The sequence below is a fragment of the Eucalyptus grandis genome, chromosome 5 (assembly GCF_016545825.1).
Source record: "Eucalyptus grandis isolate ANBG69807.140 chromosome 5, ASM1654582v1, whole genome shotgun sequence".
Lineage (NCBI taxonomy): Eukaryota > Viridiplantae > Streptophyta > Magnoliopsida > Myrtales > Myrtaceae > Eucalyptus > Eucalyptus grandis.
In genome coordinates this window covers 18,745,043-19,033,400 of record NC_052616.1, presented here as the reverse complement: position 1 = coordinate 19,033,400, position 288,358 = coordinate 18,745,043, and the positions used below count along the sequence as shown (strand labels likewise).

Sequence of the window (288,358 nt, the reverse complement as noted above, 5' to 3'; positions counted from 1 at the left end):
GAGAAGCCATTCAAAAAACTCTTTTTGGCGACAAAATTGAACTTCTAGGGAGCAATGACTTATTTCAGTATTATCACTACAATTTGTTACCAAGCATATGGCCACTAATGAATATTGCACCCCCGTCTTCTTAGGATGAGATTGTTTTTCCCTTAGAGATTTTATCATAGTGAGAAACTTTCCAATCAATTATAGATTTATTTTATGGATATTAATTTAATTTTAATATTTTTTTTTATTTTATCAATTTAATTCTAAATTTTTTTAACCAAGTTTCAATGGATCTAACCCCATCTTCGACGAGTTCAAGTACGTGTACGACGCCACGTTAAATGCGGTCGGATAGACACCGCGTGGTGGGACGGCAAAAAAATGAAAGTCATGATGACTGATGGAGACATTCAGAAGAGGAGGCCTTAGGCTGGTTTGGTTGGCAGGAGCTACCACCACTTGCTCTACTTGCCCACCAGGCGGATCTCATGATAAGACGACAAAACCATCGATCCTGCTTTTATCGCGGTCTGCCCTAGCGTCACTCGTCACTATCTAGCAAATTCATTGTCGTTGAGTCAAGTTACATCATCCGTTAATTCACTGATTAGACCTTAATCATCAACTAATCTTTCAACATATGGTCCTCTTTTCTTGCTCGGTTTAACGGGTAATCTCTCTTTGAAGGCGACGGTTTTTGTACATGGCGTAAGGCCGACGAAAGACTCCACGAGTACTTTTCACAGCATATATTCGAGGTTAGGTGCTTGAATACTTTGATTCTTTTTAACAAGAACCCAAGTCGGGGTGTGAATAATCTATGCGTCGATTGTCTTCTCGTATGTGATGGGCATATCGTATTGGAATAAACATACTCAAGAATTTCTTGATGGACATGATCATTTGTAACGCTATACAGGAATCATTAAATTCTATCTTATCATTTGAATTATCTCAATGTCACGTATATTTTCGCGATATATGTTAAAGTTGCTTTCATATTTTGACTTTTTAGGGCGAATATGACAATGATAATGAGATCTGTGAACAATTTACATATAGTACATGTTTTTATTTGTGTGTACATAATGATGACCAAGAGGCTATAGAAAGACTCGCATACGCAATTTTTAGACAAACTATCAAAAATTTCTATCTCATTTTTGCACTCACACGTCAAATTTTCTTCTGAGTTTGCAAAACCTACAACAACCATTCTTACTTTTGAGATCCCATTTCAAGCTCCATCTGAGTTTAGATGCTATTTACGAATTTGTCGTTTTCCTTCTAAAGTTATCCCTCCCAATTCTCTAATCCCACCTACCGTAAAATCCACCTTGTCAAAACCCCAACCCAATTCCAAGCTCAGCCCCTCCTCCCTAGTGCCACCCACAATCGCAAGCACTGCACAACATCACCACTCGCCATGTCAAGAAGCCTAAACCTCGGTCGAGCTCTGCCAATGATGTCGAGCTCAGCTCATCATCGAGCATCAGAGAGAGAAAGAGAGAGAGAAGGGGGGCTTGGCTCGGGTTGGGTCGGCACGGCATTGGTCGAGTTCAATGACAATGTAAGAACATCGGTGTAGGTTCGGCCTTGAAGGGAAAGGAGGGGAGATGATGGTTTTAGTGTTTGGCTGTATTTGAGGGACAGATTCGTCTTTTTGGATTCGGTGATTTCCTCAGGAGATGCAAATTGTAGATTTTCAGAATCGATTGGAGGGTGAAAAGTGCATAAAGATTTTTTTGGGAAAGCTTCCAACCTCTTCTTTTGCGAGTGGGGCCCAAAACAAATGCATCCATCTTAGGAATAGGGCCCGGGCCCGCATCGCATGTGTATCACAACAATCTCTGCGGGCCCACAAGATATCAGGAGGGCAGAGGCTGGGGTCTCCCTCCAGATTTGCACGTACAAATTTGGTCTCCAGTACCGTCTGGACTCTTCCTCAGGAATACCTTCAAAAGTTTGATTTGATGGAATTTGTATTTATTCCGGCTGAAAATCGATATGAGCTTTATATCATGCCATGACCATAAGATCTTTGCGGCCAAATTTAGTCTTTGAGATCATCTCGATGATTTGAGAATTTCAAAAAAAAATGTCATGATCAGATTCTAATTCTCGATGTGAAGGATAAGAACTTAATATTCCAGTGAAGAATCACATTGGCAGAAGCCACGACAACGACGATAGTCATTTTTCTTTTTGGTTAAGTGAGGTAGTATGAGCAAAGCATGTAGAGACCCGAAGCACTACTTAAAGTCCGTTTGGGACAACCCTTTCCACTATAGTGTGAAGAGAGGTGTGACAGCTTTGATAAGGCATTTAGGCAAATGTCAAATCACAACTCCTCCTATTGCAGTTTTCAAAAGCTGCCACGATGTGTTGGAAGATGTTGCATACTAGAACATTTATTACCAAACATGGGAATTGTGTCATCCATGACACAATTTAGCTTTGGCTGTATTAAACGAACAATCGTAGTGAAACTGAATAATTAGCTATTGGCTCTTTGATTTTGCAAAAAAAATTAATGATTCAAAAATATTTTGTTAAAAATAATTGTTTATATCATTTGAAAAAATTGGTTGATGGAAAAAGTTTCATTATTGACAATAATTTATATATAAATTTTTTATAAACAATGAAAATATCTACTAATGCTTATTCATTTTTATAAGCGAGAGAAGTGATTTTTTAACAAAGTGTTTTCAATTCTAAGAAAGAAAAAGAATATCAATAATATAGGATTCCAATATACGTAACGATTATAAGTCATCTCATAAAAGGTAGTGTACTAAAGCATTATTACCGATTTATCCATAACTATAAGAATCGTTTATTTTCTGCGAAACAAACGCATCCTTAGTTCGTAGCACAATTTAAGGTTACTCAAATTTTAACCCAAGTAGATGGGAAGTCACATTTTCCTCCTCCTCTTTTGAAGCAAATTCACACCGAGAGTGGTTAGATGCTTGCTTTTAGTTATTATTATCTAGTTTTCTTAATAAAGCTAATACCATTGCTAATTATATTAGTGAGTGCTCACACTGTTATACAATTAGTATTCCAATCGTACTATTAATAATGTAATGACATTATGTATAATTAACTTTGTATGGTAGCCATAAATAAGTTCTTAATTACTAGATAAAAAGTCACATATATTAATCGATAATATCTTGATACTAATGGGGTATTACACTCACGATTAGCTATAAGAGTGATAAAATAAGATAATATTATTTAAATTTATGACATGCTACATGCTTAACTTATAATTATCACAATAGATTATTTTTAGAAATAAATAATTTTACAATAAATTATAACATCTAATAATATAAATGGTTTATTGCACTCACGAATCATGTTAGCTATAAAAGTGATGTAATTATATCCTCTCTAGTTCTGATTTTAGGGGTGTTTCGGGAATCTAATGATATACGTCCTTATTATATGTAATTTTTTTTAAACCAAACAGTGTAATGAGTTAGATTTTACTTAAATCAAACCCCTCTAATAATTTTTACAGCTCTATTACATTACAGTATGATAGCTATCGCATTACATTTTATTAAATTACTCCGATCAGACGAGCCACTAATGTTATGCATCTATATGTACACCAAAGATCTGAAAAGACAACCAATGCATGGTTTGCTCCAACTCTTAGTTTCAAATAGCCAAATAAATAAATAAATAAATAAGGACACGCTAGTTACTTGAAATAATTCATTTCATTAAGGCTCCATGTATTTTGCAAAAAAATGATACTTTGAAAATACTTTTCTAAAAAATGATCACTTGTATTGTTTGAAATAATTAGCAAAAAAATCAATTTATCTATAAACATTTTCGTAAATGATAAAAATATTTTTTTATTCATTTTCATAAACAATATAAGAAATCGTTTTTAAGAGAATGTTTTCTACATCATTCACTTTTCGCAAAACAAACACACCCTAAATTCAAGCCATAAATTATGTGAGAGACTAATTTTATTGATTTGATTTTATTTGATTTGATTTGTTAAATCAACAATATGATGGTAGGAAGTTTTGTTCTAATACATCTCTAAGGCTTATTATGTTCAAAATATTTATAAACCTATGATTAATATAGCTTCTCAATTTAAAGTTTTCACAAAGTAAGAACTCATCCTCTGTTTTCTTGAATATGATGTTCCACCTACAAATAATAATTATGCCTCCTCCCTTTACTTCGATTCGGTTCGCGATTGTGACGAGACCCATCACGAAGTAGTGATGATAGTAGATCTTGATTGAGTTTTACATGATTCAAAGGTCAAACAACGTTGAAAACATGAAGTCGATCGTTGTAAGCATACGGCGGCAAGTGCACGATCAATTTGGTGATGTCCAGTCCACTCTCATCTCACCTGATCTATACTCATCACTTCATATCTTTCTAAGTAATGTGAATTGGCCTCAAAAATCAACATGTCAACGTACGAATAGGTGTGATTTGTTTCGATGATTGCGACCACAAGGCATATCAACATGACACAATAGACCACTAATCAAGCTTAACCCCACGTAATTATATTTAAGTGGGGGAGAACTCGTGCGCATTGAGAATGGCCCCACCAAAAGAAGCCAAATAATTATACATACATATATATATATATATATATTGTCTTTTCTTGATTTGAGTGCGATTAGACTTGAAAAATAAACACCAACAAAAATCGCTTAAAAATAATAAATTTATTTAATCAATGCAAAAGATGAAGCAGTCAATTTGTGGGATTTTAGGGTTTTTCGGTCTGGGGCCATCGTCCTGAATATTTATAGTTTCAGATTCAAATTTAACAGGCCCGCAATGATCCGGAGATGGATGAACTTTAGAAGCCCAGAGGTTTCTGACCCAGAAAAAAGCATGAGGAAAAAATAAAGTTAGAAACTGTTTAAGGGACATTAAGTCAGATTTGAGGACGCTGAAAATGTAGAAATTAGACGAACGAAATTTCAGTTCGCTTTCACGAAAATTACCAATTGATGAGACTGAAAAAAAGAATTAATTTTTTCACTCACGAGTTCATAAGAGGAGGATGAAGATGGTTGTTGCACTGTAAAAACGATTAAATAATTACGTTAATTCACCTTTTTATCCCTTTTCTTAGCGTGATTTTACATTTTTTTGGAAGCTAAAATGCGTGAAAAAATATCAAAGAATTTATAATACACGAGGACTAAATGAGAAATACAAAAGTGAAATAAACGACATTATTGTTTAAGCTAAGCTATTCGGCATACATGAGTTGAGCTCTTTTTAAAATAGTATTTCAAAAATATAGAGCACCGATAAAAATCATGACATGCAAATTATCCTGTTAGAATTATGATTACAGCTTTTCATTTTAAAGTGTACAAAATTATATTGCATCGATAAATCTCCATTTAGTTTATATTAATTCGCTTCTGCTCTTGCTAGATAGGGGATTCATCTCTATCAATATCTATACTTATACTACTACAAAGCAAAGACGGATTCCTACCTTTAAAAAAGAAATTACTCTAAATTCCATTGACTGAAATGCTTGTGGTGAGTCACGTACTTCACGAAGAAAAAATAACATTCGAGGGATAATAATTTATAATTCATCTATAATCTTGGTACTTACAATTTAAGAACTTATCAAAGTCATCCTTTTCCCCTCTCAATTCTCAATTTATCTAAAATATGTCAGAAAAAGCACCGCCTCTCTCTCTCCTGGATTTCTCCAAATTTCTCTCTCTCTACTCCTCTAGACTTTTCTCTCCCTCTCTCTCCAGACTATTCTTGACCACATATTTGTTCATGGACTCCACCGACTTTGCAGCCTATAAATAGGAGGAAGAGAGTCTTTTGTGTGTGTGTGTGGAGTGTATACATGAGGTGTGTGGGTGTGTGTAGGGGTCTTGTGTACTATAAGTGTAGGGTGATAGGAAGTGAGTGGGTGTGTGCAGAGTTGTGTTCGTGCGTGGTTTGTGAAGTGAGTGGGTGAGCAAGTACAATGTGTAGTTGTGAGAGTGTGATGGTATGGAGAGTTTGTAATATTGTTTAATAAAGAATAATAATTATTTTACTTGTACATCCACTTGTTTTCTCTACAATTGGTATCAGAGCAGGTTATCGGAGGTGTGCGAAGACAGTGGTCGGGGACCATTGTAAGTGAGTAGGCGGTCAGGGATCGTCATGGCAGAGAGCAAAGTACATCGGAGTTCTGCCAATGCACAATCCGGATTGTGAAGTCGGTTGGTCCGGGACCAGGCTTACTTGGTATAGTGTTGGGCAGTATACTCAAGCCACAGTGGCAGATTTCTCAAGTTTGGTAAGTGGCGTCGAGAAGCTCAACAACTCAAATTATAATAATTGGAGTACCCGCATGCAATATTACTTGCTAGGTCAAGATTTGTGGGATATCGTTGGCGAGAGCAACACCACACCACCCATGAATGATAGTGAATTAAGAAAATGGAACATATTTATGTTCTTGCCGTGACTGTTGAAGATGAATTATTGCAACACATAAAGAGTGTGAAACCCCGAAGGAGGCCTGGGATAACTTGGCGACGCTATTTGCAAGGACAAACGATGTCAAGTTACAATGCCTGGAGAACGAGCTCCTCTCAGTTTCGCAACAAAATATGACGGTAAGTCAATACTTTTCTAAAGTTAAAACTATTTGTGAAGAAATTTCAAAATTAGATCCTGAGAATGTCATCTCTGAGACAAGAATGAGAAGAATAATAATTCATGGGTTAAGGCCGGAATATAATGGTATTGTTATGGTCACCCGTGGATGGGCAAATGAGCCAACTCTAATAGAGTTGGAGAATATATTGGCCAACCAAGAAGCCTTAGATAAACAAATTTCTAAGGTTTATGAAAGTGCCCTCTTTAGAATAAAAGAGGGTTCAAGGGCCAGAATAGAAATAGAGCAGGTGCACGAGATGGCAAACCATGGAAAAGTCATGGAGAATGGCTAAAGTGAATAGAAAGAACTGGACCTCGGCTAGGGGGAGCCCGTTGAGACTACGACAAGGATGGCAATGGAGAAAAGAAGAATATAAGGTGTAATGGATGGTGTTACACTTGTGGCAAAGGAGGTCACTTTGCCAAAGTGGGATTTCCAAGAATCCTTTGCAATGGAGGAACAAGAAGAGCTCGCAAGCTCCTCCATCATAGAGTTAGAAGATGTGATGGCCCTCATCATGGTAAGTGATAAATTGATTGATTATGATGAAGATTGGATAGTTGACTCGGGGTGCTCAAATCACATGACCGGAGATCAAGGCAAGCTATCAAACATGTGCGAGTACAAAGGTGGACGAGTAGTTGTCGCCGCAGACAACTCAAGGTTGCCGATTACCCATGTGAGCTAAATAATGATAACACCCCGATTCAGTTCGCATCAAGTCGAATTGAAAAATGTGTACCATGTGCCAGGAATGAAGAAGAATCTATTGTCCGTGGCACAACTTACAGACTCAGGCAATTATGTGGTGGTAGGGTGTACCGCAAATTGAAACCTACTGGTACACCAATCATGGAGGGGCATCGATTAGAGTCTGTCTACGTGATGTCAGCTCAGACGGCATACGTGGACAAAACTCGAAAAAACGAAACCCCTGATTTGTGGCATGCACGGCTTGAGCACATGAGCTACCATAAATTAAAGGTGATGATGAAGAAAGGTATACTAAAAGGTCTCCCTCACTTGGAAGTCCAAGAAGATGTCATCTGTGCTAGATGCCAGTATGGGAAGGCACATCAACTTCCATATGAAGAGTCCACATTCAAAGCTAAGATGCCTCTAGAGCTTATCCACTCAGATGTATTTGGACCCATGAAGCAACCGTTAGTCAGAGGATCAAAGTACATGATAACATTCATCGACAATTTCGCTAGGTACGTCTAGGTTGACTTCATGAAAGAAAAGTTTGAGGCATTAAACAAATTTAAGGAGTTTAAAGCAAAAGTAGAATATGAAGTAGGCAAGAAAATACTATGTCTTCGCACAGATAATGGCAGAGAATATAAGTTAGATAACTTTACAAAATTTCTTCAAGAATGAAAGATACGTCAACAATTTACCTACCCAAATACGCCACAACAAAATGGAGTTGCCGAAAGAAAGAATCGACATTTTGCGGAGACATGCAGGAGTATGTTGCATGTGAAGAATGTTCCACCCAAGTTTTAGGCTGAGTGTATGAAGACAGCAACAAACGTGATCAACAGACTACCTCAAGCAATGCTTGGCTTTATGTCACCTTATGAGAAGTTGTGGAATCGCAAGCCCACGGTAAGTCACTTTAGAGTATTTGGGCGTGTATGTTATGCATGCATGCCAAACCATCTTTGCAACAAGTTCGATAAGAAGGCAATTCGTTGCATATTCGTGGGCTACGATGATCAAAGAAAAGGATGGAAGTGTTGTGACCCTATAACAGGGAGGTGTTACACTTCTAGAAATGTAGTGTTCGAAGAACTATCATCTTGGTGGTCATCACAACCTAATTCAAAACAAGTTGAAGAAGAGATTTGTGAATGAATGAAAGAAAATGATGAAATTAATAAGGGCCAGCCTATTGAAGAAGGAAATGATAATGTAATGGAAGAAAAGAAGTTATAGCACAATCACTAGAAAAAACAAAGAGCCCATGGCAAACTGGTGTACATCCGAGAACTACAGAAGAGCTTCGACCAAGTGAGATGAAAGAACTTGAAGAACGGGAATCTCAAGTTAGGAGATCAACAAGACAAAGAAGACCAAATCCCAAATATGCAAATGTAGTGCTAACCGAAGATGTCGGAGTAGTTGAGCCGTCCACATATGAGGAAGCCTTGCAAGGTGTGGAATGGAGGAAAGCTATGGAAGAAGAGATACAAGCACTAAGAAAGAACGAAACATGGGATTTAGTGCCGAGACCTAAAGAGGTACGTCCTATATTTTGCAAATGGGTTTATAAACTTAAAACTCGATCAGATGGGTCAATAGAAAGATATAAGGCACGACTAGTTGCTCGAGGATTCTCTCAAAAGTATGGCCTAGATTATGATGAGACATTTAGCCCAGTAGCAAAGATTACTACAGTTCGAGTCTTATAAGCACTTGCAGCAAGTAAGCAGTGGAAATTATGGCAAATGGATGTGAAGAATGCCTTATTACATGGAGAACTAGATCGAGAAATATACATGGAGCAGCTAGAGGATTTCAAAAGTAAGATTCATCCAAATTATGTTTGTAAGTTAAAGAAAGCCTTCTATGGCTTAAAACAAGCCCCGAGAGCATGGTACGGGAAGGTTGCTGAATTTTTTGGTACAAAATGGTTACTCTGTAGCCCTAGTAGACTCGAGCTTGTTTGTGAAGGTAGAAGATGGTAAGCTTGCAATAGTACTAATCTATGTGGATGATCTAATCGTCACTGGAGATAATGAAGAGGAGATATGCCAAATCAGAACCAACCTCATAGTACGGTTTCAGATGAAAGAGCTTGGAGAATTAAAACATATCCTAGGACTCAAGATTAAGAAGACAAATGAAGGATTATTCCTATGTCAACAGAAGTATGCACGAGACCTCCTAGACAAGTTCGGGATGCTTGATTGCAAACCTATATCTACTCCAATTGATGGAAATGTAAAGTTATGTGCAATTGAATGACAAGAATTAGAAGACTTAACTATGTACAGGAAATTGGTGGGTAGCCTTATTTACCTAACCATAACACGGCCCAATATTGCCTTTGCAGTAGGAGTAGCAAGTCGATTCATGGAGAAGCCACGAAAGCCTCACTTAGATGCAGTCAAGCGCATACTAAGGTATGTTAATGGTACATTTGATTTTGGGCTTCTGTATAAGAAAGAAGCATCATGTGAAGTTATAGGCCATTGCGATGTTGATTTTGCTGGAGATTGTGACACACGACGATCAACTACTGGATATATGTTTAGCCTTGGATTAGCAGTAGTGTCATGGTGCAGTAAAAGACAGGCAACTGCGTCACTATCTATGACAGAAGCTGAGTATAGAGCAGCAGCAATGGCAGCACAAGAGAGTACATGGTTGGTACAGCTAATGAAGGATCTTCATCAACCAATAAATCAACCTACAAGAATATATTTTGATAATCTGTCAGCCATAAGCTTAGCGGGGAATCCAATTTTCCATGCGAGGACCAAGCATATAGAAGTGCACTATCATTTGCTGCAGGAAAAAGTATTACAAGGCGAAATAAAGATGGAGTATGCCAAAACAAATGATCAAGTTGCAGACATCTTCACCAAAGGTCTTGGAGTTGTTATGTGACATTCTGAATTTCGACCTTGTCCTAAATATATGAATGGGCATCTCGCCAGCGCGCCTATAGTCCTTTTTCTCTAAGCTGATCACTCACGAGTTAACCAATCTATTAGGTGAAACCGTTAAGGGATATAACCGCGGTAAAATCCCTAAAAGTTACTCGATAGGTTGGATTGGACTAAAATCGCATTCAGTTGATTTCAACCACGAAATTGAATTTGGATTCAGAAATCGAACGTTTGAGCATGTCACGATTCATTTATAAGACATCGTCTTGTCTTTTGGAGAAATTCCATTGAGTCCGAGATTTTTACGGAAAATCGTTCGGACGTCACGGAAAATTAACAGAAATTCGTACGTACCAAATTTAAGGGAGTTTTGACCTTCAAGCCAAGCTTTGTGGTGTCGGGGACTCGTAGAAAGTTGTAAGGGATTTTTTATTAGTAAATTTGGACGTCGGTTTGGAAATTTGTGTGAGGGAATTGAAACTAAGTTGGTGAAATTCGGAATAAGGCAAAGGGTAGCATTTTTGGTACCAAGATTTGATTATTTAGTGAAATTAAACAAGAAAGTAATATGGGGAGACATGGGGATATTTATGCAAGCCAAAGGGGGACCAAGCCATCAATGGAAAGGATAAGGTTGTGGACTTTGCCCATTTTCTTTTTGTTCCAATCTTCTTAGTTGATCGACGCCGCCGCTCCCCACGGCTTGCCTCGCTTCTCTTTCATTTTCCTCGTTGAAACTCCCAGCTCATTCGCAAGCCACCGACTTCTCTCCGCTTCCATTTTCCCCTTCTCGGTCTCGTTTCCCTGCTCCACGCAGCTACACTCCACCGAGTTCAACACAAGCAGCAACATGATCCCCTACTTCAGCCCTCACCGAAGACCCATGCCTCCACCGAAGCTGCCACATGTCTGTTTTCACCTCCACCGATCAACTACAGCAAATCATGCGCCCATGTCGTTGACTCATTGAAGCACCACCCACCGAAACTCCTGCAAGCTACCATTCGTCCGTTCCTCCTCATCTCCGATCAACATTCAGCGAAGAGGAAGACCGTGTACTAGCTACCGCGCGTCTATCACAGCTCAAACGAAGCTAAAGCCCATCAATGCCAACAGTTCAGTCCAGCCCGCTTCGTTTCCTTCGCTACTTCCTCGAGCCCAGCAGCTCGTCTCTCTCCACACTACAGTGATCACCACCAAAGCATCACCGAAAGTTAGTCAACTCAGCAAGGATTCCAGGCGGTTCGTTGACTCCTCACCACGCGTCTTCAATTCAACAAGCGAAGCCAGCAAGCGGTGCCCTCTCCACGCGGCTCCTCGTCCATCAATGAAAACCGAAGCAGCACCAGCGTTTCTTCCTCTGCCAGGCGTCCACCAAAGCTCCTCTTTGTCCGCGACACCAACCTCTGAAACAAGCTGGCCGTGCTCCACTCGGCCCAGCCCATTTGAAGTCCCTTCTGTTTCTTTGCTCGACCAACCCACGAAAATTGCAGCAGTCCAACCTAGCAAAGCCCATCAACTCCAGCAACCCAAGAAGCCATTGTAGCCCACAACTCAGTCAAGCGTTGGCCCAACAGATAGCCCAATTCCAGCCCACTTGAAGCCCAATAAATTCAGTATTTCAGCCCATCTTGGGCCCACGACCAGCAGCCCTGCAGAAGCCCAAGGCCGAAGCTCAACCTTGCTGAGTTGTGTTGGGCCGGCTTAAGGCCCGGCCCGAGTGTCCGTCGACGTCACCGAAAATTCATATTTCAACCGCCGTCGCGTCGCCATCGTGGTGTTTCGGTCTTCACTTTGCCAAGTGAGTAATCTCACTAATCCTTACTTAGTAGACTAATTATGATTAAGGGTTGATTAAATTTAATTAATCATAATTAGGTGGTTAGATTAGAATGGATTAGTGATAATTAGTTAATTGCATTGCATATTAGTTGTTTGGTTAGTGTACTTAAATAGAGAATTCCCTATAGTATTTATTGGATGCTTCTTGGGATTTTTCCCGACGCTTATCGGATGTTAATTAGGCAATTCGGGCCTAAATGGAATTTTTAGGAATTAAATATTAATTTTTGAAATTAATTATTTAACTATTTATTTATTTTCCGAAAATTCAACCAAAATGGCCAGTGACCGGAATTTCGTACTGATTGTCGTGGAGTAGTCCATTTATTTATTTGAGCTTTAATTCGTGTCAAATTGATTAAATGATGCATTTTTAAGTTATAATCTTAAATAAGGCAATTTTGGCTACATGATTGAGAATTGATCGGGTATCGGTTATCAGTATTGAAAGTGAGTTGGTAAATCACCCGAAGAATGCATGTGGCCCGATGAATTGGAATGTCACCTGGGAAAGACAAGTGGCTTGGTGATTGGATATGTCATCTTGGCGAAAAGGTAACCTTAGAGAATGCACGTGGCTCGAAGACTCGGTATGTCTTCTTGGAGAATGCACGTAGCTCGATAATAAAGTATGGCATCGTAGAAAGGGTTGGGTGGGACCATAAAGCCACTGAATCTTAGAAAGGTCGGGTGAGACCATAAAGCCACTGAATCTTGGAAATGGTCGAGTGGGACCATAAAGCCACTGAATCTTGGAAAGGGTCGGGTGGGACCGTAAAGCCATTAAATCTAAAAAAGTTGCTTGGTGGGGCCATGATTATCACCTATAGATAAGTTGTGTTCTAAGGACCGCGATTCATATTTGGGAATTGAGTTGGAATAATTGAAATGACTGAAAGTGGTTTTGTTGGTATGTAATCGACTAGGTCGATTGATCGAGATATGGATCCGTGATGTGATTGTTTGGGTGCCTATTGAATTGTGCTAATATGCAAGTGGAATCTAAGGCCAAGGTAAGTCCTCTAACCTTTGCGTGTATAGGCAGCCCGGTTAGCGTATTGGTTTCCTAATCAAGTCTTAGTGGAGTAGAACTTGCTGAGACATAGTCTCATCCCGGTTGTGGGACAACATTTTAGGCCCGTAGATGAGCCTGTGAAGAAGGAACCAGAAGAGAACGATGAGCCGGTAAAAGATTAAGAGCTTGAAGGATGTGAGCTTAGTGAAGAAGAGTCAGAAGAGGATCGGGATGATTTTGAGTACGACCCGAATGAGGACTGAGATCCCATCCTCTTTTGTGAATCTTGTCTAAATGTGAATAGTGTGAAATTGGAATGTTATGAATAGTCTTGTGAATAGATTTTGAGTTATGCCATGTATAAAGGTTTGGTTGTTGATTTCAATGTGAGAAATATGGCATTGCTTTTCTATCCCATTGTGTTATTGTCTGGGAATTTATAAATGCTTCCACATGTGCTTAATAAACGAAAAGGGTCAGCGATACTTAGTCCTGGGATATCGCATTATAAAATCGACCAAGTAGAAGGATGTGTGCGTGCTCGATGATCGGGGCGTGACATCCCATTTTTGTGGTATCAGAGCGAAGTTCAAGATTGGAGTGATAAGGAGCAATGAGTCTTGGGATAGTAGTAAGAAAGGTCTTTAAATTCATGCCGGTGCATGTCTGTGTTAATTGAATGCTAGAATTGTTTGTTGTGTATGGATCGCTCATCTTCTAATCCAGTGTGGATTTGGAAGACGGGTTTCAGTGTAAAGGCTGAATCATGAGCGTGCAGGAGCTGAGGACTCTTGGTAAGAGGGTTATAACCTCTGTGACTCGGGGTAAAACACCGAGAAAGGTCGGTACCTGAGGTGGTTGTGGCGAAGTGTCGGCTCTCGCCAGCTCGAGTATAAGAGTACCACCTCAGGTTGGTACTAGTGTAGCAGCACCGAGTGATCCTAGGTTCAACGAGATCGTTCAAGTGCTAGTGTCCTTGGAATTGGTTGAGCCAGCAAGCTTAGGACCGAGCCGCCATTGTTGACGATGTCACTACCGCTGTTGTTGCTTTACCTACTGAGATCCATAGTGGAGATATGATCTGGGAGCGAGCCATTATATTCGAGTCGAGGTACAGATTCAATACAGGTAGAAATGGAAATCGGTCAGGGAAAAGACCGAGGTCAAGTGAAAAGTATCCTATTCCACCCAATAGAAAGGGTGGGGCAGTCAGGTTAGCATTGAGTCAAATGGATCATGTTGTTTCTGGACATGATGTTCGAGATCGGTCTTATGTCCTTCCTAGGACGAGAAATTGTTTGGAGTGTAGCCAATAGAGATATCTGGACAGGAGTGATCCTAGCAAATCGATGGGACAACCAGAAAGAGTGCATGCTGTTACTTGACAAGAAGTAGAAGACTCACCAGATAGGTGTTGGATTTGTAGAAGGAAGCATGGATAAATACAGTGTCCGAGTATGACTAGAACATGTTGTGATGATGACCAGCATGGCCATCAGGTGAAGGATTGTCAATGGAAGTCTAAGGTAGCATAGACATCGCTACTACGGCCAGAACACCACTGGGATGGCGAAAGGAATGGGAGTAGAATTGATCAGAGAAAGAATATGCTGGAGGTGATTTTATCAGAGTAGCGCAGCAGAGTTTTGTGCTGAGTTGGTAGAACTTAAATTGTTGAAGTCAAAGTGAAAGAGAAGGGAATCAATAGCAATAGTTGTGCTTGACTAGTTGCTGAGATGTGAGTTTGACGCTGCGTGAATATTGTGGGTTCATGGAGCATCTTGTGATAATGAATCATGGTCTTGGAGTAATCCGGTTTAGTCCATTAGAATGTGAAAGTGTCGAAGTTATTGGGAGTCAAAAAGAATCTTCAATTTCATTACTCTCATTGGCTGAAGGCATCTTGTTTGTTAGACAGAGGTTGCCAAGGTTGCTTGGTGATTGTCTTGGGTAGGACAGATTGGAGAACTAGAGATGGAGGACATCTCAGTGGTCTAAGAATTTCTAGAAGTGTTGTCACAAAAACCGTTAGACCATCGTCAGAGAAAGAGATAGAAATTGCGATCGAGCTAGCACCAAGATAGAGTCACTCTCGAAGGCTTCTTACCAGTTGTTGTCTAAATTGGTAGAATCGAAGATGCAGATGTGAAGATTGATGAATGAGGAATTCATGCATATCAATGCATCACTTTGGGGAAACATTAGTTTTGTTTGTGAGAAAAAAAAAGATGGTTTGTTGCGAGTATGCATCGACCATTGTCAACTCAATTAGGTGACGATCAAGGACAAGCGTCCATTGTAAAAGATTGACGAATTGGGTGACCAGACATCAAGAGTGTCGATGTTTTCAAGGATCAACTTGAGAACAAGATGTCGTTAGTTACGAACCAAGAAGGAGGTTATACTGAAGACAGCTTTTCGTACTTGATATGATCTTTATGAGAGTATTATAAGATCATTTGGCCTAGTGAGCACTCTAGTTGCTGTCATGGATTTGACAACCCAAGTGCAAGGAATATCGAGTTCAGTTTGTGATCGTATCTTTCAACAATATTCCGATGTATTCGAGAAATGCTGAGGAGCTTGAGAGACACCTGAAAAAGGTGAAGGAATTTCCGTGGACCCGATGAAGACCGAATCAGTTATCAGTAAAATGAGATCTATAGTGAGGTGTTGTGCGGAGGACTGGGTGCGTATTGATGCGACATGATAAGATCATTGCATCTGCGTCCCGCCAGTTGAGACCTAATGGGTTGAATATGAGATAGTGTCATGAACCAGAACCTTGGCAGGACTACGATGGTGCTATTTGGTATCACCCTGGGGGAAAGAAAGAAGTCACTGATGCGTTGAGTCAAGAGTCTTTAATGGTGCATATATTGGTTAAAGTATGGAACTTACCTGAGGAAGTTCGAAATTTGATTTTCAAATTTGAGGTAGGCTACCTTTTGAACTCTATAGCCGCCCTCAAAATTGAATTGGATATTCAAATTAGAATCATACGCTTCAGTTGACAGACTGAGATGTTCAAAAAATCCTGTAAGAGGATATCGGTAAGGGAAAAGTTGACTTTCAAATTTTGAAAGATGGAACGTCGAAGTATCGTGGGTGATGATAGGTGGCAAACAGTACAAAACTTGAGGAGAAGACCTTGTTAGGAAATTCACTGTGGTATTGCAGTATTTGACCATATAATGTGAGGTAGGTCAGAATCAACGTCAGCTCGATTGGTAGACCGATATGAAGATAGATATCGTCGGATGGGTTGTAAGTGTCAAATGTGCTAGTGAGTGGGAGTTCAGTAAAGCAAACCGGGAAGACTCTTATAGTCACTCAAGAGTCCCGAGTGGGAATGGAAGTATATCACGATGGAATGTTGTGATGGGTTTACTAAGAAGTCAGAGGAATAATGAGTCAAGTTAGGGTAGTGGTCTATAAACTGATAAAGTTGACTCACTTTATCGCTGTATGGAAGGATCTTGATTGGAATAGACATGCAGAAGTGTATGTGTGTCAGACAGTTTGTCTGTGTGGGTACCAGTGACGAACTTATATCAGATTTAGAATCAAGGATTCTCAATTTCAGCGGATCAGTCATATAGTTTCTTTTAAGGCAAAACAGAGCAAAGTGTACAGAACTTCAATTTGTTGAGATGAGATTAGAGAAAGAAAGATCACAAGCCCAGAGTTAGTTCAACAGTTAGTGATTGCAGTTGTCGTGATCAGATTCAGATTTTAGACCGCTCAATACCGCCAGAAAAGTTGTATTGTTGAGCATTGAAAGCCCTGAAGATTCTAAATTGGTGATTACATCTTTTTGGAGGTGTCACCAATGAGGGATACCTTGCGCTTCAGCAAGGAGGGGAGAAATCTGGAACTGAGGTACGTAGTTTCCTTTGAGATTCTGAAAAGAATTGGGATCCTAACGTATTGTCTTGCAATGCCACCAGAGTAGGCATAAATGCATGATGTCTTTCACGTGTCGAGGTTGAGGACGTACGAACCTGACTCGACTCACGTGCTAAATCTTGAAGAATTAGACGTGGACGACAGAGTGTCGTACGTGAGAAGTCGGTTCAGTTGTTGGTTCAGAAAGATCGGATTCAGTGAACCAAGATAGTCCCCTTGGTCAAAGTGGTTTGATAACGCCACGAGACCGAAGAAACAACGTGGAAAAGTGAGATTCGATGAAACAACAACACCCCCACCTTTTTGTTTAAGGATTGGTAAAGGTTTAAATTTCGAGGATGAATTTTTATAAGAGGGGAAGAATTGTGACATCCTGAATTTCGACCATGTCCCGAATATATGAAATGGGCATCTCGCCGGCGCGCCTATAATCCTTTTTCTCTAAGCTGATCACTCACGAGTTAACCAATCAATTGGGTGAAACCGTTAAAGGATATAACCGCGGTAAAATCCATAAAAGCTACCTGATAGGTCGGATTGACTAAAATCGCGTTTGGTTGATTTCAACCACGAAATTGAATTTGAATTCAGAAATCGAACGTTCGAGCATGTCACGATTCATTTATAGGACATTGTCTTGTCTTTTGGAGAAATTTCATCGAGTCTGAGATTTTTACGGAAAATCGTTCGGACGTCGCGGAAAATTAACAGAAATTCATATGTACCAAATTTAAGGGAGTTTTGACCTTCAAGCCGAGCTTTGTGGTGTCGGGGACTTGTAGAAAGTTGTACGGGATTTTTTGTTAGCAAATTTGGACGTCGGTTTGGAAATTTGTGTGAGGGAATTGAAACTAAGTTGGTGAAATTCGGAATAAGGCAAAGGTAGCATTTTTGGTACCAAGATTTGATTGTTTAGTGAAATTAAACAAGAAAGTAATATGGGGAGACATGGGGATATTTATGCAAGCCAAAGGGGGACCAAGCCATCAATGGAAAGGATAAGGTTGTGGACTTTTGCCCATTTTCTTTTTGTTCCAATCTTCTTAGTTGATCGACGCCAGCTGCTCCCCACGGCTTGCCTCGCTTCTCTTTCATTTTCCTCGTTGAAACTCCCAGCTCATTCGCAAGCCACCACTTCTCTCTACTTCCATTTTTCCCCTTCTCGGTCTCATTTCCCGCTCCACGCAGCCACACTCCACCGAGTTCAACATAAGTAGCAACATGATCCCCTACTTCAACCCTCACCAAAGACCCATGCCTCCACCAAAGCTGCCACATGTCTGTTTTCACCTCCACCGGTCAACTACAGCAAATCCTACGCCCATGTCGTTGACTCATTGAAGCACCACCCACCGAAACTCCTGCAGGCTACCATTCCTCCGTTCCTCCTCATCTCCGGTCAACATTCAGCGAAGAGGAAGACCATGTACTAGCTGCCGCGCATCTGTCACAGCTCGAACGAAGCTGAAGCCCATCAACGCCAGCAGTTCAGTCCAGCCCACTTCGTTTCCTTCGCTGCTTCCTCGAGCCCAGCAGTTTGTCTCTCTCCACACTGCAGTGATCACCACCGAAGCACCACCGAAAGTTAGTCAACTCAGCAAGGATTCCAGGCGGTTCGTTGACTCCTTACCACGCGTCTTCAGTTCAACGAGCGAAGCCAGCAAGCGGTGCCCTCTCCACGTGGCTCCTCATCCATCAACGAAAACCGAAGCAACACCAGCGTTTCTTCCTCTGCGGCGTCCACCGAAGCTCCTCTTCGTCCGCGGCACCAACCTCCGAAACAAGTTGGCTGCGCTCCACTCGGCCCAGCCCATTTGAAGTCCCTTCTGTTTCTTTGCTCGACCAGCCCACGAAAATTGCAGCAGTCCAGCCCATCAACTCCAGCAGCCCAAGAAGCCATTGTAGCCCACAACTCAGTCAAGCGTTGGCCCAACAAATAGCCCAACTCCAGCCCACTTGAAGCCCAGTAAATTCAGTAATTCAGCCCATCTTAGGCCCGCGACCAGCAGCCCTGCAGAAGCCCAAGGCCGAAGCTCAGCCTTGCTGAGTTATATTGGGCCGGCTTAAGGCCCGGCCCAAGTGTCCGTCGACATCACCGAAAATTTGGATTTCGGCTGCCGTTGTGCCGTCGCGTCGCCATCGCGGTGTTCCAGTCTTCGCTTTGCCAAGTAAGTAATCTCACTAATCCTTACTTAGTAGACTAATTATGCTTAAGGGTTGATTAAATTTAATTCATCACAATTAGGTGATTAGATTAGAATGGATTAGTGATAATTAGTTAATTGCATTGCATATTAGTTGTTTGGTTAGTGTACTTAGATAGAGAATTGCCTATAGTATTTATTGGATGCTTCTTGGGATTTTTCCCGACCCTTATCGGATGTTTTTTTTTTTGGTAAGAGGTAAGAATAATATAGCTAAAGAAACAAGGAGTTACAAAGAGGCAAAACAGACAGGCGACTCCAATTATGCACTCAAAATGACACAGGTGTCAAACTGAGTGGATGCGAGGCGGGGGCTGAAAAGCCAAAAAGAAACAACAACAGCAAAAGCTGCAAAAGGCCAAACACGACGGCCAACATAAAAGGATCAGGCAAACGCCAAGAACCCGGGAACCACAAACTACCAAGCCGAGGAGCCTGCGGAGGGGAATATCTCGGCAAGAACTGAAACAGAGGCAGACCAGCCTTGCGAAGGGAGAGCAGGACGCATATTCAACAGCAGCAACATCTCATAGCGCAAGGAAGATAGGCCAAGATGGAGACCTTACTCAAAGATTGCAGGGTGGATTCCCAGACATTTGGAGTCTTCGGTTACGCGGGTTATCCGAACTCTTGAGAATGTGGAGGCTCTATCTTTGACAACTTTCCGAAGACAATCTTTGAGAGTGGGCAGGAATAGGCTTTGATTCTGAAAGATGATGTTATTTCGCTCCTTCCATATAAGGTAGCACAGGGCAACAAATGCAAAGCGAGCAATGGAATGGTGGAAGCACGAGTCCGAGAGATGGCTGACCATCCACTGTAGATTCTCTTTCCAAGGACCATTTCGCCAACTCAAATTACATTTAGAAGCCCGAAAGAGGCCAATCTACCCGTAATCGAGCAACCAAAGTATAAGTGGTCGATTGAATCGGCCTACTTGAGCGAAGGCACAGAAACATCCGGGGATCCTCCCATACGACGAAGCAATACACAGGTTGGTAATCTATTCGAGTGATCAGCCATAGATGGGTCTGATAACGCGGGGGAAGAGTGGAGCTCCAGACAAATCGAGACCAGTTAACCAAGGAGCCTCTAGCTCAAAACATAGTCCATGCAGAAGCAGTAGAGAACTGACCTGAAGAGTGGCCAAGCCACACCAGACTGTCATCCTGGCTGTTGAGGCTGGGGAGAGGATCAACCCAAGTATGGATAGCAACAGCTACATTAGACGGGATAGACAGGGCAGTAATACCCGTAGCAACAGAAGCATTCCGAGGGATACGAGAGCAATATATGTCACGATCCGAGAATAACTTGTTGAATAGGCCACGAGGGTGCCAGGTATCAAACTAGAAAGAAGTCGATAACCCATTACCAATGTTCCAGGCAAAATACCTCTGAATCAATTCACGCAGGCAAAGAGTTTCTTCCAAGACCAAGAACAAACGGTCGGCCTAGGCGCAATCCAGAAATTCTTGTGTTTTAAGAAGACTGAATGTATCCATTTGGTCCAAAGCGATTCCTTATCAGAGAAAAGCAGCCATATATGCTTAGTCATGGCAGCAATATTACCAACTCGAAGTGAGCGAATACCTAGTCCTCCTTCCGCTTTAGGAAGACAGACTTCTTCCCAACAAACTCTAGCACCACCAGATCCAAGGTTCGGGTCACGCCAAAGAAATTGGCGAAAGATCTGCTCAATTCGATTAATAACTAAGGAAGGGAGGATAAAAACCGAAGACCAGTACACCTGAATGGAATGGAGAACAGATCTAATAAGTTGGAGTCTACCAGCAGTTGAAAGGAAGCGGTTAGTCCATGACTGAATTCTCTTCATTATAGCATCCACCAGAGATACACACTCTTCCTTGCCTAATCTTGAGTAAATTACGGGGACGCTAAGGTACCGAAAGGGCAAGGATCCAAGGTTGAACCCCGATGCATTAACCATTGCACTCTTCAAAGACTCATGCCCCCCAGAGATAAAGATTTTACTCTTATTAAGATTGGGGATGAGACCAGACCAGGCAGCAAAACTATTTACTCCATCCATTAGAAGGCTTAGAGACGGCATGTTTGCTTCCGAGAAGAGCAACACATCATCAGCGAAGAATAGATGGGACAACTTGGAGGGTTTACAACGCCAAAAGAACTGAAATCCAGGTTTGCAGGTGCGGGAATTAATAATGCCAGTAAAAACTTCCATTACAAGAGTAAAGATATATGGGGACAGAGGGTCCCCCTGTCAAATACCTCTCCCACTAGGGAAAAAACCATGCAACTCACCGTTTAAAGCTATAGAGAATTTGGGGGTTCTGATGCATGTCATAATTCGATCAATAAATGTGGGTGGGAAGCCAAATGCTTGGAGAGTCAACTCAATAAAGTTCCAGTCAACTGAGTCATAAGCTTTGGAGAAATCAACCTTAATAATGTTCTTTGGAAAGTACGGCTCATGGTGGAAGTGAGCAAATAATTCTTGAGCAAGCATGATATTGTCACTTATCCTCCTCCCTTTAACAAAAGCGTTCTGGGGGGGACTAATTATAGATGGGAGCATAGAAGCTAACCTGTTGGCTAACAGCTTCGTGATACACTTGTATATAGTGTTGCAACAAGCAATAGGACGGAAGTCATTTACCGTGGAAGCATTGGGGGACTTCGGGACCAAGGTCAGAATAGTGGTGTTGATCTCACGAAGCAGCTGACCCGTAGATAAGAAGTCCCGAATTGCCAATAGAACGGAAGGGCCTACAATATCCCACGATTGCTTAAAGAAATCAACATTAAATCCATCCGGGCCGGGGCTTTTCCGGTGGCCAATGAAAACAAAGTAGTTCGGATTTCTTCTTCAAGTGAATGGCCGAGAGATGGCTTGGATCTGATTATCATCGAGCATAGAAGCCAGATTCGCACGAATCTCATCAACAAACAGAACGGCGGAGGGGGTAACGTCTGACAACAGATTTTGAAAGTGATCAACAAAGAGTTGCTGCACTTCAGCCTCATCAGTAATTACATTACTACCATCAGAAATCGAGAGAATTCTATTCCGGAGATGGCCTCGCTTCACCGAATGGTGGAAGAACCTGGTGTTTAAGTCACCTTCCTTAAGCCATCGACCCTTGATTTTTGTCTCGTAGAAAGATTCTTCCTTGAGGCGAAGGTCGAAAAGACACGGAGGTGGTCCTTTTACGCATCGGCTAGAGCTTGATTATGAGGGTCAAACTGAATAGCATTTTGAGCTTCCACGAGAAGGCGTCTGGCGTCAGAAGTTCTATCCGAAATATCAGAGTAAGCCTCCCTGTTTAATAATTTGAGTCTGCGTTTAAGGGACCTAAGCTTACTACAAAGGACAAACATAGGCGTACCAGAGATACGCAACTCCCAGATTTGCCGAACCAACTCAAAGAAGTTGGGGTGTGGCATCCAGAAATTGAAGAACTTGAAGGGTTTACGCGAGCTAGGAACAGGGAGAATCCTGACCACCATAGGAGAGTGATCAAACACTCCAAGGGCAAAAAAGTTGGCTTCCGAATAGGAGAAGGCCGAGATCCAAGCTGCATTAGTAAGAACTCTGTCTATCTTTCTTTGCCTTCGATTAGGACCAGACGAAGTAGACCAAGTAAACCTGTTACCCACAAAGCGGAGATCATCTAGACCAGATTAGATGAGGCAATCTCTGAAGTCTTCAAAGGCTGGGATCCAGTAATTGGATCTATCTGCTCTGTCAGAAGCATACCGAATGGCATTGAAGTCACCAGCAACAATCCAGGGGATGTCCAGACAAATGGAACTAGTGGAGATCAGATCATTCCAAAGCGGTCTTCTCAGGACGAAAGAATGCTTCGCATAGACTACCGAAAGATTAAAAGCAACACCAGAAATAAAACACTCCAACCGGCCATGAATGGCCTGAGCAGAACAAGCCGAGATGCAAAAGAAGCGGCCAAGGGTTCCAACCCACCCAAATACGACCCCGATGGAATAAGAGTAATTTGTAGACCAAGACCACCCAGGAAGAAGAGATGCCGAAACATGGGAATGGGCAGCAGGGGATATTTTAGTCTCCAAAATATCAATACAGCAGAGGCGGTTAGTCCTCACAAAATTCCTAATCTCAGCTTGTTTGAGGGCTTGTCCAAGACCCCTAATATTCCAAACACCAAAAAACATAGGAATGAGATGAAAGGATTACCTTCTCTTGCCACCTCGTTTCCTTGCCGAGTGTGGCATAAGCTTCGGGCCAACAGAATACTCGCCTCGGCGATCGGAGCGAAGGATTCCTTTTGGCACGAACAGGCCTCTGATTGACCTTCGGAGGGGGAAATTTATGCGTTCCTCCGGTATGGACGAGGCACCTTACATGGTGATACGAGATTCACCATCATCGGAGCTGATATCTTCATGATTTTCATCCAAGGTGCAGACTTATTCGAGACAGGGGAACCCTGTCTTTGCATCACAGCAGCGGAATTTGGGTCAATAGAGGTGGCAGGGAGCAGATCAAAGGAAGGATGATGATCCTCCTGCCTGGTTAACTCTGGTTGCCTATGAAGGGCCATTGAAGTCTGAGGCATCGGATCTCCAATCCGGTTTCCTTCAGAACGGGGGGACTTGGGATGATTCGGGACCGGATCATACATCGAAAACATTTGCGAGCACCGGGTGTGCTTATTGCGTTTACCACGCACTTCACGCCATTCGTTTGGACGAGGGACGGTGCCTTCGGGACCGAGGGACCGGTTTAGAAGGACTCGAGGAATGGGGGCGGGACATCTATGGCCAAATGAAGAGCGGGTTGGACAAAGTGTCGGGATCCACTCATATTGGATCACACGATCTAAGCTCACCCTTCATCATAAACTCTATAACTTCAGGGAAAGAGTTAGACGTATCAACTTCTATACATACTCGAGCAAAAGCTACCATTGTCATCTGTTCTGTTCGATTATCAACAAATAAGGGCTTACCAATACCACTTGCCGAAAACCGATGCCAAGGCGGACCATAGAGCCACGGGGACGTTCTGAGTCGAATCCGAGATGGGGACAAGATATGAGTTGATTTCTTGAGCTCCAACATAGGGTGCCATTGTTGCAGGATCAAGGGGATTTTGGCTACTGTAATCGGGACTCCATCCAAGACTTTCCTCCTGAATTCACCATCCGAAATGTGAAAGAAGTAAAAACCAAGGTCAGCAGCAATGACTTCGACCAAGTGATGGCCCCAGGCGTTCTTGAGGGCGTCCTCTGTGAGGTGGAAGGGTAGGCGCTTCCCAATGTAGTAACCAACCAGACATTCCTCCCATTTCGGGTGAGTAGATTCGAGGATCTCCTCCGGCATCTGCAGAATCTTAGAGTTCTCAATTGTGGCCGGAGGAACAAAGGATAAACCATAGCCTTTGGTTGCCGAACGGGTTACAGCAGCCCAGGAGCGAGCAGGAGGGGGAGTTTCCTTCACAGGGGGAATCTGTACATTCGGAAATGGCTCCTAGGGCGCCTTATTCGAGGCATTCGGACGCCCTTTGGCCTCACAACCGTGAAGAACAGGGATAGATGCAGTGTCATGGTTGAAGGAGATCTTCCTATCCTTTCAATTTAGACCAGCGGAGGCGTTATCACGCCCAACAGCATTTAGCCGAGCAAGAATACCCAGCGAGAGGACGAGCCCTACGAGCCACCTTCGTCCCCCGCGCGAACGCCCGGAGTGGACGCGAGGTCCTCTCAGAGCCGAGGAATATCGCATAACAGGGTTACGAGTGGGTGTGGGGGAGTGAGGGTGCTCAACCGGAGCAACAACATGGGCTTTACCCCGGTTATCTTCCACTACCTCAGAGGAAGACGCCATTCGGAGACGGCGAACTCGGAATTTGAAGCCCTAAGAACTCAGATCCGAGATTCCAGCTGAGGAAGACATACCAGGGAAAATCGCTCGGTAGAAGACAAGATCAGATGTAGAGGAATGTTGTCTCCAAGAGTGGGCGCATTTGGCCAGCCAGAACGGCCGGAAATGGGAGACGCACAGGCGATGAACAATACTCGCGCAAACCCAGTCGAGAGCTTCAGCATGAACAGTAACTTCCTTTGTTCTTTTAATGCACCCTTATCGGATGTTAATTAGGCAATTCGGGCCTAAATGGAATTTTTAGGAATTAAATATTAATTTTCGAAATTAATTATTTAATTATTTATTTTCTGAAAATTCAACCGGGATGGTCAGTGACCGGAAGTTCGTGCTGATTGTCGTGGAGTAGTCCGTTTATTTATTTGAGCTTTAATTCATGTCAAATTGATTTAATGATGTATTTTTAAGTTATATTCTTAAATAAGGCAATTTTGGCTACGTGATTGAGAATTGGTCGAGTATCGGTTATCAGTATTGAAAGTGAGTTGGTAAATCACCTAAAAAATGCATGTGGCCCGGTGAATTGGAATGTCACCTGGGAAAGACACGTGGCTTAGTGATTGGATATGACATATTGGCGAAAAGGTAGCCTTAAAGAATGCACGTGGCTCGGAGACTCGGTATGTCTTCCTGGAGAATGCACGTGGCTCGATGACAGAGTATGACAGCATAAAAAGGGTCGGGTGGGACCATAAAGCCACTAAATCTTAGAAAGGTCGGGTGGGACCATAAAGCCACTGAATCTTGGAAAGGGTCGGGTGGGACCATAAAACTACTGAATCTTGGAAAGGGTCGGGTGGGACCGTAAAGCCACTAAATCTAAGAAAGTTGCTTGGTGAGGCCGTGATTACCACTTATAGATAAGTTGTGTCCTAAGGACCGTGATTCATATTTGGGAATTGAGTTGGAATAATTGAAATGACCGGAAGTGGTCTTGTTGGTATGTAATCGACTAGGTCGATTGATCATTGCTTTGATATGATGTTGTGAATTGATTGATTGAATGTAAATAACCGGTGAATGGTCCGATTGACATGAAATCGACTAGGTCGATTGATTGAGATATCGATCCATCATGTGATTGCTTGGGTGCCTATTGAATTGTGCTAATATGCAGGTGGAATCTAAGGCCAAGGTAAGTCCTCTAACCCTTGCGTGTATAAACAGCCTGGTTAGCGTATTAGTTTCCTAGTCGAGTCTTAGTGGAATAAAACTTGCTGAGACATAGTCTCATCCCGGTTGTGGGACAACATTTCAAGCCCGTAGATGAGCCTGTGAAGAAGGAACCAGAAGAGGACGATGAGCCGATAAAAGATGAAGAGCTTAAAGGATGTGAGCTTAGTGAAGAAGAGTCAGAAGAGGATCAGGATGATTCTGAGTACGACTCAGATGAGGACTGAGATCCCATCCTCTTTTGTGAATCTTGTCTAAATGTGAATAGTGTGAAACTAGAATGTTATGAATAGTCTTGTGAATAGATTTTGAGTTATGCCATGTATAAAGGTTTGGTTGTTGATTTCAATGTGAGAAATATGACCTTGCTTTTCTATCACATTGTGTTATTGTATGGGAATTTATAACTGCTTCCGCATGTGCTTAATAAACGAAAATGGTCGGCAATATTTAGTCCTGAAATATCGCATTATAAAATCGACCAAGTAGAAAAATGTGCGCGTGTCCGAGAATTGGGGTGTGACATGTAAAATTCAAAGAGTTTCAAAGGCAACTTAGTATGATCGCAATGTCCAGACTAAGAGAGAGTAGTCGGTGAGGGGGAGTGTCAAAAAAAGCACCACCTCTCTCTCTGGATTTCTCCAGATTTCTCTCTCTCTCTCTCTCTCTCTACTCCTCTAGATTTTTCTTTCCCTCTCTCTCAAACTATTCTTGACCATATATTTGTTCTTGGACTCCACCGACTTTGCAGCCTATAAATAGGAGGAAAAGAGTCTTGTGTGTGTGTGTGTGAGTACATACGTGAGGTGTGTGGGTGTGTGTAGGGGTCTTGTGTACTGGAAGTGTAGGGTGATAGGAAGTGAGTGGGTGTGTGCAGAGTTGTGTTTGTGTGTGGTTTGTGAAGTGAGTGGGTGAGCAAATACAATGAGTAGTTGTGAGAGTCTGATGATTTAGAGAATTTGTAATATTGTTTAATAAAGAATAATAATTATTTTACTTGTACATCCACTTGTTTTCTCTACAACATATCAAGTTAAACATATATAGGTAGTTACCATTTAAAAACCCATGAACTCTTAAGATTTTTTTTTTTTTGTCAAAAGTAAGTAATTCATTCATATCTCAATATCTCAAGATGATACATAAGAGTTCAAAGTAAAGTAAATCAAAATCAATAAAGGAGAATAGTATTAAGCACACTCTCATTCCACAATAATAAATTTATCTAAACATCAAAAGCAAATGAATTGTAGCCAATCAATCACATCCTAACCTCCTTTTCTATTAAGTTACGGCTTACCCACTAGGCAATGCATGCCCAGGTTTAGGGCGTGCATGATAACAATTCTATTTTTATTTCGGAATTATTTTTCTATTCCAAACTTGTTTATGAAATAAACTTGTTTCAGAACTATTTTTCCGTTTGGTAATGTAATTTTATTTTTCGATATCTAATATAGATTTTCACTCCAAAAATAGATTTGGAACATAAATTATAGGTAAAATTTTCTACTTTTATATTTCTGGAACATAAATAAGAAATAATTCTCCCTATTTTCTATTTTTTATTGCCCTTTCACCCAAAGTAGTCTCTCCCTCTCACCCGAAGGACTCTCTCCTTAACCCTAATATTAGCTTGGCGCCTCCCTTAGATTGACACCTCCCTCAGCTCGACACCGTCAACGACAACGTCCCCCTTGCCATTGACTCCGTCTCCTTCTTAACCCTCACTTCACGATGCCCTCATCACTGTCGACTCTGTCCCCCTCGATGGCATCAACTCCTTCTCCTCACACCGTCCAAAGGCCATGAAGTTCCGTAGTTGTCCAAGGGCCTCCTCTTGGTCAAAGACGACGACGACCCTCTTCGATCTCTCTCTCTCTCTCTCAACTTTGTCTCGCAGTGGTCCAAAGGCCCTAAAGTTTGATTTTGCGTTTGTGTTGCGGGTTTTGCACCGAAACCTCCTTGATGATTCTTCCCTTGCCTCAAGCCCTTTACGCTTCTTTGCAGCAAACCTTTCTCCTCGACGCCTCCAGGTAATTGATTGAATGATTACATTGGCGAAAGTCACTTATGGTTTAGTGGTTGATTGCGGTATATGCCAAGTTAATCTAATGATCCAAGTGGTTGATTATAGTTCAAGCCTATACTTCCGCCATACTGAGTTATTGCCCTGATAATCCATATGGCAATTGTTCTCGATATACTTTTAGTAGATATAACATTATTCTCAATCTCATAATCTATTAATCATGAGAAAGTGATGACAATACCTAGCAAATTCTTCGTCAGATTGCTCACTATGCTGCCTGTGTGTTTCTGGTTTGCATTGGTTTCAGATTTGGGTGGATAGCATTTGTTCGCATGTGGATTTTTGGCTAATATTTGGAGGAGGATAACATCTGCGTTAGCCCTAGAAAGAGTTGAGGGCTTTTTGCTTGGTGATGTGCTCCACCAATTATGGTTAATTTTACGGAATTGGACTTCCAACCCTTTTACTTTGGGTTCCTCACCACGTAGTGAGGATGGGGATCGCAACGGATGTTATTTTGGTTATTTATATACCAATGGTAGTGTATATTGTCTTATCATTGCCCACCCCAACCTACCCTAATTCATCCTCGCCCATCAGAAATGTCCATTTGTGCTTCTCTCTCTATTGCTATCTTCTCTCAATACTTGTCTTTGTTTGTAGACGCTTCTCGACCTAAGGTTACTTCCTATGTCTATGTGATGATATTCAATTTTGTGTTATATGCTCCACGTGACATGTTGCCATGTTTTTATATAAATTTATGTTGGAGATAATCGTTGAGTTCGTATTTTAGATTGACAATTAAGATACCTATTAAATTATGCATCGTATTTGCCTTGTAATGTCAGATTTGCTCTTTCAGCAATGAGCAGAATACTATCCCGTTGTTATTAGATTTTTGGAGTACGTGGTGCCTTGTGAATTTTTTTCTTGGTTTTTTTCCACTTCGTTTTGCTTATGATTACTTAATGGAAACTTCTTGGATAAAAATCTACATATTCTTAATATGCAGGAACTATTTAGATCTTACCTATCAAATTTTGCTAGTTGGTTTCAATTGAGTGCATGTCTGAAATGCAAAAACATTTGCTTGAATTGGCTGTCGCTTTTTCTCTCCTCCTTTTGCTTGCGATGTGTGGTTGCTTGTATAATCTTATATGATGATGTTCTTTTTAATTTTCTTCGTGCATTTTGTTTTATTAATGGTCATAGAACATTACATTGATGTGATCTTGACATCAAAGCTTTTGCACTTGAACTGGTACACCAATTGATATAGCTCATTTGATGTTCAACCAATTAAGGTTAAATAGCATCCTAAAAAGAGGCTTTAATAGCAAAATAGACTAAGCCTTTGACCAATGTCGAATTTAATAAACGGACACAACTCCACTTTAATATAGTTCAGTTGAAGAATGGAGTCAACATATTGAAGAGACAAAATAGTAGTTTCAAGAAGCTTTTGGTACAATCTGGATTCGGATGGGATAATATAAACAATATGATTGCTGTGAATGATCAAAGTGTATGGGAGTCTCACATAAATGTATCTCTTTACTTGGGTCATTTTTTTTTATTGTGGATAGAAGCTTTGATTATGTTACTGATGTGTGTTATTATTGCAAAAATTGTTGGATAATAGCAAATCGGCTAAATTCAAGGAGAGTTAGTTTCCTCAGTATCTTGATTTGTGTATTATGTTTGGTGATACATATGCTACTAGAGAGTATATAGTAGAAAATACATAAGAAAAGGTGGTGTCAAAGGGAGATGACAATGGTGGTGGTGGTGGTGGTGGTAGTGGTGATAATGATGGTGGTGATGTGGTGAGTGATTTGGAGGAATTTAATGAACATCATACTTATGATAGAGCCTTTAAACCTAGCATGACTACTAACCCAGATTGTAAGGAGCGTAAGTTGGTTAGAACTCCAAATTCCAAGAGGATGAGGAAGAGTTAGGGGTGTCAATGGGTCTAGTCGGGTTGGGTTTTGATGTTACCCGGTTGACCCAAATCAAAGAGTTGTGTGTTCCGACCCGACTCGACCATACCCAACCCGACCCGAAAAGCATATGACCTAAAGAAAAAAATCCGGGTTGGGTTATGCCGGGTTGAGTTTCAAGTCTATTTTTTTTAAAATAATGGTGATAAGATCATAATCCTATCGGTAAGGACTGACAATTTGAACTTGCAAGACAAGACAACATCAGCAGCCCAGGTTTTGCAAGACAAATGCCTTCTTTTTATTCTAATTGAATTCAGAATAGAATAGAAAGTTAAGCAGAATAAGATAAAATGGAAACACTCCAAAAAGTGTTTCCGGAACACTTCTGTACGGAAAGTGTTCGGAACAAAAAAAAACGAAACGCGTTTGGTTGCGTTTTGTTCTTTTGTTTTTTTGTTTCTGAACGAAATAAGAACAAAAAAGAAACAACAATTTGTTGTTTCTTGCTCCGAAACATTTCTTGAAGAAACATTTCTCTTCTCTCTCTTCTTCTTCTCTTCTTTTTTTCTTCTTTTTCTTTCGCCGGTCGCCAGCCTCAGCCATGGCCGGCGATCGGCCGTCGAGGCTCGGCCTCGCCCGGATCCGACGAGGCCGAGCGTCGCCGACCCCCGGCAAGGCTCGGCGTTGCCGGCGCGGGCGAGGCTCGGCGTCGCCGCGGCGCGGCGATGCCGAGCCTCGCCTTGGCCGGGCGAGCTCGGCCTCGCCCCCGGATCCGGCGAGGCCGAGCTCGCCCGGCCATGGCGAGCCCGAGCTCGCCTAGCCAAGGCGAGGCTCGGCCTCGCCATGCGCGCCGGTGACGCCGAGCCTCGCCTTGGTCAGGCAAGCTCGGCCTCGCCCGATCCGGCGAGGCCGAGCTCGCCTAGCCAAGGCGAGGCAAGGCATCGCCCGCGCCGGCGACGCCGAGCCTCGCCGTGGCCGGGCGAGGCTGCCGGGCCCCCGTCGGCCGGTCGCCGGAGGCCGGTGACCGGCCGAAAAAAAAAAATAAAAAGAAATGAAAACATGAAAAATAAAATAAAAATGTTTAAAAAATTAAAAGAAACAAAAAAGAATAAAATTTGCCAAACGTGTTTCTGTTTATTTTTATTCTCGAACCAAACGTTACCAAACGCGTTCTTTTGTTCAAAAATTGTTCCCCTAACAGAAACACTTTTTTTTTCTGTTCCCGAGAACAGAAAAGGAACAGAAATAATTCCATGCGTGCCCTAAAATTACAACTGCCCCTTGACTATTCTACAATCTTGTAAAGTATCGATAAACATCCATTGAGCCCCAAGCAAGCCTTTTGCCATCATCAGGACTCCATGGAACAGAGAGGACAAATTTCTCGTTGCCTTTATCAGAAGGTTTAGGCTATTTTCCACGAGGAATTGAGAGGGTTACAATCAGTTCCCATGTGGCAGTGTCCAAAAGCTTAATTGATGCGCTCCCTCCACCTGCATCTACTAGAGTGGTGCCCTAGGGAACAAGTATTACTTAGCAACATTGAAATACCAAAATTAAATTTTCATGTTAAAGACAAGAAAAAAGCATTACTGCAAAAGGTGGATGTCCAAATTATTTAGTCTTTACTCATGGTTTAACTTTTTTAATGCTTGGATGTCCAAATTAATTCCCCTGAAAAGCATCAATGATGCCTCATCATCTAACAAAGCTTTGTAAACAATATCCATAATGCACAATTTCATGCAAGCCGACTTTCTGATCATCACCGTATCAGAAGTGATTTACTTTCTCTCTACATCTTGATCGATGTCGCCAGCACTTTTCCCAATCACAACAAGGTTGTTATTCAACTTTCTGATTTCGTTACACTGTTCACAACATAAATACGAGTGAAATTAAGAAAAGAAAGAAAAATGACAAAATCCAAAATGTTAATCGTGTCTCCTTGTTAAGCAATTCGCAGCAAGAATCACACCTATGAAAGAGAAGAGAATAAAGTGCAGCATCAAGATGAGACTTTTGATCCAAGCTCTAGATTTTTTATTGAAATTGCTAAACCTTCATTTTCTTTGAGAAGGAACAAGTCAAACAGAACCCCCAATGCACATTCAACAAATGCAAATAACATAGCAAATAAGAAAGATCTTGCTGCTCGTATAGCCATTTCGCAAACACTTAAACCCAACATCTCTCATCCTCCAGATGCTTTATGAATGGGATCATGAAAGAATAAAGATAGAAATTGATATTGAACTGGAACAATCATGCAATGAACAAAAATGACTTACCTCCATTGATAACTGATAACTCCCGATACATGTTGCATGTGTGACTATCGTAGTTGTCGATTAACAATGTCCTCACAAAGTCCAGATTCTTAGGACGCCTGCAAGATGCGGTACAAGTCGAGGTGGCTGGTGCCGGAGCAGAGTCATTCCGGCGGCAAGCCTGACGTTCTCACTGACTTAGCAATTGAACTTGCGTGGAAAGGCTGCGCTCTCCGGCCGCAGACCGAGGAACAAGCGCTTGAGGCTGCCTGGGACTTCCCCAGCTGCTCCGAGCAAGGTGGAGGCCGAAGGAGGCGAGGGCGTCGGAGAAGATGCCGCAATGGTGGGTGGGGCCGCTGAGGCCGAAGACGTGTGCAATGCATGTGGAGTGCAGCACAAGTCGGGGCGGCCAGTGCCGGATTAGAGGCCGGCAGCGAGCCCAACGTTCGTGTCGAATCAGCACTCGAACTCGCACCAGGAGGTGATGGAGCTGCGTCGGCGGAAGGAGGCGCAATGGCGGAAGAACCACCGCCAACAAGGATCGCACGACTTCAAGGTCGGCTGACATAACGACCTTTCTATAACTTATCTTTTTTTCTATTATTTTCTTCTCTCTTTTTTTTTGCCAATTTATTTAGGAAAAGCCAATTGAATATTTTGAATCGAATTATTAATTCGGGATGACAACGCCTCATTGAAACAAAACGTAAAAAAAAAGTTGAAAAATGGTTCAAAACGGGTTTAACACTATTTAATTTCATGGTGAAAAATTAATTTCGAAAGAAAATCCATCTATCAACGCGACAAAGATTTGAACTGGCGATGAAGGCCATTGTGCATATGTTGGGGAGCTTGATTACAAAAATGGCTCTCGACGGACTGATCTTAGGCCTGAACTCTCGATGGGCTTGGCATGGGTTTGATTGATGAAAAGGCCCTTAAGAGAGAAAACTCAAATGCGACGCCCTCGGACACTTCTGATTTTTACATTGGACGTGAACTGTGCACGTTCTCCATGCGATTGAATTTTCAGCCGATTTCATTCGATTATGGCGTTCTATGCGAGACGATTCATAAGTATCATAGTATGGGTGAGCTCTCGCGTAACTCTGGTCCTCGTAAATTTGTGGTCTCATGTGGATAATGAAAATAAAACGGTATAAGTAAAACAGAAGAACCGAAATAGTAGTTTTGTTTCCAGTTGATCATGCTTGATACTTGATCACATTTGATTTGAATATTGTGATGTACTGTTATGAATATGAATAAATTCATAAACTTATGAAGCCTATTTGCTGGCAGTATTCCAGTACTTCTAACATCTATTTATGTCTCTCTTCAAAATAAAAATTTTGAATAATATTCCATATAAGTTTTGGAAAATGTTGAAGAAAAAAATTATATGTGGCTTTACAGTCTACATGTCAATATTTGAAAATTTTCATATGGTTTCTAAGTGTTTCGGGTTTAATAAAAATAAACTGTGAGTTATGCAAATTAATAAAAAAAAACGATATTTGAAATTTAGAGTTATTTACTTGACTTTTCTCTTAATAAAAAGTTGAAGTTGCCAGATTCAAGCTTAGTTATTGAATAGTATTCATATTAACCTTTTTTAAGTTTAAGCACAATTATTCAGAAGAAATTCTAAAACTTATTATGAAAGTACAATTGAGTCTTAAGATTTTAAGAAACTACAATCAAATTATAAAACTTATTAAGTTGTTATAATCAAGTCCTTTCATCAACTCCATCCAACTTAATTAATAGAAAATGCCAACATGGCCATTTTTATTATTTTCTTTTCCTACATGACTCTAATATTAAGTGGAGAGCAGGTAAATAACATTTTTAATATTATTTTTTCATCCTTTTTTGCATTTTTACTAATTTTTTCTCTTTAAAGTTAAATTGCATTGCAAATATTAAAAGAATAAGTACACGAGAGGTACATGAGAAATAAAAAATTGCAATTTTTTTCTGTTTTTTCAAATATTCCAAACGAAGAAGAAATATAAAATACGTTTCGTATGGGTTGCTATACTTTTCTGATTTTTCTGATATTTCTAGCATCTATATTCCATTATCCATGCAATCAATTTTCCGCTTAATTAGGTAATCAAATATACCATATTCACTAAGATTATTCCACAATTTGCCCTTTTCATACTATGAACTAGCCTTTAGACATTTAGAAAGGGGTTTGCATGTTGAACATTTAAATAATTACTTTCTCATTAGTGCATTGAGTAAGCACTGACTAAATTGATAGATTTAATGGATTAAGATCCTATATGGTAAATAGATTTTAATTCTAAAATATTCCTCTATTTTATATTAGAAATTGTCATTGTAAGAGAATCTTTAAGCTTTTATGTAATATGTGACTTTTTGTGATTTATTACATAAAATAATATCAAAATAGGGATAAATTGTGAAAGTAAAAAAAAAAAAAAAAATTGCTGGAATTTTACGCACAGCAAGTTGAGGCCCGACCAGCGGGCACCATTACCCCATGCAAGTGGCCTTGTCTTGTCCTCCATTTCATCCTATCGTGTCCCACACCCATCCCTACTCAAAGTCAATGAAACATGAGCAAGTAGCTGCATGGAAGTGTAGTGATATATGTAGCTAAGGCATCTTAACACACCGACAGACTTGAACTGTGTTTTTATATAACTGATCAATTCAATCATTCATGCATTATCTATTTTTATTGTTCAACTCTTTGATAGTACAAAAAAACCAAAAAGCTCCGCCCTCCTTTTCTATCCATCCAAGGGATGAAAAAGGATGTCCTTTTCAATTAAGAATTGAGGCCTCGTAATCATTAGTCAATGTGCTTCTCTTTGTTCATGATTCAATATTCCGGCATTTGAGGTATGGAGGAATCATGCCAATCCATCCCGAACTAGGTGGTTAAACTCTACTGCAGTCTCGGACGAAGTGGACGAAGCATGAGCGAGTAGCCGCATGTTAGGGCATGCAAATTGGGCAAAGTAATGATTATCCGTAAAGGCATGTGATGTGGCTCGTGCGCGCACGTGCATTGCCTCTGCCGATCATCGTACGGCCTCACGTGGGCCTCTTTGATTTATTTCATTGACCCCCCTAATTTGCCTGATTAGTCTCGATAGAATGAGGAATTTAATGGCTGGATTCCCGGGCAGGCCCGGGGAGCCCATGTTTCTTTCGTTTAGGACAAGGAGCTCAAGCTCGATGGGACAAGAAAGTGTTTTATTTGTCATTGATACCCTATCGCGTCTCCACATGATGTTTATTAATCGAGGCTTAATATCATAAAAAACTCAAATTTGGAATATTTATAAAAAATTTACCTCAAATTATTATTTAGATTATTAAAAACCCCAAACTAATATACTTGTAATATATTTACCCTTCATTAACTTCCGTCTAATTTTATTGTGAATTTATTGAGTTGGATGGCACATGACAATATCTCAATAGACATGACAAGTCCATGTGAAAATTTATATTAGTTTTAACAATTTAAAGATTAATTTTTGGTAAATTTATCATAGATATATTTTGGAATTTTGGTTAAATTTGTTATAAGTGTATCGATTTAGGGTTTTTCATGATATTAAAAACTCTTTAATCAATCACAATTTTTTATTTGGCAACATGATATGGACGGAGGTTTTTTCGATTTTCGATTTCAAGAACTGGTTATACCCCTTTAACATGAAAAATAGAAAAGACTTTCACATGCTCGCGAGATCATAATCATCTCATGAGTTCTCCACTCGACTAAAAAGGAGCTCAATATGGAATCCATTTCCCAAAAAAAAAAAAAAAAAAAAAAAATGTTCGGTCTTCCATTATGGATGATACCTAAAAACTTATCCGAGCATAGTCTCTTCAGTGCGAAAGATATTTTCTCGCGGCAATATGGGTGAACCAATCTTATACATATGACAAACTCAATCTAATATGGTATCAAAACCACTAGCTCTTTCATCCTTCCCATTCACGTGTTCACCCATTTATGCACCCACACGGTATATAAAAATTTTCACGCGTGTCACATGCTAGACATTAGATTGTGCAAGAAGTTTTCCGACGAATTAAACTTATTGGTCCGTTGGCCAAGCAATCTATTTAGCAAACATGATTCATCTTAACAGATCCTCCGACCCTCTAAAAGGCCGATGCGTGCGATACGACATTCACATAACCATATCCAAGGTCTACTTGACACAACATCCTGTATCCAGATAAACCGATTGGATAAATTGTATTGGGAAATCGATGGGTACTCTTCTAGAATTGGCCAGTTTGATCCTTTTCTGTGCAAATAGAGATTCTAGATTTGAAGAATTTGGGTTACGCTAATACTATTAGCGCCATTTCAGTACCTAATGGTTTGTCATGTTTCCTAAGGTGACCATTCATGTTTTTTTACTTTTTCGGGTTGATGAAACTAAGTGATCATGCGTGGATGATTGATTTCATGCAACTCTATTTTTATAAAAGAAAGAAGAAGGCAACAATTGAAATTTAAAAATGAGGCGGTAAGTAAATACCAAAGTGAACAGTTTAGGGGAAGCGGTAAATTTAACATGCAATCTAAAGCAATGAACAAAAATGAAACGGAAAAATAAACCCGTAACTCAGCGAGTGTTTATACACTACAAAATGACCAGAAACATATATCGAGTACAAATGAATACAAAACAAAGGTTGGATAGGACATTGACCATCCATCGTCTTTATGTCTCAAGGACCTATTCTAATCCTAATCTAAAACTTAGGACTAGGTATATACAATGGGAAAGAAACAATCATTCATCACAAAAATAGCAATCACAGTCATGAAACAAACAAAACAATCAAGTGATAAAAGTAAAATGCGCAATTGATTAAAATTGGCCTCGGGATCGGCCTTCGAGATTCATTCATCAATCCCTCTAGACATCTATCCCAATTCATTTTTTATGGGTTATAGTCATTGGTTACCATTTGTATTCTTGCATGGCAACCAATACTTGTAAGCCCCTAAGATAAGTTCTAAATGTATCCCAAAGTATCCAACAAAATCATGCATCGTACTTTTGCATACATCTAAAAATCACATGGATAGTAGAAGTAAATATGCAAGCAGGCCCTAGTTCTCAATCAATCAGACAATTTTAGTGAGCCAATATTGGATCCCTTATTCAATCGACAAGCGCCAAACACAATCACAAGCGTTTGAGAAAAGAAAACAAATTGAAGGTTATGAAAGTTCAAATGATGCTCAAAAGTCATTTGAAGAACAATTAAACATTGAGTCATAAAAAAAGATGCTAATGGCATAATAAAGTTGTGTCACGATTATGGAACACATTTAATCATCAAGGCTAACTTGGGTGCATCCTATGCACTCTGATTGAGCGTCGCAAACGCCTTAAATATGTTGCAAACCTTAGACGACATCAAAGTCAAGCCAAAAGCATGATTTGAAATTTTGGAATGCAAAACATTACATGAAAGTTTTGTACATGAGCATTACTTGAACGAAAATCAAATTCAAATCAATAAGAACATGATCGAAGGGTCTGAAACGCATGATAAAAGTGCTTCTTATTTTTCGAGAATTCTTGTAAAATGAAGTTCAAAAGGTAAGGATCAAAGTTTGTGAAGACAAGTTATCTCAATTCAGCATGCAAGATGTCCTAAAAAATTCTAGAAGAAAATCACAACAAAAAATGCAACAAAAATCACAGAACAGACAAATAAAATCAAAGTAATTGAAAATGAACCCATGGATAATTGGTTCCAAGAAAATTACACAACATCAAGAACATGACAAGGAACAACTTTCATGAAGAAAGTTTTCTAACGTGAGTTACGCAAGAATTTATAAAAATTCAAGAACGCATAGCATCACATCAGAAATGTAACAAAACAGTAGGGTATCATGGCATATCAAATTATCAATAGTGATTTGACCTAGTAAACAAAGTCTAAAAAATATGAAATTTTACCACAACGTAGACAAGAGAAAGAAAAATAAACTTTGTTAAAGACCCAACCTCAAAATCCTTAACGAGAAAATATTACAAAAAATAAAAAGAGGTCAGACTCAACAAGGGCAAAACAAGGGTTCCGAATTTTACTAGAAACAAATTTCTAGACAAATTTGACAAAAATAGAAAACAGCTCAAATGACGTGCAAATCATGCAAAATCAGCGTCATCAGAAAGATTGAGACGTTCCCTAAGACTTTAGAAGAGATGTCAAGTTCAATTAGGGTCGAATTCATGGTTGAATAGCAACAATCGCAAAAGCGTGCTAATCAGCCACAAGCAAATCAGAAAATAATGCATGGTTAATGGTTTGTAAAACCACCTAAACATTGCATAAAAAAGCATTTTCCGAGTGACCCAAACACCGAAATTCAAAAATGTATTCACACGACCTAAGGTTGAATGCGATGAAGGTTTGATTAATATATTTAACCCTAAATCAAAGTGCAAAAAGTCACATGAATTCATTAACATTAAAGGGTGACTTATCATTAAGGACAACACGCAAGATAATTTCAGTTATGATTTGTCAAATTGATGCACGGTTTTCACATGGTAAATGACATTCAAATGGGGCATGTCATACATCAATGCAAATCTTGTGGTATGCTCTTAACATGTCTAGAAGACCGCATGACCTCTTAAGGATCTCAAACGAAGACATTTTCATGGGTTCATGATCAGCCTTAATCACAATAAGATTAGTACAAAACATGAGTAATTTTTTATAACTCAACGACATGCTAAAATCTTATGAAAAATTCTACGTGTAGAATGCGATGTCATGATGATTTTTCATAATGACACCTAAGTGTAATTTGATTCACATGAGCCTACACAAAAATGGCAAAACAAAACAGTACAATGGACTTCACAAAGTGCAGCAGCATTAATGCATTTTCGCACGTGATATTGACCTAGTAAACGACAATGATTTGGCGTGAATTATACCTAGTTAGAAAGCTTGTAATGAATACTACAACTCTTATGAAAGATAGGAATCCAAATGGACTCATTTAAGACCTCATTTCAAAGCAAACATAGATCGGACTCAGAACAGGGCAGACTGACCTAAGGACGATTTTTAAAGGTTTTGCCCAACCAAATCAACTCCAGAAATTCTGAAAAAAAGATATGATATGATCAAGACATTTTTGTACAATTTCTATGAAGAAAGCATCTCTAAAATCTAAACACAAGAATCAGTATAAAATTAGCAACAGACAGTACGTTCAGCTATCACAACAACAGATCGCAAATCAGATTTCAGAGCAGATTCATGAAGTTTTGAAGCAGATGGACTGTGCGGCAGCGATCGGCGGCGGCAGTCGGCGGGCGGCGGTCGGCGGGCGGCAACGTGCGGCGGCGGCGGCGTCCGGCGGTGGCGGCGATCTACCGGCAAAAATAAAAAACAAATAAATATAAAAAAGAAACTATTTTTACCAAACGCATTTATATTTTTTTCTATTTCTAGAGTAAAAATTTTGTGTAGTTACCAAACGGGTTTTTTTACATAGAAATTGTTCCCCATAATAGAAATAGAAAAGAACTATTTATGAAAAAAAAAATTGTTCCCCGGCCAAGAAATGTTGCCATGCGTAGCCTAAACGGCGTTCGATCGGGGCCTATAATATCAAATCGAAGCTTAAGATGTGTACATAGAACTTCTAGTTCATCACTTCGCAAGATAACCACATTTAATAGCTCAAAACAGGACTAACAGAAACATGCTCATCCAGACTTGAAAATCACATAACCTCAAAATCAAACTATAATTAGTTCTAGATCATATAAGCATCGATTCTAACTAGATTTGCAAGGCATCTGTTGGAGTTTTGTTTGTTAAAACAATATGAGTGCTTTTTTCTTTGTCCCACATAGAAAAAGTGGGAGGAAGTTGGCCACTTTAAAAATGTGGGATTTCTTTTTTGTAGTTAAAGGAATGATTGGGTGGGGCTAGACCCCACCATACCCGCGTGTTCGTGCGTGAATAATTGCGCGATTATTTGGCGCACTTAATTAGCACTAATCCCTTTATTATTTATTTATTTTATTTTTATTATTATTATTTTATTTTAGTCAATTCAAAGGTTGCATTTTATTTTGAGATTTTCGGAAATGAAATATAAAAAATGAAAATTCGAAATTTTATTTATTTAAAAAAATTAATTATTATTCCGAATTTTGTTTGTATCTTTTCAAGACAACCTTTGAAAAAATTACTTATTCGGTTTTGCAACTTTTCCCGAAGGGTTGCAATTGTTCGGTTTTCGACTTCTTCCGAAGAGTCACATTCGTTTATCCGAACAACTTTCTAAAGGACGTGTTTGTTCATTCTTTGGCAATTTTCACGAAGAGTTGCAAGATTGTTTCATATATAAACTTGTCAATTTTCGGAAGGAAAAAAAAGGTGGTCATTTTCGAGTCTTCTTTCTGAAAAACTGCAGCCAATTTTTTGATTGTTTCCTAGAGAGACCCTGGAGAAATACTAGAATTGCTATCTAGTATTCTCATCCGAGACTTTGTTGTATCCTGGAGAATTTTTGCCGGTGACCATTAGCAACGTTGTGGGGCAAATAAATCCTTAAAGATAGTGATATCACGCCTCAAAGTCCGAGTTGTTTTACTCGATCCGATTTCATTGTTTAACCCATTTCGAAGCCATATTTTCCAACAGCATCCTAGCCCCAAACCTTCGTAGTCGATCATGTATTCAATACGAGAAGCTCTCGCCTCATCGGATGCTATTAAAAGGAGTTTTAATGCACATACCTTAGTCCGTAACGGATCGGTCAAGAACTGACCTACTGAGATATCCACCATTCAGTGACGATGAAGCTGCTATTTAACAAAAAATGCACTGAAATCAGTGGAGGATCTGAAGCTAATAACACTCCTTACCGAAACAGAAAAGAGGAAATCAAACACTTAGCTTTGATTTTGTTATTGGAACTTCTAGAAAATGAAGAACGCTGGCCTTTGATTCTGCACCGATTATAATCAAGGTACAGTCCGAGATGAAGTCATCGCAGTATCATAAGATCGCTTCAGTCTTGCTGCTATGATCTCAGATATGGATCCGAGTAATGAAACTTGTGATCCTCAAGCTCATCGAACGAACGCCTCGGCTGCCGATTTGAAGATGGTGTACGCTTCTTTCGAGTTGCAATCTAGAAGCGTTTTTCTCAGCTTCTTCTTCAACAAAATCAGTGAAATCAAATGTCAACGGAATCTGCTGAAATCGGAATCTAAGCGCGACAAATGTACAGGTAAAGATTGAGAAGACTCAGCTAAATCTTTATTCTGCGATTTTCCGGAAATCAGCACATCAACTACTCCGAAGCATCTTCAGAGATTTTGATGGTCAAGTAACAACGAAGAACTCCTTCGATCTTCATCAGAGTATTCAACGTATGGATCCATGGAGTAGAGAGAATAAGTGGAGATGAGGCGCTAGAGAGAGAATGAGTGGAATTATCTTCTTCCTTCAGCATAAACAGCCAAAATCAGCCGCTCCTCCATGTCTGCAACCTTGTTCGATCGGAGAGAGAATCAGTGGAGTCGTTCCACTTTGCCCAAAGTTTGTCCGAATGAATAATGACAGAGAAGAGAGGATGAGTGGAGAGAATTTGATCCAGAGAGAGAATGAACGGGAATCCTTCTTGCGGGCGAGAACGCGAGCAAAGAATGCCCCCGCTTTTTCCTTGCTCGACCGAGTTTTGAGAGATGGAGAGAGAGAGAAAGATGCGGAGAGAGTTTTAGTTAGAGAAAGCAGATCTGGAAAAAGGCCCCCCTTCCAATTTTGGAGGGGAAGTTGATTATATAGTCTAGGGTAAAATCAAATCTTAGTCCTTGGATTAATCAAAGAGCTAAGGTTTGATCTCCTTAGCTAATTAGTTTATTAAATTTGTTAAGGGCACCCTAATGGAGCACATGCCTATTTCAATGGCCACAATGTGTTCTTAATGAATGGCTATAATCAATTGTGGACTAATTGGGGTCTTCTTGCAAATTTCATAACATGGGGGGTCAATTTGCAAATTTCATAAATTCCAAGGTAAAATTCAGAACTGCAAATTAAGGCCACGAGAACATTGGCCATGGGATGGACCACCTCATGGTGGTCACTGGAGGGAGACAAAATCGGCACCTAGCGCCGACGATCAGTCGGAACGAACCAGTCTCAACCGATCCTCTCTCTCTCTCTCTCTCTCTCTCTCTCTCTCTCTTGTGCAATTTAGTCCTCCTAGGGATCTAACTGCAAGGAAACCTTGGTCTATCATAGACAAAGGTGCATCAATTTGTTAATTTCTCACTCAAAAGTGCCAATTAATTGAAATTAAATTCACTTAATGTTGCTAGGCACCAATTGATCCAATAACCCATGCCATGGCATTCAAATTGACCTTGAAAAGGTGGGGCGACTTTTACGCTAAGATTGGATTGAAGGCCAATGATGAAATTAGATCTCAATTCTTGAAATCAAACCTTAGTCTCGAATGGGTCAATTTGAATTTTGTCAATCGAAGTTCATTAACTTAGTTTTCTTAGGTTCGGGTAAGCTATGTCCCTCAAATTGCAATGTTCCTAAGTGAAATTTCCAAAATTAACCTTGGATTCAGATTTACTTCACGAAAATGATTGGAAAGTGAGTGTCCATTCACTAATCATAAAAAATCGACCCGGACCCCTTAATTAGGGCTAAAAGTGATAATTCATGTCTCAACATGACCATTCTCGAAACCGAATGAACGAGTGAATGAGTGATGGTCCATAGATCAAATGTCGTAAAAGAAACTAAGGATAATTATGACTAGAACGAAATTAATTTTATTTTTAGCCAATTTCGAACCTAAAATCGGAAAATTTGGAAAATAAGATTCTTAATCGATTTTCGGAAAATTTTCGATGCTAAAGTCAAATTGAAACTAAAATGAAGTGTTTTGTGGATTTTTTATTTTTTCAATTTTTTTATCGAAAATTCGACCAAAAGTCAACCATTTAGTTAACTTTTTTATAAAAAGTTGATTTTTGTGTCAAAATTTTGAAGTTTTCGAAAATTAACTTTGCTAAAGTGAAATAAAGACCGTTTAGGATTTTTTTTTTTTTGGTGCAAAAAGTCAACTTTTGATCCAAGTTTGAATTTTGACTAAAGGATTAACCAAAAAGTAAATCAAAAAGTCAACCGTTTGACTTTTTGAGTTTTCGATGGAAATGAATACAAAATCATTTAAAAATGACAGAGCAAAAGAAAGAAATAAAAAATGGCACTTTTTGGTTGAGAAACCTTAATCTCAAATTTTCTATCTCTAATGACATGACAGCTAAAAATCAAGTGTCAATAGTCATAAGAACTATATCACTATCTACAGTCTTGTAGGTAGTAACTATGAGGAGTCATGTAATAGGAACATCCAAAATCTAGCTCTCATGCATCTCTAAATGAACTTGTATATACCATAGGACGACCTCGGCATCACCAATACTCTCCTCGGCAACATGTGCCACACTGCTTGTGGCATTTTGCCCGCCACATTTATTTCTTAGCTTTGGACAATCTCTCCTTGCGCACCCCTCCTCGTGACACTCAAAACACTTCACGCAACCTTTTGCTTTTCTATGTCACGATTTTGACTTGCTCTTGCTTCTGCTTTTGCTACCGGGCCTCTAATGTTGGTCTCTACCTTGAATCACCAGTCCTTGCGTTACATCATGCACTAAACTGTTATCACGCAACTTTCTCTGTCACTTGTTTGAGAATAGGGCGGATTTTACCTCTTCTGAGGTAATCGTAGTATGCCCTTATAATAAGGAATCAATAAAATGCTCTTATGACTCTGGTAGAGATGCCAACAACATCATACCTTATTCTTCATCATCTGAAATCTTACCGACATTCTCCAAGTCCATCATGAGTTTATTAAACTCATCTAGCTGGGATCTAATGGATGTACCTTCACTGTATCGGAACTAAAACATCATTTCCAACATGTATAAGCAATTGTTCAAACCCTTCATTACATAAAGGGCTTGAAGTTGCCCATAACGCCATGATATCCTTCTCCTCAGCCACCTCTATTAGCACTTCATCCGATAAGTTCAATAGGATTATGCCCATTGCTTTCTCCGTTAGCTCATCCTTTTCAGTATCTCACATTGTTTTGAGCAACTTAGCCTTGCCCTCCAATGCCTTGGCTAAACCTTGAGTTGATAATAGTGCATTCATCTTGATGCTCCATAACCTAAAGTTATTTCTCTCATTAAGTTTCTGAATTTCTACTTTTGCTCCAAACATAATTGCAAAGTCTTAGCTCTAATACCAATTGTTGTAATTGGCGGCGCAATGGAAGCTAATTGTAAATTTGCAATTATGTTAGAGCTATAGAAATCGATAGAAATAAAATGAGGAACGAGAAAAGAACACAAGAAATTTACATGGTTTGATTCAAATGTCGAAACCTATACCATGGAAAGAGTCAACAAATAATCCACTATAAATCGGAGAATTACAGGGTTATACACGCTCGAGTGTTTCCCAGCTCTAGTGTATACCTAATACTTACGGTGTTTAACAACTCAACTAGATGGACCCAACTCACGCACAAATCTCTTGGAGCTCTCAACTCTCATACTCTTGAGCTCACTTCTTGCTCTACATTCTCTACGCCCTCTGCCATCCTCCATTTATAGGAGAATGGCTGTGGAGACAAGACAAATGTGGACTGCGCAAATGTCAACGGTGGCACCTACTTCTGAAACCATGTACACACATGGTGAAGCCGGAGATGTTGGCAGGAATTTGACCAAAGAATGAGTTGTTCTCTAAGCCTAAGTGTCTGAGTCTATACAAGTTACCTATCTCCAGGGGGATTTCGCTAATGAAGCCATTGTCGTGGATGTCCAATATCTGGAGGAAGCTCAGGTTTCCAATAAAAGGAGATAGCAACCCTACAAGTTTTAGAGATGGAAGTATTAAAAGGGTTATCCTTATATGCCAACAACCACACGTGATCCCATGCCACTGGCAGAAAATGACAGAGCCATTCCACATGCTAAAAACCCCGAATGGATTGTCGGACATCTTATTCTTGAACCAGAGCTACACATCTTGATCAATTTCGTTAGTTCTGGGAAACGAGATTGCTCTAAAAGAAAAGATGCACGTCAACAATGTAACGAAAGAAAGTAGGCAAAGAGTAATGATTGAGAAGGACATGAAAAAAGTGACGCTTGCAAGTTTTTTGTCCCCTCGCTGTCTAATCACTCTGCACTGTTAGGAAATCGGATGGAGCTTCTGATCAAATATGCACCAACGTGACAAGCTTTTAAATCTCGGCTTCTTTGTCCTCCCAACGGCCGCGGCAGCCGTAGCCTTTGGCTGCTAGATGTGCATTCAAAACGCAGTCCATCCCATTTGCGATCCTACCCTTCGCATGATGCAGGAGATGCAGAGCATGTGAGTCTAGTCCCTCGTCAGAAAAAGAAAAGACGAAGCAATGGCTGGCTAAATGAGTGAGAACCGTAGGAGCGGAGCAGCCCAAGTTGCATGTGATTTTTTATTGTTTCAATTCCATGCAACTTTCTGAATCCTCTCTCCTAAAACGCAGTCTCGATGGCACCAAAAGCATTGGTTTTGATAATAGGTGAAGACTAATCAAATCGACTTAAGATAATGGAGGAAGAACTGCTTCTACTTTTGATTCAGTCTTAAATTTGCAAGTGGATAGAATGCCATGGGCCTTGTTTCAGAGGGCTTCCACTCTCCAGTGTTAGACCTTTTGTGAATTTTCTGTGACTTACACTTCGACTTCAATTTAATTTGAGATACTGGAATCCTTCCGAGATATTTTGGCATGAAAAATCGAATCTAATTTCTTTTCAAAATATTTCGAACATGAAAGAACATATTTTTATTTTCAAAATTCGGTTGAGAAGTTGTGAGTAGGCCTCAAAATGAGAATTGCTAGCAAACAGAATTTACAAAGAAACCGATGTTGAGATTTTTGATCAATCGATCAAGAAATGGGAATTCCCAAACGGATGACGATCAATAATCCAAGATCAAATCCTTATTGCTAGAACTGCACAATGAAAAATGAACAACGAGAGGTTCCTCTCTTAAACTCTTTCGAAGTTACTGACTTCTGCCCTAAACATAGAATGAAAATATACTAAGAGGAAAAGTCGGATCAAGTCTCTATAGCGAGCAACTCAATAAAAGGAAAAATCCTTGAAGCACCACCGGTAATTGCAAGTGATCTTGAAGGTTTCGGACAGCGATTGATTGCTAACTGCTATAAGTGATTTGACATTGGCAGTCAAGAATCAATGGCCAGAGAAGTAGATGAGCATGGCAAACCCGATCAGCCGAACCAACCCGCTTTATGCAGGGATGCACCTGACGGCTTCGCTCCTTATCTCTAGGGCAATTCTGCATCTGCAACAATCTTCCCAGCCTGAGTAATGTAAGAACATGCTACAGCCAAGAACCCTGGAACATAAAAGCAGACACTTTCTCAAGACCAAGGTTACTTTTTCACATGCTATGTTGAGGGAAGACTAGTACCAGTGTAACATCCTACACCTTTGTTTTCTTTTATTCTTTTATTATCCTCAATCTTTTTGCTTTTGATGTCCCCCCTTAATACTAGCAATTGAAAAACAATATGTTGTCAAGCATCACTGTGTCAAAGACAAGATTCCCAGTTCCTTAATATATATATATATATATATATATATTGTAATTCCTTTTGGGCTAACAAAACCAAGCTTGCAGCCTAACAAATTGAATTATTATGAATCAGCAATTACATAGAAAAACAATAGCCAAATAAAAATTTTGACATTATGTCTCCATTTTGAGCCTGTGAAGAGAATCCAATCCTAATAGAAGTTGCATATCCGATTACGAATTGTGATATGACGTCTAATGAAGAAAGAAATTATATAAATATTTTTCCACATCAAAGTTGGATCTCTAATCCAAGCTGGACACGAAAAAAAAAAATCCAAGCTGGCTAAAAGAGGTTTCATAGTGCCCCAATTATCTCAAATGGAATTCACTTCATTTTCCTCCCATCTTGTACCTCGAGAGAAGCATGCTTCATTGTTTTGAGCAGCACATTAGATTAACACGGTGTTTATGTAGAGGGTGAAAGGTGGCACGAGTACGAAGTTTCAAGGCATTTAAATTTGCATTAATACCATGAAAAACTTTAAACTATTACACTAATGAAAAATTTACTACAAACTAATTTTATAACCACAAAAACCCCTCAAATTAGTACATTTGTGATAAATTTATCCTCCATTAATTTTTATTAAATCGGATTTTAATATTATGGAAATCACAAACTAGTACACATGTGACAAATGAAAGGTAAAACCTCAAACCGATACACCCGTCAACTGTCACGCGTCATCCAATTCAGCAATTTAACGGCAAAATTTAATGAAAACTAACATAAGGTAAATTTGTTATAGGTGTACTGATTTTGAATTTTTGGTGATCAAAAATTTAGTTTTTAGTAAATTTGTCATAGGTATCTGTTTAGAGTCATTGACATTTGCCTGGGCCCTTTCATGGAGAAGACGCTGGATCTAGGTAGGGACTGAAATCAAAGAAGCAAAGGCTTCCAGTTCTAAGCAAGCTTCACTTGTGCTTCGGGCCTTATGGGCCTGAATGGGCTGCCATTTTCCTACTGTGCTTTGTCATGCTCTTCATCCGAAAACTTTCACGTACAAATGATGGGTGAAGAAATTTTTGGTTCTCTTAGGGCGCATTTGGTAATGTTTCTATCCAAAAATTGTTCCAAGGAGCAGAAATAGAAATTGTTCCGAAGGGCGAAATAGATTTTTCTATTTCTCGCTCCTGGAACAATTCTTGAACAGAAGAAGGCATTTGGTAAACTTGTTCCGGGAATAAAAAAATGAAAAATACATTTGGTAAATTTGTATTTTTTTATTTTTTAATTTTTTTCTTTTATTTTTAATTTTTTTCTTTCTTTTTCTTTTTTCTTTTTTTCTTCTTTTGGCCTGGTCGCCGCCTTGGCCATGGCGGCCACCGCCAACAAGGGTCGACGACCTCGCCCAACCACGGTGAGGCTCACCGAGCCCGGCAAGGTCGAGCCTCGCCATGGTTGGGCGAGGCTTGGCCTCGCCTTGGCCGGACGAGCTCCGGCTCACCCGGATCCGATGAGCCCGAGCTCGCCTAGCCTTGCCCCCACGCCGGCAAGGCTTGGCCTTGCTTGGGCCACCGCTGTGCCGCCGAGCCTCGCCGGTGGCTAGGCGAGCTTGGGCTCACCGAATTTGGGTGAGCCCGAGCTTGCCCGGCCGAGCCTCGCCCGGGGCCGGCGACGCTCCGGCGAGGTCGCCGAACCTCAACGGCGTTGCCAACCATGGCCGAGGCCGGCAACCGACCAAAGAAAAAGAAAAAGAAAAAAAAAAAAAAAAAATAGAAGAAAAAAGAGGAGAGAGAAAATTTGTTCTTAAAAATTGTTCTAGAAACAAGAAACATGTTTTTCTTGTTTCTCCTTTCTATTCCAAATGTGTTTTTGGAAACAAAAATATATTTTAACAAAAACGCAAACAAACGCGTTTATTCTTTTTTTTGTTTCCTAAAACAAGAAAAACAGGATTTTTGTTCATAAACAGAAAAAAAGAATGTTAACAAACAGGGCCTTAGTTGCCGGTCACCCACACCCCTGAGGGGGGTGGCGGGGGTGGCGAGGGAGGGAGAGGGAGAGGAATGAAAGTCGAGGGCCGGTGGAAGTTAATTGGGGCAGAGCAGAGCGATGCGATATCAATGGCTCTGAAATACCTATGGGTTCTCTATAGGTTGCCCGCTACCCAAAGCCCTGAACATTAAGAAAATCGAAATAACATCACAGTAGGGGTTTTGTGCCAAATCTCAATGGTGGTTGGTTGAGGATGTTGGGGCTTTTCTAGGGTTTTCCCCTGAATGCTCCTCGTTCCTCTCCCCCCCCATTGTTCGTTCATCTATTCACAAACCCGCCTCCAAACGGCCGGTACATTTCTCATCCCCTGTTCTTTGATCTTAGCCTTTCTCGAGGAAAATCGGCTCCGGAGATGATTCTAGGCAAACAATGGTGTTGTCTGGGCTCTGCTGAGTCACTGTTTGAGGATTCTTGTTTTTTTTTTTCATCAGTATGAGCATTTTTCTTCTCTTTCTTGTGACAAAGGCGTAAAAGAGCCACTACTGAATACGCAATTAGAGCTGTTAAAAGAGTAGGGTCTTTGAAGTGTTTTTTTTCTTTTTTATAGGACTGTCCTTTATCAAGATTAGCGAGTCGAAAAATATCGACTGCCCCTAAAACCTGAAACAACCGAAACAGTAACTAATCAACATGGAACACATCGCAAACCCACATTCCCAAACAAGAAATTGAGGAAACAGAAAGCAATCAATTCCTAATCTTCCGACGTTGCGCATACTTCTCCATCGCTTCTAGCGGAATCCCATTTTGTCGACTCTCTCTTTCAGCAAACGCAATCTTGTCACCGCATCACTTATCTTAATTCTCTCTTGGGGTAGCTCTGCAGAACAGGCAACTCCAATTTCAAATATCATCACCAAGCACTCTTGAACGTGAGCACTCATGCTTCTTTGACTACTTATTGCGTCTGCAATTGATAGTTCTTCTGTCTCATAAAACAGGAGCTGCTGATCCACTATATCTGCCACCCTTTCTGGCAAAGCCGCTGCGCAATAATTGCAAAGGTTCAAAGCATCCTTAAACAGGTCATGAGTGGGTCTCTTTCCTGTAAAAATCTCCAGTAGCAGGATTCCATAGCTGTACACGTCGCCATCTTTTGACACTTCGCTTCCCATTCCATACTCTGTAGTTGGATTTTACTTGACACGTGAGCTGATCAGCTTATCAAATCATAAGGACAAGGAAGAGGAGGCACATATAGAGGCCAAGGGAAAAATTACTGGCAGACAGCAATTAAGAATTCTGATCAATGTCGGCAAGTAACATAGCATGTCAAGCATGATTTGTCACTGACCCAAAAAAAAAAGCATGATTTGTCAAAGTCAGAATTTTTCACTTTTATAACGTTGTACTTTTATGAATATTATGTACGATTGAATCATGTGAATGATCAAAATAACTTCACTTAAACATTGTTGAGTTTCTACAGTTCTGGTTAGCTCCTCAAGGCACAGGAAAGTTAGCTAAGATGAGTTTTCATAGAAAATGAATGAGTCTAACCCGCCTACATAGTCTCAGATAACAAGTTCCGTACATGCATTTAGCAGTAAAAGAGCTCAAAAGAGGACAATTGACATTGGATTTACTGCAACTCTACGTACCTGGAGGAGCATAGCCAATAGTTCCTCTAAGTCCAATTGAGCTTGTTTGACTTGCAGTCAAATCACCAGTGCCGTTGGGGAATATCCTAGCTAAGCCAAAGTCGCCAACATGTCCGTTCATTTTGGCATCCAGAAGAATGTTGCTTGGCTTGAGGTCACAATGGATCACTGCTATTTGGCATTGATGATGGAGATAATCCACCGCACAAGCTATGTCAAAAGCAATGTTCAGTCTCTGAACAAAACTTAACATATGCCTTGGTGTCCCATTTGGTGCAAGATTCGGATGCAACCACTCCTCCAAGCTACCATTTTCCATAAACTCATAGACCAGAGCCTTAAACTCATTGCCCCGGAAATCAACACTGGAACAAGCTGTTAGAATCTTAACAAGATTCCGATGCCTAATGTTTTTCAGGACTTCACATTCAGCCATGAAGCTTTTGGATGCTTCTCGTTGCTTAAAGTCAAAAACCTTAACAGCCATTAATTTGTTTTCATCCACTAGGGTCCCTTTATATACGGAGCCGAAACCACCCATTCCAATCAAATTGCTAGAGTTGAACCCGTCCGTTGCTTTGACAATGTCTTCATAAGACACTTGCTGAAATCCCCTTATTGATGGAGTCTCTAGAGAAGCCTCACTTTTCTTCCTCCTCAGCCAATAAAACATCATCAGTAGCAACAGAAGAATCAGCACTGCTACTATCCCACATTTAACTGCAATGATAACGTAACGAGAGGTGGATGATCCGTGTTTTCCTTGGCTCGTCGAACAATTTGGCAAATCTAGGATCGGCATACTGCCACAGAGCTTAACGTTTCCTTTGAGCGAAGTCGCACTCGTGTTCTGGAACACCCCTTTGCTTGGTATTTCACCCTCAAAGTTGTTGAAAGATAGATTCAGGTATTGCAATTGAAATTTCTCCAGGAACGTTGGAACAGGGCCAGAGAAATTATTACGCGAGAGGTCTATGTACTGAAGACCATTCAAGGAACTCAAGAATGAAGAGATATTCCCTTCAAATAGATTATTTTGCATGTGAAGCTCCACCAAGCTGGTGCAGCTACCGAGGGTACTAGGGATTTTTCCTGATAGCTTGTTACCGTGTACGTCTAATGCGGCTAAGTTTTTCAATGTACCGATTTCTTCTGGTAAAGAACCCCTCAATTGGTTTTCAGATAGATCAAAAAAGATAGATAGGGAAGAGATGGTGAAAGCTTGAGATGGTATGATTCCACTCAGACTATTCTCCGAAAGGTCGATCGCTATCAGTTTTTGGCATTTCCCGATACTAGGAGGAATTCTTCCTTGAAAATTGCTCCTTTTCAATATGAGTATCAGTAGCTCCGTTAGGTTCCCAATCGTGGAGGGGATATTCCCGGTGAGTTTGCTCATCTCAACAACTAACTTCTTCAGCTTGATGAGATTTCCGATGGTATTTGGAATGCTGCCTGTGAACTCATTATTGCCCATATTCAACCGCTCTAGGCCTCGCAAGTTCCCAATGCTTGAAGGAATATTTCCAGACAATCGATTATTCTCAATCCAAATTAGATTCAACTGGGAGGATAAGTTGCCTATAGATTCAGGCACAGTACCTCCGAAATTGTTGTCATTGATTGCCAGGAGCTCCAAGCCTTGAAGAATTAATCGATTCAAGAAATTTCAGGTCACCTTGCGCTCCACTACCAAGCTGGTTGCTTGAAATACTGATCCACTGTAGCTGATTAAGCTTTTCCATAGTAGGCACGTTTCCAGAAAATTTGTTCGTCTCGATTATTAGCAATGTTAATTTGGTGGCATTTGATATGGAAGCAGGAATGAGCCCAGTAAATTGATTGTCCCCGACAATTAAAGAATCAAGATTAGGAAGAGTGACACCTAAATTTGGCGGAAGATTCCCTTCAAGTTGGTTCAAGTAAACCTCAAACTTGACAAGAGAAGATATGTTGAACAAGGAGGAAGGGAGAGTGCCATATAGTCCATTTGCATCAAGAAAAAGATACTCCAAATTTTGCAAACGACCCAACGAGGCTGGAACTCTTCCCACAAAGTTATTAACTGCTGCCGAGATGCGCACCAAAGATGTGAGGTTCCCAAAGAATTCAGGGAACTTTCCAGAGAGATTGTTTTGGTATATATAAACTCTTGTTAGCTTCGACATAGAAGCAATTGCTATCGGAACTTCACCAACTAGCATATTATGGCCCAGTCTCAAAGCTTCCAGATTTTTGCAGCCTGAGATGTTGGCAGGAATTTGACCAGAGAATGAGTTGTTCGATAGGCCTAAGTATTTGAGTCTATACAAGTTACCAATCTCTGGGGGGACTTCACCAACAAAATTGTTGTCTTGGATGTCCAATTTCTGGAGGAAGCTTAGGTTTCCAATAAAAGGAGACAGTGATCCTACGAGTTTCCCAGACCGAAGTATCAAATGGGTTATCCTTGGATGCCGACGGCCACACGTGATCCCGTACCACTGGCAAAAATGGATAGAGTCGTTCCACGTGCTGAAAACCCCGAACGGATCGTCCGATATCTTATCCTTGAATTGAAGCAATGCATCTCGATCGGTTTTGTTGTTTCTAGGAATCGAGATTGCTCTACAATAGGGCATTGGCACCACCAATGTAACAAAAGAAAGTAGACAGAGAGAAGTGATCGAGAAGGACATGAAAGAACTCATGCTTGAAAGTTTTTTGGCCCCTCACACTCTGAACACTGTCTATTAAGAAATGGATGGAGTTTTCGGCCACAACCCCCAACTGCTAGATGTTCATTAGAAACACGGTCATCCCACTTGGAATCCTATTCTTGGCATGATGCAGAAGACTCATAAAGCATATGAGTCTTCCGCAAAAAAACTCATAAAGCATAGCATAGTAGCCTTAGTCCTTTGCTTTTTATGAGTCTTCTGCGGAAGACTCATAAAGTATGAGTCTTAGTCCTTTGCTTTTCATGAATCTTCCCTAAAAAACTCATAAAGCATGAGTCTAAGTCCTTTGCTTCATTAATCTTCGGCATAATGCCAAGAGTAGGATTGCAAATGAGATGGCTACGTCTCAATCCTTTGATAAGCACGTGATGAACATGTTGTGCCTAAATGTACCCAAAAGTCTAAAAGCACCACTCACTTGGAAATATCCAAACCTAACAACGTGTAACTAAAAGAGCCGACAATTTGGCAATCCTATCAATTAAATGAAATCGATACTAAAACCAAGTAAAATACTACGACAATTGCAAATCAACTAAACGTCACCTAAATGCTAACAAAACAACCCCTACGTGCTAACAAATCGCTCACCTAAAACAATTACACAAACCTAAATGCAACACGAAACTCAACCTTGGAACCCTAAAATTTTGCTCCGACTAAACAGTTGCGCCAAAATTACTCACAGCTCCATAACACCAAAAACCACCATTCCCATGAAGCCCAAAGCTCCACAACTCAATACATGGATTACATGGCTCAAATTTCCCAAAATTCCGAATTTAAGCACTAAATCCAAAAACTACTCCAATCGGATGAACAAGGGACGCGAGCACTTACCGGACGTTACGATATGTAGTTGCGTTAGGCTCGGCAAGGTGTCCATGGCTTGTATACACAAAGCCCTTTCTCTTTTCTCTTTTTCTTCTTCTTCTTTTTTCCTCTTCTTTCTTTCCATTTCTCTTCTTTTTCCTTCTTTTGCTAGCGTCTACTTCCTCTTTTTGCTTTCTTTTGTTGACTTTTCAAAAAAAAAATTCTCTTAAGTTTTAAAGTGGGTCCCACCACCTTATTTTTTGACCTAATCAAAATCTCAAAATGTTACAATATAAGTCTTAGTCCTTCGCTTTGTGAGTCTTCTGCGGAAAACTCAAAAAGCATATGAGTCTCGGTCTTTTGCTTTACGAATCTTCTGCACATCTGCCAAAAGTCAAATTGTGAGTGGGATGACCATGTTTCAGTGCTGGTAAGCATGTGATTTCCATGTTGAGCATCTTAAAAGTCACAATGAATCGTAGGAGAGGGCGGTTGAAGTGCATATGATTTTTCTATTGCTCTGATTCACGAATCTTTCAGAATCCCTTAGCTCAAAAGCAATCCCGATAGTAAGTCTTGGGCAGCAAAAGCATTGGTTAGTAATAAGTATAAAAAAGGGGGGTTAACATCACAAAAAGTCCCAAACTCCAAACTAATCGTGGTTTGTACGCGCAAAGTCCTTTCTCTTTTCTCTTTTTCTTCTTCTTTTTTCCTCTTCTTTCTTTCCCTTTCTCTTATTTTCCCTTCTTTTCCCGAGCGTCCACTTCCTCTTTTTGCTTTCTTTTGTTGACTTTTCAAACTTTTTTTTCTCTTATGTTTTAAAGTGGGTCCCACCACCTTATTTTTTGACCAAGTCGAAATCTCAAATGTTACAATATAAGTCTTAGTCTTTTGCTTTGCGAGTCTTCTGCTGAAAACTCAAAAAGCATACGAGTCATAGTCTTTTGCTTTACAAATCTTCCGCTCATCATGCCAAAAGTCAGATTGTGAGTGGGATGACCATGTTTCAGTGCTAGTAAGCATGTGAGTTTCACGTTAAGCATCTTAAAAGTCAAATTGAATCGTAGAAGCGAGTGGTGGAAGTGCATGTGATTTTTCTATTGCTCTAATTCATGAATCTTTCAGAATCCCTTGGCTCAAAAGTAGTCTCAATAGTAAGTCTTGGGCAACAAAAGCATTGGTTGGTAATAAGTGTAAAAAAAGATGGGTTAATATCACGAAAAGTCCCAAACTCCAAACTAATCATGGCTTGTACGCACAAAACCCTTTCTCTTTTCTCTTTTTCTTCTTCTTCTTTCCTCTTATTTATTTCCCTTTCTCTTCTTTTTCCTTCTTTTCCCAAGCGTCCACTTCCTCTTTTTGCTTTCTTTTGTTGACTTTTCAAACTTTTTTCTTTTATGTTTTAAAGTGGGTCCCACCACCTTATTTTTTGACCTAGTCAAAATCTCAAATGTTACAATATAAGTCTTAGTCTTTTGTTTTGTGAGTCTCCTGCAGAAAACTCAAAAAGCATATGAGTCTTAGTCTTTTGCTTTACGAATCTTCCATTTATCATGCCAAGAGTTAGATTGTGAGTGGGATTACCATGTTTCAATGCCAATAAGTGAGTGATTTCCATGTTGAACATCTTAGAAGTCACAATGAGCCGTAGGAACAGGCGGTTGAAGTGCATGTGATTTTTCCATTGCTGCGATTCACGAATCTTTCTAAATCCCCTTGCTCAAAAGCAATCCCAATAGTAAGTCTTAGGTAGCAAAAGCATTGGTTAGCAATAAGTATAAAAAAAGAGTGGTGTTAATATCACGAAAAGTCCTAAACTCCAAACTAATTTTTTAATTATCAAAAACCCAAAATCGGTATATTTACAACAAATTTAGCCTTCCTTAAATTAGATTAATGCCATGAAAAATCACAAACTGTTAAACCTATGACTAACGGAGGATAAAAATTGGTACTCCCGTCAACCGTCACATGTTATCCGGCTCAACAATTTGACGGTAAAATTTAAATAAAGCAAGCAAAAGGTAAATTTGTTGTAGGTATACTAGTTTAGGATTTTTCATTGTTAAAAAATTAGTTTGGAGTAAATTTGTCATAGATGTACCAGTTTGGGGTTTTTCATGGTATTTAACCCAAAAACTAATAGAAATCAATCAAAATAGAGACGGCCCACATATTGCATAAGGCCTGGCTTGCTCAGCTGGGCCTGTTCTCATTTTTTAACTGGATCGGAGTTCACTATCACAGGCCGAGCATGCTTGTACTGCTCTTCGACTACATCTGATTGGGAAATCCAACATTTTGCAAAATGTACTGACAATGGTGAGCACTTACTTGAACTTGCATCCATCTTCTCCAGTGGCCAAGGTTTCATAGCTTGATCTTCACTCGCTCCTTGAAACTTCGTATACTCGGCCTCCATCTTCTCTACCCTCTTTCTCCATTTTGCTCCCCACTTTTAGGGGCCTAAGTTCCTCCTCTTTACTTGTTATGAAGCTTTTTCAGAATGCCCACCACCTATTTGATTAAATGCACTTGAGGAAAAAGATTTTTCTAAAGTGTTAGATCATTGAAGATGATGGTTTATGAAGCGTTCAAGGACATTCACAAGATTCAGAAGTTCAAGAGTGTTGGAATACTATACTCGGAAATGATAGGATCTTGCAATTTACATCAATGCGAAATTACTAGAGAAATGAACGAGAAATAATAAGAACACCAGAAATTTATGTGGTTCAATGCAAATATCGGTACCTACGTCCACGGGGAGAGCCAGCAACAAATAATCCACTATAATCAGTAAATAAGAGTTTATAATCGCTCACATGCTCGAGTATTTTCCACACATAGATTTAGTCTCAAACCCAAAGTGTTTATAAATAAATAACTCATTTGGACATAAACTCACGTCACAAAATCTCCGCGCGTTCAAGCTCAAAATATAACGCTCTACGTACGCCTGGCTCGCGTACGTACGAATTTGCATTCTTCTTTCTTGATCGCGTGGGTGGCTCCACTTCAACTTGATGTCGTGCGGCTCTTTCTTCTACGTAGGACTTCAACGGCTTTAGAAATCTCACAGATCGTGGACGTGCAGTGGTGACCACTTTCTTTCTTTCGTAGCTTTTATATTGTGTGTGCCCAAAAGTCAAAGTCTTGACTTTTGGGCCCCACGAAGATAATATCTTCGGCTTCTGCAGGCTTCCGAAGATAAAGAAGAAACTTTGCTCCTTTTTTTTTATTCTATTTTATTTCCTCTTTTGTGTAGCTATAAGAAGTCCAAGAAAAGAATGGCTTCTTCGTCCAATTTGAAATCTACTTGGAAATCTTTATTGACAAATTCGGTTTAACAAATCGTTATCCGAATTTAAACTCGAGACATTAATTTAACAAAGAGATTCGTGGGGTACTCTATGTTCTACTACTTCATAGTTGTCTTGAGCTATGACCACACCAACAACGCGTGAGTCTTTGCTTTTTTTTTCCCACTCGGTTGAATAATTTTCCCCCTTACTGTTCAGATTCCAAAGCTAATTCTTATACTTTCACCGTCATTGTTACAGTACTAGAGCTAGATATTCTAAAGGAGACCAGCATTATGCGGCTTACCCAGCCGGAACCGAGCTATTGGGTGATTCTGATAAGGTCTGTAGGTGTTGTGATCATGTGGCACTTTCTACCTTGTCCTACATTTTCCTTGTTTGTTTATGATTTAGGACTTATGTCTGATTAATGAATTTGGTCATAGTTGTACAAAGCTGCTCTTGGCAATTACTTCGAAGCGGAAGAGTGGGGTCCCCTTGAGTTCCGCATCATGTCCAAGCACTTCGAGCGCCAAGGAAAAGCGTCATATGCATATCATGCTGTAAGTGACCGACTTCCCAAATGTCGATATACTCAGTTTGGTTTTGCATTCCTCTTGTTTAAGGTTATTGCCGTCATGATGAATGTGCTGTCATCAATGGAGAGGACAATTCAAGAGTGCCTTGTTCTATTATGGAGCACGTTGAAATCACAATGGTTGACTGTTACAATTGAAAGTCAGAATTTTTTATTTATTTCCCCATTTGTATTGTTGTTTATGTATGGATCAGAAAAAACCAAGCATTTGGAGATGGAGGAAACAATAATTTTCCCTTTCTTTGCTAATTTAAAACAAATGGTTTTGGTTTCTCATCTTAGTCGTCCTCACCATGCGGGCCTTTGCTTTGTGGCCTCATGGCTTGACAGATGTTCAAGGAAAAAATGTTAGGGAAATCCCTTATAATGTTTTGAAGATGACAAAATAAATCAAAGACTACTAACGTGCTTAATGGTTGAGTAACAGACTATGTAAATGATAAAATGTGTAAATGATTTTATCAAAGTCTATACTTGGAAGAACCAGATGACAGACTCTATGCTGAAGCTGAATATGTTCAAACTGTGTCCAGACCTCAAGGCCAAATTTGTTCAAGCGAAGATATTCAGACTTACGTTCAGATTGTAAAGTCTATTATGAAGATTTCCGGACTTCGTGTCAAAGTCTAAAAACTGCTAGACTTTTGTGTCAAAGTTTATTTTACATCAGAAGTCTACCCTCTCTGACAAATTCTAGATTGAACGCAAGTGAAAAAGAAAGACACTCAGACTTTACTTCAAACGAAAGACTCTCAGACTTTACTTCAAACGAAAGACTCTCAGACTTTACATCCAGAATGAGACATAAGTCCAGAACATGACAAAGTCTAGAACAGACTCAACTCGAAGAGTCTAAACTCATTCTAGACTTTACAAAGTCTACTTCCCCCAAAGAGGTTTAGACTTCTGGAGAACAGCAACAAGATTCAAAACAAAGCATGTTCAGAACGAAACAACTTGATAAAACGTAACACAAGCCCCAAACATATAACGGCTAGTGATCTGGTTTGGATTCTACATCAAGATAGATTTAATTGACTCAATCTAAGAAGCTTTACTTATTGAAACCAAGATTTTGTTTGTATAGGCGATTAGAATCAATTTAGGATTCTACTTCTATCAATCAACGACTGTCAAATCTTCTAGATGCATATCTGTCCAATTGATAAATTGGAAGATGATCCTTTAGATACTATCCAACGGCTAGTTTGGAAGTAAATGAGTATTTAAGGAGATCAAGACCGATGAGCAAGTAAGAGACAAGCGTAGAATTTATAATTCCAAAGTCTGAGCGACCTTCAATCATACACCTGTCTCTCGTGAGCTTAAACATTTGTGATCGTGAGAGAAATACCAAAAGAGTAACTTAGTGAGATAATGTGATCTACTACTAAGTATTTGCACTCAAAGTTATAATCTCTTGTTGATTGTATAGTGGAATCCAGACAGAAGGCTGTTAACGTGGGAGAGTGGACGTAGGCTTGATTTAAGCCGAACCACTATAAATTCTATGTTCTTATTCTCTTCCATGAACTTCTTTATTTTGTTCATAATTCTATTTAACTGCTTAAAGTCTAAACTCACTCAAAGTCTGTTGTTCTTCAGACTTTGCTTGCAACTAAGGGGGTGCATGGAAACACTCCAAAAAAGTGTTTCCGGAACACTTCTATACAGAAAGTGTTCTCGAACAAAAAAGAACATAAACGCGTTTGGTTGCGTTTCGTTTTTTTGTTTTTTTGTTTCTGAACGAAATAGAAACAGAAAAAAGAAACATAAAAAGTTGTTTCTCCCGAAGAGAAACACTTCTCGGAAGGAACAAAAGAACAAAACCACTCTTCTCTCTCTTCTTCTTCTTTCTTCTTTTCTTCTTTTTTTCTTCTTTTTTTCTTTGGCCGGTCGCCGGCCTCGGCCATGGCCGGCGACCGGCCGGCGACCGGCCGTCGAGGCTCGGCCTCGCCCGCATCCGGCGAGGCCGAGCGTCGCCGGCCCCCGGCAAGGCTCGGCGTCGCGACGCGGGCGAGCCCGAGCTCGCCAGCCAAGGCGAGGCCGAGCCTCGCCCAACCACGACCAGCTCGGCCTCGCCGTGGCTGGGCGAGGCCGCCGCCCCGTCGGCCGGCCGCCGAGGCCGGTGACCGCCGAAAAAAGAAAAAAATAAAAAATAAAAAAATGTTTAAAAAATTAAAAGAAACAAAAAATAATAAAATTTACCAAACGTGTTTCTGTTCATTTTTTATTTCCGGACCAAACGTTACCAAACGTGTTCTTTTATTCAAAAATTGTTCCCCGGAACAGAAACACTTTTTTTTGTTTCTGTTCTCGAAAAACAAAAAGAACAGAAACAAATCCATGCGCACCCTAAGGTTTCTTTTAAACACCTATTCACCCCCCTCTAGGTGTTAATACTAGCACTTTCAATTGGTATTAGAGCTTGTGTTCTTATTTTATTGAAGTGTTTGACTTCTAAAGTTAAAGATTTATGGCTAGTATTTTGGCTCCAGGTTTGGTTGAAGGCCAGAGTAACACCAGACCTCCTTACTTTGATGGAAAAGAGTACAATGTGTGGAAAAACAAGATAAAGGCATTTCCGATATCGAAAGATCCCCTGGATTGGGATATGGTAGAAAAAGAGATCAATCCCAAAGCTACATCAACCTCAGAATGAGGAAAGGAAACTGTAGATGCTAGCGAATTAACACAAGCAGAAATAACCAAGAAATAAGCTCTTGATGCTAAAGCCATCTACTCTTTATACTATGCTTTATCTCCCACTGAGTATAACCGAATTTCTTCTTGTGAAATAGCTAAAGAAGTTTGGGATAGACTTCATATTACTTATGAAGGGACTAATCGTGTAAAAGAGACAAAATTGAACTTCCTACTTGGCCAATATGAATCCTTCAAGATGAAGCTAGGAGAGTTAATTAGAAATATGTTCAATTGTTTTACAGAAATTGTAAACGGTTTGACGTATCAAGGTCATCCAATTTCTTCCCCAATGAAGGTCAACAAACTTTTGTTAGGTCTCTCAAAAGATTAGAACTATGTTAAGACCTCAATCCAAGAGACTCAGAGGATTATGCCACTTTCAGTTGACGAACTAATTGGCACTCTTCAATCCTACGAAGTGGAACAAATCAACGACGAAGATCCCGAAGGTAAGAAGTCCATCGCTTTAATATCTAACGCTAATTCTAATTATATAGACTCAGAAAATGACGTGGACGACAAAAAACTTGCTTTTATGATCAAGAAATTCAAAAAGCTAAGTAGAAAAGGAAGGAAATTCAGTGGAAGAAGACAATACAAGAAGAATGGCTAGAAAAAAACCATGAGAGAAGATGATGAGTAAGGAAATATATTCTTGATGGCACATTCAGACTCATACTCAAATTCGGAATCAAAGTCTGATTTAGACACAGACTCAGAATCAAAATCGACTCGACGAGACTTGGAATTCAGTAAGGAAATCGAGGTAAGTCATTTAGAAATTCCTGCTAAAGTTTTTAAGTATATAAATGAGCTTTGCTCAAATCTCAAATCCTATCTTAAAAGGATCTCCGAATTTAAAAAGGAAAATTTTTTGCTTAGGCAACAGGATCTTTCTCAAAAAAAGTTTGAAATTTTGCAAAAGATTTTCTACAAACAAAAGAAAGTCGAGATTTACTTCTCAAAGAAAATAATTCTTTAAATAAAGAACTTTCAAATATTTCGACAAAATTTTCAAAGTGTTCAAATACATTATAGCATATTCTTTACATACAAGTAGCTTACTATAATAAGTCGAGACTTGATTTCAATAAGGAAAGTGATTCTCTAATAGATTTTCCTAAAATCAATGAGAGACTTAAACAAAGACCTCCTAGACTTGTGTACAAGAAGCATTTTGAAAGGATTTTTACAAAACCTATTGGTCGAAATGCCCTCAAGTGTTCAAATTGTTGAGATTCTAAACACTTTGAGAAATAATGTCTTAAAGTTAGGAGACCTGTTAAGAAAGATTGAGTAAAAGCAACATATACTACTAACTCTCAAGAACCCAAGAAAATATGGGTACCAAAGAAAATGCGAGTTGTTTTTGCAGGAAATAAAGAAAAAAAAAGAAAGAGAATTTGGTAAGGAATGTACATTTTTTTAGTACATAATTTAAAAATTCTCATTATATTTATATTCTCTTCGTGCCTTGATTGATTTGGATTTTATAGTGATCATATTCTTTGATTTGTTTTATTGAAGAAAGAATCGCGTAATTTATTTTTGTGATTTGTGAATTAAGATTTGATATAATAAGTGTGATTATTTTTTGATATTTTGCTTAGAGACAAATGAATTTATTTGGATTGATTTTATACTATCAGATTTTATCATATTTTGCAAAGTGAAAATCTATTTACGTAATCTTAATTTATTTTGCAAGATATTTTTTCTTAGATACTCAAGGATTTTATTCTCTTTAATTTTATCGTGCTTTGATTTAATGAGAATTTCTTTTTCAAGATATTATTGTATATAATGTTCTTTCCTTAAATATGAGTTAAAAAAGTATATTTGATTATCTATGGAGATTTTATATTTTGCTCTCACAAAATGGACGGATCCAAATTGATGGATACCAAAAAGGAAATGAGTTGATTGCAGGAAATTTTTTAAGAGAAGAATGATTGTGAATCTACCCAAATTTTAGTGCAATCAGAATAATATCTCCTGCGAAAATTGGTAATGATTTTTTAATCAATGGTATATTTCAAACATATACCTTGGGTAAGAGAATTATTTTTTTTGTCATCCCGCCTTACAAATTTCTACATGCATTTATCATGATTTTGGATGATTACTTATTATTTATATTGCAAATATCTCTTGTCATAAATATAATGCATTGCAATTTTTTTAACTTGATTCACGTGATAGAAATATCTACTTTCTTTTTGCGAAATATATTTTTGAGATTTATGCTAAAGGAAATCCCTCTTATCTTGAAAGATATTATTGCATATTCATGGATAATCTTGCTATATTTTCAGAAGATATTTTATATTTAGCAAGTTTGATCCGCAAATCAAAGAAAGATATTACGTGATATTTTTGCAAGGTTTGTTATCTGTTATACAATAATTTGCAGGTAGCAAAAGAATCTTCCATATGGATTTTGGAAAGCTTGATCCGAAAATTGTGGAGATTCTATACTATTTTCTAGAGGCTCAAAGATTCTCTTCCTTTTGCAAAGTTTCAGCAAATACTATCTTGATGACAGGGGGAGAACATGAATCCAAAAGAAATGGAAAGAATCGTGATCACCTCAAAAGGCAACAAATTGAGGGGGAGCATTGATCAATTACGGAAAAATATTTTTGAATCGTTCGTGATCTTGATTATTATGGAATGAAGAAAAAGTAAATGCGTCAGAATTTGTTAAGTTCTAAAAATCCAGTTAGTGCATCTTTTATTACCTTTTGTCATTAACAAATCTCTTATTTACATTATCATTTTATTATGACAAAAGTGGTAAGTAAATTTTATAACGCATCCGTGATTTTTATTGGATATTTGCTGATATATATAATCGAAGTAAGCTATATTACATATTTTTTATATTCGACTTACTTTGTAAAAACTAATTTTTTTTTTTTTGAAATTGCATTTCATGCAAGATATATTTATCGTTTTATATTCTCTACGTGATATCATTTCCATTATTATCGCTTTTTAATTATGACAAAAATAGGGAAAGAATATAAATATACATATGTATTGAAATTATTGAGTTGCAATTATCTTTACATATATAACTATATGCTCAATCTATTTGCTATCTTGAATTACATTATTCTGATCTATTAAAAGCGTGATTATATATCTGCATATTCAGATATTGTTTTGTCATTATCAAAAAGGGAGAGATTGCTAGGGAAATCCATTATGATATTTTGATGATGACAAAATAAATCAAAGACTACTAACATGTTTAATAGTTAAGTAACAGACAATGCAAATGATATAATGTGTAAATGATTTTATCAAAGTCTATGCTTGGAAGAACCAAAAGGCAGACCCTATGTTGAAGCTAAATATGTTCAGACTGTGTCCAGACCTTAAGACCAAATCTGTTCAAAAGCAAAAGATGTTCAGACTTACGTTCAGATTGTAAAGTCTATTATGAAAATCTCCAAACTTCTGTGTCAAAGTCTGAAGACTGCCAGACTTTTGTGTCAAAGTCTGTTTTACATCAGAAGTCTGCTCTCTTTGACAAATTCCAGACTGAATGCAAGTGAAGAAGGAAGACACTTAGACTACGGAAGACTTTTAGACTTTACTTCAAACAGAACACTCTCAGACTTTACATCCAGAATGACATAAGTCTAGAACGTGACAAGGTCCAGAACAGACTCAACTTGAAGAGTCTGAACCCGTTCTAGACTTTACAAAATCTACTTTCCCCGAAGAGGTTCAGAGTTCTGGAGAACAGTAACAAGATTCAAAACGAAGCATATTCGAACGAAACAACTTGACATAACGTAACACAAACCCCAAACAATAACGGCTAGTAACTGTCTGGATTCTACATCAAAATAGATTTGATTTACTCAATCTAATTGATTGACAATTGAATCTTGAAGAAAAAGCACTTTCTATATGAAGAAGCTCTACTTATGGAAACTAAGATTCTGTTTGTATGGGCGATCATAATCAATTCGAAATTCTACTTCTATTACTCAACGGCTACCAAATCTTCTAGATACAAATATGTCCAATGGGTAGATTGGAAGACGATCATCTAGATATTGTCCAACGGCTAGTTTGGAAGTGGAGGAGTATTTAAAGAGATCAACACCGATGAGCAAGTAAGAGACAAAGCGTAGAATTTATAATTCCAAAGTCTGAGCGACCTTCAATCATACACTTGTCTCTTGTGAGCTTAAACATTTGTGATCGTGAGAGAAGTACCAAAAGAGTGACTTAGTGAGATAGTATGATCTACTACTAAATATTTACACTCAAAGTTGTAAGCTCTTGTTGATTGCATAGTGGAATCTAGCCAGAAGACTATTAGCGTGAAAGAGTGGACGTAGGCTTGATTTAAGCCGAACCACTATAAATTTTGTGTTCTTATTCTCTTCCATGAACTCCTTTATTTTGTTCATAATTCTATTTAACTATTAAAGTTTGAACTCGCTCAAAGTCTATTGTTCTTCAGACTTTGCTCTCAACTTATTTTATTCCATATATATTTACCAAGGTTTCTTTTAAATACATATTCACCCCTTCTAGGTGTTAATACTAGCACTTTCAATAAACAGTTGCCCTCAGGGAGATGCTTTGACATTACTGTGATTGCCGAACTAAGTCAAATTAAAAGTCAAAAACTAAGAGGAAAAGAATAATTGCTCATTCATAAATCATTCATAGATTAGGCGTTCTGTGTCATCTCCTCTTATCCTGATGGTGTGGTGAAACTCTTAGCAACCTTCATGAAAGACTTGAAATTGAAATTGCATCTTGACATTACACATTTAAGCTGCTGGTGCATGGCAGGGTTGTGCAAATCTGGATCCTTAGTTGGTTCTGATTCTTTCGTCTGCAAAGATAGGACTCTAGTACGGATCAAGGATCTAAGATCCTGGAAAATTGTCTTACTGAAGCTTGTGATGCCAATAAACAATGTTATACATAATTTGTCACGACCAAATTTTCAGGTACACCACCTAAAATTAGGCTAATTGACTACTAAGTCTAAACTTAGCTCAGGCTCTCCCAAGCTCATATCAATTCGTGACTTAGGTTCAAATATCTAGCATGTAAAAGGGAGTCGCCACTAATCTGTTTATGGTAGGTCAATTAGATACCTAAGTAAAATAATGAGAGAATTATTTTACTTTTACGAACTAGAGATTTTGGGTACGGAGACTCAATTACGTTAGATTTCTCTAACGCCCTTTCGATACATTTCTCTTTTATTTTGCAAAATGTTTGACAAGCAACTTGAATTAATTTTAACCTATTTCCCTAACGTGTGAGGTTATCATACGAGTGCACAAACCACCAATTTAACATCCAAGAAAAGCAATAAATAAATTGCAGAACTTACCTTATAGTAACGAAAGTATCTGCAATGTTAGATCAAAATTCACATCAACAGCCCTAGATATAATTTCTAATTAACACGCAATTTCTTTTTGTTTTCATTTAATTAATGAGAATCATGCTTTATGCAATGCAATATAACTAAATGACCTAATTCTAATGACAGGCAATTTGTAATTAAATTGACCTAGCAATAATCACTAAATGACACACATTTCATGAATCTAATTCTATATGACATGCGCATGATATTTTTGTATTTTCTTAATAGATATGCAATCTATCCTAGGAATTGAAACTAATTTATCATAAGTCATTTTTTTTGCATTTTTTATGTGAAATTCGAAACTAGAAACATATGGAAATTATTTGGCTAAATTAAGATTTTATCTAACTTATATTAAGGATTTAGTCAGGCTAAACCCTGATTTAAACTAGGATATTATCTTAACCAATCAATCTTTAACCTAAGATGCAGTCTATCTAAATCAATCTAAATTTAAAATGAAATATGCAATTTATCCTAATGTGTAATGACGTACAAATGATGCCCTAATTCTACATGACACATGCATAATGATTTTTGTTTTTTTATTAATTTCGAAATAAAAATGTTAAATAATTAAACACGCAATTTAAGCTAGTGAAACAAAAATCTAACATCCTAAATTTATGTTTTTTTTAATTTTATTTCGACAATTCATGATAAATAAAATGCTTAATCTAAATATGCAAATAACCCTAAGTATGCAATATTCTAACTCAAACATATTTCAAGATAAATAAAGCAATCAAGACAAAACAAACTATTCAAAATTATCAAAAATATCATACATCGTTCAGATCAAGGGATAATATCTCGCTAATAAAATTGATAAATTGATCTTAAGCGTTAAAGATCAAAATATCAATTTTATTCCCGCTTGATTAATTATTTCATCTAAAGCCTTATAGATAAAATAAAAAACCCATGTACGGTTGCGAATCAGATGATATGTTTGAATTTTCAATTATGCATAGAGAGGTATTTCAAACAAAGAAACCAAGATATAAAAAACAAAATAAGATAAATAAAATAAATCTCTCCCTAATTGGGATTTTGGGCTCCTTGATGCGGGGATAATCACCGAAAACCTGCGAAGAAAAGAACACCGAGCTCCACGAACCAGATAGGTGAAGTGCGCCCGAAAACAAAGAAGGAACAATTTGCAGGCTTTTGCTGAGGAGCTTGCGGGCTTGTTCGTTGAATCTGCAGGATTGGCGTCGAGAAGGACTCCGGAGTTCTCTGGGATGTTGAGGTGTCACGGGGATTGAGCTCACGGGGAGGCAGCGTGACATCATGCTGTGTATTCTTCTCCCCACTGTCCATAGTCGCCATACATCCGAATTCTTCGCGGTCTCATTGCCAAAGAAAACCGTTCTTTTGCTTGCATGAAACAAAATCACAAAGCCCACAATGTTACAGTAAAATCTGGACAAAACTTAAAAGGAAGACAAAGTCACCACTCAGAATTATCCAAGCGAGATTATGATGACTCTTTTTGACCGTGGACTTCAAGCTCGCAAGCGGTGGCCGCGAAAATATGACGAGATATTCACATTGTTCGGGAGAGATGGAATCCGCAAGAGTCTTCGTTCACTCTGAACCAGGGTGATGGGGGTTCGGGCATCCGTAGGGTACGCTGGTTCGCGATACAGCAGAAGCAGCAGATCGTGGATCGTCAAGGGTGTGATGGCTGCTCGAGTGGTTGATGCAAGGAGAAATCACGGTCTCGTTGGGGGAGCAGCGAGTCAAACGGCAGTCGAGCACGAAGAAGGCAGCAGCTCCGTCAGTGTCTCAGTTGAGCGGGGCTTGTTAAGGCTTGGTCGCAACGGCGGGAAGTTGGCACCAGATCAACATCTTATCGTGGTAGCAGCGAGGTCACAACAAGAAGTCTGTCATCGCTGCTAGGGGCGACGTGGCAAAGACGGTGCGGCGACGGCAACTCAGACGGCTCGGGTGCAGCACCGCGGCAAGGGGTCTTGCGCAACGTGGAGTCTCCTTGGTTCGCCGGAGACAGGACTCTCTTTTTCTCTCTCGCTCTGCTGATCGACCACACTTCCTCTCTGCTCCCCTTCTTTTTGTATTGTTCTTGATTTTTCCCCCCAGAAGAACCAATGAATAGCCTCTCCTTCATGTACGAAGCCCCTCAGGAAGAGAATGTGATCCGCTTTCCTATTGTGGATGCATTTATTCGTTTTTATTTTTTTTTTCTTTGGGAACTTGTGCCTTTAAACATGCAAATATACTTAGTTTCCTTTTGGGCTCAAGTCACTTCCTCTCTTTTCCGCAAACACGAGAATCGGCGGCCGCAAGTGCTCTTATTGAAATATTCTGCCGATTTCCTTCTTCCTTCGTTTTTGATTGACAATATGTAACCTTGCATAAAAAGATCCTCTTTCAATTGCTCCATATTTCATCTTAAACTTTCCCATGCCAAGGAATATATCACTTAATGGATGTATGAAAGATTCGACGAATATATCAAATCATCATTCCTCATAAGTCAATTTTCGATCATCAAATAATAGCAAGCTTGGGCCAATTTCCTTTTGCCGCGAGCTTAATCCAACTCATCTAATTAAAATTTTGAACCATCAATTTGAACCCATCTGTCACCGACCCAATGTAAATCAAAATAAATGCACATAGAACTATATGCTATGCAATTAATTAATCTTTTTTTTAGGGGTTAAAAATTAATCCCTAACTTTTGACACCTAATGGGTTGCTTAAAATTTAGGTGTCAACATAATTACCTATATGTAAACCTTTAAAGAAGGAATGAAGACCAAACAGTGTGTTCTCATTGGAGAGGTCAAGGTTTTAATCCCTGTATTCGCAAATTCCAACTTAAGCTCACTCTTGCATTTGTAGTGTCAACTTCGCACTGCAAAGTTTGTTGCTTCTCATATTTGGTCTCTGTTTTTGCTGCGGCAATATGTCGCACACCTTCTCTCCCTTGGACAACTAAATGGATCTGGATAGAGGGAAAAAGCTGATACTGTGAGATTTATTTCTTGGACTGTGTAAAGATGGAAATTGCAGGATAGAGGGAACATCTTCCTGTTTGGATTTGTTAAAAATTGTGAACACCAAGAGCCCGTGGCTAATTTTTATAATTAATATGCTGTATCGTATGAGTTTTATCATATACTAGTTCCAAAAATTAAGTTTTAAATAAAGAGTATGATTTGATCGTGCTATTCAGGGATTTTATCATTGCTTCTTCTGATCAATTTATGTTGGCCTGTTTTGGATTGGTATTCATTCCGCATCCTGTTTTCTCTTATTTACTCTCATTGTGTGTCCAAAGGTAGAGGATAAATTTCAGTGGTGGTCATTAGTCATTTTTTAAGTAGTTTACTGAACTTTGATTTAATCACCAAATGAACCAAACTTTCAGTTTCTTAAAGTTGTTGCATTTTGTCCAGACTCCAACTTATTTCCAACAAAATGCTGACATGGTGCGCTCATGTGACTTGGCATTCTAAAATTTGGCCACATACCAGCCACGTCAGTAGTTCATCGAGTCCCTCTCGGTACCCTTCCTACCCTCCCAGACGCTGCATTCTTGCGCAGCAGGCTTGGGACTTCCCCAGCAGCTTTGAACGAGGGACCGGGGCCTACAGAGGTCGAAGTAGGTAGAGGAGGAGCGAAGCGGCGGTGCACGCACTACACATCGGAGAAGACGCCACAGTGGAGAACGGGGCCACTGGGACGGAGGACACTGTACAACGCGTGCGGGGTGCAGTATAGATCGGGGCGACAAGTGCCGAAGTACAGGCTGGTGGTGAGCCCAACATTCTTGTTGACTCAGCAGTCAAACTCACATTGGAAGGCTGCGCTTTCTGACAGCAGGCCACGAAACAGGCACTCCCGAACGGCTCCTAGCCGCATCCACTCGCCAGCGAGCGAGGGAGCAGGGCCCGCGGAGGCCGAAGGAGGCGGGGGAGGAGTGAAGCGGTGATGCACACACTGTGCATCGGAGAAGATGTCATAGTGGAAGGCGGGGCCACTTGGGCCGAAGACACTGTGCAACACATACGAGATGCGGTACAAGTCGAGGCGGCTGGTGCCAAAGCATAGTCCGACGATGAGCCTGACATTCTTACCAACTCAACAATCGAACTTGTGCGGGAAGGCTATGCTCTCCGACAACAGGCCGAGGAACAAGCACTCGAGGTCGCCCGGGACTTCCCCGGCAGCTCCAAGCGAGGTGGAGGCTGAAGGAGGCAGGGGAGGAGCAACGCGGCGATGCATGCACTGCACGCGAAGAAGACGTTGTAGTGGGGGGGCCGCTTGGGCTGAAGACACTGTGCAACGCATGCGGGGTGCAATACAAGTCGGGGTGGCTAGTGTTGGAGTACAGGCCAGCGACGAGCCCGACGTTCGTGTCAATGCATCACTCGAACTCGCACCAGAAGGTGATGGAGCTACACCGGCTTGAGGAGGCGCGACGGCAGCAAAACCACCGCCAACAAGGACGAGGACCGCAGGACTTCGAGGTCGGCTGACGTGGTGACCTTTCTATGATTTATTTTTCTTTCTATCGTTTTCTTTTCTCTCTTTTTTGCCGGTTTATTAAGGAAAAGTCAATTGAATATTTTAATTTCTCTAGTTCGATTTGAATTATTAATCCAGGATGACGACACTGGCAAAACAAAAAAAAAATGGGTAAAAATGGGTTCGGTGCTATTTGATTTTATGGTGACAAATTAATTTTGATTACAGGATTCAAAGTGCAAAAGGAAAATCCATCCATCAATACAACAAAGGTTTGAACTGCTGATGAAGGCTACTGTGCATATGTTGGGGAGCTTGATTACGAAAATAGCTCTCGACGGAGTAATCTTGGGCTCGAACTCTCGATGGGCCTAGCATGGGCTTGATTGATGGAAAAGGCCCATGACGAAACAAGGTCGTCAGGATAAGTAGGAGGCGGCCCTTAAGAGAGAAAACTCAAATACGACACCATCGGACCCCTCTGATTCGTTCATTGGACGTGAACTCTGCACGTTCTCCATGCGATTGAATTTTCAACCGGTTTCATTCGATTATGGCGTTCGATGCGAGACGAATTATAAGTATGGTAGTATGGGTGAGCTCTCGTGTAATTCCGATCCTCGTAAAATTTGTGGTCTCATGTGGATAATGAAAATAAAACGATAGAAGTAAGATAGAAGAATCCAAATAGTAGTTTTGTTTCAAATTGATCATGCTTGATACTTGATAATATTTGGTTTGAATATTGTGATGTGCTGCTATAAATATGAATAAATTCAAATGCTTATGAAGCCTATTTGCAGTTTTCCAGTACTTCTAATAACTATTTATGTCTTTCTCTCCAAAATAAAAATTTTGAACAATATATGCCTTATAAGTTTTCGAAAATCTTGAAGAAAAAAATTATATGCTGCTCTACAGTCTACATGTCAATATATGAACATTTTCATGTAGTTTCTAAGTGATTTGGGTTGATAAAAATAAAGTGTGAATTATGCAAATTAATAAATAAAAAAAACGAAACTCGAAGTTTAGAGTTCTCTACTTGACTTTCTCTTTATAAAAAGTTGACGTTACCAAATTCAAACTAAGTTATCCTATAGTATTCATATTAATATTTTTTAAGTTTAAGCACAAGTGCTCAAAAAAAAAAATTGTAAAACTTATTACGAAAGTACTAATTGAGTCTTAAGAGTTTAATAAACTACAATCAAGTTATAAAACTTGTCAAGTCGTTACAAATAAGTCTTTTCGTTAACTCTATCCAACTTAACTAATAGAAATTGCCAACATGGCCATTTTTATTATTTTTTTCCTACATGACTCTAATTTTAAGTGGAGAGTGGGTAAGTAACATTTTTAAATTGATTTTTTATCCTTTTTGCATTTATACTAATTTTTCCTCTTTAAAGTTGAATTGCATTGCAAATATTAAAAGAGCAATACAAAATTGCATTCTCTCCTGTTTTTTCAGATATTCCAAACGAAGAAGAAATATAAAATACTTTTCGTATGGGTTGCTATACTTTTTTCTGTTTTTTCAAATATTTCTAGCATGTAATTTCCATTATCCATGTAATCAATTTTTCCGCTTAATTAGGTAATAAAATTTACCATATTCACTAATATTTCTTCCACAATTTGCTCTTCCATACTATGAACTAGCCTCTAAACATTTAGAAAGAGGGTTTGCGTGTTGAATATGTGAATAATTACTTTCTCATCAGTGCACTGAGTAAACAATGATTAATTCAATAGATTTAATGGATTAAGATACCTTTATGGTAAATAGATTTTCATTTTAAATTTTTTTTTCTTTATTTTATATTTGGAATTGTAATTGTGAGAGAATTTTCAAGTTTTTATGTAATATGCAACCTTTTGTGATTTATGACTTAAAATAATATCAAAATAGGTATAAATTGTGAAAAAAAAAATTAGATTCCCAGAACTTTACCCATGGTGGGACAAGGCGCCATTGCTCCATGCAAGCGGCCTTGTCTCATCATTCATTTCATCATGTCCCATCTTGTGCCCATCTCTATTCAAACGAACGGAAGTACAATAATATACATAGTCGAGGCATCCTAATCGACTAGTGCACTTGACCTGCACTATCTATTTTCGTTATTCTACTTTTTGACATCACCCAAAAGAACAAAACCAAAAAGCTCTTCCCTCTTTTCCTATCCATCCCAGGGATGGATAAGCAGAGACCTTCGATGTCCCATTCGGTCAAGGATTGGAGCCTTGCAATCATTAGTCAATGTGCTTCTCTTTGTTCATGATCCAATATTCCGGCGTCCTAGGCGTGGAGAGGAAACCTCGCCAATCCATCCCGAACTGGCCGGCTAAACTCCTCCGCAGCAGCCTCGGACGAAGTCGAGGAAGCATGAGGAAGCAGCCGCATGTTAGGGCATGCAAATTGGGCAAAGCAATGATTGTCCGTAAAGGCATGTGATGATGCTCGTGCACGCACGTGCATTGCCTCTGCCGATCATCGTACGGCCTCACGTGGTCCTCTTTGATATATTGCATTGACCCCCCTAATTTGCCTGATTAGTGTCGATAGAATGTGGAATTTAATGGCTGGATTCCCGGGCTGGCCCGTGGGAGCCCATGTTTCTTTTGTTTAGGACACGGTGCTCGGGCTCGACGGGACAAGAAAGTGTTATTTATCATTAATACCCTACCGTGTCTTGACATGATATTTATCAATCGAGTTTTATATTATAAAAAACTCAAAATTAGTATATTTATGAAAGATTTAGTCCCAAATTAATGTTTGAACAATTAATAATCTAAAACTGATATATTTATAATATATTTACATTCCATTCATTTCCATGAAATTTTATCGCGAAATTGTTGAGTTGGATAGCACTCGACAAAACCCCAATTGATATGGCAAGTTAACGTCAAAATTCATATAAGTTTTTGTTATCTAAAAATTAGTTTTTAGTAAATTTATCATGGATAAATCAGTTTGGAGTTTTTAATAATCTAAAAATCAATTTAAGGTAAATTTATCATAAGTATATTAATTTAAAATTTTTCATGATATTAATTCTTAAATCAATAGCAATTTTTTTGGCATCATAATAAGGATCGATTTTTTTTTTTTTTCAAATTTCAAGAACTAGTTATACCACGTTAACGTGAAGAACATAAAAGACTTCTTCATACTCAACAGATCATAATCACCTTGTGACTTCTCCACCCAACCATGAAGGAACTCGATATACTATCCATTTTAAATAAAAATAAAAAATTGTTTACCAAACAATTTGTACTCTGCAAATCGGGTAGATACATGATGTGGTCCTCCATTAGTACCCAAAAACTTATCCAATCATAGTCTCTTCAGTGCGAAAGATATTTTCTTACGGCAACAAGGAGGAACCGATCATATACATACGACAAACTCAATCTAACGTGATATAGAAACCACAAGCTCTTTCATCCTTCACATTCGTGTGTTCACCTATTTATGGTTGTTCTTTTCATGCGCCTGTGCAATATCGATCAATTTTTCACCCACTAGTATCGAATTTGTTTACTTGGTATTTACATTGTCACATTAGAAATTGTGCAAGAAGACATTTTTCAACGAATTAAACTTGTTGATGATGAATTCTCTGGCCCTCTAAAAGGCTAGTGTGGGCAATATTATGTTCTCATAACTATATCCGAGATCTACTTAACATGAAATTTCATATCTGGATGAACCGATTGGATAAGTTGTGTCGGGAAATCGAGAGGTATCCTTTTAGAATTGGCCGGTTCGGTCCGGTTCTCGAGGTCCGGACGTGAAAGTGCAATTGCGTGTAAGGTGCAATGTCCGGGGGTTTGCCTGACGGAGTTGTCTGCTCGGGGAGAGATGAACCATGTGCAGCTGGTGATGTGTCATTAATTGTACTTGTCCATCCCTTGCGATCAATGGGCCCGCAGCCCATTCTCACCGACACGGCCCATTAAATGCCTCGCACGTGCGACGTGTTCCCAAAATTTTCACTTAATTTATGTTTAATTAAATTTGGGGAATAAATAAATAAATCTGGTCAACCTTAGTGCCTCCGGTGAGAGTACGTGTAGGTCTTATTTTCCTTTTTTTTTTAGGGGTTTCTTCAAACGGGTCGATTTTCTTTTTTATTATTTAGAAGTGATTGGTGGCTCTACCACATGCTTGAATTGAAAGCAAAATGTAAAATATAGGGTTGCCTATTCGTCTTTAAGCGGGAGGAACATCGACCTTGACTCGATTTGGCAATAAAATAATACTCGACTTTTCAAACGAACAAAAAACCTAGAGATAGTCAAAGACTCAATACACTGTCACTTAACTCTATTGCATTAAACTCGACCAAGACAATCCACGATGACCTGGTACATTGGAAATAACTCTCGAATCAAGAAAGGCTATGCATAGAGCTAAAGATTGCATGTGATGTGGTAGGAATAAAAAAAGAAAATTGGACATGAACCTTCTACCTTGGACGGTGATTTTTTTAGCACCTCAATAGGTATCAACCATTAATTTATGGACGTGAGGTTCTTATTAACGGTTGAGATTTGTCAAGATATGGAAGAAAGCATTATGTAGGATGAGTAGTGAGCGCAATAAAAGGAACATGCAAGCTGTAACTTTTAATTGAATATCGTTGATATTCATAAACATGAACAAATACATTATATATACCCTAAAGTTATAAGGGATTATATATATTTTCTTGTATCATAATCAGGATTATGTAGTTTTTCAAGTCGGCTTTCACGCACCAAAGTAACTCCACCACTCCGGTCCAATCAAGGTAGGCTATTGAGAATTAACAAGGAAGTGCTTTCTTGCGACTCAATCTCCAAGTGGTCACGCCGACTAAAAATTGAAAATCAACTATTTTTATTTGTCCAATTTAGTTTCATTAAAAAAGAAATGGAGGAAAAATAGAATAGATATTATCTTAATAAAAAAATGAAGGGGCAATATTGAAAATTATCAAACAAGATAGATGGATGGATGGATGCATGCCGCGGATTATGCTTCATCCCGCGTGCCAGCGTTCGGATTTGTGTTTTAATATAATCCCCCGGGGGGGTTATGGGGGGACGCAGGGGGTCACATGGCAGCGCACGTGCGATCGCACGTGGGCGGTGCTCTCTTCGGGATCACCAAGGTTTTCCTCTGCCAAAGGCGTCACGTGATTCGAGGTCTCCCCCCGCTCTCCAGCCGATGCTCCCCAAGGAAACCTCCATCGATCTTCTCAATTTTTTTATCAAATATTCTCTCCACCACCATTTCTCATCTCTCCCACTTCCAATTTTTTCGCCCTGTCGGCCAAATTCTGCTCAATTAATGGACCCCACATTTTGTTTTAAAATGAAGCACATAAAAAAAATCTAAAACTTATTATGAAAATGCAAATAGATAATAAAACTTTCAAAAAAATATAATTAAGTTTTAAAATTTGTTATAAAAGTATAATCAAATCTTAAAACTATAAAAAATGCGATCAAAGTCCTAAAGCTTGCTAACTTGGTTCAATTAAGTATTTTCGTTTATCATATTTTTTTAAACATTTTAGATTTCAATTGCACTTCCATGACAAAATTTAAGACTTAATAATACTTTTTGAAAGTCGTAAGACTTGATTGTATTTTCGTAACAAAATTAAAACTTGATTGCATGTTTTCAAAGTTTTAGAATTTAGTTATACTTTGATTAGAAATTTTAGGATTTTTAGTGCACTCATCCCTTTTTTTTTATTGAGGGAAGATTTTTAATTAACAGAAGAAATGAAGGGGGAAAATCATTTTGTTCCTCTCTTTTTTTTGGGTTTAAAATCTAAAATTATAGAGCATGTGAAATACAGCAACTCAGGGGCATTCCCCAGCATTACAAATAGAGCTAATAATTCAAAAATATGGAGGTAGGAACTAGGAAGTCTCCATATATAGCCAATACAACATTTGACTAGGAATGTTTAATTTTTTTGGTGAAGTAAAGCTCTACATCTTACATTTTTATGTACCTTGGCCAAAATAATATAGATGTCGGTTGATTTATTTTGAAATCATCTATGGTTATGCTCCATACAACTGCAGTATATGATTGCTAGGAAAGATATTTTGAGGAGTTTCGCCACTGAATCTTTGCCCTTTGTTGCCCTAATCATCCATTGAAGTCTCTCATTCCTTTTTCCTCAAGACCGTCTAATCCCATTTTGCGCAAGGATAATGCAGTTTATGTTTTCTTTATATACATTTTTTTTTACTTTTTATTTTCAAGTAATTTGTCAAAATTTGCCCAATGGAAGTCACATCATAAGCACAATTTTGCTAAAATTACTCAAAATTTTTGTAGAATTAGGCATGAGCGAGATTGCCCAATCGAACCTTTTAATTTGCTGCACAAGACTAGACTAGCTTTGAACTACTTGGTAGATGGAGTCACCTTATGCTGCTCGTAAGTCGGAACACCAATTTAAGATAATTAAAAAAAAAAAAAACCCAATAAAATCGATTCTCAATGAATGATCTATATTCTTTTATAGAATTGAGGCACCGAACGTAACTTCGCGTGCAAAAATTGATTCGAGACATGGCCCGATTGCTACAAGGAAACTGGCGATTTCACGTGAGACTGCAATGTTTTCGATCAACTCCGCCTGAAATCTAGTCAATGTCCTCTGTTCTTTTACCTTGTGAGCAGTGACCATCTTGATGAATGGTAAGGCGTTGCTCCCTATCCACAGAGGTCATGTGGCATGTCGGCTGCATTCTTTGTAAAAGAACTCATGAAAAAGACCGTTCTGTCTAGCCCATGTATAATTCTGTCCGAGAGTCCACAAGGTCAAGGACTATCTTTAAGGATATATAGGGAGACAGAGACACTGCTGTCAACAGAGACACTACAGTCATAATTTTGCAGGACCATCAATAACCATTCGAGAAGTTTAATATGTTAGATTAACTATCATTGAATTATCAAAAATTTAGGTTTATATATGTGGTCTCCATTTACTTATAAATATAAACTTTTAGGGTGGCTATCTAATATGGTATTGGGGCCGGGTTCAGCTCCTTTCAAGCATGCATCCAGCCGTTGGTCTAAGTCCACGTGCTACTCTATATTCGGTTAGCACATGATAGGAAGTACGGAAATATCATACATCGCTTGACATGTAGTTCATATGTTCTTTAAATATACGTGATTTCCTTTCATTTATAAGTTTAAACTCATGAGTTTGACTTTTTAACGACTATTATTTGGATACTTTAGCACTCTCCCTCTTCCCATGCTCGAGTTGGACTTCGGCAAAAATTGAATTGTAGAAATGCAGGAGTGGGGAGGTATAATTGAGGCCTTGAAGGATTCGAATTCGAGACTTTCTGTTTTGCTTGGGTATGAAATTTTATAAGACTGCTGCTAACAATCCCGAGAGATCAAGCCATTAAAAGAATGTGTATTTAGTAATTTAGGTACCTTAACAAATAGGGGGTTGGAGAGGACCCCTGCTCACCTGGAGAATGATCTTGGACATATCCACCGAATGAGGTTTGATTAGTTTTTTTTTTTTCTTATGTAAGTGAATTTGGGCAAGTAATTCGACTTCGTATGCTATGATCCTCCAAGTTCAATCATTAGCCAAAGCAATCACAAATCAAGGCCAATCTAAGATGGCGACCATCATCTCTGGTTTTAGATTGCCTAGGTCCATGACCTTAAATCTTGATTTTTCGGGTCGATACGAGGCCATGGTGACCTAATGGGAGGGGAGAGAGATAGAGGGAGAAGAGCATTATTATGGGTGATAATTGGATTGAGAGTTAGAGACGATAGTAAATGGCGATATCACGGCCGCAACAGGAGGGCATTGTAATATGAATGAGAGAGAGAGAGGAGTTGAGTTTGGCTTTTGTTTCTTTTTAGATGATAAGTATATTAAAAGTTTTAAAATTTGTGACAAAAGTACCATTGAATTCTAAAATTTAAAAAAAAAAAAAAAGCGTGATCAGATTCTAAGACTTATCAATTAATGCAATCGAGTCCCTTGGTTAACTTTGTCCAATTTAGCTTACGAAAAACATTGATGCGACTTTTTTTCAACGCTATTTCTCTCTTATGTGGCGATGGTGTGGCTAAAATATGAAATATAAGACTAAAATAATATTATTTTAGTTCAAATCTAATTTTTAATACAAACTTTATTTTTAACACTCTAGGCCACGGTTGTGGCCAACAACCCTCGTGAACTAGTGGCGTTCAGCCAAATTTGGGTGAGAGCTAACAATCGTCACCCAGTTTGGTGAGGACCATGATCCTCGCCTCTAGTCGCCAAGGGTTGTTGGCTTGGTTCCTCACCTCTCTCTCTCAATTTAATTCAAATAAAATTTGTATTAAAAATCATATAAGAAAATCAAATCGTTTTAGTTATGTCGTCATCGCATGTAAGGTAGAAAAAATAATAATAAAAAAGCCATGTCCAAATTCTACGTCAGTCAAGTTGGATTGAGTTAATAGAATGATTCAATTATATCAATGTAATAGGTTTTAGACTTAATTATTTATTTTTTTTGTAAGTTTTAAGATTCAATTGAGTATTCGTGACAAATTATAAAATCTTCTGTGCATTTATCCCTTTCTCTTAATATGCTTCTTCCCGCATGCAATAATTACTTGTAGGTCACATCAATTTATGAGGACCATGATCCTCGCCTCTAGTCGCCAAGGGTTGTTGGCTTGGTTCCTCACCTCTCTCTCTCAATTTAATTCAAATAAAATTTGTATTAAAAATCATATAAGAAAATCAAATTGTTTTAGTTATGTCATCATCGCATGTAAGATAAAAAATAATAATAAAAAAGCCATGTCCAAATTCTACGTCAGTCAAGTTGGATTGAGTTAATAGAATGATTCAATTATATCAACGTAATAGGTTTTAGACTTAATTATTTATTTTTTTGCAAGTTTTAAGATTCAATTGAGTATTCGTGACAAATTATAAAACCTTTTGTGCATTTATCCCTTTTTCTTAATATGCTTCTTCCCGCATGCGATAATTACTTGTAGGTCGCATCAATTTATGACTAAAGCCTGGTATCACGATTTTTTTTTTCTAATTAGAGCCGAAGAGCTAAGAATTTTGTGTACTAAACTTGAATTATACATGATAGCCTCACTCGTAATAAATAAATAAATAAATAAAGCATCAATTAATGGCTAAAAAATAAAATAAAATAAAAAAGGGGGGTGGGGAGCAGGATAATTTGGAAGAAGGGACGAACAGAACAAAAAAGTACAAAAGCGGGTACGATTTTGCAATCTTCCCCTAACCCCGGGTCCTACCGGGCCGGTACGCCCGGCCCGCTTCGTGCTTCCTGACCACTGTCATGTGCGCTCGTTTATTGTTTTTGCATTTATCGTCGCCGGTGGCCATTCATTGCTTTCTCTACTCCGCTACAAGGAGCGCCAGCTAGTAGCACTTCCAAAAAAACTTAGGCTTGCCTGTTTGATTGAAAGTATTTTTCCAAAACTAGCTTTTCCAGCTTTCGTCTATTCGGTTCGCCAAAAATGACTAATCATTCAAAAATTTTTCCGATCAGCAAAAATATTTATGCTCGAAGTTAGCAAAGTGAATTCCGGAATTGCTCCTCTCTTTTTTCTTGTGCCTGTATATGTCTCTCTTCCCTTTCTCAAATCTAAAAGGTAAAATTAGGAACGTGAACTCCATGCCCTCTACTTGAAAATTGAACAAAGGGCGAGTGAAGGAGATAGACGAAAACGAGCGAAGCAAAGGGGAAGCAACTCAATCGGCAACATCGCACTCGTTAATAAAGGAGGAGACGCGATGCAAAATGACAATGACAGCGACCGCTAATAGTGACGATGGCACTTTCACTGAGTTCTTCAAAACAAGTTCCTCCTTTCGGAAATTTCGTTCGACAACTTCTGATTTCAAACTTTTTAGGACCAACTTTACCTTAATTTCACAAGTCCATTGCCCTAATTTAACTTCATGTTGACAATTTTCCTATGTCAGTTCAAACGTCATTCATGCGATTGAAATTATTTTATATCATGAAATATTTTCGATCACATATCACAAAATAAAAGGAAAACTAATTATTCTTTTGGAAAATTATTTCCAAAAAAACATTTTCCTTTATCATTTTCTTTTCTCCAAACAAACGTACCCTTATTGGGAGAACCATATGAGAAAAAGTCCACTTTCAAAATATTATTTACGCTTAATAGAAGATGATCGGTGCATATAAAACTGTAAAATTTCTTAATTGGTCACCTAATATGTGTCTTGGAACATCCATTAATGGAATTTCACGATAATCTAGCACATTTATAGCTATTTTAGGATTTTAGGTGGAGGGAGATCATACGCATAAATAAAGCATATATGATTTGTTATCGCATGATGCGAGACAATATTTCAATCCAACATGTCACGTGCATGCCAAATTTGAAGAGTTGCGTGGAATTTGACTGATGGCGGTAAACACACATATGAGATATGGATAAGCATTGGTTTTGACATTATATTGAAAAATCCAATTCAAATTTTAAGTTAATATGTGAAGGAAGACCTATATACATTACATATATATATTATTTATGACTCGTTGTCAGGCAACTTGGGACAACAATTTCAACGTAAGGGTCCAGCACAAAAAAAATCAAGTTGTTTTAGGAAATTTCCCTATCTCTTGTCAGATAAATTCTTGACCGAGCCCATTCGGGTCATGTCAAAAATCTCTTTCGTCCCGACCCTACCTAGTCCATTCGGACCGCTGCCGACTACGCCGACCCTAAAGAGATTAGCTTGGCCAAGGGGCACGGTGATCAAAATTGGCAACCGCATCCGCTCTCGCCTTGGCGAAACATTACATTAAGGGAAATAAAGGGCTGAGACCCTGCAAATCTGCAACAAGAAAGGGTGCAATTCCTCGTGAAAATGCAGGCTTCCATCACCCTGGGCTCAATTCCCTCTGCCTTTTCTTGCAATAGTCAACTCAAGCACGTAATTTTCCATATGACAACCACCTTTTCCGTTCGCCGCCGTGAAAGCATTTCTACTATTCCTCGAGAAACGGGTCCTCGATCGTGACCGCGTTTTATCATAGGTTCGGTATAAAGTGTTGTGACGTGTGAATATTTGGAAATGTTTTCGATAAACGATCAAAGTCAAGACTTCGCATTTAGAAAATGCTTTTGAATGAGCCTGTAAGAAATATCGACATTTTTCAATTTCTGTCATAACCCAATAGACAATCAATGCGGAATACTTTAACTAAATATGCAAGAAATATTCACATTTTTTTACAAATTGCCCCTGATAAATTACTAGATTGTTATTATTGTAAGACACATTGGCCATCAGGCTGTAGAGAACTTTACATTTATTACACAATCTACATGATTTTAATCCCAGTTAGTCAAGTCTAAGCAATCCAAAATGTTCCATAAAAGAACAAGCAGTAATTATATCAAGATATTCACATGAAATAATTTCTTCCGATTATTATGCATTTATTTCACTTTGTGAAATTTTGAAAAGAAAAAGAATTTGGATAAGCTCGAATTCCTTTCTCTTCCTTTTGCGCTTTTTAGGAAAATGACATGAATGATTTCTAAATTATAATTTAATGTGCAATGTTGCCTTCAAATTTTTAATTTTTTTGATGAGATCCTTGAACATTGGGTAAATGTTTAATTTAGTCTCTTAATTGTATGAAAATGTTAAATGTTGTTCTCCTATTAATTGAAATTAACATAATTCAATCATTTGGCTTTCACTTTGGTACTACGAATGATGAACACTAGAAACGTTTCATTCACATGAGATACTTAGCTCAAATTAGGATATATAATCCCTTTAATTTGTTTAATTTGTTCAGTATGGTAAACGATCGAATCTAGTCTCAATGAAAATAATTTCTTGAAATAGGATTGTGGAAGTATCGAAATTGAGACTCCGCATTTAGAAAATGCTTTTGAATGAGCCTATAAGAAATATCGACATTTTTCAATTTCCGTCGTGACCCAATAGACAATCAATGCGGAATACTTTAACTAAATAAGTAAGAAATATTCACATTTTTTGTCCATATTGCACATATGGCGATCAGGCTATAGAGAACTTTACATTTATTACACAATCTACATGATTTTAATCCCAATTAGTCAAATCTAAGCAATCCAAAATGTTCCATAAAAGGACAAGAAGTAATTATATCAAGATATTCACATGAAATAATTTCTTCCAATTATTATGCATTTATTTCACTTCGTGAAATTTTGAAAAGAAAGATAATTTGGATAAAGCTCAAATTCCATTCTCTTTCTTTTGTTCATTTTTAGGAAAATTACACGAATGATCTTTAAATTTTAATTTAATGTGCAATATTGCCTCTGGATTTTTAATTTGTTTGAAGTGATTTTTGAATTTCAGTACATGTTCAATCTAATCTCTAAATGGTACGAAAATGTTAAATGTTGTTTTCCTATTAATTAAAATTAACATAATCCATTCATTTGGCTTTCAATCCGGTACTATGAATGATGAACACTAGAAACATTTCATATTCACATGAGATACTCAACTCAAATTATGATATATAATCCCTTTAATTTGTTTAATTTGTTCAATATGGTAAAATAATCGTCCATTTTATTTGATGATGTGAACTATTATACCTCAATTTGAGTCAAATATTTTACGTGTATAATTTACGTCATTCACTCTATTTTTCTTTCCATCTTTCAAATTTATCGGGTTGAAAATCAAATCAACAAATCCTGTTAATTTGAATCAATTGAATGACAACATTACACATCTCCATTCAGTTTCAATCATTGAAAATTCGGGAATAGTATTGCACATCGAGCCAAATTCAAGTACCACACTGAGCAATTTAAAAGTACACGAACGGAAAATCATTGTGTTATCATCATTTCTTTTTCAACTTTCTTTCCTCCTTTTTGCCCATAGACCAGTATTCATCGTCGTAAATATTTTTCGTTACCTCAAGGACGAAATCGCAAAAAAAACGAAATTCAGAGGGATCGGAACTGTAAATTTTTTCGTAAGAAACGAAAAAGGAAAATGAGGCCAACGACGCCGTATCACATTATATATATCCTCTCGGCACGTTCCCCTGTCCCCACCTCTCTCCCCTCTCCCTCGATATAATATCCCCCCTTCCCAAAGCCTCCTTCCTCCCTCCTCCACCGTACAACACACTCTCTCTCTCTCTCTCTCTCTCTACGCTCGATCTCGCCGTCGCTTGCACCGGCGAGAATCTCCCCGCCGGCGGAAAGGCCTCTGCGAGAGATGGACCTGTACGGGCTCTCCGCCGCGCCGCTCGACGCCTTCCCCATCGACGACCTCCTCGACCTCTCCAACGACGCCCTCTTCTGCTCCCCTCCCCCTCCGACCACTTCCTCCCCCTCCTCCCCCGCCGGACCCCCACCCCCACCCCTCCGCCTCCGGCCACCACCGCGCCTGCGCCGACTCCTCTTCGTCCACCTCGTCCTCCTCCTCCCCGCCCCCGCCGTCGTCCGCCGCGTTCCCCGCCTTCTCCACCGACTTCGCGCACGAGCTCTGCGTCCCCGTAAGCTCGCTCTCGCCGGAATCTCCGCTTTCCTCCTTTTTTGCTGTCGTGGATTTTCAGTTTTTTTTTTTTTTTTTTTTTGAGAATTTTTCTGGAGTTTCACCATCGGTTTTGCGGAGTCGCGCGTTTCGTCGTCGTCTTTGCGCTGGCGGAATGGGAGAAGCTTGGCTTCGGCACGGAACGGCTTCCTCATTTCGCTCCGGAAAAGGCAGACTGAGATCGCGACTTTTTTTTTTTGTTTCGCATTCATAGTTTCAGTCAAACTCGCCGAAATCTCGCCAAGATTGATGCGCTTTTTTGGGCGTCCGTTTGGATTTTCTTCGACTTCCAGCGTTTTTGCTGAGAGCCGCTTCGCTCTGGAGACGGTTTTTTCAAGGATTTCGACTGATGCTTTTTGCTTGTTTCGTGCTGCGACTCGGAGCGCGATCGCTCATGGTGCTTTTTCTCCTCTGTGCAGAGCGACTATGCGGCGGAGCTGGAGTGGCTCTCACGGTTCGTCGACGACTCGTTCGCCGACGTCCCGGCGAGCGAGTTCGCGGCGGGGGCCCCTGCCGCACTCCCGGACGCGGCGTTCTCCGGCGGCAGGCCGCGGAGCAAGCGGTCGAGGCCGCCGGGCGCTCCCGCGGCGGCCCCGAGCGAGGGCGCGGGGCCCGCTGGAGGCGGCGGAGGGAGAGGGGAGCGGACGGCGGTGCTCGCACTGCGCGTCGGAGAGGACGCCGCAGTGGAGGGCGGGGCCGCTGGGGCCGAAGACGCTGTGCAACGCGTGCGGGGTGCGGTACAAGTCGGGGCGGCTGGTGCCGGAGTACCGGCCGGCGGCGAGCCCCACGTTCGTGCTGACCCAGCACTCGAACTCGCACCGGAAGGTGATGGAGCTGCGGCGGCAGAAGGAGGCGCGAGAGGTGCAGGCGCCTCAGCAGCAGCAGCGGCAGCGGCAGCAAGGCTATCGTCACCCGCGGGACTTCGAGGTCTGCTGACGTGGCCGGCGCGGTTAGTTACGGGGATGACGTAAGGATTTGGGAAGGAAGGCGCTTGCTTCCGCGTCGTTCCGCGTGGGCTCGGAGCGACGGATTTCTGCTCTCTCGCTGCATTAATCAATGTGTGCTCGTCCACTTTTTCTTTTTTTTTTTTTCCCCTCTATGTTATTTTCTCACCCTTTGGTTTCTTTGCTTTTCCAAAGGAAAGCCAGTCGAGCATTTCTGTTTCCTAAGTCAAGTCGTGTCGAATTATCAAATGAGACGAGGAGGTGTCATCAAAACGAAACGACAATTACAAAGCAAATGGGTAAAAATGGATTCGATATCGTTTAATTTGCGAGCTGACCTAATTTACTCACGAGATTTCAATTTAACGAGAATTAGTCGAATGCTGGAAGAGTCTGATTGCACATGCAATTCGAACATGATTCGTCCATAACTCGACTCTTGATGGACTAATGTGTGGTCCGAACTCCTGATGGGCTTGGCATGGGCTTTGATTGGTGGAAAGGCCTGTCGACGAGGCATTTTGCAGGCATTTTGTCCGGAGAAGTAGCGGGCCCTTTTGGTTGGGCTTGGTGATCTCTTCTTGTAGCTAAATCTAATTACTGATAAGAATAACATTCAAGGTATCTCCTCATTCGCTCTTTCGATGCTCGACGGAACCTGTTTGCACCACCGTGCAAAATGAGACGCGAGGCGAGACGTTTAAATACGGAGAGAAAATTTGAATGCGACACCACGTAAGATGCTTCTAACTCATTCATCGGGGCGAACTTGCCCGTTAGATAGAATTACAGCGATTGATATTGTATAGATGTGATAATTCATGCCTTCGTATATTTCCGATCCTCTTAACCTTGAATCATGAAACAAAGGGTTATATCAATGGTGATTATTAGGGAATAATTTCTAATCATAAATTATTCTTTTTTATTCTATTCTCGGAAATAATTTTTAAGATTTTAAATTTGTTTGGAATCGTCCAAAATTTTTTATTCTAATAATAAATGCGTTTGATCTTGTCTTCAAAATTTCTATTCCAAATCATTTTTTAAAAGTTTTTTTTTTTTTTTTAATTTTTTCCTTTTTTGTCTTTTTCTCTTCCTCAAGTAGCCGATTGCTGGGTCTGGAGCGTCGGTGACTTCACCGGAGCGTCACCGGCTCTCATCGATCGAGCCTTGTTAGTGGCTAGGTGGCCTCATCGAGGCTGGGCGAGGCCCATTTGGCCATCGGTAAGCTCACCGGATCTCGCCCTAGCCTAGCGAGCCTTTGGCGAGCTCATCAACTAGCGGCAGACCGGTCTTGTTGGGCTGATTGAATTGAGACGATATAAGTAAAATAAAAATCATAATAAGGAATCATAATAAGTAAGGAATCAAATTAGTAATTTCTTTTCAGATTCTAGCATCAAGTATAGATTTTCTATGTGCGAGAATTTTTTTTCTTTCAAATTTATAGCATCTTTTAAATAATCGTATATTGACACTTTCTTGTGAAAAATTAGGGAAGAATAAAGATGGCGGGGCCAGTGATGAATTGAATCTTGTTCCTCTAACTATACATATATAACAAGTGTGCATGATGTTACAAATTCCATCATTATCCTATTCAATCTTATCCTATCCGACAAAAAAATCGGGCCAACCAAATAAAACCTTAGTGTCAAAGTTTTGTTTCCATCACTTAATTAGGTTACTAAATAAGTCAATGTTGAATTTTAAGTGTTGGCAAATTTAAGTATTGTAATCAAAATGAAAAGTGATTTGACAATAATTCAAAACCAAGGCCCGGGTAATATTAATTTCTTACTAGGAATGGAATTATGATCTTTATCTACGGTTTCAACCTATATGATTAATGAGATTTTAAATTCCATTGATTACTTTTTTTCTACTCAACGAATGAAAGTAATCCATTCCGTACTTATTTCATCAAGACATTGTCCGACTTAACCGATCAAACAAGTTTAATCTCATTAAGTGTCGGATTTTTTAATACAATTTACAATGGTGAAATATCTATTGAAATACGCACCAAAGTTATATTAAAGATCGAATTATTATTAAGATGTAAACCTTATCGGAGCATTCTCGACTTTCGAAATAGCTCAATCTCCCACGACCTAAATTTTAGCGAGAGACTGCAGTTCCGCCCTCCTCTATCGAATTTTCGGCAATGACAATGACCCCCGCAAGAGATCGACAAATTAGGGCTTCGTTCCGTAAAGGGGCCGAATTTCACCCGCGCCGCCACGTGGCGGAGCGAGACTCGGCGGTCGCGGAGCCAAAGCGACCCGGCCCGTCACCCGCCCGGTTTCCTCCACTGACGCGACTCTCTCTCTCTCTATTTCGCCGCTCTTTCTCGACAGACGCAATCGGGAAGTCCCTTTTCACTCTTCTCATCATCTTCTTCATCCTTCTTCTTCCCTGTCCTCCTCCTCCTCCTCCTCCTCCTCCATCATCTCGCCCCCAAATCTCTCTGCGCGAAACCCTAGGCGGCTCCCGATCGGCGCTCCGACCATGCTGAAGTTCTCGGACATCGTGTCGAAGCAGATTCGCTTCCTGCTCGAGAGCGTCGACGAATCCAACCTCGACTCCGTCCTCCGCGAGCTCTACCAGGTCTCGTCCTTTCTCTCTCTCTCTCTCTCTCTCGGTCTCTCTCTATAACGGACCTAGTCGCTGCCCGTGCGAAAAGCCTGTCGCTGTCCTCGTCTCTCGAGGCGCGCGCGCGATTTCGGGAGTAGCATTGGCGTCTGTGCTGATTGGGGTTTGTAACCCTAGCTTGCTTCTCCGCCTCCTGCACTGGTTTTTTCTGTTCTTTTTCCTTTTGGTGGTGATGATTGGAGCAGTTTAGGTTAAGCTCCTTCTGTGAGTTTACATTCGAACATCGCTTTGATTCTCGTCTGCCCTTTCTTCTGTTTTTTTTTTTTTTTTTGGGGGGTTGGGGTTTGTACCTGTCTGTCAGGTTGGGTTTTTTTGGTGGAAGAACCCTAACTATTGGCGGCTTGTCGATCGAATGTTGGTCGACTTCTTTTTACTGGATTGTTGTTTATAGGATTATCACTCTGATGTTCTCTCTCTCTCTTTTCCTTCCCTTGAGAACACTTGTTTTGTCGCTGAGTTCTCGTGGGAGTATGGTGTGTGGGTTTTATGGCTCGCTGGATTGGGTGATGCTGAAGATTGATTGGGAATTCTGGTATACGTGATTGTCGCCAGAGCAAAACGGAAAATATGAGGAGGAAAAATTTAAAGAACATGAGACGGTGTTTGTTCCGAGGTTGCCAGGCTCGGTTTCTCGTCTAGCATCGACGCGATTTCGTTAATAAGCGGCCCTAAGATGAAGTAGTAACGTTCCTTATGAGCTCTCTATCCGAAACAACGTGCTGCAGTTTGTTTTTTCATCTATAGAGGATGGATCGTTGGATGACTTCCATTACCTGAGGTAAACTAAGGCTTGGTTAGTGGTGCGAACTCAGTAAGATTGAAGAGGTCTTGGTGTGAAACTTGTCTTCCTCTTGACATCTCATGGTAATCCAATGACCTCTTTCTGTTCGTGAGACAACCTAACCCCGACCATAGCGAACCAAATTAACATTATCCAATAAATTGTAGTTCCTCTATTTTTCAACAATTCTGAATTAGCAGGAGTAGAGTTTCTGCCATTAATAGAAGCGGAACGTCTTAACTGCATCCTACGGGAGTTGATCAGGATAAAGTCCCTGTAATCAGCCTCAATGGCCTCCAGCTGACAGCATCTAGAGTATCTTGGAAACCATCTATTATTATTTATAACTTCTGCAATCAATACTTCATTTCTTAACCAGAAGCATGTAATAACATTCTCAAGGTAAAAAAAAAAAAAAAAAAAACAGAGTAGATAGCACCCATTTGTCATGCTAAAATGAATTCTTGCGTGCATCTCTGGTGATGTGTTTAGCATGTTGCCTCAGTAATTGTATAACAGCGAGTGTTTATTTTCAGTAATAACTAGTGTTTGGAATAGTTCTTCCTCTTAGCAGATGAGAGTTTATCCATTCTTTCCTTGGGTAGTTCTTTCAAGGAATATTCCATAGAATCAAAGACATCTCAGTACGTTGCCATATTCCGGGTAGTCAAAGTGAATGTCCCGTTTGCTTTAGCATAGGATGATACAAGTACAGGCTGTTTGGTTTGGCTTTATGCTGACCAAATAAGCTACGTGAGAATTCCCCACCAGACATTTTAATTTAAAAAATTGAAAAGGTTTTGGGGTGACTTCAGTGATAGGGAAAAGTTAAACATTTTTGAAGTCGAAAATTCATCCTCTTGTTCCCCCTTCTTTCCTTTGAAGGTCAAACAAATTATATTAAGTTACCAAGGGGTACCGCCCTTTACAAACAACTTAAACAACTTTAAAGGGATGTATCCCATGTACAAAATTTAGGAACAAAATACCATTTCTATCATTCCAGTAAGCTATAAGTATGATATTGAACTTTTCCACCAAGGAGGCTTGAAGTTCTGTTGGGTAGATTGGAAAGCTGGCAGACAAGCGAGGGTGGTTTAGCCATTGAGCCCCCTTGTTTTTCAAGAAAGCTCCTCTCAGTAAATGGCTTTGGCTGTTTAGTGTCGAAAATTAACATCTTTAACGGGAAGTAGCAGTTGCAACACGTTGAATGGATTGCATTCCTTCTTCTTGCTTCGCTTAAACTAGGTACCAGAAATCGGATACAGTTTTGGCTTGACATTTGGTGTGGAGACGCAGCATTAAAAGATTGGTTCGAATCTGTTTGACATCGCTGGGAGCAAAATTGTTACTGTTTAAATGATGGTGTGATCCCATATCAATTTCATGAGGCAAGCTCAAGATTGGAGTTTGGAGCTTTTGCCTTTTCTTTTTTAATGTTTTGTATGATTTTTCTTAATTCTGAGGATGTTTTAGCGTGGACCAATGGAAGAGATGGAATCTATTAGAAAGTCTTACTACAAGCTGCTACAAAGAGAGGTTGTTGGTGGTAGACTGGAGTGGGAAAGCAGTTTGAAAAGTGAGGGTTCCGAAAAGAGTTTCTTTTCTTCTTTTGCTTGAGAAGCAATTTTGCAGTGAATCTTTACTTTAGATGACCTACAACAGAGAGGCAAAGTACTGGTTAAAGGACGCTGATACTGTGTGGCATCTCTTTCTTCATTGCCCTTGGACGAGTATGGTTTGGACTGCTTTCTGTGCTTGCACTAGATTAGCTTGGGTTACTGGAGGTTCTATAATACAGAACTTTGGGCTTGGCTGGTCCAACAAGAAAAGAAAAATTGCCTAGATTACTCTCTCTGTCTTTTGGTTGATTTGGAGGAGTGGAACGAGATTGCTTTTGATGGAGAGTAATCTTCCATTTCTGATTTTTTTGGAAATTGGCTTAAACTAATACACTTGGTAGAGTGGAAACTTGCATATGGATGTAAATGCCTTGGTTGATATAGTTGATGATCTGTCCTGCAATTGAGCTCCCTTTTGTTTTTGAGAGCTCTTTTGCATATGGCTGTAGCTTTTGAGCTCTTTGTTTTATGGGTTTGCACTTCTAGTGCCCTATAGTTCATCTTTTTTACCCATAAAAAAATGATATTGAACTTGTCCACTATGCCAAAAGTGAAGGGTGCATAACCACTCAGCTCTAAAAGAGTCTGAAGAGGAGTCTTCTCTTTTAAAGGCTTTCCTGTTTCTTTCTTGCCAAATGAGCCAAATTATCTCATTTAACCATTCGTGAATTATAATAGTGATAACAGCTGTCATCAAGATGGTCATTAAGTCTTCATCCTGCTTCAGACAGGGAAGCGTCACTAATTTGTTGGCTTTTTGCATGCATAATTTCTTTCTGACACCATTTTTGTCCTCCATGCAGTTTCTTGGCTATGGCGTTGAAGGAAGCATTTTGCTGCTCCAAACCTGCCTGGACTACCTGAATCTTCACTGGGCAGAGTTGAACTCGCATGTTAAAGCTGCTTTAGTGTCAATTTTCAAGTACATCTTGGAGAAGCCAAACTTTAGCACGGTCTTTTGTCTCTCATTAAAAAGTGGAGTGCTGAGTGAAGATTTTCTGGAGAATCTTTCTGATACATTATGCTTATCCCTGTGTGAAAAAATTAGCATTGGTCTTGCTTTGTCAAGCTCTGAAAATCTTGAAATCAGGAAGTGTGGTAAGTTTTATTCTTAAATGAGTGGTCTTTATTAGTTTTCCTTTAATGCGATGTTTTTGTTGCTGAACAATAGCACAATTTTGACATAATTCCCAGGGAAGAACTTTTGTATGGCTCAGATTGAAGAATTGTCTGCAAATCCTGCTCCTTTGAAAGCTGCTGAGCAGATCCAGGGAATTATACTGTTCCTTCAGCGCTCGGATGACCTGCGCCAGCATGTAGATTCTTTCATGCAGATGTTGTCTTTGGTGCAGCCTAAAGATGTTGCCTCATTCATTTTAACCCCTTTGCTTTCGGATGAATTGCGTGATGTCAATACAATGAGGTGCCAGTTATGCTCAACTCGTTGCCTTGATTTTGTTGAACTAAAATGTTTTGTCCCGCTTAATATTTTTCTGCTGCAGGAGCTTGGATCTACTGTATGATTGCAAAGAAGATGATTTTGATGCTATCTTGGCAGAAATGGAGAAGGAGATTGGCATGGGCGATGTCATGAGGGAGTTAGGTTATGGTTGCACGGTTAATGACTTGCAGTGTAAAGAGACCTTATCTCTGTTTTCTCCACTAACTGAAGTCACGCTCTCTAGAATAATTGGTACTATCGCCCGTACTTGTATTGGCCTTGAAGATAATCATAGCACAGCTTCGAGTTTTGCTATGGCACTTGGCAACGGCAGTTGGTCTGATCTTCCATCTCCAAGCTCTTGGAACATTGATGTTCTTGTAGATTCAATCAAGCAGCTTGTGAGTTCGACATTTCTCATTCAATCTTAGGCTTTGATGGTAAGTGTACAGCGCATACTAAGAATCACATATTTGAATACAGGCGCCTGGAATCAATTGGGCATCAGTAATCGAAAGCCTGGATCATGAAGGATTCTACTTGCCTAATGAGGAAGCATTTTCTTTCTTCATGTCTATTTATCGATGTGCTTGTCAGGTGTGTTTGCATGTCTTGGCTGGTTTTTGAAAGTTATTTTGGGCCCGTTTGGTTCAGCTTTTGGGGAATGCATTTGCCAAAATGCAAATACCTTTGGGTGAAGGGGGTTTTCCGAAATGCAAATATCGTTTGGTAAAATTTGCATTGAGATACAACTTTGGCCAAAATACCGTTTGGTAAAATTTGCATTGAGATACAACTTTGGCCAAAATACCATTTGGTAAAATTTGCATTTGTAAATAACTTATATTAAATTAAAAAAACAAAAAAAAAAACTATTTTCTTTTTTGAAGTCCGGCCATTGGACCGCTAGATGGCCAGATCTGGCCGCCTGGGGTTGTGTGACCCCGGCAACTGTTGCCTGGGGTCGTGCGACCCAGGCGTTGCCTGAGGTCCGGCGACGGTTGCCAAGGTCGGGTGACCCTTGGCTGGTGATCGTTGGCGCGCGCGACCCCTTGGTCGGCGGTTGTAGGCCTTCGATCGGCTTCTCCACTGGAGAGATGAACAGTGATAGAACAGTATCAGAAGTTGCATTCCAAAAATGCAACTTCCCAATGGACCTCTACCCATCCATTCCCCCAAAGGCCTTTGAAGCCCCCTAGAGATGCAATTGCATCTCCCTAAAGTCCTCAAAAAATTGAACCAGACACCACAACATTTGGCCAAACCCCTTTAGAGCCCCAAAGAGCATTCCAAATACTGAACCAAACAAGGCCTTTGCCTAGACATGGAAGTCTATTGGGAGCTCTAGCAATATATCTCCTGAAGTTTACGGAATCTTAAACTTGGGTTGTGCAGGATCCTTTTCCTCTGAAGGCCATATGCGGGTCTGTCTGGAAGAATATTGAGGGCCAGATATCATTCTTAAAATATGCTGTGTCAGCTCCTCCTGAAGTATTTACCTTTGCTCATTCTGGGAGGCAGCTGGTATGTGCTATAGAACTTGTAATTCTTCCCCTTCTTGTTTATTTGGTTCTAATTATATTGTAAAATATTCTGTGTAGGCTTATGTTGATGCGATGAATGGTCATAAGCTCCAGCCTGGACATCCGAACCATGCTTGGTTGTGCCTTGACCTCTTAGATGTGTTGTGTCAAATTGCTGAAGCTGGTTATGCTGGATCTGTTCGTGCAATGCTTGAATACCCTCTTAAATACTGTCCAGAAGTTTTGCTTCTCGCAATGGCACATATTAATGTACCCCTTCTTCATTGGCAGTGCATTGACAAGTTTCATCATTTGTCTTGATATAATCTTCCCTGAATATTAATCTATGTATTCTTGTGCTTGCAGACTGTATATAATCTCCTGCAGTCTGAAGTCTCCCTTGCTGTGTTTCCCATGATAATGAAAAATGCCGGGGGTGTTGGTATGATACTTTACCTCTGGCACGTTAACCCAATTCTTGTGTTGAGGGGGTTTGTTGATGCTGCGAGTCTTGATCCAGACTGCATGACTAGAATACTGGACATCTGCGAAGAGCTTAAGGTGAGATACAGCCGGTAGTTTTTATGGATCTACTCTTTAGGGTTTTTTTATGTATTGTATCACTCAGATACCCCGACACTGTTGTCTTCATTTTGCATGTGTGGAGCCCTTTTTAACCAATATGAAGGTGGTTCCATATATCCCAACTTTATTGTAGGAAAGATGTAGACGTCTTTGAGTTGATTGGGCTCATTCTTTTCTGTTTACTACTTTTCTCTTTCGTGCTAGCAGAGAAACCTGTTTTTGTTCCAATTTTTGCTCTTTTCTCCATTGCACTGATACATGGCTTGCTAATGATGCCAGATACTTTCTCAAGTTCTAGAGATGGTTCCTTCTTCCTTTGGCATCAGACTGGCTGCCCTTGCTTCACGAAAGGAACTCATAGACCTTGAACATTGGTTGAGCAATAATCTGAATACTTACAAGCACATTTTCTTTGAGGTAGTAGTTTGTTTTCCCTGGCTGTGAAGTGGTAGTGATTGTTCTAAAATGTGATGCTGAGATGCTATAATTGATTTCTCATTTCTCATTTTAATTCTGAAGAGCTACTATTGTTCCTACTGAGATGCATTTATAATTGTCTAGGAGTGTCTTCAATTCCTGAAGCTTATGGAATCTGGTGAATCAGTGGATATTACTGCCAAGGGCTCTCTGCGTTCTGGCGGTCTTTTGAATCTTTATCTGGATGCAATCCCTATCTTCTTCAAGGTTCTGTTGCCACTTGTCGGACATCTGGGTTAATTATGTGTAAATTTATCTCTGAGTAAAATTCAATCATGTTACTATGATTTTTGCAGACGCTTGTGGCTCATGCAAGCTTGAACTCATCCCACCAACATTTGGAGGAATTGGAGAGATTGCGTATAGCACTTACAACCTCATCTATGAGACTTCAAAATGGTGGGGCTGCAGATTCAGCATCCTCTGAGGAATATGCTGAGGATATAGAGGCAGAAGCTAATTCATATTTCCAGCAAATGTTTTCTGGCCAGTTAACAATTGATGCCATGGTTCAAATGCTGACACGGTTCAAGGAATCTTCTGTGAAAAGGTATACTGTTGTCGAGTCTAGTCATCATGCACCACTTCCATTGGACCTTTATCTTCTCAAATAAGTTGTGAAACTTAAAAACAGCAAGTTTGGAAGAAATAGCATAAATCATTCAAATGTGTATGGTGCTAATTTTACTGCTTGCCATCCTGATTCATATCAAGAATGCAGCTATTCTTCCACCATGTCAAGCATGAAAGTTAGTCATAGAAAGATAAAATTACATGTTCTACATGATGTAGACCTGCTAAGTTGGTTACCGACTTATTTGGATCAGGTCCTAGTTAGAAAAGAATCTCACCGGACACTGGCCAAGACTTTTATGATGTCAGCGATTATCATATGATGTGTTTCCTGTTAAGACCAATTTATCTCGCGAATGGATATCAGTCAGGAACGGCTTGGCAATCATAACGTCCTGTAATAATCTAAAAGCTATTTCGTATTTGATATTATGTGTATCTAAACTTATTATGTGCTCTCCATTAGTTCTTCCATAATGGGGCTGTTAAGGATTGAATAGCATTAGAGAGTGAACATTGAGTGCTATCACTTTGATGCATGCGCAAGAATGTGAGGAAAGCAAAAGCATGAAGCTGATTGTTTCTTGGTATATTTATTAATGCGGCCAAAGTCCTGCAGTTGCTTTATGAGTTTTTGATAATTAGATGGATACAATATTGCGGGTGAGCCTCTTTTGAAATTTTTCATGTAATGTTCAAATATTGGCTGTGAATATTGATTTGAGCTACTTTGATAACTGCAGGGAGCAGTCTATTTATGAATGCATGATTGCCAACCTGTTTGAGGAATATAAGTTCTTTCCCAAGTATCCAGAAATGCAACTTAAAATTGCTGCAGTACTCTTTGGTGAGTGTCATTGTGGCAATTATTGTTGATGGCTGTCTTATATGTTCCCTTAGAAGCCATGATGCATTCCTGTTCCTCATTTTGAATGCCTGATATGTGTTTTTGTACACTATTACGGTAGTCATTTCTTTTACCTATAATATGAACTATATGATTGAGCTTGGTATATCCAAATCTCTTGCATAGAGACCAATAGATGATGCACTCTCCTGACAGTTAGCTTGCCATACTTACATTTTCCGTCTTAGCCTGCATACGTACTTAAAGTGTAAAATTTGTGTGTGTGTGTGTGTGTGTATACAGTAAATTTAGAGTTACGTTTTATGGTTACTTACGTGGAAAATAATTTCCTGGATTCAGTAACTTCTACATTTCTTAATGGTTATATGGGTATACACAATTTGAACGAGATGGAGGTTTGTTGCCCTAACCGGCACAATTCCCCCTTCATGTATGGTTACCTGATGCCATGGAAGGCCCTACTCCCACTTTTTTATGGTACCAGTTGTTGCTTCATTGAATTCTTAGTTGCTATGTTGATAGTAGAGGATCCATAATTTATGTTCTATTATTTCTTTCTTATTTTTTGTGAATAAATATCAATCAAGTGATTTGTGTATTTTCTTTCGATCTAGATACATTGATCCATGAATCTGTGTGTATGTAGATCCTCTGTCTGTCTATTTGTCTTGTGAAAAGGATCCCCAATATATGGAATTTTCTTTGGCACAAAAGAATATGGTATCATTGCTGTTGGCAATCCATTTTAGGACTAGAGATGCTTACCTATGTTTTATAGTACCCTGGTGTCAAGCATTTCTTTGATGACTATCTCCTACTATTTAGGAATTGCTTAATGTACATGGGAGCACTTGTGTTGCATATATTTATATATAAGGGTTGTATTCTCCTAAAATACAGAAGGCTTGCTTAATTGCTTAGAAGCCTTCAATTGGAATGACATTAATCCTGCCTTCACGAGTTGTCTGACTGGTAGCATGAGCGGTAAATGCTGGCAGCGGCAGCTGACATGACATAGGAATGATGTGGCACTGACTTTATGAATGGCTTCAAAATTTCACGTTATGGATAAAATGTACAACTACTTTTAAAATTATTAAAGAACTTTGGAAAGTAGAATACTGAACCGCATTATCAAACAATATATGAGGATAAATTCTGTCAAGTTCTCACGATGAATGAGAGGATATGGTTTGGTTCCTGGTGCGAACTCCCTGCTGAGGTTCTTAGTCATGCCTTTCTCTGTTTCTTATGCTGATATGGCACTTTATTTGATTATGTGTGCATCATATAGCCGATATGTTTGCCACTTGAAGCAGTCAATGCCACATCGGGGGCCTTGAGATTGCTCTTTTTTAGCTGTCTGATTAACAATGAATGGCCCAGATTAACCGAGTACAGACAGTGGGATTACTGGGGTAGAATTGGAACTGGAATTAATATTTAGGGGCAGGATTGGAAGCTAGTAAAGTATTGGCAGAATAGTAAAAAAGCATGATAGGTTAGGCAAGCCTTTAGAAGTATTGCCAATTCAGAAGGTCTTGGTCAACCCTTTCTTTGATATTCTTGTGAAATGCGGGTATACTTTGCTGTTTTGGTATTTGAGTAGATATGGACATTAGACTGAGAAATTCCACTGTTAAGCAAACTAGAAGTTCTTCAAATAAGTACAAGTGGAATCTTCTGAATTATGACGTGACCTGTTATAGTGACATTTTTGATATGCTTACATGATTTTTGGAGATCTTTGGACTGGAAATTACTGAGGGATCCTCCTTATTTCTTAATGACGAAGTTGGTAAGATGTACTGTATAATCTGTTTGCGTTTGTCTGTTAGCCCTGCTTTATCTACATAATCTGTTCGTGGCTGGGAACTCTGCTGGTATTTGACATGATTTTAAACAGTCCAGAAAGTAGGAATTGTTGTTGTTATGTCAATCTAGAAAAATAATGGTTGCACACTTGATGTAAATTGACCTGTCCTTATAGTTTTTGTATGTAGTTTGGGTGTTTGTCATTCAGTTTTTTTAATTTTGAGAATCTTGTCTTTTCTTCTTATTCATTTGTTTCCTTACACTGCTATTCTAAAACTTGTCCAGGCTCTGTCATTAAGCACCAACTTGTAACTCATCTGTCACTTGGGATTGCCCTGCGTTGTGTTTTAGATGCGCTCCGTAAGCCGCCAGATTCAAAGGTTTGTGTTATTATTTGAGACATATAGTTCCACTTATTTATTTCTGTACTGATGTGCCTGGCTGCATGCAGATGTTTGTATTTGGAACCAAGGCATTGGAGCAGTTTGTGGATCGATTAATAGAATGGCCACAGTATTGCAATCATATTCTACAAATATCTCATCTTCGGGGCACTCACTCAGATCTTGTTGCTTTTATTGAGCGAACTCTTGCGCGAATATCATCAAGTCATTCAGATCCTGATGGAGGCAACAATCCTGCGAGTGTTCATCATGGTCCACCTCAAGGTGGCGCTGCAAATATGGAGGTCAGAACAATGTTTGTCTTCTGGCATGTTGCATGCATGACATAATTTGTTTTGGGATTAGAATTGAATTTTTTTTAGACTGGAGGGGGAGATCGGAATAATGTTTTGTTTGTATGTTGGAAGTTGATTTGAGATGTCTCCGTGGCATGGGAAGCCTCCTATTCCAGGCATCCTAAGCTAATGGCATGATCAACGTTTTCATTATTTTCCTCAGGGATATGCTGCATGTACCGCTGTGGGTTTTTTTCTTCTTGGTGGTACTGTTGCCTTTACAGGAGTTGTTTTAAGTGACTTCAACCAATGCCATTGGATTTAAGATTTCCAATCATCGTTCTAGTTGCATGTTTCACATTTATTCCTGTTGAAGTTTCTGCCTGCTTCTGCTTTTTTCCCTGCTAAAAACAAACCTGGCTGTATCATCCTTATTGGAAACTGTGATACTGCAATGTGAGCTCGAGGTCACAGAAAGAATACAGACATATGCAATTGGGATTATTCGCATACTTGTGAGATTGCTGATGCTTCTATTGTAAAGTATGTGGACAATGTCCTCTCTCTCTCTCTCTGGTTTTTTGTTTTTTTTTTTTGGGGGGGGTGTGATCAAGCCATTTCAGTCCACCAGAAGGTCACATTGAATTTTATGTTAGGACATCTTATGTTAGAGCATAAAGTATGTTTTTTCCCTTCTTTCCTTTTTGTCTAGAGTTTGATGATGTGCTATAAAATCCTGAACCGGTCTGTTGGAGCCCCTTGAAGCTGGTTCCACGTGATCAGCGTGTTGCTGAATGAGGAGAATGTCTGAACTTCCATGACTAAATAGTCAAAGCTTTGTCTATTTTGTGGTGGAGTTATTTTTGCTCGTGTCTTCCTTCTGAAATTATGTTTTTGTTTAATGAACTTATCATTATTTGACACGTTGTTGAGTTATCCATTTCGTCCTCAAAGGCTTGGATTAATGTTGCAGGCGAGTGCTTCAGGCATTCTTGCTGGACAGCAACTTCCTTTGTCATTCCAGCTTCAACAGAGACAGGAAGCATCCCTAGATGATAGGCATAAGATTCATGCCTCTTCAGTAATGGAGGTGAAACCTGTGGTACCTGCACCAGGGAAACCTCCAGCTAGCACATTAGTTGAATCTTCAAATATCCACAGGGTATACTTGCTACTAGGCCATGGCTGCATTTTACCGTTCCTTCTGTTGATATCCATTACTGACATCTAAGTCTGAATTGCTTTTGTAAGTTGCAGAGCCAGAATGCAGTGAGTACTGCTGTATCATTGTCTTCATCACCTGGTTTTGTTCGTCCTCCCAGGGCTCCTGCTTCTGCCCGTAGGTTCCTACTATCCTGTGTAAATCATACGTGTTATTGTGTTTGATATCTTGATGTTCTTGTACAAATGCTTCGTTCAAGAATTGACATGGAAATGATCGTACTTCGTTCAAGAATTGACATGGAAATGATCCATTGGATCGAGATGCACAATATCACATGTTGTGAAGTCAAAGTTGATATTGATTATTGACATTGTGCCTTTTAACTGTATTCATAAAATGTAGGCCCTTGTTTTGTTAACAGATGAAAACAAATGTCCAGATGGTCTGTCGATTACACTGCATTGTGCTTATCCTTCTGATTGAAAGTCAATGAACCATCACTATAAAATGGAATACGACTGTTCTCTGATAGGCTAGTAAATTTTGTGCCTCCTCATTGAGCTTGGTTTATACGGAAAATGCACGAAAAGATATATGAGGGTAATAGTCACCTTATCTATGCTGTTGCCATCACCTACAAGGCCATGTACATTTGAGGGATTTTTTTGAACTCTTGATGAGTATGTTAAATGTGTGATTTATTTTGATGCAGGATTTGGCTCTGCTTTGAACATTGAGACCCTCATTGCTGCTGCTGAGAAACGAGATACTCCTATAGAGGTACTTCTCCGGTCGCTATCTTCCAGACTGCTTTATCATTATATCGAGAACTGAAATCTTGGGAATGCTTTTGTGGGCAAAGATAGCATAGTATTGCATGCTCGAAAAGTTAAAATATCTAATTTTCACTCATACAAGAGGGAGATTATTTAGTCTCAGAAAACCATGTGAATCAAAATCATTTTATGCTCCTTTTTCCTGGAACTGTTACTCCCTCTCATAGTCTTGTTATGTCTTCCGAGTAAACTTATGGAACCTGATGTGTTCTGTGTGGAATACGATTTGAAAATTGTGATCTGTTGAGGGAATATGTTCCTGATGGTCTGAACAGTTGGTAGATCAGGTCTGGAGGCAATGGCGAAGGTCACTCACTACTGTGTGTTATACTGAAGATTCTTTCTTTAACAGCATTTATTTTGTGTAGAAAAGCATGATACTTTGTAATATGGCCATTGCTTTGGAACATGGCCTTGACATGCACACATGGTCCTATAAATGTTGTTGGAACGTTATGATTAGTGTTAGAAGTTAATGTTACAACATTTTGGCGGTCAAATGGCATACACTGTGGCGGTCAAATAGTATATACTGTGGCTTACATCAAGCTATTTTGTTTGTTGCCTTGGATTATCTCTTATATGTATATGAAAATTGTTGGATCCCTGTGCTAAATCAGAGAACATTCAGTCAGGTTAGTTTTGAAATGTGTTTGCGATCTCAACCTGATTGAGCTGTCCCTTGCTTATATTAGGGCACCTACTTGTCTGCTGGTCATAATATCTTGTATGCCTGTGGTACAGAGTATGTTGTGAGCAGTTTAGTTTTCAGTTGTATTTTATTCTGGTTGATCTCACTGGCTTGTATCTCATGATGACTTAATATATGAGTGCTGGTTGTCAGAATCTACTTGGGCTGTGTATGTGAGTTACTGCTGATTCTCATTTATGTACATAGTTAATGGGTTTTGCTTAGTGATTAGGATCATTTGTCCCTGAAATCTGTTTCTTTTTGTTTACTTAATGTATGCAGGCTCCGGCATCAGAAGTTCAAGACAAGATATCATTCATTATCAACAACATTTCAGTGACGAATATTGAAGCTAAAGCGAAAGAGTTCACTGAAATTTTTAAAGAGCAGTTCTACGCATGGTTTGCACAATACATGGTCATGAAAAGGTTTAAACTTAAACAACTGCTGTACTTTTAAGCATTTTTTGTATGCACCAGTATATTTTCATACCTTGACTCTTATACTGAGGAAGTCTAGTTACATGCACTATTCTTACTATTCCGCTCCTCGTAGATGCCTCCACACCCCATTCTGAAATTAAAAAAAAATCCTTTTATTTCAAGGATGAATGTCTTCCGACATTGTCTCTCTCTTTTTGTTACATCTGTATGTGTAGTAATCCTGAGATAATATGAGGGGATGCTCCACTTATGTCAGTCATGCCTTACTTTTTGCTAATTTTCCTGGCAGAGCAAGCATTGAACCAAATTTTCATGACCTATACTTGAAGTTTTTGGACAAAGTCAATTCAAAGGCCTTAAATAAAGAGATTATTCAAGCAACTTATGAGAACTGCAAGGTTTGTTACCACTAATATGGTTGGCTCTGTATTTGATGGATACTACAAGTGGGATGACACAGGATTTTTTTTAATTTCCAGGTCCTTCTAGGATCTGAGCTCATAAAATCAAGTTCAGAAGAGCGCTCACTGTTGAAGAACTTGGGTAGCTGGCTTGGGAAATTAACCATCGGCAGGAATCAAGTTTTAAGGGCTCGTGAAATAGATCCAAAGTCATTGATTATTGAGGTGCTTGCACTTCATGGAAATTTCTTTGTGTATATTGTGAACATCATTGCCTTTTAATGTCTTATGCATTGTTTTCTTCACTTTATTCTTTTGTTTAATTGCATAATGTCTTTTTTTTGTCTCTTCCTGTATCCGATTATGAGAATCAACCCATTAAGAATTTGAGTTTTTGTTTATTTAAATCCTTATATTTTGCAGGCTTATGAGAAGGGTAAAATGATTGCAGTTATCCCATTTACTTCAAAGGTAGGGTTGTAAATCTGCTCCACTAGTGGATATTACCTCTGCCCTTGACTTTTTATCGCTAATTCTACTCTTTCTGCAGGTTCTTGAACCCTGCCAAAACAGTCTGGCGTACCAACCACCTAATCCATGGACCATGGGGATTCTTGGATTAATGGCTGAAATTTATCTGATGCCGAACTTGAAAATGAACCTCAAATTTGATATTGAGGTACATGAAAACCATGCTAGACAAAGACAGGAAAAATCTTTCCTTCCATTTTGTCTTGCCTGATATAAAATGTTAGATTTCTTCTTATACAGACCTTTTGATCACAGGTCCTGTTCAAAAATCTTGGGGTGGATTTGAAGGACATGACGCCTACGTCACTTCTGAAGGATCGTGTAAGAGAAGTTGAAGGAAACCCTGATTTTTCAAACAAAGACGTTGCCGCAACCCAACCACAGATACTTGCGGATGTTAAATCTGGAATAATATCACCAATAAATCAAGTAGAATTACCTCTGAAGATTGCAAGTCCGCCTGATTCTAGTGGACATACACACTTATTGTCTCAGGTATGCATAGTATTATTGTCTTGTTGGGGCATGAAGTGGTACTTATATGCTGTAATATGACATGATGTGGATCTTCAGTTTGCTGCTCCTCTTCAACTATCATCTGGTGCACTGATCGAGGATGAGAAGTTAGCAGCTTTGGGTCTGTCTGATCCACTCCCCTCGGCTCAAGGACTCTTACAGGCTGCCCAGTCCCAGTCTTCATTCTCTGTTAGTCAGGTGGCTGCGTATGTTTGCTATTTCAGTTGTGGATGATAACTGTTTTTATGCTTATTAACAAGTCCAGTTTCCTGTTGTTTTCAGCTGCCTTCTCCAATTCTTAACATTGGAACTCATGTTGTAATCAACCAAAAGTTAACTGGTCTTGGCTTGCATTTGCATTTCCAGAGGTAATGTTGCTGTTCTAATTCCTTCACACATTTAATATTACATTTTGTCTCTTTCAACCCCGCCTGTTTTCAACCGCCTGTTTTCAAGAAAATTGTGAATATATTTTATGCGCCTGCACATGCACACATACTCAGGCACATGAACGGTGTATATGAACCATCCACCCAGCTATTCATTCATGAGCTTCCTGGAAAGATGAATCTGTAATTTTCCAAACGTATATCTTTGAATATTGCTGAATAAATTATTTTGCGCATATTGCAGGGTGGTCCCAATAGCAATGGACAGAGCTATCAAGGAGATAGTACCTGGGATTGTGCAACGTAGCGTTTCCATAGCAACTCAAACAACAAAGGAACTTGTTTTAAAGGTGTTATTTTAAGGCTTTGCTTTTTTCAAAACACAGTCTAATCTATTGCTATGAATTTGACCTTGTACTATGTTGGATGTGTTTTCATTGTTTCCCCTGCGTGTTTTTGAAATGGTAAAATTGTCCAAAGTGGCTAAATGTCAGCCAAAACAGTTTTCATGTGGAGATGATAATAATTCCTTTCTTAATACATCCCTGCCATAGCTCTACCCTTTTGATTTTGGCCAGTACCATGGCTCAACTCTTCAGTCACAGCCGACTTTGCCTTAATTTTGTCTAACCTGTTTTAGATCATTAAAGGAACTTGTTTACTATCAATCACATGTAACGCGTCTACCTTTGACTACTATATATTTAAGTGGTATTGCCTGTTCACCTGATTGCCTTGCCTGTTGCTTTTTTGAAGCCGTTACTATTTGCATGTGCTATGTTGCATCATTTTTGGAGAAACTCTACACCTGATGCTACATATATCTTGTTCTCACATCAGTTTATATCGCCTATCCCTTCAGTTTGTTCAATAATAGTGGAGAGAGAAATCTTTCGGCATTTACAAACTAGAAATCTAGGATCGATTTTCTGAAAAATTAATGAGCACAGGTTCTAAGTTTTAGATTCACATAGAAAGAAATTCGTATGGGTGCTATCCCTTGGCCTGTGAATTTTAACTTATTAGTGAGTAGAACAGAAAAGGCTCTAGTTATGGCAGGATGCTCGAGCTGGGGATATGTTTGCACTTGGCAGTCCACATTGTCCAATTGGTCATTTCTGGCTGGGAATAATTCTTCTGTGTTGAGTAAAATTATTGTGGCTCACACTTATTGGATGGGATGATAGGATTATGCTCTGGAGTCAGATGAGACAAGAATATACAAAGCAGCGCGAAAAATGGTTGCCAGCCTTGCTGGAAGTCTAGCTCATGTGACATGCAAGGTAATGTTATTCATTGTAGAAGTTAAATGTATTTACATTCTCATTTTTGGTTTTCAGAAGAGCTGAATACTTTCTCCTCCAAGGAGTGACCTCTATGATCTGGCATTTGACAGCAGGAACCTTTGCGTGCTTCAATATCAAATCAGCTAAAAAATTCGCTTCAGGGCTTGAATCTATCTGCTGAACTTCTAGACCAGGCTGTTCAACTGGCTACCAATGATAATCTTGACCTTGGCTGTGCAGTCATTGAACGGGCTGCAGCTGATAAGGTTAGAAATCCGGTTCTTATTAGCTTATAACTTGTCGTTTTCTTCCCCTCTGTATGCTCCTTTTTTTAATGATGATATCTGAGTTTAAGATGATTGGCACGATATTTACTGGTGGTGCACATAATGGGGAGTTGGCAGTACATAGTGTAGATCCAAATATTTAACCTCATTTGTATAGCTGATGGTCCATAACATGTTTGAGATAAGTGCCTTTTGGATCTCTCCTTTGAATTGTCACTCGGATGAGGGTTCTGTATTTTCTTGTAGGCAATTCAAACCATCGATGGTGAAATATCTCAACAACTTAACCTAAAGAAACATAGGGAGGGTGTTACTCCAGCATTTTTTGAAGCCACTGTATTTGGTCAAGGTTCAATGGGCATTCTCCCAGAGGCTCTTCGCCCCAAACCCGGTCACTTGTCCCTTTCTCAACAACGGGTTTATGAGGTATCACTGTTGGGCTGTTTTGAGAAGTCATGATTTGATGTTAGATTATGCCTCTTTGAGCCTCTCTTTTCAACTATTCCATGCAGGACTTTGATAGGCTTCCTTGGCAAAACCATTCGAATCAAAGTTCACATACACTGCCTTCGGGACATTCAGCTTCATCCGGAGGTTCTCTACCTTCTATTAATCTTAATCTGGTATCTGGACAACTATCTGGCTATGCTCCGTCCTACATTAACTCAGGAGCTGAAACAGTTTCTCGTCAATTGGATCTTCCTACTGAAGGAATAGAGGCTAATTCAGCTCCATTTCTCAGGTTCCTGCTTTTTTCTTTGGAAAGGTTTCCATTCATGGTTTCATTAAAATTGAAGTTTGGGATTCTGGGTTTCTGGCTAATCGGTTTTTCTGTGATTTCAGTGTGTCCTCTACTCATATTGGCACAGTGGATGGGGCTACTCATAGTTCTGACAAAAATGCAGTTACCGCTTCACTGCCTTTGTCTGCTACCGTATCTGAATTGAATTCAGTGGAAACCTCCACTGCCATGAAGGTTAGACTACTACTTTTGTGTTGATTCTTCTATAACACAGATAAGTTCTGTTGCTGAGCTGTGCTTTCTTGAACTTTGCAAGGACACTGCTCCTTCACAGCCATTGCCCTCGCCTGTGCCCTCTGAGCGCATTGGAAACGGCATATCGGAACCTTCATTGCAGCCGAGGGATGCATTAGACAAATACCAAATTGTTGCACAGAAGGTTCTAAATAATTTCATTCTGAAGTTTGTGCCCCCCCCTTCCTTTTTCTCTTCTCTTTTTCTTTTTTCCTTTTCTTTGGTGAACTTTCTTGAAGCATTTCATGGAACTGAACGCAGTTTAACCATCCATTGGATTTTCCTTTAAAACTGGCTTCTCAGGGACAACCATCACTAAAATCAATGTAAACTGTATCCATATGGACTGGATATGATCTTGCTGTCTTGGATTCCATACTAATGGATTTCTTAATGTCCTTTGCTAAACTATTCAAGTTAAGATTGCGCATCTGTCTAGTCGAAAAATATGGATTTCATCATATAAAAGAAATCATTTTCTTCATTTTCTGTTTTGGTTTTTGTCTTGGGAGTTGACAGATATGCTGTTCCTTTTCCTGCATATAATAATTGTCAATTATTTGTGTTTGTTAATTTTGCTATTTAGTTGGTGTTGGAGTGGTTCTTGTATGTGAGGGTGCTCTTAAACCCCGCTCACTTTTCTTAATACCTGAAGAACTATCTACTGATCTTTTGCTCCTAACTTCTTGTAAGTTATTCATATTTTTTCTGTATCATTGTTGTGGCTCTTTAACAATTGTCTGTTTTAATTCCAGTTGGAAGATTTGATGACTAATGATGCTAGAGATGTAGAAGTTCAGGTATTATTCTTCTGTTGTCTCCTTGTGTTCATTGTATTCTTTTGTTCATTGCATATTTTTCCCATATTTTTTTGGAACTCGTGGTGTGTCATGAGGTATGTTAAATTGCTATTGTTTCCTCCTCCTGTGGGGATATGTGGTCTGAGTTTATTCTGTATATGTCTTGCGCTCCCCTCTGATATGTCTCTGCTAGACAGTATGTTAAACGTAGTTTCTGTTACTTTGTTAATTATTCTTCACTTTATTTTGGAAGTGGCTTCTCTTGGTTGTATGTTTTTCTACATCTATTCAATTGAAATATTTGTGCACTAGTCTTGTGGACATATATTTGATAGAGGAAATAATCACTGATGTTATTGTGACTTGTTTCAGAGAATAATTGCTGAAGTTCCTGAGATCATACTACGCTGCAGAGGTCGAGATGAGGCTGCTTTGGCAGTAGCTCAAAAGGTTCCTTATGTTCTATAATGAGTATTCTTATACGCAGTATTACCTTTGAACTTTCTTTTGCTTCCTATATTGCTCATTGGCTGATGCTAAATACTATGCAGGTTTTCAAGGGTTTGTATGAGAACCCATCAAATAACTTTCATGTCAGTGCTCATCTTGCAATTTTGGCTGCCATCAGAGATGTTTGTAAGCTCGTGGTTAAGGAGGTTACAAGCTGGGTATGAATGCGTGTTTCAATTATGTTAATTTTCGGTAGTTTCAGCAGTTTGGAGTACTTTGAATGTGCAACATTGTTTTCCTTAATATCATACAAGCTTGGAAATGCTTCTATGATGTGATTCGTGTGCTTTATCTTTTTCTCGTATGTTCCTTCTGCTTTCTTACCGTGTGTAGTTCAACTTTATGCAGAGTAGAATTTCTTTTGTCCATGAATAAAGCATGTGATTTGCGGACTGTAATTTCTAGCCTTTTGGTTCTTTGGGATGCTTGTATTGTTCCATAAAGTATCCCTAGTGAAGCTTCAAACTTTGCTTGGTTTTCCGTGGAGGATTGCATCGGCATCAAACTCCCCTGTTGAACATTTGAATAATGTTAAAGCATATTTTTTACATTTGTATCTTCTTGTGATCAATTTTTATAATATGTAGCACTACGAAGTAATTGGCATTGGAAACTTGGAAGGGTGTAGAATTAACTTTGACATAGACCATTGGCCAGGGCTATGATCTATTTTCTAAATTGGTTTAATGCAGTTCAACTCTTTTTATGATGTATGATGATAATTTCTTTTTTTTTTTTTTTTTGGCTTAACCTTCTATGTATTGGCTTTTCATAGATAATGTGTCTATCATTGATTAATCTAATACTGGCATGGTTGGTGAACCCCTACCTTCAAGCCAAGGGTAATTACTTAATTGTTGTCTTGTTGTAGGTAATATACTCAGATGAGGAGCGGAAGTTCAATAAAGATATCATTCTGGGACTAATCCACAGTGAATTGCTAAACCTTGCTGAGTACAATGTTCATATGGCAAAGCTGATAGATGGGGGCAGGAATAGTACGTAGCACAAAGATTTATTTTATTTTGGGTTCTATTCTGTAGCATTTTCAACTGACCAGCCCATGTTCAAATCTGCAGAGGTGGCTACAGAGTTTGCTGTTTCTCTTCTGCAAACTCTAGCAGTTGAAGAATCTAGTGTTGTTTCTGAGCTCCATAGTCTTGTTGAAGCATTGGCAAAGGTTTGTTCCACTTTGTGAGTAATTTCTGTCTTATGTTTCCTATTTTTTGATGAATCTTGTTTTGTAGCATGCGGCAAAGCCTGGAATGCCCGAGTCATTACAGCAGCTGGTTGAGGTTTTGAAGAATCCTGGTGCTAATGCGAATGCTTTAGCTAGCGTCACTATTGTAAAGGAGGATAAGACCAAGCAATTGAAGGACAAAAAGGTTGGGGGAATTGCCATAATAAGATCTTTGCTTGTTGTGATCTCTTGTAACCTGTTGTCTCATTCTTTATGTGGAAATAGGCTCCTGGCCCTACCGCCATTGGTAGAGATGACTACAACAATGTTGATATTGTGGAGCCCGATCCTGCTGGCTTTAGTGAGCAGGTAAATGGATCATCATGCACCTGCCAATTGAATTTTGTACTGAGCAGGAGTAAGATTGGAGGTGTAGGTATGAAGTATTGTTTTCATATGAAGTCATAGCTAATGAAAATACTGTTAGAAAGGTCATCAGCTAGGGAGGCTACTTGTTTCTCTATGTAACCTTACTCAAGGTATTGAGGGCAGCCAGCAGCTTCCTTTGTAGCTTTCTGTATTTATTTTTAGTACCTGGATAAGGAGACATCATTATCTGACTGGGTCTAGCAGTGTTAGGTGTGTCTGGAAAATCCGGCTTCAAGCATTGTGTATTTATTGGGAGTGGAGAATGTTTGAATTTGCTGGGCTTACACCAGTCATTCAGTAATTTGCACATGCACCGACAATTTCTGACAAACTTGCTGTTGAATGTTCTGCAGGCATCTTTGCGTTTTGGAGAATGGTACAGGATATGTGAACTTCCTGGTTCAAATGATGCTGCTTGTTCACATTACATCTTACAGTTGCATCAAAGTGGACTTCTTAAAGTTGATGACATGACAGATCGGTTTTTCCGTGCTCTAACGGTGACAATTTTAATACTACATAAAAATTGTATTGATAATGGAGTTGCAATCCCTTTTCTTACCATTGGCTTTTATTTCCTAATGTCAGCATATTGCTGTTTCTCATTGCGTCTCCACTGAAGTGATCAATTCAAACACTACACAGTCACCTCAGCCATTACAAAATCTTTCATTCCTTGCAATTGACACATATGCAAAACTTGTCTTTTCAGCTGTTAAGGTAATTCAAGCTCCCCGGTCATGGTATTTCCATTTCTTGTTTTGGTTGACTGATTGTATTTTTTTAAATTTCTTCCTGTATTTGTTCGAAAGTATTGTCCCATGGACCAAGGATCAAGCAAGCATGCACTTTTTTCGCGGGTGAGACATTTTTATATATGTAACTGCAGTTTATAATTATGTACAATATTCGAATTTTCTCTGTCTGCCCTTTTGCTAGAATGATAAAAAGATCTGCTTTGTTGTAGATACTGGCTGTTACTGTCAGATATATCCAAAAAGATGCAGAGGAGAAGAAAGCTTCGTTTAATCCAAGACCGTATTTCAGATTGTTTATCAATTGGCTGCTAGACTTCAATTCCGCAGATTCTGCTATTGATAGTGCACATTTTCAGGTACTCCTGTCAAAGGGTATTGTTTGATGGATTATGCTCCGACCTAATTGACTTAACATTTAGTGCATGATTCAGATTTTGACAGCATTTGCGAATGCATTCCATGCTTTGCAACCTCTGAAAGTTCCAGCGTTCAGGTTAGCATGACACCACTTCCAAAGCTTGCAAATGGAGAAATCGCTGTGTATTTTTTTTTTTTTTTTGGGGCTTAATTGCATGTAGACCATCAATTGTTGCTTTCTGTAGAATTTCATCAAAGCGTCTTTAACGGACACATTAAATGATTCTGTCAGGCAATTAGGTCCATTGAATAAATAACCTAGTTGGGTGGTAAGTGGATAGTGCTTAGATTAGTCGAGGCGAAAACTAGTGATTTTGTGTCATGGCATCATTGTGTATCGTGGAATGTGCTGCAAGTTTTGACGTGCAGGTGTATCATTTGGGCTTTTGGTTTTGAAATGAGTGATTATTTCAATGACTTGGCAAATTTGCACTGACCCAGAACTTGTGCTTCGTGCATTGATGTGATCCAAAAGTTTCTTGCATTGGGTTGCACTTATGTGCAGGTCAAGAAACTTCTATGTGGCTAGGACCACTACTTGCTTTTGGCCACAAACAACCACCCTTGTACAGCTGCTGGCCCAGTGAATGAACACCTACTAATAAAAGCTGAAAAAACACGGTGCCCATAGGTTACTGTCCCCCGTACTAGCAACTGATTCCATGATGAGTTGCAATTACCGGCAGTAAACAAAAAGGATTGGCATGTTAAAGAACATATAACTTGCTCATGGTTTTTGGTGCCAAGAATCAAGAGTCATTATCTACCCATTTGTGTTGGAGATTTGTGGAGTTTCTTTGAATGTTTGCTGAATAACTTTCGCGTGGATCATTTTTTTCTGGATAAATTCCATGTGGATTATGACTATGCTTGCATGCACTTTACAGCTTTGCATGGCTCGAGCTGGTTAGTCACAGGAGTTTCATGCCAAAGATTCTCTCAGGGAACTCTCAGAAAGGTTGGCCTTACTTCCAGCGCCTGCTGGTTGACTTGTTTCAGTACATGGAACCATTCTTGAGGAATGCTGAACTTGGTGTGCCGGTGGGCTAAATCTTTCTCTATCATTTTTAATTAGTCATCTTTATGGTTCTCAGATTTAACATGCTTGATTGGCAATTAACGGTTCTAATATTCTTGTTTCCCTTTACTTGCACAGGTTCATTTTCTGTATAAGGGAACACTTAGAGTGCTGCTCGTGCTGCTTCATGATTTTCCAGAGTTCCTTTGTGATTATCATTTTACATTTTGTGATGTGATTCCCCCTAGCTGCATCCAAATGCGAAATATCATCCTTAGCGCATTTCCTCGCAATATGAGGCTTCCTGATCCATCTACTCCCAACTTAAAGGTCTCTATTGTTGATATTCCTCATGACTTCTTATTGCAGGTGATGGATATTAAAACTAAGATCTCTTCTGTATTTGTAGATTGATTTGCTGGCGGAGATCACTCAATCACCTCGCATCCTTTCTGAAGTTGACGCTGCTGTAAAACTAAAGCAGATGAAGGCTGATATTGATGAGTATCTTAAGGTATACATGCATGATTCCCTCTTTGATACTGGCCCGCCTGCTAGAGTAGGATTTAGGATTTTTTTTTGGTGGAATTGTTCCGTAGCATACAGTACGAGAATTGGAAATTTCACATGGACTATGGAACCTTTTTTTTTTTTTTTTCTTTTAACTTTTTCAGTGCCTTCTCCCATATGATATAACTTGTCATACTTTTGTGTACTTTGAGCAGACAAGGCCACAAGGATCGTCATTTTTGACTGAACTGAAACAGAGATTACTGCTTCCACCAAGTGAAGCCTCAGTCTCTGGCACCAGATATGATGTGCCGTTGATAAATTCTCTAGTTCTTTATGTCGGGATGCAGGTAACTTCCTTTCTGGTATTGAGTGGATTTCCTGTTATTTGGGGGTTTTGGGGGCCTCTTGGTTTCTCGAGACACCCTAACAATCTCTAGTCTAAGCTGTTGTGCTGAGCTATCTCTTTCCTTTATAACATGCTTCATTCATGAAAATGAGAATTTTCCAGGGGAATAAAAATTGTGATTAATGAATTTGTTACCAGTTTACATCACATTGATTTGATTTTTATGTCAGGCTTCAACCTTCTTATGCTAGCTCATGTATTTTTTAATTTATTGGCTATCAGCTCATACTTATTGTTGAAAGAACTAAGCGTATAGAGTAAGAATAAGCATGCTACGTAACATGTAATTTCTTGGTAGTAGAGTTACATGTACACGTTACTTCATTGGCTAATAAAGTTTGTAAGACTTGTTAAATTAATCACCCCTTACTGTTGCAAGTGATTAATTGACACACTAATTATGCCTGACAGACGCTTATACCATATTTTATTTTCTAGCATTCCCTTCCTAAATTTTGGTAGCCTTTTCTTTTTCTTAGTATTCGATTACAGTTCAATAGTTCAAATGAAACTTCCTTGGAAGCTGTAAAAGATTTGATCTAAAAGAGAAAAAAAAAATCCTTATTTTCTAGCATTCCCTTCAAAATTTTGGTAGCTTATTCTTTTTCTTATTATTCAATTACAGTTTGGTAGTTCAAATGAAACTTCCTTGGAAGTCATAAAAGATTTGATCCAAAAGAAAATAAAAAAACACCATGAAGCTTTTGGATTATAAATTAAGAAGATGCAGTCCCAAATGTCATTGGTGTTTAGCTGTTGGAGTCTGGTGTTTGGTGAAGCGTGAGACTAGAGAGGGATGCAAACTGAGAATTGGGAGAGTGAAGGTGCTGTAGATTGGCGGAGTTGAGGCTTTTTCTTTCTCCTATGCTAGTCCTCTGTTTTGGTCGAAAGGAAAACCCTGGAAACTATCAAAATCAATTGAGTTTCTATCTATGAAAAATTGGAAATAGAATACCCACATTTCCATTTTTGATCTTGTTTCTAAAGTTCAGCCAGAAGTGTTTCCTCTGCTCGTTTTCATTTTAAATGGAAATGCTGTGGAAGAACTTGTTTTCTCCAGATACTAAAACCACCCTTTTTTCTGATGATTCTATTTAATTAGTTGACATTGAATAGTTCCGTTCTTTGTTATCTTGGGTGAAATTTATTCGTCTTTTTCTTTTATAGAACTGGCAATTTGTTTATTCCTTTTATGTCTTCTCTGTCTTAAACATGGGAGGGCTAACATTATGGTGTTGAGGTGAAGACATCTCTATATTTTAGGAATAAAACATCATTTAACTTTTTCCCCTATTACGCAGAAAGATTTTGGCAGAAAAGTCTTATGGGATAAAACGACGTCTGATTTAGTTTTTTAATGTTTCCTTCATCCTCCCAATTGAATATGTACAATTTTCTCTCTGGAGAGTGGAGTTATGTGGGTAACAGTTTTTAAAATGCGTACTCCGAACATTAGATTCTTTGAGAAGCGCTCTCTCAGTTGCTCTGTGACATATGGCTGTTCACTTCTATATCTATATTTCAGGCCATTCAGCAGCTACAGTCGAGGACAGCTCATGCACAAACACCCGTAAATCCTGCTTCGTTGGCTGTTTTCCTGATCAGTGCAGCACTGGATATTTTTCAGACCCTGATAGTGGAGTTGGATACTGAAGGACGCTATCTTTTTCTGAATGCAATTGCTAATCAACTACGTTACCCAAATACCCATACACACTATTTCTCTTTTGTCCTCCTCTACTTATTTGCAGAAGCGAATCAGGTAATTGTGCTGCCACCCATTTTCCTTACTTTGGGTGGTGTTACGTGTGTTAGAATGTCATTGTAGTTGGTAGAATATGTTTGATGTTTCCAAAGAGTTATTTCTGAGCAAGAAGAAAACAGTGAAGCTCATAGCTTCCATGTTGTTTGGTTATATATTGGACTGACACATTGTTCTTAAGAATGCAAAGAATCACATGGTAAGTAGATGCTTAGTTGGCATATAGTTAATAGCTGTCTTTCTGGGGTTGAAGGATTTTAATTTGTATTGAGTTGCCATACTTTGATAGTTTTGACACTGCTGAGATTTTAGCCACAATCTTGAATTTCACTTTTGGAAGCTGTGTTCCAAATTTTGTAAATTTTCATTTGCGAAATAGGTCTATGCTAGCTCTATAGCTGCTTACAACCAACAGCATAGGTGCTGTAATTTCTATGCTAGCTTTCTCCTTTCAGCTTTCAATGCTTCCGTCTTTGTCTGTATAAAACGTTAATGTTACTGAGGTTATTGATGTTGGGTCATGCGGTTCTCATTGGTGTTGGCTCATGCGGTCAAAACAATTTGTTTTATATCGAGTCTTACCATTTATTTTTCGTGGTGCGTTAAAGCAGGAGATTGTCCAAGAGCAGATTACAAGAGTGTTGTTCGAACGACTAATTGTGAACCGCCCTCATCCTTGGGGTCTCCTTATAACCTTTATCGAACTCATCAAGGTATACCGTGTTTCGGAAATGTTACTGTAGTGAGATGCCTGCCATTTACATGGTTTCGTTAAAATTGTTGGATCTACGATTTGCAGAATCCGCGATACAACTTTTGGAATCGATCCTTCATACGCTGCGCTCCCGAGATCGAGAAGCTTTTTGAATCAGTGGCAAGATCGTGCGGGGGTCCAAAAACTGTGGACGAGAGCGTGGTCTCCAATTGGATATCCGACAGCGCCCACTGACTGTAACTTTGTGGCCGTAGTTTCCCTTTTCTTTTTCTTCAATGTTTCCTGTATAGACCTTGTCTGTCTATAATTTTTTGGCCGAAACTTGCACATTGTAGTTGGCCTTTGTACATTGTAGGACAAACTCAAACTCAGAAAATTCCAGAGCCAATTTTTTTTCTATGGGGACCTTTGGCACCGTGGTTATTGCAATGTCGCATGATGATCAAAGTGAAGAAATTGGTTGGGATTGTTTTGGCTAAAGATTGTTTGGTAACACTCCCGTCAACAAGTGATTCTATTCTTTTATTCCCTTGAACAAAAAAAAATGAATAGGTAAATTTTTTATACTCGAGAAGAAGTAAAAAGAAGTTGCTTTTTGTTCTTGGAAATAATTCTTAGAATGAAGTCTAATTTTTCCTTTTTTTTCTTTCCTTTTCTTCTTTGGCTGGTCATCGGCTAAACGAGGGCCAGTGACCTCGTTGGAGTGTCATTGGGCCCGGCGATGTCAAGCCATGGGGAGGCTTGGCGTCACCAGTCGGCATGAGGTTGGGCCTCACTAGGTTAGGGTGAGGCCGATGTTGTGTCACTTGGTAGAGCCTCCCAGGCAAGGCTCGTCTAAATTTGAGGTCGAGGCTCATGGTGGTCAGGAGAGCTTCTGGCGAGCTTGTCGGACCTGCACAAGGAAGAAGAAGAAAATGAAAAAGAAAAAAAGAGATAAAAGAGAAAAATAATAAAAGTATTAAAAAATTAAAAGAAACAAAAAGTTTTGAGAGTTTTACCAAATATATTTTTATTTTGAGAATAAAAGTTTTGGATACTTATTGAATATCTTCAAATGTTTAGGAATGGAATTAAGAAAAATCATTTCTGGGCAAATGTGCTCTTAGTTTCTGGCTCATGTTTACTAGTACAGACAGCATATAAAAGAAAGAAGAACAATTTCAAAACAATGCATCAACTTGTACCCCTCAGGAGAAAAGGGAAGATCGTCCGTATGCCCGACCATGCCAATTCTTCCTCTACGAGTGCATTCACCTAGTCGCCCGTTCTAGCCTCTTCCTATTGACCACAGTTAATCCAACATGGTAGTTGAAAATTTCTTTTTTCTTCTGAATTGATCTGATGAACTTGGTTTCAATTTCGAAATTGACTTGGAAAACTAAGCGTCGACCTCTACCAAAAAAAAAAAAAAAAAAAAAAAAAAAACTTTAAAAAAAAAAAACTAAGCGTCAACATGGAGAAAAAGAAACTCGATTCAAGAACTCAAGCTCTTTCGATTTCCGGGGTCTCATTTTTTGTTCTCTTTGATTTAGATGACTAAAGACGTTGATTTCCAGTTGTGAGAGACTGCGATGTTTGACCTTACCAGCACGCCTGTTGTGTAGCTACGACGTCGGGGGGACCGAGGAAATCAAATAATAGCGGCTACAAATACGCTGGTCTTTCAGGTAACGACTAATGATTCCTTACGTACCAATACTTCTCTTAAGTACAATGTACGCTGCATTTACTGTCAAAATCTTATATCTAAATTAGTTCATTTACTCACTAATTTGCTTAAAATTCGGCAGTTGGGCACTTGTAATAATCCGAAACCAATGTCTTGAATTATAAGCAAATTACAGCAAAAACTCAGAAAGAGTTCTTTCCCGACTAACCTCCAATGTAGCAAAACAGCGGATTCATCTGGAGATGATGCTCGGTGAAATTGCAGAACACCTGAAGGCATAGTAAAACAAAAAAATCTGTTAGTTCATGCGTCATCGTTGAAAACAAATTTTCTTAATATAGACCGCTTTGTTAAAAGTCGATTCATATGCTTCTTTACGTTAACGATCGATGGACTTATTTTTCACGTGTGTCATGCTATTCCATCTCCGTGAAGTACTTCTGCCGGGCGGAAACAACAGCCACCACAACATTTAGGCGCAGAAAAGGTTCGTACGGGTCGGCACTTGATTTTTATGCTTCCATGTCAGGGGAGGGATTGCGCAAATAATTGTGTCAATATCCCTCGAGCTCACTGATGCGAGATCTTGGTATCTTTGGTGGACCAATTTGCTCTCATGTGGAAATTGTCACATAAGTACAACGTTATTTGCAGCACCCGAATCACATAGACCTGCAGCGTATCCGAGCCGTGAGCCCCATGAAATTCAACGCTCGCACGTGCCGAGCTAACCGCATCGGGCGCGCCCCGTAACTTCCATATGTTGGTACTATCGACAGCCCGATCGATCCGGCGGTTTACTCGCCTGCATTTCGCTTTTCAAACTGGTCCAATCTACTACTAACGATATCTACCGTGTACTCCTTCACACATCTAGTCTCTTTGTGCCGAAGAAGTTGCCCATTTCTAACCCCATTCAACATTGCAGAGTTCGCAAATCCGACCGGCTCGCGAGATCATTCCGGCATGTCCGAATAGGCGAGCCCGCCGACTCCGGGACGAGAAAACCCATCTTTTGCGCTCGGGATACGCCTAGACATTTCTAAAATTCTTATATTCAATTGGGTGACATTTAAGGTGGGGAACCTGGACACAAGCTCATTCAATACTACTGTCCCTAGGAACCGGCCAGAAAGAAAACTACAAAAAAAAAAGGGGGAAATGGGCAGTGAATCTCTCCGTACGGAAGGGGAGGAAATGGGAAGGGAAGTTTCATTTTTCCATCTGAGATTTGAGAGGAGTGTGTTGGGGCTGGATCTGGAAGTGAGTCAACTCAGTGCGCACGTGTAACTGGTCTGGTCACTCGCTCTCTCATTTCCGACGACACAAATGTCGAGACCATAGTCGTACCTCCATAATTGCCGTCTCCATATCTCCATTTCTATTTCCATTCATTTTGATCATTTTTTTTTTATAAATTTATTTCTCTCTCACCATCTCTTTTTCCTTTTTATAATTTTTTTTTCCTGATTCGCTGCAAGTTTATTTTGTTTATGTCATTTAATGTGGGTCCATACTCTTCTTCCAAGCGCCATACGAACTGTCGGCGGCGATTTTTAATTTTCGGAAAAAAATCGTCCAATAAAATCTTTCCCGAGATTTGTATGGGTTAATTCATATATGAAAACAAACACTTGTCAGATCCATTTTTCAATGTGATCAGATAGTTTCTATTTACGTCAAAAAAATTTGCTGGACGATTTACCACTGTCAAGAAGATCTAGATTATTGCTCATCAAGTGAATTTATAATGTAAAATTGTCCTTTACGAAAGTCATGGAAAATCCCACGAGTTTCATATGAGGATTTGAAAATTACGGATTGTGAAATTCGACTTTCCGGACCACTTCAACTATGACAAATCGTAATGACCAATCATTGTTATGGCAAAAATGAGTGGACCAAGCTAATTAAATAGGAGAAAGGGGTTATTATTTGAGCTTGTTCAGATTTCTCGGTCTCATTTACATTCCACTCTTCTAAATGTACATGAATAGATTTGCGATCTTATTTAAAGGCCGTCTAAACTCTGAAAATCAAATACAACCCAAATAATCAATGGAGTCCTTACTAATCACTCTTACCCACATTTCAAAAACTACAGATACAAGAAATCGGTTTTGAATGAACGGCACGCTCTCTATATTGATTCAAGAACCACTCAATGCTCAACCCAAGATAAGAAAATGAAAGAAGAGTCAAAGCTCAAGTCGGCCTTAGACACTGAAGAAGAGGAGGACAATCTGCCCTCAATGAACTACTCTTCCTGCCATATAAAATCATATCATGTCCCATATCAGACTGTCGGTGAGCTGTCAAGGTCTCCCAACGTGTGAAACCCTTCCTAAGTGGCAAATCTAAATTAGGTCAAATCCAATGAAATCAAAGCAGCTTAGAGCCCGATGCATTATACAATTCGCTTAGCTGAGCTGTAGTGTCTGTACACCGTACTTTCAATGCACAATCTTTAATATTATCTTTGCTTCCACCCACCTTCCAAAAGATGGAAAGAGAAAAAAACCCTATTTTTCTTCTGATGATTCATTGTCGTTTCCTTTCCCTCTATTCCATTCACTCTCTTTAGTCTTTAGTACCTACTCATTGGGGTCCCTATATAAAACCCCCTCCCCCTCAAAACCTTCCCAATCATCTCAACTCAACATCAACACCACCGAGAATTTTCAAATTTACTCCCCCAAACCAAGCCCAAGAGCCTCCCCACAAACGCTCCTCCAATTCGAAATTCTCCCTGGGCAATACGTTTCGAGAAATGGGTTCGTCTTCTCTTGCGACGATCTCGCCAAGGACGCTCCGGTCTGACCTCTACTCGTTCACCTACCGGCAGGACTCGAAGACCCCGCTCGTCGTCTCGGTCCTCGCCTCGCTCATCGAGCGAACCATGTCCCGGAACGAGAGGATCGCGCGGAGCTGCTCGTGGGCGCTGTCGAAGGACGTGAAGACGCGCGTCTTCGACTGCCACGAGTCGCCGGACATGACGATACAGAGCTACCTCGAGAGGATTTTTCGGTACACGAAGGCCGGCCCGTCGGTCTACGTGGTGGCGTACGTGTACATAGACCGGTTCTGCCAGGCCAACCCGGGGTTCAGGATCAATGCCAGGAATGTCCATAGGCTCCTCATCACGACCATCATGGTGGCTTCCAAATATGTGGAGGACATGTGAGTTTTCTACCTTCTTTCTCCTTTTCCCTCCTCCAATCTTTTTTCTCCATGGTTGAATTCGAGTGAAACTGGGGTTTTGTATTGGCATTTCCAAGAAACTTGGTCCCGAAAAGCCAAATAAAAAAAATGCCATTCTTGAACTTTCTATTCCATTTCTGAAAATCATTTCGAATTATGACAAAAGGTTATGGTGACTTAAATGTCATGCGATGCGTTACCGACAGTACCATCATTTTCACTTCCACCCTCGAAACAAAATTCCAAAAAACATTAATTTCAAACGACCCTTTCAAACACAGCCATTAAATTCTCCAAAAATCTGATGATCTAAGGCACCGAATGTCTAATTCTCGATTCCCTTTTTCTTGGAACAGGAATTACAGAAACTCCTACTTCGCGCGAGTCGGGGGACTGGGGACGGAGGAAATCAACAGGTTGGAGCTGGAGTTTCTGTTCCTGATGGGGTTCAAGCTGCACGTGAACCTGAGCGTGTTCGAGAGCTACATCTGTCACCTGGAGAGAGAGGTGAGCATCGGAGGCGGCTACCAGATCGAGAGAGCTCTCCGGTGTGCGGAGGAGATCAAGTTCTCGAGGCAGAGGGCGGGGGATCCGAGGCTCAATCATCATCACGTCGCCCGAATCATGCTGTAGAAAACCCTTGATCATGGTCGACAGAAAATTCGAGAAAAAATCGAAAGAAGGAAAAAAAAATATGGCAAGGGAAAATGAGTGTACAGATGTGGTGATTGATGTACAGGTGGTTTTATCTTTCTTGGGGGGTTGAGTACGGCCATTGTCCTGTGATGTTACTCTCTCTCCCTCTCTTTTTGTAATGAATATATGGAGAAATTCAATTTTTTTACTAAGGTAAAAGGGATAATTTATCGTTTGCGAATTAACAGAAAATTGCTTTATCCAGCGGTTTGCATTGAAGTCTTGAAGATGTGCGATTTTGATTTATATTATGTTGTTTTACCTCTTAAGTTGCAATGTTTTTACACGATTAAATGACTTCTATATACATTGACTAGTTGATATTTTTTTAAGTATCTGGCGTTAGCTTATTTCAAGGCTATCTAGGTCCCCTCCCGTGCCCCTATTTTGGAAATTTTGATTAGCTGCCCCGAAGTTCAAATTATGTTCACAGGTGAAATTTGCAAATAAAGAAATCGGCGAGGGAATCTAATGAGTGGATGTGAGAGTTTAAAACTAGGTCGTTTGGAGTTAAACAATGTTGTCTAAATTGTACAATTTAGATAAATAAGAAGAATCTCACTCCGCGTGCAAATAGTAAATGAGGCTCTCAAAAGCAATTGGCTTTACAGCTCGTTGGAATTTAGTACATGCCGCAATCTTCCTTACTACTTGAGAATGCTTTCTCCTCCTTTTTTAACCCTTTATTTTTGGTAGGAGTAGAAGCACGATATGCTCTTTTTCTTAATTCTGTGGCACGATCGTAGAGTGCCTCTGCCATTTGGAGGCTTGTGAAACATCATGCAACGGCAGTAAGCCAGGAGTAAGTACAGAGCTTTGGCTTGTACAAACGGTCCAGATCTAGAACAGTTCACCCATAATTTATGGAGTTTGAACAAGTGTGGCCTTCCGTTCTGAAAAGTTCAATTGAGGTTACCATCTACCTTGGACACTTTTAAACAACTAAATACATGCACGCACGAAAAGACCTTTTGCCAAGAATAATAGGATATTATTATGGAGGCACGCTCTGTTCTTTTGCATAATCATTTGTGAATTACATATAGAGAGAAAGAAATGGTTTTTTTCAAAAGGAATTGAGCAATCGGCTAATTTAGTGGATTTGTAAAGGATAATAATTAAACATGTGTAAGTTGAATGGTAGCTCTATGAAAGACAGACCAGTGATGATTTTTTATTAGACTCTGTTTATTTCTTAGAAAATCAATTGTTTGAAAAATATTTCACTAAAAATAATTGTTTGTATTATTTGAAAAATTTAGTCAATGAGAATCATTCTCATCATCAATAATAATTTATATTTGAATATTTTTATGAACAATGAAAATACTTTTCTTTAATTCATTTTTGTAAACGACATAAGTCATTTTTATGAAAATATTTTTCAAATTATTTATTTTTGTGAAATAAATAGAGCTTTAATGGGAGAATAAATTAAAAATAACAGAAAAATGAGATAAGAGCCAGTTCTAATTTAAATACATTGATATGCAAATCAAACAAGGGACAAGATTCATTCATAAAAGTGTGACGGTTCCCGCTTTTAACTCAAGGATATTCAGGTGTCCCTCTTGTATAATGATTGAAGTCTACACCCTAGGTTGAGATGGCCGAATAATTCCCTGATCGAGGTGGAACTTGATATGACTCGACTTATTGTAGTTTTTGTTACTTTTTTCTCGAGATATGTCTTTAACTTGAACCTTATCTTAATACATGGGCCGGAAATTTACGCTCGCAGCAATATGATAAAAGGTGCGGAAATGTTGACATTTTATATATGTACCGATTCTCTAAACTCAGTTTATAGATACTTATATAGATAATTTAGATATGCGTGAGATTTTGTAAGATCATTAGTAATTTTTCTAAAAAACTTAACTTGTAAAATGAAGCAATTATTTAATATATAAATATTCTAACACTTTTCCTCAAGCATAGAATAATTTAGGTCAGTGTATAAATTTGTAATTCCATCCAAATTGTGGAAATTCACAAATAAGTTCCATATACTATCAATGGCCATCTTTAATAGATGATACATTGAACTTTTGTGTAATTTTGCTCATCTTAAGATTGTAATTGTATTCATGGGCAACACTTGATAAGAGTTTAGTCAGGTGCTCAAAAAACTTTAAATACCACAATCAATATTCCGAAAATAAAAGAAAAATCACGTGCAACTTAATTATCAAAGTGCTCATAATGGGGAAAACGTGCGTAATTCAACCGAAATCAAAGTGAAAAGAGAGAATGAGGAAGGGACACTCGTCAAAGTGTGCGAAGCACAGAGATGCAAAATGAGACCATCTCCATTGACCATCTTATGAACTTACGAAAAATAGAATTTTAAATTCTAATTTGTCGACAGAATTAATTTGAAGAAAAATCATCAAAGAGCTTTCTCAGATCTGGATGATCTCGTGTTGCCAAAAGAAGACAAAACGAAAGAACGTGGAAAGTGGCGACAAGACAAGCACCTAACACAAATAAAAGGACAATTTTCACCTATTTTAGTAAGGTTCGTATATGAATTATGTTCCCAATTAATCAGAATGATTAGATCATAGAGAGTTTAATAATATGCTAATTATCTTGTTATGTTTTTTTCATCGTGATTCTCGCGAGACAAGTACCTAACACTCTGCACAAACCTATGACCACATATGTCCCATATGCATCATCATCCAGCCAAAGAATTGTTTAAAAAATGAGCAGACAACTTTTCAATTTGGTACCATTGTACCTTGCCATTGTCTATCGGGTCACCTTTTTCAAGGCCATTTTATTTTCTATTTTGGGCCAAATCGCAATTATAAGAAACACACATTCACGAGCGCACTAAGGCTGTTCAACACCTTCCCCTTTTTAGCTGACTTTTTCCTTTCCTCTTTAACTAGCAAACAAAAAAATGACTCCAATAAAGGAATAACTGTCATTTTTTAGAAGAACAATTAATATAATCATTATTTTTATTTTTCCGCATAAGTATGGTAGGCTTACTTCCTATACCATCTATTAAAGAGATGTCATCATTGGCTTATATCATTGTAAATTAGTAACTATTATAATGTTTGCTTACCAAAAACATTCTTGACGTTCACTCGTGTGCTTTCTAACTATTACTAGGATATCAAATAAACTAGTTTCTTGAGATTCGCAGGGTCTATGTAATTGAAAAAGTACAAAAAAATAAAAGTCGAGATCTAAAAATATTGATTGAACTATAAAATAATTAGGATTGTTGCGTTTCAAGAAGTGTGAGGTTTTGGTTTTAACTAGTTGATGTCGCCACTTGGGATCTACACGACAAGGGGATAATCCCGTGTGAATTCCACAGTGCTGCTAGTTCCAATGGCCTGTCTTCTACATTTATGGGAATTAGTATATGCTGCAATCTTCCTTGCTACTCGAGAATGCTTTTTTTTCCTCCCATTTTTTTAACCCTTTATTTTTGGTGGGAGTAGAAGCACATATTCTCCATTTCTTAATTCTACCTGCACGGTCGTGAAGTGCCCCCGCCATTCGTAGGCTAGTGAAAGATCATACAAGGGCAGCAAGAGAGAGTAGGTTCAGGATTTGGCTCGTACAAACGGTTCAGATCCAGTATGATTCACGCGTAATTTATGGAGTGTGAGCAAGTATGGCCTTCCATTACTACATAGGTTCACGCATGTAAAGGCCTATTGTCTATTAAATAGCACTGACATTGATATGCGACAGATGATATGATACGACACAACACGCTGATACGTCATTTCTTAGAAAGCGAGAAAATTTCAACACGTTGGGATACTTTAATAAATATTTTTTTATATATATAATAAATTATTATTTTTATGATTATTTCAATCAAATTAATTTGATTTAAATTCAAAAATAAATAAATAAATAAATAAATAAATAAATAAATAAATAAATAAATAATCCTAGAATGAATTTACACTAAAAATATTAATCTACCATTTATTAATAGCCCTTCATTGTTTTAATTTGAAAAATTCAACTCAATTTTAATAAATATAAAACTTGGAGAGAAAAAAAACAAGTAATTCATATTTGATTTGCGTGTCAAATGTGTCAAAAAAGAAAAGAAAAAAATTGGGGATAAATTGTGTATCACAGAAAGTGAGAGTTAGAAGAGAAAAAAAGAAAATATTAGATTTTTCTTATTTCCTAATTTATTATTATTTTCTTTCACATATATACATTTTAACTCTTCATTTATTGAAATTTTTTAAAATTGACCTCGCATGTCGAAATTGTATGTCGAAAACTCGTATGTCAAAATTCCATATCGAGTGTCGAAAAGTATCAGGGAAGTTGATTAAGTGTTGGATTTTTCAATGCCTATTGACCGAGTGTCGGAGAGTGTGAGAGAGTGTTAGACACGTGTCGAAGTGTCCGATACGACACAAAGACTGTCGGAGAGTGTCGATACTTCCTAATTTGTCTATAGTAATAAGATATTAGTGTTGAGGCATACATTGCTCATATGTGTGATCGTCTGTGAATTACGTATGGGGAGAAAAATAATATTTTTCGGAAGGAATTCAACAATAAGTTAATTGAATGGATCTGTAAAGGATAACTATTAAACACGTTTGAGTTTTTTTTTTTGGTCATAAACATGTGTGAGTTGAGCAGTGACTCAATGAAAGATATTTAATGGGAGAATAATTTCGGAATTAGTAGAAAATATGAATAAAAAGCTGATTCTAACTTAGATACATCAATACGCAAATCACACACATGGACAAGATTTACAATCAGATGAGAGCAGTTTTAAGGTCGGAGCCGGTTTCTCAATTTTTGAAACTTAAAACTTACTTTGCATACTCTATGATCTATAACTTATCTTGTCAATCAGTTTCAGGATTTACACGGGAACCTATCAATTTTTTTTCCATGTTCTTTTTGTTTTTTTTTTTTGGATTTCATTTTTAGTTAAGCAAAATGAAAGTGAATGTTATAACAAAAAGTTCCCATTTATCAACAGCAACAATTCATGAAACACTTTTACATTATCTTGTTAATGAGTCATAATATCCTCCCTTCTTCCGTGATAGTTTTTCGTCATCGCTGGGCGTATGCAATAGCTTCTGGTGGGTGCAATCTCTCCTCCTTACAAGAACAATATTAAAAGCTCACCCTTCACTTTAAACCACAAGTGCACGGAGACAAATACAAGATCACAGAAAAACCATAATCGTGCTGGTAACAGTAGCAGCAGTTTGCGCATTATTATATTTTAACGAATGCGAGATGAAAGAGAAGAGAACCGTAATCTGTAGAAGGGTTTGAAGCATCCGACAAGGCCAAAGTGGGCAACTTCTGCTTCGAAAATGACTCGAGTTTGTTCTGGATGCTTTCATTCTTCTCCGGACAAAAGGAACATAGCACAGGATTCAGATCGAGAACATGCATAAAAAGACTGAGTGATAATTAAATGATTGATATTTAGGTTTGTGGTTCGGTTCTTGATCTGATTCCCGATCTAGTTCTTTGGTTCTTAGTTTCTGGTCCGGTTCAAAAAACATGAAGGAAAAGTGTAAAAACATAAACTTAAAATCCTAAAGCTATTGCATTGATCCCAATTTAGTCTAAATATTTTAATGATACAATTTAGTTCTAAATATTTTAATGGTGTTAATTGAGTCCTAAATCTTTTAAATTAGTGCGAACTTAGTCCTAAACGTTTTGACTTGGTACCAATTTAATTTTTCTGGCTAACTTTGGTTGGATATTGCATACGTGGAAGCTGGCCCGTTGACGTGGTGGCACTGCGGCGCCGATATGTATAATTATTAATAATATTTTAATATTTTTTTTTTGAATTTTTAAATTATTTTTCGACTTTTTTTCTTTTTCTCTCATTTCTTCTTAATTTTGCCGGTGATCGGCCATCGGCCATCGGCCATAGGGATGACCAGCCACCGGCCATGGCTGGGCGCGCTAGCCTTGCTTGGCCATGGTGAGGCCGAGCTCTAGCAAGGGTCTACCTTGACGGATCTTACCAGAATTTGGAACCGGACCGGATCCTATCGATCTAGTTCTGCGGGTCCTGATTTCATCTTGAAACCATACTCACCTTTATTCACAATAAGGCAGCAGTTCCTACTTTTAACTCAAGTGAATTGAAGTGCCCTTCTGCGCAATGATTGAAGTGACACATTTACACCTTAGGTTGATACGTTTGAATAATCTCCGAATCGAGGTTGAACTTGATATGACTTGACTTTTGTATTTTTTGCTATTTTTTTTTTCTCAACATATGTTTTAATTTGAATCTTATCTTAATATTTGGGCCGTAAATTTACCCCGCCAACAATATCATAAATAGGTGCCGAATGTTGACATTTCATATACGAACTAATTCTCTAAACTCTGTTCATAGATATTTATATAATAACTTAGATATGTATGAGATTTCATGAGATCATTGTCACTCTTTTAAAAGTTTAAATTGCTAAATGGAGTAATTGGTTAATATTTAAATATTTTAATATTCCCCATCAAGCGTGCGCTGGATTTAGGTCAAGCCTAGAGTGTGCAAATACGTAATTCCATCCAAATTGAGGAAATTCATGATGGCTCCAAGTTTTAAGGTCCATATACTATCACCAGCTATCTTTAGTAGACGACAAAATGAAGTTTTGTTCTTTATGAAAATTAACCTTTGTGTAATTTTGATTGGATTGTGATTGTAATTAAAACCGTGTGAAACACTCGATAATAATTTAGTCAGGTGTTCAAAATTCCAAATACCAATAAAAGAAAAATCACGTGCGACTTAATTATGAAACTGCTCACGATGGAGAAAACGTACGTAATTCAACCGAAATCAAAGTGAAAAGAGAGAATGAGGAGAAAGCGACACTTGTCAAAGAATGCGAAGCATAGAGATGCAAAATGAGACCACATCCATTGACCATCTTATGAACTTCCAAAAAATAGAATTTTAAATTCTAATTTATCAACGGAATTAATTTGAAGAAAAATCATCAAAGAGCTTCCTCAGATCTGGATAATCTTGTATCGCCAACAGAAGACAAAACGAAAGAACGTGGAAAGAGGCCACAAGACAAGCTCCTAACACGAAGTTAAAAGGAGAATTTTCACCTATTTTAGTAAGGTTCATGTATAAATTATATTCCAATTAATCAGAATGATAAGATCATAGAGTTTAATTAAATACTAGTTATTTTATTATGTTTTTCTCATCGCGATTCTCGTGAGACAAGCACCTAACACTTGGCTCAAACCTATGACCACATTTGTCTCATATGCATCATCATCCAACCTAAGAATTATTTTAAAATTTGGGCTGGCAATTTTTCAATTTGGTGTACCTTGACATTGTTAACGGGGTCACCTTTTTCAAGGCCATTTTATTTTCTAATTTGGGCCAAACAACAATTATAAGATATACACCTTCACAAGCGCACTAAGACTGTTCCCCACCTTCCCCTTTCTTAGCTGACCTTTTCATTTTCTCTTTTAAGTAGCAAACAAAAAAAATAACTCGAGTAATATAATAATTCCTTTCTCTTTCCTCTAGGAATAATTCTCATTTTTTCAGAAGTATAATTAATTTAATCATTACTTTAAATTTTTGAGTATGTATAGCAGGCTCACTTCCCATACCATCTATTAAAAAGATGAAAGTCATCGTTTGCTTATATCATTGTAAATTAGTAACTATCATAATGCTTGCTTACCAAAAACATTCTTGAGAGTCATTTGTATGCTTTTACTATTACTAGGATATCGAATAAATCAGTTTCTTTCTTCATAATTAAGATCTCGATTCGCAAGGTCTATGTAATAAAATAACTAAAGAAATAAAAGTCGAGACCTAAAAGTATTGATCGGGCAATAAAACAACAAGGGTTGTTGTGTTTCAACAAGCATGAAGTCTCAGGTTCGATTACTTGATACAACCTTTTGGGGTCCATGCCAAAAGGGGATAATCCCATGTTAGTCTCGCAGTGCTGCTAGTACGGATTGCTTGTCTTTTACCAGACCTGAGAGGTGGGTTTAATCTGGTGCATGAGGACTGTTCGAGAATATATACCGTCTCTCGCTTTTAAATGAAAATAGGAAAGAAAATTTGTAACATGTGAATCAAACTATGGGCAAGATCCGGAAGATTTCAGTGCCACTTCCCTAAGCATTAATTATAATTTCCTAGAGAACCAGCAAGCACAGACTGCTGCTGCGTCCGTTCTGAATACCGCCTTTTTCCAGCAGAAGACAGTATCTCAGGAGGAAACACCTAAGAAAGGGCCTTCGCATGGCTAAACGACAAAATCAATTACAAATTAATAAGCATTAAAACTAGTTTCTTAATGGAATCAGTGCTTATTAGTTTATGGACCATCGATTAGCACTGTTCAAACATGTTCTCTAATTGTCATTTCCAGTCTTAATCCACCAAGACAGGCAACTAACCACTTGGCCCAATCAAGGCAGAACAAATTGTGATCTGCTATCATGAGATCTCATGATTTCTAGGCATGTTCTTATGGCAAATCGAACCAGATTATCTCAGGCAAATCAAACCTGTTTATTTCTGTCTGTCCTATAAAGAAGCTAATTTCTGTTTCAACTAATTAAAAGGCTAACTACTTAATGATGGATGGTAGGGAGATTTGTTAATGGACATTGGACATGAATATCAAAAGGGCAGCTGACAGATTATTTTTTTCGTTTTTTTTATTGGTATATAACCATTTAGTACGACTATAAAATTTAGCTTTGGAAAGTTCAAAGAAGACATATCAATTTATAATGCATGAAATAAAATAGTATTATAAAATAATCAAAATTTGAGAATGTCCCGAAAAGATGGCGCTCTCTGGTAGTTTGAAAAGGTAGGAAATTACCAAGTACTCAAATAGTTATTAATGTTCTAATTACCCAAAGAAAAAGGGGGTAATGAGTGTATTGGTGGTTGCTCATTGATTAGAAAAAAAGCAGTTGAAACGCTCCCTTGGCGCCGTTCTTTTAGACGATAGTCATGATGATGGGGGACAACAATTGAAAGTGGAGCTTCCTGGTTTGTTACGTTATTACATAAATAAGACTATTTGAACCGAGCTCTAATCATTAAACATCTCAAGTGGAGATTGAAATCCTTCAACAAAATTTAATACTCAATTGACAAAATTAAAAATGTTTAGAACTTTTTGGACGATTTTTCCAGAAGAAGTGAGATGACTAATTAAGATATGAGCTTTGATTTCGTGGTCTTACAAGTTGGAATCCTTTTGGATGGGCATGCCTTGAACCTTTGTGTTTCACTTAGCAATCCCTTCGTCCTTGGTTGGTATTTTCTCTAATAAGCTGCATTACACTATTTAGGTTGATTTGTTTATATATTACTTATTTAAAGACAAAAGAAGTTCAAAATGATGAGCTCTCTTTAGAGGATTAAATTAAGTCCGGTTCGAGATTTCTCATACTCGATTCGAAATGCCTTCACTCGGAAGACATGATTTTCCTAGTGTGACGATGGATAATATTGCTTTGACTTCTGGATCTTGCTAATGCAAAATCATTCTCGGTACATAGCAAAATGGTTCCCAACAGAAATGATTAATATGGGAAAGAGGTAGGACAATCAGAGTGGGGCGGTCATTGTGGGGATCGAAATTAGGCTTTGACCGAGCCTTTGGTCGAATCATGCGATGATAAAATTAAATTTGTATTCTGAATCTCTATGAACGTATTGAGGACAAGAGGCTGAGGTATTGCGACCCCTGGCCCCTCCGCACGCTCCCGTTGCCATCCTCGTGAACATTTTGTTTCCTCCATGATTTATATGTCTTGAAAATGTTAGAAGTGGAAGCTGTTGAATTGAAAAGGATCAATATAAGACGTTAGAAAAGTATAAAAAAAGTTTTAAATTTATTACATTTCTATCAATTCAGTTCTAAACTTTTCAATTGGACTTATTTAATCTTAAACTTTTTAGATTTATGCTAATTGAGTTTATCCAGTCAAATTTTCGATTCACTAAATTTTTAATTTTAATATTAATACCAAAAGACCCTCTGGGGCATCCAAACAAAGCAAATCCCAAAGATGTTGGGAAGGCCGGACTACCCAAGATTGGGGAGGCTGGACTACCCAAGAATGGGACAAGGAATTCATTTTACAGGCCTTAGTTACCCAATCTGCTACACAATTTGCGGATTGATGACAATGGGCCAAGGAGATATTTTCAAAAGAGCCCAGCAGGAATTTAGCTTCATCCACTATATGCTTAATTTAACTTGATTATCACTCCTCTAATTACTAGCTCTTTTTAAAAGATTACCAACCTAATTTAGAGTGAGTTACCAACCTTTTCCATTTACTTAGTTAACCCTTTTTAAATAGTAACACCCCCCCCTCTTTAATCTTTCTTGCTAACACCTCAATATCTACCAACTACCATATGAAATTACTAACCTTTGATCGAGTGCTTATATATTGTTCCTTCAATTTCTTCCTTTTTTTAAATTGCTCCATGATACAAATTTAAAAGTTTGTGATTCTTATTCAATAGTAAACATTTTATGAAGGATTTCTATGTCATTCATACTATGATTGATGGATACTGTGAGAATGAGGACATAGGCTTGTAGTAAATGACCAGATAACGAAGACCAGATTCAGTTACAGCAAGTATTTTAGCAATGTACAACATCAATCTTACTCTGTTCATTGCTTCCATAATTGACCCTCAACATAAGTGGGAATATGCGAGACATTTAATCAATGATGTTTATGAAAGTTAGCTGATAGAAACATTACAAGATAAAACAACATCTCCAACGTTGCCAATTGAGCAATACCAAATTGGCGTGCCTTCGAAGCAACAAGTGAGGGTTGAGGTAAAAAGGTATGAGGATGATATGCGTGTCAAAGACTCCTCTAGTTGGTACTGGCATTGTGACTGCGAAGTGCCTTTGCCAAATGGGACAACACAATCGGATAGAAAAATCTGAATTGGATAGTATTTAGATGATGCATGTGAACTTCACAGCCTTGACTTTGATATGTTGAATCGGTTGGAAAGTAAATTCTTCAAGATATCCTACTTCTCTTCCATTGCTCCAGACATTTTGGTCGCACCGCCTGGGATTTTGTTTTAATGAGAAATGGGATTTGATTCTCTGTTTAAGCTCTTCCTTTTCCTGATATCATAACCGAAGAAGACGACTTCAGAGCTATGTCCATCAGTCATCACTTAAAAAATCAAAACAAGGCACTGTCCTCAAAGTATGGCAACTCACAGTTTTCTGGTTCCAAGTATCTAAAGAGCCAGTGTTCATCGAGCAAGTCTTTAACCCGCTGTGGAAACACGTGCAAACCATCGAAGATAACCGACAATAAATGGTGATACAGATATACTAATGAACGCAAATGACCATAGTCCGCCAGTTTACCTTGAACCAAGAACTAAATTCATAATAAAAATAAGAAATGGGATTAAATGTACCAATCCGCAACTTCATTAGTCATCAAGAGAAACTACCATCGAGTTTGGCTCCATGATTGGAGTTGAGAACTCTGCATTAAATTGAAAACTAAAGTAACCATCATGATAAAGAAGGGAATAAACACTCTATAAAACTTATTTTTACCTGATTCGAAATTTTCAAGTTCTTCCAAGTCATCCTCAATTGAAAGTGAATGGCATATATTATATATAATCTCGAACACATATAGAGTTCTACCACACTCAGGCTCAAGGAGCTACATAAAAACCTCTTGTACTAATGTGGTCTCTGATGCTACAGTTGACGGGCACATCCAATATGTCTCGAGCAGTGAAAGAGAGAATAGGATATCTCGAAGCATTCACTTTCCACTAATTTAAGATATCAAAGTTGGGCCTATAACTTCTCATGCTTTCTTTGAACAATTATCAAATTCAGATTTTTTTTCCAAACTTTGTCGTCCCATTTGGATACAGTACTTTGCCATCACAATGTCATCACCAACTACAAGAAACTTTGATAGGCTTATAATCCTTGTACTTTTTGACCTCAACCCCTTATTTGTTGCTTTGGGGGCATATACCATACCGGTGCGGTATTGCTTGAACAATAACATCAGAGATGTTACTTTTATCTCCTAATGTCTCTGCTTGCTTACTTTCACATCAATCATCTTACATATTTCCACTTTGTCGAGGGTCAAGTACACAAGCAATGAATAAAGTAAGATTAATGTTGTTCACATTACCAAAATACTTATTGAATTTGGTCTTCATTCTCTTGGCCATTTCGTGCATTCTTTATTCCTCAATCTCACAATGTCCATCAATCATCAATCCCATAGACACGCAATCATTACTAGTGACATAACTTTTGCCTTGGAAAGGTCTGCAAGTTTGCTATCTTGAATTTCCAATATGCCAAATCTGGCTCCAACATCATATATGTTGAGTTCCGACAGTCTCAATATCCAAACATACAAATCTCTTGTACTCAACATTCTCTAGCTCAATGCAACTCCTGAGCCATCTCATCCGAGCATGAGAAGACCTCACACACCACACAATGTTCTAACCATGGAATCATTTTTATCTTTCATCTCTTCTCTTACAATCAAACTCAATACATGAGCACAACACCTCAAGTGGGGTAACTCACCTCTCAATACTAGAGAGTTTCAAGAGTTTTAAGTCTCTATTTTCACATATTGAATCCCAAGATATTTGAGCTCGCATTATCTGCGATGATTGAAAAACACCCTCTGAATCCCCGACCAATTAAGCACTTCTCAACTGTTTTTCCTATAACCTCTCAGCAAAGTGACTAGAGATCTGACTTTTTAACTGCTGCTTCCAATCAGCATCTACGATATGATAAGTGAGAGACACAGCATATGTTAGTGGTAAGACAACATCTAGAAGATGTATCGGAAAAATAATTCTTCAATTTACTTCTTTCTTCCACGTATAACTCATAACAACCATGTCTCAAGTGTTATGAGACAGATCAAGAACTTTGAGTGGATTCTTTTTACCAATAGCCAAAATCTCTCATCGAAGACATCTAGCAATCCTGAAAAAATATTTCACATTCATGTTTTCATAACAGAAATTCATTGGCTACCACCGCTACTCTATGCAGCTAGCAAATATTTAATAAACAATCTTGCATAAGTTCAGTAAAACTCTAAGCTGTGATCCTGTAATTCTCTGGTAACTAAGCACCTCATTAGGCATTCATATAGGCAAAAGATCTTTGATATGTCAAGGCATGGCATATTTTGGACTACACAGCAACCCGTTCAATGATACAAGACATAACAAGATAAAACAGCATTACTTGCCCAATATACGCTCAGGTTCAGCAACAGTCACGGCAGAGTACTCAATTTAGAGCTCGGAAAATGGAAAACCAAAACATAAATGGGTAGTAAACATTTTGAAGAATGGTTGCAGCATCTAACGACAAAAAAAGTTTGATTATATGAACATTCATGTTGAGTGATAAAAGGAAAAATCTGGAAAATTGCAAGAGCACTCTAGTTGGCAAGCAGAGGATCTCTAAAATCAATCGCAAATAGACAAAAAACGACATGCTGGTAAGCCCATCTAAGCTACAATTCAACCTAGAACAAGCAGTTTACTCTGAAGAGAGAGAGAGAGAGAGAGTACCCTACCTCGTACTTCACAGAGTCAACAGAGTTGATCGAGGATGGAGGTAACAACACGGACATCAGCGACGAGGGCGACAACATAAACAAGGGCAGAGGCAATGGGGATGACGGCAGAGACCACGGCCACAATAGACACGGCAGAATAACCGGACAAAGTTCCCCATCGAGGGGACGCTGTTCCGGAGGGTACGCGATCGCAGGCTGCCTGGAGAAGCTGGAGGGGGGCCGATGGGGGAGGGAGTTCAGGTCGGCGAGGCTGCTGGCGAATGCAGGCGAGATGGTTGCGGAGACGGGCGAGGGGAGGGGGCGGAGGTGGAGGAGTGGATGGCGTCGGAGATGTTTTTAGGTTTTCCTCCTTTACGTGTTGATAGGTTTGGAAACAAGTATATGGATGTGTTCGTAGTAGTTTGCTTCTGTACTTACTGCCCGAACCGAAATGAAACCCGCATCAAAATGACAGGGGATTTTTTTTTTTATTCGGTTTCAATTTCAGTTTGGATTATCTTTTTTACTCCACCGCTACCGGTTTTCAATGATGGTTAAGGCGATTTTTTTTTAAAGGCGTGCAAAGGAATTGAGAATGGCTCGGAAATGGATCAAATTAGCCTAGAATTGGTGTTTTTCATGGGGATCAGTCTAAACTTCGATTGTAGGTGTGAAAATGTCCATTGGGACTAACTCATATATATATATATATATATATAAGAATTGGTGTTTTTCATGGGGATCGGTCTAAATTTCGATTGTAGGTGTGAAAATGTCCTTGGAACTAACTCTATATATATATATATATGCCATTTGATCCGTACTTACTTATTTAACTAAATCTAAGAAATCTTATTTCTTATATAAATATTAAAAATGGTATTGCTAAATTTTTTTTTATACAACACAAATTTAATGGACAATTTTTATCATTTTTAAAATAATTATTTTAAAAAATAAAAATTTAATAATTTTTATTTTTAAGAATATAATTTTATTTTTTATTTTTTATTTTTTGTTCTTATTCTTCTTTGGCCTGTCACCGCCATGATGACAGCTCGGCGATCGGCCACACGCGAGCCTTGAGCTTGCTCGGCTCACGATGTCGACGAGCTCCGTGCTCGCTAGATCGGCGAGGCCTCCGCCTCGCCGGATCGGTGAGGCTCGAGCTCACCCACCCCCCGGTGGATCCGGCAAGGCTCAAGTCTTGCCTAACGTTGGCAAGTTCAAGCCTTGCCGAACGTCGAGGAGGCCTCCGCCTCGCCATATTCAACGGGATCAAGCTTGCCCGATGCCAGCGAGCTCGAGGCTTGCCTCGCTGGTCGCCCGGCCATCACTGTGTCAGCCACCAGAAGGAGGAAGAAGAAAGAAAAAAAGAAAAAAGAAAAAGAAAAAGAAAAAAATTTATCATTTTGATTTTTATAAATTTTTTTTTTTTTTTGTAAAGTTAAAGAGGGAAGAGAGAGATTGTGAGATTTTAGTTAAAAATGGGTTCTAAATCCAACTAATTTATGACCCGCTTAAGACCCACCTATCTTAAGTCTTTAATTGTTAAATTCATTTAATTAGTTTCTTCAAAAAATAAGTAATCCATATATGACCCATTTATGATTTAAATAGAGACCCATTTTACCACCTCTAGTTTCTGTCTAGTTCATATGATGCGGAGGACCATGTTAAATAGCTCTGCACGGCTTTGTACATATTGAGCCTTCAGTTTTAGTTACAGATGGAAGGCTTCAAAGGTGCATCAAACAATGTAGTCTTTGCTTCCATCAATAGTTAGCGTCCCTAATTCCAATGGCAGTTCTTTATTATTCAAATCTTGATACACACTCCTTTGTTTATACCGTTCCCTTTGGTGCTTTGGCAATTCTGTAGTGAGTGTGATGGTATAAATTGATATATGCAATTCTGTATGGATTGAGAACCAGTTCCATAGATTTACTTGATAACTTAACCGGACCGACAATCCGATTCTCAGGTAGGTCCAAGGAATCAATGGGTAGTTCCGGATTCCAATTTTTTTGGACCGGTTCTTGGTGGGCAGTTTTCGGTTCCGCCCACTCAACCCTAATTTTTATCCATGACTGATACAAGTAACTCTCTTAAAGAAGTTGGAAGGTTAACCACCCAATCAAGACAGGATAGGACATCATTCTCTAGTATTGCAAAGCCACCCGATGGTTGCCTTCGCCAACGGACAAATCTGAAATCCAAACTCGGGAAGTGGTCTCGCTCCTTTCATGTATCTTCGATACTCTCTGCCTATACTTACAGTTCGGTAAACCACTGCTCCAATATGGAACTCTTAGACCATCAGTGACGATGAGGATCGAAAGTCTATCCCACCATACTGATAAAGGATATGTATGTCCCAATGAACTGTTGCGGCATCCATGTCGGTACAAAATGTCATGCCCTGCCTGGTCAACATTAGCTTTAGTTTGCTTTGCAGATTGCTTCTTTGGAAGTGCTCTCCACCCAATTTCATGCTGGCAGAATCCTCCTGGCAAGTTGATAGCTTCAACTGCTTGGTAAGCTATTTCGCAAGCTTCTTCCGGTTTCATCCCCTGGTGGTGAGTGAACTGCGAACATGACCCCGGCTGCGACAAAATTGCCATCTGAGATGAAAGCAGTTCCGGCATGAAATATTTTAATAGATGGAGCAACAAGCTCCGGTTCTTCCAGATTCCAGATCACGCTCCCCTTTCCGTAGGCTCCCGGATAGGCCGTACTTGCCCATTACCACCACATTGGCAGATCCAAGCAACCAATTCAGTGTCACTCAGTGCAGCTCTTCCCTGCACGCTGACAGCAACACTAAGCGCCGAGTCTGAAAGTGAGATATCAACACCTATATGTAAGAGGGAGCACAAGAGGGTGACTAAACGCACTCTCATTGTCAACTTGTCAGCACATTATAGTGATTCCATAAAGTATAAATTTCAAGATGACAATAAAAGGACCGAGGTTGAGCGACAAAGAAAAGGCTGAGAGGTAGGAGCATTAAGGCCAAGGATGAAATCCCAACGGCATTACCGGATTGTCTTCTCTGTTCACTAGATTATGATCACTTATCTCACACTGATAAACAATCATCTCATACATCAAAGCTACATGAACTTCCATATTTGCTGATCATTTATATTAGTATCTTTTAATTTTTTTGCAGCACACGTGCTCACAGTATTGAATTCTCACCTACAGGGAAGGGGGGAACTGCTGCTGAAGGGATTGGACGTGAAAAACTGAAGATTACCGTGCACCGATGTGAACTACCCTATCAATCTCTAATGGCATCTTTTCTACATAGTTATAGGATAATTTGGTACATCCATAAGTACCCAGCACTCTGCACTATATTCACTATAAATCCCATGTTCAAATTGTAGAAAATAGAGACCAGAGATCTTAGCCCAAGAAAAAGAAGACAGAGATTGCCAGTGAATCACTGAAACTGAAGCATTGAGCAGCCACAACTCGGTACTTCAATACAAAATTGGTCATTATTGTTGAAGGTGGACTCTTGATACAATCACAGTCATAAATAAATATTGATAAAAGACATGTCGGAAAACCTGGTGTTTCAGATCTCCAAATCAGTTAGTTTAGGCATCCAAGATTTCTTCTCTATCATGAGTCCAGCATAGAGACTGCCAACAAAATTGCAACCTTCAACTGCTGTCAGCTTCACTGCAGATGCGTCTGTAAAAGTCGTATACTGCACGAATTATTCGTAAACATGGTGAGGAACTAAGTCTTTTCCATGAAGCATGCGATGGAGTATGAATAATTCAGCAAACGGCAAGATGTCAATTCCTTAGTTGTTCCATGTGACGGTCACCAACATCCAGTGGCATTCGACATATCATAATCAATATCGTTTTCAGAGTAACAGATTCTTGGTTTGATGATAAGTCGGTAAACCAAATGGAGGAAAAGCTAATGCTACATGTCCAACTAGGAAACTACTTGACTGGGAATGTTACGCTTGTCCCACATTTTCTTCATGAAGCTCTTGGAACCCTTTAAAACAGCAGCTTCTGATGAAGGACCAAAGGCAGGGATTCCAGCCTTCAACTAAATTATTTACCAAACCCGCAACAAGAGGAGCCTGTGGTCCGACCACAACTAGTCCGATTCGCTGCTTCCAAAATATAGAAATAACATTGTACTATCGAGAACGTCAATCTGGAATGCAAGTGGCATCCCCCGAGCTCGGCATTTCCCAAAGCAAAGTGCATGTTTCCTTCCTCCACCGCCAATGACGAGCAACACCACTCTCTCTTGGGTAGAATATTAGGAAAAGGATATAAATGAATAACAGAAAACTTTAGAAATGTACACATTACGAAAGGAAGGCAAATTATAAGTTTAAAATACCCTCAAAACAAAACCATAAATACAATCAATGAAAGCAAAACAAAAGCGAATCATTGCAAGCATAATTTATCTCCACATATGTTCTATACCACATAGATACCTTTATAAATAAATTTCCTGGTCATATAACGATTAATTTACCATGTTAAAAACTATCAAAAATTATAAAATAAATGAAATGTCTGATATTAAGGGCCAACCGGAAGTAGAAATTTAACATAAGTACCCAAAGAAAGCCACAATTAGCATGACTGACAGGATTGGATTTCTCATAATAAGCTTAAGTTCCAATATAGCTGACAATCACATAGAGGAATGGCATAACATCATATGGATGATGCCAATATAATCCGCCAACAGTCTACGAGGCTTGCGCTGCTTTGCATCTATAGTTCCTAAAATGTTTTCATTACCCAAGGTTAGCAAAACAAATTGAGCTGATGAAGAACATCGAATTGTAGTGAGGACAATCACAGGGAAATTTGAGGATCCGTGACACAAAAACAAAGGGATAGACACACTATGCAAACAAATACTAATCCCTGTTCACAAAACCAAGAGCGCACCAGAGTAAATCCACAAAAATCGCTAATCACACCATCAGAAACACAGTTACTTTGAGATAAATCAATGAAGACCGATTGCTCTAATGTCCCGCCGACGCACTTGAAAATAACCCGAGAATTTAATCTGATCGAAGGTAAACATTGTTCACAAAACAAAAGCGCTCCATGTATTTACATTCGAAATGTTTCTAAAATGAGATGGTATATCTAAGGTGATGATAAAAAGACGAACGTTAGTTTTTAAATGACTAGAAAAGTTGGCAAGTTAAAAAATAAAAATTAACATCAATAAGTAACTTAATTGAGACCTAGTAATCCAATATTAGGTTGTAAATGGATAGGATAAAAGGCAGCGAGTCACACTAATTTACATTGGTAAAAAACAAAAAAAACACTAATTTACATTGGTAAACTCTAAAAAGATAGTAAATTTTTGAGGTGTTGCTGACCAAAACAAACAAAGTTAGGTAACTTTGTTGGAGAAATCTTCGTGAAGTGTTTTGAAGTTGACAAAACGTTTCCATCGATCTAGTCGAAGGTCGGCGGACTCTGTTGGTTAAAGTCTCGAAGACTTCCTAGACAGCCGACTCAAGACTCAAAGTCTATCCTCATTGACAGTCTCTAATCCGTTGAAGAAAGGTTATCCAGAACTGGATGTTTTGTTTAGGATTTAACCTTATCATCTGGAGAAGATCTCGTGGTTGGAGAAGACGTATAAGAATCCTTTGATTGATCAAGATTGATTCAATGACTGAAGATTCGATGATTATCTAAATATTATTGGAAGGTTCTACTTATGGAAACCGAGATCCCGATTGTATGGGCGAACATGATTGATGGGCTATCAACACGTTCCTTTAATAACTCGAACAATCTTCCTAATTGATTCCGTCAACGGGTAGATTGGAGGAATTCCTTTGGTAAGTGCCAACGGGTATGATGGCATAAAGGAGTATATAAGGAAGACGTTCTTAGTTGTTCGAGGAGCGCGCGATAGAAGAATTCCAAAGTCTGAAGCTCCTATTTGTTTAGATAAATCTTTTGAGCGAATACTTGTATACAAAAGAGAGAGTCTATATTTGTGAGAGACCTTGAGGAGGTGTGGTAAAACATCTACACTGTGGAATCAAGGCAAAGCTGTGCTGTAACTCCTCTTTTGATCATAGTGAAATCCAGCCGGTGGATTGTCAATGCGGAAGAGTGGACGTAGGCTTGGAATAAGCCGAACCATTATAAATCCCGTGTTCAATTTTCTCTTCCTCACTCTCTCTACCTCAATCGTATTTCATTTTGTTAATTAAGAGAGAATTTACTTTCTATCATATGTTAAGAATCGCTTCCGTATATCGATAAATTGTTTAGGCACCTATTCACCCCCCTCTAGGTACTCATACTAGCACTATCAATTGGTATCGAGCCCGTGTACTCACTTTGTTTGAAGTGTTTTACTTGAGTTAAAGATCCATGGCTAGTATGCTAGCACTAGGGCTGATGGAAGGGCAAAGCAATACTGAGACCACCCTACTTTGATGGAAAGGATTAGAACATCCGGAAGAACAAGATGAAAGCTTTCCCTACGATCAAAGGATCCTCTGGAATGGGACGTTGTAGAAAAGGAATTACTCCTACCACTTTGCATCGGTCTCGAAAGAGGAAAAGAAATCAAGAAATCAGCGGAATGTCTCGGGAAGAAATAATCAAGAGACAGGACACTCGATGCAAAAGCAATTTACTCCTTATATTGTGCTTTATCACCAACTGAATATAATAGAATATCTTCTTGTGGTACAGCAAAAAGAAGTTTGGGACAGATTGCATATCACCTATGAAGGAACAGATCGAGTGAAGGAAACAAGAATCAACATTCTTCTCGGTCAATACGAAGCCTTGAATGAAACCGAGAATCAATATCTCGATATGTTTAGTCGTTTCGAGATATTGTGAATGGTCTTGAAAATCAAGGTCAACCAACTTCTGATCCCATGAAGGTAAACAAGCTACTGCGTGGACTCTCAAGGGATTGGAATCACATAAAGACTTCGATAAGAGAGACGCAGAATCATGCCACTATCTCGTCGACGAGCTGATTGGAACTCTTCGGTCCTATGAAGTGGAAATGATCAATGAAGATGAAGATCCAAAAGGTAAGAAATCCATTGCATTAAAATCAAATGATGATTCGATGTTACAGATTACAAGATGATATGGACGATGAGGAGCTTGCTCTCATGATAAGAAGATTTAGAAAACTGAATAGAAAAGGAAGAAGGTTCAACTCAAAGAAACAAAGCTTTCAAAGATAGCAGACCAAGTCTGTTGATGATGAGGAACCAAATAAAGATGTAGTCTGCTTTGAATGCAAGAAAAAGGGACACATCGTACCCAACTGTTCTCTTACGAAGAAGAAGAGAGGAAAAGCTGAAAAATTTCGAAAAGCTCTCAAAGCCGAAACACGGGTGATACCGAGTGTGAAGAAAGTGATAATGAATATGCCAATCTATGTCGATGGCACAATCGACTCGGACTGGATCGGACTCGGGATCGGACTCGGACGGTGAATTTGAGGCAAGTGATTTCAAAATTCCTGTTAAAATTTCTAAATATATTGATGAACTATGCTTTAGTCTTAAGACTTCTCTCAAAAGAATTTCCGAACTGAAAAAAAAAACTCAGCTCTAAAACAAAAGGAACATGTTTTAGCGAGAAAGAGTTAAAAGTCTAGACTTGTCTGTTTCTAATCTTAAAGAAAATGAAGATAATCTTTTAAAAGAAAATGCTTTTTAAAAACAGACTTATCAAATATATCAAAGAAATTTTCTATAGGGTCCGAAAAACTTGAGAAAATTCTTTCAGCACAAAGACCTTACTTCAATAAGTCTGGTCTAGGTATGACGAAGAATCAATTCTCTTGATTGATTTTCCTAAAGTAAAAGAAAGAATTAAGAAAAACTCTCGAGTGAGGTTTACAAAAATCACTTCAAGAAAGTTTTTGTAAAACCCGTAGGTAGAAATGCTCTCGGATGTTCTAAGTGCAACAGTCCGGATCACTTTGAAAAAGAGTGTCCTATGGTATGGAAACCTGTTAAGAAAGTATGGGCTAATCTTGTTTATCTTACTAACACCAAAGGACCCAAGAAAATTTGGGTACCAAAGAAAGCTTGAGACTATCTTTCAATTGCAGGTGTCCGTCAAAGAAAAGGTAAAGTGGTATCTTGATAGTGGATGCTCAAGACACATGACAGGCTTCATAAAGCTTGTTCAAGTAAATGGTGGAAAAGTTTCATTTGGAGGAAACAGCAAAGGAAGTATTGTGGGATTTGGAACCGTGAAAATTGGAACTCTCACAATAAGTAATGTTTCCTTAGTGGAATGACTCAATTACAATCTTCTCAAAGATTAGTCAATTGTGTGATACTTTTGGTTTCAAGATCTTCTTTCAAGAAGGAACATGTTACGAATCGGTAAAGACTCTACTCATTCTTTCATGGGTCGAAGACATGGAAATATCTATCTTCTGGATGTGAAACCAAATGAATCGCAATGCCTTATCTCAATTCAAGACGAAGCAAGCTTATGGCACAAGAAGCTTGGTCATGTCAACATGAAGCAATTAGCCAAAATTTCTTCAAAACAGCTAGTTCGAGGACTACCCAAATTGCCATACCAAAAGACTGATTCATGCACTCCATGTATTCGGGAAAGCAGGTAAGAAATTCTTTTAAGCCAATTAATTATGTCTCTACTAATCATGTATTACGGTTGCTGCATATGGATTTCTTCGGACCAACCGAACTCAAAGTATTGGGGGTAAGAAGTATTGCCTAGTAATTGTTGATGATTACTCCCGTTTCACTTGGGTATATTTCCTTGTAAGTAAGTCTGAAACCTTTTCGTATTTTGAAAAATTTGCTAAAATGGTTCAAAATGAAAAAGGATGTGTTATATCTAGTATAAGAATAGATCATGGAGGTGAATTTGAAAATCAAGATTTTACAAAATTCGTGATGAATCAATTGTAAGCATGTGTTTTCCTCTCCATATACTCCTCAAAAAATGGAGTTGTGGAAAGAAAGAAACAGATCTCTTCAAGAAATGGCTAGAACTCTTTTAATTGAAAGTAAAATTTCTTCTCGATTTTGGGTTGAAGCTGTTTCAACAGCATGCTATATCATCAATAGAGTCTTCTTAAGATCTATTCTTGAAAACCCCTTATGAGTTATTCAAAGAAAAGAAGCCTATTGTTTCATACTTTCATGTATTCGGTTGCAAATGTTTTATATTGAAAAATGCAAAAGATTGAGTTGGTAAGTTTGAAGAAAGATCAGATGAAGGTATCTTCCTTGGATATTCTACTTCAAGCAAAGCCTACAGAGTCTATAACAAGAAGAGCCGGTGTGGAGGAGTCAATGAATGTCAAATTTCAAGACTCAACAAAGGATGAATCAAGTCGAGACTCATCAAGAAGAGTCTCGAACTGGTCCCGAACCCTCCAAAGTCTACAACTCAAGAAGCATCTCGGACTGAAAACCAGCTTCAAGATGTTCGTGAAGATCCAAACAAAGAAAGAGATCATCAACCGAGACAAATCAAAGAGTAACTGGAAGCATAAGTCCAGTCATCCCAAAGATCTTATAATTGGCGAAATTAATGAAGGAATTCGCACCAGATCCAAAAGGCGAGAAGAGTCTAGTCTTTGTGGTACTCGTTTCGAAATTGAACCAAAGAGCATAGAAGAAGCTTTATCGATGAAAGCTGGATTGAAGCTATGCAAGAAGAGCTCGAGACAATTCAGCATAAATGATGTCTGGAATTGACATCCAAACCAAAAGGTAAAACTGTTATTGGAGCTAAATGGGTTTTCGAAACAAGATGAACGAGAAAGGAAAAGTCGTACGAAATAAAGCAAGACTCGTGGCCAAGGGATATACGCAAGAAGAAGGAATAGACTATGATGAGACTTACGCTCCGGTGGCAAGGTTAGAAGCTATTCGACTATTACTTGCGTTTGCTTGTTATAAGAATTTCAGGTTATTCCAAATGGACGTCAAAAGCGCCTTCCTAAATGGATTTATCCATGAGGAAGTTTATGTGGAACAACCACCGGGGTTTGAAGACCCAAAGAAGCCGGACTCGTCTTGATTGAAAAAGGCTTTGTATGGGTTAAAGCAAGCACCCCGAGCTTGGTACGACAGATTGAGTAAGTTTTTAATACAAAATGGTTTTGTCAAAGGTAAAGTAGATACGACTTTATTTATTAAGAAGGAAAACAAAAGTTTCTTACTTGTTCAAATATATGTGGATGACATTATTTTCGGATCCTCTAATGAGAATCTGTGCAAGAAATTTTCTAAGTCTATGCAAGATGAATTTGAAATGAGTATGATGGGAGAATTAACATTCTTCCTTGGTCTTCAAGTAAAACAATTGGAGGAAGGAACTTTTATTTATCAAGAAAAATATGCTAATGATCTTGTCAAAGGTTTGGACTGGAAAAATGCAAAAGGTCGACATTCCAATGTCAAGTTCTTTAAAGATAGACAAAGATGAAGAAGGGAAGAAAGTTGATCAAAAGGCATACAGAGCATTATTGGATCACTTCTTTATCTTACGCCTCTAGACCTGATATTTTGTTGAGTGTTTGCATCTGTGCTAGGTTTCAATCGGATCCTAGAGAATCTCATCTCGGTGCTGCGAAACGCATCTTTAAATACGTCGCTTCATCATCAAGCATCGGTCTTTGGTATCCTAAGAAGGGAGACTTTAATCTTCTGGGATATTCAGACGCAGATCTGGCCGGTTGCAGAGTTGATAGAAAGAGCACTTCAGGAACTTGCCAGTTGCTTGGAAGTAGGACAGTGTCTTGGTTTTCAAGGAAACAAAGCACTGTGTCTCTTTCAACAACAGAAGCAGAGTATATAGCTCTTGGAAGCTGCTGTTCGCAAATTCTATGGAGAAAACAACAGCTAAGAGACTTTGAAATTGAAGACTCATGCACGGAGATTAATTGCGACAACACCAGCGCTATCAACCTCACCAAAATCCAATTCTCCACTCAAGAGCAAAGCATATAGAGATTCGACATCACTTTATTAGAGACCATGTTCAAAATGGAGATGTTTCAATTCAATTTGTTGACTCAAAGAATCAATCCAGGCGGATATATTCACAAAGCCTTTGGAGAAAAATCAATTTGAGTTTATACGATCCAGACTCAACATTTTGAGGTATGAGGATATCAAAGTCTAAAGACTTTCGACTCGGGCTTACAAGACTTTATCTACTTGTCTTGGCTCGACCGGGCCGACCGTAAGTCTTTCTCTCTCCAATCTTATCTTGAAAAGGTATGATCATCGTTGTGTTTAAATTGTTGCTATATTTAATTAACGTAAATATTGCAACGATTCATTTTCAAAAGGAAGTTATTTTGAAATAACTATTTTTGCGGATAAAGACAGATTATTTTGAAAATGCATATTTTTATTTCCTTTGTGACAGATTCGTTTACTCTTCGTTTTAACCGATTGTGCACTTTGTCGATTTCTCTTCACTTTTCTATTCACTTTTCTCTCAAAAACCCTAGAAAGCATCGATCCTCAATTCCCGTTTGTCTTCTTCGCTCAATCTTCAAAAAGTTGTCATCTTTTAAGGAAAGTCAAACAAGGAATCTTCCAAACACCGAGAAAGATGTCATCTTCACGAAAGTCCTCAAGAATCGCAAGCGGGGGACCACGAGAGAATGAGTGAGGGGCCTACGCACTTCGATCTTACGAAGATGAAGTTACTCCCGGATCAGCAACCGAGCCCACAACATTCTCGGCGGCGTCGGTCTTCTCCATCTAGTCCTCAAGGCGGTGTTCATCTGGCATCAAGAAGAAATCATCGAGGATGCGGACCAGTAAGAGTTCAAAAGCCCGCTTTTATTTACAAGCTATATCGTGCCTTAAAAGGAATTCGTACTCCTTTGAACTATGTTGATGAGTTTCTTAGAGACAAAGGATATAGGAACGAATATATCTTTCTGCGAAAAATGGAAAGTTTGGGAATCGCTCGTAGAGGGGTGGCTGAGGAAACCCTTGCGAATATCCCAAGTGATCCTCGTGACTGGGGACCGAATCCTGTAGATGGGAATGACGATGACAATCTGTTCAGTCTATTTCAACCGAAAATGGGTATTGCGGCTGAAATTCAAGGAAAAATGGGAGATTTGTTCAGATCAAAGGAACAAAAGGATCTCATGTACTCGAAATTGCTGAAGCGTGGGGTAATAAACCCTAGGAGTGTGGACTTTGATTTTCTGGATCTTTGTGAAAGTAAACTTGAGGGAAAAGTTCGTTATCTTCAACTTGAAAAGTTTTGCTCGACTCAACCGAGGCTTATGCTGAATTGACTGCATATTTCTATTCAAATCTTAGCTTTTGGATGCGAATAGATTCTCCTTCATGTTAAAGAACAAGACTATGTTGTGGATATGGATATCTTTGGCGGAGATGTGTTAGAAGTTGAAAGAGGCGAGATATCAACCAATCAAAGTTTCCATTGCTTTGGGCCACACTTGAACCGGTGAAGGACGGGAGAATAGATGAGAAGATCACCTACTCACGGATGAATGCATTCAACATCTTGCTTCACAAGATTGTGATCAATTGCCTTCGGCCGAAATCAACTTCCAAAACGATGTTTCAAGCTCGAGGCAAAGTTGATGTATGCCATCCTCTCGTGGTAAGTTTTCTCTCCCTCATAATTACATTATGTTTCACATGTATAGAGCAGTGATGAAGGACAGAGGTCAACTCCTTACCCAAGCCTTGTTACAAAGTTATTCGAGACATCTGAATATTCAGCCTCCGCAAATCTTTTGTGTTCGATCATGCGATCATATGATGGTAAGATTGAAAATGGTGACCAAAATACGTCTGAAGGAACTGAGCAAGGAATTGGAGAAATTCAAGGAGAAGACTCCTGCCAAATCTCATCAACTCTCTTCTGCTGCTAAGAGAAAAGGGAAGGAGCCCATGGCTGCTTCATCAAAGAGAAGAAGAGCTCTCCTCGTTGAGGATGAAGATGATGACGAAGACATCACCATCTCTGCAATGGCTTTGAAGAATTTAGGTCGTCCTGTTCCACAGAAAGAATCGGAACAAAAGACGAAAGAAGCAGAGGAGAAGGAAGAAGAAGAAAGAGAAGCGAGCAAGAAGCGAGAGGAAGAAAGACTCAAGAAGAAAGAAGAGAAGAAGGACAACCCGAGGAAATCTCTTCTCCACCCGTAGGCATGGAAACGGGGGAGATCGGGAGAAAGGAATGACGTCTTCATATCCCGATGCAAGTGAAGGAGTCAGTCGCTCGCCTACAGACCCAGAAGATGTTTATGCATCTCAGTTTCCAGAAGAAGGTCATGAAGTGTCATCGCCAAATCTGCAAGATTATGCTGATCTACCATCTTCTGCAGATCGAGCTAAAGCAAGTATTCAGACTGATAATGGAGCAGATTTTCGCAGAATCATGGATATTCTCTTGGAGATGAAAGGTCAGATTTATGCCTTGGGAAGCGAAGTTCAAAGTTTGAAGAATGAAAGTCAAGCTTCTTCCTGTTCATTGAATGATAAGATGCAAGCCCTCTCTATTCGAGAATCAGGCCAATGCCAAGAGTGAGGAGGTTGTACAGCTGAAGGAAGACTTTAAAAGGCCGGAAGGCATCGTTCAGTCTATGGAAGATTTCCAGCTTGTCCGCATTCCCAAGACTTCATCTCATCCTTTTTAATGATGACAAAAATGGGGAGAGATGCATGATTTGATCAAAAAAAAACTTTCAATCATTTTTAACTGTTTGTTGGATTGTGTTGTTGTTTAACTGTTTTACTTTGACTTTGTTTTGTGTCTGGATGAGATCTGAACTAGACTTGGATTTGACTGCTTCTATTAACAAGTATTGATATCTTATGGATGGTTTTATTATATACTAGACTAACCTATTTTCTGTGGTTGCAGATTCTAGTGTTAATCTTTTAGCCATTCATCTCTATAAGATATGCATATGTGTTTGAGAAATGTTTTGCAGGTCAAAGTTATCCAAATCTGCAGGAAGGTTTTGTCACCATAAAAAATGGGGAGATTGTTGGAGAAATCTTCGTGAAGTGTTTTGAAGTTGACAAAACGTTTCCATCAGTCTAGTCTGAAGGTCAGCAGACTCTATTGGTTAAAGTCTGAAGACTTCCGGACAGCCAGACTCAAGACTCAAAGTCTATCCTCATTGACAGTCTCTAATCCGTTGAAGAAAGGTTATCCAGAACTGGATGTTTTGTTCAGGATTTAACCTTATCATCTGGAGAAGATCTCGTGGTTGGAGAAGACGTATAAGAATCCTTTGATTGATCAAGATTGATTCAATGACTGAAGATTCGATGATTATCTAAATATTATTGGAAGGTTCTACTTATGGAAACCGAGATCCCGATTGTATGGGCGAACAGATTGATGGGCTATCAACACGTTCCTTTAATAGCTCGAACAATCTTCCTAATTGATTCCGTCCAACGGGTAGATTGGAGGAATTCCTTTGGTAAGTGCCAACGGGTATGATGGCATAAAGGAGTATATAAGGAAGACGTTCTTAGTTGTTCGAGGAGTGCGCGATAGAAGAATTCCAAAGTCTGAAGCTCCTATTTGTTTAGATAAATCTTTTGAGCGGATACTTGTATACAAAAGAGAGAGTCTATATTTGTGAGAGACCTTGAGGAGGTGTGGTAAAACATCTACACTGTGGAATCAAGGCAAAGCTGTGCTGTAACTCCTCTTTTGATCATAGTGAAATCCAGTCGGTGGGCTGTTAGTGCGGAAGAGTGGACGTAGGCTTGGAATAAGCCGAACCACTATAAATCCTGTGTTCAATTTTCTCTTCCTCACTCTCTCTACCTCAATCGTATTTCATTTTGTTAATTAAGAGAGAATTTACTTTCTATCATATGTTAAGAATCGCTTCCGTATATCGATAAATTGTTTAGGCACCTATTCACCCCCCTCTAGGTACTCATACTAGCAATATCAAACTTAATAAAAGAAATCAATAAAGTAAAGAAAAAACGTTGGCAATTTACTCAAATAAGACTAGGGAGCTCAATAACTAGTTATTAATTGACAATGCCAAAGTTTGTCAGTTAATCTAATTTAGATTGATAAATTCATATAAGAGCTAATACTTTGAAATGTTTGAAATTTATGCAAGTATAAATTGATAAGTTGGCACAAAAATTGAAACTTACCGACTACAAAAAATGATCGATTTCATGAAATTGTTAGTAAGGTAGGTACTCACCAACACTTATTTTCACGTTAATCGCCACATGCTCTCCTCATCATTAATTTGTGTAAACTGACCCCTACCGCATTAAGAAGCATGTGGAATGGACCCCACGCTAATTCAACTCTTATTAAGCATCGATCGATTTCAACAACTAGTCTTGCATTAATACTTCTTATTTGAGAAAGTAACCTTTTTTCTTTGATTAACCAACTTCTCTTATCTTACGAAAAAGGGAAAAGAAGAAGCTCTCATCTCATTTGGATCTTTTTTTACCTTTTTTATCGACATCTTCAATTTACCAACTACTACATAAAATGACTTTACCAACTTTGTTACCGACGCTAAATGCAACTCTTATTAAGCACTGATCCATCTCAATAGGATGGTGCAAACTTGGCATCTACAAATAAATGGCAATAGACAACTAAGCATTGGGTTTGGCAGGTACATTATCCCGGCAAACCACAAGGCAATTGCAAAGCTGTTGGCTGGCTTTCGGTATACAGATGCACTTCTGCGGCATCGCTCTGGCCCCTAAATCGTTCAGGAACTTGAGAGCGCACTGATAGCTCCCGTCTTTGCTGCACGCACCGTCGTACGTCTTCTCTTTCCGGCAGAAATAAGGATCTCCTGGATAATCGAACGAACATAAGAAAAAACCGGAGTCAAATTGTAGAGGTTTTGTCCCTTAAGGGTTGCGAAAATTATCCTTTTTCATCCATGTGCCTGTAACGAGCTTTCACTTCGCAAAATGGGCAAATGAGATTTATCATTTTTCTCTGAAAATTCGAGATAAAAAACGATGAATGTACCTTTCGAGAGATCGACCAAACCGGAGATAAGAACCAGTGCGAACACGGTAAGGATGACGGACTTCCTCATGATGTTTCTCTTTCTCGGGGCCTCCCTTTTTAGCATATTTAAAGGGCCAATGTATCGCTCACTTGCTCACCAGTCTAGTCGGATCATAGAGAGAAGTGCTTAGAGAAGTTCTAGGTGAGAATATAGGGAGAGAGCACCCCTATTTATACATGAGGCATTTCAATTGCTACCATTGATCATTTCTTGATCAAACGACGGTGATCCACTCTCCTCAACTAATATCTATACACCACCATCAATCCTATTAAATATACAAGAAATACCTTGAATGCAAATGTACATCTCCAAAACTATCACTAGAATTTGTAGAATCCTCATCAAAACCGTGAGCGAAAGATATTTCAAATCTTGTAGATCATCTAGGTTATCTCTTTGATCGATTGGGTTTAAAAACCTCTTGTTCGTGACAATATGCTATGAATTCCGACCTGGCGATCAAATTCTTGGGGGGAATCATCAACTTTATAATGTTTTAATAACGGCTCACGCTTTTTTAATGATTTTTTTTATGGTTATGCCGGCGATGATAGGTGGATCTGGTAATTGGTCTGTTCTGATTCTGATAGGTGCACCTAACATGGCATTTCCATGATTAAATAATATTTCATTCTGGTTGTTGCCACCAAGTCTCTTGCTCCTATTAAGCCCAGCCTTAGTAGAAGTGGGTACCGGCACTGGGTGGACGGTCTATCCGCCCTTAAGTGGTATTACCAGCCATTCTGGAGGAGCAGTTGATTCAGCAATTTCTAGTCTTCATCTATCTGGTGTTTCATCCATTTTAGTGTTTTGTAGTAATTGAAGGTGGATAAAGCAGGGGCGACTGTGCTGTTTGAGGAGCCAACCAAGGGGAGCAACAATGTGGGAGTGGTGGTGAGTCCAGTTCATCTTGCCAGCCTTGGCGAATTCGGGAGTCCTCAGTTTGTCGCGGACAAGCTCATACAAGCTGAAAAGCACAAAGTAGGTGCTTCTTCAATCGATTGCTTGGTTCTGAATGTGGAATGTCTTAACAGTACGGCGTCCGTAGCCACTTATGTTTTGGGGCAATTGATTATTTGGTAGATAATTTGGTTCTTGGTAGAGTTGCTGAGAATTGTGTCTTGAAGCTGTCTTATTGAGGGGAAACATTGAAGTGAAGTATCTTTCTGCAGTGCTGAAGAATTATTCCTTCGTATGCATGGTGGATTGTGACAATTTGCCCTAGAATTCTGAAATGTTCACGAAACAAGACAGGTATATATGAGGGCTTATGTGACCTCAATGGGAAGTACAAACGTGGCTATAAGAGGTGAAATTTATTTTGTTACTTTGCTTTCTTATGCAAGGTGTTAAATTTCTTGAATTTTTTTCTATAGAATCGCTGATTGTGGACGAGATTGATACGCAAGCGACCCTCTCTTTGGTGAAACCACACACGTTTCAATCGTTGCACAAGATAAGTGACAATTAAATCAATTGTTGCGGCAGAGAGTCAGCTTCTAAAGCAATCCCATTTTTCGGCATATCAAAAAAAGAAATTCTATGTTATTGTCCTCCCAAATTTAAGGGACTCAACTTGTTTACGGTCCTAGGTGACGTGCACGTGTACGAAGTTGCCCCTTTAAAGGTTGAGATGCTTCCTTGATATGATTAGTCAATTAAAGAAAAATGAAATGAAAAAAATTTAGTCTGCTTTTGGCTTAAGAAAATAATTTTAGTTGCATTTTCTTAAAATTTCAAGGCCTTATTTAAAAATAAAATTTCCTTTAGAATGAAATAAATATTTCATACGACAGATGTACTTCACTGTAATAATAAATATACGATTGGGTAACTTTGTTATTCTCAAAATTCTTTTCTTGATAAACTTACTTATATATACAAGTTAGAGAAAAATATTTGTTGTCATGATATTTAGGGAATTTCAGGTTGAAATCGCTAATATCATGCTTTGATTATGTAGGATCTCTTTTGAAACTACATATCGTGACTATTTTATTTGAGAATTAGGCTTTGCCCATTAATCGAACGGTGCATAGAATAATGTGATTCACAAACATCTTGACTAATAAAGATGGAAAATTACGGACTATCCATTTAATATTAAAAAAATAAAATAAAAATTGTCCAGTTGGGCCGACTCAATCCAACTCAACTCGAAAACTCTTGAGTCCGATAAGTTGATCCGGCTTTCATGGCTGAAAAAAAGGACCATTGCGTTGAAAATATCTGTCTCTAACTTCTCTTTTTCTATCTTTTTTTTTTTTTTAAATAACAAGAATAATGTAAAGATGCTTATCGAAGGTCTCATTAATATATCCTTCCTCGTGACGGACTCATGTCTTCAACGCACGCATTTCCTCCCCCTTTTATTTCTTCTAGACCGATTCTTCGCAAAAGCGTTTGTATTTCTCGACTTTAACGGACCCTTATTAGTTCATGGACTGCCGCTTCGACATGCATAAATCCTTTGGTATTTTTCTCCAAAATTCCCAAAATTCGCAATTTAAAGTATTTTAAGTGCATTAGAATCTATTATCTTACACCAAAACTGCCTCTTGAACATTAAATGCATTCAATTTAAGGAAAGGATTCCTTTTAATTTTTTTTTTAACATTCTTCCCAAGAAAAGTAAAATTTACCGGAAAATCTCTTGAAAGCTTCAGTCTTATTACGAATATTTGATTATATTGTGACAAAAGTTTCAGTCTAATTACAAAGAGTTTATTATATTATGATATTTTGTATGAGGGGAATAGATATGTGCACCAACTATGTGATGAAGATGATTGTTTTCTTTTACAATTTTTTTTTCAAGAGAAGAATATCATAAGTATAGTATATATCTAATTATATTGAAAGTGATGAGAAATAAAATTAACTCCATGAGAATGAAATTATATTTATATTTACAAATTCAAGTAAATTTTTGATTCTAGTAGGGAGGACATGTCATGTTGTAGAATGAAAATATGGACAAAAACATCTATACAATAACAGATGAGAAAAATTGATTTGTTGCACGCAATAAAACTTGTAGCAAAATAGACTAACGCTATGTGAAACACAATATAAGGAATTAGACCAATCTATAACAATATAGTTGATATACTGTACACAATGTATTATGTATACACAAATTATAGGTAATTATTATCATGAATCAATGATAATTAAACATATAACGTTAAAAATTATTTTGAACTAATCCAAAATAAATTTAGTGGAATAAAATATTACGGTTAATTTTACTTAATCAAAATTGATGATTGCTTATAAAATTTCGAGTAATAGTGTCAAATCAAAAACAAAATCAGTCCATGATAAACTCAATTATAGTAAAACAAGACATATTAAGGCATATAATCTAATAAACAATCAGTATAGTTTTTGTGTGGTATTTTCTCTAAATATTTAAATTTTATGGCCATTGTCGTTGTTATAACTCCAAAAAATATATATTATATTTTCAAATAAGTTGAGTGTGAAAAAGTAGAAGATGAGTTTTTAATGGCTTTTTAAAATATAAAATCAATGCAAAGCATGCGCAAGTACACTATTTAATTTATGATTCTTCAATATGCTTTGTGAAGTGAACATGTTAGGGGAAGCACGCAAAAATCCAATACCTTGATCCAAAAAAGCCCATAACTCGAGTCCATTGGCATTTTATTATGACTCATATTCACTCAAAAGTTTAAGTTATTGAATTATGGGCCAATTGAGAATTATCAATTATCTCTTTAAGCTAAAAACATCTGATACTAGACTTCTTTCTTTGCACCACTCATATGTGCACTGGACATTCACTCCCACACATATGATTCTATCACATTGGGTCAACTCCACAACAATCCAAGTTTGATTTTATTTTCCACCAACAAATCTCAACTCAAATCTCTAATCATCACCAATAGGTAAGAACAAGCCTTTGACAAATGGTCCCCTCTTGGACCAAACCATGATGGCAAACTGTGCTTGGCAACACTATAGATGCATAAAATTCAGTGTTGAGTATGGGATTCACCAATCAACTATGGGCTTTAATCCTGCTACTAGGTTGTAGCACCACAAAAGTGCAATACCTTCATAATGGGGAGATCTATGGCGGGGCTCATAACTTGAGCCCATTGACTACTAAATAAACTTAAAGAATTGAGTAATGGCTTGATTAGGTGTTATCAATTGTTTATTTGACCTTTAGGCATCTAGTATGATTTTGCAAGAGTTTTCACTATTCCATTTCCCTGTTTGTGAGCCAAAATTGCCTCAATGCTAGCTTTTTATTTTTATTTTTGGTCAAAGGAAATTTTATTGAATTTGAAAGTATTCAAACATCGAGTGCCAGACACATGGAGTGCCAAAACTTGGCACGGAGAGACACTTAAGTGCCAAAAGTTAGGAAAGTGACACTTAAGTGCCAAAATCAGAGCAAAATAGATCACTTTTCCATCGAAGAGAAGCAAATGAAGGCTTTCATAAAAATTCTCGTAGAATCGAGAATGAGTGCCATTCCGGCCAAAATCCGTTTTGTACTTACTTCGCCGGAAAATCGCCACATCGCATTTTGGCCGGATTTTCGCCAGAATGGCACTTAAGTGATCCATTTTGCTATGATTTTGACACTTAAGTATCACTTTTTTAACTTTTGGCATTTAAGTGTCCCTCCGTGCCAAGCTTTGGCACTAGTGCTGTACTTCTCCCCTCAAAAATCAAAGCCTATGTCCAAGGCATCATAAACAAGTAGATCCCAAAGGATTTGAATGAGATAAGCTACCTAGTTAGAAGGTAAAGTTTTCAATCTATGGGCCTCATTGATCCAATTTGCTACTCTATTCGATTTTCTTGAGTAGTATACTAAATTAGTAGGCTCGAACCGTCCCATAACATTGCGAGCTTCTATGATAAGGGCGTTCACTTCCCACAAAGACTGATCTGAATTGTTAACTATGTTCACCAATGTCAATTAGTCAAACTTGGGTACAATTACTTCCATCTTCTTTGCTTCGAGGAGAGAGTGCCACAACCAAGCCTAAAGTTTCAGTTTGGATCGCAGAAGATACCGGTGCTAATTTTGCCACTCCGTCGACCAAAGCTCTTGACACATCAGAACAACGCAGTCGAAATATCTAGAATTTGATCCTTTAATGAAGGAGCCATCAAAATTGGCTTTTAAAGTTGGTCCTTCAGAGGTTTCCATCTTTGAGGTAGGGTTTCCTCTTTTGATATGGCTTCCTTTTCTCTAAGTTTCCACTTCCTCTAGTTTTTGAGCATGCCGTGTGTTGATTCAACAAGAAAATCTGGATTTGGGCATCTATTTTGAATGATAAAGTCGATTCTTGCTCTCAATACAAACCACAAAACACTTGCGACCATCTCAAAAGAAGGTCTGTTTATTGCTTTCTCCTTGAATTTCAACAGCCATTCTTCAATCCTCAACAGTCCCACTTGTGAGATCTGAATTTGCAATGTAGGGTTTGCCCAGATTAGTGAGGTCCAAGGATAGAGCAAGAATCAGTGCTCTATTGGTTCTGGTTCTAAGTTGCAAAATGAGCACAAAGCATTAGGTATTATGTTTCTCCTGCATAAATTAGCCTTGGTTGGAATTGCGTTTTGACATAAACTCCAAATAAAGATTCTGACTTTTGAGGGGGTGGGGGAGGATTTCTATATGCCAAATTTTGTACCATGACTCCTGGGGTGGCTAGAATGATGTTGATATTTGCTCTCCTGTGTTCTGTGAAACAGCTTTTTGGTCTTTATTATAGGCAATACTGTGAAATCACCTGATTCAATATGTCCACACCAACTTGTCTCGTGCATGTCGAGTTTTTAGAGGGATAGTTAGTATATCACTAATAATTTGCTCATAAAAAATTCTACAAAGAGTTCGTTCATCCCATTTATCTTCCGCTTTTAGAATTAATTTAGCAACTCGAGTGGGTTCGCTGTAGTTTGCTAGTCCACCAATAATATCTCTTTTTAGCCATCTATCTTCTCGTATGTTAATATTCTCCCCATTACCTACTAACCACATAACTGATGATGAAATCGCTTCTCTGTCCATCAAGATACTTTGGCAACTCTAAGAGGGTTGGGATCCTTTTTTTGCCTTCCAAAATGAACCATTGGGGAATTAGATCCTTTTTAAAATTGGGAAAAAACCACAAAAAACCCTAAATTTTGCCAACTGTGACACATTTACCCCAAACTTTTTTTTTGTGACACTAAAAACCCCAAACTTTAGCTTGCGTGACACATCTACCCTCTGTTAGGGTTCCGTGAAAAAACATAGTTAAAAATTCTACATGGTCGTTGATGTGGATGACAGAATGCAAACGGTACTCACGTGACACCCGTTTAAGAAATAAAACGGCGTCGTTTTACATCTGATGTGGCTAAAGAAATAAAAATGCCATCGTGTGCCCCTCTTTCTCTCAAAAGCTTTTCATTCAAAACTCCATCCTCCATGTTCAAGAGTTCTTTGAAGCTCGACTCTCTTACATCTCCATGAATGAGCCCTTTACTTGTGCTCTGTATCTCTCTCACATGCTATGCTTGAAACTTCAATTGCTCCACTGTCCCCCCCTCTCTTCCTCTCTCGTTGAATTGAAGAGCACGTGTGCCCTAAATTCTAAGGTTTATTCATGCTATCTCTCTCTGGAAAATTTCATTTTCTCTCTCGATTCGTTTCTCCACATTCTCTGGTGGTTGATGTTCCCTCTCCATCTCTTTGAAGCTTCGTTCATTGGTCGACTCATTGCTCCATACGAGACTCGCTCGATTTGGGACTTGCTCGAAGAACCTTGATTTTAGCTCGGTAATTCTATGAATTTGAGTAATCATAGCTTTTGGAGTGCTTGTGGTTTTTTTCATACCTCGTTTGTCTAATAAAGTTGATGAGAAAAATGGTAAAATAAAAAAAGAGTTGAAGAGCTTGTGGTAAATCGAAGAGTTGTTTGCCTTTGACAATGCTGTTGTGTTTGGTCTTCAGCATGTTCGCGTAGAAAAACTAACATGTCAAGTTCATATTTCTTTAGAACATGATATACTGTTAAAGCAAGTAACCTTATATTTGCAGGGAAATGTAGAAGTCTTTTGACTTTAGTCTCTTGCATACAAAGAGATGAAGCGTCGTATAAAAGGGAATGACAAATATAGTTGATATTGAAATAGTGGATGACTTCGAGTGTGACATCCTGAAATTCAACCCCATTTCGATAAAGTGAAATGGGCATTTCGTTGACGTGCTATGGCCCTTTTCTCTGAACGATCACTCACGAGTTAACTAACCTATTGGGTGAAGCCGTTAAGGGATGTATTTGCGGTAAAAATCCCTAAAAGCTACATAATTAGGGTGCGTTTGGGAACCACTTCCCAAAGCCCTTGGAAGTCCAAAGCCCTTTGGGCAAAAAAAAAAAATGGTGTTTTGGAAAAAACTTTGGAAGGGACTTAAACGCCAAGATTTTAGCATTTTTAAAAATGGCAGCCAAAGCAGGGATTGGGGGTTGCCTTGGGCTTTTAAGCATTTTTGGCATACTGGAGCTTCATTAAAGGAAAGTTTTGTTTTGCCTTTGTTGCCCTCACAAATTTATTAAATTCCAACTTTGACCCTTTTGAAAACCTAATTTTCGTCACCGCTCGCCTCTATAGGGTCTCGCTTCTCTCGTCCGAAGGCCTTCTCTCTCTCCCCGATCTTCTCCACCGCTCCTTTTCAACTCCACGACCGCCCAACCCCGACCGTCGCCGTTGGAACCAGCCACCACCGTCTCCATCGAAGCCCAGCCACCATGGTGATGTTCTCTCGTCCAAAGGCCTTCTCTCTCCCCGATCTTCTCCACCACTCCTTTTCAACTCCACGACCGCCAACCTTGATCATTGCCATCGGAACCAGTCACCACCGTCTCCGTCGAAGCCCAGCCACCATCGTCGCCGTCGGAGCCTCGGCCACCACTGTCGCCAGCCACCCAACGCCGGACTCTCTTTTTGCTTCGGTGAGTTCTCGATTCCATTTTCTTTCGTGCCTAGTTGAATTCCAGTTTCTGGTTTCTGGCGTGTTCTCTGCTTATTAGTCGTTAGTCGCAATTGAAGGATTACCCATTTTCTTTCTTCTTTCTTCGAAGTGTTGTGTGCGTGTTCGGTGCTCGTGATTCTGTGTGCGATTTGATGTGCGAACGAGCTGTTTTTGGTGGGATGCGTTTCTCTTTTTTCCCTTGCAATTGCCTTGTGGGTTCTCCCCCTTTGCGGATTCGAAGTGGTGGGTAGAAGGAAAAATGAGATTTTGGGGGTCGATGGTCCGTGTGTTTTGCCAAGTGTTTTCTTGGCTGCCCGTCTTTCTACCGTGTTCGGTGGTTCGCGATGTGGATTTGAGAGTGCTGTGCGTTGCGGATGATCGTAATGTTTCGCGAATGTTACTGGGCTTCGGAACTGTGAATCGATGTGAGGTTGCGGGGTGTTGTGGTTAATCCTCCGACTAAGTTGTTGATATTGGGAGCGTTTGAGAGCGTCTAACTGCATTCTCAGGAAAGTTAGAACAGACTGTAAGATTGAGAAACATATTTAGTAGAGCTAAGCTCTGATGGGAATTGTAGAGTCTCTCTGCAAGGCTTTGAGACTTTATAATTTGTTTAGGTGATCCAGATGCTAAATTATCATTAATAGTCAAAATGTGAGGGTAATTGCTGATCTTTTTCTAATTTCTTGAGAGTCTTAGTTTATTTTCTATAGCCTTCTCAATTTTACACAAATTTCATGAGGATAGCATAATGAGTAGAATCTACCTTATGTGAACCAGTTATTGCTACCTGTAATTGCAGTGAGTCTTGATATGATGTTGCAAGATCCTTTTGGCTATCTGACTAGTCCATGCCGTACATTTGTTCTTGAGTATATTGTCAAAATAGGAAGCTCGGCACCAGCTATTCGTATCAATTGAGCCGTGAAACTTGATGCTATTGCTATGATTTTGTCACTAGCACTCACTATTTGGCTTATGTTGAGATATATGTGAGATGAAACCCATATTTCAGTTGCATTTACTTGAAATGCAGTCCTGCATTTTGATCTTTTTGCTAAGTTTGTTGAAATTAGCTACACTTTCTGTCATTTGGGCTTTTGCGTTTGATAAAATTAGGGGAAATTTTTTGTAGGTAATATCGTCATAATGAACATTCGTCTCGTGTGGATTATTGATGTTAATGTGTGTACTGTGTATCAAGTTTGGAGAAATTCTGGACTTCTCTTTAGTAGGTCACAAATGACAATATCTCAGATAACTAGTACTAAAATGCCGAAACACTCTCTGTGGTGTTTATAAGTTACCTATAAAGAATCACATTCTTTGCTAATTTCCTGTCTCTATCACCACATTTCACTTGGACACAATTTATTCCAATCAATGTAGTAATTGATTGGCTAACAAGTTAACATATCTATGTACAAATGACCTGTAACCTGTATGCTCTCGCTGTCAAGCAAGAATTTGATGCTCCAAGCTCTACTAGTCTATCCCAAACTCAGAAAATTGTACAAATACGTGAGGCATAGTTCCACCTTCAAAAGAATGTAGCCTTGTTAGACAAGAATCTGTAATTCAGAATTATGTGGAGATCAAGCAAGCCCCGTGTCTGGTGATGAACTCAGTCTCTCACACCAATATCTGAGACCTCGCAGCACCTCGAGAGCATTTCCTCCTTCCTGACTTGCTTAGTGCATAGACGCAGATTTCGAGTAGCTTGTAGTCCTCCCCCAGAATAGCTTAGTGAAGTAGAATTCTCATTTTATTGAATCTTAAAGCATATGCATCATGTTGGCTTCTTTTTTTATTTGGCACTTGGCGCTTGGCGAATTGGCATTTTTCTAGACTGATTGCTAGTTGAGTGTGTTTATGCCTTTTTTTTTTTAAATATGTTTGTATTAATTTTTCTATGAAGCTTTAGGGAGACATGATATGCAATTTCCTCATCCTCCTCCAGGTTTGTTAATTAATGGTTTTTGTACACTAATATGTATAAATATGGTATATGTTGATCAAATTTTTATTATAATTATGCAGGTAAATATTATTTAGTAGATGCTGGATATCCAAATTCGACGGGTTATTTGGGACCATACAAAGAAGTTAGATATCATTTGCCAGAATTTCAACAAAGTCCCATCCCTACAGGCTATCAAGAGGTATTCAATCGTGCTCATTCCTCGCTGCGATTAGAAATTGAGCGAGCTTTTGGTGTGTTGAAGAAGAAGTGGAAGATCCTAAAGTATATGCCAAATTTTCCATTTGAAAAGCAAGTAAAAATTGTTATAGTAGCAATGACTTTGCATAATTACATACGACGAAACGCCGCCAATGATAGACATTTTGCAAGAGCAGATTTGGATCCCAATTATGGATATTCAGTTGACCTTTATAATACAAATGAGGGGGCCGTTACTTCAAATGATAATTTATTTTCTGACATGGCACGTTTACGTGATCAAATAGCAATGAGTTTAGTAAATACTTGAGGGGGATGTTTGTAATTTTCAATGAAAACCTATTTCTTTCTTTGATGCATATGTAATCATGTTTATTATAATGAAATTACTATTTCTTTTTGTTAATATATCTCTTTTATATATACATCTCAGTGCAAAATAAAAAAAAAGTCATTGAATTTGTTAATATATCTCTTTTATATATACATCTCAATGCAAAAATATAAAAAAATATCATTATTTTTGTTTTCAATTTAAAAAAATAAAAATAAAAGCTTAAATTAATCGCGCTAAAGGACTTTCAACAAATATGTGTTTACCAAACAGCATTTTCCCAAAGTTGCTTCTCAAGGCACTTTTCAATTATAGTTTACCAAAGAATTTTTGCATTTTACCAAAGGCTTTTAGACTAAAGGCTTTTGCATTTCCTTAAAGGCCTTTCCCAAAAGCAGTTCCCAAATGCACCCTTAGTTGAATTGAGCTAAAATCACGTCTGATCGATTTTTAACCACGAAATTGAACTTGATTTCGAAATCGAATTTTAAGCGTGCCATAATTCTTTTTTTTTTTTTTTTTTAGGACATTGTCTCATTGCTCGTCAAATTATTGACGAGTCCGAAATTTTGAGAAAAGAAATTATTGGAAGAAAAATCAAGACCAAAAGAAAATAGAAAGGGAAAGAGAAAAGAAAAGAAAATAAAATTAAGACTATACAAGCGGAAGAAGAAGAAAAGCAGCTCGCCGAAGCTCGTCGCCGTTGCACCGGAGCCGGACCACCACCCGTGCACGCCGCGTGCTCCGCCACCACCCCTTCATGCATGCTGTCCTCGCCGTGCGCCGTTTAGCCTCTGCTCAGCCCTTGTTCCGCCCCATCTAGCCACCTCTGGCCACCGCTCGGCCTCGCCAAGCCGCCACCTACCTTCCTGATCCCTTGTTACCCCCAACCATCTCTTTTTCCCCTCTGTTTTGTAGCAACCCAGCAAGTTGCGGAGTGGGTCTCCAGCGACTTCGGGCCCGCTTTTGGGCCGTTTCCGGGCCCCGAACCCGAGCCGTGCTTTGGGAAGAATCGTTCCTCGTGTCTTCCTCGTCGGATTGATACGTTTTGCGCGTGATTCTGGTGAGTAATCTCACTAATCCTGGATTAGTTGGCTAATTATGCTTAATGGTGGTTTAGTTTTAATTAATTAGGTTTAGGTGGTTAGATTAATATGTATTAGTGTTTATTAGCCAATTGTGATGCGAATTAGACAAATTGAATGTGTAATTAGCAAGTAGATGTGATCTACTATTTATTGGAAGTGTCTCGGGATTTTTCCCGACCCTTAGTGGGCTTCAATTAGGCTTTTCGGGCTTAAGTGGAATTTTTAGTATTTAAATATTAATTTTCGGAATTAAATTAAATAATTATTTCTTTTTTCGGAAATTCAATTGGGATGGCCCGGAACCGGAATTTTATGCTGGTGACCGTGGTGAAGTCCATTTATTTAATTGGGCTTTATTTTGCGCTAAATTGAATTTTTAATATTTATTAATTAATTTTCGAAAATTAAGATTTTGATGGCCGACGACCGAAATCTTGTGCTGATCGTCGTGGCGTAGTCCGTTTATTTATTTGACTCCACGTTGCATGACTTAAATAAATTGTGATATTTTAGGAATTACCCTAAATTGATTGGAATTGATTGAGATTGAATTGTTGATTGGTAAATGGCCAAGTATGTTATTCAGCATTTATAATGCTTTGTTGAGTTGATTTAATTATTTGATTGAGAAATCGTTGGGCATTGGTTGTTGGTATTGAAAGTAGATTGGTAATCACTTGAAAGAAAACACGTGGGCTTGGTGAATTGGAATATCACCTGGAGAATGCACGTGAGTTCAGTGGTTGAGTATGTCATCTTGGCGAAGAGGTCGCCTAAGAGAATGCACGTGGCTCAGAGACTTGGTATGTCCTCCTGGAGAATGCACGTGGCTCGGTAATAGAGTTTGGCATCTAAAAGGGCATGTGGCTCGGTGAATTGATGCATCACTTTGGTGAGATAGCACCTAAGGGAAGGCACGTGGGCACGGGCATCGTAAAAAGGACACTTGGCTCGGTGATTTGATGCGTCACCTTGGCAAATGAGTGCCTTAGAGAATGCACGTGGGTCCAATAATCGGAAATAGCATTTAAAAGGGCACGTGGCTCAGTGACTTGATGTACCACCTTGGTGAAGAGGTCGCCTTAGAGAATGCATGTGGGCCCAAGGTTCGAGGCACGTGGCTTGGAGACTTGGAATGTCGTCCTAGAGAATGCACGTGGCCTAGCTTTTAGATACTCCTCCGTGGAGATTGATTTGTGTGACATGTAATCGACTGGTTCGATTTGTTGAAGTAAATGGGTGCCTATTGTGAATTGTACTGACTTGCAGGTGGGATCTGAGGCCAATGTAAGTTCTCTGCCCTGTGTGTGTTTAGGCAGCCTATAGTATAATGGTTTACTAATCGGGCTTTAGTGGGGTAGAACTCGCTAAGACGTAGTCTCATCCCGATTTGGGGAAATCATTTCAAGGCCCCGTTGAGGAGCTGAGGAGGAGGAGTCTGAGAAGGATTTTTGGAAGAAGATAATCCCGAGAGGGGCCTTGAGTACGGCCCAGATGGACTGAGATTTTATCTTCTTTTGAGATCTCAATTTTGATGTGAATAGAGATAGAGTAAAAAGTTGTGAAGTGCTCTGGTTTGTGTTTTGTATAAAAGTTTAGTTATAAATTTCAATATGAAAAATATGACCCTGTTTTTCTATCTCATCGTTTTATTGTCTGGGGATTTTACTGTTTCTGCATGTGCTTAATAAACGAAAGGGTCGGCGATACATAGTTCTGGGATATCACATTATAAAATCGACCAAGTGAGAAGGATGTGTGCGTGCCCGAGGATCGGGGCGTGACATCGAGGCTGAGATTTGGGGTGGAACAAGGGGTGCTAGCCAGGGTAGAGATAATGAGGTTAGAGTTGAATTAAGCGATGAAGTTGGAATTGAATTGGTGTTTAGGACTGAGGCGAGGCTTGATTATGTTTGTGCTAGCCAAAGTGGAGATAGTGAGAGTGATGATACTGAGATTGATTTATTAAGCTGGAAGTGTGATGGATACATTATATCTAGAGATGAGGAAGGGATACATGAGGTGGGGATGGTGAGGGAGGCGACATTTGCTATTGATGATGGACAAGAAGACATGAATAAGGATGAAAATGATGAGGACATTAAAGGGCATGAAAATCTGAGTCCTCTTAACTCTAGAGATGAGGAAGTATGTGACCAAACAAGACCTTTGACAATTATATATGACTCTAGCTGCAATCATAGAGAATTGCAATTTCAAGTAGGCATGAGATTTGAGTCTCATATTCAATTTAAGAGGGCAGTGCAGAAATATACAATCACAAATGGTTACAATATTAGTTGGAAGAAAAGTGAATTTAAAAAGATGCATGCGAAGTGTGTGACCGGATGTAAATGGTCCCTTTATGGTAGTTGGCTCAACAAAGAGAAAACATTTGTTGTCAAGACTATTGAAGAAAAACATACTTGCCCTAGAAGCATGAGAAATAGAAGTGCATTTCACATATGGCTTGTAGAATAGTTCTTGCCTAAGATTAGAGCTAATTTGAAATATACCACAACACAATTGTAGGCAGATGCAATGGAGATGTGGGGACTTATGCTCAATAGAAGAACCTGTTATAGAGCAATTAATAGAGCTCTTAAGACTATTCGGGGTCCATTTGTTGAGCAATATAAGTTATTGGCATCTTATAAAGCTCAATTGGAGCAATCTAGTAAGAATAACACATTTCATCTTTTACTTAGACAACCACAAAACAGGTTTAAGAGATTTTATGTGGGCTTTGAACGTCTGAAAAAGGGTTGTCTAGAAGGTTGTAGGAAAGTGATTGGACTAGATTGTTGTTTTATTAAAACCGTAGTAAAGCAAATGCTACTTTGTGCTGTTGGAAGAGATGGAAATAATCAGATGTTTCTAGTCGCATGGGCTGTTGTTGAAGCAGAAACACAAGAAAATTGGACTTGGTTCCTTAAGTTTCTATTTACAGATCTTCAAGTAGGTAGAGGTGATGATTAGACTTTCATAAGTGATCAACAAAAGGTAGAATGAGTCTCAAATTTCATCAATTCTTTTATAATAGTTGTTGAATTATGTCTTGCAAGGCTTTATTAATGGCATTTCAATTATGTTTTGCAGGGTCTTATCAATGCAGGTTCTTCATTGGCTCCTTGTGTAGAACATAGGAATTGTTCAAGGCATATTATGCAAACTGGAAAAAATTGTACAAGGGAGAAACATTTCGAAATTACTTCTGGAGAGTTGCATATGCCACATACGAGGTTGAATTCAATATAGCAATTGAACGAATGAAGAGGGAATTTGTTGATGCCTATGAAGATTTCATGAGGCAAGGGCCAAAGCATTTCTGTAGGGCATTCATAAAGGCTAGGTGAAAATGTGATGCCATTGAGAACAATTTGAGTGAAACTTTTAATGCATACATTTGCAAGCAAAGAGAGATGCCAATTGTTGATATGCTAGAGGCAATAAAAACAGTTTTGATGGTGAGAATGTATGAGAAAAGCCAGTTGATGATAGGCTTCCAAGATGAATTATGTCCACGAATTAGGGCAAATGTCGAGGAAGCAAAGATGAAGTCTAGGTATTGTGTTACCAAATCATGTATTGGGGAAAAATTTGAAGTTGAAGTCAATGATGATCGATTTGAAGTAGACTTGAGAGGGAGGATGTGTGCGTTGGTAATGGGAGGAATACCCTGTAGCCATGCTATCTCATGCATTAATTATATGAAGTATAAGATTAATCGGTATGTTGATGATTGTTTCAAAAATAATGCTTATGAAAGATGCTACCAATTCCCACTACCGATATTGAATGGGAAGAAAATGTGGCCACTATCCACTGAAGAGCCAATATTGCCTCCGCCATTCAGAAAGCTTCCAGAGAGACCCAAGAAACAATGCAATAAGCAAGGTGAGAATGCTAAGAAAAGGACAAGAAAGGGGAAGGCCATGGTTAATCCAAATACTAATTCGAATAAATTGGCAAAAGTTGGGGGTAATCATCTCATACTCAAATTGTCGGACTTGGGACACAACAAGAGAACATGTCTGAAGCCTTTAGCAACAAAACAAATCAAACCTTCGGTAAGAGAAAAAGGAAGACCAAGAAAACTTATATAGGCCCAAGTCTTTGATACTAACATAGTCTCATGACAATACTTATTGTAACTTACTCATGCTTTTCTATGCAGGGTAAAAGGGGGAGACGAGGAAAACTTCCGAGACTAGCCATGGTGAAAAGGACATCTACTAGATAAGGAGATACAAGAACACAAGAATCTGCAAGTCAGACTAATCATGTCTCAACTAAGGCTTTTGGACCATGTGGAACTCAATAATCTACAAGTAATGCTCCACATTGAAGTATATGTGAATTCCATCCAATTGTTCATAGCCAATAAGTTGTTGCTTGTTCCTTTTTGGTTGTAATCTAAATTCAACACCAACAAAGAGTTGCTTGGTGCTCGTTTGGTTGTAAATGAAAACAAAGAGTACAAGCCTTTTGACTGTAATCCAAATTCCTTTTTGGTTGAACCGCAAGAGTTCATTTTTTGTTGTAATCCAAGTTAAACACTAATTAGAATCACTATATAATTGTGGATATGCTGATGTAATTAGATTATTTATTTTGCTTTCAGTTGAGACTTCCACTTTCCCTCATTTCTTCTATCACTTTCACTTCTCTTCAGGATTGATGATAAAGTGTGTGAAGGAAATGAGAACTGCAGAGTGAGGGACCTGCTTTAGCGTCATTATCTTTTTGTGCAGGAGACTAAAGCCAAGAAACTACCTGATGCCATAATAGGACAAATATTGAGATATGACAAGAATGATATGTGGCAACAACAAGAGAGTCACTTAGTTTGAGCAATCTTAATTATATGGAGGACGAGTACTTCAAAGTTCAAAGTTCAATCAGGTCATGACAATAAAAGTGAAAAACAATTGTACATTAGTGTGCTAAAGAAGATTTTGCACATATGATGACAAAAGAATATTCAAGATGTTACAATCTTCAGGGCCAACTTGATCAAGCCCTCTACATAGATCACAAGAGAGAAAGTTCCAAGTAAAAATTCTGATTAATGCCTCAAGCTGTCTCATTGAAATGTACAACTCATTCCCATATTTAAGAGGATAATCTCAAGACCTAAAATCACAGGGTAGGAGTTTTTTCTGCTGTTCTGGCAATCATAGTGAGCAAGTTGTTTTTGAATGGGTTGCTAAGGTGCTTTGCAAGATTCTCGATAAGTCCCTCCCCAGTAACATATGCTTGCAAGAAGAAACCGAGCATGGACAACATGATGAGGTGGCTGTTCTTTATCTCCTTCACCTTGAGGATGGTAGCCTGGTCCAAGTCCTTAGCAAGACCCGACGGGTCAAATGGACCACCTTGGTGAAGTTTGTCCTCCAAATCCTAACAAGAGAACAGAGAGAGAATTAGTGGAAGAAAGAAAGGTGAGATGTTAAGGACCAAATGATGTGTTTGTGCAGCTATATTTGTAATCTAACCATAACAAATTCACAGCACAACATTGATATTTTTTGTTTGATTGAAAGCAAAAATTGGTCTGCTTTCTATATTTGAAAATTTAAAGCTTGTGATGGTTAATGATGAAAATCATCTGAGGATATGATCTGAGTTGTCTCATAATAATAATAACAACAAAGCATTTGACACCGTGGCAAGGTATATGCACTCTACTAAATCACTACACCCAATTCAACACAATGTCTAATGTCTCTTATGATTGCCAATTTATGCTCAAATTCACTGGTCAAGGCTCGAGACTACCAATTTAATTCCTACTAGTTAGTTCAAGGCGTTGTCTCGTTGCTTGTGGCTAACCTTACGGCCAACATGGCATCGTTCAATTTACATGCACTTGTTAACGGATATGCTCCGACTCAAGATACAAAAAGTAGTTACCAGAGAGAGATTCGACATATCAGTTTTATAGCAATATGAATTCGGCAGGTCAATTTTTTCCTGAGCAAACATGCTTAAGACCCAATGCGAATTTTGAGATGGAGAAGAGAGAGGAAAAGATCTAACCCCATCTATGAATCCAACCCTCACATCCTTCTTCCCAACTTTAAATTCCTAGACCCATTAAGCAAATCACCCCAGAAACTCTCAGCATCCACCGTTTCCTTTTGAGGTTTTCTTGATACACTTCTTACCTAGAGCCTCTTGATACACCTCGATATCGGGGAGGAAAAGAAATGAGGATATATTATCAGAGGGAGAATCCGAAACCGACGTGCTGTCCCTTCTTAAGTGGTTTAGATTGAGCACTTCCCAGCTCAACCATATTTGGCCCTGAAAATCAACCCGCCTATCCCCAAATCGGCGTTGTCCTGGCGGCGGATGGCACCACAAGCTCTTCAACTCTATTTTTTGACCATTCTCCCGTCAACTTTATTAGATCAAATTGAGGTACGAAAAACACCACAAACACTCCAGAAGCTATGATTGCCAAGTTAAAATCGAGCTTCTTTGAGCGAGTCCCAAATCGAGCAAGTCTCGTGTGGAGCAATGAGCCGACCAACGAAGGAAGCTTCAGAGAGATGGAGAGGGAACATATGAGATTTTTCAGAGAGATGGAGAGGGAACATTGACCACTAGAGAACGTGGAGGCATCGATCGAGAGAGCATATGAGATTTTTCAGAGAGAGATGGCATGAACAAACCCTAGAATTTGGGGCAAATGTGTTTTTCAATTCAACAAGAGAGGCAGAAAGAGGGGGGAGGGAACAATGGAGCAATGGAGCTTTCAAGTAAAGCAAGTGAGAGAGGCATGGAGCACAAGGAAAGGGCTCACTCGTGGAGATGTAGAACAATTGAGCTTCAAAGAGCTCTTGAACATGGAGCATGGAGTTTTGAACGAGAAGCTACTCAGAGAGGGTGGGACACATGATGGCCTTTTTATTTCTTCAGCTACGTCAGAACCGTTTTACTTCTTAAATGCGGGTGTCACATGAGCGCTATTTGCATTCCATCATCCATGTCAATGGCGACGTAGGATATTTAACTGTGTCATGGAACCCTAATAGAGGGTAGATGTGTCACGTGGGCTAAAGTTTGAGGTTTTTAGTATCATAAAAAAAAAAGTTTGGGATAATGTGTCACAGTTGGCAAAGTACAGAGTTTTTCATGACTTTTTCCCTTTAAAATTTGACACCATAAAGAAGGTGTTTCTTGAGATATTCTCCAGGCTTGTTTTCCAAGCAAGCCTTATTAAAATATATTAGGTCTCTGAAGTCCATTCCTTGTGAATCTTTCCTCAATTTCAATATCTCCCATCTTCTCTAGTGCAACATTGATTTAGATTTGCTGTTTTTCCACCAAAAGGAAGCTATTCATCTTTCCATATATTTGCATATAGAAACCGAGATTTTAAAAATAGACATGTCATATTGAGGCAATGCTTGAACCACCGTCTTGAGGAGGATTTCATTTCTAACTTTTGAAATCAACTTTTCTTTCTAGTCCTCTATTCATTCTAGCTAATAACCACACAAAACATTTGCTTTTTTGAAGCTCCCCATTCGGATGGAATTACCAAATATTTTCTAGTCTTCTCGACTATAAGGACTCTCAATTCATTTGCCATGTTTCTTATCCAAATTTGTGGACACCCTTTATTAAATGAAATGCCTAAATGAAATACCTAACTTATTCAAATTGACAACTTGTCCAAAAACATAGCAATATTTATTAAGAATTAGAGCTAGGTTTTGACACTCTCTTACTGTTCTATCTAGGAAGAAAATATAATCATATGCAAATAATAGGTGAGAGAGCGTTGAGTAGTGCCTGTTTAATTTTATCCCAATAATAGTGCCCTACTCAATTGTTGGTTTAATTAAAAATGACAATGAATTTGCCATTAGTATAAAAAGAGATATGGGAAGATATGATCACCTTGTTGAAGCCCTCTACGGGGCTAGAAGAAGGGTAGAGGCTTTCCGTTGAATTTTACACTGAGTGAAATAGTTGCGGCACAAGTCATCACCCCATATACCCACATCTCACCAAACCATATTTTCAGCATACATGCCTCCAAGAAATCCTATTCCACTTTGTCATATGCCTTTTTCATATCAAGTTTTAGGATAGCTTGAAACTTCTTTTTTCGATCACATATTCTCAATTGACGAAGGACCTCCTGAACCATTAGAATATTATCTTGTATTTGTCTTCCTCCCACAAAAGCACTTTACTTAGCACCTATGATATCGGGTAGCCATGGTTTTAATTGATTTGCCAAGACTTTCAAAAAAAAAATTGTACACAAAGTTGCACAAACTGATGGGTCAAAACTGATCCAAACTCTTGGGGTTAGGCACTTTTGGGATCAATGTAATGTAGGTTTTATTAATCTCTGGATTAAGATACCCAGTCTCAAAGAAATGTCTCATTGTTTGAAACAACCCTATTTTGATATCTTTCCAACATAGTTTATAAAATTGACCATTAAGATCATCTAGACCTAGTGCTTTTGAGGCTCCCATCTCAAATACAACCCTTTTTACCTCCTCCGTCGTTACTTCCGAGGTTAGCTTTTGGTTCATCTCTTTCGTAAGAAGGACGGGGCAATTTTGTACGCACAGGATCTAAATATCGCATGCCCACACTATATATCTTCAAAAAATTCTGCTATCATCTTCTTAAGTTCTCTAGGCTCACGAATCCAGCCATTTTCTGACTTTTTCAATGTTGAAATTCTGTTCCTCTTCCTTTTTTGTATTGTTGTAGTGTTCTTATTTCCTCATTTTAGCCAATTGATTCTTGAACGCAAGCCTCAATACATCTCCTCCTGTCTCTAACACTGCTCAATTTTTTTCGTTAGTTGTTTCACCTTGTTTCTTGCAAAATTCAAATTTTGTGCATTAAGCACATGCTGGATTTCCCCTTTTAAAACATTAATCTCCTTAATATAATTAGGGAAAGCCTTCTTGCTCCACTCTAGCTCTTTAGATAAAGCTTCAACTTACAGGCTAAGCTCAAATTACCAAAGGGTGGAGAGTTTCATTCCTGCTTTACAATTTTTCCACACTCTTCATTTTCGGTTCAGAATGCTTCAAACTTGAACAACTTGATTCTTTTCATTGGTGTAGCAGAGAATACAAAATTCTCCACTCAATGCTACAAGTTACGCGTTTCTAACTCTCTTATACATATTCCTTTCCTTCGCGATTATTAGCCCAAGTGATACAAGCATTGAGAAAGTCTCTAAAGGTACTTAACCAGTATGTTTCAGCCATTCTCTTACCCACCTTCTCCCAATAATACAAAATCTCATTGAAATCCCTTAAGCATAGCCAGGGTAATTTATCCAGTGAATTTAATCCTTGAATGTTCTCCCATAAAGTCAACTATGCTAGCTTAACTTGCATAAAAATAAGCATAAATTAGAACATATTTTTCAGGCTCCAAACAAGTGCATTGTTTATTTAGCACGATGAAGAACAAGAGCAAAAGTCAGACATCAGATTTTTACTCGTTAAAGACGCTAGATATATTGTATAATATCACGTCCTTCACATGCAGTTCACCAACCGCCACTAAATGTATTCAACTTCAGGTCCTAATCCGAAAGCTTGTACTTATGCAAAAGCTTTGTACTACCATAATACGGATGAACTATTTTTCTGTATCATGTTCCTAGATCAAAGAGCATAACGTTGCAGCATTCAGAGCCAGAGTTTCCATCGTTAGTCAAGAGAAAATTCGATTCAGCGTAAAAAGGACAAATACATAGCTCGATGACAAACGATTCAAACCCGATGAGAGAGAGAGAGAGAGAGAGAGAGAGAGAGAGAGAGAGAGAGAGAGAGAGAGAGTGGACAATTAGGGTGGGCTGGACAAAATGCAAAGATTAGGCGCGAGTCAAATGTTTCCCTTTGAATTGCATTAGCGTCGCGCTTTCCGCATAACGTCTTTCGTTGCGGTTCCGGATTTATCGCGGCTCCAGAGTCGTGGAAGCGGCGGCTTCCTAAAATCGCGATGAACAAAGGGTAGGCATATCCACACTTTGTTGTAGCGTAACAATGACAAGCAACAGCAAGGTAAAGATGAAAGTCATAGAGACAAAATAGAAGGTCCATACGGAGGCTGATATAATGAGGAAAGCCTAACGTACGTGAACCTAATATTTGCGACTTGTGGAACCCCCCGAAGCCAGCCCCCCCCACCAAAAAAAAAAAAAAGGTATATGAACGGAGAATATGAGGGATCTAAGTTGAGACATGACTCTCAAATATGATTTGTTTTTGGGCAACGCTTTGATATTGTGATGAACGATAAAAGATGGGTGTTTCTAATTTGCATCACAATATCAAATTTGAAAGGTATTTATATTACAAGAGATGATTATTGAACATACGTAGTCTGATCTATAATCTATAACCTATAATCTTTGTTCTTTGTTGTTCATGATGTATGTTAGTCTAGTGCCTCACCATGGAATCGCATGATTGGAAAGGTTATCAACTTTATCCTTGGTGTACTAATCTAATGTACAGAGGACAAGCAGATCACATTTAACGTAAAATATATCAATTTCACAAACTAATCTTAATCCGCTTGAATGTTATTTTCTCTTAAAATTCTTTCTTCTCCATTGCGAAAATCATGTTGACTGGGAAGGAATCAGCATTTCTTCGATTAGAAACTTATGAACAAAAATTTTCTCCCCTCTGAAAGCGACTACCACGTGGCACCAACCCAGTAACCTGTCAAGAATCAACGTCTTAATCCTGTTTCTATCGGCTGATGGCGATACCCACGTGGACGTTTTCCATCACTTTTGAAATTTGAGGATTTGAAAGTGAAATCGAATCCGTGGAAAAAATCGAACCACTGTCGTGCGACTTCTCGAATGGAGAAAATTATTCCCCTCAATCGCCAACCAATGATAATAATTACACTTATTACATCCAATTGTTGTCAAGTTTGTTGATTTAAAAGGCAAAATTTTGGACAACCTCGAATTAAGACAAAACGAGCGTAGATGCTCCGGATCTGAGCTTTTGTCATCGACGGGTTAAACGGTGCCCGCAAATTCAGCCTGCGAAGGAACCCTAATTCTCGCCACTCATTGCGTAGCGGGAGTCGCTCTTCTTCTTCGAAAGGTGGAGCGGAAATTGATAGATTAAACCTGAAGTGACGGTGCGAGGACGATCTTCAACGGCCCATAACCTCCATTAACGGCTGCATCAACGAACATGTCTCGCTTTCGTGACGAGGGTTTTGCCCTGTTTTTGTCTCTGCTGGATGCCGCAGGCAGTCCTTAAATCCTGGTGACTCGTAGAAAGCCCAGATGACTCTACATCGAGTCATTCGCGACAGGATCGCCTGATTTCGTGGGAGTATGTATGTGCGGCGTGGAGTAACTTGCTTCTCTTCTTACTATTATTTATTTATTTATTTATTTATTTCAGATAAAATCATACATTAATGAGTCAATTCTCGCAATATACTATGTCAACCTCACAATTCTTGTTAAATACATATATTATCGACACCATGACCGGACATTTCAGCTTAGGAGATTATTGAATTTAACCTGTGATGCTTATATTCACCTTTGAATGTATATAGTAACTTGATCAATTAATAAATTGGAGAGCTAATCTCTTTTTCCCCTAGAACATGTGTGCCTATTTTGTCTTAATCAATCAATTGGAGGAACGCGTTGGCCAAAATAAATTGTTGGTAAAATGTCAACTTTGATAGTCTGCTCGAGACGTTGGACAATAATATAAACGAAGCAGTCTCTATCGCATGGGATGATATTTATTCGGGTGGATAACTGCTTTTTAGACTTAGCCGCTTGGACGAACGCCAAAAATTCGTATGCCTGGACAAACTTGAGGACGTTGGATGTCCAATCAGAGAGATTTCCGCTCTATCACCTCCAAATTTTTTTACAATAAACAATTTCGTTCATGGTCTTGTCAAGGTACATGTGCGCAAGTTTCAATTGCATTAAGAAAAATTCCGTAAACATACAGAGGTCGGTTCATGACCACCACATGCTTATAGATAAGATTGTTTTTTCCCCCTAAATATACTTTTATTTTCTGTATTCTAACAGTTACATCGTAATTATTAATCTTCTGGTTCCTCAACATTACATAGAATACATAAAAAAAGACCAACTATGCCTAAATTCTTGATTTGCAGTTGTGGCTGTGCTTCTCAATGATAAAGTTGGACGGTGGACCTAGACCTTCCAACAGAAAATTCTAAGGGTAACAGTTTCTTGTGTCAAAGAATTGGACAACTTTAGTTTGGTAATCCTAGAATTATGGTTAGAGAGAGAGAGAGAGAGAGAGAGAGAGAGAGAGAGAGAGAGAGAGAGGAGCACACAAGCCTAACAACCTAGAGGCCAACCGAACACTTTGAATGCCCCATGAATAAGTTAAATCTAAACATGTGGCTTGTGCAAAGTGGCCTTGCTCTAGAGTAGTTTACACGCACTTTGTGGGATTTTAAAAATTAATTCTAGCTTTTGAGCTGGAAATCCCTAAATGCCTCAATTAACTATGCAAATCTCGAGAAATCTCTTCGATAATGTTATGCAAATAGTATAAAGATAGATGGATTTTTTCTTATATCTTACTCCCCATAGTCATGTAAGATTTTGTCGGCATGAAAATTAAAAAAGACTAAGATTAAATGTTCCAAATTATTTTTTCTATATACGTGGAATTATGTTATGGAGCCGGAAGTGCCTCTTGCCATATTCCTTCTACCAGCCTAAGAAGCATGCCTGGTTCTCTAATCTCAAAGAAAAAGAGGAGCTAGATCTCGCCTTTAGAATGATTTGAAGTAATTGCAGTTAGCTTGAAGACATTCGTAGATGTCGATTGATGAATGCTTTTGCAAGTACTAAGAGGTATGCGTAGAGATGCGCACGCATACGTGCGATATCCAAACTAATTCCGTTGACCCTCACGAAAATCTGCGTAGACCCTTGTTGCCAATTCTTTATTTGCCGTAAAATCTGCATGAATCCATACTTCAATGATTCAAACGTGAGGCAGAGGAAGTTATTCTTGGAAAGAATTCCAAAAGATAGCATTTATTTTGAATAATAAAGTGCAGATTACAATATTTTAGATGCCTATTTATATGGAGGTCGTCATTTAGAAAATAACCAAGTAACTGAAATCGAATAACAAAATTAAGAAAAATATATTGATAAAATGGAAAGTTATCAAAACATAACTAGAAAATCTACAAAACACATTTGAAATCTGTGACATTTCGGATTTGTGGAACTGTCTGCTCTTATGATGCTCTAATGTTTCCATGAAGGTATTTGCATGTTGTTTTACATCAAAACGTCCCATGATCCGTCGCCAAAATAGTTACGGAGATCATTGCGTCGGATTACTCAGCTTGCAAGAAAAGTTATAGTGCGAGGAAACCATATAAAATAACAATAAATGATGGTAAAAACTATGGCCGAAAATTCTCCAATGACGACAAGGACTCCGATTTAGTGGAATTTTGCGCTCTCAATTTGACTATAAATACCCGCCCGTTGTGCGCCCAAATTGAGTGCAAGAAATCAAACTCCTGACCAAAGTGTCTCGAGAATCACATGGCGCTTCTTCAATCTCCATCGATTTGCTTCCCTCTCGCCCTTCTCCTTTCTCTCCTCATAAACTCGTCTCAAAGCTTCAACCCCAAATCGCTTAACATCTCGAAAGTTCAGTCCAACGGTGATTGGTCGCCGGCAGGTGCGACGTGGTACGGGAGTCCGAACGGCGCTGGAAGCGATGGTAATGGAATGACATTATATTTTTATTTGGTCAATTCACCTGGAGTAAAGATCTTTTTATGCAAGCGCCATTGGTCTCATCACACGCCTTTCAGTAATTTTGACTTATCAAGTCTTTCGAGTATAAATCGGTTCGGACATATGAGTAGCTTAGGTCAATCGCTTAATCGTGATTTGGCTTTGTACCAAACACATATAGTCTTAGAGGTCAAACTGGAATCAAGTACAACGCTAGACAATACTACTCTAGTAATTACACATTTCACCTGATCTGCAAATATACATATATATTTATACATACATATATAATATATTATATATAATATGCTTTGTATGATATTTTGTACGTAGGTGGCGCATGTGGGTATGGGAGTGGGGTCGACCAAGCTCCATTCTCTTCAATGGTGTCCGCAGGAGGGCCTTCTTTTTCAAATCAGGCAAAGGATGTGGAGCTTGTTACCAGGTTTCTCTCTTGCTAGAAAAGTGTTTCTCGAATTATTTTTATATTCGCCGTCATTGGAGAAAATTTGCCACGGACAAAGTTAATATATGTTCACGAGATATGCTTTTCCTAAATTAACAATCGTGGAATAGAATTCATGAAAACATCTACTGCGGCACGCTTTCTAGACTTCCATTAAAAGTAGTTTGAATTCTTCGTATTTAAATAGATTATTTGACTCGGTACATATTGTCTTATTCAAACAAATTATTAAGTAGTAGTTAGGAAGTGCAGTCTTTTGAGCTCTTGTTGATTAAATTTCAGGTGAAATGCACTGAAAATGCGGCTTGTTCCGGGAACCCGGTGACGGTCGTTATAACTGACGAATGCCCTGGTGGCCCTTGTGTCGCTGAATCTGCTCACTTCGATTTGAGCGGCACGGCTTTTGGAGCCATGGCGAGCTCCGGCAAGGCCGATGAACTTCGCAACGCTGGGGTGCTGCAAATTCAATACCAAAAGTCCGTACAGTTGATCCTTTCTCTATGGATCCTTTCGAGTGAATTCCAATTTTAACAGACGCGCAGAGGGAAAAAAGGAAGATAAAACGCATTGAAAAGTGCTTTAAATTAACGAGAAACTTTGCTTTCACCAGACTTATACTAATCAGCAAATAGTCTAACTTGCTTATTAAAAGTCTATTTATGTGCACATATTTACAATGTCAAGCAGAGTAAAGTGCAATTTCCCCGGCGCGAAGGTGGCGTTCCACGTTGACTCCGGCTCGAACCCCAACTATTTCGCTGCGCTAATTGAGTACGAGGATGGGGATGGCGAGCTCGGCGCCGTCAACCTGAAGCAGGCTCTAGACTCTGACTCTTGGCTTCCGATGCAACAGTCGTGGGGCGCGGTTTGGAAGTTGGATGGCGCAGGCCAGCTGCGCGCTCCATTCTCGATCAAGCTCACCTCTCTTGACTCCGGCAAGACCCTGGTTGCCAACAACGTGATCCCCGCTGGGTGGCAGCCCGGACAGACGTACCGGTCGGTCGTCAACTTTGCTGTCTAAGGGTTGTGCGTGGTTTGCTTGGGAGACGAAGAAATGGAGATTGATCGTCAGTTAATTTGGCTCTGTATGTTTTATGTGACAGGCAAAATTAGAATATTGGATGGTGTGGAAAAAGAAATTATTTTGCTTTTTCCACTCTGTGTAATCTAGTCAGCTATGAGCTACCTCTTGGAAAAGAGAGTAGTAGTGAGAAATGAATGGTATTGTCCTTTGAAAATCAAGAATGATTTAGGTATTTTTGTTCCTTTTTTCTTGCCAATCTATTGTATTTGAAGCTTGAAAGCTTTTATGTTTTGCACCAATATATGTACCACTTCCAAAATGGATGGTTATAAATCGTGTCAATCTATATGCAAATGGGTATTTTCTTCACTTTGAAAAAAATGAAATTTCTCAATGAAAATTATAATTCCTTAGAAACCATTTTTGATACATATTCATAAATAAAACTAACGAACCCGACCTTTCAACATATTCCTATCAGCCCAACTATCACTACTTTAATTCATTTCTAGGAAATCAACCTCTTGTGCGTCGAGTTTGAACTTAATACTAGCTCCAGTAATATACGTGAAAAGAAACATCATAATTGATTTTTCAGTTCAATCCCGGTTAGACTATTAACTAAAATTTAAGTTCAATCTCCATCAAGGTACTCTTGGACTACGTAGGACAATCAATGTTCACATCAATAATTTCTAGCTAAAATTGACTCGGAAGACTACATTAACAAATCGTTAAAATGACCACCGGCTGTGATGGCTTCGTTAGGTAGGCTTCAGTCCTTTGAGGGAAGGTCAGGAGTTCAAAGCCTTTGCAACGCAAGTGACAAGAGGGCTGGCGGGCTATTAGGTGATTGACGTGTGGTGCCGGGGTGGTGGTTTTTCCGCTAGCGTCATCTGGGGGTTTACGTGGCGGCTGTCGGCCAAAGCGGTTCCTCTAGCAAAAAAAAAAAAAAATCGTTAAAATGTTTAAATGGTAAAATTTCGAGATTTTGAACTGAAGTGACATTCATGTAATAGATTTAGATTTTTATTTTTTTGTTGATCAAGTCAAATGAACGTCATTGACATGGACAGAGAAGAGATGGGTATTGATGCAAATCTGTTTCTTGCCACCATTAAAAGGGTAAGTGACTTAAGGCGCGCATGATAATCATTCTATTTTTTTTTATTTCTCTATTTTTTTGTTCTTTGAAATAGATTTGGGACATAAATTTGTTTGGTGAGATAATTTTATTTTTTTTTAAATTATTTATGGAACAACTTTCTACTTTAGAAATATATTTCAACAAGAAATCATAAGCTAAAATAATTTATCTTTTCTATTTCTAGAACAAAAGTGAGTAATGAAAACTCTTCTTGTTGTTTACTCTCATCATTGCCCTCCACCCACCCATCGCTCGTGGGATGTTAGATGCCTACCGCTGACCACCGTATGTCAGATGCCTGCTGCCAATTGCTCACCACCAGTTGTTGGATGCCCATCGCTGGCCCTTGGACTCCAGCCATCTACTACTGATCGCTGATCGTTCACCAGTGGCCGCCCGTTGGTTGGTGGCTGTTGCCTACATGCCTCTTGCCACTGATTGCCGGTCATCGGTGACCCCCGTGGTTGTTGGTCGTCAGAAGCCAAACGCTTCCCATCACTACTTGTGGAGGGGGGAATTTTGTGTTATTATTAAACGAATTTCTATTTTAAGAGCATAAATTTTATAAGGTTATCAAATGCATATTTCTGCTTAGAAACTTATCTAGAGAATAAAAATAGGAAAATTAATTTCTAGAATGGAATCATTATCATACATGTCCTTAGTTTCCATTATTAGCGAATTTTGTTCTTTGATAGTTGACCTCGGTGTAGACGCGAAGTGCATCATCAGTATCCCCAGAAGTCGTTCAAGAATTCCGGACCAAAGATGAAGAAAGTCAGTGAGTTCATGAAGGATGTTATGCTGCATTTGCGGTTCTTCATCCAAAGCCTACGTAAGGCATTTGGAGGCTTTTGCCTTCTTTTTTTTTTTGTTATTTTTTAATCATGTATTGCAATCCCTTCTGGCTTCTCCTGCTCTTCAATTTCTTGTACCTTCACTATCCTGCAGCGTTAATACAATGTTGTGAAACCCAAACTTTATACTTAAGCTCGCTTGCCTTCAATTTTGAAGGTACCCAATCGAGCGATCGAATCGTTCTAGACATCAACTCAAAAACCCCAGATCTAGTTTGCGTTCCTTTCTCGAATGTCCATCAGCTGTTTAACACACAAGGACTGTGGCTGTGCCTAAATTTCTGATCTGTTGAAGTCAAGCGACAATGAATGTGGTACTTTTCACAATTCTCCGACTCATGTAATTTTAACATAAATAACATGTTACTGCCGCGTGCTATGATTGTCATATAAAATACCTTCTCTGGTCTTTAGTTGCGAAGCACTTTTGGTACTTTGGGGCCAAAGACTTAGGCTATATTTGACTATTTCTCGTTTCCCCTAAGATGGATTAATGGGTTTGATATGAGACCACGTATTTGGGCTCATTTGGATCCAGATGGGGCTCATAGGGGTAAACAACCGGACTGGGTATACCCGGCAACCGGACCGCCCCACCTAAAAAATAGGGCTAGGAACTAGTTCCCAAATTCGGAATCAGTTGGAACTGATTTGGGAACCGGTTCCGAGCAAATACCCACCCGGGAACCGGATCGACCGGACTGATTTGGGAACCGGTTTTGTAAACCCAAAAGACCAAAACCCTATATTTTCCCCCTAATTTCTAATCTTAGAATTGCATTTTTCCTCTCGCACAACGCTCCCACTTCATCGTTTCTCTTCTTCACTTGCTTCCCTCCCTTGCTAGCTCACTGTCGCACCATTCATCGCATAGGATTTTTGCTTTGCCTTATATATTTGTTTATGATAATTAACCTTGTGAATCCTTAATTTTGTTTAGTCAAAAAGTTCATGTACTTATCGATCATATGTGCTTAATGTTTCAATATAAATTAGGAGGATTTCGTTATTTTCTCATGTATTAATGTAAAATTCGGAACTGTATAGGATATTAGGCAGCTGCAAAATAGGTTCCCGTGCAAACGGGATTGACTTTGGAATTGGACCGGAAAAATAGGGTGGTTCCAAAATAGGGTTCAGTACAAACAAGGTCGGGCATAAGATTCAAGTCAGCAAACTACTCACTCTGGACTTGATCACCCTAGGGGCTCGTAGTATCCTTTGTCTAGTTTAATGAATCCACGGTAGGGCTGTTGCTTTTTAGCAGCTGCCGGTTCAGTCTAATGCCTGGTCCAGGATCTCAAGACATCCAAGCAAAATGTTGCTCTTTATAGACTTGCAACCAATCAATCTCAATCTAACATCAGTAACAATCTTTCTGTATACATCATTTACATCCAACGCAATTCCACCATTATGTAATCTCCAGTAGCAGACCAAGCAAGTTTAAACAGCAATGCTTGAAAAGAAGCATCCCTTGACATTTCTCAATCCAATGAAACCCAAAGTCCACACATCGTGCATCCTATTTGCACCAAAGATCCAGCACTCTCCTCCAAACTAAAGATGAAGAGTTTCTAAGCAAAAATAACCGTTTGATAACAACACAAAATTTCTACTCTAAAAATAGAAATTCGTTTGATAACGACACGAATTTTTTTCCTTTTGGATAGTGGCGGATAGTGGTGATGGATGGCGGTTGGCGGCCGACGAACGGCGGCGGTTGGCAAACGGCGGCAACCGCGAACGGCGATGACCGATGATCGGCGATGGGCGATCGACAGTGGTGGCGATGACCGGTAGCGGTAGCGGTCGGCGATCGATGAAGGCCGGCGGCGGCGGGCGGGCGACGATCGACGGACAGTGGTCGGCGGCAACGGATGAAGGATCGGTTGATGAACGATGAGAAATTTTTTTATTTCTCATTTCTATTCCAGAAATAGAGAAGTAGAAAATTTATACTTTTGTTTTCTATTTCAAACCTAGTTGAATAGAAATCTATTCTAGAAATAGAAAAACGGAATAATGTTATCAAACGGATTTCTATTCAAAAAACAAACGGAATAAAAAAAATTGTTTCCGGAATAGAAATTCTGGTTTGTCATGCATCCCATGACTATCTTATGTGTTATGATTGGTGTTGACAATTTTGTCCATAATATTTTAATATTTTTCAGATTTTTTAGTTAATTTTTTTCTTTTCTTTCTTCCTTTTTGCCCTTTTGTCTTATTTTCATTTTCTTCTTTCTTTTTCCTTTTTCTCATTGTTGGCCACTCTCGGGCCTCATCGATGGCCGATGAGTTGCTGGCCTCAGGCGAGGACCACCCTCGTTGGCCTCGGCCTCGGCGATGGTTGTCGGCGGTGATTGGGATTTGAAGCTTGTGGCTGCCATAGCCACTTGAGCTCGAGCTTTGGCTTGTGGCCATGGTTGGGATATGGAGCTCACATATCTTGAGCTCGTCGCCTCATGGCCATAGTCGAGATGGATAGTGGCAAGGAGTCTATTGTTGGCAATCAGTCGATGTTTACCTTCCATATTCCTCTTGACGGTGGGATCCAAACAATTAGTGAGTTCTGCTTCCTTTTGGCTCGTTTCTCTGTTAGAGGGTTCCATCGCAAGTAGTCCTTATTCATTGCCATGGCCTCCTCCACTATTTGTCTTAGATCTATGTGCTACTAACGGAACACAATTTGTTCTTTTGCTATTTTTCCATATATTGTAGAGCACTCTAGTGACAACCATGGCTGCGATGGTGGACGAGATTTGGAGCTCTAGATCCTAGCCATCCTAGCGAGGCCACGAGCTCAAGATATGTGAAACTGGCCATGGCTATGAGGCGATGAGCTCCAAATCCCGGCCATAGCCACAAGCCTAGAGCTCAAGTTCAAGGGGCCCTGGTGGCCACAGGCTCCACATCTTGACAACCACCGACATCCATGACCATGAGCCAGAGCTTGAGCTCAAGTGGCCATGGTGGCCACAATCTCTAGGTCCCAACCACCATTGCCGCGGCTCGGGTTGAGGCCGAGGGTGGCAACTTGCTGGCCATTGACAAGGCCTGGTGGTGGTTGCGAGAGGGCATGGCAATGGCTGGCGGAGGGAAAAAGGGAAAAGGAAAAGAAGAGAAAAGTAAAAAGAAAAAAAAGAAGAGAAGGAAATAAGTTAGAGGTGGCCGATGGAGGGAAAAAGGGAAAAAGAAAAGAAGAGAAAATGAAAAAAAAAAAAAAAAAAGAGAAGGAAAAGAGAAAAAGAAAAAGAAAAATAAAATCCCAAAGATATTGAAATGTTATTAAAATTATCCACGTCAAAAACCAATGATGCCATGTAGGATGTCTGATGTCCGCATCAGCAATTTTCAACCAAAATTGGCCGGATGGTCTCAATTGGCAAAACGTAAAAATGTTTAGAACTCAATTAGTAGGTTAAGACTGACTTGACAATAATGCAATAAGTCTATGAATTTTTAAATAATTTTCCCTGATAAAAGGCACAAAACTAATATATTTGTGATAAATTATTCTCCGAAAATCACAAATTGATACATCTATGATAAACGGAGGGTAAAACCCTAAATTGGTACATCCACTACTTGCCATGTATCATCCAACTCGGCAATTTTACAATAAAATTCATGGAAACTAATAGATGGTAAATTTTTCACATGCGTACCAGTTCGGGATTTTTTGTGGTTAAAAAATTAGTTTAGAAAAAAATATATCATACATTTACCTGTTTGAGATTTTTTTGTAATATAACCCTTTAATCTATTGAATTGACCAAACATAAAAGCACGTCCAAGTGGGAGAAACCAATGAAGTAGAGAATGAAAGTACTAGCATGAACACTTAGAGGGGGTGAATAGGTGTTAAGAAAACTTTTCGCAAAGAACGGTAGAAGTATTTTTCTTTTGAAACTGAGTCTGATGAGCAACAGACTTTTGAAACTGAGTTTGAAGTACAACAGACTTTGAGCGAGTTCAGACTTTATAGTGGTTTAGCTTAGATCAAGCCTACGTCCACTCTCCCACGCTAACAGTCTTCTGCTGGATTACACTATGCAATCAACAAGAGATTACAACTTAAACTGCAAACACTTAGTAGTAGATCACACAATCTCACTAAGTCACTCTTTTGGTATTTCTCTCACGATCACAAACGTTTAAGCTCACAAGAGACAAGTGTATGATCAAACTTAACTTAGATTTTGGAATTATAAATTCTACGCTCCATCTCTTACTTGCTTATCAGTCATTGATCTCCTTAGATACTCCTCCACTTCCAAACTAGCCGTTGGACAGTATTTCGAGGATCGTCTTCTAATCTACCAATTGGATAGATCCGTATCTAAAAGATTTGGTAACTGTTGAGTGATAGAAGTAGAATCCAAAATTGATTCTAATTGCCCATACAAATAGAATTGATCCGATTGTCAATCAATTAGAATGAGTCAATCAAATCAATCTTGATGTAGAATCCAAACCAAATCACTAGCCGTTATATGTTTGGGGTTCGTGTTACGTTCTATTTCGTTTTGGATGTAAAGTCTGAGATCAATAGACTTTACAATCTGAGTCTGAACAAGTTCAGCTTTAGCATAGAGTTTGTCTTCTGATTCTTCCAAGTATAAACTTTGATAATATCCTTTATATATTCTATTATTTGCATAGTCTGTTACTCAACCATTAAACACGTTAATAGCCTTTGATTTATTTTGTCATTTTCAAAATATCAAAAGGGATTTCCCTAACAATCTCCCCCTTTTTGATGATGACAAAACAATCTTTGAATATGCAAATTTGTAAATATGCTTTTAAAAATATTAATTTAAATAGAAAGACATCGAGAAGATAGAAAATAAATTGAGCATAACAATATATAGAAAAATAATCGCAGCTCAATATTATGCAATAAATAATATCAACCAATCAACACATATGCATATTCATATCTTCTCCCCCATTTTGTCATAATAAAAAAGCGATAATAATGGAAAAAGTATCACGTAGAGAATATAAAATGATAACAAACATCTTGCATGAAACACAATTTCCAAAAAATCAGCTTTTATAAAGTAAATCAAATATTAAAGATATGTAAAAAAGCTCACTTTGATCATATATATAAGCAAATATCTAATAAAAATCATGGATGCATTATAAAATTTCACTTACCCTTTTTGTCATAATAAAATGATAATATCAATAAGAGATTTATTAATGATAAAAGGTAATAAAAGATGCACTAACCGGATTTTGTAGAACTTGGTAAGTTCTAATCACATTTACCTTTTCATTCCTTCCATAATAATCAAGATCACGATTGATTTAAAAGATTTTTCCATAATTGATCAATGCTCCCCCTCAATTTGTTGTCCTTTTGAGATCATCATGATTCTTTCCTTTCTCTTGGATTCGCTTTCTCCCTCAATCTTCACAGGAGATATTATTCTGATTGTACCAAAATCCGCGTAGATTCGCATAGTTGCCAAAGTCTGAACTCGCTCAAAATCTGTTGTATTTCAAACTCAGTTTCAAAAGTCTATTGTTCGTCAAACTCAGTTTCAAAAGAAAAATATTTATACTGTTCTCTACAAATTTTCTTTTTCACACCTATTCACCCCCCTCTAGGTGTTCATACTAGCACTTTCAATTGGTATCAAAGCAAAAAATAAAAATCTCCATAGATAATCAAATCTTCTTTCTAAACTCATCATAATAAAATATCTAAGAAAAGAATATCTTGCACAATAATATCTTTAAAAATAAATTCTCACTTAGTCAAAGCATAATAAAATCATAATAAAATCCTTGAATATCTAAGAAAGAATATTTTAATATCACGTAAAACAGATTTCCACTTTACAAAATATGACAAAATCCGAGAATATAAAATCAAAGTAAACTTAATTGTCTCTAATCAAGATATCAAAAATAATCACACGATTCTTTCCTCAAATTATAGAATACGGTTATAATAAAATCTAAATCAATCAATGATATGTCGAAAATGAGAATTATGTGCCCAAATCAAATTAAAATTTTTTACCTTCCTTACCAAATTCTCTTTCTTCTTTCTTCTTTATATCCTGCAAAAGCAACTCACATTTCCTTTGGTACCCATTTTTCTTGGGTCCATGAGAGTTAGTAGAATATGCTATTTTCACCAAATCTTTTTAAACAGGTCTCCAGACTTTAGGATATTCTTTCTCAAAATGTTTAGAATCTCCACAATTTGAACACCCGAAGGTATTTCGACCAACATGTTTTGTAAAAATCCTTTCAAAATGCTTCTTGTACGCAAGTCTAAGAGGTTTTTGTCTAAGTCTCTCCTTGACTTTAGAAAAATCTATTAGAGAATCACTTTCCTTTTGAAAGCAAGTCTCAACTTATTATAGTAAGGTACTTGTATAGAAAGGATATGCTCTAATGTTTTTAATCCATTTGAAAATCTTGTCGAAATATTTGAAAATTCTTTCTTTAAAGAATCATTTTTTTGACAAGTAAATCTTGACTTTCTTTTGTAAGTAGAAAATCTTTTTGCAAAATTTCAAACTTTTCTTTTCGAGAAAGATCATGTTGTCTAAGCCAAGAATTCTCATTTTTTTTAGTTCGGAAATCCTTTTAAGAGAAGATTTGAGATTTAAGCAAAGCCCATTTATATACTTAAGAACTTTAGTAGGAATTTCTGAATGACTTACCACGATTTCTTCATTGGATTATGAGTCTGGTCCCGTCCGACTTTGATTCTAAGTTTGAGTCTGAATCAAACTTTGATTCGATTCCGAATTTGAATCTGAGTCTGAATGTGTCATCAAGCATATATTTTCTTGCCCGTCATCTTCTTTCATTGTTCTTTTCTGGCCATTATGCCTGTATTGTCTTCTTCCATTGAATTTCATTCCTTCTCTTCTTAGCTTTTGAATTTCTTGATCATAAAAGCAAGTTCTTTGTCGTCCATGTCATTTTCTGAGTCCATGTTAGATATTAAAGCGATGGACTTCTTACTTTCGGGATCTTCATCGTTGATTTGTTCCACTTCATAGGATTGAAGAGTGCCAATCAATTCATCAACGGAGAGTGACATAATTCTCTGAGTCTCCCGGATTGAGGTCTTGACATGATTCCAATCTTTTGAAAGACCTTGCAAGAGTTTGTTGACCTTCATTGGCGAAGAAATTGGCTGACCTTGATATGCTAAACCATTTACAATTTCTATTAAACGGCTGAACATATCTCCAATCAACTCTCCTTGCTTCATCTTGAAGGATTCATATTTGCCGAGTAGGAAGTTTACTTTTGTCTCTTTTACATGATCAGTCGCTTCATAAGTGACATGAAGTTTATCCCAAACTTCTTTTGTTGTTTCACATGAAGAGATTCTGTTATATTCAGCAAGAGACAAAGTGCAATATAAAGAATAAATGGCTTTTGCATCAAGTGTTTCTCTTTTGGACATCTCCATCTGAGACATAGGAGTAGGGGGTTTGGTTTCTTTGTTTTTGCCATTCTTATTTGATGTAGATGCAGTAGTGGGATTAATTCCCTTTTCCACAACATCCCATTGCAAGGGATCTCTGATCTTAGGAATGCCTTCATTTTGTTCTCCTAAACGTTGTATTCCTTTACATCAAAATATGGTGGCCTGGTGTTGTTTTGCCCTTCCATAAGTCCTGGTGCCAAGATACTAGCCATAGAAGATTTTTAACTCAAAAGTAAAAACACTTTTATAAACCGAGCTCTTGGCTCTGATACCAATTGAAAGGGCTAGTAAGAGTACCTAGAGGGGGGTGAATAGGTGTGAAGAATTTTTTTTGCAAAGAACAGTAGAAATATTTTGTTTTGAAACTGAGTCTGACGAACAACAGACTTTTGAAACTAAGTCTGAAGTACAACAGACTTTGAATGAGTTCAGACTTTGGCAACTAGGAACAAAATAAAGGAGTTTAGGGAAGAGAATAAGAACACAATGTTTATAGTGGTTCGGCTTAAATCAAGCCTACGTCCACTCTCCCACTCTAACAGCCTTCTGCTGAATTCCACTATGCAATCAACAAGATATTATAACTTTGAGTGCAAACACTTAGTAGTAGATCACACTATCTCACTAAGTCACTCTTTTGGTATTTCTCTCATGATCACAAATGTTTAAGCTCATAAGAGACAAGTGTATGATCGAAGTTGGCTCAGATTTTGGAATTATAAATTTTACGCTCCGTCTTTTACTTGCTCATCGGTCCTTGATCTCTTTAAATACTCATCCACTTCCAAACTAGCTGTTAGACAGTATCTCGAGGATTGTCTTTCAATCTACCCATTGGACAGATCTGTATCTAGAAGATTTGGTAGCTATTGAGTGATAGAAGTAGAATCCCTAATTGATTCTGATCGCCCATACAAATAGAATATTGGTTTCCATAAGTAAAGCTTCTTCGTATAGAAAGTTCTTGTTTTCAAGATCCAATTGTCAATCAATTAGATTGAGTCAATCAAATCAATCTTGATGTAGAATCCAAACCAGATCACTAGCCATTATATGTTTAGGACTCGTGTTATGTTCTGTCTCATTCTTGATATAAAGTCTGAGAGCAATAGACTTTACAATCTGAGTCTGAACAAATTTAGCTTCAGTATAGAGTCTGTCTTCTGGTTCTTCCAAGAATAAACTTTGATAATATTCTTTACATGTTCTATCATCTGCATAATCTGTTACTCAACCATTAAACACGTTAGTAGCCTTTGATTTATTTTGTCATCTTTAAAACATCACAAGGGATTTCCCTAATAGAGAATTGCCATAGGATAAAAAGTATATTACTAACACTAATAAAATGCCACCGATGATATTGAAAATTGCTGCTAATAATCTTTAAAATATCGCTAAATGCATCTTATTGTGCCAATTTAAAAAATGATGCTAATAGAGTGTAAAAAACGTTCGATATTGTTGTAGTGAGTTGGTTTGAGAGAAAGTTCTCAATGATAGGGAAACTTTAGTTCTTTGCCATTTACTGTAGCGAGTAGGAGCAAATTTATTATTAACAAAAAATATAACCGACATACAAGTGAGACGAAACTCACTTTTGACGTAAACGTATGGAATATGGATAGATAAATTTGTAACTTCTTTATATATGGTAGGCAGTATTTTTGGTTTAGAAAAGTAACTTCCAATATATTGTTAAATCGAATGAATAAATTATATTGCATTCCATAGCTTTTTTTTTTTCCATTGGAAAAGTAAGCACCCACTTATTAGTAACTATAAATTTGTTCACACACTTAGTTGATTTTTCAATAAGGAAAAGTAACTTTCAACCTATAATAAAAATGATAAAAAAAAAAATATTCCACTAGTTATACAAAAAGTAAATAATTCAAGGGTTGATGCTACAAAAAATCTTAAATTGATACAACTATGACTAATCTACCACAAGTTAATTTTTTAATCACCAAAAACTTTAAGCTAGTACACTTATGACAAATTTAATCAAAACTAATTTTTTGATCATCAAAAATCCAAAATTAATACATTTTTAAATAAATTTACCATGCATTAGTTTCTCTTAAATTGAATTAATATCACAAAAATCATAAATCGATACACTTGTGACAAATGAAAGGTGAAATTCTAAACTAGTATACTTGTCAATTGATATGTGTCACCAAATTCAGTAATTTGACATTAAAGTTTAATGAAAATTAACAAAGGGTAAATTTGTCATATATAGAGTTTTAAATGGTCAAAAATTAATTTAGGGTAAATTTGTTATCGGTGTACCAATTTGAGATTTTTAAGGTATTAATCCTAACTCTAATTAGCAACTTCTATATCTATATTTTGATTAATGATATTCTCAATCAAAAAGAGAGAGGCAAATTTCGATTAAAAAAGTAGTGAAAATAACTAAAATGGAATACCAGACTCCTTCGGTTGTGTGCAGGTCACTTGGGAAGAGCTTGGTCAATTAATTAAGAGAGAGAGAGAGAGAGAGAGAGATAGAGAGAGAGAGGCAAATTTCGATTAAAAAAAAGTAGTGAAAATAACTAAAATGGAATGCCCGACTCCTTCGGTTGTCTAGAGAACATAACGTGCACATGGCCTGTTGTGCAGGTCACTTGGGGAAGAGCTTGGTCAATTAATTTTAGTATTCCTTGCCAATTCCTTCGCCGAACATTCTTGCGCTCCTCGTCGAAAATGACAAATCGAAACCCAAGAGCGAGATATAGGAATCTGTGAAAAATATTCCTGACATTGTTATTTCTCAAGTCGGCTGCTGCTTCTGAATAAGAAAATCGAAACCCACAGGTGGGATTCATTAATTGGTGGGGCTTTTCTTTTTCTCTTCGTTTCTGAGCGCAAGGAGACATACGTTGGGGCGAACAGTGACAAGACCATAGCCAGTTTGACAGTGCATTCGTGCGAGTCTGCGAGATACTTGGGAGGAAGCATGTACGCCGTCTGCATTGCTTATTGTCCTTTTCTATCGCCTAACTCAATGAAATGTTACTATGGAAAATAATAAAAGTGAGATGAATGCTGTCGACAGTATAGATAACATTATAGAGGATTCGTGATGAATTTTAACAAGCTTAAAAATAAGTTCTCATAAAAAAGACAAAGATCTCTTTTTTCTTATAAGCAAGACAAGGTTGAGAGGTGTAATAGTGCATATACCTTAAGGTGTTAACATGAGAGTTTCCACTCCTTACAAAAGATTTTGTTTAAGTCATTACTACTTAAGCTACGTTTGGAGGACCGAATATAATTTTGGATAGGATAATATCTGGTGTTTGGGAGAACACTAGATTTGAATTATCTGGATGGACAAAAAATCCCCACCTTATGGAAAATCTAAGGAAAAAGAAACAGAAAAAAAGGAGAAAAACCCGATTGACTCGCTTTGCTACTCACCGCTCGACTTCGTCCACACCAGATGAACACCTCTTAGTCGATCTCTCTTCTTGTTGTCGGCTCAACATCACCGTCCTTGACCTCAAATGCGATTGTCTTAAACTGTTGCTTCTAGCTTCGTCACGCGCAGCCATCCAAAGAGTTGACTTCCTCCAACAAGTTTCAGATTTATTTTTTCCTCGCAGAAGAACCCATTCTATTTGTGAAAATTTTTTTGGCGCCTATCATCGAGAATTTCGATGAACGTTGCTCTTATTTTCAATCATCCTCCGCTCTTGCTTTCATCTGAATAAAGGATGGTGGTGATGGGTTAAATTGATGGGCTCATCACGGACGGTTCGTCTTTACAACCCATTAATTTGGTGATGATGGGTCATCGACACGGGGTTGTTTAATGTAATCTAGGTTCTATTTGCCGGGACTTTATGCGTCTATGTCCGTCCTTTTTCAGTACTTTGTTCTGCGTTGTCAACAAGTTCTTGAGGCAACCAAGTCGAGTTCTATATTTTTCCTTTGATTTTCAATTTTGGGTGATGGTATGTTTTAACTTTATTTCGGAGCAGAATCTCAGAGAAGAAACAAAGGATTTGAGTTCAGTTGTGGACTCAAGTATTGATTTCAGAGTACTAATCCAAAAGACGACTTGCAAAGAAGGAACATTGAGCATCTAGAGCGAGAAAACAGGGAATTGCAGTAGTGCACACCAGATGTGGAATCGTTAACCTTCTGCCCTTACTAAAGGATGAAGATGCCCTTACTAAAGGATGAAGATGATGATGGTCTGTGATGTCTCATTTTCCTTGACCACTAACCATGAGAGCGAAAAAGCGAGAGAGGTGAGTTGAGTGAGAATGTCAATGTATTTCAAACGCTCAGTTGCATTATCATTTCAATATTAAGGAAACACATCTTCTACACGTCTGTTGTATGTACGGTAATAAGGTATATCAAGCTATGAAAAAGACAAGAAGACTCTATAATCATGTTTCTTTTTTCCGCCGCTGGAGCGGAAGACCTATCAATTGCTGGACCAAAAAACGGGGTGAACTTTGTGGTCAGAAAATAGGTGACTTTACATTTTTCTTTTCCTGGAATTAATATTTGACTGTGAATAAAACCCTGGACGAAGAACGTTTCCCTCTTACTCTACTGACACACTCTTCAATTAATTCTTGTTTTGAATCATTCAAATTATTTGGGTTGTGAACAGCAAGTTGAAAAGCGAGGACAATGAGCTGTCTGACGCACTCCACATGTTCCTTGGCACAAAATTGGCCACATTCCTGAAATCCTAATTTCTATATGCTTAAAAATGACTACGTGTCAACCCCTAGTACTGAAGTAGCTCATTCAATGGAACCTACACATGGGTGTTCCAACCTATATATATATATATATGCCGGTATGCATCATAATGGCAATACTAAAGACGCTCTTCCTATTTTCGGCTCTGTCACTCATTAGTCCTAAGTCCTACACAAACACCTACAAACAGAGAGAATTTGAATCGCTGACCCCAACCGCAGAATCAGAAATGGCGAGCCCAGAAATTTTAGGGAAGAGCATGGACCAACTTACAGAGGCCAATTAGAGTCTACAAGAGCTTATCTCGAACCGCATTAGTAGGACTCAGGAATCCATGAATCTCTACTTCGTATTCCAAGGTATTGTTTTTTCTTCTATGCTGACGTCCTCGGAGACAATCAGGTGTAAACTGAAATGAACTTTTTATGCCCTCTCTTTACTGGCCTCCATTTACAACTCCCTCGTGGTATTGGTAAACATCCGCAGGTCTCTGAAGTACTACGAAAATATGGCCCTCAACTGGGATCTACACGACAAACTGAGGGTGCACCTTGCCAATCTGAGGGTGCAAGAACGGAATAATGCTAATGCCCAAGCAGCGGTAGAGCAACAGAAAAATGCTAACGCCGAAGCGGTGCCGCAGCAACAAAACAATGCTAATGCCCAAGCGACGGGGCAGCGACAGAACAATCCCTATAGATTTAGAATCAATCAACGCCACACCTTATGTTATTTGACAGTACTGCTGCTTTTGATATTTTCGGCTGCAATGCTATATGGTTTCTCCCAAATTCACTGTTGTCACCGATGCAGTTTCGGATGATTAGTGTGATTTTTACATTATGTAACACTAGACCACATGTCAATACGTGGGGCATGTAGACTAGTAATTCGATTATGTTGAGGTCAAGCAACGTAGATGTCGCCCAGTTTGATTTTCTGTTTAAAAGTGCTTCTTGCATGTATGTGGACCTTGAAGAATGCTTCCATTGTAAAAGAAGGAGGTTTGCATTGTGTAATGGAAAAATTGTCCAAAACTTAACCAATTCAGTTCTAAACATTTTAGTTTTGCCAATTGAGTATTAATTTTTTTTTTTTTACATTTTACCAGTTGAGTCAATCTTGCCTATTTTAGTTGGAAATTAGTGACATGGACTCTGATAGTGCCACGTAGGGTGGTTGGTACTAACATAGACAAATTTTTGTAATTTTTTTTTTTATAAAGTTTTAATTTTTTTAATTTTTTATTTTTTCCTACCAAATCTGTGAAGCCCTCGCCTAGTGACCAATGAGGGTCAGCTAGCCCTTGTCGAGCTTGGAAGAAAAAAGAAAGAAAAAGAATGAAAGAAAAAGAAGAAAAAATTATTAAAATTCAAAATTTTAAATAAAATAATTAAAATTGTTCACATCAGTGTTGGCCTTACCACATAAGACAACCGATATCCACGTTAGCGATTTCCAACTAAAATTGGTTGAATGGACTTAATTGAAACAATGTAAAAATGTTTTTGATCTAATTGGTAAAGTTGAAAAGCTTAAAACTGAATTGACCAAAGTATAATATATTTAGAATTTTTGGACAATTTTCCCACTATGTAATATATGAAATGCCTGGCAATGGAAAAAAAATCAAAGGACTTTTAATCTCCTACACGGATTTTGTAAAGTTTAGATTACCCAAGTTGATGTTCCAGATCATTGTCAAAAGACGTCGTCTAAATTTTTTTTTTGGAAACGATATCAACTTTGTTTAACATTCAAATGCAAAAATAATATTAGTTCTGATCCACTGGTGTAAGCAAACCTTATATTTTATATAACTAGTATATGGTGTGTAAAATTTCAAAATAAAATCTTGAAAAATACTTTCGCTAAGAGAAAAAGTATTAACGTCCCACGTCATCCTCATTTTGCATTCTGAGTCAGTTTCTTTTTTGGCTAGATTTAAAATGTGCAGGAGCAATGAACATTGCTCCCTTTTGTTTTAGTTTGCTCTTTGATCATTAATTTTAAAAGAGCGTATTTTCCAGCATCTCTTATTGGAAGAACCTAGTTTCTAGTTGATGAGTTGTAAAACATGGACATAACGGATATTTACTTTTAGTTTATTTATGTATATGTGTGTGGCGACCTACCCCTCGGGGGAGGGAGTAGGTTTAGGGGTATTGCTTAAAGGACGGACTTAAGGCCCATGATTAGGCGCGGGATCTCTCAAGCCTATACCTCGCGTGACGTTGGGGTATTTTAAAAATTTCGCAAAAAGGAGTTGCCAATAACATATTGGGGTTGGCTAGAAACCAAATGAGGTATGGGTGTGTACGTCACTTCCTACGCAATCAGAGAATATAGGGTCGGGGACTTGATTACACTAATTGACCAATTAGTGCCCTTTCGGTACCTAATCTTGTTCATTTTAATTGAAAAGATTTTTATTAGGCAGTTTGGATTGATTTTATACCTATCCACTAATACATGAGGTGATCATGTGGGTGTGCAATCATTAAAATAATAATCACAGCTATCAAGATCCTAATAGCAGTAAAATTGAGCAAGTGCAATTAAACATAATTAAATATGTAAATTAAACATGCGATACAATCAATGTGCAAGCAAATAAAGGTCTAATTATACTAAGAATGCAAAACATGACAATTTCCAACCAAACCCTATATTTTTTAATTTTCAAAATTATTTTTAATTTTTAAAAAATAATATTTCTATTTATATATATTATTTTAAAAAAATATTATTATAATATAATATATTTAAAACAACTTGGGTCGGATCCCCGATTGGGTCTAACCCGGTTTGTTGAAAAGGGCTTGAGCTCGGACTAGATCGGGCAAGACAGCTGAACCGGATCGAACTGGGCCGTGCAACCCGGGCCGACGGAAACCTAGGCTGGGGCCGGGCCCGTGCGAGCCCAATCCAGTCTTTTTTTTTTTAAGGAAACCCACAAGCAAAAACAGCCCAAGCTCGATCCAAATTGTTCAAAACCCTACTCGGTTTGTGACCCACGCTCGACCCACTTCGAAGACCAAACCCTACCCGGTTTGGAGGCTTCACTCGACCTGGTTCTGATCTGGTTCTGCATCTTCTCTCCCCTGCTCCTTGTTGGCGCTGATGAGGGATGGTCAGGGACATTGACGACTTGGCGGTAGCAACGCTGGGCTGGTGCTGCGACGGGGCTAGATTAGTGCTGTGACGATGGCTGTGCAGCAAGGGGACTAGGAATGGTGGTGGCTAGTAGCAGTGACGACGGGTATTACAGGTTGTGTGGTGAGAGGGCTTGGTGATCGGCTCGGGCTGCTGGCATTGCGGGTTCGAGCATAGGGAGTACGACAAGTAGTGGCGGCACTCAGCGGGTAGCTGGTGGTCTCTTAGGCAAGGGGGCTCGGAGTGGCGGTGTGCGGCGGAGGAGGGCTGCCGGCGTGACGATCGTCGTGACTACAAGTGCTGTAGCGGCGTCATGGTTAAGGCGGCGAGCTCGGGACAACGGAGCTCGCGGTTGGGGGGTGCTTAGCATAGCTCGGCGAGGATCAGCAAATAGCGCGTCGGGACGGAAGGCGGCGATGGCTCGGATGGCGTCGGGGTCGGAGGGCAGCTCGGACGGCGTCGAGCAACGTCGACGACACCTCCTCCCCTCCGTTCCTTCTCTCTCTTCTCTTCTCTCCTCTCCCTCTGCTCCTCCCTCTCTCCCCCGAGCTCTCCTTCTTGTTGTTCTCCCTTCCCCTCCTTCTTGTTCTCTTTTTCCTATTTTTTGTTCACTTTTCTTCTGTAGGTCCACGTGAAGACCCCTGCCTTGCTAGCTGTTGGTGGGCTGCCTTCAACCCGCGGATCACGTTGCCGCCCGTCGCATTGATCCCCCTACTCCTTTGCCGCCGTCTGCTCCCTGTTCTATTTTCTATAGGTCGTCGAAGGACATCAGGGAAGGAGGTAAGCTAGCAAGCTGGGTTGAGGGGAGGAAGGGCCTAGGCCACGCGAAGGGAAAGAAAAGGAAGGAAATGGGGCCGGGCCCAGGCCCACGCAAAGGGAAAGTAGAAAGAGAGGCGGGTGAGCAAGGTTGGATCCGGCCCGACTGACCTCTCTCGATTTTTATTTTATTTTTTAATAATTTTTAATAATAATTTTTTTAGTGACTAATTCCTAGTTTTTATACTATTAAGTCTTAAGTAAAATGACGAAATTTAGGTGTCAACAACTGCCCCTCTTTGAATGGGAAATCAAAGAGGTTCCATTCAAAGACAAGAGACACCTAAATTTTGCCTCTAGATGATGACAATCGGGGCTATGGATGAGGAAATGATATGAACGGATGACCTTACTTTCTAAGAGATGTCCCTTGACCGAGATGGGAAAATCTTATTGTATGATAACTAATTCCGATTGGTAGGGAGGTCTCATCGTGTAACAACGAGTTTTGACTGGGAAGAAATGTCTCATCGTGTAAAAACATGTTTCGACTGGATATGATAGTCTCATCATGTGGAAATGAGTTTCGACTGGAAAAAGGGTCTCATTGTGTAAAAACGGGTTTCAACTGGATATGATAGTCTTACTATATAGAAACGGGTTTTGATTGGGAAGAAAGGTCTCACAGTGTTAAAATAGGTTTTGACTGGATGTGATAGTCTCACCGTGTAAAAACGGGTTTCAACTAGATGTGATAATCTCACCGTGTAAAAACGAGTTTCGATTGGATGTGATAGTCTTACCGTGTAAAAACAGGTTTCAACTGGATGTGATAGTCTCACAATGTAAAAATGAGTTTCGAGTAGATGTGATAGTCTCACCATGTAAAAACGGGTTTCGACTGGATGTGATAGTCTCATCATGTAAAAACGAGTTTCGACTAGAAGAAAGGTCTTACCGTGTAAAAATGCGTTTCAACTGGATGTGATAGTTTCATCGTATAAAAATAGGTTTCAACTGGAAAATGACAAGCATGGTTTACGGATGAACCCACACGCCGTGTGGTTTAGGAAAAGCCACCAACCTCGTGGTTTAAGGATATACCCACCAACCTTGTGGCTTAAGGATGACCCACGAACCGTGTGGTTTAAGGATGACCCATGAACCCCGTGGTTTAAGAATAAACCCACCAACCTTAGAAATGACATGGTTTAAGGTTGACCATGAACCTTTCGAAATGGCATGGTTTAGGGCTAATCATGAATCTTTGGAGATGATATGGTTTAAGGCTGACCATGAACCTTTGGTTTTTAGGGAAGCACTCGCTAACCCCTTGAAAACCGCATGGCTCCACTGAGGAATTCTGTCAAACTCAACTTGAGCAAATGTTATTAGAGATGTCATCAAGAATGTATTGGCAATATTGCAGCATTAATTGAACAAGCTAATTAAGCTAAGTCCGACTGCTTTAGAAAAACATTTGATGTCAATCAGCATCATGTGGCGTAAAACTGTCATTTTGCTCGGGGATGTATCATTAGTCATTAAATTCTCTGGGAGTCAAGTTCTTATTAGAACAGCTAAGACTCGTGAAAAAAGCTCATTAAGCTTGCCTGACTAGAGCTTCTTAGTCATAAAGGGTTTCTCACACACTCTCGATAAAATGGCTGTTTGATCCCATCCATTTGCATGGGAAGTAATTGATTGCTGAGGGTATCTCACATAACCCATGTCAAAGGCTTTCAGAAACATTTGCGATGAGCATAATTTGATCAATCAAAAAGGTCTTTTGAAAGAACCGCAATATATGCTCAGTTAAGGCTTACACAAAGGAATTATTGCTTTGAGGCTAATAAAGGAACATTTGTCGCTATCTTCATCGGGTTAACAAGTCGAGAACTTGGAAGATAAGACAAGATAGAATTACCTCCACTCCTTCAAGCAGTAGCTTCTTTGTGGCATTCTCATTTTCACTCAAACCATCCAAATCAGAAGAGACTTCGAAAGAGAGTTGTAATGTTAGCTCGGAAGAGGCTCGAAAGGCTTAAAATTTTCAAGAGGGTATTCTAAAGAGTTGGTGATCATCATGGCATCGTGACCAGGTCACTCGATCTTTCGAAATCATTTGGCTTTTGAAACACAGCACATCTCGAAAGTCCCTTGACTAATCATTTCTGCATGGAAGCCTTGCTCCTTTCTCTAATTTCCTTTGCACTTGCAATGATTTTTTACACAAGTGCTTGGACTTTGATAATTTTTCTTTCACATAAGATGCAACCTTTTGGCTCTTTTTCTTGACGGGCATTGACTTTGCTTTTACTAGGTACACTATTTTTTCATACCCCCAAATTTTGTCGAACTTTTTGCTCTTTGAACTTTTGGAGCGCTTATGACTTTTGAGATGCTTTTCATGTTTTCTCGTAAATGTCAATTGTATGTGGTCAATTATTTTGTCTTGCCCTAGTGAAGGGAGATGATCACTGCTCGGGGTTTAGAAATAAATAATCGGGCCCAAATTGGTTAAAGCAACATGTATAAGTGTTTGGATAGAGAAGGAAATGCTCTTCTTCACCTTGGGATGAGTCAAACTCTGATGAGAATTCCTCTGAAGCTATCACCAAAAGATTGATGCTAGTGTAATAGAATTTTTCTCAATATTTTGCTCTACAACATGACTGTAACCTCCTGTGTTGCCCCAATGTAGGGTCGTTCTCGATAGGGGTACTTTGAAGGATTATCTTTATTTGGCCCAAAGGGCTATCAAGAGATTAGTACGGTGCTTGGGATTGATGAAGGAAACGCTTTTATCATTTCGATCTTTTCGCTCAATACAAATGAATCCTTCGTCCTAAGAGAATGTCATTTTTCACTCAACTCTCAAAAGTGTTTAAAGGACGTATTTAGATATAGCTTGCATTTCTTCATCCTAAGCACTTCTTGTTTGGCATGGTTAACGTCTCCATTTCACTCTGTTGAGATCATCTGAGTAGATTAATCTCCACAGGGAAATTTGATTCAAAATGAATAACTCACAAAACGAGAAAACAATTTTGGAATAAAAAGGATGTTAAAAAAGTTTGTAGAAATTTTTTTCTTTTCTCAATTATTCATTTTTGTGCTTGTTTCTAGAAAAGTGCCAAAGTTTTTTTTAATGGAAATTCTCCATTTTTTTTTAAATTTAATTTTGAGAAGAAGGGTACTTACCTGTGGCGTGGTGATTTGGTAACCCTATGAAGAATGTAGAAGAATATGTTAGTGCAAAAATCTTTAGGGATTGAAATGTTCAAAACAATACATTATTACCCTTCACTTGCTTTTATCCTTTGGGTGCTAACATTTCTTGAATTCACCCTTGTGGATATCTATAGAGTTTGGCTTGTACAAACGGTCCGGATCTAGAACAGTTCACGCATAATTTATAGAGTTTGAACAAGTGTGGCCTTCCGTTCTTAAGCTGAAAAATTCAATTGAGGTTACCATCTAACTTGGACACTTTTAAACAACTAAATACATGCATGCACGAAAAGACCTTTTGCCAAGAATAATAAGATATTATTATTGAGGCATGCTCTGTTTTTTTTGTGTAATCGTCTGTGGATTATATATAGAGAGAAATAAACGATTTTTTCAAAAGGAATTGAGCAATCGGCTAAGTGAGTGGATTTGTAAAGGATGATAATTATGGTAGCTTTATGAAAGATATAGTAGTGAGTGATTTTTATTTTTAGACTATTTATTTCATGTAAAATCAATTGTTTGAAAATATTTTCCTAAAAATAATTGTTTGTAATATTTGAAAATTTTAGTCAATGAGAATCATTCTCATCATCAATAATAAATTATATCTGAATATTTTTATGAACAATGATAATACTTTTCTTTCATTTATATTTGTAAATGATGCAAGTCATTTTTATGAAAATATTTTTCAAATTATTTATTTTCTGCGAAATAAATGGAGCCTTAATGGGAGAATAAATTAAACACGTAACAGAAAAATGAGATAAAAGTCAATTCTAATTTAAATACATCGATATGTAAATCACACAGAGGCAAGATTCATTCATAATGGTGTGATGGTTCCCGCTTTTAACTCAAAGAGATTTTTTTGATCGAAAGGATAATATATTGATAAAAGTGTCACGTGGGAAAGAAAGAGCAACCCTGAGCAAGGGCATCTTTACAGAGGATATCGAGCATGACTTGGGGAGGGGAAACAAACCAAGCGGAAGAAAGGGATCCTCGGCCATGGGCCTTTGCTGCCCAATCGGCTAGGGCATTAGCCTCCCGACGGCAGTGCTGTAGACGGAGATGAGAGAAGCGTCGAAGGAGATCGAAGCATTTGGCGAAGAGGGCGTGGCACTCCCACGGCGGCGTCACCGATTTAGGGTTTCAACGAGGACGATGCTGTCCGACTCCACAACCAGGTGAGAATCTGTTAGCTCCCGCTGAATCAAATCGTCGAGAGAAAAAATTAACGCCTGGATCTCGGTCTCGAGAGCAGAGGAGGCAGAGACAGAGCGTGTGATTCCTCTGAGCAATCTACTCGAGTGGTGGCGAGCAATACTAGCGATCGAGCCTCTGTGAGTCGCCATGGGGAAGGAGCCGTCCAGATTAATCTTCAACGTGCCCTGCAGGGGGGGTTGCCAAGACCGATTAGGGCTCAGCCAAGAGGAATGGCCCTTGAAATCCTTGAGATGGACTCGTTTCTAGAGAGAGGCCAGAGCAAAATTAGAGTCAACAATCTTATCTAGGGACATCCGAAAGCGGCGAAAGACGAAATGGTTCCGCGCCTTCCAGATTTCCTAAAGAAGGCTCGCAACCTGCTCAAAATCTGGTAAGTCTCTGTTATGAGTGAGGAGATTAGCTAACCATGAGTCCATTCGGTTAGGGTTATAAGCAAAAACATTGAGCTGTACTTGGGAATGATTCCATATACGTTGAGTCCAAGGGCAATGCAAAAAGAGGTGTTCGGTTGTTTCAGGAGAGGCAGAGGAGCAGAGAACACAGACTGGGTCTTGAGTGATCCTTCGGTGGAATAGATTGTCCTTAGTTGGTAATGCGTTCTGACAGACAGACCATAAAAAATTACGAATCTTGGGTGCTGTCTGTGCTTTCCATATCTGTTTCCAAACAAACTTTGGTGGTTGGTAGGAAGAGGAAGCATGAGAGTATACCTGTTGGCGTGTAGATTGATGAATAACATTGTATCCACTCTTGACATAATAGATGCCATCCTGAGTTCCTGTCCATATGAGTTTATCTTTTGTTGATTGTGGCCAAAGTTTTAATTGAATGATCTGTTGTACAGTGGGGTCATCAAAGAAGCGATGCAGAAGATCGATATTCCAGTTATTTGAAGAGGGGCATATCTGACTAGCCACGGTGTGGGGTTCATCTCGGAGAGCTGGACCACCTGAAATTCCGACGGGTAACCATTTATCCTCATGGACTTTTATTGAGTGGCTATTTCCCACTGACCATTGAAGCTTTGGACTAATGGAATCTCTACCTAACATGATGCTCAGCCAACCCCAGGAAGGTCCTCTGTCCGCATGCCAGAAGGTTTTGAAAGGAAAGTACAAACCTTTAAAGACACGGCTCCACAATGACGAAGGATCTTGGAACAGTCGCCACGCCTGCTTGCCCAGAAGAGCCTTATTAAAGGTCAGAAAATCTCTAAATCCCATACCTCCAGTATCTTTTTTGGCTTTCAATAGATCCCAGTGTTTCCAATGAATGCCGGATTTATTGTTGTTTATTTTCCACCAAAACTTGGAAATTTTTTGTTCAATGGATTTGCATATTGAGACCGGGACCTTCAATATATACATAGCGTACTGAGGTAGGGCTTGAACAACTGATTTTAAAAGAACCTCCTTACCCCCTTTTGAAATGAAAGATTCTTTCCACCCCTCCAGTTTTGCATTTACCCTGTCAAAGAGCCAAGCAAACATATTATTTTTTGATGAACCCCAATCGGAAGGTAATCCTAGGTATTTACCTAATTTCTCCAAAATAGGAACCCGAAGCTCACTAGCCAGGTTAACTTTAAGAGGCTGAGGGCATGATATATTCCCCATAAATAGACCGGATTTGTTTCTGTTAATGGCTTGACCGGTTGCTAAGCAGTACTGATTGAGGATGTTATCGAGATTTTGACATTCGCTAGTTGTACCCTCCACAAAAAAGATAGAATCATCAGCAAAAAGGAGATGAGATAAAACATGGCACCATCGATTGAGTTTTATACCCCTAAGAGAGCCCATGTCAACAGCTTGTAGGATAAGAGAGGAGAGCAGATTAGTCACCGGGATAAATAAATAGGGGGAGAGTGGGTCGCCCTGGCGAAGACCTCGAGATGGCTGAAAGGTAGGTAGCAGTTCGCCGTTAAATTTGACACTAAAAGAGGTGGAAGATACGCAGTGCATAATCCAGGAAATCCATTTGTCTTGAAAACCCAACCGATAAAGATAGGCAACCAAAAAATCCCACTCCACCCTATCGTAGGCCTTCTTCATATCCACTTTCAATATGCCCTGAAACTTTTTCTTGCTGTTGCGAGTTTTTATTTGATGTAGGACCTCCTGAACAATAAGTATATTGTCTTGTATTTGTCTGCCTGATACAAAGGCACTCTGTTCTTGGGAGTAGGCAAGTTTTCAGGCGATTTGCTAAGATTTTGGATATGATTTTGTAACTAAAGTTACATAAGCTAATTGGGTGAAACTGATCTAACCTTTCAGGGTTTGGAAGCTTGGGGATTAGCGAGATGGAGGTCCTGTTTATTTCTGCGGCAGCACTCCGAACCAAGAAGGTGTGAACCATACTATAAACGTCCTCCTGAATGATATCCTAGTGGTGGTGGTAGAAGAGGCCATTCAAGCCGTCGGGACCCGGGGCATTGGTTGCGCCCAGCTGAAAGGTAGCCTATTTTACCTCGTCCCGTGGTCAGAAAAGTGTTCATTTCAGCTGTAACTACTATAGGACATTGAGCTAGAATAAGACGAAAATCCCGAGAGCCTTGTGAAGTATAAAGGTCCCTGAAAAAGTCGAAAGTCATCTGTTTAAGCTGGTTGAGGTCTCGGATCCAGTTCTCATTGCTGTCCTTGAGGGTGCTGATGGTATTTCTTTTTCTACGTTGGATAGCCGTAGCATGAAAAAATCTTGTTTTTTTTATCCCCACACTGCATCCATTTTATGCGAGACTGCATCGCCTAGTAGTGCTATTCTTGAGACCATATGTTCATAATTTGCGCCTTCAGAGAATTGATGTGGATGTTATTATGATTGACGACGGGTTGGTTGGTGCATTGCTGAAGCTGTTGCTGAAGGAGATCAAGTTGACGATTGCCCGCTTTGAATTTATGGCTACTCCACCTCGACAATGGAGGTGTCCCTTTTGTATAATGATTGAAGTCTACACCTTTAGGTTGAGATGGCCGTATAATTCCCCGATCGGGGTGGTGTTGGAGAAATCTTCTTGAAGTGTTTTGAAGTTGACAAAACGTTTCTATCGCCTAGTCTCGAAGGTTTGCGGACTCGTTATTTAAAGTCCGAAGACCTCCTAGGCCGACTCAAGACTCAAAGTCTGTCCTCATTGACAGTCTCTAATCCGTTGAAGAAAGGTTATCCAGAATTGGATGTTTCGTTAAGGATTTAACCTTATCATCTGGAGAAGATCTCGTGGCTGGAGAAGACGTAACGGAATCCTTTGATTGATCAAGATTGATTCGATGATTGAAGATTCGATGATTGCCTAAATATTATTGGAAGGTTCTACTTATGGAAACCAAGATCCTGATTGTATGGGCGAACATGATTGATGGGCTATCAACACGTTCCTTTAATAGCTCGAACAATCTTCCTAATTGATTCCGTCCAACGGGTAGATTGGAGGAATTCCTTTAGTAAGTGCCAACGGGTATGATGGCATAAAGGAGTATATAAGAAAGACGTTCTTAGTTGTTCGAGGTGTGCGCGATAGAAGAATTCCAAAGTCTGAAGCTCCTTTTTGTTTAGATAATTCCTTCGAGCGAATACTTGTATACAAAAGAGAGTCTATATTTGTGAGAAACCTTGAGGAGGTGTGGTAGAACATCTACACTGTGGAATCAAGGCAAAGCTGTGCTGTAACTTCTCTTTTGATCATAGTGAAATCCAGCCAGTGGGCTGTCAGTGCGGAAGAGTGGACGTAGGCTTGGAATAAGCCGAACCACTATAAATCCTGTGTTCATTTTTCTCTTCCTCACTCTCTCTACCTCGATCGTATTTCATTTTGTTAATCAAGAGAGAATTTCCTTCTATCGTTTGCTAAGAATCGCTTCCGTATTTCGACAAATTGTTTGTGCGCCTATTCACCCCCCCTCTAGGTGTTTATACTAGCTATCTCAATTGGTATCAGAGCTCGTGTACTCACTTTGTTTGAAGTGTTTTACTTCAGAGTTAAAGATCCATGGCTAGTATGCTAGCACTAGGGCTGATGGAAGGGCAAAGCAATACCAGACCACCCTACTTTGATGGAAAGGATTACAACATTTGGAAAAACAAGATGAAAGCTTTTCTACGATCAAAGGATCCTCTGGAATGGGACGTTGTAGAAAAAGGAATTACTCTTACAAATGCATCGCTACGAAAGAGGGAAAGAAACTGTTGAGACCAGCGGAATGACTCAGGAAGAGATAAACAAGAGACAAACACTCGATGCAAAAGCAATTTACTCTTTATATTGTGCTTTGTCACCAACTGAATATAATAGAATATCTTCTTGTGTTACAGCAAAAGAAGTCTAGGACAGATTGCATATCACCTATGAAGGAACAGATCGAGTGAAGGAAACCAGAGTTAACATTCTTCTCGGTCAATATGAAGCCTTCAAAATGAAACTAGGAGAATCTATAACTGACATGTTTAGCCGTTTTACGTATATTGTCAATAGTTTTGAGAATCAAGGACAAAAATTTCTGATCCCATGAAGGTAAACAAGCTCTTTGCGTGGACTCTCCAAGGATTGGAATCACATAAAGACTTCGATAAGAGAGACGCAAAGAATTATGCCACTATCTCGTCGATGAGCTGATTGGAACTCTTCGATCTTATGAAGTCGAACGGATCAATGAAGATGAAGATCCAAAAGGTAAGAAATCCATTGCATTAAAATCAAATGATGATTCGATGATACAGATTCTCAAGATGATATGGACGATGAGGAGCTTGCTCTCATGATAAGAAGATTCAGAAAATTGAATAGAAAAGGAAGAAGGTTCAACTCAAAGAAACAAAGCTTTCAAAGACAGCAGACCAAGTCTGTTGATGATGAGGAACCAAATAAAGATGTAGTCTCGCTTTGAATGCAAGAAAAAGGGACACATCGTACCTAACTGTCCTCTTACGAAGAAGAAAAGAGGAAAAGTTGAAAAATTTCGAAAAGCTCTCAAAGCCGAAACCCTGAGCGATACGAGTGTGAAGAAAGTGATAATGAATATGCCAATCTATGTCTGATGGCACAATCGACTCGGACTGGATTAGACTGGATCGACTCGCACGGTGAATTTGAGGCAAGTAATTTTAAAATTCCTGTCAAAGTTTCTAAATACATTGATGATCTGTGTTTTAGTCTTAAGACTTCTCTCAAAAGAATTTCCGAACTGAAAAGGAAAACTTAGCTCTAAAACAAAAGGAAAATGTTTTAGTAGAAAGAGTTAAAAGTCTAGACTTAATTGTTTCCACTCTTAAAGAAAATGAAGATAATCTTTTAAAAGAAAATGCTCTTTTAAAAATAGACTTATCAAATACTTCAAAGAAATTTTCAATAGGGTCTGAGAATCTTGAAAAAATTCTTTCAGCTCAAAGACCTTACTTCAATAAGTCTGGTCTAGGTATGTCAGCGGAAACAATTCCCTTGATTGATTTTCCTAAAGTAAAAGAAAGAATTAAGAAAAGACCCTCGAAAGAGGCTTACAAAAATCATTTCAAGAAAGTTTTTGTAAAACTTGTAGGTAGAAATGCTCTCAGATGTTCAAAGTGCAACAAATCCAGGATCACTTTGAAAAGAGTGTCCTATGGTATGGAAACCATTAAGAAAATATGGGCTAATACTTGTTTATCTTACTAACACCAAAGGACCCAAGAAAATTTGGGTACCAAAGAAAGCTTGAGACTTTATTTTAAATGCAGGTCTCCGTCAAGAAACAGTAAAGTGGTATCTTGACAAATGATGCTCAAGACACATGACAGAAGACTCAAATTGTTTTATAAAGCTTGCTCAAGTAAATGGTGGAAAAGTTTCATTTGGAGGAAACAACAAAGGAAGTATTGTGGGATTTGGAACCGTGAAAATTGGAAGTCTCACAATAAGTAATGTTTCCTTAGTGGAAGGACTCAATTACAATCTTCTCGCATTAGTCAATTGTGTGATATTGGTTTCAAGATCTTCTTTCAAGAAGGAACATGTTCGAATCGGTAAAGACTCTACTCGCCTTTCATGGGTCGAAGACATGGAAATATCTATCTTCCGGATGTGAAACCAAATGAATCGCAATGTCTTATCTCAATTCAAGACGAAGCAAGCTTATGGCACAAAAAGCTTGGTCATGTCAACATGAAGCAATTAACAAAAATCTCATCAAAGCAGCTAGTTCGAGGTCTACCCAAATTGCCATACCAAAAGACTGATTCATGCACTCCATGTATTCTGGGAAAGCAGGTAAGAAATTCATTTAAGCCAATAAATCATGTCTCTACTAATCATGTACTACAGTTGCTGCATATGGATCTCTTCGGACCAACCAGAACATAGAGTATTGGGGGTAAGAAATATTGCCTAGTAATTGTTGACGATTATTCCCGTTTTACTTGGGTATATTTCCTTGCAAGTAAGTCCGAAACCTTTTCGTATTTTGAAAAATTTGCTAAAAAGGTTCAAAATGAAAAAGGATGTGTTATCTCTAGTATAAGAACAGATCACGGAGGTGAATTTGAAAATCAAGATTTTACAAAATTTTGTGATGAATCGGCTTTAAGCATGTGTTCTCCTCTCCATATACTCCTCAAAGAAAATGGAGTTGTGGAAAGAAAGAATAGATCTCTTCAAGAAATGGCTAGAACTCTTTTAATTGAAAGTAAGATTTCTTCACGATTTTGGGCTGAAGTCTGTTTCAACAAAGCATGCTATATCATCAATAGAGTCTTCTTAAGATCTATTCTAAAAACCCCTTATGAGTTATTCAAAGATAAGAAGCCTATTGTTTCATACTTTCATGTATTCGGTTGCAAATGTTTTATATTAAAAAATGCAAAAGATTGAGTTGGTAAGTTTGAAGAAAGATCAGATGAAGGTATCTTCCTTGGATATTCTACATCAAGCAAAGCCTACAGAGTCTATAACAAGAGGAGCCAGTCTGTGGAGGAGTCAATGAATGTCAAATTTCAAGACTCAACGCAAGATGAATCAAGTCAGACTCATCAAGAAGAGTCTGAACCTGCTCCAGGCTCTCCAAAGTCTACAACTCAAGAAGCATCTCAGACTTTGGAAAACCAGCATCAAGTTGTTCATGAAGATCCAAATAAAGAAAGAGATCATCAACCAGACAAATCAACAAGCAACTGGAAGCATAAGTCCAGTCATCCCAAAGATCTTATAATCGGCGAAATTAATGAAGGAATTCGCACCAGATCCAAAAGGCGAGAAGAGTCTAGTGCTGTGGCTCTAGTTTCTGAAATTGAACCAAAGAGCATAGAAGAAGCTTTATCGATGAAAGCTGGATTGAAGCTATGCAAGAAGAGCTCGATACAGTTCAACATTAATGATGTCTGGGAATTGACATCCAAACCAAAAGGTAAAACTGTTATTGGAGCTAAATGGGTGTTCGAAACAAGATGAACGAGGAAAGGAAAAGTCGTACGAAACAAAGCAAGACTCGTGGCCAAGGGATATACGCAAGAAGAAGGAATAGACTATGATGAGACTTACGCTCCTGTAGCAAGGTTAGAAGCTATTCGTCTATTACTTGCATTTGCTTGTTATAAGAATTTCAGGTTATTCCAAATGGACGTCAAAAGCGCTTTCCTAAATGGATTTATCCATGAGGAAGTTTATGTGGAACAATCACCAGGGTTTGAAGACCCAAAGAAGCCAGACTCAGTCTTCAGACTGAAAAAGGCTTTGTATGGTTTAAAGCAAGCACCTCGGGCTTGGTACGACAGATTAAGTAAGTTCTTAATACAAAATGGTTTTGTCAAAGGTAAAGTAGATACGACTTTATTTATCAAAAAGGAAAACAAAAGTTTCTTACTTGTTCAAATATATGTGGATGATATTATTTTTGGATCCTCTAATGAAAGTCTGTGCAAGAAATTTTCTAAGTCTATGCAGGATGAGTTTGAAATGAGTATGATGGGAGAGTTAACATTCTTTCTTGGTCTTCAAGTAAAACAATTGAAGGAAGGAACTTTTATTTATCAAGAAAAATATGTTAATGATCTTGTCAAAAGGTTTGGACTGGAAAAGTGCAAAAAGACCGACATACCAATGTCAAGTTCTTTAAAGATAGACAAAGATGAAGAAGGGAAGAAAGTTGATCAAAAGCTATACAGGAGCATTATTGGATCACTTCTTTATCTTACTGCTTCTAGACCTGACATTTTGTTGAGTGTTTGCATCTGTGCTAGGTTTCAATCAGATCCTAGAGAATCTCATCTCAGTGCTGCGAAACGCATCATTAAATACGTTGCTTCATCATCAAGCATCGGTCTTTGGTATCCTAAGAAGGGAGACTTTAATCTTCTGGGATATTCAGACGCAGATCTGGCCGGCTGCAGAGTTGATAGAAAGAGCACTTCGGGAACTTGCCAGTTGCTTGGAAGCAGGATAGTGTCTTGGTTTTCAAGGAAACAAAGCACTGTGTCTCTTTCAACAACAGAAGCAGAGTATGTAGCTCTTGGAAGCTGCTGTTCGCAAATTCTATGGATAAAACAACAACTAAGAGACTTTGAAATTGAAGACTCATGCACAGAGATTAATTGCGACAACACCATTGCTATCAACCTCACCAAAAATCCAATTCTCCATTCAAGGGCAAAGCATATAGAGATTCGACATCACTTTATTAGAGACCATGTTCAAAATGGAGATATTTCAATTCAATTTGTTGACTCTAAGAATCAACTGGCGGATATATTCACAAAGCCTTTGGAGAAAAATCAATTTGAATCTATCCGTTCCAGACTCAACATTTTGAGGTATGAGGATATCAAAGTCTAAAGACTTTCAGACTCAGACTTACAAGACTTTATCTGAAAGACAGTCTTGGCACGACCGTCAGACTGTAAGTCTTTCTCTCTCTAAACTTATATTGAAAAGGTACGATCGTCAGACTGTGTTTTAATTGTTGCTATATTTAATTGAAGTAAATATTGCATCGTTTCATTTTCAAAAAGGAAGTTATTTTTGAAATAGCTATTTTTGCGGAAGAAGACAGTTATTTTGAAAAGGCATTTTTTTTTATTTCCTTTGTGACGGTTCGTTTATTTCTCTTTTTAACCGATCGTGCACTTTGTCGATTCCTCTTCCTTCACTCTTGAAAACCCTAGAAAGCATCGATCCTCCATTCCCGTTTGTCTTCTTTGTTTAATCTTCAAAAAGTTGTCATCTTTCCCGGGAAAGTCAAGCAAGGAATCTTCCAAAACTGAGAAATATGTCATCTTCAAGAAAGTCTTCGAGAATTGCAAGCGGGGACCACGGCAAATGAGTGAGGGCCTACGCACTTCGATCTTACTGAAGAAGAAGTGACTCCATAACAGCAAGCAAGCCCACAACATTCTCAGCAACGTCATTCTCCACCATCTAGTCCTCAAGGCGTTGTTCATCAACATCAGGAAGAAATCATCGAGGATGCAGATCCAGTAAGAGTTCAAAAGCCCGCTTTCATTTACAAGCTATATCGTGCCTTAAAAGGAATTCATACTCCTTTGAACTATGTTGATGATTTTCTTAAAGACAAAGGATATAAGAACGAATATATCTTTCTGCGAAAAATGGAAAGTTTGGGAATTGCTCGTAAAGGGGTGGCTGAGGAAACCCTTGCGAATATCCCAAGTGATCCTCGTGACTGGGGGCCGAATCCTGTAGATGGGAATGATGATGACAATCTGTTCAGTCTATTTCAACCGAAAATGGGGATTGCGGCTGAAATTCAAGGAAAAAGGGGAGATTTGTTTAGATCAAAGGAGCAAAAGGATCTGTACTCGAAATTGCTGAAGCGTGGGGTAATAAACCCTAGGAGTGTGGATTTTGATTTTCTGGATGCTGTGAAAGTGAACTTGAGGGAAAAGTTCAGTTATCTTCAACTTGAAAAGTTCTGCTCTGACTCTACTGAGGCCTATGCTGGATTAACTGCTTATTTCTATTCAAATCTTAGCTTTTTGGATTCGAATAGATTCTCTTTCAGCGTTAAAGACCAAGACTATGTTGTGGATATGAATATGCTGGCAGATGTGTTAGAAGTTGAGAGAGGCAGATATCAACCGATCAAAGTTTTCATTGCTCGAGCCACACTTGAACTGGTGAAGGACAGGAGAACATATGAGAAGATCATCTACTTAAGGATGAGTGCATTCAACATCTTGCTTCACAAGATTGTGATTAATTGCCTCCGACCGAAATCAACCTCCAAGACTGATGTTTCAAGTTCAGAGGCAAAGTTAATGTATGCCATCCTCTGTGGAAAAAAGTTTTCTCTCCCTCATACTGTCATGTTTCACATGTATAGAGCAATGATGAAGGACAGAGGTCAACTCCCTTACCCAAGCCTTGTTACGAAGTTATTCAGACATCTTAATATTCAGCCTCCACAAATCTTTTGTGTTCGACCATGCGATCATATGGTGGTAGGACTGAAAATGGTGACCAAAATGTGTCTGAAAGAATTGAGCAAGGAATTGGAGAAATTCAAGGAGAAGACTCCTGCCAAATCTCATCAAATCTCTTCTGCAGCTAAGAGAAAAGGGAAGGAGCCCATGGTTGCTCCATCCAAAAGAAGAAGAGCTCTCCTAATTGAGGATGAAGAGGATGAAGATGATGAAGATGATATCACCATCTCTGCAATGGCTTTGAAGAATTTAAGTCGTCCTGTTCCACAAAAAGAATCGGAACAAATGACGAAAGAAGCAGAGGAGAAGGAAGAAGAAGAAAAAGAAGCTGAACAAGAAGCAGAGGAAGAAAGACTTGAAGAAGAAAGAAGAGAAGAAGGAGAACCTGAGGAAATCTCTTCTCCACCGTAGGCATGGAAATAGGGGAGATCGGGAGAAAGGAGAGAAGTCTTCATATCCTGATGCAAGTGAAGGAGTCAGTCGCTCACCTGCAAACCCAGAGGATGTTTATGCATCTCAATTTCCAGAGGAAGGTCATGAAGCTTCATCGCCAAACCTGCGAGATTATGCTGATCTACCATCATCTGCATTTACTCCATCAGATCGAGCCGAAGCAAGTACTCAGACTGATAATGGAGCAGATTTTCGCAGAATCATGGATATTCTTTTGGAAATGCGAGGTTAAATTTATGCCTTGGGATGCGAAGTTCAAAGCTTGAAGAATGAAAGTCAAGCTTCTTCCTGTTCATTGAATGATAAGATGCAAGCTCTCTCCGTTCAGAATCAGGCCAATGCCAAGAGTGAGGAGATTGCACAGCTGAAGGAAGACTTTAAAAGGCTGGAAGGCATCGTTCAGTCTATGGAAGATTTCCAGCTTGTCCGCGTTCCCAAGCAATCTTGACTTCATCTCATCCTTTTTAATGATGACAAAAAGGGGGAGAGATGCAAGATTTGATCAAACTTTCAATCATTAATCTTTTAACTGTTTGTTGGATTGTGTTGTTTAAACTCGTTGTTGTTTAAAATCTGTTTGACTTTGACTTTGTTTTGTGTCTGGATGAGAACTGAACTAGACTTGGACTTGACTGCTTCTATAGACTTGGACTTGACTGCTTCTATTAACAAGTATTGATATCTTATGGATGGCTTTATTATATACTAGACTAACCTATTTTCTGTGGTTGCAGATTCTAATGTTATTCTTTTAGTCATTTATCTCTATAAGATATGCATATGTGTTTGAGAAATGTTTTGCAGGTCAAAGTTATCCAAATCTGCAGGAAAGTTTTGTCATCATCAAAAAGGGGGAGATTGTTGGAGAAATCTTCTTGAAGTATTTTGAAGTTGACAAAACGTTTCTATCAGTCTAGTCTGAAGGTTTGCAGACTCTGTTATTTAAAGTCCGAAGACCTCCGACAGCCGGACTCAAGACTCAAAGTCTATCCTCATTGACAGCTTTCTAATCCGTTGAAGAAAGGTTATCCGTAATGGATGTTTCGTTAAGGATTTAACCTTATCATCCGGAGAAGATCTCGTGGCTGGAGAAGACATAACAGAATCCTTTGATTGATCAAGATTGATTCGATGATTGAAGATTCGATGATTGTCTAAATATTATTGGAAGGTTCTACTTATGGAAACCAAGATCCCGATTGTATGGGCGAACGGATTGATGGGCTATCAACACGTTCCTTTAATAGCTCGAACAATCTTCCTAATTGATTCCGTCCAACGGGTAGATTGGAGGAATTCCTTTAGTAAGTGCCAACGGGTATGATGGCATAAAGGAGTATCTAAGGAAAACGTTCTTAGTTGTTCGAGGTGTGCGCGATAGAAGAATTCCAAAGTCTGAAGCTCCTTTTTGTTTAGACAATTCCTTTGAGCGAATACTTGTATACAAAAGAGAGTCTATATTTGTGAGAAACCTTGAGGAGGTGTGGTAGAACATCTACACTGTGGAATCAAGGCAAATCTGTGCTGTAACTTCTCTTTTGATCATAGTGAAATCCAGCCGGTGGGCTGTCAGTGCGGAAGAGTGGATGTAGGCTTGGAATAAGCCGAACCACTATAAATCCTATGTTCATTTTTCTCTTCCTCACTCTCTCTACCTCGATTGTATTTCATTTTGTTAATCAAGAGAGAATTTCCTTCTATCGTTTGCTAAGAATCGCTTCCGTATTTCGACAAATTGTTTGTGCGCCTATTCACCCCCCCTCTAGGTGTTTATACTAGCTATCTCAGGTGGAACTTGATATGACCCGACTTTTGTAGTTTTTGTTAATTTTTTCTCGAGATATGTCTTAACTTGAACCTTATCTTAATACATGGGCCGAAAATTTACGCTCGCAGCAATATGACAAATAGGTGCGGAATGTTGACATTTGATATACATACTGATTCTCTAAACTCAATTCATAGATATTTATATAGTAATTTAGATATGTGTGAGATTTTGTCGAATCACTAATAATTTTCCTAAAAAAACTTAACTTATAAAATAAAGCAATTATTTAATATATAAATATTCTAACACTTTTCCTCAAACATAGACTAGATTTAGGTTAGTGTACAAATTTGTAATTCCATCCAAATTGTGGAAAGTCACAATGACTCCAAGTTTTAAAACAATTGTAATAAGGTCCATATACTATCAATGGCCATCTTTAATAGATTATACAATGAACTTTTGTGTAATTTTGCTCATCTTATGAGTGTAATTGAATTCATGGACAACACTCGATAAGAGTTTAGTTAGGTGCTAAAAAACCCTTAAATACCACAATCAATATTCTGAAAAATAAAAGAAAAATCACGTGCAACTTAGTTATCAAAGTGATCATAATCGAGAAAACGTGCGTAACTCAACCGAAATCAAAGTGAAAAGAGAGAATGAGGAGAAAGGGACACTTGTCAAAGTGTGCGAAGCACAGAGATGCAAAATGAGACCACCTCCATTGAACATCGTATGAACTTCCTAAACATAGAATTTTAAATTCTAATTTGTCGACAGAATTCATTTGAAGAAAAATCATCAAGAGCTTTCTCGGATCTGGATGATCTCGTATTGCCAAAAGAAGACAAAACGAAAGAACGTGAAAAGTGGCGACAAGACAAGCACCTAACACAAATAAAAGGACAATTTTCACCTATTTTAGTAAGGTTCGTGTATGAATTATATTCCCAATTAATCAGAATGATTAGATCACATAGTGTTTAATTATATACTAATTATCTTATTATGTTTTTCTCATCGTGATTCTCGCGAGACAATCACCTAACACTCTGCTCAAAACTATCACCACATATGTCCCATATGCATCATCATCCAACTAAAGAATTGTTTAAAAGATGAGCAGGCAACTTTTCAATTTGGTACCATTGTACCTTGACATTGTCTATCGGGTCACCTTTTTCAAGGCCATTTTATTTTCCATTTTGGACCATCGCAATTATAAGAAACACACATTCACGAGCGCACTAAGGCTGTTCACCACCTTCTCCTTTTTAGCTTACCTTTTCCTTTTCTCTTTAACTAGCAAACAAAAAATGACTCCAATAAAGGAATAACTGTCATTTTTTAGAAGAACAATTAATATAATCATTATTTTTATTTTTCCTTATAAGTATGGTAGGCTTACTTCCTATACCATCTATTAAAGAGATGTCATCATTTGTTTATATCTTTGTAAATTAGTAACTATTATAATATTTGCTTACCAAAAACATTCTTGACGTTTACTAGTGTGCTTTCTAACTATTACTAGGATATCAAATAAACTAGTTTCTTGCGCCATAATTAAGATTTCAATTCGGGGGGTCTATTTAATTGAAAAAGAAAAAAAAAGTCGAGATCTAAAAATATTGATTGAACTATAAAATAATTAGGATTGTTGCGTTTCAAGAAGTGTGAGGTTTTGGTGTTTTTTTTTTTTTTTTTGGTCGGTGTGAGGTTTTGGTTTTAACTAGTTGATGTCTTCACTCGGGATCTACACGACAAGGGGATAATCCCGTTGTGAATTCCACAGTGCTGCTAGTGCCAATGGCCTGTCTTCTACATTTATGGGAATTAGTATACGCTGCAATCTTCCTTGCTACTCGAGAATGTTTTCTTTTTTTCCTCCCATTTTTTAACCCTTTATTTTTTGGTGGGAGTAGAAGCACGATATTCTCCATTTCTTAATTCCACCTGCACGGTCGTGAAGTGCCCCCCGCCTTTTGGAGGCTAGTGAAACATTATGCGAGGGCAGCAAGAGAGAGTAGGTTCAGGGATTTGGCTCGTACAAACGGTTCAGATCCAATATGATTCACACGTAATTTATAAGTGTGAACAAGTGTGGCATTTCATTACTAAGGGTGTGCATGACAAAATTTCTGGAATAGAAATTTGTTTCAGAAATAAAAAAATTAAATTGTGTTATCAAATGGATTTCTGTTACAAACCTATTACAAGGAACAGAGAAACAGAGAAATAGAAAGGTATAAATTTTTTTATGCGCATCCTAAATACGTTCATGCATGTAAAGGCCTGTTGTCTATAGTAATAAGATATTAGTGTTGAGGCATACGCTGTTCATATGCGTGATCCTCCGTGAATTATGTGAATTACGTATGGGGAGAAAAATAATTTTTTTTCGGAAGGAATTCAACAATAAGTTAATTAAGTGGATCTGTAAGGGATAACTATTAAACATGTTTGAGTTTTTTTTTTTTTTTTGTCATAAACATGTGTGAGTTGAGTAGTAACTCAATGAAAGAGATTTAATGGGAGAATAATTTCGGAATTAGTAGAAAATAGAATAAAAAACTGATTCTAATTTAAATACATCAATATACAAATCACACGGGAACAAGATTTCAAATTAGATGAGAGTAGTTTTAGGATCGGTCTAGATTCTATATAGAAATTGGAACCTAACTTGTTGGAGTTGGTTTCTCAATTTTTGAAACCTAAAATCTACTCTGCATACTCTACAATCTATAACTTACCTTGTCAATCGGTTTTAGTATTTACATGGAACCCATCGATTTTTTTTTTTTTTTCATGTTCTTTTTGTTTTTGTTTTTGTTTTTTTTTTTTTTTTTGTATTTCATTTTTAGTTAAGCAAAATGAAAGCGATTGTTATAAAAAATTCCCACAACAATTCATGAAACACTAATACATTATCTCGTTAATGAGTCATAATATCCTCCCTTCTTCCGTAATAGTTTTTCGTCATCGCTGGGCGTATGCAATAGCTTCTGGTGGTGCAATCTCTCCTCCTTACAAGAACAATATTAAAAGCTCACCCCTTCACTTTAGACCACTAGTGCACGGAGACAAATACAAGATCACAGAAAAACCATAATCATGCTGGTAACAGTAGCAGCAGTTTGCGCATTATTATATTTTAACGAATGCGAGATGAAAGAGAAGAGAACCGTAATCTGTAGAAGGGTTTGACGCATCCGAAAAGGCCAAAGCGGGCAACTTCTGCTTCGAAAATGACTCGAGTTTGTTCTGGATGCTTTCATTCTTCTCCGGACAATAGGAACATACCACAGGATTCAGATCGAGAACATGCATAAAAAGACTGAGTGATAATTAAATGATTGATATGTAGGTTTGTGGTTTGGTTCTTGATCTGATTCCCAATCTAGTTCTTTGGTTCTTAGTTTCCGGTCCGGTTCAAAAAACATGATGGAAAATTGTTTTAAAAAAAAAAAAAAAACTAAAGCTATTACATTAGTGTCAATTCAATTCTAAATTTTTTAATGGTGCTAATTGAGTCATAAATCTTTTGAAATAGTGCTAACTTAGTCCTAAACATTTTGACTTGGTGCCAATTTAATTTTCTGGCTAATTTTGGCTAGACATTGCTTAAGTGGAAGCTAGCTTGCTTATGTGGTAGCACCGCCAGCATTGATATAGATAATTATTGATAATATTTTAATATTTTTTGAATTTTGGAATTATTATTTTTCTTTCTTTCCCTCTCTTTTCTTCTTCATTTTGTCGGTGATTGGCCACTGGCCATAGGTGATGACCAGCCACCGGCCACGGCTAGGTGGGCTAACCTTGCTTGGCCATGATGAGATCGAGCTTCGGTAAGATCTGGTAGCAAGAGTCGGCCTTGCCAGATCTTACCAGAATTTGGAATTGGACCGGCTCCTATCGATCTAGTTTTGCGGTTCCTGATTTTACCTTAAAATCATACTCACCTTTATTCACAATAAGGCAACAGTTCCTACTTTTAACTCAAGTGAATTGAGGTGGCCCATCTGCGCAATGACTAAAGTGACACATTTACACCTTAGATACGTCTAAATAATCCCGAAATTGAGGTTGAATTTGATATGACTTGACTTTTGCATTTTTTGCTATTTTTTTTCTCAACATATGCCTTAATTTGAATGTTATCTTAATATATGGCCCGTAAATTTACCCCGCCAAAAATATCATAATAGGTGCCAAATGTTGACATTTCATATACGAATTGATTCTCTAAAGTCTATTTATAGATATTTATATAATAACTTAGATCTGTATGAGATTTCATGTGATCATTGTAAACTATTTTAAAAGTTTAAATTGCTAAATAAAGTAATTATTTAATATTTAAATATTTAAATATTTCCCATCAAGCGTAGGCTGGATTTAGGTCAAGCCTAGAGTGTGCAAATATGTAATTCCATCCAAAATGAGGGAATTCGTGATGGCTCCAAGTTTTAAGGTCCATATACTATCACTAGCTATCTTTAATAGACGACAAAATGAAGTTTTGTTCTTTATGAAAATTAACCTTTGTGTAATTTTGATTGTAATTAAAACCGTGCGAAACACTCGGTAATAATTTAGTCAGGTGTTCAAAATTCCAAATACCAGAAAAATCACGTGCGACTTAATTATCAAAGTACTAATGACGGAGAAAACGTACGTAATTCAACCGAAATCAAAGTGAAAAGAGAGAATGAGGAGAAAGCGACACTTGTCAAAGAGTGCGAAGCATAGAGATGCAAAATGAGACCACCTCCATTGACCATCTTATGAACTTCCAAAAATAGAATTTTAAATTCTAATTTGTCAACGGAATTAATTTGAAGAAAAATCATCAAAGAGCTTCCTCAGATCTGGATAATCTTGTATCACCAACAGAAAACAAAACAAAAGAACGTGGAAAGTGGCCACAAGACAAGCTCCTAACACGAAGTTAAACGGAGCATTCTCACCTATTTTAGTAAGGTTCATGTATAAATTATATTCCCATTAATCAGAATGATAAGATCATAGAGTTTAATTAAATACTAGTTATTTTATTATGTTTTTCTCATCGTGATTCTCGCGAGACAATCACCTAACACTTGGCTCAAACCTATGACCACATTTGTCCCATATGCATCATCATCCAACCTAAGAATTATTTAAAAATTTGGGCTGGCAATTTTTCAATTTGGTGTACCTTGGCATTGTTAACGGGGTCACCTTTTTCAAGGCCATTTTATTTTCTAATTTGGGCCAAACGACAATTATAAGATATACACCTTCACAAGCGCACTAAGACTGTTCCCCACCTTCCCCTTTCTTAGCTGACCTTTTCATTTTCTCTTTAAGTAGCAAACAAAAAAAATGACTCTAGTAATATAATAATTACTTTTTCTTTCCTCTAGGAATAATTCTCATTTTTTCAGAAGTATAATTAATTTAATCATTACTTTAATTTTTTGAGTATGTATAGTAAGCTCACTTCCTATACCATCTATTAAAAAGATGAAAGTCATCGTTTGCTTATATCATTGTAAATTAATAACTATTATAATGCTTGCTTACCAAAAACATTCTTGAAAGCCGTTTGTATGCTTTCTAACTATTACTGGGATATCGAATAAATCAGTTTCTTTCCTTATAATTAAGATTTCGATTCCCAAGGTCTGTGTAATAAAATAACTAAAGAAATAAAAGTCGAGACCTAAAAGTGTTGATCAAGCAATAAAACAACAAGGATTGTTGTGTTTTAACAAGCATGAAGTCTCGGGTTCGATTACTTGATACGACCGCTTGGGGTCCATGCCAAAAGGGGATAATCTCATGTTAGTCTCGCAGTGCTGCTAGTACGGATTGCTTGTCCTTTACCAGACTTGAGAGGTGGATTTAATCTGGTGCATGAGGACTGTTCGAGAATATATACCGTCTCTCGCTTTTAAATGAAAATAGGAAAGAAAATTTGTAACATGTGAAACAAACTATGGGCAAGATCCAGAAGATTTCAGTGCCACTTCCCTAAGCATTAAATATAATTTCCTAGAGTACCGGCAAGCACAAACTGCTGCTGCGTCCGTTCTGAATACCACCTTTTTCCAGCAGAAGACGGTATCTCAGGAGGAAACACCCAAGAAAGGGCCTTGGCATGGCTAAACGACAAAATCAATTACAAATTAAAAAACTAGTTTCTTAATGGAATCAGTGCTTAGTTAGTTTATTGACCATCGATTAGCACTGTTCAAACATGTTCTCTAATTGTCATTTCCAGTCTTAATCCACCAAGACAGGCAACTAACCACTTGGCCCAATCAAGGCAGAACAAATTGTGATCTGCTATCATGAGATCTCATGATTTCTAGGCATGTTCTTATGGCAAATCGAACCAGATTATCTCAGGCAAATCGAACCTGTTTATTTCTGTCTGTCCTATAGAGAAGCTAATTTCTGTTTCAACTAATTGAAAGGCTAACTACTTAATGATGGATGGTAGGGAGATTTGTTAATGGACATTGGACATGAATATTGAAAGGGCAGCCGACAAATTATTTTTGTTGTTTTTTTTATTGGTATATAACCATTTAGTACGACTATAAAAATTTAGCTTTGGAAAGTTCAAAGAAGACATATCAATTTATAATGCATGAAATAAAATAGTATTATAAAATAAATCGAAATTTGAGAATGTGCCGAAAAGATGGCGCTCTCTGGTAGTTTGAAAAGGTAGGAAATTACCAAGTACTCAAATAGTTATTAAGTTCTAATTACCCAAAGAAAAAGGGGTAATGAGTGTATTGGTGGCTGCTCATTGATCAGAAAAAAGGGCAGTTGAAACGCTCCCTTTGCGCCGTTCTTTTAGACGATAGTGATGATGAGGGGGGACAACGATTGAAAGTGGAGCTTCCTGGTTTGTTACGTTATTACATAAATAAGACTATTTGAACCGAGCTCTAATCATTAAACATCTCAAGTCGAGATTGAAATCCTTCAAGAAAATTTAATATTCAACTGACAAAATTAAAAAGATTTATAATTAAATTGATAAAAGTAAAATAAGTTTAGAACTTTTTGGATAATTTTTACATAAGAAGTGAGATGACTAATCAATATGAGCTTTGATTTCGTGGTTTGACAAGTTGGAATCCTTTTAGATGGGCGTGCCTTGAACCTTTGTGTTTCACTTTAGCAATCCCGTCGTCTTTGGTTGGTATTTTCTCTAATAAGCTCGTATTATTCCGTTTAGGCTGATTTATTCTTATATTACTTATTTGATGACAAAAGGAGTTCAAAATGATGAGCTCTCTTTAGAGGATTAAATCAAGTTCGGTTCGAGATTTCTCATACTCGATTTGAAATGCCTTCACTCAGAAGACAGGATTTTCCCAGTGCGACGATGGATAATATTACTTCGACTTCTGCATCTTGCTAATGCAAAATCATTCTCAGAACATAACAAAATGGTTCCCAACACAAATGATTAATATGGGAAAGTGGTGGGACAATCATACGTTGATAAAATTAAATTTGTATTTTGAATCTCTGAACGTATTGAGGACGAGAGGCTGAGGTGTTGCGACCCCTGGCCCCTCCACACGCTCCCTTTGCCATCCCCGTGAAGATTTCGTTTCCTCTGTGATTTATATGTCTTGAAAATGTTAGAAGTGGAAGCTGTTGAATCGAAAAGGATCAAATGTTGCCACTATAAGACATTAGAAAAGTACCAAAAAAGTTTTGAATTTGTAGCATTTCCATCAATTCAGTTTTAAACTTTTGAGGCATCCAAACAAAGCAAATCTCAAAGATGTTGGGGAGGCTGGACTACCCAAGAATGGGACAAGGAATTCATTTTACGGCCTTAGTTACCCAATCTGCTACACAATTTACGGATCGACGACAATGGGCCAAGGAGATATTTTCAAAAGAGCCCAACAGGTATTTAGCTTCGTCCACTATAGGCTTAATTTAACTTGATTATCACTCCTCTAATTACTAGCTCTTTCTAAAGATTACCAACCTAATTTAGAGTGAGTTACCAACCTTTTCCATTTACTTGGTTAACCCTTTTTTTAATAGTAACCCCCTTTTCTTAATCTTTCTTGCTAACACCTCAATATCTACCAACTACTATATGAAATTACTAACCTTTGTTCGAGTGCTTATAGATTGTTCCTTCGATTTCTTCCTTTTTTGAATTTGCTCCATGATACGACTTTAAAAGTTTGTGATTCTTATTCAATAGTAAACATTGTATGAAGGATTTCTACGTCATTCATACTATGATTGATGGATACTGTGAGAATGAGGACATGGCTTGTAGTAAATGACCAGATAACGAAGACCAGATTCAGTTACAGTAAGTATTTTAGCAATGTACAACATCAATCTTACTCTGTTCATTGCTTCCATAATTGACCCTCAACATAAGTGGGAATATGTGAGACATTTAATCAATGATGTTTATGAAAGTTAGCTGATAGAAACATTACAAGATAAAACATCTCCAACGTTGCCATTTGAGCAATACCAAATTGGCGTGCCTTCGAAGCAACAAGTGAGGGTTGAGGTAAAAAGGTACGAGGATGATATGCGTGTCAAAGATTCCTCTAGTTGGTACTGGCATTGTGACTGCGAAGTGCCTTTGCCAAATGGGACAACACAATCTGAAAGAAAAATCTGAATTGGATAGTATTTAGATGACGCATGTGAATGTCACAGCCTTGACTTTGATATGTTGAATTGGTGGAAAGTAAATTCTTCAAGATATCCTACTTCTCTTCCATTGCTCCAGACATTTTGGTTGCACCGCCTGGGATTTTGTTTTAATGAGAAACGGGATTCGATTCTCTGTTTAAGCTCTTCCTTTTCCTGATATCATAACCAAAGAAGACGACTTCAGAGCTATATCCATCAGTCATCACTAAAAAAATCAAAACAAGGCACTGTTCTCAAAGTATGGCAACTGACAGTTTTCTGGTTCCAAGTATCTAAAGAGCCAGTGTTCATTGAGCAAGTCTTTAACCCACTGTAAAAACACACGTGCAAACCATTGAAGATAACCAACAATAAATGGTGACGCAGAAATACTAATGAAAGCAAATGACCATAGTCCACCAGTATATATTGAACCAAGAACTAAATTCATAATGAAAATAAGAAATGGGATTAAATGTACCAATCCGCAACTTCATTAGTCATCAAGAGAAACTACCATTGAGTTTGGCTCCATGATCGGAGTTGAGAACTCTGCATTAAATTGAAAACAAAAGTAACCATCACGATATAGAAGGGAATAAACACTCTATAAAGCTTATTTTTACCTGATTCAAAATTTTCAAGGTCTTCCAAGTCATCCTCAATTGAAAGTGAATGGCATATATTATATATAATCTTGAACACATATAGAGTTCTACCACACTCAGGCTCAAGGAGCTACGTAAAAACCTCTCATACTAATGTGGCCTCTGATGCTATAGTTGACGGGCACATCCAATATGTCTTGAGCAGTGAAAGAGAGAATAGGATATCTCGAAGCATTCACTTCCACTAATTTAAGATATCAAAGTTGGGCCCATAACTTCTCATGCTTTCTTTGAACAATTATTAAATTCAGATTTTTTTTCCAAACTTTGTCATCCCATTTGGATACAGTACTTCGCCGTCACAATGTCATCACCAACTACAAGAAACTTTGATAGGCTTATAATACTCATACTTTTTGACCTCAACCCCTTATTTGTTGCTTTGGGGGCATATACCAATGTGGTATTGCTTGAACAATAACATCAGAGATGTTACTTTTATCTCCTAATGTCTCTGCCTGCTTACTTTCATATCAATCATCTTACATATTTCCACTTTGTCGAGGGTCAAGCACGTAAGCAATGAATAAAGTAAGATGAATGTTGTTCACATTACCAAAATACTTATTGAATTTGGTCTTCATTCTCTTGGCCATTTTGTGCATTCTTTATTCCTCAATCTCACAATGTCCATCAATCATCAATCCCATAGACACGCAATCATTACTAGTGATATAACTTTTGCTTTGGAAAGGTCTGCAAGTTTGCTATCTTGAATTTCCAATACGCCAAATCTGGATCCAACATCATATGTGTTGAGTTCCAACATTCTCAATATCCAAACGGACAAAACTCTTGTACTCAAGATTCTCTAGCTCAATGCAACTCCTAAGCCATCTAATCTGAGCATGAGAAGACCTCACACACCACACGATGTTCTAACCATGGAATCATTTCTATCTTTCATCTCTTCTCTTACAATCAAACTCAATACATGAGCACAACACCTCAAGTGGAGTAATTCACCTCTCAATACTAGAGAGTTTCAAGAGTTCAAGTCTCTTTTTTCACATATAGAATCCCAAGATATTTGAGCTTGCATTATCCAGGATGAGTGGAAAAAACCCTCTGAATCCCCGACCAATTAAGCACTTCTCAACTGTTTTTCCTATAACCTAAGTGACTAGAGATCTGACTTTTTAACTGCTGCTTCCAATCAGCATCTATGATATGATAAGTGAGAGACATAGCATATGTTAGTGGTAAGACAACCTCTAGAAGATGTATTGGAAAAATAATTCTTCCATTTACTTCTTTCTTCCACGTATAACTCATAACAATCATGTCTCAAGTGTTATGTGACAGATCAAGAACTATGAGTGGATTCTTTTCACCAAGCTGAAAACTCTCATCGAAGACATCTAGCATTCCTGAAAAAAATCCCCTCATCGAAGACATCTAGCAATCCTGAAAAAATATTTCATATTCATGTTTACATAAGAGAAATTCATGGCTACCGCCGCTACTCTATGCAGCTAGCAAAAATTTAATAAACAATCTTGCATAAGTTCAGTAAAACTCTAAGCCGTGATCCTGTAATTCTCTGGTAACTAAGCACTTCATTAGGCATTCATATAGGCAAAAGATCTTTGATATGTCAAGGCATGGCATATTTTGGACTTCACAGCAACCCATTCAATGATACAAGACATAACAAGATAAAACAGCATTACTTGCCCAATATACGCTCAAGTTCAGCAACAGTCACGGCAGAGTAGTCAATTTAGAGCTCGAAAAAATGGAAAACCAAAACATAAATGGGTAGTAAACATTTTGAAGAATGGGTGCAGCATCTAGAAAATCTAGAAAATTGCAAGAGCACTTCAGTTGGCAAAGAGGATCTCTAAAATCAATCGCAAATAGACGAAAAACGATCTGCTAAGCTAGTAAGCTCATCTAAGCTACAATTCAACCTAGAACAAGCAGTTTACTATGTAGAGAGAGAGAGAGAGAGTACCCTACCTCGTACTTCACAGAGTCAACAGAGATGATCGACGATAGAGGTAACAACACGGACATCAGCGACGAGGGCGACAACATAAACAAGGGCAGAGGCAATGAGGATGACGGCAGAGACCACGGCCACAGTAGACACGACAGAATAACCGGACAAAGTTCCCCATCGAGGGGACGCTGTTCCGAAGGGTACGCGATCGCAGGCCGCGTGGAGAAGCTGGAGGAGGGCCGATGGGGGAGGGAGTTCGGGTCGGCGAGGCTGCAGGCGAAGGCAGGTGAGATGGTTGCGGTGAGGGGCGAGGGGAGGAGTGGTCCGTGGATAGCGGCGGAGATGTTTTTTTAGGTTTTCCTCCTTTATGTGTTGATAGGTTTGGAAACAAGTTGAATGTGTTCATGGTAGTTTTCTTCTGTACTTACTGCCCGAACCGAAATAAAACCCGCATCGAAAAGACAAGCAATTTTTTTTTTTATTCGGTTTCAATTTCAGTTTGGATTATCTTTTTTACACCACCAATATACTTGAGCGTGAATTTTCCGGCTTTCAATGATGGTTAAGACTAATTTATATATATAAAATTTTAGCTCACTTTATTTCACGCCTTTTGCAACTCTCTTGTCCACTTCTTAAGTTGCTCTGTTTCTGTCTTGTTCATATGATACAGAGGACCATGTTAAATAGCTCTGCACGGCTTTGTACATATTGAGCCTTTAAAGTTATCAAATGAAGGCTTCAAAGGTGCATCAAACAATGTAGTCTTTTCTTCCATCAATAGTTAGTGTCCCTAATTCTAATAGCAGTTCTTTATCATTCAAATCTCAACACGTAGTCCTTTGTTTATATAGTTCGCCTTGGTGCTTTGACAATTCTATAATGAGTGTGATGATATAAATTGATAAATGTAATTTCGTTTGGATTGAGGACCGATTCCATGGATTCACTTGACAACTTAAACGAACTGACAATCCAGTTCTCAAGTAGGTCCAAGGAACCAACGAGTAGTTCCGGATTCTGGACCGGTTCTTGATGGGCAGTTGGTTCCCGCCCACTTAGACAATACTCATCCCTAGTTTTTATCCATGACTGATACAAGTAACTCTCTTAAAGAAGATGGAAGGTTAACCACCCAATCAAGACAGGATAGGACATCCTTCTCTAGTATTGCAAAGCCACCCGATGGTTGCCTTCGCCAAGGGACAAATCTGAAATCCAAACTAGGGAAGTGGTCTCGCTCCTTTCATGTATCTTCGGTACTCTCTGCCTATACTTATAGTTCGGTAAACCACTGCTCCAATATGGAACTCTTTGATCAGACCATCAGTGACGATGAGGATCGCCAGTCTATCCCACCATACTGATAAATGATATGTATGTTCCAATGAACTGTTGCGGCATCCATGTCGGTACAAAATGTCATGCCCTGCCTAGTCAACATTAGCTTTAGTTTGCTTTGCAGATTGCTTGTTTGGAAGTGCTCTCCACCCAATGTCATGCTGGCAGAATCCTCCGGGCAAGTTAATAGCTTCAACTGCTTGGTAAGCTATTTCGCACGCTTCTTCCGGTTTCATCCCCTGGCGGTGAGTGACCCAGAAATATGACCTTCGGCTGTGACAAAATTGCCATCTGAGACGAAAGCAGTTCCGGCACGAAATATTTTAATAGATGGAGCAACAAGCTCCGGTTCTTCAAGATTCCAGATCACACTCCCCTTTCCGTAGGCTCCCAGATAGGCCGTACTTGCCCATTACCACCACATTGGCAGATCCAAGCAACCAATTCAGGGTCACTCGCTGCAGCTCTCCCCTGCACGCTGACAGCAACACTAAGCGCCGAGTCTGAAAGTGAGATATCAACAGCTATATGTAAGAGGGAGCACAAGAGGGTGAGTAAACCCACTCTCATTGTCAACTTGTCAGCACATTATAGTGATTCCATAAAGTATAAACTTCAAGATGACAATAAAAGGACCGAGGTTGAGCGACAAAGAAAAGGCGGAGAGGTAGGAGCATTAAGGCCAAGGATGAAATCCCAAACGTCATTACTGGATTGTCTTCTCTGTTCGCTAGATTATGATCACTTACCTCACACTGATGAACAATGATCTCATTCATCAAAGCTACATGAACTTCCATATTTGCTGATCATTCATATTAGTATCTTTTAATTTTTTTGCAGCACACATGTGCCCACAGTGTTGAATTCTCACCTACAGGGGAGGGGGGAACTGCTGCTGAAGGGGATTGGATGTGAAAAACTGAAGATTACCATGCACTGATGTGAACTACCCTATCAATCTTTAATGGCATCTTTTCTACATAGTTATAGGATAATTTGGTACATCCATATGTACCCAGCACTGTGCACTATATGCACTATAAAACTCCATGTTCAAATTGCAGAAAATAGAGACCAGAGATCTTAGCCTAAGAAAAAGAAGAGGGAGATTGCCAGTGATCACTGAAACTGAAGCATTAAGCAGCCACGACTCGGTACTTCGATACAAAATTGGTCATTATTGTTGAAGGTGGACTCTTGATAGCATCACAGAGTCATAAATAAATATTGATAAAAGACGTGTCAGAAAACCTGGTGTTTCAGATCTCCAAATCAGTTAGTTTAGGCATCCAAGATTTCTTCTCGATCATGAGTCCAGCATAGAGACTGCCAACAAACTTGCAACCTATAAGTTATAACTGCTGTCCCTTCAACAGTAGGGAGAATGATGGGCCGCAGGACTAAGATTGAAACTGTGGAGTCAAGATATGTGCCGGAGAGCACCCACCCGTTCACCAGTATCGGGCCTCGTATCCCCATCCCCAACTCGTTTATGGTCTTGAGCAGAATCAAGAGCAATGGCATTTTCCCCATCCACCAGTGCAACGAAAGAAGCTTCCTCTCCTTCGAGATACTCCTCAACCATGACCTTGCAACAGGCAGCACCAAAAATCCCCTCCACAAGCATCAAGTCAATGGCTTGATATACTTCCTCCAACGTCATGGCAATAATAATTCCTTTCCCAGCAACTGAGCCGTCCAATTTTATAACAATGGGTGCCCCCGTGCTTCTAGATGTATGGCTTCACTGCAGATGCGTCTGTAAAAGTCTTATACTGCACCAATTATTCGTAAACATCGTGAGGAACTAAGTCTTTTCCATGAAGCATGCGACGGAGTATGAATAATCAGCAAACGGCAAGATGCCGATTCCTTAGTTGTTCCATGTGATGGTCACCAACATCCAGTGGCGTTTGACATATCATAATCGATATTGTTTTCAGAGTAACAGATTTTTGGTTTGATGATAAGTTCGTAAACCAAATGGAGGAAAAGCTAATGCCACATATCCAACTAGGAAACTACTTGACTGGGAATGTCACACTTGTCCCACAAATTCTTCATGAAGCTCTTGGAGCCCTTTAAAACAGCGACTTCTGATGAAGGACCAAAGGCAGGGATTTCAGCCTTCAACTAAATTATTTACCAAACCCGCAACAAGAAGAGCCTGTGGTCCGACCACAACTAGTCCGATTCGCTGCTTCCAGAAATAAAGAAATAACAGTTGTACTATCGAGAACGTCAAAATCTGGAATGCAAGCGGCGTCCCGCGAGCTGGAAATGCCGGCATTTCCCGGCGCACAGAAGACCGCGTCACAACACGGAGACTGTTGCAATGCAAAGCAAAGTGCATGTTTCTTTCCTCCACCGCCAATGACGAGCAACACCACTCTCTCTTGGGTAGAATATTAGGAAAAGGATATAAATGAATAACAGAAAACTTTAGAAATGTACACATTACGAAAGAAGGCAAATTATAAGTTTAAAATACCCTCAAGACAAAACCATAAACACGATCAATGAAAGCAAAACAAAAGCGAATCATTGCAAACATAATTTTTCTCTTCACATATGTTCTATACCACACAGATACCTTTATAGATAAATTTCCTGGTCATATAACGATTAATTCACCATGTTAAAAACTATCAAAGATGAAAATAAATGACATGTCCGTTATTAAGGTGCAACCGGAAGTAGAAATTTAACATAAGTACCCAAAGCAAGCCACAATTAGCATGACAGACAGGATTGGATTTCTCATAATAAGCTTAAGTTCCAATGTTAATAGCTGACAATGAGATAGAGGAATGGCATAACATCCTATGGATAATGGGAAATATAACGCGCCAACAGTCTACGAGGCTTACGCTGCTTTGCATCTATAGTTCCTAAAATGTTTTCATTACCCATGGTTAGCAAAACAAAATGAGCTGATGAAGAACATCGAATTGTAGTGAGGACAATCACTGGGAAATTTGAGGATCCGTGACACCAAAACAAAGGGATAGACGCACTATGCAAACAAATACTAATCCCTGTTCACAAAACCAAGAGCGCACCAGAGTAAATCCACAAAAATCGCTAATCATACCATCAGAAGCACAGTTACTTTGAGATAAATCAATGAAGACCGATTGCTTTAATGTCCCGCCGACACACTTGAAAATAACCCGAGAATTTAATCTGATCGAAGGTAAACATTGTTCACAAAACAAAAGCGCTCCATGTACTTACATTCGAAATGTTTCTAAAATGAGATGGTATATCTAAGGTGATGATAAAAAGACGAACACTAGTTTTTAAATGACAAGAAAAGTTGGCAAGTTAAAAAATAAGAATAAACATCAATAAGTAACTTAATTGAGACCTAGTAATCCAATATTAGGTTGTAAATTGGATAGGATAAAAGGTGGTGAGTCACACTAATTTACATTGGTAAACTCTAAAAATAGTAAATTTTTGAAAAAAACACTCCCCGTTACATTTGTAAACTCTAAAAAGATAGTAAATTTTTGAGGTGTTGAACTGACCAAAACAAACAAAGATGGGTTAAATTTTTGAGGTGTTGTTGATCAAAAAAATAAAGTTTGGTAACAATAAAGTAAAAAAAACGTTGGCAATTTACTCAAATAAGACTAGGTAGCTCAATAACTAGTTATTAATTGACAATGCCAAAGTTTGCCAGTTAATCTAATTTAGATTGATAAATTCATATAAGAGCTAATACATTCGAAATGTTTGAAATTTATGCAAGTATAAATTGATAAGTTGGCACAAAAATTGAAACTTACCGACTACAAAAATTATCGATTTCATGAAATTGTTAGTAAGGTATGTACTCACCAACACTTATTTTCACGTTAATCGCCACAAGCTATCCGTCATCATTAATTTGTGTAAACGGACCCCTACCGCATTAAGAAGCATGTAGAATGGACCCCACGCTAATTCAACTCTTATTAAGCATCGATCGATTTCAACAACTAGTCTTGCATTAATACTTCTTCATTTGAGAAAGTAACCTTTTTCTTTGATTAACCAACTTCTCTTATCTTACGGAAAAAAAAAGAAGAAGCTCTCATCTCATTTGGATCTTTTTTACCTTTTTTACGACATCTTCAATTTACCAACTACTAAATAAAATGACTTTACCAACTTTGTTACCGACACTAAATGCAACTTTTATTCAGCACTGATCCATCTCAATAGGATGGTGCAAACTTGGCATCTACAAATAAATGGCAATAGACAACTAAGTATTGGGTTTGGCAGGTACATTATCCCGGCAAACCACAAGGCAATTGCAAAGCTGTTGGCTGGTTCCTTTCGGTATACAGATGCACTTCTGCGGCATCGCTCTGGCCCCTAAATCGTTCAGGAACTTGAGAGCGCACTGATAGCTCCCGTCTTTGCTGCACGCACCGTCGTACGTCTTCTCTTTCCGGCAGAAATAAGGATCTCCTGGATAATCGAACGAACATAAGAAAAAACCAGAGTCAAATTGTAGAGTTTTGTCCCTTAAGGGTTGCGAAAATTATCCTTTTTCATCCATGTGCTTTCACTTGTAACGAGCTTTCACTTCCAGAATGGGCAAAACCGGGATAAGAACCAGTGTAAATGACGCTTCACTTGCTCACCAGTCTAGTCAGATCATAGAGAGAAGTGTTTAGAGAAGTTCTAGGTGAGAATATAGGGAGAGAGCACCCCTATTTATACATGAGGCATTTCAATTGCCACCAATGATCATTTTTTGATCAGATGACAGAGATCCATTCTCCTCAATTAATTTCTATACACCACCATCAATCCTATTAAATACAAGAAATACCTTGAATGCAAATATACATCTCCAAAACCATCACCAGAATTTCTAGAATCCTCATCAAAACCGTGAACCAAAGACATTTCAAGTCTTGATCTAGGTTATCTCTTTGATTGGTTGGGTTTGAAAACCTCTCGTTTGTGACAATATGCTATGTGATTGTGACAATTTGCCCTAGAATTCTGAAATGTTCACGAAACAAGACAGGTATATATGAGGGCTTATGTGACCTCAATGGGAAGTACAAAAGTGGCTATAAGAGGCGAAATTTATTTTTTTACTTGTTTGTTAATATCTTGGACTTTGCTTTCTTATGCAAGGTGTTAAATTTCTTGAATTTTTTCTATAGAATCACTGATTGTGGACGAGATTGATACGCAAGCGACCCTCTCTTTGGTGACACAACACATGTTTCAATCGTTGCGCAAGATAAGTGACAATTAAATCAATTGTTGCGGCGGAGAGTCAGCTTCTAAAGCAATCCCATTTATCGGCATATCAAAAAAAGAAATTCTATGTTATTGTCATCCCAAATTTAAGGGACTCAACTTGGTTACGGTCCTAGGTGACGTGCACGTGTACGAAGTTGCCCCTTTAAAGGTTGAGATGCTACCTTGATATGATTAGTCAATTAAAGAAAAATGAAATGAAAAAAAAATAGTCTTCTTTTGGCTTAAGAAAATAATTTTAGTTGCATTTTCTTAAAATTTCAAGGCCTTATTTAAAAATAAAATTTCTTTTAGAATGAAAAAAGATTTCATACTGACAGATGTACTTCATCGTAACAATAAATATACGACCGAGTAACTTTGTTATTCTTGAAATTCTTTTCCTGATAAACTTAGTTATATATACAAGTTAGAAAAATATTTGTTGTCATGATATTTAGGGAATTTCAGGTTGAAATCGCTAATATCATGCTTTGATTATGTAGGATCTCTTTGAAACTACATATCATGACTGTTTTATTTGAGAATTAGGCTTTGCCCATTAATCAAACGGTGCATAGAATTATGTGATTCACAAACATCTTGACTAATAAAGATGGAAAATTGCATGCTATACATTTAATATTTAAAAAAAAAAAAATTGTCGAGTTGGGCCGACTCAATCCAACTCAACTCGAAAACTCTTGAGTCCGATCAGTTAATCCGGCTTTCATGGCTGAAAAAAAGGACCATTGCGTTGAAAATATCTGTCTATAACTTCTTCTCTTTCCAGCTAATATATCTCTTTTTCTATCCTTTTTTTTTTTTTAAATAACAAGAATAATGTAAAGATGCTTATCGAAGCTCTCATTGATATATCCTTCCTCGTGACGGACTCATGTCTTCAACGCACGCATTTCCTCCCCTTTTATTTCTTCTAGACCGATTCTTCGCAAAAGCGTTTGTATTTCTCGACTTTTTTTTTTTTGATCTGTAAACCATCATCATTTTATTTACTATTTCATATAATGAAACAAAACACTCAGAGCATCAGAGCATAGTAGATCAAATAAAACAGGGGGGGATTATAAATCCAGTCTGGGGGTAGAGAGTTGTTTCGGCATGCCTTCGCGATCCAGTCCGCAGGGCGGTTTAAGTTTCTGCTACAGTGGGCCAACGTCAGGCCCGGAAGGTGAAGTAATTTTGCCTGGGCTCGGCTCACGGTCGGATTCAGTTCCCAACTCAACTCTGTTGAAGTCTTCAAAGCGTGTACAAGAGATAAGCAGTCAGAGTGTACTTGAGGAGAGAGAAAGTTCCGGGTCTCGATGAAATTTAGGGTTTCGACGATCGCGATCGTCTCGCCTGGAGAGCCGAAGTCGCAGCGGCGGCTTCCGAAACCATCGACGATGAGGCCTCGGTGATCTCTCGCATACACATGCTATGGCCGCGATGTCGAGGAGGCTCTGTCATCTCAGTGGGAGGTTCTGTCGTATCGGTGTTTGCTGTGTTCCTTTCCAGATCTGGGTCGAAAGCTGCATCCACATTAATACGAATCGTTCCTGGAGGAGGTGGAAGCCAAGAGTCAGATAAGTGTTCGGTTTTCTTCTTGTTGTTCTTTTCGCCATTTACGGATCTATAGCTTTAAATGCTTCGCTCCGCTATGATTGATTTTGGTCTCGGAATCTGCTGATTGAAGATGAATCGATTTCGTTCCTTCCAGATGTTCCATAATACCTCAGCAATTAGGTTGAATTTACCCGAGGTTACTGAAGATTGTTGTATGTCGCAGATCCATTCTTCAAATCGGGAAAGACTCTAGGAATCTGTATATGCAAGGGGGCCGAACTCCACCTTTACCTTTCCCATGGGCGGAGAAGGAAGGTGTGCTCCGGCGTTTACGCTTCTTTTTTGCAGAGAGGACACAAGGGAGAAGGTACGATTTTACGGTGGTGCAAGTTTTCCTTTGTAGCTAGGGCATTGTTACATGCATTCCGGAGAAAATTCTTGTTCGGGTGGGATTGTGGACTGCCATATATTTTTCCATAGATTAGGACTGGCCTGGTAAGAAGATGTTGCTTGATTGTCCTGTGTGATAAAAGAGGCTTTCCTAAACATGAAATAGCCACTCTTTACTGAGTACTCTCCTGTTTTTGTGTGCATCCATACTAGCTTGTCATTCTTGTCGGGTAAGCCAATGGGTGTGGCTAGAATTTCCTGCACTCTCCTTTCATCGAACATAGAATGTATTAAGGGTTCATTCCATGTACCTGTGTCTGAATATATGAGTTCTGCGACTTTTTCTGGTTCATGTTGTGATGCTGGGCCTTCTATTATACCACTCTTTAGCCATCTCGCTGTTCTAATTGGAGTGTTTTTGCCATTGCCGATCCTATGCATGACCTGAGGAGCAACCGAGTCCCTTGCCATGATGATACTCTGCCATCCCCACGAAGGCCTTGACCCTCTGCCTGCAGTCCAGAAATCTCCCTGTGAGTAATATAGCCCTTTCCATAATCTGGTTAACAAAGAGTCTGGATTTTGAATTATGCGCCACATCTGCTTTGCTAGCAGTGCTTTATTAACAGTCTGTAGATCTTTAAATCCAAATCCCCCTTCGCCTTTCCCTGTTTTCAACAAATCCCACTTCTTCCAGTGGATTGCGCCTCTTTTCGTTGCTTTTCCACCAAAAAGAGGCAACCTTCTTCTCTATTGCTTTACGATTGATATGGGAATTTTGTATATAGACATCGCGTGCGAGGGATAGCTTGTACTCTTTGCTTTTATGAGAATTTCCTTTCCAGCTTTTGATAACGGTTTTCCTTCCAAAATGCTCAACTTGGAGTTTACAGGAGCTAGGATCCAAGCGAACATGTCCTTCTTGGAGTGTCCCGGTCCAAGGTATGCCCAGATATTTCCTCGTCTTTGCGATTTCGGAACCTTAAGAGCGAGATGCCATATTTCTTCTTAGATCCGTAGGACATCCTTTACTAAAGTAGATGCCTGATTTGTTGAGGTTAATTGCCCGGCTCGAAGCAAAGCAAAGATGCGATTAAGTACATCACGCCAAGGTTTTGACATTCCATAACCTGTTCCATGCGGAAAAGATTGAATCATCCGCAAATAGCGAGATGGGACAGTATGGCATTGACAGGTTCAATCGATCCCAGTGAGCGTACCCTCCTGCATAGCTTTCTTCATCAGAATCGACAACACATTGGCTATGATGATGAAAAGGTAAGGTGAGAGTGGGTCTCCTTGGCGCAGGCCGCGGGTAGGTTTGAAAAAAGGTAACGGTTCTCCATTGAGGTTTATGCTGAAAGATACTGTGCTCACACATTGCATTATCCATGTTATCCATTTGTCACAGAAGCCCATTTTTGTTAGGCATGCCTTAAGAAAATCCCACTCAATGCGATCATAAGCCTTTTGCATGTCCAGTTTTAAGACTGCTTGAAATTTCTTCCTCCTGTTGCTAGTTCGGAGTCTGTGGAGCACTTCCTGTACTATCAATATGTTGTCCTGAATCTGCCTGCCTCCCACAAAAGCGCTCTGTTCCTCTGCGATGATATGGGGTAGGATAAGTTTGAGTCTGTTTGTAAGGACTTTAGAGATTATTTTGTATAGGAAGTTGCAGAGACTGATAGGGCGATATTGCTCTAGTTTTTCTGGCTGTGGGACTTTGGGTATCAGTGTGATTTGTGTTACTGTTTGTGCGATCTAGCCGGCCTGTGGTGAATAAGAGCTGCAAAGTGCTTGATGGATGTCTTTGGAGACAACTGGCCAATGTTCTCTATAAAATATTCCGTGGAACCCATCGGGACCGGGTGCCTTAAAAGCTCCAAGCTCGCTTGCATAGCTATGGTAACTTCCTCCTCAGTGAAATTCTCCATTAAGGTGCGGTTCATCTGGTCATCCACTAAAGTAGGGATGTGTTGTAAGATAGGTTGCCAGTTACGGTCTCCCACCGATGTGTATAAGTTTTTGAAAAACTGTTATGTCATCCCCTTTACCTCGCTTTGTTCCCCTCTTACCCATTCACCACTCTCATTTTTCAGCGTTCTTATCTGATTTCTACATCTCCTCTGAATTGTCGTTGCTTGAAAGAAACGAGTGTTTTTGTCACCCCACTTAATCCAACTTAATCTCGATCGCATGCCCCAATACATCTCTTCTTGTCTCCATAGTTGGTCGATTTCTTTAGTTATTTCTTTCTCCCGAGCTGTCTCTTCATGTGTTTGTTTCTTTGTTCATCGGGTTACGGAGTTTTCCTTTGAGCAGGTGATTCTCTTTTTGCATGGCCGAATTTGCTCTTGCTCCACTGCATTAACCTCTGTTGTACTTGCTGCAATTTTTCCACCCGAGATTAAGGTCCTGTGCAGCAAGGTCATTCCGTATCTCGTGATAATGTTTTTGCTTTCTCGTTTCATCGGACCGGTAAGCTTCATATCTGAACCTTTGCTTTCGCTTTCTTCGTTTTGGTTGATCTAGAGATATCGGGATAGGACGGTGATCCGAGCCTATTCTTTGGGAGTGCGGTGCGTGCCGCCTCGGGGTAAGTAATTCTCCATTGATGTGAGCATAACGCCCTGTCAAGTCTCTCTTTAACCAGGTTCTCTCCCTCCCGTTTATTTGACCAGGTGAAAGAGCATCCCTTGCAATCCAGGTCCATCAGGGAGCATTGATTAACAAAATCTCTGAAGGCTATTAGCCGGTAAGTTTCTACCCCGTACTTTCCCTCTTTCTCCCAGTGGTTCAGTATTTCATTGAAATCACCCAGGCAAAGCCATGGTATCCGGTAATATGTACTCGCTGAGTAGATTCTTTCCCATAACTGAATTCTTTCTCACGAATACATTGGGTGCATGGAGAAATATGATTTTCATTTTCTGGTCTCGATCCGTCGGGTGGCACTGGGTAAATATCGATGTGGCCGAGGAGGATTCAATTGATACCTGCAGTTGATCATCCCAGAATATAGCTAAGCCCCCTGCTGTACCTTCGGGATTAACGATGTAGCTGTTCTGGAAGTTAAGTCTTCTTTTTATTTTAAGCACTTTCTGCTCTGAGTTTTTTTGTCTCCATAATGAAAACAAGGTTGGGCCGTTCCTGAGTCACAGTGACTCGTAATGCCTGGATTGTCAGGGGATTGCCCAGCCCCTGACAATTCCAGCTTAAGAGTTTCATGGGTACTTTGGTGGCTTATTAGGGCTAGCCACCAGAGCCCATTGTTCTGACTTTTCTGCCACCCTAATAGGTGTTTCCACAAGCTGGATACAGTTCTCTGCATGCTGAGATGATGATTGTGCTCCATATGGATAGAACCTTTTTGCTTTTTTGCATTAGCCACCTTTACACTCTTTCCTTTCACATTTTGCGGGGGGTCCTCTTGAGTCTCCCGTAGCTTCCTTCATTTGTTCTTCATGGATTGTCAGGATAGATTCCTCATCAATATAGCTATTTCCCCTTTTCTGGAGACATTTCGGGTCTAGCATGATTAAGTTTCGAGAAGAGGAGGGTGTGTAGGTGACCCGATCTTTTGACTAGGTGTTGTAGACATGTGTTTGCTTTGGATGTTGCTGAACTAATCTGCTCCGTGTCGGGTATAGGAGATAGTGGGGTTTCCAAAGACCACATCCACTTCTTCAGGGGGAGTTCTTTCTGCCCATAAAAGATTTTGCCATAGGGGCCGAGATCCCTCACATCGCCCGCAGCCAATCACCATACCTGGTCGGTAAGTTTTACTCCATCCCGACTCCTTACATGGTAGCTCAAAGACACTCGTAGTATAATGTCCACCCCGCCACGGGAATAGCAAGAGGTGGGGTAGTCTTTCGTATTTAAATTCAACCCGAGCTTTTTATTATCTAGATTCATTATCACGCCGGTCTTCGAGGTTGTTTCAACAACGGTGTCACTTTGGCTTTACCCATCTTATATGTGCTATTTCCTTTTTCCTCCAGTTTTACTTCCACAATTGCTCCTATTTTTGAAGCAATTTCCTCGATCACATCATAGGTAACTCTCCCATATGGTAGTCCAATGAATCTTACCTAGAAATCACAGTGATTATAATCATAACAGAACTCGGGTGTATCAGGTTCGCACTGCCTAAGTATTAGGAGATGACGGAGAAAGACCCGGGGCCCCGACCGGAGTATTCTCTCGTGCATCGGCTTCCGAATGGAAGGAGAAAGAGAAGAACCCAGGTTCTAATGTGGCACAGGTGAAGTTTTCTATCTTCCACGCTTTTCGCATCAGAGTTAAAAATGCAGTATAGTTCAAAGCTGGGTTTGTGTAGAATTTACCAAATAAGGTTTTACAACATTCAATCATTTTCTCAGTAGAAATAGCACTTGGGATATCGACAACCTCGACTGCATTCCAGAGTTTTCCCATGCTTTTGCATAGAGCCGCAAGCCTTCTTTCTTCGTTGTTCTGATCTGCCATAGTTTTGTGTGCAGGGGGCTAGGGTTTTGGATGAGTCATGACTGAAACGGTTGAAGGGAGTTCTGATGATGGGGGGTGGAACTTTGCTGTGGAGGAAGGTGGTAAAATTAGGGTTTCCAAAAAGGGGGTTTTACCTCTATTCGACGATTCGCAAAAAGAGGTGGAAGGAAGGGATGCTCAGACACGAAGCAAACAGAAGCTTCGAGGTTGAGGGCAGAGTAAAGCAAAATGGGAACTACCCAGCTGGTAGAGGGGGACTACACAATCGGTAGAGGGGAACCTCCATGGCGGAGAGGAAACAGGAATTTTTTGGAAACGCTTTCTTAATTCTGGGCGTATTTTCATGGACTGCCGTTTCGACATCCATAAATCCTTTGGTATTTTTCTCCAAAATTCCCATAATTCGCAATTTAAAGTATTTTAAGTGCATTAAAATCTATTATCTTACACCAAAACTGCCTCTTGAACATTAAATGCATTCAATTTAAGGAAAGGATTCCTTTTTAAAAAAAAAAGTTTTAACATTCTTCCCAAGAAAAGTAAAATTTACCGGAAAATCTCTTGAAAGCTTCAATCTTATTACGAATATTTGATTATATTGTGACAAAAGTTTCAGTCTAATTACAAAGATTTTATTATATTATGATATTTAGTATGAGGAGGGGATTAGACTATGTACACCAACTATGTGATGAAGATGATTGTTTTCTTTTACAAAAAAAAAAAAAAATTCAAGAGAAGAATATCATGAGTATAGTATATATCTAATTATATTGAAAGTGATGAGAAATAAAATTAACTCCATGAGAATGAAATTATATTTATATTTACAAATTCAAGTAAATTTGATTCTAGTAGGGAGGACATGTCGTGTTGTAGAACGAAAATATGCACAAAAACATCTATACAATAACAGAGGAGAAAAATTGATTTGTTGCGCTCAATAAAAGTTGTAGCAAAATAGACTAACGCTATGTGAAACACAATATAAGGAATTAGACCAATCTATAAAAATAGAGTTGATATACTGTACACAATGTATTATGTATACAAAAATTATAGGTAATTATTATCATGAATCAATGATAATTACATATATAACGTTAAAATCATTTGAACTAATCCAAAATAAATGTAGTAGAACAAAATATTACGGTTAATTTTACGTAATTAAAGATTGATGAGTGCTTAAAAATTATGACTAATAGTGTCAAATCAAAAACAAAATTAGTCCATGATAAACTCAATTATAGTAAAACAAGACATATTAAGGCATATTATCTAATAAACAATCAGTATGGTTTTTGTGTGGTATTTTCTCTAACTATTTAAATTTTATGGCCATTGTCGTTGTTATATCTCTAAAAATATACTATTATATTTTCAAATGAGTTGAGTGTGAAAAAGTAGACGAGGAGTTTTTAATGGCTTTTTGAAATATAAAATCAATGCAAAGCATGCGCAAGTACACTATTTAATTTATGAATCTTCAATATGCTTTGTGAAGTGAACATGTTAGGTAAAGCACGCAAAAATCCAATACCTTCATAATGGATAGATAAAAAAAAAAAAGAAGCCCGTAACTCGAGTCCATTGACATCTCATTATGACTCATATTCACTCAAAAATTTAAGGAATCAAATTATGAGCCAATTGGGAATTATCAATTATGTCTTTAAGCTAAAAACATCTGATGCGAGACTTCTTTCTTTTGCACCACTCATATGTGCACTGACATTCACTCCCACACATATGATTCTATCACATTGGGTCAACTCCTCATCAATCGAAGTCTGATATTATTTTCCACCAAGAAATCTCAACTCAAATCTCTAATAATCACCAATAGGTAAGAACAAGCCTTTGACAAATGGTGCCCTCTTGGACCAAACCGTGATGGCAAACTGTGCTTGGCAACACTATAGATGCATAAAATTCCGTGTTTAGTATAGGATACCAATATACATTGGGGGTTCACCAATCAATTATGGGCTTTAATCTCGCTACTGGGTTGTAGCACTGCAGAACGGCAATACCTTCATAATGGGGAGATCTATGGCGTGGCTCATAACTTGAGCCCATTGACTACTAAATAAACTTAAACAATTGAGTTATGGGTTGATTAGGTGTTATCAATTGTTTCTTTGACCTCTAGGCATCTAGTTGGACCCATCTAATGTGATTTTGCGAGTTTTCTCTATTTCATATCCCCGTTTGTGAGCCAAAATCACGTCAATGCCAGCTTTTTTATTTTTATTTTTTGGTCAAAGGAAACTTTTTTGAATTTGAAAGTACTTAAACATCAAAGCCAACATCCGAGGCATCATAAAAAAGTAGATCCCAAAGGATTTGAAGGGGATAAGCTACCCTCTTAGAAGGTAAAGTTTTCAATCTATGGGCCTCATTGATCCAATTTGCTACTCTATTCGATTTCTTGAGTAGTATACTAAAGTAATATGCTTGAACCGGCCCATAACATTGAGAGCTTCTATGATAAGGGCTTCCACTTTCCACAAAGACTGATCTGAATTGTTAACTATGTTCACCAAGGTCAAATAGTCAAACTTGGGTACAATTACTTCCATCTTCTTTGCTTCGAGGAGAGAGAGTGCCGCAACCAAGCCTAAAGTTTCAGTTTGGATCGCAGAAGATACCGATGCTGATTTTTACACTCTGTCGACCAAAGCTCTCGAAGCATCGGAACAATGGTTAATAAATACAAACTTTATTATGAAGGAGCCATCAAAATTGGCTTTTAAAGCTTGGTCCTTCGGAGGTTTCCATCTCTGAGGTAGGGTTTCCTCTTCTGATATGGCTTCCTTTTCTCTAAGTTTCCACTTCCTCTAGTTTTTTAGCATGCTGTGTGTTGATTCAACAAGAAAATCTGGATTTGGGTGTTTATTTCGAAAGATAAAGTCGATTCTCGCTCTCTATACAAACCACAAAACACTTGCGACCATCTCAAAACAAGGTATGTTTATTGCTCTCTCCTTGAATTTCAGCAGCCATTCTTCAATCCTCAACAGTCCCACTCGTAAGATCTGAATTTGCAATGTAGGGTTTGCTTGGATCAGTGAGGTCCAAGGACAGAACAAGAACCGGTGCTCTATTGTTTCTGGTTCTAAGTTGCAAAATGGGCACAAAGCGCACAAAGCATTAGGTATTATGTTTCTCCTGCATAAATTAGCCTTGGTTGGAATTGCGTTTTGACATAAACTCTGACTTGGGGGGAGGGGTGGGGGCTTCTATATGCCAAATTTTTGTTCCATGCCTCCTGGGGTGGCTAGAATGATGTTGATATTTGCTCTCCTGTGTTCTGCGAAACAGCTTTTCGGTCTTTATTATAGGCTATGTACTATGAAATCACTTGATTCAGTACCTGTCCACACCAACTTGTCCCGTGCATGTTAAGTTTTTAGAGGGATATTTAGTATATCACTAATAATTTGCTCATCAAAAAGTTTACAAAGAGTTTGTTCGTCCCATTTATCTTCCACTTTTAGAATTAATTTAGCAACTCGAGTGGGTTCGCTATAGTTCGCTGGTCCACCAATAATATCTCTTTTTAGCCATCTATCTTCTCGTATGTTAATATTCTCCCCATTACCTACTAATCACAGAACTGAAGATGAAATCGCTTCTCTACCCATCAAGATACTTTACCAACCCTAAGAGGGTCGAGATCCATTTTCGGCCTTCCAAAATGAACCATTGGGGAATTAGATCCCTTTTAAAATTTGAATAAATAAGGTGTTTCTTGAGAAATTCTCCAGGTTTGTTTTCCAAGCAAGCCTTATTAAAAGATATTAGGTCTCTAAAGTCCATTCCTCCTGAATCTTTCCTCAATTTCAATATTTCCCACCTTCTCTAGTGCAGCCTTGATTTAGATTCACTGTTTTTCCACCAAAAGGAAGCTATTCATCTTTCAATAAATTTGCACATAGAAATCGAGATTTTAAAAATAGACATGGCATATTGAGGCAATGCTTGAACCACCGTCTTGAGGAGAACTTCTTTTCCAACTTTTGAAATCAAGTTTTCCTTCTAGCCCTCTAATTTCATATTCATTCTAGCTAATAACCACACAAAACATTTGCTTTTTTGAAGCTCCCCATTCAAATGGAATTACCAAATACTTTCCAGTCTTCTCGACTATAGGGACTCTCAGTTCATTTGCCATGTTTCTTATCCAAATTTGTGGACACCCTTTATTAAATGAAATTCCTAATTTATTCAAATTGATAACTTGTCCAAAAACATAGCAATATTGATTTACAATTATATCTAGGTTTTGACACTCTCTTACTTGTTCCATTTAGGAAGAAAAATAGAATTATCTGCAAATAATAGGTGAGAGAGTGTTGGGCAGTGCCTATTTAATTTTATCCTAGAATAGTGCCCTACTCAATTGCTATTTTAATTAAAAATGACAATGAATTTACCATTAGTATAAAAAGAGATTTGGGAAGATAGGATCGCCTTGTTGAAGCCCTCTAGAGGGCTAGAAGAAGGGTAGAGCCTTTCCGTTGAATTTTACATTGAGTGAAATAGTTGTGGCACAAGTCATCACCCCATTAACCCACATCTCACCGAACCATTTTTTCAGCATACATGCCTCCAAGAAATCCTATTCCACTTTGTCATATGCCTTATTCATACAAGTTTTAGGAGAGCCTGAAACTTCTTTTTTCGATCACATATTCTCGATTGATGAAGGACCTCTTGAACTATTAGAATATTATCTTGTATTTGTCTTCCTCTCGCAAAAGCACTTTACTTAGCACCTATGATCTTAGGTAGCCATGGTTTTGATCGATTTGCCAAGACTTTAAAAAAAAATTTGTACAAAAAGTTGCACAAACTGATGGTTTGGAACTGATCCAAACTCTTGGGGTTAGGCATTTTCGGGATCAATGTAATGTGTAACATCTCGATTTTCCAATTCTATTTTCAGTAAAATGAGACGGGCATTTCATCTTCATGCATCTAGTTCCTTTTTCTAAGGGTGAAGCCGTTAAGGGATCCTAACGCATCAGATTCGAGAATTTGACCAGGGAATGACTTTTCGACCGAGTTAATCTGCAAGGGTCATTACGGTACAGTTAAAAATCGATTAGAGACCGGACATAGGTCGACTTGACAAGGGCATGTGGTCAAGTGTGGGTGATTCCACCAGATCGCACAATTCCTGTCGATCGGCATTGGACCGATCTTTCTGTTGTTTTGGTACCCTGTGTCCGTATTTGAAACATTGAGATTTCCACGACAATCAAGAGTCGCCAATATGTCGAAAATGTACATTGTGGCTTGAAAATGATCAACCACAGGTCAAATGCACAAAAATTCCTAAAAGCTACTCGGTAGATTAGGACGTGCTAGGATCGCGCTAGAGTGAAATTAACCGTGAAATTGAAACCAAATTCGGAAATTAGAAGTCCTGTTATGTCACAAATCATTTTAGGAACGTTGACTCATTTTCAGAAGATTTTTCTGCAAATCGAGTTTTTCGGCAAAAAATCAAAGTATGGTTATTTTGGTAAGGAAAATTGGTAGACCCGCTTTTGATCGTACTTTTGGGATCCAAGATGGTTCTATGATCAAGAAAAAATGTGAATTGAAGTATGGTGACATTGGATAAATTTATGGACTTCAATTTGGCTTAATTGGAAGGGAATTGAAGGAAATTGAATGAATTTGATGTACAAATATTCAAAATTCGTATGCCATGGTTGATGAAGCAAATTGGACCCATTGGAAGCTTGTCAAGGAAGATTGGAAGTGAGTGGATGGTGATGTCATGTGAGGTCATGGTGCGGCCAAGTAGGAGGGGGTGTTGACAAGTGAAAGAAGTCCATTGGCTCACCAAAAGTGGGGCTCTCACATCAATCTTCATCTTCATCCTTGAGAACTGGATGGGAGGAAAAAGCTGAGGGAAACCAGCGATCGACCGGCCCCCTTCGCTCAATGCACGCTTGCACGCCACCGGAGTCCCTCACTGTCGCCGTTCATCCGCCCTCGCCGCTCTGTTCATCCTCGCGCATGTTGCTCCGCTTGCCTGCTTGCTGCTTTGCCTTCGTCCATCATCCAGCGTCGTCGTCCAGCGTCGCTAGTAGTTGCTTACCATCACCAAAGCTATCGGAGCCACCGTCGAGCCACGTCGCCGTCGCAAGCCAGTCGAGACCATCGCTGCCTCTCCCGCCCGTGTCGTCTGTTCACTTGTCCCAGCACCACCGTCCTTGCTCAAGCTCGCCTCTCCTCCTCCGTAGCAGCTCCTTTGGCCACCGTGAACCACCGCCAGTCACCGCCTGAGCTGCCGTCGTCCATCCCCGCTGTTTCCACGCCCAACTAGCCATCGACGCACTCTCCTTCGGCCAAGATTAGTAGCTAAGTTCCAGCTAGCTCGTGGGAACTTCAAAGCCCGTTTTAGGTGCCTTCCGATCCTCTCTTGGTGTCGCCCCATGGAGGTTTATTGACCGCCTCGATGTTGTCTTTCTGGAAACTCATCGGAAAGTAATTCTAGTGAGTTTAGCCTCTAAATCTTGATTAGAGGGTTAATGATGCTTATTGGGGGCTTAGTTTAAGCTAAGTAAGCTTAGGTGGTAAATTAGTTTAGTTAAGTGTGGATTAGATTAAGGGGTGTGATTAGTTTAGTGTATGATTAATTAAGGCTAAGTAGAGGTTTAAATTAGTATAATCTTGTTTAGACCTTAATTGATTATTTTATATTATTTAATTATTTCTAATTTATTTAATTATTTAATAAAAATATATATTATAAAATATTATTAAAATATTATTATTTAATTAATTTTCGGAATAAATTCAATTATTTATTATTTCTGAAAATTATTCCGATATCTTAAATTGTCAGAATTTTGTGCTGCTCGCTACTATGTATTCAAATTATGAATTTGATGGTTGAATATTGCAAATTGAGTGTTGATTGTGAAAAATATAGACTTTATTCAGAAAATCCTAAGTGTCGGGTTTTGATACCAAAATTGATTTTAAGGATTATATTAAATGGTGGGGTTTGTAAAAGTAAGATATTAGTTTTCGGGTTCGAAATTAACGTGTCCCCACACACGTGAATAATTTCTTGAACATTTTTAATATGAAGAAATGAGGCCGGGATCACTATTTTAAATGGAAGTATTGAGTGAAATGCAAAGTGTCCTGAGCCGAGTATGAATTTATTGTGTATTAATTAAGAAGAAATTGTCCTAAGCTGTTGAGCAGGACTTGCCCCTATATGGGATGCCCCATACAACGGATGCGGTTCGCAATAGATTCTAGACCCATGCTCCTTCAGGAACGCCGTCGACGTAATGACGAAGCCGTGCTCCAAGGTGGGGAGACGATGCTTGGCAAAACGTCAATAGATAACTGAACTGCGAGTAGGCTATGTTCATGTGTGGCAATGAATAAAAGTTGGATTGCATGCTGTGGTTGTTGATTATGTGAAAGTGATTGCGCTCCAGTTGTTTAAGTTCTTATTACTACCTGTGATTAAGTGATATGAACTGTACTAATTTGCAGGAAGGAAATAAAGCAAGGTAAGTCTTCTGTGTGATGTGGCTAGGCCACCCTTGGGTGTATTTTCTTTCTAATAGGGGTTGAACTTGCTGAGACAATGTCTCACCCCGTTGTGGGCCAAATATTTTAGGACCGTAGATGGCGATTCCCCCGGAGCGATATGGTATTCCTGTGCAAATTATTGAGCAGGTGCATAGTTTTCTTGATCCTGGAAGTCATTGGATATATGAGCTTGTGAGGACCACGGTCTGGATCGAAGAGGACATGCTCGTTAGGGTGCCTCATCGATACAAAGCATGGTTCCGCTTTGGAATCAATGGTTTTAGGATTGGTCCTCTGAGGAGTTTGATATTCCACCTTCTATTGTGGAGGCCATTCTAGGTGAGGGCGTAGTTGACCCTCCATCCCAATGGTGGGGTGGAGGATACGTCGTTTCCGGAGGTTGATCAGTTAGAAGTGGGATTGACGAACGAGTTTGACTAGTAGTTATAGGATTGTTCATTCTTTTTGGTGGATTGATCTTTTTGTAGACTGACCATTTTTGGTATATGTAAACTCTGTTGTGATTATCTATGAAAGTATGTTTGTTGTGATTGAGTTGGTTTCTTGCTTTCCTGTCCTGTAAGTCTTGTAAGGGGTTTTATAATACGTTTCGCATGTGCATATAAAATGAATGGAGTCGGCAACACTACTTGGAAACGTCGCATTTGCATGACTATGGCGGGTAGTTCGCACGCTCGGGGTTTGGGGCGTGACATAATGTGGGTTTTATTAATCTCTAGATTAAGATACCCAGTCTCAAAGAATTCCTCATTGTTTGAAACAACCCTATCTTGATATCTTTCCAACATAGTTTATAAAATTGACCATTAAGATCATCTAGAGCTAGTGCTTTCGAGGCTCCCATTGTTGGAAGATATGCTCGAACTGATCTGGGAGATACGCTCGGAATCTCAATTGATCTTAATTGTACATAAAATAGCTAGGATCTTTAGATTGAGATTAGATTTTGATTTATATTCTAATTACACAAATATTTTTTTTGCCTTTTACTATTTCATCTCTGTACTATAATTACAAAAGAATTGTACATCAGAATACATATTGAATATACAAAATTTCTAGATCTCTCTAGTCTTCACTTTCTTTCATGGATCAGAGCTTCAGCTTCTGACCTTTCCTCGCTTCTGCTCCTGATTGCCCACCAAAGGAGATTTGAACCATATAATAGATCTACCATCTTGGTCTAGGAATCATTCTTGAAGAAGAAGACAAGAGCTTTTGTTTTTTTTACCTCCAATGGTTGACGACCAGTCCACCGCAGAAGCTTCACCACCGTCGCAGATCCAAAATTTCCCTGCAACAACACAACAGTAAACACTCTAGACGCAGCATGTTCAATGGAGACCCACACAGGCTCAGTTTGGTCTAGGGCAACCCTTTGCAGGTCAACCTTTTCAGTGGGTACCTTACCCATTGTATCTCGGGAAAAACCCGAATACATCATCGCCCGTTTATATAGGCCACCAGGGAGCCCATGTCCAAATCGAGGGGAGCTCACCAGCCGTGAATGGGGCAAGCTCGACCCTCAGACTAGAGCAGGTAAGCAGGTCTGGAGAATTGGGTATGGGAATGAATCCTTACCCGGGATTTTCAAAGGCGAGTTATCAATTCGGGTCGAACGAGTCGGGTCAAGGGACAAATCCCTATCCGAACTTTGCACCCGGGTTCATGCCATTCCCTGTCGCTGCCGTCACCGGGCGACCGGAGCTTGGTGATCCCCTGCATGTCTCAACAGTCGACGGCCCTGAGTAGAAACTGATCAACCTACAGTTAATCGGACCGGAGAATTACATCAGGTGGTCCCGAGACTTCCGGCACGCCCTTGTGACGAAGGACAAGGATGGATTCCTTAACGGGGCAGTTCCGATTCCTGTCAATGAGCGACTAGCCCGATTCTGGAGGAAATGCAATCAACTCGTGAGGACGTGGATTGGCAATTGCATCTCCCCAGAGGTCGCGGCTGGCCTTCCACCAATAGAAGACTCGAAGACCATGTGGGAAAACATCAAATAGCTGTATGGCAAATTAGATCAGGCATGAATTTTTTCCCTTTTGCAGGAACTTAGTGAATTAAAACAAGGGAACAGGACCATCACGGCCTGTTACAACAAACTGTTGTCCCTGTGGAATGACCTTGAAGCCGTAGAAGAGAAACTCAAGGGACCAGAGGAGACACTCGCACAGTATCGGTTGATGAAAGAAAGGGAAAAGGCGACTCGATTCCTATTAATCTTGAACGACTCTTACCTGATGTTTCGCTCGCAGATATTGGCCATGGACCTGGTGCCGCCCCTTGACCGAATCTTTCAATTAGCTGTCCAAGAAGAAAGCCACGGGCTTGCTTCATCATATTCGGCGAAAGGACGAGGGAACTTTGCCCTAGCCGGTCGTGGCGAGCGATGAAATTGGGGATCGAAAACCCTAGTGCACGAAAAGGGGCGCAAGGAGGAGAGCTAGGGTTTCGGTTGCTTGAAGATCCTCACCTCCTTAAAAGAGGAGGAATGGACGGCTCGGATCCATCACGCCGATCGGATGGTCCAAAGGGACCCATCCACTTGACTGGATCCAACGGTGGAGATGGAGCGACTGGGAAGACATCCGTCGGTGGTGGTTTTTTCTCAACATTTGACGGCGGAGGAATTTTTTCGGCATCTACGAAAAATTTTAATCCAAGAAAGGGTAAATTATATTGTGATTTGCAAAAGGCCACATCATACAGTGGAAAATTGCTGGAAATTGCACGGTAAACTCGGAGAAAAAGGAGAAATGAAGGAAATTTCTGCGGCTTATGTGGCATCCCAAAATTCAAGACAAGTCCTAGAGGAATTAAAGCCCCTAATTAGGTAATGAAATTACCTATGGTTTTATACTTTAGCCATTTGTTTCTTTTTAGGACTAAGTGATTTATGCTTGTGTTCATAAATTTTTAAAATTAGTAATATGGGATAAATTAATAAGAATGATTTACTCTTGGCCATGTAAATTTAAAATTTGAAATCTATAAAAGAAATAAATTAAAGATGAATAATTGAAAATAAAATTTATTTGAATTAGGATGGGCTTTAGGCCCAAGAGTGGACCTTTAATGGGCCAAGTTGGCCGGCCATTGAAGCCCCACAAGGGAGCTGCCGTCAACCATGAGAGGGGGAGGAGTGGCCGGCCCATTGCTGGCCCAAAAGCCTCAAGCCCAAGTCCAAAGCCCATTATGCATGTATTAAGACAAGTGGCACAAAGAAAGATGGCATGCATTGGTCAATTGGAGTGGCAAACAATGATTGCAAATGATGAGGTTTGGGGGAAATAAAAGGGAAGAGGAGAGAGAGAGGTGGCTGGTTAGCCATTCGGCCAAGAGAGAGAGAGATCATGCGAAAGAGGGAGAGTGAGGCCGAGAGGAAGGAGTCGCCGTCCGACCGTCGCCGCCGTGTGCCGCCGTGTCCGCCGCCGTGTGCCATTGTTCGTGTGGTCTAGAGGTGAGTTGGGAATCCATTTTCTACTCTTGCACCAATGTTTTGCAAGTATGGTCGAAATCTAGGTTGTTTGGAGGCATGGGAGTGAAGCAAGTGTGGTTGGTTCTTGAGTTGCATGCTGTTTTCGCATGAACTGTTTGAGTCAGAACCTTGTGAGAGCTTTCATGCATGTTTTGAGTTCGATTTTGACTTTTACCTCTTCATTAAAGTTGTATATAACATCTTAAACTACAACATACTAAACTTTTGGTGTAAAATGATGGAGATTTGGGGGGTCAAACTCTCATCCTACGGAGATACTAGATCTGGAATGTTTTCGCATGAACTGTTTGAGTCAGAACCTTGTGAGAGCTTGCATGCATGTTTTGAGTTCGATTTTTACTTTAATCTCTTCATGAAAGTTGTATCTAACATCTTAAACTACAACATACTAAAATTTGGTGTAAAATGACGGAGATTTGAGGGGTCAAACACTTATCCTACGGAGACATCAGATCTGGAATGATTTCACTGACCTTTCGGTGGATTTGTGGTTGCATGCTGATTTCTACTAAGAATATCTTTTTGACTTATTTAGGAAACTTGTAGAGAACATCTTGAAGTTTAACATACTCAAATTTGAAGCAAAACGAACAAGTGTAGCCTAGTGAATCAGCTTACTCTTGAGAACTGTAGATCTGGAGACGCGGTACAGGTTACCCGAGACTTCATGGACCCATATGGAGACTGTCCTTTGAAACTATGACTTAGATCTCTTCATTAAAGTTGTAGGGGACATCCTGAAGTAAAACATATCCAAATTTCAGAGGAAAAGAAGAAGTATAAGTGGGTAAAAACTCAGTATTTCGGAGAACCATGCACTGGACGTTTCGGGGTTAGATTCAGAAGCTTCGTGTGACTGTAGAAAATAATCTAAAAATAATTTGGCTTAGAAGTCTTCACGAAAATCTACCTTAGTGCCTTGGCTATAACCTGGTAAAATTTCATAATTTTTGGAGGTCGTTTGGATATTTTAATCAAATTATTTCGGAAACTGTGCATTCTGATTTCATCCGAATTACATGCTGTATTTGTGTGAATTATGATTTTGTGTAAAATTCTATTTGGCCATGTGTTTTGCATGAAATCATTATCCTATGGTCTTGCTTATCACTTGCCTTAATCTTATGATTTTGAGAATCATATGGATATTTAAATTTAATATTTTCGAAAGTGGGACAAGCTGTAATTTAAATAAATGTCAAAAAGGGCATTATAAATGGATTATTTTAATTGGTACGAATTCCATAAATTTTATGAATAATTGTACCTTGTTGCATGTATGATGAGGTCTTGATGTACACATTGAGATGCATGTATGAATTCAATGCTGAATATGATTTTGTTTGCTATTACATCATGTGCCATGCTGAATCGAGACCTAAAGCTGGTGAACATGAGTAAGGATAAATGAGAAATCTATTTGTGGCGGATGATAATGCCACAGGAGTATCGGGATGCCCGGGATGGGGGTGCCGGAAGCCGGATTGTATTGAGATACAAGGCCGGATTGTCCTCGTGAGTTTTCGAGATGCCCGGGAAGTGGGGGTGCTGGAAGCCCTGGAGGTTTGTGCCTAGGGGGATGCCTCGTGATGCCAGTTGGGGTGCGAGATGCCCGGCCAAGGAGTGTAAATGCCGGAAGCCTCGGAGGTTTTTGCCCGAGGGATGCCTCGTGATGCCAGTTGGGATACGAGATACCCGAAATGTGGGGGGTGCCGGATGCCCGGTGGTGTGTGCCGGAGGTTTATTGTGCGATGCCAGATGTGGTGATCGAATTGAAAGATGAAAGTGAAAATTGAATCATGCATACATGATATGATATGATGATGATCACTTATGGCATGATGATATGCATGATGATATGATATGATGATGATCACTTATGGCATGATGATATGCATGATGATATGATATGATGATGATCACTTATGGCATGATGATATGCATGATGATATGATATGATGATGATCACTTATGGCATGATGATATGCATGATGATATGATATGACGATGCCATGATGACGATGAAGTGTGTATGATAGAATGATGTCATGATGATGGTGATAAATGATATGATATGATGATGATATGTCTAGGACATAGTGATGATGGCATATGTATGATATGATAGCAACCTATAATGTGATGATGACATGTGTATGACATGATGATGATAACCTATGACATGACGACATGTATGTGTTATATGAGGGTATATGCATGGCTTCGAGGTAAGTCTGCTTGGATGCATGATCAACATGTATGATGTTGTGCTTGTATTGCATGTTGCAATGAGTGGTTACTGGATTATTTTACCTGCCGAGTGGTTGTACTCACCCCTTCGGGGACCAACATTTCAGATTAGCATCATGCCGCTCCCTGCTATCACGCGGGGTGTTTTCTACGGCCTACCTTCGGACGTAGAGGTCGAATGCGAGGAGTTTGATTGTCCTTCTGTTCCTGGTCTTACCTATATTCGAGTGCGATGTCTAGTCATGTATGATGTGGGCCCGGCTGGGGGCCCGGTTGTCTAGGAGTTTATATCCGTCCATGTTCGATGCAACGGAGCAATGCGTGGGATGCTGCCGCCGCCACTACCTGATGCACCGGGATGAGTGTGAGTGCCTGTGCGTGACGAGTAGGAGCTGGATCTTTTTGAGGTAGTTGGTCGACACTGATGATGAGGATTTAGCACGTGAGTTGTAGCGGGTCGAGGGTTTCTTTTTGAGGTTTTAGGCCGGGCGTGGCTGAGTCTTGGCTTTTCCTTTTGACGTACCGACCTGAGAAATCCCATCTTGAAAATATGTAAATAAAGTGTCATGGCTGTCTTTTATTATGATGTTTAGTGGTGTGCAATTGTATCATGGTTGTTGGAGGGAGAGACGATGATGTTATATTTTGCTTTCGCTAATGAGTCGCGCTGGGATCGTTTTCAAAAAAAAAAAAAAATTGTCTATGATTTACGACGCTTCGGCTAAGAGATGGAATTAGGTGTAATGCCAGGTGCCTGTGGCGACCCTAGGTGGTTCGGGGTGTCACACTTATCAAGTTGGTGGTTCTAATGCTGATCGGTCCATAACAAATGATCAATACCAACAACTGATGCAGGAAATACAGAAATTGGACACATCAAGCAAATGAGGAAATTTCTCAGGTATTTCTTGCTGCTTGATTAATAATATTTCTAGAAAATCCTGGATAATTGATTTTGGAGCCAGTGATCACATTGTTTGCGAAAGGGCATTATTTTCAGATATACATGAGAACTTGGAATTTCCTATTACTGTCCAATTGCCAAAGGGGAATGTTACTCATGTCAAAATCACTGGATCAGTCAAACTCACCTCAGAAATCATACTCCAAAATGTCCTTTACCTCCCAGAATTTCGATTCAATCTTATTCCTGTATCCAGAGTCTGCAGAGAAAATTCCTGTCGTGTATTGTTTGATTCTGACACTTGCTTCTTTCATGCCTTTTCGACTGGCAGAGTAATGGGCTTGGGTAGTCTTTCTGAAGGATTGTTTCTATGGAGAAATTTTCCAAGTAATTTTGATTTGTCCTCATTTTCTTCAAATAAAATATTATTGTGTAACAAGAGTACCAATGATAAAGACTATCTTTTGCATTTATGATTGGGTCATAGTGCTTCATTTCCTTACTCTAAATGTCAAATATGTCCCATTGCAAAGCAATCACGCACTCCTTTTGCTCTTAGTAAGAATTGTGCAACACACATTTTTTCTTTAATTCACATGGATGTATGGGGCCCTTACCATACCCAACATCATGATGGATCACGCTATTTTTTGACAATTGTGGATGATTATTCTCGTGCCACCTAGGTTTTTCTGATGCAGTCAAAGGGACAAGTTTTCTCACATTTGAAAACTTTCATTGCTCTATCCAAGAACCAATTTGGAAGATCTATTCAATGAGTTAGGACAGACTATGGGAAGGAGTTCTTCAACAATGATTGCAATTTTCTCCTATCATCTCATGGGATTCTCCATGAAAGTTCTTGCATCTATACTCCACAACAAAATGGAGTAGTGGAGCATGAGCATCGTCACCTATTGAAAGTTGCACATGCATTAAAATTTCAGGCATCTATTCTAGAAAATTATTGGGGCGAATGCATAATTACTGCAGCATATCTCATCAACCGTATGCCAACTCGGGTACTCAATGGAAAAACTCCATTTGAGTTACTTTTCAAGAAGAAACTAGAATTGGGGCATTTAAGGATATTCGGATGCCAGTGCTTCACTACATTTTTGGGTCCTCAAGACAAAATGGGCCCTCGACCTCGACGTTGCATTTTCATGGGTTATCTAAATTTAGAAAAGGGGTATCGAGTCCTGGATCGGTCAACATTGGAATTCTTCATCAGCAGAGATGTCATTTTTCACGAAGATGTTTTTCCTTTCAAGGAAAGGGATTCTTCAAGAGAGATACCAAACACTTATGGTAAGTCACTATCTATGGAGGAATTTTCAAATACCGAATATTTTGTGACAGGAACTCCAGAACAAATTATCCCAATGATGACTCCAATCTCTCCTGAGATTTCTGCACCAGAAATTGCTGAAAATGTCGTTCAAGAAAATTCCTCAATGATGGAAGAGTCTTCCAATGAAATTGGCAATACGGAAATATCCTCAACTCTAGCTCAAGCGGATCCTCCTCGACGATCTGGTCGCTCTACACGACTGCCAGCTTGGACAGAAGACTATGTTTGTGCATCGCTCAACTCACCAGGTATTAACTACCCAATATCATCTTATGTTTCATTTCATGGACTTTCACCGGAACATAGATGCTGCGTCAGTCGAATATCAAAAGACACCAAGCCATCTACTTATGAAGAAGCAGCTGGAGACCCTAGATGGCAGGAAGCTATGGGAGATGAATTGCAGGCACTAACTGCAAATAAGACCTGGGATTTGGGTCAATCTACCACCAAATAGGAAACCTATTGGATGTAAATGGGTATACAAGATTAAATACCGCGTTGATGGGTCCATTGAGCGTTACAAAGCTCAATTGGTGGCCAAAGGATTTACTCAACGGGAATGTTTTGACTATCATGAAACCTTTTCCCTCATTGCCAAAGACGTAACCGTAAGATCCTTCCTATCTGTTGCAGCTATTAATGATTGGCCTTTACATCAAATGGACGTACATAACGCTTTTTTGCATGGAGACTTAGATGAGAAAATCCACATGGATATTCCTCAAAGATTACGGAGACAGAGGGAGAATAGAGTATGTCGTCTCCGTAAATCCCTCTATGGCCTTAAGCAAGCTTCTAGGCAATGGTATGCCAAATTTGCCGATGCTCTCACTTCTGCAGGTTTCAAACAGTCCAAATATGATTACACCTTGTTCACATGGACTCAAGGTACGTCATCTATTTATCTGATGATATATGTTGACGATATCCTCATCATGGGAAATGATAGAATTGCAATAGATAGATTCAATAAGTATTTGCACCTTACTTTTCACATTAAAGACTTGGGAGCACCCAAATTCTTCCTTGGAATTGAGATTGCTCGATCTGATCGTGGGATTTCCCTTAGTCAATGGAAGTTTGTGCTGGAGATTATATCATAAGTAGGTCTGTCGGGATGCAAACCATTGATCATTCCAATTGAGCAAAATATAAAATTGACCACCAAGAATTATGATGCTGGGACATCTGAGAATCATGATCCTGTCCTCAATGATCCCTCAGGTTATCAGAAGCTTGTTGGGAAGCTCATATACTTAACGATGACCAGACCCGACATATCATATGTAGTGCAGACTCTCAGCAAGTTCATGCACAGTCCTAAGTTGTCTCACTTGAATGTTGCCTTAAAAGTCGTGAAATACTTGAAGAAGTGCCCAGGACTAGGGATTCTTTTGTCCAGAGAATGCAATATGAAAATGTTAGCATGCTGTGATGCAGATTATGCGACTTGTCCTATAAATCGACGATCCATTACTGGTTTTTGCATTAAGCTTGGAGATTTTCTTATTTAGTGGAAAACCAAGAAGCAGGCAACCGCATCATTGTCCTCAGCCAAAGCAGAATATCGAGCTATGGGCAAAACTACCTGTGAGATCATATGGATATGGGGACTACTTAGGGATCTTGGGATAAATTTGAAGGGTCCAACTAAGTTGTTCTGTGACAATGATGCGGCACTCAAACTTGTAGTAAATCCCATAGTACATGAAAGAATGAAGCATATAGAAGTGGATTGTCACTTTACTCGAGAAAAGATTCAATAAAGGATAATTGAGACTAGAGGAATTGGAACGGCAGAGCAACCGGCCGATATCTTTACTAAGCCACTATGTCAAAGACAGCATGCATATCTGTTGAGCAAGCTAGGCGTCTTGGATATTTACCAGCCACCAGCTTGAGGGGGAGTGTTGGAAGATATGCTCGAACCTGATCCTGGGAGATATGCTCGAAATCTCAGTTGGTCTTAATTGTACATAAATTATTTAGGATCTTTAGATTGAGATTAGATTCTGATTTATATTCTGATTACACAAATATTTCTTTGCCTTTTATTATTTCATCTCTGTACTATAATTACAGAAGAATTGTACATTAGAATACATACTGAATATACAAAATTTCCAGATCTCTCTAGTCTTCACTTTCTTTCACCCATCTCAAATACAACCCTTTTTACCTCCTCCGTCGTTATCCCGAGGTTAGCTTTTGGTTCATCTCCTCCGTAAGAAGGACGGGGCATTTTTGTACACATAGGATCTAAATATCGCATGCCCACGGTATACATAACTCTTCAAAAAATTCTGCTGTCATCTTCTTAAGTTCTCTAGGCTCACGAATCCAGCTATTTTTTGACCTTTTCAACGTTGAAATTCTATTCCTATTCCTTTTTTGTACTGTTGTGGCGTGAAAGTACCTAGTGTTTTTATCTCGCCATTTTAACCAGTTGATTCTTGAACACAAGCCTCAATACATCTCCTCCTGTCTCTAACATTGCTCAATTTTTTCAGTTAGTTGTTTCACCTTGTTTCTTGCAAAATTCAAATTTTGTGCATTAAGCACATGCTGGATTTCCCCTTTTAAAACATTAATCTCCTCAATATTATTAGGGAAAAGCTTCTTGCTCCACTTATCCAGCTCTTTAGATAAAGCTTTAACTTACGGGCTAAGATCAAATTACCAAAGAGTGAAGAGTTTCATACCTGCTTTACAATTTTTCCACACTCTTCATTTTCGGTTCAGAATGCTTCAAACTTGAACAACTTGATTCTCTTCATTGGTGTAGTAGAGAATAGCAATAAAATAGGGCTATGATCTGAACTGATGGCTGGTAATGCGAACGCTTCAGCTTCAGGGTACAAAATTCTCCACTCAATGCTACAAGTTACCCGATCCTACCTCTCTTATACATATTCCTCTCCTTCGCGATTATTAGCCCAAGTGAATACAAGCATTTAGAAAGTCTCTAAAGGCATTTAACCAATATGTTTCGGCCATTCTTTTACCCACCTTCTCCCAATAATACAAAATCTCATTGAAATCCCTTAAGCATAGTCAAGGTAATTTTTCCAGTGAATTTAATCCCTGAATGTTCTCCCATAAAGCCAGTTATGCTAGCTTAACTTGCATAAAAATAAGCATAAATTAGAACATATTTTTCAGGCTCCAAACAAGTGCATTGTTTATTTAGCACGATGAAGAACAAGAGCAAAAGTCAGACATCAGATTTTTACTCGTTGAAGACGCTAGATATATTGTATAATATCACGTCCATCACATGCAGTTCACCAACCGCCACTAAATGTATTCAACTTCAGGTCCTAATCCGAAAGCTTGTACTTATGCAAAAGCTTTGTACTACCATAATACGGATGAACTATTTTTCTATATCATGTTCCTAGATCAAAGAGCATAACGTTGCAGCATTGAGAGCCAGAGTTTCCATCGTTAATCAAGAAGAAAATTCGATTCAGCGTAAAAAGGACAAATACATAGCTCGATGACAAACGATTCAAACTCGATGTGTGTGTGTGTGTGTGCGTGAGAGAGAGAGAGAGAGAGAGAGAGAGAGAGAGAGAGTGGATAATTGGGTTGGGCTGGACAAAACGCAAAGATTAGGCGCGAGTCAAATGTTTCCCTTTGAATTGCATTAGCGTCGCGCTTTACGCATAACGTCTTTCATTGCGGTTCCGGATTGACCGCAGCTCCAGAGTCGTGAAAGCGGCGGCTTCCTAAAATCGCGATGAACAAAGGGTAGGCATATCCACACTTTGTTGTAGCGTAAAATGAGGAAAGCCTAACGTATGTGAACCTAATATTTGCGGCTTGTGGACAGAGGATCATCCAAAGAGTGGAGAGTTTCATACCTGCTTTACAATTTTTCCACACTCTTCATTTTCGGTTCAGAATGCTTTGAACTTGAACAACTTGATTCTCTTCGTTGGTGTAGTAGAGAATAGCAGTAAAATAGGGCTATGATCTGAACCAATGGCTGGTAATGCGAACGCTTCAGCTATAGGGTACAAAATTCTCCACTCAATGCTACAAGTTACCCGATCCTACCTCTTTTATACATATTCATCTCCTTCGCGATTATTAGCCCAAGTGAATACAAGCATTTAGAAAGTCTCTAAAGGCATTTAACCAATATGTTTCGGCCATTCTTTTACCCACCTTCTCCCAATAATACAAAATCTCATTGAAATCCCTTAAGCATAGCCAAGGTAATTTTTCCAGTGAATTTGATCCCTGAATGTTCGCCCACAAAGCCAATTATGCTAGCTTAACTTGCATAAAAATAAGCATAAATTAGAACATATTTTTCAGGCTCCAAACAAGTGCATTGTTTATTTAGCACGATGAAGAACAAGAGCAAAAGTCAGACATCAGATTTTTACTCGTTAGAGACGCTAGATATATTGTATAATATCAGGTCCATCACATGCAGTTCACCAACCGCCACTAAATGTATTCAACTTCAGGTCCTAATCCGAAAGCTTGTACTTATGCAAAAGCTTTGTACTACCATAGTACGGATGAACTATTTTTCTATATCATGTTCCTAGATCAAAGAGCATAACGTTGCAGCATTGAGAGCCAGAGTTTTCATCGTTAATCAAGAAGAAAATTCATTTTAGCGTAAAAAGGACAAATACATAGCTCGGTGACAAACGATTCAAACCCAATGTGTGTGTGTGAGAGAGAGAGAGAGAGTGGATAATTAGGGTGGGCTGGACAAAATGCAAAGATTAGGCGCGAGGAGAGAGAGAGAGAGAGAGAGAGAGAGAGAGGATAATTAGGGTGGGCTGGACAAAATGCAAAGATTAGGCGCGAGTCAAATGTTTCCCTTTGAATTGCATTAGCGTCGCGCTTTCCGCATAACGTCTTTCATTGCCGGATTGATCGCAGCTCCGGAGTCGTGGAAGCGGCGACTTCCTAAAATCGCGATGAACAAATGGTAGGCATATCCACACTTTGTTGTAGCGTAAATGAGGAAAGCCTAACGTATGTGAACCTAATATTTGCGGCTTGTGGACAGAGGATCATCCAAACCACACCATCCTGCCCCCCCGCCCCAACCCCGCCAAAAAAAAAAAAGGTACATGAACGGAGAATATGAGGGATCTAAGTTGAGACATGACTCTCAAATATGATTTTTTTTTTTTTGGGCAAGCTTTGATATTATGATGAACGATAAAAGATGGGTGTTTCTAATTTGCATCACAATATCAAATTTGAAAGGTATTTATATTACAAAAGATGATTATTGAACATACGCCATCTGATTGATAATCTATAACCTATAATCTTTGTTCTTTGTTGTTCATGATGTATGTTAGTCCAGTGTCTCACCATGGAATCACATGATTGGAAAGGTTATCAACTTTATCCTCGGTGTACTAATCTAATGTACAGAGGACAAGTAGATCACATTTAACGTAAAACATATCAATTTCACAAACTAATCTTAATCCGCTTGAATGTTATTTTCTCTTAAAATTCTTTCTTCTCCATTGCGAAAATCATGTTGACTGGGAAGGAGTCAGCATTTCTCCGATTAGAAACTTATGAACAATAAATTTTCTCCCCTCTGAAAGCGACCACCACGTGGCACCAAGCCAGTAACCTGTCAAGAATCAACGTCTTAATCCTGTTTATATCCGGTTGATGGCGATACCCACGTGGACGTTTTCCATCACTTTTGAAATTTGAGGATTTGAAAGTGAAATCGAATCCATGGAAAAAATCGAACCACTGTCGTGCAACTTCTCGAATGGAGAAAAATTTTCCCCTCAATCGGCGACCAATGATAATAATTACACTTATTACATCCAATTGTTGTCAAGTTTGTTGATTTAAAAGGAAAAATTTTGGACAACCTCGAATTAAGACAAAACGAGCGTAGATGCTCCGGATCTGAGCTTTTGTCATCGACGTGTTAAACGATGCCCGCAAATTCAGCCTGCGAAGAAACCCTAATTCTCGCCACTCATTGCGTAGCGGGAGTCACTCTTTTTCTTCGAAAAAGGTTGAGCGAAATTGATAAATTAAACCTGAAGTGACGGTGCAAGGACGATCTTCAACGGCCCATAACCTCCATTAACGGCTGCATCAACGAACATGTCTCGCTTTCGTGACGAGGGTTTTGCCCTGCTTTTGTCTCTGCTGATGCCGCAGGCAGTCCTTAAATGCTGGTGACTCGTAGAAACCTAGATGACTCTACATTGAGTCATTCGCGACAGGATCGCCTGATTTCGTGGGAGTATGTATGTGTGGCGTGGAATAACTTGCTTCTCTTCTTACTATTTATTTATTTATTTATTTCAGATACAATCATACATTAATGAGTCAATTCTCACAATATACTATGTCAACCTCACAATTCTTGTTAAATACATATATTATCAACAACACCATGACCGGACATTTTTCAGCTTAGGAGATTATTGAATTTAACCTGTGACGCTTATATTCACCTTTGAATGTATATAGTTACTTGATCAATTAATAAATTGGAGAGCTAATCTCTTTTTCCCCTAGAACATGTGTGCCTATTTTGTCTTAATCAATCAATTGGAGGAACGTGTTGGCCAAAAGAAATTGTTGGTAAAATGTCAACTTTGATCGTCTGCTCGAGACGTTGGACAATAATATAAACGAAGCAGTCTCTGTCGCACGGGATGATATTTATTCGGGTGGATAACTGCTTTTTAGACTTAGCCGCTTGGACGAACCCCAAAAATTCGTATGCCCGGATAAACTTGAGGACATTGGATGTCCAATCAGAGAGATTTCCGCTCTATCACCTCCAAATTTTTTTACAATAAACAATTTCGTTCATGGTCTTGTCAAGGTACATGTGCGCAAGTTTCAATTGCATTAAGAAAAATTCCGTAAACATACAGAGGTCGGTTCATGACCACCACATGCTTATAGATAAGATTGTTTTTTTCCTTGAGGGTCTGTTCGTTTCGCGAAAAATGGGTCAATTCCGGAAAATATTTTCCAGGAACTCATTTTCCTGGAAAATGACAATATTTTCCGGTGTTCGGCTAAAACCTGAAAATGTTTCGGAAAATATTTTCCGATGTTCAGTAAAGAAAATATTTTTTAACCCTTTTGCTTGGGAATAGTTTAACTGATATGGGCTAAAAATCAATGCCTCAGGCCATTGGTGTTCAACTCAGAGACAAGTCCAAGACAACATCTTGAAAAATTCTACATCCATATCCCAATACAACATGTCAACAATGCCGCATAGCCCGCCCTCCACCACAGTTTCCTTCAATCAAGAAACAGTTCTACCCATCATCTAAAATCCGAGTAACTACGAACAACTCCCGCGGCTTAAAGGCATAATTTTGACTACCCTCCAGTCTTAACATTCGAAGCTCCAATCTCAAATTATCAAATTTCAAACTTGCTGCCCAAACAGGTTACAAGATCTGAATCTGACCTAACACTTCAAAGCAAGAACCGAACAAATCGTCAACGATTCTTCAAACATATCAGAGAGCTGCAGTTGCACCCGTTCCCACCGCTTGAATTTTGTTATCCATCTATATTGGAACACATTAATCATTAAACACAAAATGCATGTGAAATACAAGAAGGGCAATACTAGAAGAGTAAAAAAAATAGGGGACAACAGATGATAATATGCTCAACTATTTTCATCTAAACATGGTAGAAGGGGTTAAGAGGGTAAATCAGTTATAACGCACATATTTCTCATAAAAGAGACCAAATGAATCTTCACTAGGCTTGTCTACTATGAAGGAGTTAGCTCTTAATCCAGAAAATTTGGGGTTGTATTGTAAGAATGTATTACCTTACTTTGTCTATGTCAATGTGGATGTCTAGCTTAATCAATTTCCCTTTGTAGGTCACACAACAGGACTTGCAAGACACATTTCAGCCTCCATTTCAGAGTTGCATTCAACAAGGGAAAGCAAGCTGCCTAATGTACACCTACAAAGAAGTATCAACTTGATATGAACAAAATCTATTGACATGTGAGCCTCTATATACGGACAAGTAAAATAGTCTTCATTTTAAGCCAAATTCGTCATAATTTATGTTCAATGAAAGTTATCCAATAAAGCCAAGCAATTGTTTGGCAGATGTAAAGAAAACTATACATTGATAGTGATTTTTAAACATGCTTTGAACCTAGAAAAGAGATCAGACAATACCCATAATCAAGATCAAATCACCATCACAAATGCAAGTAAGAGATAAAGAACTTCAAGAAATCATTTCCCTTGTCTTGTAGCTTCAAGCTACTATTATTCATCTTCACAAATGCAAACGATAATAAGTAGCACCAAAACCTTAATCCTCAAACACCAGCAAGCATTTGAAAAGAAGCAAGTGAGAATTTCACCCCATGTAGATCACTCCAGATCATGCAGAGCCACTATCTCCACAATGAAGAAGACATCCAAGGACTTGCATTGTTGGGTTCGATAACTAAAATATGGAACGGCTAAGTGAGTGTCTATGACGTTGCAACTTACCTCAAGCGAGGGAATCATGAGAAATCAGGGAAGCATTGCCTCAATTTAATTTCCACATATACAATCAACCGGAGCCTATAGTTAAATCCAGTAAAATCCACATCATCAAACGAAAGAGGCATATGCATCCCAAAGACACAATCTCCTCCCGTCCGAACACCATCATCTCTGCACCTCCCGACAACACAATTTCGAAAATTCAGAAAAAACGGAGACGCATCCACTGTCCAGAGACATTCTGCGCATTTAGGAAACACCTCGGCGGGCGCGGCTCAGACCACAATCGCCATCGAGATCAAAGAACGGCACAACAACAAAATCACATCCGCAAACAATTTCTGCAACACGAGTAAATTGAGAATCCGAAACATCCGGGCAAAGGAAAGAAGTGAAAACAGAGCAGACACGAAGTCAAATGCCGATGATTCACACCGGCAAGCACTTCAAGTCTAAGCGCAATGGTCGACTCACGCGGCTGGCTGGGGGAAAACCATCCGGTGGCCGAAGCGAGAGGCGCGTACCTAGATCACGGATATTCTTTGCTTCCAGCGAGGGAAACCGTCCGAGGTGAGTGAGTCGCTCCGCCGCTGCTGATCGTCGGCGTCGAATGAGGAGATTAGGGCAGAAAGAAGCAGCGCGAGAGTGAGCGCGAGAGAGCGTGCGAGAAGACAGGAAAATGATTTCCTCTTTCTAGATCGCGGATATTCTTTTCTTCCGGCAAGAGGAAACCGTCCGAGGCGAGTGAGTCACTCCGCCGCTGCCGATCGTCGGCGTCGAAGGAGGAGATTTGGGCAGAAAGAAGCAGCGCGAGTGAGCGCGAGAGTGTGCGAGAAGACAGGAAAATGGTTTCCTCTTTTCAAAAGAGGAAACCATTTTCCACGATTTTACGAGGGATTTTCAAAATATTTTCTTTGACTGTCCATTTTCCGCCCACCCGAACATCGGAAATTTCGGAAAATATTTTTCCGGAAGTTGTTTTTCGCGAAACGAACGGACCCTAAATATACTTTTATTTTCTGTATTCTAACAGTTACATCGTAATTATTAATCTTCTGGTTCCTCAACATTACATAGAATACATAAAAAAGACCAACTATGCCTAAATTCTTGATTTGCAGTTGTGGCTGTACTTCTCAATGATAAAGTTGGACGGTGGACCTAGACCTTCCAACAGAAAATTCTAAGGGTAACAGTTTCTTGTGTCAGAGAATTGGACAACTTTAGTTTGGTAATCCTAGAATTATGGTTAGAGAGAGAGAGAGAGAGAGAGAGAGAGAGAGAGAGAGCATACAAGCCTAACAACCTAGAGGACGTTTTGAGCTGAAAATCCCTAAATGCCTCAATTAACTATGCAAATCTCGAGAAATCTCTTCGATAATGTTATGCAAATAGCATAAAGATAGATGGATTTTTTTCTTATATCTTACTCCCCATAGTCAAGTAAGATTTTGTGGGCATGAAAATTAAAAAAGACTAAGATTAAATGTTCCAAATTATTTTTTCTATATACGTGGAATTATGTTATGGAGCCGGAAGTGCCTCTTGCCATATTTTGAAAAGCCTTCTCCCAGCCTAAGAAGCATGCCTGGTTCTCTAATCTCAAAGAAAAAGAGGAGCTAGATCTCGCCTTTAGAATGATTGAAGTAATTGCAGTTAGCTTGAAGACATTCGTAGATGTCGATTGATGAATGCTTTTGGAAGTACTAAGAGGTATGCGTAGAGATGCGCACGCATACGTGGGATATCAAACTAATTCCGTTGACCCTCACGAAAATCTGCGTACAGACCCTTGTTGCCAATTCTTTATTTGCCGTAAAATCTGCATGAATCCATACTTCAATGATTCAAACGTGAGGCAGAGAAAGTTATGCTCAAAAGGATTCCAAAAGATAGCATTTATTTTGAATAATAAAGTGTAGATTACAATATCTTAGGTGCCTATTTATATGGAGGTCGTCATTTAGAAAATAACCAAGTAACTGAAATCGAATAACAAAATTAAGAAAAATATATTGATAAAATGGAAAGTTATCAAAACACAACTAGAAAATCTACAAAATACATTTGAAATCTAGGACATTTCGGATTTGTGGAACTGCCTGCTCTTATGACGCTCTAATGTTTCCATAAAAGCATTTGCATGTTGTTTTACATCAAAACGCCCCATGATCCGTCGCCAAAATAGTTACGGAGATCATTGCGTCGGATTACTCAGCTCGCAAGAAAAGTTATAGTGCGAGCAAACCATATAAAATAACAATAAATGATGGTAAAAACTATGGCCGAAAATTCTCCAATGACGACAAGGACTCCGATTTAGTGGAATTTTGTGCTCTCAATTTGACTATAAATACCCGCCCGTTGTGCGCCCAAATTGAGTGCAAGAAATCAAACTCCTGACCAAAGTGTCTCGAGAATCACATGGCGCTTCTTCAATCTCCATCGATTTGCTTCCCTCTCGCCCTTCTCCTTTCTCTCCTCATAAACTCGTCTCACTGCTTCAACCCCAAATCGCTTAACATCTCGAAAGTTCAGTCCAACGGTGATTGGTCGCCGGCAGGTGCGACGTGGTACGGGAGTCCCAACGGCGCTGGAAGCGATGGTAATGGAATGAATATATTTTTATTTGGTCGATTCACCTGGAGTAAAGATCTTTTTACGCAAGCGCCGTTGGTCTCATCACACGCCTTTCAGTAATTGACTTATCAAGTCTTTCGAGTATAAATCGGTTCGGACATATGAGTTGCTTAGGTCAATCACCTAATCGTGATTGATTTTGGCTTTGTACCAAACACATGTAGACTTAGAGGTCAAACTGGAATCAAGTACAACGCTAGACAATACTACTCTAGTAATTACACATTTCACCTGATCTGCAAATATACATATATATTTATACATACATATATAATATTTTATATATAATATGCTTTGTATGATATTTTGTACGTAGGTGGTGCATGTGGGTATGGGAGTGGGGTCGCCCAAGCTCCATTCTCTTCAATGGTGTCCGCAGGAGGGCCTTCTCTTTTCAAATCAGGCAAAGGATGTGGAGCTTGTTACCAGGTTTCTCTCTTGCTAGAAAAGTGTTTCTCGAATTATTTTTATATTCGCCGTCATCGGAGAAAATTTGCCACGGACAAAGTTAATATATGTTCACGAGATATGCTTTTCCTAAATTAACAATCGTGGAATAGAATTGATGAAAACATCTACTGCGGCACGCTTTCTAGACTCCCATTAAACGTAGTTTAAATTCTTCGTATTTAAATAGATTATTTGACTCGGTACATATTGTCCTATTGAAACAGATTATTTAGTAGTAGTTAGGAAGTGCAGTCTTTTGAGCTCTTGTTGATTAAATTTCAGGTGAAATGCACTGAAAACGCGGCTTGTTCCGGGAACCCGATGACGGTTGTTATAACTGATGAATGCCCTGGTGGCCCTTGTGTCGCTGAATCTGCTCACTTCGATTTGAGCGGCACGGCTTTTGGAGCCATGGCGAGCTCCGGCAAGGCCGATGAACTTCGCAACGCTGGGGTGCTGCAAATTCAATACCAAAAGTCCGTACAGTTGATCCTTTCTCTATGGATCCTTTCGAGTGAATTCCAATTTTAACAGACGCGCAGAGGGAAAAAAGGAAGATAAAACGCATTGAAAAGTGCTTTAAATTAACGAGAAACTTTGCTTTCACCAGACTTATACTAATCAGCAAATAGTCTAACTTGCTTATTAAAAGTCTATTTATGTGCACATATTTACAATGTCAAGCAGAGTAAAGTGCAATTTCCCCGGCGCGAAGGTGGCATTCCACGTTGACTCCGGCTCGAACCCCAACTATTTCGCTGCGCTAATTGAGTACGAGGATGGTGATGGCGAGCTCGGCGCCGTCAACCTGAAGCAGGCTCTAGACTCTGACTCTTGGCTTCCGATGCAACAGTCGTGGGGCGCGGTTTGGAAGTTGGATGGCGCAGGCCAGCTGCGCGCCCCATTCTCGATCAAGCTCACCTCTCTTGACTCCGGCAAGACCCTGGTTGCCAACAACGTGATCCCCGCTGGGTGGCAGCCCGGACAGACGTACCGGTCGGTCGTCAACTTTGCTGTCTAAGGGTTCTGCGTGGTTTGCTTGGGAGACGAAGAAATGGAGATTGATCGTCAGTTAATTTGGCTGTGTTTTATGTGATTGGCAAAAATAAAATATTGGATGGTGTGGAAAAAGAAAGTATTTTGCTTTTTCCACTCTGTGTAATCTAGTCAGCTATGAGCTACCTCTTGGAAAAGAGAGTAGTAGGGAGAAATGAATGATATTGTCCTTTCAAAATTAAGAATGATCTGAGTATTTTTGTGCTAATCTATTGTATTTGAAGCTTGAAAGCTTTTATGTTGTATCACTTCTAAAGTGGATGGTCCTAAATTGTGTCAATCCATATGCAAATGGGTACATTCTTCATTATAAAAAAATGAAACTTCTGAATGAGAATTATAATTCCTTAGAAAACATTTTCGATACATATTCATAAATAAAACTAACGAACCCGACCTTTCAACATATTGATACTTGCCACCAAATTTAGCAATTTGACATTAAAGTTTAAAATCAATAAATCGATATACCTGTGACAAATGAAGGATAAAATTCTAGACTAGTATACTTGTCAATCGATACTTGTTACCAAATTTAGCAATTTGACATTAAAGTTTAATGAAAATTAAAAAAAAAGGGTAAATTTGTCATAGATAGGGTTTTAAATGGACAAAAATTAATTTAGAATAAATTTATTATCGGTGTACCAATTTGGTATTTTTATAGTATTAATCCTAACTCTAATTAGCAACTTCTATATCTATATTCTTCACCAATTTTTTTTTCTTCACCAAAAAAAAAAAAAAAACTTCTATATCTATATTTGGTTAATGATATTCTCAATAGAGAGAGAGAGAGAGAGAGAGAGAGAGGGGGGGGGAATTTCGATTAAAAAAAAAGTAGTGAAAATAACTAAAATGGAATGCCCGACTCCTTCGGTTGTCTAGAGAACATAACGTGCACATGACCTGTTGTGCAGGTCACTTGGGGAAGAGCTTGGTCAATTAATTTTAGTATTCCTTGCCAATTCCTTCGCCGAACGTTCTTGCGCTCCTCGTCGAAAATGACAAATCGAAACCCAAGAGCGAGATATAGGAATCTGTGGAAAATATTCCTGACATTGTTATTTCTCAAGTCGGCTGACTGCTTCTAAATAAGAAAATCGAAACCCACAGGTGGGATTCATTAATTGGTGGGGCTTTTCTTTTTCTCTTCGTTTCTGAGCGCAAGGAGACATACGTTGGGGCGAACAGTGACAAGACCATAGCCAGTTTGACAGTGCATTCGTGCGAGTCTGCGAGATACTTGGGAGGAAGCATGTACGCCGTCTGCATTGCTTATTGTCCTTTTCTATCGCCTAACTCAATGAAATGTTACTATGGAAAATATTAAAAGTGAGATGAATGCTGTTGACAGAAGAGATAACATTATAGAGGCTTCGTGATAAATTTTAACAAGCCTAAAAACAAGTTCTCGTAAAAAAGACAAAGATCTCTTTTTTCTTATAAGACAGACAATGTAGAGAGGCGTAATAGTGCATATACCTTTCTGGGTGTTAACATGAGAGTTTCACGCTCCTTACGAAAGATTTTGTTTAAGTCATTATTACTTAAGCTAAGTTTGGAGGACCGAATATAATTTTGGATAGGATAATATCTGGTGTTTGGGAGAACACTAGATTTGAATGTATCTAGATAGACAAAAAATCCCCACCTTATGGAAAATCTAAGGAAAAAAGAAACAGAAAAAAAAGGAGAAAAACCCGATGGACTCGCTTTACTACTCACCGCTCGACTTCGTCCACACCAGATGAACACCTCTTAGTCGATCTCTCTTCTTGTTGTCGGCTCAACATCACCGTCCTTGACCTCAAATGCGATTGTCTTAAACTGTTGCTTCTAGCTTCGTCACGCGCAGCCATCCAAAGAGTTGACTTCCTCCAACAAGTTTCAGATTTCTTTTTTTTTTTCCTCGCAGAAGAACCCATTCTATTTGTGAAAATTTTTTGGCGCCTATCATCGAGAATTTCGATGAACGTTGCTCTTATTTTCAATCATCCTCCGCTCTTGCTTTCATCTGAATAAAAGGATGGTGATGGGTTAAATTGATGGGCTCATCGGGGACGGTTCGTCTTTACAACCCATTAATTTGGTGATGATGGGTCATCGACACGGGGTTGTTTAATGTAATCTAGATTCTATTTGCCGGGACTTTATGGGTCTATGTCCGTCCTTTTTCAGTACTTTGTTCTGCGTTGTCAACAAGTTTTTGAGGAAACCAAGTCGCGAGTTCTATATTTTTCCTTTGATTTTCAATTTTGGGTGATGGTATGTTTTAACTTTATTTCGGAGCAGAATCTCAGAGAAGAAACAAAGGATTTGAGTTCAGTTGTGGACTCAAGTATTGATTTCAGAGTACTAATCCAAAAGGCGACTTGCAAAGAAGGAACATTGAGCATCTAGAGCGAGAAAACAGGGAATTGCAGTAGTGCACACCAGATGCGGAATCGTTAACCTCCTGCCCTTACTAAAGGATGAAGATGATGATGGTCTGTGATGTCTCATTTTCCTTGACCACTAACCATGAGAGCGAAAAAGCGAGAGAGGTGGGTCGAGTGAGAATGTCGATGTATTTCAAACGCTCAGTTGGGTAATATTTATTTGGATCTTTTTTTTTTTTTTTTTTTTATCTAGACGTTATCAAACACCACATAGAAGATTTCAAATTTTATCACATCCTTATCTTATCTCACCTTATCCTATCCGGTAAAAATGTATGGAAGACCAAATGTAGCCTTAATCTGTTTGAGCTGATGACCGTAGCGCTTGCTAAAAGTTAGGAAACGTGTTCACATGTGGTAGCAAATACACAAGGCACAAAATGACTAGAGGTTTGTTCACGATATGTGCAAACTGGTGACCTCTTTACCACCATACCTAAGCATATAGCAAAACCAGTATGTAATACACAAAGCTGCAAGTTAATCAGGACATATTTTTACATGAGGTAGCAAATGCCCAAGTCACAAGCTGACTAAAGATCTATTCATGACATGCCTCAAACTTGTAATCTCTTGGAAGACAGTGTGAACTCTATAACCACCATAGCTGATGATATGGTAAAAGCAATATGTAATACTTATTAATCAGGACAAAATTAACGGGGGATATGTTCTATGGAATTATGGAATCAATATTAAGGAAACACATCTTCTACACGTATGTTGTATGTACGATAATAAGGTATATGAAGCTATGAAAAAGACAAGAAGACTATAATCATGTTTCTTTTTCCGCCGCTGGAGCGGAAGACCTATTTATCAATTGCTGGACCAAAAAACGGGGTGAACTTTGTGGTCAGAAAATAGGTGAATTGACTGTGAATAAAATCGTGGACGAAGAACGTTTCCCTTTTACTTTACTGACACGCTCTTCAATTAATTCTTGTTTTGAATCATTCAAATTATTTGCGTTGTGAACAGCAAGTTGAAAAGCGAGGACAATGAGCTGTCTGACGCACTCCACATGTTCCTCGGCACAAAATTGGCGCACATTCCCGGAAATCCTAATTTCTATATGCTTAAAAATGACTACGTCTCAAACCCTAGTACTGGAGTAGCTCATTCAAAGGAGCCTACACATTGGTGTTCCAACCTATATATATGCCGGTATACATCATAATGGCTATAATAAAGACGCTCTTCCTATTTTCAGCTCTGTCACTCATTAGTCCTAAGTCTTACACAAACAACTACAAACAGAGATAATTCGAATCGCCAACCCCAACCGCAGAATCAGAAATGGAGAGCCCAGAAATTTTAGAGAAGAGCATGGATCAACTTACGGAGGCCAATTAGGGCGCGTTTGGTAACGTTTCTGTTAAAAATTGTTCCAGGAAACAAAAATAGAAAAAACTATTTCTGCTCCGGGGAACAATTTTTGAACAGAAGAAGACGCTTGTAAACTTGTTCCGAGATTAAAAATGAATCGAAACACGTTTGGTAAATTTGTATTCTTTTTTTGTTTCTTTTAATTTTTAATTTTTAATTTAATTTTTCTTATTTTTCTTTTTCTTTTTTTTTCTTCTTTTGGCTAGTCGTTGGCCTCGACTATGGCCGACCGGCCGACGCAGGTCGGCGACCTCGCCCAGCCACAACGAGGCTTGCCGACCCTCGGCGAGGCTCGGCCTTGCCTTGGCTGGGCGAGCTCGGGCTCACCCAGATCCGACGAGCTCGAGCTCGCCCAGCCACCGGCGAGGCAAGCCTCGCCGGGCCACCGCCCGTCGGCGAGCCTCGCCGGTGGCTAGGCGAGCTCGGTCTCACCGGATCCGGGCGAACCCGAGCTCGCCCGGCCAACGCGAGGCCGAGCCTCACTAGCGGCCGCGACGCTCCGGTGTGGTTGCCGGCCCTCGACGGTCGATCGCTGGCCATGGCCGAGGCTGTCGACCGGCCAAAGAAAAAAGAAAAGAAAAGAAGAAAAAAAAAAAAAGAAAAAAGAGAGGAGAGAGAAAATTTGTTCTTAAAAATTGTTCCAAAAACAAGAAATATGTTTTTCTTGTTTTTTGTTTCTATTCAAATGTGTTCTGGGAACAAAAATAGATTTGGAACAAAACGCAAACAAACGCGTTTCTTTTTTTTGGTTCCCATGAACAAAAAAAAAACAAAAATTTTGTTCAAAAACAGAAAAAAAGAAAGAAAACAAATAGGCCCTTAGAGTCTACAAAAGCTTATCTCAAACCGCATCAGGGGACTCGGGAATTCATGAATCGTACTTCGTCTTCCAAGGCATTGTTTTTTCTTCTATGCCGACGTCCTCAGAAACGATTAGGTGTAAATTGAAATGGACTTTTTGCGCCCTCTCTTTATTGGCCTCCATTTACAACTCCCTTGCGGTATTGGTAAACATCTGTATGTCGTTGAAGTACTACGAAAATATGGCCCTCAACTGGGATCTACACAACAAACTGAGGGTGCACCTTGCCAATCTGAAGGTGCAACAATGGAAGAATTCTAATGCCCAAGCAGCGGTAGAGCAACAGAACAATGCTAACGCTGAAGCGGTGCCACAGCAACAGAACAATGCTAATGCTCAAGTGACGGGGCAGCAACGGAACAATCCCTATAGATTTAGAATCAATCAAGGCTACTCCATGTGTTATTTAACACTGCTGCTGCTTTTGATATTTTCGGCTGCAATGCTATATGATTAGTGTGATTTTTACATTATGTTACACTAGATCACATGTCAATATGTGGGGCATGTAGACTAGTAATTCGATCATGTCGGGGCCAAACTATGTAGATGTCGCCTAGTTGATTTTCCGTTTGAAAATTGTGACATCCAAGATTTTCACTTTTGTTTTCTATTAAATAAATCGGGCATTTCATCGACGCGCCTATAGGGCTGTTCTCAGAGTTGATCACTCTCGAGATAACTAGATTATTAAGGGAAGCTATTAAGGAATTTTAATGCAATAGAGTTGAGAATTTGACCAGGAATTGACTTTTTAACCGTGCTCATCTTTAGAGGCCATTACGGCATAGTTAAATATCCATATAAGATTAGAGATAGGTTGATTCGACTGAGATATGTGACTAATCATGGGTGGCACCACTAAATTAGAAAATTTTCGTCGACCAGCCCTAAATTGATTATTTTGTCGTTTTGGTACCCCGTGTACGTATTTGAATCCTTGAGATTTTCACGATAATCGAGAGTCGCCAATGTGTCGAGTAGGTTCATTGTGGCTTGAAAAAAATCGACCACGGGTTATTTGCACTAAAAATCTCTGAAAACTATCCGGTAGCCTTGATCACGCTAAAAACGCACTCGAGTGAAATTAACCGCGATTCATGCCCGATTTCAGAAATTAAAGATTCTGTCATATCATAATAAATTTTAGGAATGTCGACTCAGTCTTAGAAGATTTTTCTGCAACCCGAGACTTTATGGGAAAAAGTCGACATATGACCGTTTTTGTTTAAAAATGCCGGGAATCGTTTCTGTCACGAAATTGGGATGCAAAATGGATCCATAGGTGATGAAAAATATCGATTAGGGCATTGAAGTGTCAATTGAATTTGTAAAGGCCATACGGGATTGAATCGAAGAGGAAATCAAGTTTAATTGAGAGAGAATGGTGTCAAATTTATAGCTCCCCCATGGCCTAGCCAAAATGGACCATTTCAAGGTTGTAAATGTGAGCCTTGGTGGCCTATGGACAGCCAAGGAAGTGTGGGTGGTGTAGGATGGGTCAATGGGACAATGACTTGGAAGAAATTGGCCATGGTGGCCTCCTCCACCTCTTGCTTCCTCTCCAAGGCTGCTGACCAGCTTTGCTTCCCCATTCCTCTCCATTTCGCACTCCAGTAGAAGCTAGAGAAGGAGCAACCACCGCCGGAGCAAGCCAGCAAGCCACCGCACGCTGCATGCCTTGTCGTTTGCCGCATTGCCGCGTTACCGCCAGCAAACGCTGCCCGCGCACGTTTGCCTCTCTCACGCCGTCCCAGCCTGCTGTTTGTGCATCCCAAGAGCTTTTCCGACCAGATCTAGCCATCGTAGGCCCCCTTCCGACCGCCGCTTGCCCCATCGAACTAACCGCCCACCTCTACCGGTCTTACTCCGCCAATTCAGCTTTGTTTTCTCTTGTTTGCAGCTCAAATCAAAGGGGGAAAACAGTGGGTTTCCAGCAATGTTCCGGACTTGATTTGAGGCGGTTCCGGGCCTCAAAACCTAGGCCCACTTTGAGAAGAATTGTCCCCCGCGACGTTCCTATCGGTTTGATCCGACCCATTCGTTAATCAAGTGAGTTTTGCTCACTAAACCTTGCTTAGTATGCTAATGATGCTTAGGGGTTGATTAGATTTAATTAAGTGCAATTATGTGGATAGATTAGATTAGAGTAATTAAATTAAAGACTTATCAATGCATGTTAGGCAAATGGATAGTGTAGTTAGCAAGGAAATATGTTATAGTATTTATTGAACGAGTCTCGGTAATTTTCCGAGCTCGTCTCGGTTTCCAATTAAGCATTATGGGCCTAAATTGGATTTATTGCATTTATTTAATAATTTCCATAATTAATTAATTAATTATTTTCCGAAAATTAGGCTGGGATAGCCAACGACCGAAATTTTATGTTGATTATTGTGGTGCAGCCTGTTTATTTATTTGAGCATTAAATCATGCTTAATTGATTTAAATATGATTTTAGGATTTTATTCCTAAATTATTTAATTTTAGCAATGGATTGGCAAATAACTGAGCGTCAGTCTATATCACTCAATATTTTAGTGGACTATATAAAGTGGTGAGAAAGAAAGTTGTATTACGTGGCTCGGAGACCAAGAGTGTCATCCTATAGAATGCACGTGACTTGTGGATTATATACATCACCTTTAAAAGACACAGGGCTCGGTGATTAGTACGTCACCTTAGAGAATGCATGTGGCTTGATGATTCGGTATATCGCCTTAGAGAATGCACATGGCTCGGTGATTAAGTATGTTGCCTTAGAGAATCCACGGAGCTTGGTGATTAGACATGTCGCCTTAGAGAATGCACGTGGCTCGGTGACTAAGTATGTCACCTTAGAGAATGCACATGGCTCGGTGATTAGATATATACACCGTCATGGAAAATGTATAGTATTGATTAAAATGACCGGAAAATGGTTTGACTGACATGTAATCGACAAGGTTGATTAATCGATGATTCGATTTGTTTTGACTGGGTGCTATGTTTGTCAATAGTTATGAATTGAACTGACTTACAGGATTGGAATTGAGGCCAAGGTAAGTCCTTTGACTTGTGTTATGCTTAGGCAGCCTTAAGGTGTATTGGCTTCCTAATCGAGTCTTAGGGGGTAGAACTTGCTGAGACGTAGTCTCATCTCGGTTATGGGATAACATTTCAGGTCCTTAGATGGCAACACCTTCACCTCCTCGTCCTCCCATGCATTTTGGTATACCCGAGGAGATCACCGAGATAGGGTACCACTTCCTGATACACCCCCACCCGAGAGGTCTAGAGTATGTGTTGGTGAAATCAACCGTCTAGGTTGACATGGGTAGAGATGACTTGAGATCCCACGAGTATCGATCGTGGTATCGTCACTACCATGATGGATGAAGAGAGGGTCCGATACCAGAGGGTGATGTGCCTCTGTTCGTCTTAGAGGCAACATTCGAAGAAGGGATCATGGATCCCAAGGACGGAGCAGTGATCGATGCTAAAGACCCTAAGCTCAAGAGTGACCTCGACTCTCCCAAGCAATCAATAGTAGACTCCAGCTAGAGCATGGAAGAAGGAGAGGTCGAACAGGTCGAGGTGTACCCAGAAGAGAACCTGGAGGAGGAACCTAAGGAGGAGGAACCTGAGGAGGAAGAACCCAAAGAGGAGGAAGAACCTGAAGAGGAGGACCTTGATGAGGAACCGGAGGAGGGGTCCGAGGAGGATTCTGAGGATGATTCGGAGTATGACCCGGATGAAGACTGAGACCTCATCTCGTTTTGCAAACCCTGAGTGTGAACTGTTATAAGATAGATCAGACTCTTGTTAATAGTATTGTAATATATACTATGAGGTTTGCCTTGTATGAAAGTGTGGTTGTGGTTTTTTAGTTGTGAAAAATATAGCCCTACTTTTCTATCCCTTTGTTTTATTGTCTTGGGATTATTTTATCTGCTTCCGCATGCATATTAAAATGAAAGGGTCGATTGCTAGTAATCGACCAAGGTGAGGGATGGGTGTATGCTCGAGGATCGGGGCTCGACAAAAGTGCTTCTTGCATGTATTGAATAAATATTATGTGGACCTTAAACTATGCTTCCATTGTAAAAGAAGTAGGTTTGCATTGTGTAATGGAAAAATTGTCCAAAAATTAGCCAATTTAGCTCTAAACATTCTAGTTTTGCCAATTGAGGACTAAATTTTTTTACATTTTACCAATTGAGTCCATTTGGCTTATTTTAATCAGAAATAAGTGATGTGGACTCCTATGGTGCCAAATAGGATTGTTGGTGCTAACGTGGACAAATTTTTGTAAATTTTTTTCTATAAAATTTGAATTTTTTTTTTCCTACCAACTCCTTTGAGGGATGCTAGCGTGGTCACAAGTGAGGGTTGGCGATTGGGCGAGGCCGTGAAGCCCTCGCCTAGTGACCAATGAGGGTTGGCTAGCCCTTGCCGAGCTTGGAAGAAAAAGAAAGAAAAAGAAAAAAAAGAAAAAAAAAATTATAAAAAATTCAAAATTTTAAAGAAAATTTTTAAAATTGTTTACTTTAGTATTAGCCATGCCACATAAAACAATTGGCATCCATGTTAGCGATTTTCTGCTAAAATTGACCAAGTGTACTCAATTGAAAAAACGTAAAAATATTTTTGACCTAATTGGTAAATTTGAAAGGCTTAGAATTGAATTGAGCAAAGTATAATAAATTTAAGATTTTTTGGACAATTTTTCCCACCGCAGAAGTGTCGTGAAGAAATCCAGTCCTTCTCCGCTGGTGGCTCGGCACCTTGTGCTTCTCCCTATTCTACTGCTCCTATTGGGATGGGTTCAATGTTGGAGACCGCTCAATCCTGGGCTTCACATGAGAAAATTCCTATCTTTCTGACAATAAACTGAATTCACATTGTCTGCCGATTCCAAGAATTTGCTATGGATTTCCTTGACTCAATAAGCTCTAACTATAGACCAGTTTTTCATGGACACCTTTCTGCCATGATGGTTTTCATAGAATAATTTTGAAGGTGGAACACTCAAATTCAGTAAACTCGACTCTAATTAAGAAAAGGAGACAAATAGGCTTTTCTTTTATTTTTCTTTTCTTTAAAGAAATGATTACCATACTTGACTTTATGTAGGATTGTACATGACTAGTAATCTTAAATAACTCATAAATATATCTATCATTCCAAGATAATACATTCCATAAATTTACATAGAAACGTGAATCTAAACATACACAGACATTCTAGATGCATGTAAGGGATTAAATATTTATGGGTGCACGTTGGAAATTCACGAATTTAGTTTAATTAATAACAGATTTCACATGAAGTAGGTGTTAACTAGACATTACACACCACTTGCATGAGATGAGATTCTAGTTACTGCTGCCGTACTATGAACTCAGGGTCATATCTACATTATCTTCATGTTAATGAACGTGTTGCACCATTAGAATATGTCTCATGCGTTTAATTACAATTGAGAGGAGACTATAAGTGATATATGATATATGTTTGGTGGGATATTTGTTTGGTGGACGCTGTCATGAAACTTAACAGGTAGACGGGGTCCAAGAGCAGGATTATTGACAAATCTTTTACTTGCGATTTGAAACAGGGCTCCGGCCGCCTAAGTCTATAATCCATAATAATTCTGATAGACCCATTGTTCTGATCCCCGTCCAATGTACTACTATAGCTCTTCTACGGCTTAGCATAGTCTGCGGGGATCTGGTGAAAATAATCCCCGTGGGAGAATCTATAGAAGTGGGGGGTCACAACTACGACCTCAATGAAATGAACATCAGCTCTCAGATACGGATCTTTTTTCGCGCAGGGAATGTAGGAGAAACAGTCGAAGAATTTGAGACACGTGTCCGCAATGAGGGATATTTCAATGGGTTTGACGTAGACAGGGCAAATCCTACTCTTCATAATCAACTGACGCCTAACCTGTACCTTAACTGTAATGTAGCAGCGCAGGTCGTCATAGCAGAGGCCGGTCATGCTGGTCAGGTAGTTACTTTAAAAATCTGGAAAGCTTCTTTGTTGTTGTCTTTGCTGCTTTTCTTCGCTCTTTCGGCGAACTTCCCAGTCGATTCATCGGTCTAAAGAATAGACACGGAGGTTATCGCAAACTTATGCAGAGATTCTTTGCGGTACGCAAATGCATGTTTAATAGATCATTATGATAAATAGATAATATAGTGACTTTCAGGATCCGTTTGTTTTGCAAATTTTTTTTCCTAAAATTGGTAACATGCAACGCTTGAAATTATCAATTAGCGAAAAATATTATTATCATAGAGAACAATTTATATAAACCTTCTCCCAGCCTAATAAGCATGCCTGGTTCTCTAATCTCAAAGAAAAAGAGGAGCTAGATCTCGCCTTTAGAATGATTTGAAGTAATTGCAGTTAGCTTGAAGACATTCGTAGATGTCGATTGATCAATGCTTGTGGAAGTACTGAGAGATGCGCACGCATACGTGCGATATCCAAACTATTTCCGTTGACCCTCACGAAAATCTCCGTACAGACCGTTGTTGCTAATTCTTTATTTGCCGTAAAATCTGCATGAATCCATAATTCAATGATTCAAACGTGACGCAGAGGAAGTTATGCATTTCAAAAGATAGCATTTATTTTAAATAAAGAAGTGCAGATTACAATATCTTAGGTGTCTATTTATAGAGAGGTTGTCATCTAGAAAATAACCAAGTAACTGAAATCGAATAACAAAATTAAGAAATATATATTGATAAAAAGGAAAGTTATCAAAATACAACTAGAAAATCTCCAAAACGCGTTTAAAATCTGTGACATTTCGGATTTGTGGGACCGCCTGCTCTTATGAGGCTCTAATGTTTCCATAAAGGCATTTACATGTTGTTTTACATCAAAACGTCTCACAATCCGTCACCGATATAGTTACGGAGATTATTGTGTCGGATTATTCAGCTTGCAAGAAAAGTTATAGTGCGAGCAAACCATATAAAATAACAATAATTAATGGCAAAAACTATCGCCGAAAATTCTCCAATGACGACAAGGACTCCGATTTAGTGGAATTTTGTGCTCTCAATTTGACTATAAATACCCGCCCGTTGTGCTCCCAAATCGAGTGCAAGAAATCAAACTCCTGACCAAAGTGTCTCGAGAATCACATGGCGCTTCTTCAATCTCCATCGATTTGCTTCCCTCTCGCCCTTCTCCTTTCTCTCCTCATAAACTCGTCTCACTGCTTCAACCCCAAATCGCTTAACATCTCGAAAGTTCAGTCCAACGGTGATTGGTCGCCGGCAGGTGCGACGTGGTACGGGAGTCCCGACGGCGCTGGTAGCGATGGTAATGGAATGACATTATATTTTTATTTGGTCAATTCACCTGGAGTAAAGATCTTTTTATGCAAGCGCCGTTGGTCTCATCACACGCCTTTCAGTAATTTTGACTTATCTAGTCTTTCGAGTATAAATCGGTTCGGACATATGAGTAGCTTAGGTCAATCACCTAATCGTGTTTGATTTTGGCTTTGTACCAAACACATGTAGACTTAGAGGTCAAACTGGAATCAAGTACAACGCTAGACAATACTACTCTAGTAATTACACATTTCACCTGATCTGCAAGTATACATATATATTTATACATACATATATAATATATTATATATAATATGCTTTGTATGATATTTTGTACGTAGGTGGCGCATGTGGGTATGGGAGTGGGGTCGACCAAGCTCCATTCTCTTCAATGGTGTCCGCAGGAGGGCCTTCTCTTTTCAAATCAGGCAAAGGATGTGGAGCTTGTTACCAGGTTTCTCTCTTGCTAGAAAAGTGTTTCTCGAATTATTTTATATTCGCCGTCATCGGAGAAAATTTGCCACGGACAAAGTTAATATATGTTCACGAGATATGCTTTTCCTAAATTAACAATCGTGGAATAGAATTGATGAAAACATCTACTGCGGCACGCTTTCTAGACTACCATTAAAAGAAGTTTAAATTCTTCGTATTTAAATAGATTATTTGACTCGGTACATATTGTCCTATTGAAACAGATTATTTAGTAGTAGTTAGGAAGTGCAGTCTTTTGAGCTCTTGCTGATTAAATTTCAGGTGAAATGCACTGAAAATGCGGCTTGTTCTGGGAAGCCGGTGACGGTCGTTATAACTGATGAATGCCCTGGTGGCCCTTGTGTTGCTGAATCTGCTCACTTCGATTTGAGCGGCACGGCTTTTGGAGCCATGGCGAGCTCTGGCAAGGCCGATGAACTTCGCAACGCTGGGGTGCTGCAAATTCAATACAAAAAGTCCGTACGGTTGATCCTTTCTCTATGGATCCTTTCGAGTGAATTCCAATTTTAACAGACGCGCAGAGGGAAAAAAGGAAGATAAAACGCATTGAAAAGTGCTTTAAATTAACGAGAAACTTTGCTTTCACCAGACTTATACTAATCAGCAAATAGTCTAACTTGCTTATTAAAAGTCTATTTATGTGCACATATTTACAATGTCAATCAGAGTAAAGTGCAAGTTCCCCGGCGTGGAGGTGGCATTCCACGTTGACTCCGGCTCGAACCCCTACTATTTCTCTGCGCTAATTGAGTACGCGAATGGGGATGGCGAGCTCGGCTCCGTCAAACTGAAGCAGGCTCTAGACTCTGACTCTTGGCATCCGATGCAACAGTCGTGGGGCGCGGTTTGGAAGCTGGATGGCGCGGGCCAGCTGCGCGCTCCATTCTCGATCAAGCTCACCTCTCTTGAGTCCGGTAAGACCCTGGTTGCCAAGCACGTGATCCCCGCTGGGTGGCAGCCCGGACAGACGTACCGGTCCGTCGTCAACTTTGCTGTCTGAGGGTTGTGCGTGGTTTGCTTGGGAGACGAAGAAATGGAGATTGATCGTCCGTGAATTTGGTTGTGTGCGTTTTATGTGATTGGCAAAAATAAAATATAGGATGGTGTGTAAAAAGAAGTATGTTGCCCTTTTCCACTCTATGTGTAGTCTAGTCAGCAATGAGCTACCTCTCGGAAAAGAGAGTAGTAGGGAGAAAAGAATGGTATTGTCCTTTGAAAATCAAGAATGATTTAGGTATTTTTGTTCCTTTTTTCGTGCCAATCTATTGTATTTGCAGCTTGAAAGGTTTTATGTTGACCACTTCAAAAGTGGATGGTCCTAAATTGTGTCAATCCATATGCAAATGGGTACATTCTTCATTATGAAAAAAATGAAACTTCTGAATGAGAATTATAATTCCTTAGAAAAGTTTTCGATACATATTCATAAATAAAACTAACGAACTCGACCTTTCAACATATTGATACTTGTCACCAAATTTAGCAATGTGACATTAAAGTTCAAAATCGATAAATCAATACACCAGTGATAAATGAAGGATAAAATTCTAAATTAGTATACTTGTCAATCGATACTTGTCACCAAATTTAGCAATTTGACATTAAAGTTTAATGAAAATTAAAAAAAGGGTAAATTTGTCATAGATAGGGTTTTAAATGGACAAAAATTAATTGAGAGTAAATTTATTATCGGTGTACCAATTTGGAATTTTTTATGGTATTAATCCTAACTCTAATTAGCAACTTCTATATCTATATTCTTCACCAATTTTTTTCTTCACCAAAAAAAAAAAAACTTCTATATCTATATTTGATTAATGATATTGTCAATAGAGAGAGAGAGAGAGAGAGAGAGAGAGAGAGAGAGAGAGAGAGAGAGAGAGAGAGAGAGAGAGAGAGAGAGAGAGAGAGAGAGAATTTCGATTAAAAAAGTAGTGAAAATAACTAAAATGGAATGCGCGACTCCTTCGGTTGTCTAGAGAACATAACGTGCACATGGCTTGTTGTGCAGATCACTTGGGGAAGAGCTTGGTCAATTAATTGAGAGAGAGAGAGAGAGAGAGGCAAATTTGGATTAAAAAAAGTAGTGAAAATAACTAAAAATGGAATGCCCGACTCCTTCGGTTGTCTAGAGAACATAACGTGCACATGGCCTGTTGTGCAGGTCACTTGGGGAAGAGCTTGGTCAATTAATTTTAGTATTCCTTGCCAATCCCTTCGCCGAACGTTCTTGCGCTCCTCGTCGAAAATGACAAATCGAAACCCAAGAGCGAGATATAGGAATCTGTGGAAAATATTCCTGACGATGTTATTTCTCAAGTCGGCTGATTGCTTCTGAATAAGAAAATCAAAACCCGCAGGTGGGATTCATTAATTGGTGGGGCTTTTCTTTATCTCTTCGTTTCTGAGCGCAAGGAGACATACGTTGGGGCGAACAGTGACAAGACCATAGCCAGTTTGACAGTGCATTCGTGCGAGTCTGCGAGATACTTGGGAGGAAGCATGTACGCCGTCTGCATTGCTTATTGTCCTTTTCTATTGCCTAACTCAATGAAATGTTACTATGGAAAATATTAAAAGTGAGATGAATGCAGTTGACAGTAGAGATAACATTATAGAGGATTCGTGATGAATTTTAACAAGCCTAAAAATAAGTTCTCCTAAAAAAGACAAAGATCTCTTTTTTCTTATAACCAAGACAAGGTTGAGAGGTGTAATAGTGCATATACCTTAAGGTGTTAACATGAGAGTTTCACACTCCTTACAAAAGATTTTGTTTAAGTCATTACTACTTAAGCTATGTTTGGAGGACCGAATATAATTTTGGATAGGATAATATCTGGTGTTTGGGAGAACACTAGATTTGAATTATCTGGATGGACAAAAAATCCCCAGCTTATGGAAAATCTAAGGAAAAAAGAAACAGAAGAAAAGGAGAAAAACCCGATGGACTCGCTTTGCTACTCACCGCTCGACTTCGTCCACACCAGATGAACACCTCTTAGTTGATCTCTCTTCTTGTTGTCGGCTCAACATCACCGTCCTTGACCTCAAATGCGATTGTCTTCAACTGTTGCTTCTAGCTTCGTCACGCGCAGCCATCCAAAGAGTTGACTTCCTCCAAGAAGTTTCAGATTTCTTCTTTTTTTCCTCGCAGAAGAACCCATGCTATTTGTGAAAATTTTTTGGCGCCTATCATCGAGAATTTCGATGAACGTTGCTCTTATTTTCAATCATCCTCGCTCTTGCTTTCATCTGAATAAAAAGGATGGTGGTGATGGGTTAAATTGATGGGCTCATCGGGGACGGTTCGTCTTTACAACCCATTAATTTGGTGATGATGGGTCATCGACACGGGGTTGTTTAATGTAATCTAGATTCTATTTGCCGGGACTTTATGGGTCTATGTCCGTCCTTTTTCAGTACTTTGTTCTGCGTTGTCAACAAGTTCTTGAGGCAACCAAGTCGCGAGTTCTATATTTTTCCTTTGATTTTCAATTTTGGGTGATGGTATGTTTTAACTTTATTTCGGAGCAGAATCTCAGAGAAGAAACAAAGGATTTGAGTTCAGTTGTGGATTCAAGTATTGATTTCAGAGTACTAATCCAAAAGGCGACTTGCAAAGAAGGAACATTGAGCATCTAGAGCGAGAAAACAGGGAATTGCAGTAGTGCACACCAGATGTGGAATCGTTAACCTCCTGCCCTTACTAAAGGATGAAGATGATGATGGTCTGTTATGTCTCATTTTCCTTGACCACTAACCATGAGAGCGAAAAAGGGAGAGAGGTGGGTCGAGTGAGAATGTCGATGTATTTCAAACGCTCAGTTGGGTAATATTTATTTGGATCTTTTTTTATTTTTTATTTTTTTCATTTTTATTTATCTAGATGTTATCAAACACCGTGTAGAAGATTTCAAATTTTATCATATCCTTATCTTATTTGACCTTATCCTATCCAGTAAAAATGTATGGAAGACCAAATGTAACCTTAATCTGTATGAGATGATGACCGTAGCGCTTGCTAAAAGTTAGGAAATATGTTCACATGTGGTAGCAAATACACAAGGCACAAAATGACTAGAGGTTTGTTCACGATATGTGCAAACTGGTGATCTCTTTACCACCATACCTAAGCATATAGCAAAACCAGTATGTAATACACAAAGCTGCAAGTTAATCGGGACATATTTTTACATGAGGTAGCAAATGCCCAAGTCAGAAGCTGACTAAAGATCTATTCATGACATGCCTCAAACTTGTAATCTCTTGGAAGACAGTGTGAACTCTATAACCACCATAGCTGATGATATGGCAAAAGCAATATGTAATACTTATTAATCAGGACAAAATTAACGGGGGATATGTTCTATGGAATTATGGAATCAATATTAAGGAAACACATCTTCTACACGTATGTTGTATGTACGATAATAAGGTATATGAAGCTATGAAAAAGACAAGAAGACTCTGTAATCATGTTTCTTTTTCCGCCGCTGGAGCGGAAGACCTATTTATCAATTTCTGGACCAAAAAACGGGGTGAACTTTGTGGTCAGAAAATAGGTGACTTGACATGTTTCTTTTCCTGGAATTAATATTTGACTGTGAATAAAACCCTAGACGAAGAACGTTTCCCTCTTAGTTTACTGACACACTCTTCAATTAATTCTTGTTTTGAATCATTCAAATTATTTGGGTTGTGAACAGCAAGTTGAAAAGCGAGGACAATGAGCTGTCTGACGCACTCCACATGTTCCTTGGCACAAAATTGGCGCACATTCCCGGAAATCCTAATTTCTATATGCTTAAAAATGACTACGTCTCAACCCCTAGTACTGGAGTAGCTCATTCAATGGAGCCTACACATTGGTGTTCCAACCTATATATATGCCGGTATACATCATAATGGCAATACTAAAGACGCTCTTCCTATTTTCAGCTCTGTCACTCATTAGTCCTAAGTCCTACATAAACACACCTACAAACAGAGAGAATTCGAATCGCCGACCCCAACCGCAGAATCAGAAATGGCGAGCCCAAAAATTTTAGAGAAGAGCATGGACCAACTTACAAAGGCCAATTAGAGTCTACAAAAGCTTATCTCGAACCGCATCAGTAGGACTCAGGAATTCATGAATCTGTACTTCGTCTTCCAAGGTATTGTTTTTTCTTCTATGCGGACATCCTCGGAAACGATCAGGTGTAAACTGAAATGGACTTTTACGCCCTCTCTTTACTGGCGTCCATTTACAACTCCCTCGCGGTATTGGTAAACATCCGTATGTCGCTGAAGTACTACGAAAATATGGCCCTCAACTGGGATCTACACGACAAACTGAGGGTGCACCTTGCCAATCTGAACGTGCAACAACGGAACAATGCTAATGCCCAAGCAACGATAGAGCAACAGAACAATGCTAACGCCGAAGCGGTGCCACCGCAACAGAACAATGCTAATGCCCAAGCGACGAGGCAGCAACGGAACAATCCCTATAGATTTAGAATCAATCAAGGCTACTCCATGTGTTTTTTGACACTGCTGCTGCTTTTGATATTTTCGGCTGCAATGCTATATGGTTTCTCCCAAATTCATTGTTGTCAGCGATGCAGTTACGGATGATTAGTGTGATTTTTACATTATGTTACACTGGATCACATGTCAATATGTGGGGCATGTAGACTAGTAATTCGATCATGTCGGGGTCAAACTACGTAGATGTCGCCTAGTTGATTTTCCGTTTGAAAATTGTGACATCCAAGATTTTCACTTTTGTTTTCTATTAAATAAATCGGGCATTTCATCGACGCGCTTATAGGGCTGTTCTCGAGCTGATTGTCACGCCCCAATCCTCGGGCACGCACACATCCTTCTACTTGGTCGATTTTATAATGCGATATCCCAAGACTAAGTATCGCCGACCCTATTGTTTATTAGGCACATGCGGAAATAATTATAAATCCCCAGACAATAAAACAATGGGATAGAAAAGTAAGGCCATATTTTTTATATTGAAATCCTTGACCAAACCTTTATACATGGCATAACTCAAAGTCTATTCACAAGACTATTCATAACATTCTAGTCACACTATTCACATTTAGACATGATTCAGAAAAGAGGATAGGATCTCAGTTCTCATCCGGGTCATACTCAGGATCATCCTGATCCTCTTCTGACTCTTCTTCACTAAGCTCACATCCTTCAAGCTCTTCATCTTTTATCGGCTCATCGTCCTCTTCTGGTTCCTTCTTCACAGGCTCATCTACGGGCCTGAATTGATGTCCCACAACCAGGATGAGACTATGTATCAGCAAGTTCTACCCCACTAAGACTCGATTAGGAAACCAATACGCTAACCGGGCTGCCTATACACGCACGGGTCAGAGGACTTACCTTGGCCTCAGATTCCACCTGCATATTAACACAATTCAATAGGCACCTAAGCAATTACATCACAGATCAATATCTCGATCCATCGACCTAGTCGATTTCATATAAATTCGACCATTCCCCAGTCGTTTCCCTTATTTAGTCTCAAATTGTACTCACGACTTCACGAGCATATACTACCAAATTTCTTGGCAACAAATTACAGTCCCGAAGGACATGACCTATCTTTAGGTAGCAAATTACGGCCCAATGGGCGCGACCTTTAATGGTGGCAGATTACGGCCTTATCAGGCGCGACCCTTATCGGGTGGCAGATTACGGCCTTATCAGGCGCGACCCATATCAGGTGGCAGATTATGGCCTTATCAGGTGTGACCCATATCAGGTGGTAGATTACGGCCCCAACGAGCGCGGCCGACTCCAAATTCGGTGGCAAAACTTGGCCCTACTAGCACAGCCATACTTTGGGCAACTTTCGAGGTTCAACTCACAACCTCTCACAGTCAAATTCTAATTGAATATCGACACCGATCAATTTTGGGATAAATCCCCACATACTCATCAACTCACTCAATTTACACACGATATTAACATACCCACTGGATCTCAGCCAAAAGTATATTCAATTCACTCTTACGAACTTCTCCACTTAATAGCTCATCAAAGCATTATTGACGCTAAACAATCGTACACGGCCATCCGCAAGTCAATTACTCAATCATAATCAATTTAGGAATAATTCCTCAAATTGCACAATTAATTCAATTCAACACAACGTAGGGCTCAAATAAATAAACGGACTGCACCACAACAATCAGCACGAAATTTTGGTTGTCGGCTATCCTTGCCTAATTTCGAAAAATAAATAATTAAATGATTAATTTCGAAAATTAATAAATAAATACTAAAAATCCAATTTAGGCCCGTAATGCCTAATTGAAGCTCAATAAGGAATTAGGAAAAATCCGAGATGCATTCAATAAATAATAGTACGTCTCTACTTGCTAATAACTAAGTCTAACCACCTAACAAGCATCATTAAGTCACTAATTTAATTATTCTAAACTAATCTAACCACCTAATTGCACTTAATTAAATCTAGAGGTGTTAAAATGGGTCATAAACCCATTTATGACCAATTTAAATCTTAAATGGGTCACTTGTTTATAACAAAAGATAGTTAAATGGGTTTCACAATTAAAGGTTTAAGATAGGTGGGTCTTAAGTGGGTTTTAAATGGGTTGGGTTGAAAACTCATCTTTAACAAAAACATTATAATTCCTCCTTCTCTCTTTAACTTTATAAAAATCCAAATTATAATTTTTCTTTTTATTTTCTCTTTTCTTTTCTTCCTTTTTTTATCTTTCTTCTTTTTTTTTTTTTTTTCTTTCTCCTTCCTCCTTCCGGTCGCCGCACGCGACGCCGGCGATCCGGCCGAGCAAGCCTCGAGCTCGCCGGATCAGCGAGGCGGCGACCTCGCCGACGCCGGCGAGGCTCGAGCTCGCCAGCGTTGGGTGAGGCTCGAGCCTCGCCGGTTCCGACGAGGCGAGCTCGAGCTCGCCCCGACACCTGTGAGCCTCGAGTTGGCGGATCAGGCGAGGCTCGAGCCTCAAGCTCGCCGGCCGTCGTCGTGGCGGCGGCCGGCAAAAGAAGAAGAAGGAGGAGAAGAAAAAAGAGAAAAAGAAAAAGAAAAAGAAAAGAGAAAATAAAATTATATTTTAAAAATAAAAAAAATAATTAATTAAAAAATTAAATTTCGATTTTTTAAATAATTATTTTAAAATTTATAAAAATTGTCCATTAAATTTATATTGTATAAAACTATTTTAGCAATACAATTTTAAAAAAATAATATATATAATAGCTTGAAAGTATTTTAATAATATAATCTTTAAAAAACATAGGAATAAGTTTTCTAAATTTGTTAAATATGAAAATATTTTATTAATGTGAGTTGGGTCGGGTTCGGGTATGGGTTGGGTATGGGTTGGGTCGAAAAATTTACATTAAACATAAATGGGTCATAAATGGGTTAATGGGTCAATTTGGGTCGGACCATTAATGACTCACCCAAACCTCGACCCGACCCACTTGTTTAACGACTCTAATTAAATCTAATCAACCCTTAAGCATCATTAGTCTACTAAGCAATGATTAGTGAGATTACTCACTTGATTAAAAGCGGGGACTGGGACACCGCGACGGCGGCCGAAATCCGAACTTTTGGCGGCGTCGACAGACACTCAGGCCGAACCTACAAGCTTTGCAAGCCCACAACAAAAGCTGGGCTTGGACCGAACTTGGGCCGACTTGCTCTGCGGGCTGAACTTGATGGACTGGAAATAGGCCCAGCTGTTGGGCTGCGAAAATTGTGTGGGCTGCACTAGAAGGCCCAAGGATGGGCTGCTGAAATTGAAGCCCACGGCTTCAAATGGGCTGGAGAAGGTTGCGTGGCCTGGAGTTGCTCGAGCATGGACTGGCGTCGGTCAAAGAAGCAGTGAAGGCCGTTGTTGGGCCTCGTGAACTTCGCTGACTTCTGAGAGTGCTAGTATGAACACCTAGAGGGGGGTGAATAGGTGTTTAAGATAAATCTTGGCAAATATATGCGGAATAAAATAAACTTGAACAAAGGAGTTAAGGAAGAGAATAAGAACACAAGATTTATAGTGGTTCGGCAATCCAAGCCTACGTCCACTCTCCCACGCTAACAGCCTTCTTGGCTGGATTCCACTATACAATCAACAAGAGATTACAACTTCGAGTGCAAACACTTAGTAGATCACACTATCTCACTAAGTCACTCTCTTGGTATTTCTCTCACGATCACAAACGTTTAAGCTCTCCAAAGAGAAGTATATGATCGAAGGCTTTGGAATTATAAATTCTACGCTCCGTCTCTTACTTGCTCATCGGTCCTTCATCTCCTTAAATACTCCTCTACTTCCAAACTAGCCGTTGGACAGCATCCCGGAGAATCGTCTTCCAATATACCCATTGGACAGCTGCGTATCTAGAAGATTTGGTAGCCGTTGAGTGACAAAGGTAGAATCCCAAATTGATTCCAATCGCCCATACAAACGGAATCTTGGTTTCCATAAGTAAAGCTTCTTCGTATAGAAAGATCTTGTCTTCAACATCCAATTGTCAATCAAATAGATTGAGTCAATCAAATCAATCTTGATGTGGAATCCAAACCAGATCACTAGCCGTTATATGATTGGGCTTGAGTTACGTTCTGTAGTCCGGATGTAAAGTACGAGAGCAATAGACTTATAATGAGTGCGTAGACTTTACAATATGGGTTTGAACATATCTGCTTCTGAACAGATTTAGCTTTAAGGTCTGAACACCGTCTAAATAAGTTCAGCTCCAACATAGAGTCTGTCTTTTGGTTCAGCTTCAACATAGAGTCTGTTTTCTGGTTCATCATTCACGTTCAGTCTGGAATTTGTCGGAATGAGCGGACTTGATGTAAGCAGACTTTGACACTAAAATCCTGCAGTCTTCGGACTTTGACACGGCGGTCTTCGTGACTTTGACACGAAGTCTGGAAATCTTCAGAATATACTTTGGACATATGTTACGTTCAGTCTTACGATGTCGTCTTCACACTTTGACAATATCCTTTACATGTTTTATCATCTGCATGGTCTATTACTCAACCATCAAACATGTTAGTAGCCTTTGATTTATTTTGTCATCTTCAAAACATCATAAGGGATTTCCCTAACAACTTCAAGTTGTTGGGTTACTAGAATTGCCGAGTTGATCTTGGGCTGAAGGAAGTGGGCCGCATGGGCTGCTGACACGAGCAAGCGGAGAGAGGACACGGTAGCGGCTTGCTTCGGTGAGGCCGGGCGAGGAGCAGGCGAAGGCGGGTGAAGATCGGTGGCTGCGAGATGAAGGCACGAGGGCATGTAATTTCAGCGAAGGTCTTCGCTGCTGGATCCGAGGACGTGTTGGCGACGCAACACCTTAGGGAGAAAAATAGGTGGCTTCGGTGGGCTTGACTCACAAGTTGCTGGACATGCGCGACTTCAACTTCACTGGCTTCGGTCAACCAAATGGAGGAGCTGCTGGTTTCGTTGACTCGCGGGGGACAGCAACTCAACTGCTGCTGGGCTCGGCAGCTACTTCGGTGGCCACGACTTCAAGAGGTCAACGAAGGAGCTCCCGTGAGCTTGCTGTTGACCAGGGAGACACGCAGCTTGGAGGAATTCTCGATGGGGTTGGGGCTTCGGTCGTGCGAGGCTTCGTGGGGTTGCTGAAGTTGACCATGCACAAGCTGAATGAAGACACGATGTAGGTGGAGGAGCTTGGTCCAAGGGCTTCGTGCAGCTTCGGTTTTGAAGAATAATTGAAAGAAAACCAAGTTGCGGGCGCAAAACTTGAAGGGGATGAAAGAAAATGAAAATGGAAGCAAACGGAGAGGGGTCAAGAAGATGGGATGCAGCTGGTGATGGCATGCCGGATAAGGTTGAGCAAAAGAAAGGGTTTATAGTCAACACCATTATCCTTTCCATTGAATGCTTGGTCCCCTCCTATTTCTTTCCAACAAAATTAATTCATACATTAT

The 288,358-nt window shown here is 39.1% G+C and overlaps 9 protein-coding genes, 3 long non-coding RNA genes, 1 other non-coding gene and 1 pseudogene across 18 annotated transcripts; 8 read left to right on the top strand and 6 right to left on the bottom strand.

The window, feature by feature from the left end:
- Window positions 1-50,036: 50,036 nt before the first annotated feature.
- LOC104446359 (probable LRR receptor-like serine/threonine-protein kinase At3g47570) lies at window positions 50,037-53,605 on the bottom strand. Its single transcript, XM_039313407.1, has 3 exons — window positions 52,678-53,605; window positions 50,985-52,625; window positions 50,037-50,506 (listed from the first exon to the last, which is right to left on the bottom strand). Exons 1-3 carry the CDS (start codon window positions 53,603-53,605, stop codon window positions 50,115-50,117), a joined length of 2,961 nt encoding a protein of 986 aa, XP_039169341.1. The 3' UTR covers window positions 50,037-50,114.
- A 4,325-nt stretch (window positions 53,606-57,930) lies between these two features.
- On the top strand, window positions 57,931-69,524 carry LOC104446360. The gene is made up of 5 exons (XR_005551566.1): window positions 57,931-57,980; window positions 58,081-58,162; window positions 58,266-58,386; window positions 64,762-64,778; window positions 69,465-69,524. It is a non-coding gene; the product is annotated as an uncharacterized LOC104446360 (transcript).
- Window positions 69,525-70,587: 1,063 nt separating this feature from the next.
- LOC104446362 (RBBP8 N-terminal-like protein) lies at window positions 70,588-85,969 on the top strand. Its single transcript, XM_039313406.1, is given in 4 exon segments — window positions 70,588-70,963; window positions 84,376-84,668; window positions 85,126-85,283; window positions 85,285-85,969. Coding segments are annotated over 4 exon segments (1,185 nt in total). The 3' UTR covers window positions 85,643-85,969.
- A 2,053-nt stretch (window positions 85,970-88,022) lies between these two features.
- On the top strand, window positions 88,023-115,236 carry LOC104444451 (CCR4-NOT transcription complex subunit 1). 3 transcript variants are annotated; one of them, XM_010058125.3, is made up of 51 exons: window positions 88,023-88,263; window positions 91,515-91,809; window positions 91,906-92,134; window positions 92,214-92,553; window positions 92,636-92,749; window positions 93,548-93,676; window positions 93,754-93,945; window positions 94,042-94,236; window positions 94,540-94,677; window positions 94,822-94,944; window positions 95,034-95,287; window positions 96,054-96,157; window positions 98,279-98,373; window positions 98,445-98,681; window positions 99,646-99,834; window positions 99,930-100,011; window positions 100,550-100,617; window positions 101,647-101,792; window positions 102,097-102,205; window positions 102,287-102,433; window positions 102,632-102,679; window positions 102,759-102,887; window positions 102,995-103,234; window positions 103,313-103,453; window positions 103,538-103,623; window positions 103,889-103,994; window positions 104,832-104,927; window positions 105,041-105,196; window positions 105,464-105,643; window positions 105,730-105,959; window positions 106,061-106,193; window positions 106,276-106,398; window positions 107,009-107,053; window positions 107,426-107,503; window positions 107,605-107,721; window positions 108,435-108,561; window positions 108,643-108,743; window positions 108,811-108,948; window positions 109,029-109,112; window positions 109,526-109,672; window positions 109,761-109,892; window positions 109,985-110,032; window positions 110,140-110,286; window positions 110,362-110,423; window positions 111,235-111,388; window positions 111,504-111,695; window positions 111,775-111,879; window positions 112,091-112,225; window positions 113,810-114,046; window positions 114,658-114,759; window positions 114,846-115,236. In XM_010058125.3, the coding sequence occupies exons 1-51, from the start codon at window positions 88,165-88,167 to the stop codon at window positions 114,993-114,995; spliced, it is 7,254 nt and encodes a 2,417-aa protein (XP_010056427.1). In that variant the 5' UTR covers window positions 88,023-88,164; the 3' UTR covers window positions 114,996-115,236. The 3 variants fall into 3 exon arrangements, with proteins under 3 accessions (XP_010056427.1, XP_010056426.1, XP_010056425.1); XM_010058124.3 differs by having other exon boundaries at window positions 99,924-100,011; window positions 105,044-105,196; XM_010058123.3 differs by having other exon boundaries at window positions 99,924-100,011.
- Window positions 115,237-119,065: 3,829 nt separating this feature from the next.
- LOC104444453 (cyclin-U2-2) lies at window positions 119,066-120,474 on the top strand. The gene is made up of 2 exons (XM_010058128.3): window positions 119,066-119,610; window positions 119,988-120,474. The coding sequence occupies exons 1-2, from the start codon at window positions 119,201-119,203 to the stop codon at window positions 120,262-120,264; spliced, it is 687 nt and encodes a 228-aa protein (XP_010056430.2). The 5' UTR covers window positions 119,066-119,200; the 3' UTR covers window positions 120,265-120,474.
- Window positions 120,475-130,973: 10,499 nt separating this feature from the next.
- Window positions 130,974-134,379, bottom strand: LOC104444459. 2 transcript variants are annotated; one of them, XR_725410.3, is made up of 4 exons: window positions 133,996-134,379; window positions 131,964-133,391; window positions 131,613-131,889; window positions 130,974-131,513 (listed from the first exon to the last, which is right to left on the bottom strand). It is a non-coding gene; the product is annotated as an uncharacterized LOC104444459 (long non-coding RNA). The 2 variants fall into 2 exon arrangements; XR_005551476.1 differs by having other exon boundaries at window positions 131,964-133,182.
- Window positions 134,380-149,595: 15,216 nt separating this feature from the next.
- Window positions 149,596-150,195, bottom strand: LOC104444458 (defensin-like protein 242). Its single transcript, XM_010058133.3, has 2 exons — window positions 150,039-150,195; window positions 149,596-149,856 (listed from the first exon to the last, which is right to left on the bottom strand). Exons 1-2 carry the CDS (start codon window positions 150,142-150,144, stop codon window positions 149,651-149,653), a joined length of 312 nt encoding a protein of 103 aa, XP_010056435.1. The 5' UTR covers window positions 150,145-150,195; the 3' UTR covers window positions 149,596-149,650.
- A 436-nt stretch (window positions 150,196-150,631) lies between these two features.
- LOC120293694 lies at window positions 150,632-160,635 on the top strand. Its single transcript, XM_039313405.1, has 4 exons — window positions 150,632-150,647; window positions 150,923-151,163; window positions 157,738-158,078; window positions 160,139-160,635. The coding sequence occupies exons 1-4, from the start codon at window positions 150,632-150,634 to the stop codon at window positions 160,588-160,590; spliced, it is 1,050 nt and encodes a 349-aa protein (XP_039169339.1). The 3' UTR covers window positions 160,591-160,635.
- Window positions 160,636-175,250: 14,615 nt separating this feature from the next.
- Window positions 175,251-177,210, top strand: LOC104444457 (putative expansin-B2). The gene is given in 5 exon segments (XM_010058132.3): window positions 175,251-175,489; window positions 175,840-175,911; window positions 175,914-175,951; window positions 176,255-176,448; window positions 176,660-177,210. Coding segments are annotated over 5 exon segments (819 nt in total). The 5' UTR covers window positions 175,251-175,308; the 3' UTR covers window positions 176,994-177,210.
- Window positions 177,211-220,551: 43,341 nt separating this feature from the next.
- LOC104444456 lies at window positions 220,552-223,924 on the bottom strand. Of its 3 annotated transcripts, XR_005551478.1 has the most exons (5): window positions 223,552-223,924; window positions 221,548-222,996; window positions 221,403-221,473; window positions 221,195-221,252; window positions 220,552-221,095 (listed from the first exon to the last, which is right to left on the bottom strand). It is a non-coding gene; the product is annotated as an uncharacterized LOC104444456 (long non-coding RNA). The 3 variants fall into 3 exon arrangements; XR_005551477.1 differs by having other exon boundaries at window positions 220,552-221,473; XR_005551479.1 differs by having other exon boundaries at window positions 220,552-221,473; window positions 221,548-222,959.
- A 2,213-nt stretch (window positions 223,925-226,137) lies between these two features.
- Window positions 226,138-229,786, bottom strand: LOC104446363 (annotated as a pseudogene).
- Window positions 229,787-259,237: 29,451 nt separating this feature from the next.
- LOC108959912 lies at window positions 259,238-261,376 on the bottom strand. Its single transcript, XR_005551608.1, has 3 exons — window positions 261,238-261,376; window positions 260,029-260,168; window positions 259,238-259,756 (listed from the first exon to the last, which is right to left on the bottom strand). It is a non-coding gene; the product is annotated as an uncharacterized LOC108959912 (long non-coding RNA).
- Window positions 261,377-263,092: 1,716 nt separating this feature from the next.
- LOC120293298 (putative expansin-B2) lies at window positions 263,093-265,041 on the top strand. The gene is made up of 4 exons (XM_039312378.1): window positions 263,093-263,318; window positions 263,670-263,782; window positions 264,086-264,279; window positions 264,491-265,041. Exons 1-4 carry the CDS (start codon window positions 263,138-263,140, stop codon window positions 264,822-264,824), a joined length of 822 nt encoding a protein of 273 aa, XP_039168312.1. The 5' UTR covers window positions 263,093-263,137; the 3' UTR covers window positions 264,825-265,041.
- Window positions 265,042-276,661: 11,620 nt separating this feature from the next.
- LOC104444461 (putative expansin-B2) lies at window positions 276,662-278,490 on the top strand. Its single transcript, XM_010058135.3, has 4 exons — window positions 276,662-276,880; window positions 277,236-277,348; window positions 277,651-277,844; window positions 278,056-278,490. Exons 1-4 carry the CDS (start codon window positions 276,700-276,702, stop codon window positions 278,387-278,389), a joined length of 822 nt encoding a protein of 273 aa, XP_010056437.2. The 5' UTR covers window positions 276,662-276,699; the 3' UTR covers window positions 278,390-278,490.
- The last annotated feature ends 9,868 nt before the right edge of the window (window positions 278,491-288,358 follow it).

Excerpts from the sequence above, each read along its gene's own strand:
- LOC104444458 (XM_010058133.3), bottom strand. The coding sequence starts at position 150,144 with ATGCTAAAAAGGGAGGCCCCGAGAAAGAGAAACATCATGAGGAAGTCC. Across the intron at positions 149,857-150,038 it reads TTTGGTCGATCTCTCGAAAG|GAGATCCTTATTTCTGCCGG; the intron begins GTACATTCATCG and ends TCGATTATCCAG.
- LOC104444453 (XM_010058128.3), top strand. The coding sequence starts at position 119,201 with ATGGGTTCGTCTTCTCTTGCGACGATCTCGCCAAGGACGCTCCGGTCT. Across the intron at positions 119,611-119,987 it reads TCCAAATATGTGGAGGACAT|GAATTACAGAAACTCCTACT; the intron begins GTGAGTTTTCTA and ends TTCTTGGAACAG.
- LOC120293694 (XM_039313405.1), top strand. Across the intron at positions 151,164-157,737 it reads TTGGGGCAATTGATTATTTG|GGTCTCGCTTCTCTCGTCCG; the intron begins GTAGATAATTTG and ends TCGCCTCTATAG. Across the intron at positions 158,079-160,138 it reads CGGACTCTCTTTTTGCTTCG|GTAAATATTATTTAGTAGAT; the intron begins GTGAGTTCTCGA and ends ATAATTATGCAG.
- LOC104444451 (XM_010058123.3), top strand. The coding sequence starts at position 88,165 with ATGCTGAAGTTCTCGGACATCGTGTCGAAGCAGATTCGCTTCCTGCTC. Across the intron at positions 96,158-98,278 it reads AATTGCTGCAGTACTCTTTG|GCTCTGTCATTAAGCACCAA; the intron begins GTGAGTGTCATT and ends AAACTTGTCCAG. Across the intron at positions 104,928-105,040 it reads TAGCTCATGTGACATGCAAG|CAGGAACCTTTGCGTGCTTC; the intron begins GTAATGTTATTC and ends GGCATTTGACAG.
- LOC104444461 (XM_010058135.3), top strand. The coding sequence starts at position 276,700 with ATGGCGCTTCTTCAATCTCCATCGATTTGCTTCCCTCTCGCCCTTCTC. Across the intron at positions 277,349-277,650 it reads GATGTGGAGCTTGTTACCAG|GTGAAATGCACTGAAAATGC; the intron begins GTTTCTCTCTTG and ends ATTAAATTTCAG. Across the intron at positions 277,845-278,055 it reads CTGCAAATTCAATACAAAAA|AGTAAAGTGCAAGTTCCCCG; the intron begins GTCCGTACGGTT and ends AATGTCAATCAG.
- LOC120293298 (XM_039312378.1), top strand. The coding sequence starts at position 263,138 with ATGGCGCTTCTTCAATCTCCATCGATTTGCTTCCCTCTCGCCCTTCTC. Across the intron at positions 263,319-263,669 it reads CAACGGCGCTGGAAGCGATG|GTGGTGCATGTGGGTATGGG; the intron begins GTAATGGAATGA and ends TTTTGTACGTAG. Across the intron at positions 264,280-264,490 it reads CTGCAAATTCAATACCAAAA|AGTAAAGTGCAATTTCCCCG; the intron begins GTCCGTACAGTT and ends AATGTCAAGCAG.
- LOC104446359 (XM_039313407.1), bottom strand. The coding sequence starts at position 53,605 with ATGCCCTATTGTAGAGCAATCTCGATTCCTAGAAACAACAAAACCGAT. Across the intron at positions 52,626-52,677 it reads TATTTCAAGCAACCAGCTTG|GCTTGGAGCTCCTGGCAATC; the intron begins GTAGTGGAGCGC and ends TAATTCTTCAAG. Across the intron at positions 50,507-50,984 it reads TATTGGCTATGCTCCTCCAG|AGTATGGAATGGGAAGCGAA; the intron begins GTACGTAGAGTT and ends ATCCAACTACAG.